The sequence below is a fragment of the Ranitomeya imitator genome, chromosome 3 (genome assembly GCF_032444005.1).
Source record: "Ranitomeya imitator isolate aRanImi1 chromosome 3, aRanImi1.pri, whole genome shotgun sequence".
Taxonomy (NCBI): Eukaryota; Metazoa; Chordata; class Amphibia; order Anura; family Dendrobatidae; genus Ranitomeya; species Ranitomeya imitator.
Genome location: NC_091284.1, coordinates 214,538,122 through 214,792,774, shown reverse-complemented (window position 1 = coordinate 214,792,774; position 254,653 = coordinate 214,538,122). Strand labels below are relative to the sequence as shown.

The following is a 254,653-nucleotide window of genomic DNA, read 5'->3' as shown; positions in this document are numbered from 1 at the left end:
CAGAGAGATGATGTAGAACAGATATGTTGGAAAGCGCAAACGGTGTGAGATGCTGCTGTCAGCACCACTAAGCATACACGGATGTTAATTTCATCGCACTCCTGATGCGACAGCATTGAGCCCATTTCTAGTGATAATATAAGACCGAGAAAACTAGAGGTCAAAAAGGCCCCTAAAGGAAGGCAGAGAGGTCAGGGGTCAAGAAGGTGTTTGTGTCCAAGGTTCCCCCTATTTCGAATTATTAGGTTAAAAAAGAAAGTAAGGAATCTTGATTCCCCTTAATAATTTAAAGGGAGTTAGTCACCTAATTTTTTTTAGACTGTCAAAAAAGGGACTTTGCACTTAAAAAAAAAAAATCATACCAGTATTGTAGGTTAGTTTTACGTTAAACTATAGAATATAAATGAAGGGTCTTTAGTGAACTGTTTTGCCTGCTCAAAAAGCCTTCCACCACCAATCCCTTTATGGTGATTGATAGGGCTCTCTTTGAGCGATGCCTGATCTGAAGCCACAGCCCTGCACATTCAGACAGAGCAGGTGCCAAGAGCACGCACAGTGTCGGCGTGCACAGTACCGTTATCATTCTGGTGTGTTGAGGCCGCTCGCTGCACACAAGTTCAGACAGCAGTAGGCGTCCACTACACAGGAGAGTGATGAGAGCGCTCACACCTTGATAATGTGTTCTTCTCTCCTTCTCAACTGCATCGGGCAGCAGGTGCTTTGTGACTGTGTATAAAGAATGGTGCCCTTGCAGTCTCAGTATGTGTACAGTTAGAGATTGGTGTCGGACCACTCCAAAAGTGCGCGCTGTCAATTACCTAAAGGGGAGGAGTGGATGATGGTGATGGCCAAGGGCTCCATCCCTCAATTAAGTGCTTGGTCACACCAAAAGTGCACCAAAGCCTCTCATGTACATATGTAATAAAACTCAAGTCTACTGTACCAGTATGATTTTTATAGGGGTAGGTCCCCTATATGCATGTCTTTAACCCCTTCATGACCTTGGGATTTTTCGTTTTTCCGTGTTCGTTTTTCACTCCCCTCCTTCCCAGAGCCATAACTTTTTTATTTTTCCGTCAATTTGGCCATGTGAGGGCTTATTTTTTGCGGGACGAGTTGTACTTTTGAACGACATCATTGGTTTTAGCATGTCGTGTACTAGAAAACTGGAAAAAAATTCCAAGTGCGGTGAAATTGCAAAAAAAGTGCAATCCCACACTTGTTTTTTGTTTGGCTTTTTTGCTAGGTTCACTAAATGCTAAAACTGACCTGCCATTATGATTCTCCAGGTCAGTACGAGTTCATAGACACCTAACATGACTAGGTTATTTTTTATCTAAGTGGTGAAAAAAAATTCCAAACTTTGCTAAAAAAAAAAAATTGCGCCATTTTCCGATACCCGTAGCGTCTCCATTTTTCGTGATCTGGGGTCGGTTGAGGGCTTATTTTTTGCGTGCTGAGATTACGTTTTTAATGATAGCATTTCGGTGCAGATACGTTCTTTTGATCGCCCGTTATTGCATTTTAATGCAATGTCGCGGCAACCAAAAAAAACGTAATTCTGGCGTTTTGAATTTTTTTCCCGCTACGCTGTTTAACGATCAGGTTAATGCTTTTTTTTAGTTGATAGATCGGGCGATTCTGAGCGCGGCGATACCAAATATGCGTAGATTTTATATTTTTTTATTGATTTATTTTGATTGGGGCGAAAGAGGGGTGATTTAAACTTTTATATTTTTTTTTTATTTTTTTAACATTTTTTTTCAATTTTTTTTTTTTTTTTACTTTTGCCATGCTTCAATAGCCTCCATGGGTGGCTGGAAGCAGGCACAACTCGATCGCCTCTGCTACATAGCAGCGATCTGCTGATCGCTGCTATGTAGCAGAAATGGAGGTGTGCTGTGAGCGCCGACCACAGGGTGGCGCTCACAGCCACCGGCGATCAGTAACCATAAAGGTCTCAAGGACCTCTATGGTTACAATGGAGACGCATCGCCGACCCCCGATCATGTGACGGGGGTCGGCTATGACGTCATTTCCGGGCCGCCCGGCCGCAAGCGGTAGTTAAATGCCGCTGTCTGCGTTTGACAGCGGCATTTAACTAGTTAATAGGTGCGGGCAGATCGCGATTCTGCCCGCGCCTATTACGGACACATGTCAGCTGTTCAAAACAGCTGACATGTCCCGGCTTTGATGCGGGCTCACCGCGGAGCCCTGCATCAAAGCAGGGGATCTGACCTCGGACGTACTATCCCGTCCGAGGTCAGATAGGGGTTAAATGGGTCCATTTCAGTTTTGGGGGTAAGCCTTTGCATCAACTTACAAAAAAAAAAATTGCTTAAAATAATGGCTCGAATCAGGCATTTATGCAAAGGTTATTCCAAGTTCTTTGGTATTCTGAAACATGCACCTATTACAGGGAGCATGACTACCGTATTTTTCGGACTATAAGACGCACCGGACCATAAGACGCACCCCAAATTTGGGGTGAAAATTGCAGAAAAAAAGATTTTTTATAACATGGGGGTCCGTCTTATTGTCCGAATTTACAGTATCTTATGGCGGTGGCAGAGCAGGGTCACAGGAGGCAAGGTGGGGTGATGCTGGGATGAGGAGGTGCTGGGATGAGAAGGTGCTGGGATGAGAAGGTGCTGGGATGAGAAGGTGCTGGGATGAGGAGGTGCTGGGATGAGGAGGTGCTGGAATGAGGAGGTGCTGGGATCAGGAGGTGCTGGGATCAGGAGGTGCTGGGATCAGGAGGTGCAGTGAGAGGGGTCCCTGGCTTACCATGCAGGCTTACCTAGGTGGCAGAGGTGCGGTGGCAGAGGTCCGGTGGCAGAGGTGCGGTGGCGGGGGTGTGGCAGCAGAGGAGGCGCAGGAAGCGGGGTCCCTTTCCCCGGTATGGTGATGCAGCAGAGCCGGGTGAATCCTCTTGTTATCGGTGGGCGCGGCCATCTTCCTGAGGCCGCGCGTGTGCAGATGAAGCGCTCTGCTCCCGGGGCTTCAGGAAAATGGCCGCGGGAGGCCGCGCGTGCGCAGATGGAGATCGCGGCGGCCATTTTCCTGAAGCCCCGGGAAGCAGAGCGCTCCATCTGCGCACGCGCGGCCTCCGGAAAATGGCCGCCACCACCGATAACAAGAGGATTCACCCGGCTCTGCTGCATACCGGGCCTGCTGCATCACCATACCGGGGAAAGGGACCCCGCTTACTGCGCCTCCTCTGCCGCCACACCCCCGCAACCGCACCTCTGCCACCGCACCTCTGCCACCGCACCTCTGCCACCTAGGTAAGCCTGCATTGCGACTATTAGACGCACCCTCCATTTCCCCCCCCTTTTTTTGGGGGGAAAAAGTGCGTCTTTTAGTCCGAAAAATACGGTACTTTACTGTTGTTCCTAATTTTTTTTAGTTTAAGGAAGTGTTCTTTCATCTGCTTGGGTGGACCTCAGTGGGTAGTCTCTGTGCACCATTGTAAATCGTTCTCTATCTGGGCTTGTAGAAGAGAACAATAGTGTTTGGCTTTGTTTTTTGCACCCCTTCATTTTTTTTCATAGACTGTACAATATCTTCAGAAATAAATGTAAATATACCAAAGTGATCCAAAGTAGTGGTCCAAAGTAATACAACAATAAAACATTGTTTTTCAACTTACATGTTGCAATTTCAAAGAAGAAACAATAAATAGCATGTGCAGCAATAAAGGCGCCCCTAATTAACCCCTTACTGACATTAAACGTATTAGTATGCCGATGTCAGTATCCCCCCTCTTTCCGGGGACATGTCACCTGTTTTGAACAATGTGCCCGCAATAGCTGCGGGTGGAATTGTGATCCGCCCGCGGCTATTAACTAGTTATATGCCGCTGTCAAACTCTGACAGCGGCATTTAAATCTCGCATCGGATCGGAAATATGCACACCTGTGACCCCGTCACATGATCGGGGTCATCGGTGCGTCGGCATGACAACCAGATGTCTCCTTGAGACCTCTATCGTTGTCAGTGCTGGATTGCTATGAGCGCCACCCAGTGGTCGGCACTCAGCAATTCAGCTACGTAGAGGCAATCTGATCATCGCCTATATGTAGCTGAGCCGATCGAGTTGTGCCATCTTCTAGTCTCCTATGGAGAACATAGAATCATGGCAAAAGTAAAAAAAAAAAGTTTTTAAAAATATATAAAAGTTTAACCCCTTTCTGCCATTAGACGTACTATTCCGTCCATGTGGGGTGGGCCCTACTTCCCAAGGACGGAATAGTACGTCATAGGCGATCGGCCGCGCTCACGGGGGGAGCGCGGCCGGGTGTCAGCTGCTTATCGCAGCTGACATCTGGCACTGTGTGCCAGGAGCGGTCACGGACCGCCCCCGGCACATTAACCCCCGGCACACCGCGATCAAACATGATCGCGATGTTCCGGCGGTGCAGGGAAGCATCGCGCAGGGAGGGGGCTCCCTGCGGGCTTCCCTGAGACCCCCGCAGCAACGCGATGTGATCGCGTTGCTGCGAGGGTCTCGTACCTTCCTCCCTGCAGCAAGGCCCGGATCCAATATGGCCGCGGCATCCGGGTCCTGCAGGGAGGGAGGTGGCTTACAAAGTGCCTGCTCAGAGCAGGCACTTGGTAACGCTGCAGCGCTCTGAGACAGATCGGTGATCTGTCAGAGTGCTGTGCAAACTGTCAGATCACCGATCTGTATTGCCCCCCCCCCCTCCTGAGGCAAAGTAAAAAAGTTAAAAAAAATTGTTTACAAGTGTGTAAAAAAAAATATATATATATTATTCCCATAAATACATTTCTTTATCTAAATTTTAAAAAAAAACAATAAAAGTACACATATTTAGTATCGCCGCGTCCGTAACGACCCGACCTATAAAACTGTCCCACTAGTTAACCCCTTCAGTAAACACCGTAAGAAAAAAAAGAGGCAAAAAACAACGCTTTATTATCATACCGCCGAACAAAAAGTGGAATAACACGCGATCAATAAGACGGATATAAATAACCATGGTACCGCTGAAAGCGTCATTTTGTCCCGCAAAAAACGAGCCACCATACAGCAACATCAGCAAAAAAATAAAAAAGTTATAGTCCTCAGAATAAAGCGATGCAAAAATAATTATTTATTTATTTATAAAATAGTTTTTATCGTATAAAAGCGCCAAAACATAAAAAAAATGATATAAATGAGGTGTCGCTGTAATCATACTGACCCGAAGAATAAAACTGCTTTATCAATTTTACCAAATGCGGAACGGTATAAACGCCTCCCCCAAAAGAAATTCATGAACAGCTGGTTTTTGGTCATTCTGCCTCACAAAAATCGGAATAAAAAGCGATCAAAAAATGTCACGTGCCCGAAAATGTTACCAATAAAAACGTCAAATCGTCCCACAAAAAACAAGACCTCACATGACTCTGTGGACCAAAATATGGAAAAATTATAGCTCTCAAAATGTGGTAACGCAAAAAATATTTTTTGCAATAAAAAGCGTCTTTCAGTGTGTGACGGCTGCCAATCATAAAAATCTGCTAAAAAACCCGCTATAAAAGTAAATCAAACCCCCCCCCTTCAGCACCCCCTTAGGGAAAAATAAAAAAATTTAAAAAATGTATTTATTTCCATTTTCTCATTAGGGTTAGGGTTGGGGCTAGGGCTAGGGTTTGGATTACATTTGCGGTTGGGATTAGGGTTAGGGGTGTGTCTGGGTTAGAAGTGTGGTTAGGGTTACCTTTGGAATTAGGGTTAGGGGTGTGTTTGGATTAGGGTTTCAGTTATAATTGGGGGGTTTCCACTGTTTAGACACATCAGGGGCTCTCCAAACGCGACATAGTGTCCGATCTCAATTCCAGCCAATTCTGCGTTGAAAAAGTAAAACCGTGCTCCTTCCCCTCCGAGCTCTCCCGTGTGCCCAAACAGGAGTTTACCCCAACATATGGGGTATCAGCGTTCCCAGGACAAATTGGACAACAACTTTTGGGGTCCAATTTCTCCTGTTACCCTTGGGAAAATACAAAACTGGGGGCTAAAAAATAATTTTTGTGGGAAAAAAAAAGATTTTTTATTTTCACGGCTCTGCGTTATAAACTGTAGTGAAACACTTGGGGGCTCAAAGTTCTCACAACACATCTAGATAAGTTCGTGGGGGGGTCTAGTTTCCAATATGGGGTCACTTGTAAGGGGTTTCTACTGTTTAGGTACATTAGGGGCTCTGCAAACGCAATGTGATGCCTGCAGACCATTCCATCTAAGTCTACACTCCAAATGGCGCTCTTTCCCTTCCGAGCCCTCCCATGCGCCCAAACGGTGGTTCCCCCCCACATATGGGGCATCAGCGCACTCAGGACAAATTGGACAACAACTTTTGGGGTCCAATTTTTCCTGTTACCCTCGGGAAAATACAAGACTGGGGGCTAAAAAATAATTTTTGTGGGAAAAAATTTTTGTTTTATTTTTACGGCTCTGCATTATAAACTTCTGTGAAGCTCTTGGTGGGTCAAAGTGCTCACCACACATCTAGATAAGTTCCTTAGGGGGTCTACTTTCCAAAATGGTGTCACTTGTGGGGGGTTTCAATGTTTAGGCACATCAGTGGCTCTCCAAACGCAACATGGCGTCCCATCTCAATTCCTGTCAATTTTGTATTGAAAGGTCAAACGGCGTTCCTTCCCTTCCGAGCTCTCCCATGCGCTCAAACAGTGGTTTACCCCCACATATGGGGTATCAGAGTACTCAGGACAAATTGTGCAACAACTTTTTGGTTCCAATTTCTTCTCTTACCATTGGGAAAATAAAAAATTGGGGGCGAAAAGATAATTTTTGTGAAAAAAATGATTTTTTATTTTTACGGTTCTGCATTATAAACTTCTGTGAAGCACTTGGTGGGTCAAAATGCTCACCACACCTCTAGATAAGTTCCTTAGGGGGTCTACTTTCCAAAATGGTGTCACTTGTGGGGGGTTTCAATGTTTAGGCACATCAGTGGCTCTCCAAAAAAAGTTAAATGTTAATTTTTATTTAAACATTCCAAAAATTCCTGTGAAACATCTGAAGGGTTAATAAACTTCTTGAATGTGGTTTTGAGAACCTTGAGGGGTGCAGTTTTTAGAATGGTGTCACACTTGGGTATTTTCTATCATATAGACCCCTCAAAATGACTTCAAATGAGATGTGGTCCCTAAAATAAAATGGTGGTGTAAAAATGAGAAATTGCTGGTCAACTTTTAACCCTTATAACTCCCTAACAAAAAAAAAATTTTGGTTCCAAAATTGTGCTGATGTAAAGTAGACATGTGGGAAATGTTACTTATTAAGTATTTTGTGTGACATATCTCTGTGATTTAATTGCATAAAAATTCAAAGTTGGAAAATTGCGAAATTTTCTAAATTTTCGCCAAATTTCCATTTTTCACAAATAAACGCAGGTAATATCAAAGAAATTTTACCACTATCATGAAGTAGAATATGTCACGAGAAAACAATGTCAGAATCACCGGGATCTGTTGAAGCGTTCCAGAGTTATAACCTCATAAAGGGACAGTGGTCAGAATTGTAAAAATTGGCCCGGTCCATAACGTGCAAACCACCCTTGGGGGTAAAGGGGTTAAATCACCCCTCTTTTGCCCCACTCAAAATAAAACAACAAAAAAAAACCTACATATATCAATAAAAAAAAATGGATTAACCTGATTGCTAAACGGCGTAGCTATTTTACAAAAGTAAAAACACTAGAATTACGTCTTATTTGGAGCTGCGACATTGCATTAACCCCTTAGCGACCGCCGATACGCCTTTTAACGGCGGCCGCTAACGGTACTTAAACCACAGCGCCGTTAATTAACGGCGCTGTGGAAAAAGTAAATAGCGCCCCCCAGAGTCGGATTTTCTCCGGGGTCTCGGCTGCCGGGGGTATCCGAGACCCCAGAGAACATGATTCGGGGTTTTTTTTTTACCGACCCCGCATTTGCGATCGCCGGTAATTAACCGTTTACCGGCGATCGCAAAAAAAAAACAAAACGCAATCTCTTTTTAATTTCTCTGTCCTCCGATGTGATCGCACATCGGAGGACAGAGAAAAGGGGTCCCAGATAGGTGAGTATCGGGGGGCTATCTCCCCCGGTGCTCCTCGTGGCTCCCGGTGGGCGCCGCCATCTTCAAAATGGCAGGCGCATGCGCAGTGCGCCGGCCGGCACCGGGGGAATCTTTGGGGTCTTGGCTGCCGGGGGTAGCCGAGACCCCCAAAGAACATGATCGGGGTCGGTTTTACCGACCCCTGTTTTGCGATAGCCGGTAATTAACTGTTTACTGGCGACCGCAAAAAAAAAATCAAAGTGTAATTCTCTGATCGCACATCAGAGGACAGAGAAATAGGGGGATTCGGGGACCCTATTATACTTACCGGTGTCCCTGGATCCTCCTGCTGCTCCTCCTTGCTGCCGGGGAAAAGAAAATGGCGGGCGCATGCGCAGTGCGCCCGCCATCTATCGCCATCTGCCGGCCGACAGGAGAAGAGCAGTTGGGGCTAAAATTAGGGTTAGGGCTGGGGTTAGGGTTGGGGCTAAATTTAGGGTTAGGGTTGGGGCTAAATTCAGGGTTAGGGTTCTATCACACTTACGTCGGTACGGGGCCATCGCAATGCGTCGGCCCGACACCGACGCACGTTGTGAAAATTGTGCACAACGTGGGCAGCGGATGTAGTTTTTCAACGCATCCGCTGCCCAATCTATGTCCTGGGGAGGAGGGGGCGGAGTTACGGCCACGCATACACTGTCAGAAATGGCGGACGCGACGTACAAAAAAACGTTACATTGAACGTTTTTTGTGCCAACGGTCCGCCAAAACACAACTGATCCAGTGCACGACGGACGCGACGTGTGGCCATCCGTCACGATCCGTCGGCAATACAAGTCTATGGGCAAAAAAACATCCTGGGGGTACATTTGGAGGATCCATTTTTTGTCCAAAACGACGGATTGCGACGGATGCCAAACGACGCAAGTGTGAAAGTAGCCTTAGGGTTAGGGTTGGGGCTAAAGTTAGGGCTAGGGTTGGGGCTAAAGTTAGGGTTAGAGTTGGTATTAGGGTTAAGGTTAGGGTTGTGATTAGGGGTGTATTGGGATTAGGGTTAGGTTTGAGGTTAGGGTTGAGATTAGGATTAGGGGTGTGTTGGATTTAGGGTTTTGATTAGGGTTATGGTTAGGGTTGACATTAGGGTTGTTTTGGGGTAAGAGTTGTGATTATCATTAGGGTTGGTGATTAGGATTATGGATCGGGTTGGGATTAGGGTCAGGGGTGTGTTGGGGTTAGGGTTGGAGCTAGAATTGGGGGGGTTTCCACTGTTTAGGTACATCAGGGGGTCTCCAAACACGACAGCCAATTTTGCGCTCAAAAAGTCAAATGGTGCTCCCTCCCTTCTGAGCTCTGCCATGCGCCCAAACAGTGGTTTACCCCCACATATGGGGCATCAGCATACTCGGGATAAATTGGACAACAACTTTTGGGGTCCAATTTCTCCTGTTACCCTTGTGAAAATAAAAACTTGGGGGCTACAAAATCTTTTTTGTGGAAAAAAAAAATATTTTTTTATTTTCACGACTCTGCATTCTAAACTTCTGTGAAGCACTTGGACATTCAAAGTTCTCACCACACATCTAAATAAGTTCCTTGGGGGGTCTAGTTTCCAAAATGGGGTCACTTGTGGGGGGTTACTACTGTTTAGGTACATCAGGGGCTCTGCAATCGCAAAAACACGCCCACAGACCATTCTATCAAAGTCTGCATTCCAAAACAGCACTCCTTCCCTTCCGAGCTCTGCCGTGCGCCCAAACAGTGGTTTACCCCCACATATGGCACATCAGTGTACTTGGGATAAATTGGACAACAACTATTGCGGTCCAATTTCTCCTGTGAAGCACTTGGGCATTCAAAGTTCTCACCACACATCTAGATAAGTTCCATGGGGGGTCTAGATTCCTAAATGGGGTCACTTGTGGGGGGTTTCCACTGTTTAGGCACATCAGGGGCTCTCCAAACGTGACATGGCGTCCGATCTCAATTCCAGACAATTCTACATTGAAAAAGTAAGATGGCACTCTTTCTCTTCCAAGCTCTGCGGTGCGCCCAAACAGTGGTTTACCCCCACATATTGGGTATCGACGTACTCAGGAGAAATTGCACTACAACTTTTGTGGTCTAATTTCTCCTGTTATCCTTGTGAAAATAAGAATTTGTGGGCGAAAAGATCATTTTTGTGTAAACAAATGCGATTTTTTTATTTTCACGGCTCTACGTTATAAACTTCTGTGAAGCTCTTGGGGGTTCAAAGTGCTCACCACACATCTAGATAAGTTCCTTAAGGGGTCTAGTTTACAAAATGGTATCACTTGTGGGGGGTTTCCACTGTTTAGGCACATCAGGGTCTCTCTAAACGTGACATGGCGTCCGATCTCAATTCCAGCCAATTCTGCATTGAAAAAGTCAAACGGCGCTCCTTCACTTCCAAGTTCTGCGGTGCGCCCAAACAGTGGTTTACCCCCACATATGGGGTATTGGCGTATTCGGGAGAAATTGCATAAGAAAATTTATGGTTACATTTCTGTTTTTACACTTGTGAAAATAAAAAAAATGGTTTTGAATTAAAATGTTTGCAAAAAAAAGTTAAATGTTCATTTTTTCCTTCTACATTGTTTCAGTTCCTGTGAAGCACGTAAAGGGTTAATAAACTTCTTGAATGTGGTTTTGAGAACCTTGAGGGGTGTAGTTTTTAGAATGGTGTCACACTTCGTTATTTTCTATCATATAGACCCCTCAAAATGACTTCAAATGTGATGTGGTCCCTAAAAAAAAAAGGTGCTGTAAAAATAAGAAATTGCTGGTCAACTTTTAACCCTTATAACTCCCTAACAAAAAAAAATGTTGTTTCCAAAATTGTGCTGATGTAAAGTAGACATGTGGGAAATGTTATTTATTAACTATTTTTTGTGACATATCTCTCTGATGTAAGGGCATAAAAATACAAAGTTTGAAAATTGCAAAATTTTAAAAATTTTCGCCATATTTCTGTTTTTTTTCATAAATAATCGCAAGTAATATCGAAGAAATGTTACCACTAACAGGAAGTACAATATGTCACGAAAAAACATTCTCAGAATCAGCGGGATCCGTTGAAGCGTTCCAGAGTTATAACCTCATAAAGTGACAGTGGTCAGAATTGCAAAAATTGGCTCGGTCATTAAGTACCAAATTGGCTCTGTCACTAAGGGGTTAAAATGCAATAACGGGCGATCAAAAGAACGTATCTGCACCAAAATGGTATTATTAAAAACATCAGCTCGGAACACAAAAAATAAGCCCTCACCCAACCCCAGATCCGGGAAAAATGGAGACACTACGGGTATCGGAAAATTGCGCAATTTTTTTTTTAGCAAAGCTTGGAATTTTTTTTCACCACTTAGATAAAAGAGAATCTAGACATGTTTGGTATCTATGAACTTGTAATGACCTGGAGAATTTAGCATTTAGTGAACGTAGCAAAAAAACAAACAAAAAACGATTGCACTTTTTTTTGCGATTTTCACCGCACTTGGAATTTTTTTCCCATTTTCTAGTACACGACATGGTAAAAACAATGATGTCGTTCAAAGTACAACTCGTCCCGCAAAAAATAAGCCCTCACAAGGCCATATTGACAGAAAAATAAAAAAAAGTTACGGCTCTGGGAAGGAGGGGAATGAAAAAACGAAAGCGCAAAACCGAAAAAAGCTTTGGTCTTGAAGGGGTTAATACTTGGTTGCACACCCTTTGGCATTGATGACAGCCTCCAAACATTTCTTGCAGCCATAAATAAGCTGCTTGTACTTCTCAGCTGGTATTTTCTCCCACTTTTCCTTTGCAGTTTGTTCAAGCTCTTGAATGTTTGCAGGGTTCTATTTCCCAATGGCAGATTTCAGCTCAACCCAAAGATTTTCAATGGGATTGAGGTCAGGATTCGTTGCTGGCAATTTTAACAGTCCATTTTTTCTTTTATGTACTTTGGATCATTGTCTTGCTGGAGGACCCATGATCTTCGACTTAAACCAAGTTTTCTTACACTGGGTGGTACATTTCGCCCTAAACTGTCTTGGTAATTCTCTGATTTCATGATTCCTGTGATACGATCAAGGCCTTCCAGTACCAGATGCAGCAAAGCAACACCACTGCATTATGGATCCTCCACAATGCTTAACTGATTGCAGGGTCTTTTTTTCCGTATAGGCTTCTTTTCCAGTAAACGAACTGTTGCTTTGCACTGCCAAAAAGCTCTATTTTTGTTTCCTCTGTCCACAGAATATTTCCCAGAAGGATTGTGGTTTGTCCAGATACTCTTTGGTACTGATCAGTCGTTCCTTTTTTATGTTTTGTGTTCAGCAATGGATTCTTCCTTGGCCTTTGCCCATAAAGCTTTGCTTGGTTTAGTGTACAGCATATAGTACTTGTTGAAACCATGACCCCAGACTGTTAGGCTATGTGAACACATTCCGGATTTTGCTGCGGATCTGCAGCTGCTTTCCAAGCATTGTACAGTACCATGTAAACGTATGGAAAACAAAATCCGCAGTGCACATGCTGTGGAAAAAAACGCGCGGAAATGCAGCGGTGTATTTTCCGCAGCATTCTTGGTGCAGATTTCACAGCGGTTTACACCTGCTCCTCAATAGGAATCTGCAGGTGTAAAACCGCAGGTGGAATCCGCACAAAAACCGCTGCAAATCCGTGGGTAATCTGCAGTGCGGTTTACCTGCGGAAAAATCCGCACACCAATAGGCAACGTTTGCACATAGCCTTACAGGTTGGCCTTCAGGTCTTTGGATGTTTGATGTGTTTTTTTCCACCATTTGTACCAACCTTCGAAGAATGTCTTGTGAATTTTCCTCTTTCCCCTCACGTCCTGGGAGGTTCTTGACTGTTCCATGCTAGGCAAACTTCTTAATAACCTTGTGTGCTGTTGAAAATGGGAAACCAAGGTCTTTGGAGATGGCCTTATACCCTTTGGAAGTGCCTACCATGTGGATCTTTAAAACACTGAAGTCGTCATTCATTGCCTAATTCACGTCACATGGGCACCGACAATCACAGGTGATTGTCATTTGTGATTTACCACAGGCGAGTCAGAATGTGTTTCCATACTAATTTAATGTAAAGGGGTGCCAATACCAGTGTCACAGCAAGCGTTTGGTTTTTCTATCTTTCCCTCCCATTGTTTTTTGTTTTTAAGTTTTTTTTTTATCATTTCCTCTTTTGTGTTTAACACGAGTGCCTTATACAAAATAACTTTCATTTGATCCATTTTTTTTCAGGAGATATTCCACATTATGTGCATAAACTTCATGGGTTCCAGTAACGATGAGCAGGACTGTATGTAGACGGCTTACACAGACCTCTGGCTTAAGATTGGGAAACACAATGTAGTTAGTTTGATAGCGCCTTTGTGCGACTGTTCTCTAAAGAAAAATACTATAAACACAAATTACATCTGGATCTTTGCACACTCAGATGACAAAATGGACAAATCAACATGACAATGTTTTTTCATGAAAATGAGTAGTCTTTTACCTTGGCTGAGCTGTGAGTTCTAGTGCATCAACAAAGCAGTGATTCAGGAATAATGATTTTGTCAAGGAGTGGTATATCTAGCACCATGTTGGTGACTTGTGAATTGCGTTAGTAAAACAATCGGAGACCTATCAATGCTCATAATACGTTTTTATTCAATGGTGTGAAGTTCTGTGAGGCACTTGTGGTGTCAATATCATCACTGCACCCTTAGATGAATTCATTGGGGAGTGTAGTTTGTAAAATGAGTTCACATATAGGGCGTTTCTGTTATTCTGGCACCTCAGGGGCTCTGCCAATGTGACATGGCACCCTCAAGACATTACAGCAAAATCTGAACTCTACTATGGCTCTTCTGAGCTTTGCACTGTGGCTCAAAAGTAGAATTCCCCCACTTATGGAGTATCGGCGTACTCAGGAGAAATTGCACAACAAACTGTATGGTGCAATTTCTCCTGTTACCCCTATGAAAATACAAAACTTAGGGCCAAAATAAATTTTTTGTGGGAAAATGTAATTTTTTTTATTTTATTTTCATGGCTCAACGTTATAAACTTCTGTGAAGCTTTGGTGGGGAGTCCAAGGTGCTCACCACACGTCTAAATACATTCCTTGGGGGTGTCCAGTTTACAAAATGGGGTCATTTGTGGGGGTTTCCACTGTTTAGGCACATCAGGGGTTCTCCAAATGGAACATGACATCCGCTAATGATTCCAGGAAATTTTGTATTCAAAAAGTCAAATTACATTCCTTCCCTTCCGAGCTCATGCATGCACCCAAACAGTAGTTTTCTCCCTCACATGGGGTATAGGCATGCTCAGGAGAAATTGCGCAACAAATATTGGGGTCCATTTTTTTCGTGTTACCCTTGTCAAAATAAAAGAACTTGGATCTGAAGTAAATTTTTTGTGAAAAAAGTTAGATGTTGATTTTTTTTTCACATTTAAAAAATTCGTGTGATGAACCTGAAGGGTTAATAAACTTCTTGAATGTGGTTTTGAGTAGAGATGAGCGGTGTTCGAGTCGAACTGTTCACCAATTTCAAATTCGAGCTGTTTTGGGTGGTGTTCGAGTCGTTCGACGAACTCGAACAATGTGCTTAAAATTTGGCTGTTCGAGTTTCTGTTCGATAACTTCGTTCACCAAAAGCCTAACTTGATTTGCACATTAAAACTGTTTATTATTGTTAATAGACTGTTTCAGTGTATAGTGGGCGGGGGATAGATCTGTGCTGAAATAACGCCGATCTCCATTTTTTTTTTTCTTTCCCGCATTTACAGTGGGGCGGTGCAGACTCTCAGCCTATCAGCAGTGTGCACACACACAGCAATGTGCATGTGATGCACACAAGCAAGGGCATGTATCATTCGCTGTGTATGTCACATGTCCTTGCCCTATAAGAACCAGCCATTTGCCCCGTCGCCACCATTTCCTCACTGCTGCAGCTTAGTGTTAGATGGCACCGCTGCTGCTGTGGGCGCTATACAGTCTAAGAGTTTTTTTGGAGCGAATTTTCAGAGAGATAGGTTTAGGGAGGAGTCGGGACTAGTTGTAATATCAGCCCTTTTCAGGATAGGTTACAGTAGTTCATAGCACTGTTTGCCAGGCAGGTCTGTGCCAGTGCTATGCAAGTGTTTGTCACGGCATTTGGTGTAATCTAGCTCAGCCAATCCTTTTGGGCTAGTAGCATTGTCTGATAGTCATCTGAGTAGCCCGCCTTTGAAGCTAGCTACACCGCCTGTGTATCTCAATTTTTACTGCATCTAATCCAGTTAATAGTTTGGGGCCTAGGAGCAGTGTCTGCACGTCAGCAGAGTAGCCTGCCTGTGAAACTATACCGCCTGTGTATCTCAATTTTTACTGCATCTAATCCAGTTAATAGTTTTGGGCCTAGGAGCAGTGTCTGCACGTCAGCAGAGTAGCCCGCCTGTGAAACTAACTATACCACCTGTGTATCTCAATTTTTACTGCATCTAATCCAGTTAATAGTTTTGGGCCTAGGAGCTGTGTCTGCACGTCAGCAGAGTAGCCCGCCTGTGAAACGAACTACACCGCCTGTGTATCTATTTTTACTGCATCTAATCCAGTTAATAGTTTTGGACCTAGGAGCAGTGTCTGCACGTCAGCAGAGTAGCCCGCCTCTGAAACAAGCTGTACCGCCTGTGTATCTCAATTTTTACTGCATCTAATCCAGTTAATAGTTTTGGGCCTAGGAGCTGTGTCTGCACGTCAGCAGAGTAGCCCGCCTGTGAAACTAACTATACCGCCTGTGTATCTCAATTTTTACTGCATCTAACCCAGTTAATAGTTTTGGGCCTAGTACCACAGTTTGACCACTCAGTTTTCATCCATTGGTTGTTGTGCCAACAACTACAGATACAGAGTTGCCAATTAGTTAAGCACTAAAATGAGTGGCAAAAGGCCTGCTGCTGGTGGAAAGGGGAATAGGCATGTTGGAAAGGGAAAAAAAGGTTGTGTCCCTGGAGTAGGTGCTAAAGCAACAGTAACATCTGCAGAAGAAAGACCATCTTCCAGCCAAAGTAAGATGTCTTTCTTTTCGTGGACAATCTGATATGATCCCTTTCTTACGACCATCGCTACAAGCATCACCAAAAATTCCAGATGAGGCACAAAAACAGCCGGTGCTTGAACGGATATCAAGTGCTCGTTCAAGTGGGCTCTCCTCCATGTCAACTTCAACATCACAACTACTCCAGTCCTCAGAGTTGTCACCCCAATCGCACTTGCTTCCTCACAGCTTCCAAGTCTCCAGCTGCCCGTCTGAGCATGGGGTAGCACACATGGTTGAGTCTGTAGAGCTGTTTACGCATACTATAGCCTGGGAATCAGAGGTCTGCTCCAGAGCTGTGAATCCAGACAAGGAAATGATCTGCACTGATGCCCAGAATCTTTGTGAGTCGGATCCAGGCCCAGATGAAGAAGGTTCTGACATTATGTAGACCCTCGTTCCCAAACTGTAACTCCTGTTGGTGGAGACAATGAGGAAGATGATGATGAGACTGAGATACCTGATTGGAATGAAAACTTGAGTTTTCGGTCAGGGCAGGAAGAGGTTGGCTCTGAGGACGACGGGTGTGAGAACACACAGGATGATGATGACGAGGTTGTAGACCCCACTTACTGTCAACCCCCAGTCCGCCAGTCCATGAGGTCAGCAGAGGAGATGGAGGAGGATGCTAGTGACAAGTCTGACAACGAGGTAACGTTGCGCCTTCCTGGACAGAGACGGAGTACTGGAAGCACGTCAACAACTGCATCCTCAACCCCAACTGTACCTCAGACCAGAAGTCGTGGTGGCTCTTCAGGTCGCACGGGCTGTAAGCCTTGCATAGCCTTGGCATTTTTTTACATTTCAAAGGATGACCCAACTCATGTTGTCTGTAAGATTTGTCATGTCAATAAAATCTCAGTAGAGGATAAAAAATGACTAGCTTGCGTACTTCATGCATGAACCGTCACATGGATATGAGGCATAAGTTGCAGTGGGAAGCTCACTGTGCTACAATGCGGCCTAGTGGGCCGGGTCAACCACTGTCTGCCCCATCAAGTGCATCCGTGTCCTCTTCATCCTCTGTGACTGTGGGGACAGCAGTCGCACATGGTTTTGGACGCAGACCTTACACGTTTTTACCTGCAACAACCAGTGTGATTGGCAGGTCGTCAGGACATTTGCAAGTGGAAACACCTGCTGTTGTTGAGCGCTCTCCGACATTGACACCACATTTTGATCAAGGCAACATTACATCTCCGCCTGCACCTTCCTCACAGACCTGCAATTTGCCGGGGACACCCTACTCAACTCCGTCTAAGCACGGCAGCCAGCCCTCACTCCCTCAGATGTGAACAAGTAAAAGACCATTTCCTCCTAGCCATGACAAAGCTAAAAGGTTGAATTTCTCCATCTGCAAGCTGTTGGCTTCAGAAATGCTGCCTTTCCGCCTGGTGGACACAGAGTATTTTCGAGACCTTATGTCCGTCGCAGTGCCCCAGTACCAGATGCCCAGTCGCCACTACTTCTCAAAGAAAGCTGTGCCTGCGCTACACCAGCATGTCGCACACAACATCACCGCTTCCTTGAGAAACTGTGTGTGACAGGGTGCATTTTACCACAGACACTTGGACGAGTAGACATGGACAGGGGCGTTACATGTCGGTGACTGGGCACTGGGTAACTACGGCGATATCAGGAGAAGGGGCTGCTGTCCAAGTCTTGCCGTCCCCACGAGTTGCTCGTCGATCCTCTGTATTTAGAAGTTCCTCCACTGCTTCTGCCTCCTCAACTTCCTCTCGGTCCTCCACCTGCACCCAAAGCCTGTCTGGTAAGGCCACCCGCGTTGTAACTGCACGGAAGGAATCCTGCACACCTCCTCACTATGCTGTCTCCAGGGCTCAATGGCATCAGGCAGTGTTTACGTTGAAATGTCTGGGAAATGTGAGTCACACAGCTGAGGAGTTGTGGTCAGCTCTGGAGACCGAGTTCCATCAATGGTTGTCTCCACTCAACCTGCAGCCAGGGAAGGCTGTGTGCGACAATGCTGCAAACCTGGGTGTGGCCCTTCGCCGGGGCAATGTCACACACGTGCTTTGTATGGCTCACGTTTTGAACCTGGTTGTCCAGCAAGTTTTATCCCACTATCCCGGACTAGATGGGCTTCTGCAGAGGGCACGGTCGCTGTGTGCTCACTTCCGCCGTTCGCATCCCGCAGCTCAGCGACTTACATCTCTACAGAAGTCGTTGGGCCTGCCAGTCCACCGGCTGAAATGCGATGTGCCCACACGGTGGAATTCAACTCTGCACATGTTGCAGCGACTGTGGCAGTACCGACGAGCCCTGGTGTAATACGTTCTGACGTATAGCCAGGGCCAACGAGATCAAGAGGTGGGGCAAATCACGCTGCAGGAGTGGTCTCACATCAGGGACCTATGCACCCTTCTGCACAGTTTTGAAATAGCAACGAAGATGTTTAGTGCTGACGATGCCATTATCAGCATGACCATTCCGGTGATTTACATGCTGGAGCACACCTTACACAGTGTTCGGAGTCAGGTGGTGGAACAAGAGGAGGAGGAGGAACAGGAGGAGTCGTATGAGGAAGGGATAATATCTCCTAGGTCAAGAAGGTTGGCAGCACCAAGGCGGCTGGCATTGGAGGCTTGGGGAGAGAGATTACCGAGGGCGCATGGTAGCAGCCAAACTGTTGAGGAAGGTGCAGGAGGCGATGAAGAAGTGGAGGACGAACTGGCGCTGGGCATGGAAGACTCATGAGATGAAGGAGACCTTGATCAAATTTCTGTTGTGCGAGGTTGGGGGGAGAGGGCAGATGAAGGAAGCATGATTCTCACCTCGCCACCACCAAGACAACAAGGACTTGGTCCTCCTGGATGCGCAAGACACATGAGTGCCTTCTTGCTGCACTACCTGCAACATGACCCTCGGATTGTCAGAATTCGAAGTAATGCCGACTACTGGGTTGCCACACTCTTAGATCCCCAGTACAAAAGCAAATTTGGCAAAATAATTCCTGCCATAGAAAGGGATTCACGCATGCAGGAGTATCAGCAGAGACTGTTACAGAATCTAACATCTGCTTTTCCACAAAACACCAGTGGTGCACGTAGTTAATCTCTGAGTGCTAACTTGCCAACCGTGGGACTATCGAGTCATCGCTCAAACTGTAACAGTAACATCGTATCTGGTGGTAACAGCAATTTTTTCCAATCGTTTCAAGATTTTTTTAGACCATCCTTTGCAAGGCCACAGGAGACAAGAAGTCTGATGCACAGCCAACGCCTAGAGAAGATGGTACAAGAGTATCTCCAAGTTAACATCGATGCCATGACTGTGGAACTGGACCCTTGCTCATTTTGGGCTTCCAATCTTGAACAATGGCCTGAGCTCGCCACTCACGCCTTGGAGATCTTGTCGTGCCCCGCAGCCAGCGTTCTCTCTGAACGTGTGTTCAGCGCTGCTGGTGGTGTGCTGACAGATAAGCGCATGCGGCTGTCCAGTGACAATGTAGACAGACTAACGTTCATCAAGATGAACAAATCATGGATCCGCAAGGACTTTTCTACCCCTGTGTTATCTTGGGGAGACTAAAAGCTTGATGATTTTTGAAAATCACCTCATCAACCGTTTTAAAAAACTCTGGTGAAATTGATGCCACTTAAGTGGTGTCTGTGGCCGAATTTTGGGAAAAAATGGAGACTCTTTATTTAGTCCCCTTGCTGAGTTTTACATGACGTTGCCATCGTCAAATCCAAGTGGGTGGGGTCATCTGCAGAGTTGTTTACTCATACTATGGCCTGGGATTCAGAGGTCTGCTCCAAAGCTTCAGTGTCTGCTAGTCAGCAGAGTAGCCCAGCCACCCACCGCCTGTTTACCTAAGTACTATTGTTAACGGCATCTGGCCCAGGAAATCCTTTTGGGCCTAGTAGAATTTAGTGCTACTCAGCAGCGTACCCCACCCATGAAGCAAGCTACATCGCCTGTTTACCTAACTACTATTTTGTAACGGCATCTAGCCCAGGAAATCCTTTTGGGCCTAGTAGAATTTGGTGCTACTCAGCAGCGTACCCCACCCATGAAGCAAGCTACACCGCCTGTTAACCTATCTACTATTTTGTAACGGCATCTAGCCCAGGAACTCCTTTTGGGCCTAGTAGAATTTAGTGCTACTCAGCAGCGTACCCCACCCATGAAGCAAGCTACACTGCCTGTTTACCTAAATACTATTTTGTAACGGCATCTAGCCCAGGAAATCCTTTTGGGCCTAGTAGAATTTAGTGCTACTCAGCAGCGTACCCCACCCATGAAGCAAGCTACACCGCCTGTTTACCTAAGTACTATTTTGTAACGGCATCTAGCCCCGTGAATCCTTTTGGGCCTAGTAGAATTTGGTGCTACTCAGCAGCGTACCCCACCCATGAAGCAAGCTACACTGCATGTTGATCTAATTACTAATTTTTAACTGCATCTAGCCCAGGAAAATCTTTTGTACCTAATAGCATTTTGTGCAACTCAGCAGAGTACCCCACCCATGAAGCAAGCTACACCGCCTGTTTACCTAAGTACTATTTTTTAACGGCATCTAGCCCAGGAAATCCTTTTGGGCCTAGTAGAATTTAGTGCTACTCAGCAGCGTACCCCACCCATGAAGCAAGCTACACCGCATGTTGATCTAATTACTAATTTTTAACTGCATCTAGCCCAGGAAAATCTTTTGTACCTAATAGCATTTTGTGCAACTCAGCAGAGTACCCCACCCATGAAGCAAGCTACACCACCTGTTTACCTAAGTACTATTTTTTAATGGCATCTGGCCCAGGAAATCCTTTTGGGCCTAGTAGCAATTTCTGCTACTCAGCAGAGTACCCCACCCATGAAGCAAGCTACACCGCCTTCTTTCTTTCTCAATCTAACCCCTCGGCTCTGGGGTGTCCACTCTCCCTCCAGCTCTCTCCTTCTCACAGGTGGACTACCGCGTGTTTTCACACTGTGGCAAATCTTTTGGGCCCAGGCATAAGAAGTCATCGAGGTAATGGATAATATGTGCCGCCTTACAAACGTCCATGACGACACATTCGAGGAAGCAACTAAACGCCTCAAATAGTGAGCAGGATATGGAGCACCCCATGGGCAAACAGTGATCTATGTAATATGCTCCTTCACAGAAGCAGCCCAATGGGAGGACACTATTCGGAGGCACAGGTAGTAACCGGAAAGCCCCCTCAATGTCTGTTTTGGCCATTAGGGTCCCTCTTATCAACTTCTTGACCCGCCTGATTGCCTCGTCAAAGGAGGTATAGCGCATAGTACTGTACTTGGTTCCGCGTCGATGTTGTCGTTTACTGACCTGCCCCTTGGATATGACAAATGGTGGATTAGTCTGAATGTATTGGGTTCATTTTTTGGCACAACTCCCAACGGGGGTACCACTATGTCTTCTAAGGAAAGTGTTCTGAATGGACCCGCCGCCATTCTACCTAAAGATTTTTTATTTATTTTTTTGTCAAGACGTCTGGGTGTTGGTAGAGTGATTTTAGATTTTTACGCCAGCCTTTCTTGATTTTAGAAGGGCATGACATGCCTATATCTGTGTCTCCTCCTCCTTTTACTCCTCCACCTCTTTTCTTTTCGCATGACTATATGTAGTTGTGACTTTTCCATGTGTTTGTTGTGTCTTCTGAGCAGTTTGTCAGCTTTTGGACACCTTTTAAGGTGTTTTCTATGTGTTTTCTATGTGTTTGTGTTTGCCTGCCATTGGCTTCAATGGGGTTTGACTTCGAACACGTCCCTGTTCGACGAACCGAACCGAACCCGAACACTAGTTCAACACTAGTTTTGAGCACCTTTAGGGGTACAGTTTTTAGAATGGTGTAACTTTTGGGTATCTTCTTTCATATAGACCCCTCAACGTCACCTCAAATGGGATGTCCCCCCCAAAAAATGGTTTTGTAAACTTTGTCGGAAAAATCGCTGGTCAACTTTTAACCCTTATAACTTCCCAACAAAACAAAATTTTGGTTACAGAAATGTCCTGATGTAAAGTAGACATGCGGGAAATGTTATTTATTAACTACTAGATGGTGGCCCGATTCTAACGTATCGGGTATTCTAGAATATGTAGGTAGTATATAGCACAGGCTACGTACTATATTGCACAGTGATGTAGTATATAACACAACTGACGTAGTATATAACACAGCATACGTAGTTTTTAGCAGAGCTACGTAGTATATAACAGCCACGTAGTGTATTGCACAGGTATGTAGTATATTGGTCAGCCACGTAGTATATAGCAGAGCCACGTAGTATATTGCACAGCCAGGTAGTATATTGGACAGTCACAGTGTATATTGCCCAGCTACATAGTATATAGCACAGAGATGTAGTATATAACAGAGCCCACGCAGTATGTAACACAGCCCACGTAGTATACAGCAATGTGGGCACTATATGCGTGGTTAAAAAAGACTTAAAATAAAAAATAAACATATACTCACCTTCCGAAGGCCCCTTGAAGTCCTGGCCCTGTGTGCGGTGCACGCGGCAGCTTCTGGTCCCGGGGTTGGTATGACTGCAGGACCTGTGATGACGTCGCGGTCACATGACCGTGACGTCATGGCAGGTCTTTCTCGCATAACATCCTTGGCACCGGAACCAAACAGGTCAAACAGGGTCCTTCTCGCATAGCATCCTTGGCACCGGAACCAAACAGGGTCAAACAGGGTTAATAGCTACGTTAATGGACCGCGGGCATTAACCCTGTGTGAGCGCTCAGCGCTGACTGCAGGGCAGTAAAGCAGCGGCCATTTCGCTGCCAGACTATGGCCGTCTCTGATTGGTCGTGGCAATGGTCGTGGGTGTTTTGCCACGACCAATCAGCGACTTGGATTTGGACAGAGGCCGCGACCAATGAATATCCGCGACAGACAGAAGGACAGACGGAAGTGACCTTTAGACAATTATATAGTAGATTTTTTGTGACATAACTGATTTAAGGGCATGAAAATTCAAAGTTTAAAAATTGCTAAACTTTCAAAATGTTTTTTACGTTTTTTGTCACAAATAAACGCATATCATATTGAAGAAATGTTACCACTATCATGAAGTACAATATGTCACAAAAAAAAATCTCAAAATCACCGGGATCTGTTGAAGCGTTCCAGAGTTATTACCTCATAAAGGGACAGTGGTCAGAACTGTAAAAATTGGCCTGGTCATTAATGTGCAAACCACCTTCAGGGGTAAAGGAGTTAAATATGTATATATTGCACATTTATAAAGTATTCAAAGAATATTTTATTAAAAAATTAATAATATTATTATTATACATCTTTGTAGCGCCATTTATTCCATGGCGCTTTACGTGTGAAAAGGGGGCAAATATAGACAAATACAATTAAACATGAGCAAAAAGCAAGGCGCTAACAGGTACATAAGGAGGGAGGACCCTGCCCGCGAGGGCTCACAGTCTGCAGGGCATGGGTGAGGATACATTAGGAGACGGTAGAGCTGGTTGTGCTGCGGTTCAGTAGGTTGAGGATCATTGCAGGCTGTAGGCTTGTCGGAAGAGGTGGGTCTTCAGGTTCTTTTTGAAGGTTTCTATGGTAGGCGAGAGTCTGACATAACCGTAAGAGAAGTATGCTGCCTCCCAGGTGAGAAGTAATATTATTACTATATACAATTTTGGGTTTATCAGGAAGAATCCCAGATAAAATTAGGGGCACTGAATAATGGGCCATTGTTTGACCAGAATATTCCTAATATTATTGTATTCTATATTTTAATCTCTTATGTATCTTTGCTATTTGCTGCTTTTTGGGGGATTTTATTTTCCTTCTCCCTTTTAAGACAATCTGATTGGCTAAGGTGCCTATCTGAATATTCTCAAGGCGTGTTTCAGGATATTCTTTGGATCCTCCTTATCTAGAAATCGTTGCTTTGGATATTTGATGTAAGATATCGCTATCGTGAAGCTCCTGATTAAACAATATTCTGTAGGTTATTCTGTATACTATTAGGCGTCGGGGACATGTAATATGAATGCAGGGTTAAGTGCAGCTGCCCTGAAGGAAACAGTGTACCCACTAAGGAGCAAGTTCATTTTAATTATATCAGTAATGTGAGTGTCAGCCATAAGAGTTGACACTTATAAAATTCTATGGAGAAGGGGAAGCTAAAAACAAAGATTTGTACCTTTTTGCCCCAATTCATCAAGACTGATGTAAACAATGCCGATCTTGATGAGGGGACATGCTGGAGTCAGTTGCGGGCTCCTCTGTGCTCATTGCCAAAAAACCTACTCCTTTCAGGGACTGGAGTAAAATTTATGGCTTAAGGAATGCCATAGCTCATCATGAATGCAACGCCGGCTTTGCTGCCATTCTACCCATTTGTGCAGAACTTGGCAAAACTCTGCATTGCGCAAAGATTTTCAAAGCGATTGATGCCAGAAATTTGGCGTAATCGCTTTGATGAATCAGTGCCTTTAAGGTAAAATACTATCATGTAAAAGTGACCCACATGTGTTATATTTGTTATAAATGGAGCATGCTATGTGCTTTGGGATGCTGATATAATTCAGCTGGGAAAATTCTTCCCCAAAACAATAACAATGTGGAAGTTTAATCAATTCTGTCTTAACTAAGAATTAAACTGCACATTCTAAAAACGCCCCTGATTTATCATAGTGATCCATGCAGTTTAATAAATGTGGCTCATTCTTTATACTGTAAAATCAAATAAGTGTTCTGGAGCAAAAGTGGGTATCCATGCAGTGTGTAAGAGCATATTCACACTGTGGCCATTTCACAGACAAAACCCAAGAAAAAAACAAAGTGAGTATATCATAAAAGCCATCCCACTGCAACAAGGTGTAGTCAATCGGGATTGTTCTATCCTTTCTCTAGTATTAAAGCCTTAAGTTGTGTCAGCTGACCTCAGTGTACAGTGGCTTGCGAAAGTATTTACCCGCTTTGGCTTTTTGTCTCTTTTGTTACATTACAACCTGCGTTTTAAATATTTTTGGAATCCAATTTGTGTGTGATGCATCAGCACTAAATAGTCTTAAGTTGGTGGAGAATAATATAGGAATAAATTAAATTTATGGGATCAAAAAACTAAAAATTGGCATGTGCATATGTATTCACCTCTTTTGCCATAAAGCCCGGTCAGACGCCTCTCAATCAGCCAAACCAGATCTCCACTTTGCACTGACGAGGGGCAGAACCCCGAAACACAGTGTCTGCAAATTGAGATTCTGGTTTGGCTATTATCCTAAGTCATGTGACAAGGCTCGTTAAAGGGTCGACATTGACTGTTAGGATTACTACTTCCAATAGGTGGCACTAGAGGTTCTAGTCCTCTTCCTCTCTGAAGAGACAACTTGCATATTTCCCAGAGGAGCATTGCGGCTTTAAGTCTCCTCACCTCGACATCCTTATCATGTCACTCTCCACAAGGAGAAATTATACTTCTTGGATCCCAGTCAGACGCCTCCCAATCAGCCAAACCTGATCTCCACTTTGCACTGACGAGGGGCAGTACCCCGAAACACAGTGTCTGCAAATTGAGATTCTGGTTTGGCTATTATCCTAAGTCATATGACAAGGCTCGTTAAAGGGTCGACATTGACTGTTAGGATTGCTACTTCCAATAGGTGGCACTAGAGTTCTAGTCCTCTTCCTCTCTGAAGAGACAATTTGCATATTTCCCAGAGGAGCATTGCAGCTTTAAGTCTCCTCACCTCAAGATGCTTATCATGTCACTCTCCACAAGGAGAAATGATAATTCTTGGATCCCGGTCAGACGCCTCTCTATCAGCCAAACCAGATCTCCACTTTGCACTGACGAGGGGCAGTACCCTGAAACACAGTGTCTGCAAATTGAGATTCTGGTTTGGCTATTATCCTAAGTCATGTGACAAAGCTCGTTAAAGGGTCGACATTGTTAGGATTGCTACTTCCAATAGGTGGCTCTAGGGTTCTACTCCTCTTCCTCTCTGAAGAGACAATTTGCATATTTCCCAGAGGAGCATTGCGGCTTTAAGTCTTCTCACCTCGACATGCTTATCATGTCACTCTCCACAAGAAGAAATTATACTTCTTGGATCCCAGCCATAAAGCCCGTAAACATTTCTAGTGCAAGCACTTGGCTTTCATAAGTTACATGCTTAGTGACAGGAAGTCCACCTGTGCAATCTATGTATCACTTGGTCTGCTAGAATATACACACCTTTTCTGAAAGGCCACAGAGGCTGCAACATTAAGCAAGAGGCATCACTAACCAAACACCACCATGAAGACCAAGGAGATCTCCAAACAGATCTGGGTTATAAAAAAAAATATATATATATATATCTCCTTTTCTCTGATGATCCACAGGAACATCTCAAATGGAAAAAACATGTTACCACAAAAACCTGCCAAGGGAAGGTCACCCACCAAAACTCTCAGCAAGGGCAAGGAGAGCATTAATCAGAGATGAAGCACAGAGACCAAAGGTAATACTGAAGGAGCTGCAGAGTTCCCAAGCAGAGACTGAAGTATCTGTCCTTGCAACCACAATAAGCCATCCTCTCCATAGAGGTGGTCTTTTTGGAAGATTGGGCAGAAAAAACTACTTACACAAATTGTAAGATTCATTTTGAGTTTGCCAAAAGACATGTGGAAGACTCCCCAAATATATTCAGGAATGTGCTGAGGTTAGGTGAGACCGAAATTGAACTTTTTGGTCACCAAGGTAAACACTGGCGCCAAAGCAACACACCTCATCACCCCCAGGAACACCATCCTCACATTGAAACATGGTGGTGTCATCATCATGCTGTGGGGATGTTTTTCAGCAGCAGAGGCAGGGAAAATTGTCTGAGTTGAGGGCAAGATTGATGGTGCGAAATACCAGGATATTCTTGAGCAAATCCGGTTTCAGCTTGTCAGTGATTTGAGACTAGGATGGAAGTTCACCAAGAACAAGAGAATGATCCAGAGCATACTGCTAAAGCAACACTTGAGTGGTTTAAGGGTAAACATGTAAATGTTTTGGAGTGGTCTAGTTAAAACTCAGACCTTAATCCAATTGAGAATCTGTGGTCAGACGTTGATATTGCTGTTCACCAAAGGAAACTAACTTGAAGGAGCTGGAGTAGTTTTATCCTGAGGAATGGGCAGAAATCCCAGTGGCAAGATGTGGAAACCTCAGAGGGAATGATCCAAAGTGACTTGCAGCTGTAATTGCTAAAAAAGGAGGCTCTACAAAGTACTGACTTTAGGGGGCTTAATAGTTATGCACATTGTAGTTTTCAATTATATTGTCCTATTTGTTATTTGCTTAAAAAAAAAGAAAACCAAATGTTCACAATTGTAGGCATGTTCATTCTATAAACTGATGCAAACCCTTAAACTTTGAAATTCCAGGTTGTGAGGTAGCAAAACACAAAAAAATGCCAAGGGGGTGAATACCTTTACAAGCCACTGTATCTAAGGGCAGAACATGACAGGGGCCTGACTATTCAAACACCTGCCCATGAGAAGCAATATAGCTGAAATGCCTAGCTCAAAAAGGTGAGCCACACCCCTGCTTGTATGAAGTGCAAGAAACTACAGTAAAACCAGATAAATGAGCCAGAGCATAAGTTGCTATATGTGCAATGTGGAAGAGTACGTTCACACTGTGACTATTTCACAGACAATTTCAAGCTTTCAAATACAAACTGAATACTTTCTTAAATAGATGTTTTAGATCTGATGAGAAAATCCATTTCAAAATGGCAGTAAAAGCCCCATGCTGTTCCCAATTTAACCCCTTTCTGTCAGCTGACGGAATAGTTTGTCAGCTGGCAGTATCCCATGTTTCGAGGTGGGCTTCGGCGGTGACTAGGGTTGAGCGACCTTGACCTTTTTAGAGTCGAGCCGTGTTTCGCGAAACCCGACTATCTTAGAAGTCGAGTCGAGTGGAATCGGCCGATTATCGTGAAAAGTCGGGTATCGCCCGAAACACGAAACCCAATGCAAGTTAATGGGGGAGCATAGTCGGCAGTGAGTGGAGGCCAGGAAAACACCTACACTGCCCATTTCAATGGCAAAAACATCCATTCTTGTTAAAGAAGCTTGTCAATCGTAATTTACCTTATAATAATTGGAAGGCATTTGAAATTGGGGGTCATTTGGCTAAAGTTGTGGGGGGTAGGGCTGGTTCAAGTAATTAGTGGGCCCAGTAAATCTGGACCACGTCACGGCAGTGGAGCAGGGAGAGGTAAGTATTTAAACTTTGCAAGTGCTGTGATCCTGAGCAAGTAGGGGGGGCCCACTCGTTGGCATTGGCACTGGCACAGGGCCCCTCAAAGTACAGCGGTGTGTTTGCACGGCGGGGGCGCCTCCCACCGGCAGCAACACTTTTGCGTACTATGAGAGGCCCTGTGCCAGTGACGTCGCCAACTAGTATTCCTCCCCCCACCTGATGAAGGAACCTGCACTTTCATCTGCACCTTCCTCTTTGTCCCCGTGTAAGGTGGTATGGTATGCGGGAAGAGGGACCAGACTTTCAGCAGGGTCACAATCTTGCTGTGTAGCGTGCACGGGGAATTTTGCGTTATGGGTCAATGTACCAGCAGACTCATCTATCACTGGCTGGGCAATGGGCAGGATGAGGAGGAAACACAGATAAAGGCCCAAAGAATAAAGTGGGCTAAATGCAGTTCAAAATTGGTAACACAGGACTAACCAGGGGGCATTGCAGTGGAGGACAACTGGAATGAGAGGCTGACACAGAGAGTAGGCCCAAATCAGTAAGTAGTCGACATGCAGTTCAAAATTGGCAACCGTAGTAAACAGGCGGCCCAGCTTTGTTCAGTTGAGGAGAACAGCAAGGAGTGGCAGACACCGATAGTAGGCCCCAACCCAACTAGTAGGCCAAATGCAGTCTAACATTAACAACTACTTAACAAGAGCCTGAAAATGGAATTTCAGGACAGGAAACCAGGAGAACAGCAAGGAGTGGCAGACACCGATAGTAGGCCCCAAACCAACTAGTTCGCCAAATGCAGTTGTTCCATTTAACTACAATTTAATGAGAGCCTGAAGATAGAAGTTCAGGAAAGGCAACCTGGAGAACACCTTGGAGTGGAACACACCATCTCTCTACACCCCATACCCAATTTGTAGGCCTAAGGCCGCCGTCACACATGCGAGTTTTACGGACGTAAGAGCGCAGAATCTACGTCCGTAAAACTCGCAAAAAATACGGCACAATTATTCTCTATGCCCCTGCTCCTATTTGCCGTATTTTACTGATCAGTATTATACGGCTTTCTACGGCCGTACAAAATCGCAGCATGCTGCGTTTGTCACCGTACTGCGCAAGAAATACGCCAATGAAAGTCTATGGAAGCGTGAAAAATACGGATTACACACGGACAAGCAGTGTGACTTGCGAGAAATACGCAGCGCTGTTAGAGAGAAAAGCCGGTAATTCAGTGCGGTGTACAGTAAAATCACACTGACAGCTTACAGTAGAATAGGTAGAATAAATGTGTACACATAGAATAGGTATATATATATATATATGTCAGTGAGACACATATATGTATATATATTAATATTTATTCCAGCGCTAGACAGCTTGAAAGCCGGTAATTCAATTACCGGCTTTTTCCTTCTCCTTCCTAAAACCCGACATGATTTGAGACATGGTTTACATACAGTAAACCATGTCTTCTCTCCATTTTTTTTGCAGATTCCACACTACTAATGTCAGTAGTGTGTATCTGCAAAATTTGGCCGTTCTAGCTCTTAAAATAAAGGGTTAAATGGCGGAAAAAATTGGCGTGGGCTCCCGCGCAATTTTCTCCGCCAGAGTAGTAAAGCCAGTGACTGAGGGCAGATATTAATAGCCTGGAGAGGGTCCACGGTTATTGGCCCCCCCCTGGCTAAAAATATCTGCCCCCAGCCACCCCAGAAAAGGCACATCTGGAAGATGCGCCTATTCTGGCACTTGGCCACTCTCTTCCCATTCCCGTGTAGCGGTGGGATATGGGGTAATGAAGGGTTAATGCCACCTTGCTATTGTAAGGTGACATTAAGCCTAATTAATAATGGAGAGGCGTCAATTATGACACCTATCCATTATTAATCCAATACTAGTAAAGGATTAAATAAAACACAAACACATTTTTTAAAATTATTTTAATGAAATAAAAACAATGGTTGTTGCAGTATTTTATTCAACGCCCAATCCAGTCACTGAAGACCCTCGTTCTGTGAGTAAAAAAACATAATAAACCAACAATATACTTACCCTCCGCAGATCTGTAACGTCCAACGATGTAAATCCTTCTGAAGGGGTTAAAACATTTTGCAGCAAGGAGCTGTGCTAATGCAGGCTGCTCCTCGCTGCAAAACCCCAGGGAATGAGGCTAAAAATAGATCAATGATCTATATTTAGCTTCATTTGCGGTGAGGCGCCCTCTGCTGGCTGTTCATAGATCGTGGGAAATTACCTAGAAAGCTCCCTGGCTTTTCCGCCATTTAACCCTTTATTTTAAGAGCTAGAACGGCCAAATTTTGCAGATACACACTACTGACATTAGTAGTGTGGAATCTGCAAAAAAAATGGAGAGAAGACATGGTTTACTGTATGTAAACCATGTCTCAAATCATGTCGGGTTTTAGGAAGGAGAAGGAAAAAGCCGGTAATTGAATTACCGGCTTTCAAGCTGTCTAGCGCTGGAATAAATATTAATATATATACATATATGTGTCTCACTGACATATATATATATATACCTATTCTATGTGTACACATTTATTCTACCTATTCTACTGTAAGCTGTCAGTGTGATTTTACTGTACACCGCACTGAATTACCGGCTTTTCTCTCTAATAAATGTGTCTACTGACATATATATATATATATATATATATATATATATATATAGACAGTATATATATATTTTCTTTTCTTTTTGGGACACATGGATCACTTCTATAGCGGTATGTTGGTTTTGCTAGCCTGCGAGAAAACCACGCAGTACGGATGCCATACGGATTACATACGGAGGATGCCATGCGCAAAAAACGCTGACACACCCTGCCTACGGAGGAGCTACGGACCACTTTTTTCGGGACTTTTCAGCGTATTACGGCCGTAATATACGGACCGTATTGTTTTACGCTGTGTGTGACGCCGGCCTTATGCAGTGTAGTTTTCAACAACTACTAAACGAGAGTCGGAAGATCGAAGCAATGTGGACGAAACCTGGGGAACACCTTGGAGTGGAACACACCATCTCTCTACACCCCATACCCAATTTGTAGGCCTAATGCAGCGTAGTTTCCAACAACTACTAAACGAGAGCATGAAGATCGAAGCTCAGGAAAGGCAACCTGGAGAACACCTTGGAGTGGAACACTCCATCTCTCTACACCCCATACCCAATTTGTAGGCCTAATGCAGCGTAGTTTCCAACAACTACTAAACGAGAGCATGAAGATCGAAGCAATGGAGAGGAAACCTGGGGAACACCTTGGAGTGGAACACACCATCTCTCTACACCCCATACCCAATTTGTAGGCCTAATGCAGCGTAGTTTCCAACAACTACTAAACGAGAGCATGAAGATCGAACCAATGGCGATGAAACCTGGGGAACACCTTGGAGTGGAACACACCATCTCTCTACACCCCATACCCAATTTGTAGGCCCAATGCAGCGTAGTTTCCAACAACTACTAAACGAGAGCATGAAGATTGAAGCTCAGGAAAGGCAACCTGGAGAACACCTTGGAGTGGAACACACCATCTCTCTACACCCCATACCCAATTTGTAGGCCTAATGCAGCGTAGTTTCCAATAACTACTAAACGAGAGCATGAAGATTGAAGCTCAGGAAAGGCAACCTGGAGAACACCTTGGAGTGGAACACACCATCTCTCTACACCCCATACCCAATTTGTAGGCCTAATGCAGCGTAGTTTCCAACAACTACTAAACGAGGGCATGAAGATTGAAGCTCAGGAAAGGCAACCTGGAGAACACCTTGGAGTGGAACACACCATCTCTCTACACCCCATACCCAATTTGTAGGCCTAATGCAGCGTAGTTTCCAACAACTACTAAACGAGAGCATGAAGATTGAAGCTCAGGAAAGGCAACCTGGAGAACACCTTGGAGTGGAACACACCATCTCTCTACACCCCATACCCAATTTGTAGGCCTAATGCAGCGTAGTTTCCAACAACTACTAAACGAGAGCATGAAGATCGAAGCTCAGGAAAGGCAACCTGGAGAACACCTTGGAGTGGAACACACCATCTCTCTACACCCCATACCCAATTTGTAGGCCTAATGCAGCGTAGTTTCCAACAACTACTAAACGAGAGCATGAAGATCGAAGCAATGGAGAGGAAACCTGGGGAACACCTTGGAGTAGAACACACCATCTCTCTACACCCCATACCCAATTTGTAGGCCTAATGCAGCGTAGTTTCCAACAACTACTAAACGAGAGCATGAAGATCGAACCAATGGCGATGAAACCTGGGGAACACCTTGGAGTGGAACACACCATCTCTCTACACCCCATACCCAATTTGTAGGCCTAATGCAGCGTAGTTTCCAACAACTACTAAACGAGAGCATGAAGATTGAAGCTCAGGAAAGGCAACCTGGAGAACACCTTGGAGTGGAACACACCATCTCTCTACACCCCATACCCAATTTGTAGGCCTAATGCAGCGTAGTTTCCAACAACTACTAAACGAGAGCATGAAGATTGAAGCTCAGGAAAGGCAACCTGGAGAACACCTTGTAGTGGAACACACCATCTCTCTACACCCCATACCCAATTTGTAGGCCTAATGCAGCGTAGTTTCCAACAACTACTAAACGAGAGCATGAAGATTGAAGCTCAGGAAAGGCAACCTGGAGAACACCTTGGAGTGGAACACACCATCTCTCTACACCCCATACCCAATTTGTAGGCCTAATGCAGCGTAGTTTCCAACAACTACTAAACGAGAGCATGAAGATTGAAGCTCAGGAAAGGCAACCTGGAGAACACCTTGGAGTGGAACACACCATCTCTCTACACCCCATACCCAATTTGTAGGCCTAATGCAGCGTAGTTTCCAACAACTACTAAACGCGAGCATGAAGATTGAAGCAATGGAGAGGAAACCTGGGGAACACCTTGGGGGAGGCAGACACCGTTAGTAGGCCCTACCAAAGTTGTACACCCAATGCAGTTTTAAAATTCCTAGAGGCTGAAAACAAGACTATTGACGCTCAGCTTTTTTCAAAGGAACACAGCTGAATTGAGTGGCGCAGACAGACACAGGTAGTAGGACTCAAACCAAAAATGTGGCTCACTGCAGCAGAAAAAAGTTACAGGGGTACACAAGCTGCAGTGCTCTGGGCAGTGGAGGACAATTTCAATAGTGAACCGCAGACAGACTTTGTACGCCTACTATTAAAAAAAGGATGCTCTATGCAATTATAAATAGGTTCTAGGGGTACACAGGCAGCAGTGGTGTGGTCAGTGGAGGCCTAGTGGAAGGAGTGACTGCAGACAGGCATCAAAGGCCTAAAATAAAAAAATTGGGCTGGCTGTAGGCAATTTTAAATTGGTTCCAGGGGTACACGGGCAGCAGTGGTGTGGTCAGTGGAGGCCTAGTGGAAGGAGTGACCGCAGACAGGCATCGAAGGCCTAAAATAAAAAAATTGGGCTGGCTGTAGGCAATTTTTAATTGGTTCCAGGGGTACACGGGCAGCAGTGGTGTGGTCAGTGTAGTAGTAGTAGAAAGAACGGACCGCAGACAGGCATCGAAGGCCTAAAATAAAAAAATTGGGCTGGCTGTAGGCAATTTTAAATTGGTTCCAGGGGTACACGGGCAGCAGTGGTGTGGTCAGTGGAGGCATATTGTAAGGAGTGACCGCAGACAGGCATCGAAGGCCTAAAATAATAACACATGGCTGTAGGCAATTTTAAATTGGTTCCAGGGGTACACGGGCAGCAGTGGCCTGGTCAGTGTAGTAGTAATAGAAAGAATGGACCGCAGACAGGCATCGAAGGCCTAAAATAAAAAAATTGGGCTGGCTGTAGGCAATTTTAAATTGGTTCCAGGGGTACACGGGCAGCAGTGGTGTGGTCAGTGGAGGCATATTGTAAGGAGTGACCGCAGACAGGCATCGAAGGCCTAAAATAATAACACATGGCTGTAGGCAATTTTAAATTGGTTCCAGGGGTACACGGGCAGCAGTGGTGTGGTCAGTGGAGGCATAGTGGAAGGAGTGACCGCAGACAGGCTTCGAAGGCCTAACATAACAAAAATGTCAATACAATGGTATTGTCAGTGGCAGGCATTGAAGGATGTCAGCGCATAGACTAAACATTGGTGGAGCTGTGAGATAATTTTGCAAGTGGTAGAGCAATGTTTGAGCTGGGGGGGGGGGGGGAACTGTCTTGTGGCCGGCGGTACAGGCCCAGGGCCCCTCATATTACAACGGTGTGTCTGACGTTGGGTGCGCACCACCACCGCCAGAGACACTTTATTGTACTAGGAGGGACCCAGTGGCAGTGCCGTCGACCAAAAGCGGGCACACCCACCTCTTCAGACAAACAGCACTCTCATGGGTGCTGTCGCCAAGTGTCGATACCACGGCCCCGTGTGGGGAGTTTGGCCATTTAGTGAGGTGTAAACATGTCGTATGCTGGACAATCAGGTGCAGAAAATTACGAGATTGGAAAAGGCATTCAGAATAGTCCACAGGCAAGACCTTTTCATAGGAAAGCTAGGTGTCAGCCGGGCAAGGTGGGGCAAAAGATTTCGAAATCCAGTTGTGGTTCATTTTAATGAAGGTTAGATCATCTACATTTTGGGTAGCCAGACGAGTCCTTTTTTCTGTTAGTATTGAACCTGCAGCACTGAATACTCTTTCTGATAGGACACTAGCTGCCGGGCAAGCAAGCTCCTGCAATGCATATTCTGCCAATTCTGGCCAGGTGTCTAATTTTGATGCCCAGTAATCAAATGGGAATGACGGTTGAGGGAGAACATCGATAAGGGATGAAAAATAGTTTGTAACCATACTGGACAAATGTCTCCTGTCACTTTGAATTGATGCTGCAGTACCTGTCCTGTCTGCGGTCATAGCAAAATCACTCCACAACCTGGTCAGAAAACCCCTCTGGCCAACGCCACTTCTGATTTCTGCCCCTCTAACTCCTCTGGTCTGCTGGCCCCTGCAGCTCGTGTGAGAACGATCACGGGCGCTGTGTGCAGGGAATGCCAGAAGCAAACGGTCAACAAGAGTTGATTGTTTGGTTGCTAATATTAGTTCCAAGTTCTCATGTGGCATTATATTTTGCAATTTGCCTTTATAGCGAGGATCAAGGAGGCAGGCCAACCAGTAATCGTCATCGTTCATCATTTTAGTTATGCGTGTGTCCCTTTTGAGGATACGTAAGGCATAATCCGCCATGTGGGCCAAAGTTCCAGTTCTCAAATCTGCGGTTGTGCTTGGTTGAGGGGCAGTTTCAGGCAAATCCACGTCACTTGTGTCCCTCCAAAAACCAGAACCCGGCCTTGCCGCGCCACCAATTTCCAGTGGCCCCGGAAAAGCTTCCTCATTAAAAATATAATCATCCCCATCATCCTCCTCGTCCTCCTCCTCCTCTTCGCCCGCTAACTCGTCCTGTACACTGCCCTGGCCAGACAATGGCTGACTGTCATCAAGGCTTTCCTCTTTCTCAGCTGCAGACGCCTGATCCTTTATGTGCGTCAAACTTTGCATCAGCAGACGCATTAGGGGGATGCTCATGCTTATTATGGCGTTGTCTGCACTAACCAGCCGTGTGCATTCCTCAAAACACTGAAGGACTTGACACATGTCTTGAATCTTTGACCACTGCACACCTGACAACTCCATGTCTGCCATCCTACTGCCTGCCCGTGTATGTGTATCCTCCCACAAAAACATAACAGCCCGCCTCTGTTCGCACAGTCTCTGAAGCATGTGCAGTGTTGAGTTCCACCTTGGTGCAACGTCTATGATTATACGATGCTGGGGAAGGTTCAAAGAACGCTGATAGGTCTGCATACGGCTGGAGTGTACGGGCGAACGGCGGATATGTGAGCAAAGTCCACGCACTTTGAGGAGCAGGTCGGATAACCCCGGATAACTTTTCAGGAAGCACTGCACCACCAGGTTTAAGGTGTGAGCCAGGCAAGGAATGTGTTTCAGTTGGGAAAGGGAGATGGCAGCCATGAAATTCCTTCCGTTATCACTCACTACCTTGCCTGCCTCAAGATCTACAGTGCCCAGCCACGACTGCGTTTCTTTCTGCAAGCACGCGGACAGAACTTCCGCGGTGTGTCTGTTGTCGCCCAAACACTTCATAGCCAATACAGCCTGCTGACGTTTGCCAGTAGCTGCCCCATAATGGGAGACCTGGTGTGCAACAGTGGCAGCTGCGGATGGAGTGGTTGTGCGACTGCGGTCTGTGGACGAGCTCTCGCTTCTGCAGGAGGACGAAGAGGAGGAGGAGGGGGTGCGAACGGCTACAGCCAACTGTTTCCTAGACCGTGGGCTAGGCAGAACTGTCCCAAACTTGCTGTCCCCTGTGGACCCTGCATCCACAACATTCACCCAGTGTGCCGTGATGGACACGTAACGTCCCTGGCCATGCCTACTGGTCCATGCATCTGTTGTCAGGTGCACCTTTGTGCTCACAGATTGCCTGAGTGCATGGACGATGCGCTCTTTAACATGCTGGTGGAGGGCTGGGAAGGCTTTTCTGGAAAAAAAGTGTCGACTGGGTAGCTCGTAGCGTGGTACAGCGTAGTCCATCAGGGCTTTGAAAGCTTCGCTTTCAACTAACCGGTAGGGCATCATCTCTAACGAGATTAGTCTAGCTATGTGGGCGTTCAAACCCTGTGTACGCGGATGCGAGGCTAAGTACTTCCTTTTTCTAACCATAGTCTCATGTAGGGTGAGCTGGACTGGAGAGCTGGAGATCGTGGAACTAGCGGGGGTGCCGGTGGACATGGCAGACTGAGAGACGGTGGGAGATGGTATTGTTGCCGCCGGTGCCCTAGATGCAGTGTTTCCTACTACGAAACTGGTGATTCCCTGACCCTGACTGCTTTGGCCTGGCAAAGAAACCTGCACAGATACTGCAGGTGGTGCGGAAAATGGTGGCCCTACACTGCCGGAAGGGATGTTGCGTTGCTGACTAGCTTCATTGGCCGAGGGTGCTACAACCTTAAGGGACGTTTGGTAGTTAGTCCAGGCTTGCAAATGCATGGTGGTTAAATGTCTATGCATGCAACTTGTATTGAGACTTTTCAGATTCTGTCCTCTGCTTAAGGTAGTTGAACATTTTTGACAGATGACTTTGCGCTGATCAATTGGATGTTGTTTAAAAAATGCCAGACTGCACTCTTTCTAGCATCGGATACCTTTTCAGGCATTGCAGACTGAGCTTTAACCGGATGGCCACGCTGTCCTCCAACAGGTTTTGGCTTTGCCACGCGTTTTGGGCAAGATACGGGCCCGGCAGATGGAACCTGTTGCGATGTTGATGCCTGATGCGGCCCCTCCTCCTCCGCTTCAGAACTGCTGCCGCCTGCACCCTGTTCCCCCAATGGCTGCCAATCGGGGTCAAGAACTGGGTCATCTATTACATCTTCTTGTAGCTCGTGTGCAACTTCGTCTGTGTCACCGTGTCGGTCGGTGGTATAGCGTTCGTGATGGGGCAACATAGTCTCATCAGGGTCTGATTCTTGATCATTACCCTGCGAGGGCAATGTTGTGGTCTGAGTCAAAGGACCAGCATAGTAGTCTGGCTGTGGCTGTGCATCAGTGCACTCCATGTCAGATTCAACTTGTAATGGGCATGGACTGTTAACTGCTTCACTTTCTAAGCCAGGGACGGTATGTGTAAAGAGCTCCATGGAGTAACCCGTTGTGTCGGCTGCTGCATTCTTCTCTGTTGTTGTTTTTGCTGAAGAGGACAAGGAAGCGACTTGTCCCTGACCGTGAACATCCACTAACGACGCGCTGCTTTGACATTTACCAGTTTCACGAGAGGAGGCAAAAGAGCTAGAGGCTGAGTCAGCAAGATAAGCCAAAACTTGCTCTTGCTGCTCCGGCTTTAAAAGCGGTTTTCCTACTCCCAGAAAAGGGAGCGTTCGAGGCCTTGTGTAGCCAGACGACGAACCTGGCTCCACAGCTCCAGACTTAGGTGCAATATTTTTTTTCCCACGACCAGCTGATGCTCCACCACTACCACTACCCTCATTACCAGCTGACAATGAACGCCCCCAGCCACGACCTCTTCCACCAGACTTCCTCATTGTTTTAAAAACGTAACCAAACTAACGGTATTTGTTGCTGTCACACAACTTACACGGTGAGCTATAACTTCAGTATGATTTAGCTACCCCTTTACAGGTGAGTGAGACCACAACGAAAATCAGGCACAATGTTACACACTCTGTTGTTGGTGGCAACAAATGAGAGAGATGCCCCACACGCAGGACTGTCACTGAAGCACAAATGTAAATATTAATCTCCCACTGATTTGATTTTTTTTTTTTTTTCAGGGAGACTTTAGGAAAAAAAAATAATAGAATAAAATGATTTTTTCAGGAAGAATTTAGAAACCAAATAAAACAAAAAAAGGCTTTCTATGGCCCACTGAGTGAGAGATGACGCACACAGGAGTCAGGAGTGGCACACAAGCCCAGAGGCCAATATTTATCTCCCACTGATTGATGTAGTGATTTTTTCAGGTAGATTTTGGAACCCAAATCAAGCTAAAAAAATAATAGGCTTTCTATGGCCCACAATTGGAGAGAGAGAGAGAGATGGCACACCCAGGAGTCAAGACTGGCACACAAGCAGAAAGGGCAATATTAATCTCCCACTGATTTGATTTTTTTTTTTTTTCAGGGAGACTTTAGGAAAAAAAAATAATAGAATAAAATGATTTTTTCAGGAAGAATTTAGAAACCAAATAAAATAAAATGATTTTTTCTGGGAGAATTTAGAAAACAAATAAAACAAAAAAAGGCTTTCTATGGCCCACTGAGTGAGAGATGACGCACACAGGAGTCAGGAGTGGCACACAAGCCCAGAGGCCAATATTTATCTCCCACTGATTGATGTAGTGATTTTTTCAGGTAGATTTTGGAATCCAAATCAAGCTAAAAAAATAATAGGCTTTCTATGGCCTACAATTGGAGAGAGAGAGAGAGATGGCACACCCAGGAGTCAAGACTGGCACACAAGCAGAAAGGGCAATATTAATCTCCCACTGATTTGATTTTTTTTTTTTTTCAGGGAGACTTTAGGAAAAAAAAATAATAGAATAAAATGATTTTTTCAGGAAGAATTTAGAAACCAAATAAAATAAAATGATTTTTTCAGGGAGAATTTAGAAAACAAAAAAAAGAAAAAATAGGCTTTCTATGGCCCACTGAGTGAGAGATGACGCACACAGGAGTCAGGAGTGGCACACAAGCCCAGAGGCCAATATTTATCTCCCACTGATTGATGTAGTGATTTTTTCAGGTAGATTTTGGAACCCAAATCAAGCTAAAAAAATAATAGGCTTTCTATGGCCCACAATTGGAGAGAGAGAGAGAGAGATGGCACACCCAGGAGTCAAGACTGGCACACAAGCAGAAAGGGCAATATTAATCTCCCACTGATTTGATTTTTTTTTTTTTCAGGGAGACTTTAGGAAAAAAAAAATAATAGAATAAAATGATTTTTTCAGGAAGAATTTAGAAACCAAATAAAATAAAATGATTTTTTCAGGGAGAATTTAGAAAACAAATAAAAGAAAAAATAGGCTTTCTATGGCCCACGGAGTGAGAGATGACGCACACAGAAGTCAGGAGTGGCACACAAGCCCAGAGGCCAATATTGTTCTCCCAATGATTGATGTAGTGATTTTTTCAGGTAGATTTTGGAACCCAAATCAAGCTAAAAAAATAATAGGCTTTCTATGGCCCACAATTGGAGAGAGAGAGAGAGAGATGGCACACCCAGGAGTCAAGACTGGCACACAAGCAGAAAGGGCAATATTCATCTCCCACTGATTTGATTTTTTTTTTTTTTCCAGGGAGACTTTAGAAAAAAAAAATAATAAAAAAAAAAATGATTTTTTCAGGAAGAATTTAGAAACCAAATAAAATAAAAATTATTTTTTCAGGGAGAATTTATAAAACAAATAAAACAAAAAATAGGCTTTCTATGGCCCACTGAGTGAGAGATGACGCACACAGGAGTCAGGAGTGGCACACAAGCCCAGAGGCCAATATTTATCTCCCACTGATTGATTTATTGATTTTTTCAGGTAGAATTTAGAACCCAAATCAACCAAAAACATAAATAAGCTTTCTATGGCCCACTATTTGTGAGAGAGAAGGCACGCTCAGGACTGGCACACAAGCCCAGAGGCCAATATTAATCTCCCACTTTTTATTTTTTTTCAGGGAAAATTTATAAACCCAATAAAAAAAATAATAAATAGGCTTTCTATGGCCCACTATCTGAGAGAGAGAGATGGCACGCTTAGGACTGGCACACAAGCCCAAAGGCCAATATTAATCTCCCACTGATTGATTTATTGATTTTTTCAGGTAGAATTTAGAACCCAAATAAAGCAAAAAAAAAAAAAAATAGGCTTTCTATGGCCCACTGAGTGAGTGATGATGCACACAGGAGTCAGGAGTGGCACACAAGCCCTGAGGCCAATATTTTTCTCCCACTGATTGATGTAGTGATTTTTTCAGGTAGATTTTATAACCCAAATCAAGCAAAAAAATAAATAGGCTTTCTATGGCCCACTGAGTGAGAGATGGCACACACAGGGATGGCACTCTAGCAGAAATGTCAATCTTAATCTCCCACAAAAAAAAAAAAAACAGGGAGTGTCCAACAATTACTATCTCCCTGCAGTAATCTCAGCCAGGTATGGCAGGCAGCAATAAGGAGTGGACTGATGCACAAATTAAATAAAAAGTGTGGACAAACAAAAAAGATAGCTGTGCAGAAAGGAAGGAACTAGAGGATTTGTGCTTTGAAAAAAGCAGTTGGTTTGCACAGCGGCGTACACACAGCAATGCAGCTATCAGGGAGCCTTCTAGGGCAGCCCAATGAGCTACAGCGCTGAGGGGAAAAAAAAAAAATGTAGCTTCCACTGTCCCTGCACACCGAAGGTGGTGTTGGGCAGTGGAAATCGCTACAGCACAAGCGGTTTGGTGGTTAATGGACCCTGCCTAACGCTATCCCTGCTTCTGACGAAGCGGCAGCAACCTCTCCCTAAGCTCAGATCAGCAGCAGTAACATGGCGGTCGGCGGGAACGCCCCTTTATAGCCCCTGTGACGCCGCAGACAGCAAGCCAATCACTGCAATGCCCTTCTCTAAGATGGTGGGGACCAGGACCTATGTCATCACGCTGCCCACACTCTGCGTTTACCTTCATTGGCTGAGAAATGGCGCTTTTCGCGTCATTGAAACGCGACTTTGGCGCGAAAGTCGCGTACCGCATGGCCGACCCCGCACAGGGGTCGGATCGGGTTTCATGAAACCCGACTTTGCCAAAAGTCGGCGACTTTTGAAAATGAACGACCCGTTTCGCTCAACCCTAGCGGTGACATGTCACGGCCCACCTCAAAGCTGTGACATGTCAGCTGTCAGCAAAGAGATGATGTAGCAGCACCACCGCCACCCGCAGTGTCACAAAACATCTCTACACCATCCCATTGAAGCTTTCAGCTGTACATCCCCTAAACACTGGATCCCATATTCTACATGTAGTTCAACAAGTGATTTCTAAACAGCTATCAATACATTGGGATCATGGAAACCACAATAAGTGGTTCCCAGCCACCACTACTTTTCCAGGCGGATTCCCGTTACAAGCACAATGTGTCATCCTTACTTCTATCACTAGAGCGTGATTGGAAAATACGAACATACAAGCACATGCTGGTAGACACACTACTGACGGCGTCCTGACTTGACAGCGGGAGCTTAGTGGAAACACAAGGCAGAGGAGGATGAAGTCACCAACGCAGCTGGGGCACCAGCACCGCCTCAGAAGGGAGGGTTAGCATGGCAGAAATGTGGAAAACCTTACTCCGCAAGTCATAACATCCAGCACCACCATCTGATATGGTCCATATGTAGGGAGGAGTACCAGGCTAACGGTTCCCTTTTGCTTGTCTGGGCCAGAACTCTCGAGGCTGTCAGTGTTGTTTCAGGGGGAAGAGAATTCTGACCAGAGCAATCCAGGACACCTGACTGATGGGGGCGGGTCCGACATAAATAGCAGAAAGATGGGACTCTTGGCGGGGAACGAGCCTGTGAACAGTAAGACGGTTGACTCCCTTTTGACACACCCACGCCAGCTAGCTGTGACTGTGCACCCAGCTAGTAAGACTGCTGATACAGACTACCCTGAGCCTAGCGAGACATCTTCACCGGGTAGTGACCAAGAAAGAGTGCATACCTTGGCTCTGCTCACCACCGTGGAGGCACCACTTAGTCCCATCCTCGCGGTGCCTGATAAGGACCGGCCCTTGCCTGTGGCTGTGTCCGCTGGACTGTGTGCTTCTACTGCGGCCTTGCCTCCTGAACTTTCTGCTTCTTCTGTGCCGCCGACCATCACCTCTACACCACTGTATGCACGGATCAGGAGATCACATGCCGAAGAACCCGGAGGATTCATCATCGCAAGGAGAAACTGCATCACTCATCTGCGGGACTGGATTGGACACATCTCGCGCCGCCTGCGGCGCTGCTGAGGGATCTTCCAGCCAACTTCCTCTAGGGCACAGAGACTGATAAGTTAACTTGTTCTTTTGCATTTGACTATTCCCATCCTCCAGTCTACATCCTTTACCCCCTGCTTTTATCATTACTGTTTCTATATATAAAGAACCTGTTAACCCTTGCTCTGCCTCCTGTGTGTCACTACATCCTATGCACCTGCTAGCATCCTACATTTGGCATAGTCGGCAGGATGCTGTCCAATAACATGCAGGCGGCAGACCAAGCAGTTCGGGGTGGCCCCAGGCCTAGCCTTTCCTTGGGGGCCATGCTGAGCAATTTGCCCAAATTCATGGGGAGCAACACTATGCTGTGGAGCTGGACTGAGCACCTTGGAGGCATGATAAGAATGCAGTCCTTGACCCCTGTGCTGGAGACTGAGGTGGCCATTATGGCACTGGACGGAGAAGTCAGGGATTCAGTAATGTTACGGACCCCACGATACCGGGATACCTTTAATAAGGTGCTGCAGATCTTGAAGGAGACTCAAGGGGACCCCACAGACGTAGGGGAATTGAGAACATGTCTTTTTAGTAGGATGAAGGAGGGGGAGACCGTTACCCAATATATGAATGCTTTGCAAGAGCTACACACTGCGATTATTAGGAAAGATGGCAGGGGAGTAGGACCCACAGATATAATGTTACGAGACCTCCTAGTGACAGGTTTGCGAGACATGCTGACAAAACAAGCCCTTCGAGAACGTGTACGGTTGAACCCCCATATGACTTTCCCTGAAGTAGGGCATGAGGCATGCATGTGTGAACAGGAGCAGGGGGTGACAGTCCAGGTGGGGAAGGTACAGAGCATGGGGGTGTCTGCAAACGCCATTGCTGAACACCAATGGGTGGAAGAACTGAGGAGAGCACTTTTGAGTGTGAAAGTAGAACTGGCTGACATCAAGAGGAAAATGGAGGCTACCAGTAATCCTCCAGAGGATAGGGAAGGTCTGAAGCCCCACCGTGACTCCAGAATGTTTCAACGGCCAAGGCTCTTCACTAGGGTTGAGCGAAACGGGTCATTCATTTTCAAAAGTCGCCGACTTTTGGCAAAGTCGGGTTTCATGAAACCCGATCCGACCCCTGTGCGGGGTTGGCCATGCGGTACGCGACTTTCGCGCCAAAGTCGCGTTTCAATGACGCGAAAAGCGCCATTTCTCAGCCAATGAAGGTAAACGCAGAGTGTGGGCAGCGTGATGACATAGGTCCTGGTCCCCACCATCTTAGAGAAGGGCATTGCAGTGATTGGCTTGCTGTCTGCGGCGTCACAGGGGCTATAAAGGGGCGTTCCCGCCGACCGCCATGTTACTGCTGCTGATCTGAGCTTAGGGAGAGGTTGCTGCCGCTTCGTCAGAAGCAGGGATAGCGTTAGGCAGGGTCCATTAACCACCAAACCGCTTGTGCTGTAGCGATTTCCACTGCCCAACACCACCTTCGGTGTGCAGGGACAGTGGAAGCTACATTTTTTTTTTTCCCCTCAGCGCTGTAGCTCATTGGGCTGCCCTAGAAGGCTCCCTGATAGCTGCATTGCTGTGTGTACGCCGCTGTGCAAACCAACTGCTTTTTTCAAAGCACAAATCCTCTTGTTCCTTCCTTTCTGCACAGCTATCTTTTTTGTTTGTCCACACTTTTTATTTAATTTGTGCATCAGTCCACTCCTTATTGCTGCCTGCCATACCTGGCTGAGATTACTGCAGGGAGATAGTAATTGTTGGACACTCCCTGTTTTTTTTTTTTGTGGGAGATTAAGATTGACATTTCTGCTAGAGTGCCATCCCTGTGTGTGCCATCTCTCACTCAGTGGGCCATAGAAAGCCTATATAATTTTTTTGCTTGATTTGGGTTATAAAATCTACCTGAAAAAATCACTACATCAATCAGTGGGAGAAAAATATTGGCCTCAGGGCTTGTGTGCCACTCTTGACTCCTGTGTGTGCCATCTCTCAGTCAGTGGGCCATAGAAAGCCTATTTATTTTTTTGCTTGATTTGGGTTCTAAAATCTACCTGAAAAAATCACTACATCAATCAGTGGGAGAAAAATATTGGCCTCAGGGCTTGTGTGCCACTCCTGACTCCTGTGTGCATCATCACTCACTCAGCGGGCCATAGAAAGCCTATTTTTTTTTTTTTGCTTTATTTGGGTTCTAAATTCTACCTGAAAAAATCAATCAGTGGGAGATTAATATTGGCCTTTGGGCTTGTGTGCCAGTCCTAAGCGTGCCATCTCTCTCTCTCAGATAGTGGGCCATAGAAAGCCTATTTATTATTTTTTTTATTGGGTTTATAAATTTTCCCTGAAAAAAAATAAAAAGTGGGAGATTAATATTGGCCTCTGGGCTTGTGTGCCAGTCCTGAGCGTGCCATCTCTCTCACAAATAGTGGGCCATAGAAAGCCTATTTATTTTTATTTTTTTGGTTTTATAAATTCTCCCTGAAAAAAAAAAGGGAGATTAATATTGGCCTTTGGGCTTGTGTGCCAGTCCTAAGCGTGCCATCTCTCTCTCTCAGATAGTGGGCCATAGAAAGCCTATTTATTATTTTTTTTATTGGGTTTATAAATTTTCCCTGAAAAAAAATAAAAAGTGGGAGATTAATATTGGCCTCTGGGCTTGTGTGCCAGTCCTGAGCGTGCCATCTCTCTCACAAATAGTGGGCCATAGAAAGCCTATTTATGTTTTTGGTTGATTTGGGTTCTAAATTCTACCTGAAAAAATCAATAAATCAATCAGTGGGAGATAAATATTGGCCTCTGGGCTTGTGTGCCACTCCTGACTCCTGTGTGCGTCATCTCTCACTCAGTGGGCCATAGAAAGCCTATTTTTTGTTTTATTTGTTTTATAAATTCTCCCTGAAAAAATCATTTTTATTTTATTTGGTTTCTAAATTCTTCCTGAAAAAATCATTTTTTTTTATTATTTTTTTTTTCTAAAGTCTCCCTGGAAAAAAAAAAAAAAAATCAAATCAGTGGGAGATTAATATTGCCCTTTCTGCTTGTGTGCCAGTCTTGAATCCTGGGTGTGCCATCTCTCTCTCTCTCTCTCTCCAATTGTGGGCCATAGAAAGCCCATTATTTTTTTAGCTTGATTTGGGTTCCAAAATCTACCTGAAAAAATCACTACATCAATCATTGGGAGAACAATATTGGCCTCTGGGCTTGTGTGCCACTCCTGACTCCTGTGTGCGTCATCTCTCACTCCGTGGGCCATAGAAAGCCTATTTTTTCTTTTATTTGTTTTCTAAATTCTCCCTGAAAAAATCATTTTATTCTATTATTTTTTTTTCCTAAAGTCTCCCTGAAAAAAAAAAAAAAAATCAAATCAATGGGAGATTAATATTGCCCTTTCTGCTTGTGTGCCAGTCTTGACTTCTGGGTGTGCCATCTCTCTCTCTCTCTCTCCAATTGTGGGCCATAGAAAGCCTATTATTTTTTTTAGCTTGATTTGGGTTCCAAAATCTACCTGAAAAAATCACTACATCAATCAGTGGGAGATAAATATTGGCCTCTGGGCTTGTGTGCCACTCCTGACTCCTGTGTGCGTCATCTCTCACTCAGTGGGCCATAGAAAGCCTTTTTTTGTTTTATTTGTTTTCTAAATTCTCCCTGAAAAAATCATTTTATTTTATTTGGTTTCTAAATTCTTCCTGAAAAAATCATTTTATTCTATTATTTTTTTTTCCTAAAGTCTCCCTGAAAAAAAAAAAAAAATCAAATCAGTGGGAGATTAATATTTACATTTGTGCTTCAGTGACAGTCCTGCGTGTGGGGCATCTCTCTCATTTGTTGCCACCAACAACAGAGTGTGTAACATTGTGCCTGATTTTCGTTGTGGTCTCACTCACCTGTAAAGGGGTAGCTAAATCATACTGAAGTTATAGCTCACCGTGTAAGTTGTGTGACAGCAACAAATACCGTTAGTTTGGTTACGTTTTTAAAACAATGAGGAAGTCTGGTGGAAGAGGTCGTGGCTGGGGGCGTTCATTGTCAGCTGGTAATGAGGGTAGTGGTAGTGGTGGAGCATCAGCTGGTCGTGGGAAAAAAAATATTGCACCTAAGTCTGGAGCTGTGGAGCCAGGTTCGTCGTCTGGCTACACAAGGCCTCGAACGCTCCCTTTTCTGGGAGTAGGAAAACCGCTTTTAAAGCCGGAGCAGCAAGAGCAAGTTTTGGCTTATCTTGCTGACTCAGCCTCTAGCTCTTTTGCCTCCTCTCGTGAAACTGGTAAATGTCAAAGCAGCGCGTCGTTAGTGGATGTTCACGGTCAGGGACAAGTCGCTTCCTTGTCCTCTTCAGCAAAAACAACAACAGAGAAGAATGCAGCAGCCGACACAACGGGTTACTCCATGGAGCTCTTTACACATACCGTCCCTGGCTTAGAAAGTGAAGCAGTTAACAGTCCATGCCCATTACAAGTTGAATCTGACATGGAGTGCACTGATGCACAGCCACAGCCAGACTACTATGCTGGTCCTTTGACTCAGACCACAACATTGCCCTCGCAGGGTAATGATCAAGAATCAGACCCTGATGAGACTATGTTGCCCCATCACGAACGCTATACCACCGACCGACACGGTGACACAGACGAAGTTGCACACGAGCTACAAGAAGAGGTAATAGATGACCCAGTTCTTGACCCCGATTGGCAGCCATTGGGGGAACAGGGTGCAGGCGGCAGCAGTTCTGAAGCGGAGGAGGAGGGGCCGCATCAGGCATCAACATCGCAACAGGTTCCATCTGCCGGGCCCGTATCTTGCCCAAAACGCGTGGCAAAGCCAAAACCTGTTGGAGGACAGCGTGACCATCCGGTTAAAGCTCAGTCTGCAATGCCTGAAAAGGTATCCGATGCTAGAAAGAGTGCAGTCTGGCATTTTTTAAACAACATCCAATTGATCAGCGCAAAGTCATCTGTCAAAAATGTTCAACTACCTTAAGCAGAGGACAGAATCTGAAAAGTCTCAATACAAGTTGCATGCATAGACATTTAACCACCATGCATTTGCAAGCCTGGACTAACTACCAAACGTCCCTTAAGGTTGTAGCACCCTCGGCCAATGAAGCTAGTCAGCAACGCAACATCCCTTCCGGCAGTGTAGGGCCACCATTTTCCGCACCACCTGCAGTATCTGTGCAGGTTTCTTTGCCAGGCCAAAGCAGTCAGGGTCAGGGAATCACCAGTTTCGTAGTAGGAAACACTGCATCTAGGGCACCGGCGGCAACAATACCATCTCCCACCGTCTCTCAGTCTGCCATGTCCACCGGCACCCCCGCTAGTTCCACGATCTCTAGCTCTCCAGTCCAGCTCACCCTACATGAGACTATGGTTAGAAAAAGGAAGTACTTAGCCTCGCATCCGCGTACACAGGGTTTGAACGCCCACATAGCTAGACTAATCTCGTTAGAGATGATGCCCTACCGGTTAGTTGAAAGCGAAGCTTTCAAAGCCCTGATGGACTACGCTGTACCACGCTACGAGCTACCCAGTCGACACTTTTTTTCCAGAAAAGCCATCCCAGCCCTCCACCAGCATGTTAAAGAGCGCATCGTCCATGCACTCAGGCAATCTGTGAGCACAAAGGTGCACCTGACAACAGATGCATGGACCAGTAGGCATGGCCAGGGACGTTACGTGTCCATCACGGCACACTGGGTGAATGTTGTGGATGCAGGGTCCACAGGGGACAGCAAGTTTGGGACAGTTCTGCCTAGCCCACGGTCTAGGAAACAGTTGGCTGTAGCCGTTCGCACCCCCTCCTCCTCCTCTTCGTCCTCCTGCAGAAGCGAGAGCTCGTCCACAGACCGCAGTCGCACAACCACTCCATCCGCAGCTGCCACTGTTGCACACCAGGTCTCCCATTATGGGGCAGCTACTGGCAAACGTCAGCAGGCTGTATTGGCTATTAAGTGTTTGGGCGACAACAGACACACCGCGGAAGTTCTGTCCGAGTTCTTGCAGAAAGAAACGCAGTCGTGGCTGGGCACTGTAGATCTTGAGGCAGGCAAGGTTGTGAGTGATAACGGAAGGAATTTCATGGCTGCCATCTCCCTTTCCCAACTGAAACACATTCCTTGCCTGGCTCACACCTTAAACCTGGTGGTGCAGTGCTTCCTGAAAAGTTATCCGGGGTTATCCGACCTGCTCCTCAAAGTGCGTGGACTTTGCTCACATATCCGCCGTTCGCCCGTACACTCCAGCCATATGCAGACCTATCAGCGTTCTTTGAACCTTCCCCAGCATCGCCTAATCATAGACGTTGCAACAAGGTGGAACTCAACACTGCACATGCTTCAGAGACTGTGCGAACAGAGGCGGGCTGTTATGTTTTTGTGGGAGGATACACATACACGGGCAGGCAGTAGGATGGCAGACATGGAGTTGTCAGGTGTGCAGTGGTCGAAGATTCAAGACATGTCTCAAGTCCTTCAGTGTTTTGAGGAATGCACACGGCTGGTTAGTGCAGACAACGCCATAATAAGCATGAGCATCCCCCTAATGCGTCTGCTGATGCAAAGTTTGACGCACATAAAGGATCAGGCGTCTGCAGCTGAGAAAGAGGAAAGCCTTGATGACAGTCAGCCATTGTCTGGCCAGGGCAGTGTACAGGACGAGTTAGCGGGCGAAGAGGAGGAGGAGGACGAGGAGGATGATGGGGATGATTATATTTTTAATGAGGAAGCTTTTCCGGGGCCACTGGAAATTGGTGGCGCGGCAAGGCCGGGTTCTGGTTTTTGGAGGGACACAAGTGACGTGGATTTGCCTGAAACTGCCCCTCAACCAAGCACAACCGCAGATTTGAGAACTGGAACTTTGGCCCACATGGCGGATTATGCCTTACGTATCCTCAAAAGGGACACACGCATAACTAAAATGATGAACGATGACGATTACTGGTTGGCCTGCCTCCTTGATCCTCGCTATAAAGGCAAATTGCAAAATATAATGCCACATGAGAACTTGGAACTAATATTAGCAACCAAACAATCAACTCTTGTTGACCGTTTGCTTCTGGCATTCCCTGCACACAGCGCCCGTGATCGTTCTCACACGAGCTGCAGGGGCCAGCAGACCAGAGGAGTTAGAGGGGCAGAAATCAGAAGTGGCGTTGGCCAGAGGGGTTTTCTGACCAGGTTGTGGAGTGATTTTGCTATGACCGCAGACAGGACAGGTACTGCAGCATCAATTCAAAGTGACAGGAGACAACATTTGTCCAGTATGGTTACAAACTATTTTTCATCCCTTATCGATGTTCTCCCTCAACCGTCATTCCCATTTGATTACTGGGCATCAAAATTAGACACCTGGCCAGAATTGGCAGAATATGCATTGCAGGAGCTTGCTTGCCCGGCAGCTAGTGTCCTATCAGAAAGAGTATTCAGTGCTGCAGGTTCAATACTAACAGGAAAAAAGGACTCGTCTGGCTACCCAAAATGTAGATGATCTAACCTTCATTAAAATGAACCACAACTGGATTTCGAAATCTTTTGCCCCACCTTGCCCGGCTGACACCTAGCTTTCCTATGAAAAGGTCTTGCCTGTGGACTATTCTGAATGCCTTTTCCAATCTCGTAATTTTCTGCACCTGATTGTCCAGCATACGACATGTTTACACCTCACTAAATGGCCAAACTCCCCACACGGGGCCGTGGTATCGACACTTGGCGACAGCACCCGTGAGAGTGCTGTTTGTCTGAAGAGGTGGGTGTGCCCGCTTTTGGTCGACGGCACTGCCACTGGGTCCCTCCTAGTACAATAAAGTGTCTCTGGCGGTGGTGGTGCGCACCCAACGTCAGACACACCGTTGTAATATGAGGGGCCCTGGGCCTGTACCGCCGGCCACAAGACAGTTCCCCCCCCCAGCTCAAACAGTGCTCTACCACTTGCAAAATTATCTCACAGCTCCACCAATGTTTAGTCTATGCGCTGACATCCTTCAATGCCTGCACTGACAATACCATTGTATTGACATTTTTGTTATGTTAGGCCTTCGAAGCCTGTCTGAGGTCACTCCTTCCACTATGCCTCCACTGACCACACCACTGCTGCCCGTGTACCCCTGGAACCAATTTAAAATTGCCTACAGCCATGTGTTATTATTTTAGGCCTTCGATGCCTGTCTGCGGTCACTCCTTACAATATGCCTCCACTGACCACACCACTGCTGCCCGTGTACCCCTGGAACCAATTTAAAATTGCCTACAGCCAGCCCAATTTTTTTATTTTAGGCCTTCGATGCCTGTCTGCGGTCCGTTCTTTCTACTACTACTACACTGACCAGGCCACTGCTGCCCGTGTACCCCTGGAACCAATTTAAAATTGCCTACAGCCATGTGTTATTATTTTAGGCCTTCGATGCCTGTCTGCGGTCACTCCTTACAATATGCCTCCACTGACCACACCACTGCTGCCCGTGTACCCCTGGAACCAATTTAAAATTGCCTACAGCCAGCCCAATTTTTTTATTTTAGGCCTTCGATGCCTGTCTGCGGTCACTCCTTCCACTAGGCCTCCACTGACCACACCACTGCTGCCCGTGTACCCCTGAAACCAATTTCAAATTGCCTACAGCCAGCCCAATTTTTTTATTTTAGGCCTTCGATGCCTGTCTGCGGTCACTCCTTCCACTAGGCCTCCACTGACCACACCACTGCTGCCCGTGTACCCCTAGAACCTATTTATAATTGCATAGAGCATCCTTTTTTTAATAGTAGGCGTACAAAGTCTGTCTGCGGTTCACTATTGAAATTGTCCTCCACTGCCCAGAGCACTGCAGCTTGTGTACCCCTGTAACTTTTTTCTGCTGCAGTGAGCCACATTTTTGGTTTGAGTCCTACTACCTGTGTCTGTCTGCGCCACTCAATTCAGCTGTGTTCCTTTGAAAAAAGCTGAGCGTCAATAGTCTTGTTTTCAGCCTCTAGGAATTTTAAAACTGCATTGGGTGTACAACTTTGGTAGGGCCTACTAACGGTGTCTGGCTCCCCAAGGTGTTCCCCAGGTTTCCTCTCCATTGCTTCAATCTTCATGCTCTCGTTTAGTAGTTGTTGGAAACTACGCTGCATTAGGCCTACAAATTGGGTATGGGGTGTAGAGAGATGGTGTGTTCCACTCCAAGGTGTTCTCCAGGTTGCCTTTCCTGAGCTTCAATCTTCATGCTTTCGTTTAGTAGTTGTTGGAAACTACGCTGCATTAGGCCTACAAATTGGGTATGGGGTGTAGAGAGATGGTGTGTTCCACTCCAAGGTGTTCTCCAGGTTGCCTTTCCTGAGCTTCAATCTTCATGCTCTCGTTTAGTAGTTGTTGGAAACTACGCTGCATTAGGCCTACAAATTGGGTATGGGGTGTAGAGAGATGGTGTGTTCCACTCCAAGGTGTTCTCCAGGTTGCCTTTCCTGAGCTTCAATCTTCATGCTCTCGTTTAGTAGTTGTTGGAAACTACGCTGCATTAGGCCTACAAATTGGGTATGGGGTGTAGAGAGATGGTGTGTTCCACTCCAAGGTGTTCCCCAGGTTTCATCGCCATTGGTTCGATCTTCATGCTCTCGTTTAGTAGTTGTTGGAAACTACACTGCATTAGGCCTACAAATTGGGTATGGGGTGTGGAGAGATGGTGTGTTCCACTCCAAGGTGTTCCCCAGGTTTCCTCTCCATTGCTTCGATCTTCATGCTCTCGGTTAGTAGTTGTTGGAAACTACGCTGCATTAGGCCTACAAATTGGGTATGGGGTGTAGAGAGATGGTGTGTTCCACTCCAAGGTGTTCTCCAGGTTGCCTTTCCTGAGCTTCGATCTTCATGCTCTCGTTTAGTAGTTGTTGGAAACTACGCTGCATTAGGCCTACAAATTGGGTATGGGGTGTAGAGAGATGGTGTGTTCCACTCCAAGGTGTTCTCCAGGTTGCCTTTCCTGAGCTTCAATCTTCATGCTCTCGTTTAGTAGTTGTTGGAAACTACGCTGCATTAGGCCTACAAATTGGGTATGGGGTGTAGAGAGATGGTGTGTTCCACTCCAAGGTGTTCTCCAGGTTGCCTTTCCTGAGCTTCAATCTTCATGCTCTCGTTTAGTAGTTGTTGGAAACTACGCTGCATTAGGCCTACAAATTGGGTATGGGGTGTAGAGAGATGGTGTGTTCCACTCCAAGGTGTTCTCCAGGTTGCCTTTCCTGAGCTTCAATCTTCATGCTCTCGTTTAGTAGTTGTTGGAAACTACGCTGCATTAGGCCTACAAATTGGGTATGGGGTGTAGAGAGATGGTGTGTTCCACTCCAAGGTGTTCTCCAGGTTGCCTTTCCTGAGCTTCAATCTTCATGCTCTCGTTTAGTAGTTGTTGGAAACTACGCTGCATTAGGCCTACAAATTGGGTATGGGGTGTAGAGAGATGGTGTGTTCCACTCCAAGGTGTTCTCCAGGTTGCCTTTCCTGAGCTTCAATCTTCATGCTCTCGTTTAGTAGTTGTTGGAAACTACGCTGCATTAGGCCTACAAATTGGGTATGGGGTGTAGAGAGATGGTGTGTTCCACTCCAAGGTGTTCCCCAGGTTTCCTCTCCATTTCTTCGATCTTCATGCTCTCGTTTAGTAGTTGTAGAAAACTACACTGCATTAGGCCTACAAATTGGGTATGGGGTGTAGAGAGATGGTGAGTTCCACTCCAAGGTGTTCCCCAGGTTTCGTCCACATTGCTTCGGTCTTCCGACTCTCGTTTAGTAGTTGTAGAAAACTACACTGCATTAGGCCTACAAATTGGGTATGGGGTGTAGAGAGACGGTATGTTACACTCCAAGGTGTTCCCCAGGTTTCGTCCACATTGCTTCGATCTTCCGACTCTAGTTGTTGAAAACTACACTGCATTAGGCCTACAAATTGGGTATGGGGTGTAGAGAGATGGTGTGTTCCACTCCAAGGTGTTCTCCAGGTTGCCTTTCCTGAACTTCTATCTTCAGGCTCTCATTAAATTGTAGTTAAATGGAACAACTGCATTTGGCGTACTAGTTGGTTTGGGGCCTACTATCGGTGTCTGCCACTCCTTGCTGTTCTCCTGGTTTCCTGTCCTGAAATTCCATTTTCAGGCTCTTGTTAAGTAGTTGTTAATGTTAGACTGCATTTGGCCTACTAGTTGGGTTGGGGCCTACTATCGGTGTCTGCCACTCCTTGCTGTTCTCCTCAACTGAACAAAGCTGGGCCGCCTGTTTACTACGGTTGCCAATTTTGAACTGCATGTCGACTACTTACTGATTTGGGCCTACTCTCTGTGTCAGCCTCTCATTCCAGTTGTCCTCCACTGCAATGCCCCCTGGTTAGTCCTGTGTTACCAATTTTGAACTGCATTTAGCCCACTTTATTTTTTGGGCCTATATCTGTGTTTCCTCCTCATCCTGCCCATTGCCCAGCCAGTGATAGATGAGTCTGCTGGTACATTGACCCATAACGCAAAATTCCCCATGCACGCTACACAGCAAGATTGTGACCCTGCTGAAAGTCAGGTTCCTCTTCCCGCATACCATACCACCTTACACGGGGACAAAGAGGAAGGTGCAGATGAAAGTGCAGGTTCCTTCATCAGGTGGGGGGAGGAATACTAGTTGGCGACGTCACTGGCACAGGGCCTCTCATAGTACGCAAAAGTGTTGCTGCCGGTGGGAGGCGCCCCCGCCGTGCAAACACACCGCTGTACTTTGAGGGGCCCTGTGCCAGTGCCAATGCCAACGAGTGGGCCCCCCCTGCTTGCTCAGGATCACAGCACTTGCAAAGTTTAAATACTTACCTCTCCCTGCTCCACTGCCGTGACGTGGTCCAGATTTACTGGGCCCACTAATTACTTGAACCAGCCCTACCCCCCACAACTTTAGCCAAATGACCCCCAATTTCAAATGCCTTCCAATTATTAAAAGGTAAATTACGATTGACAAGCTTCTTTAACAAGAATGGATGTTTTTGCCATTAAAATGGGCAGTGTAGGTGTTTTCCTGGCCTCCACTCACTGCCGACTATGCTCCCCCATTGACTTGCATTGGGTTTCGTGTTTCGGGCGATACCCGACTTTTCGCGATAATCGGCCGATTCCACTCGACTCGACTTCTAAGAGAGTCGGGTTTCGCGAAACACGGCTCGACTCTAAAAAGGTCAAGGTCGCTCAACCCTAGTTAAAAGGGCTCACCACACATCTAGATAAGTTCCTTAGGGGGTCTTCTTTCCAAAATGGGGTCACTTGCGGGGGGTTTCCACTGTTAAGGCACGTCAGGGGCTCTCCAAATGCGACATGGGTTCCGATCTCAATTCCAGCCAATTTTGCACTGAAAAGTCAAATGGCGCTCCTTCCCTTCCGAGCTCTGCCATGCGCTCAAACAGTGGTTTATCCCCATATATGAAGTATCTGCGTACTCAGGACAAATTGCACAACAACTTTTGGGGTCCAATTTATCCTGTTACCCTTGAGGAAATAAAATTGGGGGCAAAAAGATCATTTTTTGTGAAAATTAATATGAATTTTTTTTTACGGCTCTACATTATAAACTTCTGTGAAGCACGTGGAGGTTCAAAGTGCTCACCACACATCTAGATTAGTTCCTTAGAGGGTCTACTTTCCAAAATGGTGTCACTTGTGGGGGTTTCCACTGTTTAGGCACGTCAGGGGCTCTCCAATCGTGACATGGGCTCCGATCTTAATTCCAGCAAATCTTGCATTGGAAAGTCAAATGGCGCTCCTTCCCTTCCGAGCTCTGCCATGTGCCCAAACAGTGGTTTACCCCCACATATGGGGTATCGGCGTACTCAGGACAAATTGTACAACAACTTTTGTGGTCCAATTTCTCCTGTTACCCTTGGTAAAATTAAACAAATTGGACCTGAAGTAAAAATTTTGTGAAAAAAAAGTTAAATGTTAATTTTTTTTTAAACATTCAAAAAATTCCTGTGAAGCACCTGAAGGGTTAATAAACTTTTTGAATGTGGTTTTGAGTACCTTGAGGGGTGCAGTTTTTAGAATGGTGTCACTTTTGGGCATTTTCTGTCATATAGACCCCTCAAAGTCACTTCAAGTGTGAGGTGGTCAGTAAAAAAAATGGTTTTGCAAATTTTGTCGCAAAAATGAGAAATCGCTGGTCAACTTTTAACCCTTATAACTCCCTAGCAAAAAAAAATTATGTTTCCAAATTTGTGCTGATGTACAGCAGACATGTGGGAAATGTTGTTTATTAACTATATTGTGTGATATAACTCTCTAATTTAAGGGAATAAAAACCAAAAGTTTGAAAATTGCTAATATTTCATAATTTCTGACAATTTTTTGTTTTTTTCACAAATAAATGCAAGTCTTATCGAAGAAGTTTTACCACTTTCATGAAGTACAATATGTCACGAGAAAACAATGTCAGAATCACCAAGATCCGTTGAAGCGTTTCAGAGTTATGACCTCATAAAGTGACAGTGGTCAGAATTGTAAAAATTGGCCCTGTCACTTAGGTGAAAGCGGGCTTTGGGGTGAAGGGGTTAATGTTTTTGCAGGAACATATGAATGCAACATATTTATGTGCACTTTCTTACTGTTGAAGCCCTGCGTTGTATACATATGTGTATACAATCCACGGAATTACATTGCAGCATTCTACATAATTCCCAAGGCCGTGGTAGGAGTGAGTTTCATTGCATCTGCTTCTCTGGCAACTACTTTATCCCCCATGCTGGAAATAGCTTCCTATCCTTTTAAAGTGCATAGATCACATTACTGCAAAATGAGACTTCACAGAGCAGGACTTTGTCACTCCTAGTACCAGCTAGCTGTCTGGCCCATTATCCTCCTGCTGAGCTCTGAAGACCCGGCACCAAAATGTCACAAACGGCTAGTAAGTTTTTGTGTGTATGCTTAAGCAATCTCCAGGGCATATAAAGAACGAGCCAAACACTTGTAGAAACTGCCGTTCCTTGGGAATATTAGGGAGAACCACATATGCTGGTAATTTATCAATTGACATAGTGCAACTGTGTCCAACAAATTTGGACTTGGTTGGATTGTATGAATTATGCAATGATGGATGCACCATGTGATGATGTCTTGGCGTAGGCAGCGCCACAGTCCCATCTATGAATAATATGGGCTATATAGTCAGAAAATGGAAAACCTAACATCTTTATATTTGTTTTTGTTCTCGCATATGTTACAGTCAATAAAAAGAACACATATGCCAAATTTTGAAATCCCCAAAATGATAATTACTGTGAATATATGTGATAATGAGGTGCTGATGGGTAATATAATCAGCCTGATAACAGTAGTACAACACTGTGTACTGAAAACACTCCTAGTAAGAATGACAGACTGATCAACTTGCAAATGGAGTTCTTCCTGAATTGCTCAAAGTAGAAACCAAAAGGGTGAAAAATAAGTTATAAAAAAGAGGCTATTTATGAAGAAAAGCAATTTAGTAATATAGTCATGAGTGAGAGATTGCATCGCCCTCCCTGTTTTTTTATTTGGAAGGATGACTGTCTTTCTGATCTCTTGGTACGGATGTGTTAACACTGGATTACTGCTCTCTGGATGCAACCATATGTTCTTTTTTCTACTGCCAGTTATCAATTGTTTTTATTGATTGATATTACACCTCCCACATTCTACTCTCTGATGCTGTCCATACTTGTGTTTTGCTAGAAACCAGAAATTGAGAACAGGTCATTTGGAGGCCCTTCATATTAATTATTAAGGGGCAAGACAAGTGGTAGAAAATATTTTATTGTTTAACAAACGTAAAATCATCGCACTTTTCTTATATATTTTTTCCTCAAATCTGCTCAGATCCTCTCCTATTTCCAAACATCTTTCTCGCTCCCAGCAACTCGACTTCTGCATTGGTTTCAACACAGATTCATATGCTTGAAGTGTACTGAATCTAATGGATCGCTCACATGATACTTTATCGGATAGCACTCAGACCAATGTTAGATCATGGGGATTGTAAGTCTGTGTCTTTTTCCAAAGGCAGTTTTTAATGCACTCCACTGCACTCCAATGTCATCCGCGTGCAGTCTGACATCCGTGGACTCAGACAATGGAGATGGAGGAATTGAGTTCTCCGTCTTCTCCGCACCTGCCACACGAATATCTCATCCGAGAGAATCAGATCACTCTATGCTGACACGCGGATCAGAGTTTGATAGGAGTGTCATTAGGATAATCAACCCAATTTTCTAGCTTGGGATAATCTACGCTCGTGTGACCCCAGACCAAGGGTTATTTCATTAGCTAAGTCAGTCCCCTTCTCTGTCCCTGAATTATCTGTGATGGGGAATGGAGCTGGCTTAGCTATTGAACTGGTAGCATTGCTCGAGCTACCAGGACCAGGACATGGCTGCTACAGTAGGAGGACTCAAGCAGATGTGAACTGAACCTTAGTAAGTTCGGTCATTTTATATAAACACATTTTTATTGCTGGAAAACCACATTAAATGGATTTTATATTCTTCCAAATATTAAAGGGGTTGTCCAGGAGATCATTTTTTTCATCTTGATACTTAGGAGCACTTTACAGTATATTGTTAATGTCAAAATGTCTTTCTCTTTATCTTTGTAATCATAGAACATGAAAACAGAGCCCCCTTTAATATTAAGTAATCACAAAGTTTCCATTCTCGTTAATAAATTAGAAATTTACTTAGATTACTTACATTTCTGTACAGTATAGAGAAAGAGGGGGGGCTGTATGGGGCGCAGCTAAAAGGATTCCCCCACATGACTGCGTTGCCATGGGGAGGAGTGTAGTATTTTTTTTTAAATAAATAGGTTGTCCCGGGATTGGTTGGTTAGGAATGGGGCGGGGGGTTTTGTGGCAGTGGGAGGCGGGAGCTTGGGAAAAGTGCGGGAATGGGATCAGTTTGGCAGTGACAAGCGAAGAGAGTGGACCTGCTGCCACAGAGTTACTCACCATGGCCACAGTGGACAGCTTGGTCGCACAGCTTCGGAGGGAGGCACGGTCCAGGAGGGCCGGATGGCTCGAAGAGCAGCTCACCAGGCTGCTAGGGGACAGCGGGACCTGGGGCAGCAGGACCAGGAGGACGAGGCCGCCCGAGAGACTGTCCCCCGATGTGACACCGCGCGGCAGACGCAGGCCGTGGAGCCCCTGCGGGGACCCTGCGGGGGCTGTGGGACGAGGCGCAGCCACCTCGCCCGCCCCTCCCTCCGGCAGGAATCCACCTGGCGGCTCTGCCGGCGCGAGGCGACGAGGCGCTGGGAGGATGGTGCAGGCGCCGTCAGACGCCAGCGCTGCACAGGAAGTCAGGGCCGCATCGGAAGTGCAGCCTAGCATCGGGCGCGAGGGCGCCACAGCGCCGGGGACTACAGCCAGGACCCGCTGGGGAACAGCTGCCGCGGCGGTGGCATCAGCGACGGGGCGAGGGAGGAGCCCAGCGACGGCGGCAGCATCCAGGAACCTGGAGGCGGACGGGACAGCGGTGGGCGCATCGGGACCACAGCCGCACAGTGCACCCGGCTCGGGGACAGGCCAGCAGAGCAGGATATCGGGTAGGCCGGCGGCAGCGCTTCGCCAAGGATCGGGATGCAGTCGCGCCGCAGGAGCGGCGGCCAGAGGGGCCAGTCCGGCTGCAGCACACAGAGGACCTACGGAGGCTGCCAGGTCCATATCCAGCAGGTCTAGGGACCGGTCGCCTTCGCCAATCTCGGTCCCCCCTGGTGACGTGGAGGCCAGGGGCGCGGGCCTGGGGCAGATGAGTGACAGCGACGACTCTGGGAGCGAACATCGTGACGAGTTTGAGCGGCAGGATTCAGGAGGCACGGCTGGTGGGGACACAGCACCTGCGCAGCCCCGTGAGTATATGTCCAGTCTTTTTTCGGTGCCGGGTGTGGCGGGGTTAGCGGAGCAGGGTGGGGGTAGTAGTGCAGGGGTTCCGGGCGTTAGAGAGCTTTTGGCGGGTATGTCGCAGATTCTGAGAAGATTGGATGGTGGGGTTGGGGATAGTGTGGGAGCGTCGCCCGCAGGCGCTTGGTTGCCGGTCGCTGGTTGCGGAGCGGGGGGTGCTAGCGAGATTGCGAGCTCTGGAAGCGGGCCGCCGGCTTCAGTGGCTGGGGTGTCGGTGTCGGTGCAAACGGAAACAGGGAAGAGTGATACGGTGAAGTTAGACGATAGGGCGAAGGGCAAGGTCTATGTGTGTTTTGAGGGCCCGCTGGGGGCCCATTTGAAGAAAGAGGTGAAAGAAAAAATTTGGAAGGATGAATACGTGGTGATTTTCTCTCTCCTTCCTTTAGAAAAATTTAATTTGGATAAAGGAAAGAAAGACGATAGCAAAAAAGAGGAGGAGGAAAAGAGACGTTGGCGCCTTATTCCTCAGACGTTCGTAAACTGGCAGCAGGCCTTTGCCATTCTGGTGAGTGTTATAGGGGAGAAATCCCCAGAGAATTGCTCGGGCCTGTTTTGTTATTTTGATGCCACTGGAGAAGCACATCGTACCTACGGGGGCCAGGCCTGGCTGCGATACGATGAACAGTTCAGGCAGTGGAAGGCGGTTAGGCCCGAGATAAAATGGAATCAAAAGGACATTGAATTGTGGTTGAAGGTGATGGCTCCGGTGTGATATGGGCAGTCCTTTCAAGGGGGCGGGGGGGGTGGCAGTCAGCAGTCAGGACAAGGTGGGGTAGGACAGGGGTCACAAGGGGCAAAGGAAAGAACGGGTACATGCTGGCAGTTTAATGACGGCCAGTGTAAGTATGGTGCCACCTGCAAGTTTAAACACATGTGCTCCCATTGTATCGGGGCCTCGCATGGGGCTTCTACAGTAAGTGTTTCAAAAAATCACGGGGCAAGCCACCAGTGGGTGGCGGTCAAGGGGGTGACGCCAGTGAGGCTTCAAAAGATGGCCCCCTATCTAAACAGATACCCGAACTATCAAAAGGCGGAGGTTATTAGGGATGGTTTTCTTGAAGGGTTTAAGATTCCACACCCGACGCATGTGGTCCCCTTTGCTACGAAGAATTTGAGATCGGCAAGTTTGCATAAGGAGGTTGTTACGGCTAAGTTGGCAAAAGAGGTCGAATTGGGTAGAATTGCGGGGCCGTTTAGTTCGTTGCCCATGGCTGGTGTAAATGTTTCCCCGCTCGGGGTGGTACCCAAGAAGGAGCCGAACAAGTTTCGGCTAATTCAGCACCTGTCATATCCCAAGGGATCCTCTGTTAATGATGGGATTGTGGAGGAGTTGTGCTCCGTTGTGTACACGTCATTTGATGCGGCTGTCCAGTGGGTGCGAAGGTATGGTGCCGGGGCCTTGTTGGTGAAGACAGACATTGTTGATTCAGCATTTAGGCTGTTGCCGGTACACCCGCAGAGCATTCCTTTGTTAGGTTGTTGGTGGGAAGGAGGTTTTTACTTGGATAGGTGTTTGCCCATGGGATGTTCGATTTCTTGTTCATTGTTCGAGACTTTCAGTACGTTTTTGGAATGGGTAGTTAGAGACGTTTCGGATGTTCCTTCGGTCATTCATTATTTGGATGATTTTTTGTTGGTCCACCGGATTCTTCGGTGTGTGGGCAGCTACTTGCTACCATGGAATGCGTGGCCGGACAGTTTGGTGTTCCTTTGGCACAGGATAAAACGGAGGGCCCTTGCACGGTTTTGAGTTTTCTGGGGATTTTGATTGATTCCGAAAAAATGGAGTGCAGGTTGCCGGACGACAAGTTGCTGTTGCTTAAGCAGGAGGTGTTCAGGATCGGAAAATTGTGGAAGACAACTCTGAAGGAGTTACAGTCGTTGCTTGGCCGCCTGAATTTTGCCTGCCGTATTATGCCGATGGGCAGGATTTTTTGCCGCAGATTATCCAGGGCTACGGCGGGTGCCCGGTCGGCCCATCATTTTATCCATCTGGGTAGAGAGCATAAGGACGACCTTCTTGTTTGGCAGCGTTTCTTGGAAAATTATAACGGCAGGTCGCTTATTCACCGGGAGGATCTGAATGCCTTTGACTGCGAGATCTACACGGACGCAGCAGGCGGAGTTGGTTATGGTGCCTACTGTGGAGGAAAATGGAGTGTGGGGGTGTGGCCTGAAGATTGGCAAAAAAATGGGCTTACCAAGAATTTAGCGTTGTTGGAGCTGTTCCCAATTGTGGTGTCGGTGTTTATTTGGGGTGACATTTTTAGGGACCGCCTCGTACGTTTTCATTGTGATAACTCGAGCATGGTGTCCGTGATCAACAGCCTATCTTCTTCCTCCCCCCCAGTAATCAGGCTGGTCAGGGAATCGGTGTTGAAGTGCTTGGATTTGAATGCATGGATTTCGGCGGTGCATGTGCCAGGCGTTCAAAACACTATAGCTGATGCTTTGTCTCCTTTGCAGTGGGAACGATTCCGGGAATTGGCTCCAGATTTGGAGGTGACAGGAGCAGCATGTCCTTCGCATTTGTGGCAGATTGTTGCAGAAGGGGAGGCCGATTGATCCAAGCTTCCATGTCAAGCAGGACATGGTCAGATTATACGGCGGCTTGGGGTATGTGGGAAGGTTGGTTGGCCCAATGCGGCTCGGCTGAGTCCGACAGCGATAGGATAATGGCATTATTGGCCCTGATAGGTAAGGTGGTGGAGTGGGGTTGGTCTGTGTCAAGGTTAAACAAGTTTATTGCAGGTTTGGCTTTCGGTTTTCAGCTGCAAGGGTTAAGGGATGTTACAAAGGATTTTGTTATACGTCAGGCGTTGAAGGGTTTTCGAAAAGGCAATGTGACTTTTGATAGGCGTAGGCCCATTTCTTTTGGGATGTTGCAGCGGTTAGGTGAGGCTTTAGGGTACATTTGTTGTTCTCAGTTCGAGGCAGTACTGTTTCGTTTGGCCTTTTCTTTAGCATTTTTTGGCGCTTTGCGCTTGGGAGAGCTGGTTTCCCAGAGCAAGGATAAGGCGGGTAGTCTTTTAGCGGAGGATGTGGATTTTTGGGATGGTGGTATCGCCTTCTGGATCAGGCGTTCAAAGACTAATCAGCTGGGTAGGGGAAAGAAGGTAGTGTTGGGAAGGGTGGCTGGCAGCGGCATGTGCCCGCAACACTGTTTGGGAGCATATTGGAGTTTGTGCCTGGTTAGGTCAGGCCCTTTGTTACAACACCAAGAAGGGGATTTTCTGTTGCGCTTCCAATTTGTAGCCATATTGAAGAAAGGCTTGGGTTTCTTGGGTGTTAACCCGGATAATTTCAGGTCGCACTCTTTTAGAATTGGGGCTGTGTCCGAAGCCGATGGTTTGGGCTTGGGACCGGATGTGATTAAGAAATTAGGCAGATGGAGTTCAAGTCGTTATATGTCTTATGTTCGACATTTAGTCAACAATGCTGGGGCATGCTTTTGCGTAGTGTTAATTGTGGTTATGTTTTCCAGGTCGGACCCCCTTCTTGGCTTGGATTGTTGGACACTCTTTCGTTTACTGAGGTGTCCTCCGGGCTGATGCTAGGCCGAATGGTAGGCAATTGGGTTTTGGTAGGGATGCAGTGGTCATTCGTTGGATGGGTTTTCGGGGTATGTTGTGGCGTAGTTTGTTGCCGGAATTCTCCTGCGCCGCCCATTTGGATCACCCCCCGGACATCGTGGTTGTTCATCTTGGAGGTAACGATTTGGGGGCAAAACCAGTGAGGGAACTGATTCGGGATATCCGGTTTGATTTGATGAGACTGTGGGTATCTTTTCCTGGTGTAATGACGGTTTGGTCGGACATTGTGGCATGGCGGACGTGGCGGGAGGCCCGTTCTCATAAAGGGATTAACAGGGCCAGGGTGAAGCTGAATAGGGCAGTGGCGAGCTTTGTGTCTCGGAACGGGGGTATTGCCGTGAGACATTTTGAACTAAAGTCCGGGATCGGTAATTTTTGGAGGGAGGACGGAGTCCACCTCAATGACATTGGTTTGGATTTGTGGGCCCTCGGTCTACAGGAAGGAGTCGAAAGGGCTTTGGCGGTGGTGGGGCACTCACGAGCCTGAGGTGGTCAGGGCTGTTCGTGTGTGGCGGGGGGTGGGGTTCTTGGAGTTGGTGATGATGCTGATAGGGTTGATCTGGCTTTTGTTACGGGCTCTGGACGGGGAGTTTACCTCGGGAGCTTTGGGGTTGGTTTGCCCGAAACGGGTTATATGGTGCCCTCGAGCTGGTGGTTACGGCTGAGGGTAAATAGGTGTTCTTTGGTCAAAATTTTTGTGGTAGGCTTTCTGCCTATTATGAGCCAGATTTTTTAGCTCCAAGAACCCTCCCCTCGAGGTTTTTACATTTACAATGTTTACATGTTGTTATTCATGTATTTGTTTGTTAATAAAATGGCCGCTGTGGCCAAATTATCCAAAAAGAAATTAATGTGTTCGTGTGAATTTCTAGGGTGGGTAAACGGAATTGTTTAAGGGGATCAGGGTAGTTGGGGTGGAAGATTACCTACGGAAAGGATCCTGTATTGGCGATACGCGGTCATGATACTGTGTACTAATAATCCAAAATAATATATGGCAGAAATAATGATATGTGATGCGTAGGGCAGAAATAGGTTAAAGCCAATAACCCTGGTGGTCTAAGGCAGAAAAGGGGGTAATACTAATGACACAATCTCTGGTGGACTAAGGTAGTGAAATTAGTGGTGCATAGGGCAGAAAAGGGGTTAATACCTGTATCCCTGGTGGTATAGTGCAGAGAAAAGGTTAATGTAAAAATCCTTGATGGTACTTGGGGTCCACTGCTCACTCTGCAGGTTGCAGCTTTGTCCAGTTTTTGTCCAAGACACTGGGCAGAGATCATTCAGCTTCTTGTTCTCTACCTACAAATGGTAGAAATCAGTGTGGGCAGAGATAGAAGGATTTACTAGGCAACATGCACTATTTCAATTTTTTTAGACTAGACTATACCTTTAAGCTTTAAAAGCAAGAAAGAGGGACACAAAGCTTAGCATGTTAAGGCAATTTTTATTTTAGGCTAAGTTTGTGCTCACACATACACATTAACTTTAGTGTTTCCGCATAGTATGGTATTCCTGTCATGATCCCTACAGGTGTGATTTTTCATATTGCCCACACCTGTTACTTGCCACAGGTGAGTTTAAAAGAGCATCACATGCTTGGAACAATTTCAAGGATGCTAACACTTTTGGCCATCACGGTATATAGATTTGTGGAAGAAAATTTGGTATAACTAATTTATTCATAACAATTCCAGCTCTTCCAGTAGGCAGTCTTAATTAGTGATTAACAGTTTTTCCTGTATAAGTGTTAATACAGGCATTGGATATAAAAAGTCTACATATCCCTGTTTTCTGTCATGTGAAACAAATCATACCAAGAAAAATGATTTCAGAACTTTTTCCACCTCTAATGTCACCAATAATTTGTAAAATCAATTAAAAAAAATATTTTTCAGGTAAAAAAAAACCCCATAAAGAACTAAAATAGTGTAGTTGTATAAATATTTACACCCTTAAATTAATACTATGCTGACTTACCCTTTGAATTTATGACAGCTTTCAGCCTTTTTGGGTAGGAATTGGAAACTATCAGCATGGCACAAGTAGAATTGGCACTGTCTACCCACTCTTCATTGCAGTAGCATTCCAAATCTGTCAGATTGTGAGGCATCTTTTGTGTACAGCCCTCTACACGTCACCCACCGATTATCAATTGGATTCAGGTCATGGCTCTGGCGGGGCCAGGGCCGGACTGACCATTTGGCAATTCTGGCAAATACCAGAAGGGCCTGTCTGGTCATGGGCTGCCTTGTCTGCAACGTTGTTAACAGAATCAGTGTTCTGAAGACACCCATACTGCTAAGAGTTGTGACGGAGCACAAAGTCGCTGACTCCATCACTTACCCCAGCAGGCCACAGGTATCATTAGTATATTGTAATTGTAGTAAATCTTACTTTCCTCCATCCAGGGAAATATTAGTAATATATTCCATCTGGTGCTTGGGGACGGGGACAACATAGGCCTGTGTGATTTCAAATGCCAGGGCTGAATTTCAGCCCCAGTCCGTACCTGGGCGGGGCCATTTAAGCCACTTATTGATGACAATTTTCACAGTGCTCCATGGCATGTCTAATACTTTGGAACTGTTTTTGTGCACTTTTCCTGAAAATTAGATCCCTTTGCTGTGTTGTAAGCTGTTTATAAACCATATCTATTCTTGTAAAATGGAACTAAGAAAGGAAAATCCAACTAAAATGGCTAAACCTCATATATAGTTAATCATAATGACTTTAAATGATGGCAGCTGTGCACTGACTTTTATTTAACATAAGTTTAAATGTGATTGGCTAATTTTGAACAGAACAAGATCACCAATTTTGAGAGGGTGGGTGCACTAATGCAACTACATTATTTTAGTTTTGTTATTTTTATTTTCTCTCTCAAAATGATTTAATTTTATTTGTTAATGGATTTATGCAGATTATGAGTGACATTAAATGTGCAACAAATTCTGGAATTTTTCTTTTTGGGATTATTTTTTTACGCGACAAAGACTTTTTTTATATCCAAATGCAGATATCTGTCAAACAGTAGGTAAGACCGCTGGAAATCTAAAGCCAGAACATTCCAGAATTTATAGTGAACCTGACACTAGATTTTGGAGCAGCTTCTTTAACAGCTTTCAGAGATATGGATTATATCGGCCATGTGTCACAAAGGAAAAACAGGATACCAAGTTTATAGCAGTAACGATTTTCAGATTTCAACTTTTCCATCCTTTATAGTTATAAGCCTTCCTTTTCATAAAATTAACTTACCGCACTACAGATAGTTGATTTATTATTAATCTCGCATTTTGACAGGCAATTATGGTGTTACATAGCATCAATTCCGAAGTGGAACATAGAGTAGTATATCATTTAATGTTAGTATGACACCCAATAAGACTTAAGATTGTCACTACGAGGACCAATAATGCAGAGAAATCTTTTTTGCTTAGCTATGTTGTCATGTTTTATTATTATTATTATTATTATTATTATTATTATTATTATTATTATCAGCCTTCAGCTTGGTCTCAAGCCATGGCTACTTGATGGATAAACACTCTGTAGGAAGATCAATCTTGTGCAAGCCTAGATAGTTCCACAGAGTCTTCTCCGCCATTATCTTGATTGTATCTAGAAAACAAGTTGCTGGTCTTCCTCTCTATCTTGTTCCTTTTAGGCCATGTTCACACAGTGCGGTTTTTACTGCGGAACCGCCGCGATTTTGCCGCTGCGGGTCCGCAGCTGTTTTCCATGCAGGGTACAGTACAATGTACCCTATGGAAAACAGGAACCGCTGTGCACATGATGCGGAAATTGACTAAAAAAAGCCGCGCTGAATAGCTGCGGTAAAAAAGAAGGACCATGTCCCTTCTTTGTGCGGAACTGCAGCGGTTCTGCACCCATAGACCTCCATTGTGAGGTCAAACCCGCAGTAAAACCCGCAGACGAAAAAAATATCTGCGGGTTTTCTGCGGTTTGTGGTGCAGAACCGCTGCAGCAGGAAGTGCGTGGGCGGAGTGTGGCTGTCCCCCAGTGCCCCAATCCCACCCCCCCATGCTCCGATGCCACCCCCGTGCTCCGACGCCCCCCCCCGTGCCCTCATCTCCCCCCCTTATACTTACCGGGCCTCCCGGTGTCCGTCCGTCCGTCTTCTCCCTGGGCACCGCCATCTTCCAAAATGGCGGGCGCATGCGCAGTGCGCCCGCCGAATCTGCCGCTGGCAGATTCGTTACAGGCACATTTTGATCACTGTGACAACCTCACAGTGATCAAAATAAAAAAAAAAGTAAATGACCCCCCCCTTTATCACCCCCATAGGAGTAACAATAATAAAATAAAGAATTTTTTTTTTCCCCACTACAGTTAGAACTAGGGTTAGGGTTAGGGTTAGGGGTAGGGTTAGGGTTAGGGGTAGGGTTAGGGGTAGGGTTAGGGGTAGGGTTAGGGGTAGGGTTAGGGTTAGGGGTAGGGTTAGGGGTAGGGGTAGGGTTATGGTATTTTCAGCCATTTTAACCCTAAAAAAACTTCCTAGAAAACACACAGACTCTGCAGAGAAAACTGCATAAAAAAACGCACCAAAAACGCATCAAAAAACGCACCTGCGTTTTCTGCCAAGAGCTGCGGTTTTTAGTGCAGAAAAAACAGCAGGGAAATCAGGAACGTGTGAACATGGCCTTATTCTCCCAACCACAATGTCCTTCTCCAGTGATTGCTCTCTTTGTATGATGTGTTCAAAGTGGATGAGTTGTAGCTTGAGAAAGTAGTTGTTTTAGATGGTTTGGTCGGATTTTATCCATACCAGTTACAGGTCCTTCTCAAAAAATTAGCATATAGTGTTAAATTTCATTATTTACCATAATGTAATGATTACAATTAAACTTTCATATATTATAGATTCATTATCCACCAACTGAAATTTGTCAGGTCTTTTATTGTTTTAATACTGATGATTTTGGCATACAACTCCTGATAACCCAAAAAACCTGTCTCAATAAATTAGCATATCAAGAAAAGGTTCTCTAAACGACCTATTACCCTAATCTTCTGAATCCACTAATTAACTCTAAACACATGCAAAAGATACCTGAGGCTTTTATAAACTCCCTGCCTGGTTCATTACTCAAAACCCCCATCATGGGTAAGACTAGTGACCTGACAGATGTCAAGAAGGCCATCATTGACACCCTCAAGCAAGAGGGTAAGACCCAGAAAGAAATTTCTCAACAAATAGGCTGTTCCCAGAGTGCTGTATCAAGGCACCTCAATGGTAAGTCTGTTGGAAGGAAACAATGTGGCAGAAAACGCTGTACAACGAGAAGAGGAGACCGGACCCTGAGGAAGATTGTGGAGAAGGACCGATTCCAGACCTTGGGGAACCTGAGGAAGCAGTGGACTGAGTCTGGTGTGGAAACATCCAGAGCCACCGTGCACAGGCGTGTGCAGGAAATGGGCTACAGGTGCCGCATTCCCCAGGTAAAGCCACTTTTGAGCTACAGAGAAGCAGCACTGGACTGTTGCTAAGTGGTCCCAAGTACTTTTTTCTGATGAAAGCAAATTTTGCATGTCATCCGGAAATCAAGGTGCCAGAGTCTGGAGGAAGACTGGGGAGAAGGAAATGCCAAAATGCCTGAAGTCCAGTGTCAAGTACCCACAGTCAGTGATGGTGTGGGGTGCCATGTCAGCTGCTGGTGTTGGTCCACTGTGTTTCATCAAGGGCAGGGTCAATGCAGCTAGCTATCAGGAGATTTTGGAGCACTTCATGCTTCCATCGGCTGAAATGCTTTATGGAGATGAAGATTTCATTTTTCAGCACGACCTGGCACCTGCTCACAGTGCCAAAACCACTGGTAAATGGTTTACTGACCATGGTATTACTGTGCTCAATTGGCCTGCCAACTCTCCTGACCTGAACCCCATAGAGAATCTGTGGGATATTGTGAAGAGAAAGTTGAGAGACGCAAGACCCAACACTCTGGATGAGCTTAAGGCTGCTATTGAAGCATCCTGGGCCTCCATAACATCTCAGCAGTGTCACAGGCTGATTGCCTCCATGCCACGCCGCATTGAAGCAGTCATTTCTGCCAAAGGATTCCCGACCAAGTATTGAGTGCATAACTGAACATTATTATTTGTTGGTTTTTTGTTTGTTATTAAAAAACACTTTTATTTGATTGGATGGGTGAAATATGCTAATTTATTGAGACAGGTTTTTTGGGTTATCAGGAGTTGTATGCCAAAATTATCAGTATTAAAACAATAAAAGACCTGACAAATTTCAGTTGGTGGATAATGAATCTATAATATATGAAAGTTTAATTGTAATCATTACATTATGGTAAATAATGAAATTTAACACTATATGCTAATTTTTTGAGAAGGACCTGTATGTCTTTGCTGACTCAGCTGCTTCTGTGACATTACAGCTACAGCACATGAGCACTACAGGCAGTCACTGGACTTGGTGGTCTTGTCTCGTGTCGATCTAGTCAACCTGAATTATTACTAAAATAAAAACTTTTAATCTGGAAAACCTTTTTAAGCCATATTTTTATTAATGCTGTTAGTCCACTAAGCAAGGGTAATTGTTCAATTCCACAGAAAATACCTTTAATACCTGAATCCCGTTTTTTCATTTTCCTCACATTCTTCCAAGAGCCATAACTTTTTTATTTTTCCATCTACATAGCTGAATGACAGCTTGTACTTTTGAATGACACCATTAATTTCATCATGTATTGTACTGGAAAGAGGAAAAAAATATTCCATGCGTGTTAAAATTGCAAAAGAAAAAAAAATACAATTCCTGAATTGTTTTCTGTTTTTTGTTTTTTTACTAATCGTGTTCAACTGTTCATTATACGGTTAAACTGTCCTGACAATACGATTCTCCAGGTCAGTACGATTACGCAGATACGAAATATCTATATATTTTTTTTTATTTAAGTGGTGAAATAAAATTCTGAAATTTGTTAAAAAAAAATAAAAAATTGCTCTTGTCCCCATTTTCTGAGACCCGTAACGTTTTAAATTTTTGGCATATGGGGCTGTGTGAGTGTTTATTTTTTGTACCTTAGGTGATGTTTTTACTAATGACATGTTGGGGTAGATACAATGTTTTGATCACCTCTTACTGCTTTATATTGCAATATTGATGCTGCAAAAAAAAAAAGATTTTCATGTTTCTATTTTTTTTTGTCGTTGCGCCATTTATCAATCAGATTTATTTTATATTTTGATAAATTAGACTTTTTTGAAAGTGGTGATACCAAATCTGCATATTTTCTATTTTATTTTTAACTTTTAATGGGGCAATAGGGAGGTGACTTGAACGTTTGTATATTTTTCCATATTTTTAAAAAACATTTTCTCACTTTTTGCTGTATTTGTGAGTCCCCTTAGGGGACTTGAAACTGCGGTCATCTGCTACATCAGTGGTGGGCCCGTGATGATCTTTTCTCTGGCCCTGGGTAGATTCCCGGGCACCACAATGCTTGGGCGGTCTGCTGTATTTTGATGGCTGCCAACCCATTCATTTCTTCTTGCTTTGTGAGCATGCGCTAACAATGGGCCCCAGAGTCACCAACAACAGGTCTGCCCTAACTAAACTTTCTCCAAGGATCCGCATCTTCACCTCCATCGCCAAAACCCCCCCACGCTCCAACTCCAGACTCTTGCCGCTGCCCTCTACTGGCTAGATTATATATTACATCACACATCTCCAACAATACAGTAAACTGTGATTAATCCTTGCATTCCACCCCACTAACATTTTTACGTCTCGGAAAAAAGCAGCACCACCTGAGATCAAGCCTCACTCAAAGTCAATTTGGAGGTACCTTTTGTGGAGGGACGCCCGATATGTAACACTCCGACCTACACATGCCAGCATGGTCTAAAAACGTTATATAGTCCTCAGTTTCTATCTCGGTCTGTAGTTTGAGCTTTGTTTTGGGTGCCAGAGCCATACTGTCTGTTAAGCTCGGCATGACCAATACAGTCCAACATTTGTCATCATCTTCCACTAGGTGTCTTGTTCCTGCTGGACTTAGGCCGAGGTTGATGGAACAGCACAGGTGAGTCATGTTCCGATGTAGACAGTGTACAGCACCAGATCCGTCTTCTCACTTCACATTGTATACTGGTCAATTCGGAATGACCTGATTTACCTCCTTGTAGGGTTCTGACTCCCAGCGAGCATCCAACTTTCCTATGGTAGTCTTTACACGGACCAGCACTCTGTCCCCAGGTGTGAATGGTTCAGAACCATAGACTGGGTGTAACTGATTTTGTTGCTTGTCTTCTACCAACTGGTAAATAATTTTTAGTCTGATTAAATGCTCCTGCACCCTTGAGTCTGGAGTGCGATGAGTTTCTTCTGTTGGAGTACTCAAGATAAGTTCGGACACTTCTCCTCCCGACTGTCCGAATAGTAACATTTAGGGAGTAGTGGTATGCACTCGATTATTGTAGGCCCAGAGTAGTTCAAGCAAATAATCCGGCTACTGCAATTTCTTGTCTCCCAGGGTCTGAAGCATCTACAGTAGTGTTTGATTAAATCGCTCACAGGCACTATTTCTCTTTGGCTGATATTGTGATGTTCGGACCTTCGAATCCCATAGATCTCATAGATCATCCGGATTACAGGGTCATTATCTTGGGTGTAGGACCATTTGGCCGGTGTCCCGCTGAGCAACACCATCTGGTCTGCTGTTACTTAATTAGTCTTGGCTACAGAAGTCAAGGGATTCATTCAACTAGTCCGTTATCTCCATCTCTTCTTCATCCACCTCTCCGGAGGAAACGGAAAGGGTGACTCGAGACAAAGCATCAGCATTAGCATTCTCTTTGCCAGAACGGTACTTGATGGAGTAATTAAACTTCACTATTTGGGCAACTACTTCTCTGTTCCAAGGCCCCCAGCTCTGCAGTTTTCAGATGAGCCAATGTATTATTTTCAGACCGGACAAGGACCTGTGCTCCAGTGAGGTATTTGGCAAACTTCTCAGTCATGGCCCAGATAAATGCCAACAGCTCCAGCTTGAAGGAACTGTAGTTATCTCGGTTTTGTTCGCAGTGTTTCAAAGACCGGCTGCCATATGCTATTACTCGTTCCTGACCTCCCTGCTGCTGGGCCAGCACTGTTCCCAATCCGTGAAGACTTCCTCCTGTATATAGAATGATTAGACAATCATAATGAGCGTATGAAAACACTGGTGCATTGGTCAAGGCTTCTTACAACTGATCCAGGGTTTGCTATTGTGAGGGTCCCCAGACAATGGGTCGATTCTTTAGGCCTTTTGCGGTCCCCTTCAGTGACTTGTGAAGAGGCTCGGCTATCTTAGCGCGAAGTTCGAGCTGAAACATCAATAATATCCTATTAGTCCCAGGAAGGCTCACAGCTCTCGAAGAGTCCATGGTGGAAGCCAGTTCCTTACAGCTCCCACTTTGCTCCCAGCCAGGCTGACTCCACCCAAAGACACTTTTGGGGCTTCAACTTCAGACCGTGGGCCTGTAGATGGGTCAGCACTTGTCGTAGTCTTCGTATATGTTGCTCAAAAGTGGGTGCATGAACGATGACGTCATCTAGATAGATCAAGATGGATTCAAAATTTAGCTTACCTAAACAGTGCTCCATTAACTGCTGAAATGTACCAGGTGCATTGGTGAGTCGAAAAAGCATTCTACTGAACTCATACAGACCAATTGGTAAAAGGAAAGCTGTCTTGGGCTTGTCTCTTTCAGCCACCAGAACCTGCCAGTAGCCACTTGCCAGATCAAAGATGGAGAAATAATTAGCCTGTCGAAACGACAGGGACTCTTCCACTCTAGGCAAAGGGTAAGCATCTCATACAGTGACACTATTCAACTTGCGATAGTCGAAGCAGAATCTCACGCTTCCGTCCTTCCTTCAGACATGTGCTATCAGTCTAGTCCAGGCTGTTGATGTGGGATGCTGCGTCACTATTTGCCAGGCTTCTCCCTCTAGCAAGTGCAGCGTGACGTCAGAGTGCAGCTCCTTAGCTAGGTTGTACAGTCTGTATCTACTTCACATATGTGAAAATACACGGCACTCCGTGAGAATATGAGTATAGGTGCTCAAGTAGGGTCTCCAGCCCGTATAGTAAAATATGTAGAAAAACTTGGCACTCAATGATTTCTTGAAGAAGGATAAGGTTGTTTATTTCACATCCAGACAAACAGATCAGTTGCTAAACGTTTTCGGTCCTATATGGACCCTCCTCAGAGCAAATAAATTTATCTGGAGCGCTGGGTCTGAATATGCAATTTGACTGATAATACTTCAGTTAAAGCGTGTAGTAGCCAATTAAATACGATATGTGGAAACTGCAATTACAAGCATACTCTGCTGCTTGGGAGTGTGGTGAGCCCACACAACACACGCCGTGTGTCCTGAGCGCTGATGGCGTGCTGTGGCGCTGGGGAGAGCGTCTACTTCACATATGATCGGCCACTTTTTCAATTGGCATGTTACTTCCGTCAAATTTTACAAGTTGCCTTAGTATGGAGCCTGCTGGCAAGCTCATTTAGAGTTGGCGAGAGAGCGACTGGGACAGCTGCTCCTGCGGACCCTGTGGCCTGTACCGCACTACCATCCCTGGCTGCGTTCTGCATTGTGATGCTGTACCCTGCTCACAGCGCCAAATGAAATGTCGACGAGGGATGTCAGCAGGACGTGGGGTACAGCAATAATCGGCTGACACACACAATGATTAGATAATATAATATGAATATTTACTAACCAGTTTATAAAACAAAGAATGGTAGATAAGCAGTGTATAAGTAACAAATACAATGACAGCAGAGTATACGTAGGTACACTTAAACAGAATTATCAGTTATATGCGAGCAAAGTACAATGCAATTAACCCTTTCTTTACGTAAACCAATAAAACAACAGTATTGTGCCAGTACTGTAGTAATTGCCTACTCGGAGCAGTTTTCAAAGTGTCTCTTACAGAAGAGGCCTTTTCTCTCAACCTCTAGACTTCACTTCCATCCAGATTCTCCTTTGACTCCTCCCAACCGCCAAAACCCCTTGCGTTCCAACTCTGGCCTTTCACCACTGCCCTCTACTGGCCAGATCATATATTACATCACAAATCTCCAACAATACAGTAAACTGTGATTAAGTCTTAAAGGGGCATAGAATGATGGGCCTGTATTAAATGCTGCTGTCAGAGATTGAGGGTGCTTGGCTCCACCAGCGGCTGTTAGAGGCAGATAATGGCTGAATAAATCAGCCATTATCTGCAGAAAAAATGCAAGCTTAGTTTGCAAATCCGTATTAAAGTCAGGGAGCTGACAAATGATGTATCAGTATGTCATATGTTGGTAAGAGGTTAACTGATTTCGGCATTATCAAATATCAGTAGAAACAGGTAACAAATGTTTTGTCTTATTGTTTCTCAAACTTAAATTAATCAGCATAGTCTGAATTGTACAACCTTTGGCGTGCTGCAGGCTTGGTGTAGACATTGTGAAGATGTTTTCCATAGCAGTGTTAATTCTAGAATCCTGTGAAATACCTGTATAACACCTACTATATTATCAGTAGATGTTACATTGGATTGTAGGGAACATCTACTACATTACCTCCGGGAAGGTTTTGCTCACGCAAACAGGGAACCTGTTAAAAATTAGAATCCCACCCCTGAGCAGCACTGATTTCCAGGAAATCGTTAAAGCCCTTTAGTACTCTTCATAGACTTATTTTCTAGAAAATCTGGCAGAACTTTCTAAGCAAATGTCCATTAAAATCAATCACAAGATGCTTAGAATATCTGAACGGTGCCAAGATGGTTTGAGTTCTCCACAGAGCACTTTATATTTGGAAATGAGTGGTTGTCTTGGATCTCAGTTTTCATCATTATGACCTTCTCACATGTATTTATGGTTCAGCATTTAAAAAAAACAAAAAAACATTCTGAAATAAAAAGTAAATATAAAAAAAAAAAGGTGGCTTGATGGTTGATAGATGATTCTATAGTGTTCAAATCCACCAGATATTCACACTAACCCCAAATACACAATGAGAGCAATCAATATAGTGCTATGAAGATGATTGTTTTCTTATGTTTGTGGGCATCTTCTTATCCAAATGTAGGTCTACTTATCAGCTGTATCATGTCCCTCTTTGGTTTTGTTATCCTAAACTGGTTTATTACAGCATTGCGCATTATCCACTGCCCTCTACATGGCGATCATTTTACTTGCTCTGTAGATTTACTAATTATCATCATCTTATTTATTATTAATTGTCGTCATCATATAAAATTGTTGTGTTTATTCTCTCTGGTAATAGCATTGGTTTCTTCGGAAAGCGCAGATGAGATCCGGAATCTGGCTGAGAAAGTATTTGCAACAGAAGTTCTGGATGTGGATACCAAGGAAGATATCTCTCCTTTTGATGTGGTAGATAATTGCCCCATTGCACATCATGAGTTGGCAGATCACATGGCCAAGCTGGATACAAAGGAGGCACAAGATAAAAGGTAATTTCACAGAACATTGTGCAATTTCCAATACAGCCACCAACCATTTGGATATGCCCATAGGGTAAATGATTGCATAAAGACTGGTTTCCTGGCTTAGTGGGCCACAAGAACTCTACACTTCTGTACATGCCCCTGGAAAACACCAAACTAGCAATGCAAAAAATATATTAATTGGAGATTTGCTTTATCTTTGGTTGATTGCCATTTCATCTTTTCATCTCCACTTTCCTCATCTCCTTTTTGCCTATGTGTCTCCACTGCAGGAGAAATAAAACATGATAAATCCTAATTCTACCCCAAATACCATTAAAATATACCATCATGAATGCTTTTGTCAATGACGTACTGTAAATTCAATACAAATTTCACCTTATTAATAGGAAGAAGCGTTTAGAGCGGCTTAAAGCAATTGTTGCCAATGTTCCCGATTCTGGACCAAAGCCTATTGCTGCGACAGTAACAGAAGAGTCAACCCCACTGTATAAAATTGTGCCGGATTTTCAGAGAGTCAAAATCACAGGAGACTTTGCATCTGGGGTAAGACAATCAATTGTATAGAATATGAATATAAAGATTATAGAGGACCATGTCATTTATGTCACAGTGTCATCATAACTCTCTTCTATAAAAGCTCATCTTCTCGATTCACCTCTACCTGCAATTTACACTATTAGACTGCCGTCACACTAGCAGTATTTGGTCAGTATTTTATGTCAGTATTTGTAAGCCAAAACCAGGAGTGGGTGATAAATGCAGAAGTGGTGCATATGTTTCTATTATACTTTTCCTCGAATTGTTCCACTCCTGGTTTTGGCTTACAATTACTGATGTAAAATACTGACCAAATACCGCTAGTGTGACGGCAGCCTAAGGGTGCAGTTAGACGGCCGTATAACACAGACGATGAATGAATTGCAATGCACGGACTGGCCGGCGGCTCTCCTGACTCAAGCGTGACAGCTGCATACAAATACATAAAGCTATCACTCTCAGGTCAGGAGAACCGCCGGCCAGTCCAAGCATTGCGATTCGATCATCGTCTTGTCTCCACTTATGCAAGTACACAAGTGCTTCTCTATGAAATCTGAGTAAGCTGAGTGCCATATCTTGGGCAGTCTGAAAGCTTTGAGATTTACAAGGAACAGTCCATGACATTTAATGTGGCTATTAAATTTGGACTGTTCCTTGGAAATCTCAAGGTTTGCTGACTGCCCAAGATAAAATTGTCAGTTTTTAGAGGTGATCCTGAAAATGAGTCAACAAATCCCTACTTTGCTCTGAGAGCTGCTGGCTGAGTTCTGCTCCCTCCATAGAGTTCGGTGCTAGACTGACAGTCTATGTACTGTTCAAAGCACAGACTGTAAAATCTCTGAACTCTGTGCTTTGAACAGCACAAGAAGTAAGAAGCTGGAGGTGACCTGGTCACATGTGACATCTCAGGAACAGAGCAGAATATTACCAGCAAGTCAATTATGGCGTTTCTTCATTTCTCATAGACTTTGAGGGTTATTCTCATCTTCATATTGCCATAAAAAATGTAAAAACATATATTTTTGTTAATTTCTTTTTGTTAAAATTATCTGCCATTTTTGAAATAGTAATATTTTTCTTTTATTTACAGCCGACAGAAATCGACCACCGCTGCTGTCTAGCTTGTAAGTCCTGTGCTGAAACTGGCCAGGATTAGGTACCAGCACCCTCCAGGGATCCGGACTAGTTTAAAAACAGTGCTTACAAGCTTGACAGAAAAAAACTTGTAAGTGATGTGCATGTTCTGCTGTCTGGTAGCGGTAGTTGACCTCCAAGTCTGTAAACCAAATTTTTTTTAACTAGATTTAAATTGCAAAATTGATTGAATTTAAGAGTTCTACTCAACAATACCCATTTATGAAGATGGGACTAACCCATTACACATGTTTTAATGATTTATGTTCCTGGGAAATCCCTTTAAACATTAGATCACACACATATTACTATTGGATATACTATACTAGTTTATCTTCTGCTTCTTCTAGTTAATATTTGTGTGTAAAAGCAAGTTAGTTATCAGTCAGGTAAATCTATGTTTGATTAGACTAGTGGAAAATCATTATTTGGAAGGTGAAAAGTTACACTCTAGTTATCGTAGAGGAATACATATAGAGTGGGTTATGGAACTTAATAGATAAATATCGTAATTCAAAAAAGCTTTGTTACGCTGGTTTCACACGTCTGAAATTTAAAGTCCAAATATGAACCATGATATCTAGATTAGCCACTTGATTCAAACTGAAAAGTCTTCGGGTCCTTTCATACTCCCTTCTGGCACCTATTCGCTCGTCCCGTCAGGGCCAACGTTTGAACTCCTCACAAAGCAGGATTCGGAGATGTGCGGTGACGGGGCCATAGACTATAATGGTGCATACAGTGTGAACGTGCACTCTGATGTGCATCATTTTGGGGCATGTACCCCTACTGGAGATGGACATACAGACGCTGTCCACGACATCTAAATGTTGGCCTCCAGAAGGCGTATACCAATGAAAATTATGCATGACAGATCTCATGTTCACTCTTTCAGCACCGTTATAGTCTATCGCCCTGTTGACACATACGCCTGAATCATGTTTTGCTGGATGTTCCGATGTAAGCCCCAATGAGACCAAAGAACTGGTGCCAGAACAGAGTGCGAAAACATCGTTATAGGTATATATAAGGCTATTGAGTTTCAGTCAGGAGAACCATGGCTAATCCAATTATCATGGTCCATACTTGGACTGTGAATACGTATATACAGCTCTGGCAAAAATTAAGAGACCACCACATCAAGACCCTGTCATGGGCAGCCCAATCTCCAGACCTGAACCCCATTGAAAACCTCTGGAATGTAATCAAGAGGATGATGGATAGTCACAAGCCATCAAACAAAGAACTGCTTAAATTTTTGCTCCAGAAGCAGTGTGAAAGACTGTTGGAAAGCATGCCAAGACACATGAAAGCTGTGATTAAAAATCATGGTTGTTCCACAAAATATTGATTTCTGAACTCTTCCTGAGTTAGAACATTACTATTGTTGTTTCTACGTGATTGTGAACTTGTTTTCTTTGCATTATTTGAGGTCTGAAAGCACTGGAGTTTTTTTGAATTTTGACTATTTCTCCTTTTCAGAAGAAAAACACAAAATGTATTGCTTGGAAATTCGGAGACATATTGTCAGACGTTTAACCCCTTAGTGACCGCCGATACGCCTTTTAACGGCGGCCGCTAAGGGTACTTAAACCACAGCGCCGTTAATTAACGGCGCTGTGGAAAAAGTCAATAGCGCCCCCCAGAGTCGGATTTTCTCCGGGGTCTCGGCTGCCGGGGGTAGCCGAGACCCCAGAGAACATGATTCGGGGGGTTTTTAACCCACCCCGCATTTGCGATCGCCGGTAATTAACCGTTTACCGGCGATCGCAAAAAAAAAACAAAAACGCGATCTCTTTTTAATTTCTGTGCGATCACATCGGAGGACAGAGAAAAGGGGTCCCAGGTGGCCCCCCCATACTCACCTAGCTCCCCCGGTGCTCCTCGTGTCTCCCGGTGGGCGCCGCCATCTTCAAAATGGCGGGCGCATGCGCAGTGCGCCCGCCGGCCGGCCCCGCGAGAATCTTTGGGGTCTCGGCTGCCGGGGGTAGCCGAGACCGCAAAGAGCATGATCGGGGTCGGTTTTACCGACCCCTGTTTTGCGATCGCCGGTAATTAACTGTTTACCGGCGACCGCAAAAAAAAAAAAAAAAGTAAAGTGTAATTCTCTGTCCTCTGATGTGATCGCACATCAGAGGACAGAGAAATAGGGGGATTCGGGGACCCTAGCATACTCACCTGTGTCCCTGGATCCTCTTGCTGCTCCTCCTGGCCGCCGGCAGAAGAGAATGGCGGGCGCATGCGCAGTGCGCCCGCCATCTGTCTCCATCTGCCGGCCGGCAGGAGAACAGCAGTTGGGGCTAAAATTAGGGTTAGGGGTAGGGTTAGGGGTAGGGTTAGGGGTAGGGTTAGGGTTAGGGGTAGGGGTAGGGGTAGGGATAGGGTTAGGGCTAGGGTTAGGGCTAGGGTTAGGGCTAGGGTTAGGGCTAGGGTTAGGGTTAGGGGTAGGGTTAGGGGTAGGGGTAGGGTTAGGGTTAGGGGTAGGGTTAGGGGTAGGGTTAGGGGTAGGGCTAGGGTTAGGGATAGGGCTAGGGTTAGGGCTAGGGTTAGGGCTAGGGTTGGGGCTAAATTTAGGGTTAGGGTTGGGGCTAAATTTAGGGTTAGGCTTTTTTCACACTTACGTCGGTACGGGGCCGTCGCAATGCGTCGGCTCGACATACCGACGCACGTTGTGAAAATTGTGCACAACGTGGGCAGCAGCTGTAGTTTTTCAACGCATCCGCTGCCCAATCTATGTCCTGGAGAGGAGGGGGCGGAGTTACGGCCACGCATGCGCGGTCAGAAATGGCGGATGCAACGTACAAAAAAAGTTTCATTGAACTTTTTTTGTGCCGACGGTCCGCCAAAACACAACTGATCCAGTGCACGACGGACGCGACGTGTGGCCATCCGTCACGATCCGTCGGCAATGCAAGTCTATGGGCAAAAAACGCATCCTGCGGGCACATTTGCAGGATCCGTTTCTTGTCCAAAACGACGGATTGCGATGGAATGCCAAACGACGCAAGTGTGAAAGTAGCCTTAGAGCTAGGGTTAGGGTTGGGGCTAAAGTTAGGGCTAGGGTTGGGGCTAAAGTTAGGGTTAGAGTTGGGATTAGGGTTAGGGTTTGGATTAGGGTTGGTATTAGGGTTAGGGTTGGCATTAGGGTTATGCTTGGGATTAGGGTTAGGTTTGGGATTAGGGTTAAGGTTAGGGTTGTGATTAGGGGTGTATTGGGATTAGGGTTAGGTTTGAGGTTAGGGTTGAGATTAGGATTAGGGGTGTGTTGGATTTAGGGTTTTGATTAGGGTTATGGTTAGGGTTGACATTAGGGTTGTTTTGGGGTAAGGGTTGTGATTATGGTTAGGGTTAGTGATTAGGATTATGGATCAGGTTGGGATTAGGGTTAAGGGTGTGTTGGGGTTAGGGTTGGAGCTAGAATTGGGGGGTTTCCACTGTTTAGGTACATCAGGGGGTCTCCAAACACGACAGCCAATTTTGCGCTCAAAAAGTCAAATGGTGCTCCCTCCCTTCTGAGCTCTGCCGTGCGCCCAAACAGTGGGTTACCCCCACATATAGGGCATCAGCGTACTCGGGATAAATTGGACAACAACTTCTGTGGTCCAATTTCTCTTGTTACCCTTGTGAAATTAAAAACTTGGGGGCTACAAAATCTGTTTTGTGGAAAAATATATATATGGTATATATTTTTTATGACTCTGCATTCTAAACTTCTGTGAAGCACTTGGGCATTCAAAGTTCTCACCACACATCTAGATAAGTTCCTTGGGGGGTCTAGTTTCCAAAATGGTGTCACTTGTGGGGGGTTACTACAGTTTAGGTACATCAGGGGCTCTGCAATCGCAACATAATGCCCACAGACCATTCTATCAAAGTCTGCATTCCAAAAAGGCGCTCCTTCCCTTCCGAGCTCTGCCGTGCGCCCAAACAGTAGTTTACCCCCACATATGGCGCATCAGCGTACTCGGGATAAATTGGACAACTACTATTGCAGTCCAATTTCTCCTGTTACCCTTGTGAAAATAAAAACTTGGGGGCTACAATATCTTTTTTGTGGAAAAATTTTTTTTTTTTATTTTCACGACTCTGCATTCTAAACTTCTGTGAAGCACTTGGGCATTCAAAGTTCTCACCACACATCTACATAAGTTCCTTGGGGGGTCTAGTTTCCAAAATGGGGTCACTTGTGGAGGGTTTCTACTGGTTAGGTACATCAGGGGCTCTGCAAACGCAACATAATACCCGCAGACCATTCTATCAAAGTCTGCATTCCAAAACGGCGCTCCTTCCTTCCGAGCTCTGCCGTGCGCCCAAACAGTGGTTTACCCCCACATATGGGGTACCAGCATAGTCAGGACAAATTGGACAACAACTTTTGGGGTCCAATTTCTCTTGTTACCCTTGTGAAAATAAAAACTTGTGGGCTAAAAAATCTTTTTTGTGGAAAAAAAAATATTTTTTATTTTCACGACTCTGCATTATAAACTTCTGTGAAGCACTTGGGCATTTAAGGTTCTAACCACACATCTAGATAAGTTCCATGGGGGGTCTAGTTTCCAAAATGGGGTCACTTGTGGGGGATTTCTACTGTTTAGGCACATCAGGGGCTCTCCAAACGCGACATGGCGTCCGATCTCAATTCCAGCCAATTCTACATTGAAAAAGTAAAACGGCACTCTTTCTCTTCCAAGCTCTGCGGTGCGTCGAAACAGTGGTTTACCCCCACATATTGGGTATCGACGTACTCAGGAGAAATTGCACAACAACTTTAGTGGTCTAATTTCTCCTGTTACCCTTGTGAAAATAAGAATTTGTGGGCGAAAAGATCATTTTTGTGTAAACAAAAACGATTTTTTATTTTCATGGCTCTACGTTATAAACTTCTGTGAAGCACATGGGGGTTCAAAGTGCTCGCCACACATCTAGATAAGTTCCTTAAGGGGTCTAGTTTCCAAAATGGTGTCACTTGTGGGGGGTTTCCACTGTTTAGGCACATCAGGGGCTCTCCAAACACGACATGGCATCCAATCTCAATTCCAGCCAATTCTACATTGAAAAAAGTAAAACGGCACTCCTTCTCTTCCAAGCTCTGCGGTGCGCCCTAACAGTGGTTTACCCCCACATATTGGGTATCAGCGTACTCAGGAGAAATTGCACAACAACTTTTGTGGTCTAATTTCTCCTGTTACCCTTGTGAAAATAAAAATTTGTGGGCAAAAAGATCATTTTTGTAGAAAAAATGCGATTTTTTTTTTTTTTTCACGGCTCTACATTATAAACTTCTGTGAAGCACATGGGGGTTCAAAGTGCTCACCACACATCTAGATAAGTTCCTTAAGGGGTCTAGTTTCCAAAATGGTGTCACTTGTGGGGAGTTTCCACTGTTTAGGCACATCAGGGGCTCTCTAAACGTGACATGGCGTCCGATCTCAATTCCAGCCAATTCTGCATTGAAAAAGTCAAACGGCGCTCCTTCACCTCCAAGCTCTGCGGTGCGCCCAAAAAGTGGTTTACCCCCACATATCGGGTATTGGCGTATTCAGGAGAAATTGCATAACAAAATTTATGGTTACATTTCTGTTTTTACACTTGTGAAAAAAAAAAATGGTTCTGAATTAAGATGTTTGCAAAAAAAAGTTAAATGTTCATTTTTTCCTTCCACATTGTTTCAGTTCCTGTGAAGCATGTAAAGGGTTAATAAACTTCTTGAATGTGGTTTTGAGAACCTTGAGGGGTGTAGTTTTTAGAATGGTGTCACACTTCATTATTTTCTATCATATAGACCCCTCAAAATGACTTCAAATGTGATGTGGTCCCTAAAAAAAAATGGTGTTGTAAAAATGAGAAATTGCTGGTCAACTTTTAACCCTTATAACTCCCTAACAAAAAAAAATTTTGTTTCCAAAATTGTGCTGATGTAAAGTAGACATGTGGGAAATGTTATTTATTAACTATTTTTCATGACATATCTCTCTGATTTAAGGGCATAAAAATACAAAGTTTGAAAATTGCAAAATTTTAAAAAATTTTCGCCATATTTCCGCTTTTTTCATAAATAATCGCAAGTAATATCGAAGAAACGTTACCACTAACATGAAGTACAATATGTCACGAAAAAACATTCTCAGAATCAGCGGGATCCGTTGAAGCGTTCCAGAGTTATAACCTCATAAAGTGACAGTGGTCAGAATTGCAAAAATTGGCCTGGTCATTAAGTACCAAATTGGCTCTGTCACTAAGGGGTTAAAGAATAAATGAACATTTTACTCAAAAATATATCTATAAATAGAAAAATCAGACAAACTGAACATTTTGCAGTGGTCTCTTAATTTTTGCCAGAGCTGTATAAGGCTGTTGAGTTTCAGTTAAGAGACTGATGGACAATCCAATTAATTACAGTATCATTGTCCATACTTGGACTGTGAATACCGGATGTGTGAAAGGAGCCTATTTGTGAGTTTTATTTCTCAAGTCGTTTATACCATTTCACCTAATGCATGAGTATATTACATGCTGGTTCCAATTATCAGTATGGGAGGGGTCTATCAGTTTCAACTTTAGAAAAGGAAAGAGATTTGTGCTGCTTATGGTTAGGCCACTAAGAAATATCTCTATTGATACTGTTTGGCTCACCTGGTGAGATGGATCATCTACGCCTCAGGTCCAGGTGGGCAAATTAAACCCAGGTGTTGATGCAGCAGGCAGGAAGGCATGTGGGTACCGAGGACTTGGCACACACATGAATCTCAGGAGCACATGAAATGTACCCAGCAGGGATGAAATGCAAACACTACCATAAAAAGCACAGACAGGGGGGCACACCAGACATAAGACTAGAGTCTACAACCCTGACATAGTGCAAAACAGAGGGCAGCAGACACAGGGGAAGGATACCCTGAAGGATACATTGTTTAAGACCAGCTCCAAACAAAATGCAAAATGCATGTACCAAGCAGTAACTGGTAACAGTCCTTTCAACCAACAGGCCAACCGAACCAAAGCTACAAGTTACAGTGTGGACATGTATTCCGAGTAACACGGTTGTAATCTTCCAGGATGACATACATTACATAACTGGTGACTTGAAGACTTGTATTACCATGACCAGACTGCTTGATGACAAGTCTGGGCAGCTCATTTTGATGATTTGGGATGATCTATTTCAGTTTGTGCCTCCTTCCTTCATAAATATGGCTGCTACATGGGTATTAGTTTACTGATGGATGACAGCTGTTGACCTGTATATTTATGATATTGCTATTTATTAAGCCTACTTGAAATAGACTATGTGGCTTCTAGAGTATTCAGCAATACCACCTGGATTGCACTCTGAGTATTATTAAATGGGGTTTCAGTGTCCATAAAACCATTAAAATAGGTAACGATGGATTAAAATACAATGTTGCTAAGATTTGGGGCCGTCATGAAAATCAGTAAATTAGCTGACAATTATCCATCCTCTTCACTAAAGGGAACTATTCAGAAAGTTCTATGCCCCAAACCATTTATATAACTGTGTAGCCATGTAAAAGGATAAACAAGTTGATCTCTTTATGACCCCAAATTGATGCTTCACAAGCAAGAAATTGTGTTTTGAAATTCTGTATATACAGTATGTGCCTTGGGGCATGATGATGACCTTACAGCTCCTTGGCCTCAAATTTGCACATCATTTCTCATAAACCATTTAAAAGTTGCATTACTTTTAAATGCTCATGGAGTTGCTGGTACTTTATAATCAGTCAAATCTTAATGGAAATAATCTCTACAAGAAAATCCTGGTAAGCATGTACTAATCCAAGCACATAATCTAAGCACATAACAGCTAAATGGAGCTGCAGTGTAAAGCATAAGGGACATTGTAGAGTCCTGTGATGTGACAGCAGAGAAATAGTGTACATGCATTAGCAGCAAGCAATATTCTGAACATCCTGTGAAAAAGAATCCTACAGACATAAATCACTTGTCCATGAAAGGGATCTAAGGAGGATGTCAAAATGGCCATGATGAGGGGTAGGGACAATTGACACCATGAAACCTAAGACACAAGGGGAGTAAGTTAACAAAAATAACTCTTATACATCTTATTGGCTGACTATACTTGTCATGGGGTTATCGCGACGGAGCGGACCAGAGGGGACCGCAGCGTCTGCTTGCTCCTACTATGGCGCTGAGAAGCAGCACTTCCCCGGCTTATTAAAAGTGTTTATTTCTTCTAGCAGAACAGGGGTTACACGGCCATGTTGGAAATCCCTATGCCCAGCTGTGCTCGGTTAGCCACTCCATTTCCCTATATAATCTGGGCTCTATTACTAATCCTTGTCAGAGTTAGCTTTGCTGCATGGCTAAAGGAGGGAGAGAAGTTGATATGAGAAGGAGAACCAGAGGAGTTATAAGCGACTGTTTGGTCTGTACGCTTGGTAATTACTTATCCTTCCCTATTTTGGTTTCTTCCCCTTCCTGCACACCCCGGTGGATTCCTCTCCTACATGTGAGTGTATATTTGGTGTGTGTGGAGTTTTCAGTTACCTCTTGTCTTTGTCGCCATTCTTGTCGGGTTGGTGTGCTGCGGTGCACAGTAGCACCCCTCTTCCCCGGATGGAAGAAGAGAACAGACGGAAGGCTAACTCAGGTGATAAAGCAAGGGTGGAGGCCCCAGCATCTTTGCCATCTGAAGTATCCCGGAGAACAGGATGAGCTACGGCACCCCCTAGTGTTAGGGCCAGAAAAGGAGCCCCTGATCCCTTGTCACCCACAGCTGTGTCGTGTCAATACTTGCGTAAAGAGCAGCAGTTTCTTCACCCTTTAGGGAAAGCCCCAAACACATTGTCCCTAAATGTAGATAGCATGAGCCTCTAAGCTTGGAGATTGGCTGCAGTGTGTTATGCACATTGTTGTGAAACCACTGTGCCATGGTCTGGGGAGAGACTGGAGGGGCATAACTAAGTGATCACCTGGTTCTTCACTGGAGCCCCTGATGGTGTGGTTAGACTTGAACCCAAGTGAACTCCAGGAGCTACTCCAGGACAGACCCCGGAGTCACTGAGTCCCAAAGGGACAGGAAAGCAGGACCTTCCAGGAACTGGTAATCAGAATACATGCGACTGGTAGACAGTTGTGGGATCAGGCACAAGCAGGACTAGTACAGGAACATGGGGAGGTCACAGGTACGGGATCACAGGTGCAGGCACACAGGAGCGGGTTCAATCGGATCAGGAACAGGACAAGGCACAGGCAGGATGGCACAGGTAAAGGTACAGTAGCATGGGCAAGTTCAGCTGTAGACAGAGCAGTCAGGATCAGGTTAGCAGGACAGCCAAGATCAGATACTAAGAGCAAAGGTACTGGGACTTTACAACTAGGTAACATGATATAGACTGATAACTAAAGTTGCTAAAGCACCTCCCAATAGGGAGGGTGCCTTAAATATCAGACGTCTCCCAACTATTGGCTGGTGACATTCTTAGTAGTGAGTGCGCTTGCCCTTTAAAAGCATACTCCGAGGAGACCTGTGTGCTGTCACAAGGTCCTGGGAGGAAAAAGGCGCCAAGGGAGCGTGGATAGGTAAGTTAACATGCTGGCGTCCCCGCGGGGGTTGGGAGGAAGGGGACACATGCAGTAGCAAAGGCATGGTGATATCACAGCGGTTGTGTGCACTGTTGTCATGATGTCACAACTGCAGAATGTAAACAAACACAGGTGCAGCGGCGGAGAGGCAGTGCTGGGCATGGGGAGGGTGAGTATCCTTGAGTGTTTTAAACATGTGCCAGCCTTTAGATTAAAAAAGTGTATTCCCAGACAAGTGGATAGCATTGGTTCCCTTTTGAAAACTTTTCAAGGACTATGAACTTTTAAGAGGCCCTATCACTTGCCGTAATTTTATAATTTTTTACCTGATGTAGATGTTGCTGTTATGTTATGAGCAAAGTAGTAATCATATTTTTATATACTAATGCAGTTATGATTTAAAACTAAAAGGCGTCTTCCCGGATTGTAATACTGATGGCTATCCAGAGGACAGGACATTTGTAAAAGACTATAAGGCCATGTTCACACGTTCATTATTTGGCCAGTATTTTACATCAGTATTAGTGATGAGTGAATATACTTGTTACTCGAGATTTCCCGAGCACGCTTGGGTGACCTCCGAGTATTTTTTTAGTGCTCGGAGATTTATTTTTCCTCACCTCAGCTGAATGATTTACATCTCTTAGCCAGCTTGATTACATGTGGGGATTCCCTAGCAACCAGGCAACCCCCACATGTACTTATGCTGGCTAACAGATGTAAATCATTCAGCTGCGGCGATGAAAACTAAATCTCCGAGCACTAAAAAATACTCGGAGATCACCCGAGCGTGCTCGGGAAATCTTGAGTAACGAGTATATTCGCTCATCACTAATCAGTAATTGTAGACCAAAACCAGCAGTGGGTGATAAATACAGAAGTGGTGACATGTTTCTATAATACTTTTCCTCTGACTGTTCCACTCCTAGTTTTGGCTTACAAGTACTGACCAAATACTGAACGTGTGAAAGTGGCCTTAGGGGGACTGTGAAGATCTGAGTTTGTGGGTTATAAAAATCACCTAGGCAGGTTAGTGATGCAACTATTTTTATCCCATACATCCATGGTTGTAGAACAAATCCATGTAGATGGCCAACATACAATGTCTACGAGTTCCCAATCTGAGATCGGTAGTTCCACTGGCCCCGTACCAGGCAATACACACTGTCTCCCACTTTTTGGTTGGCCCACAGCTTTTGGTATCTCCATCCAGTATAGTATGCAGTCACAGCCTATGTTCCTCCAGACGATGGATATCACGACAGTAGCTCACACCCCTCCAGCTACCAATCAATCTCCAAAACTCCATACATCATCCATCCATCCCAACTTCAATCCTCTTCCATCGAAGTCCCTCCAACAACTGCCTCATTCAACCCATGTGTATTTTTTCCCTCCTCCCTTAAAGGTTTTTCTTTAGCTCACAGAACAAAGCATATTCCATCACCTGGGGCTGATGCGAGACCCCCTGTGACGACGGTTCCCCTGGGTCTACTATCTCCATCCACACAATGGGCCTAGGCTGGTAGAACAGTGGACTGATAGGATGATTGCTTTACATGTACTCTTAGCAGTCTCCTGTCTGGCCTTAGGTATACATAAGATCTAGCCTGCTCCTCTTCCTCTGCTTACAGTCACTGAATGTAACATTAATTCCTGAGGATGAACTGATGAGCAAGCAAATCACTAATAAAACACAGCAAGAAAATATCTAGTAAAAAACAACAAAACCGGTGCTCTATGCTGAAAAAAGTCTCTATCTCTTAGAGCTGTGGACTCCGCTCTACGTCCATTTGTCCTATAGACAATGTGGCCATGTCCTCACAGGGTCTAATTTCCTGCCCCCTCATCAAGTACTGATTGAAGGAGCAGTGAATAGTGAATGGGAAAAAAATTGATAAAGGAAATAATATAACGTTTATTATTAGTGATTAGCGAGTATACTCATTGCTCGGGTGATCTTCGAGTATTTGTTAGTGTTCGCAGATTAAGTTTTCATCGCCGCAGCTGAATGATTTACAGCTATTAGCCAGGCTGAGTAAATGTGGGGGTTGCCTGGTTGCTAAGGAATCCCCACATGTACTCAGCCTGGCTAGTAGCTGTAAATCATTCAGCTGCGGCGATGAAAACTTAATCTCCGAACACTAACAAATACTCGGAGATCACCCGAGCATGCTCGGGAAAACCCAAGCAACGAGTATACTCGCTCATCACTATTTATTATAAGATATAGGTCTACAATTAAATAAAATTAATCAAATTATGACTTTAATGGATTAGCCAATATGCCAATATTTTTCAGTATAAAAAAGATAAGTAGAAATGTATTTTCTAGAAATATATTGAGAATTTCTAAAACCTGAAAAATGCCTTAGAATTAAGTGCATGGTTTTCTTTCAGAGGACAGAAATAATACAATTAAGATATTGATGTATCCACCATATATTTATTCCAGGTGTCTGTAGATGACTTTGAGCTAGCTGGAAAGGGTCTGTATCGTGCTCTGACCATACGAGAAAAGTACATGAAAGCATCCTACCAGCAATACCCAAGAACAGTATCCCAATATCTCCGAGACATTGAGGGTGCAACTTGGAAAGAGCAAGATGAAGTACACCCAGGTATGACAAGAAAGGTTTTGAGATGTTAAAGGGAACATGTCAGGTCTAATAATTTTGTTAACCAGCATGTATAAGGTTAATCTGCAGGTTTATAGCACTGAAAGTGCAGCACCCCAGAGAAAATGAACTTTATTTCTTCCGGGAGCTGCCGGCTTTCAGTCATGCAGGCTTCCCCGATGTGGCTACAGACACTGACAGTCAGTTCGGCAAGGATGTAAATAAGTGATGGGGCATTTTTATAGCCGCCGCTCTCACTGCTGTGAGCTGTGACTGTAATTGATCTGGGCACGCCTGCATGACTGAAAGCCGGCGGCTCCCAAGAAAAAAAAGGTAATTTTTTCTCAGGTGCTGCACTGCATCAGTGCCGCGGCCGCACTGAGTAATCCTATAGCGGCAAGTTAATAGCGACAGGTCACCTTTAAGATATTTCTTGGGAGCATAAACTCACATGAAAGAATTTGTAATCATCATCACAGATGGAGATTCTTTACTGTACAAGCAGTGAAATTATGGAACGTTCTGGCACATGATCTTGTAATTGTTGATTCACTAGGAAACATTTTTATTTCTTGAAAAATGGATCAACATGTTAGGCTATAGCTTGTAGGGTTCAGTGACTTTTCCGATAGAGTCAGGTTTTGCGAAACCCGACTTTGTCAAAAGTCGGGTCAGATGAAATCGGCCGATTATTGCGAAAAGTCGGGGATCGACCGAAACACGAAACCCAATGTAAGTCAATGGGGAATCAAAGTCGGCAGTGAGTGGAGGACAGGAAAACACCTACAGTGCCCATTTTAATGTAAAAAACATCAATTCTTGTTACTTAAGCTTGTCAATCTTAATTTACCTTATAATAATAGATAGTCATTGAAAATTGGGGGTCATTTGGCTAAAGTTGTGGGGGGGCAGGGCTGGTTCAAGTTTTTCATGGGCCCAGGAAACGCGGACTACGTCACGGCGGTGGAGCAGGGAGAGGTAAGTATTTCACCTTTGCAAGTGCTGTGATCCTGAGCAAGCAAAAGGGGCCCACTTGTTCGCATTGGCACTGGCACAGGGCCCCTCAAAGTATGGCGGTGTGTTTGATGACGGGGGTGCCTCCCACCGGCAGAGACACTTTTGTGTACTATGAGGGACCCTGTGCCAGTGATGTCGCCAACGAGTATGCCCCCCACCTGATGTAGGAACCTGCACTTTTATCTGCACCTTCCTCTTTGTCCCCGGGTAAGGTGGTATAGTATGCGGGAAGGGGAACCTGACTTTCAGCAGGGTCAGATTCTGGCTGTGTATAGTGCAAGGGGAATGTAGTGGTCTGGGTCAATGTACCAGCAGACTCATCTAGCAGTGGCTGGGCAATGGGCAGGATGAGGAGGAATCACCGATATAGGCCCAAATAATAAAGTAGGTTAAATGCAGTTCAAAATTGGTAACAGGAGTAAACAGGCGGCACTGCTTTGTTCAGTGGAGGAGAACAAGAAGCAGCAGCAGACACCATTAGTATGCCCAGCCAAACAAGTAGGCCAAATGCAGTTTAACATCCGAAACAGGATGAAAATTGAGGCTCAGCTTTGTTCAGTGGAGGAGAAATGCAAGGAGTGGCAGACAACATTAGTAGGCGTAACCAAACCAGTAGGTCAAATGCAGTGTAATATCCTAACCAGGATGAAAATTGAAGCTCAGCTTTGTTCAGTGGAGGAGAAAGGCAAGGAGCGGCAGACACCGTTAGTAGGTGTAACCAAACCAGTAGGCCAAATGCAGTGTAATATCAGACACCGGATGAAAATTGAGGCTCAGCTTTATTCAGTGGAGAACACCAAGCAGCAGCACACACCATTTGTAGCCCCACCAAAGAAGTAGGCCAAATGCAGTTTAATATCTGACACTGGATAAAAATTGAGGCTCAGCTTTGTTCAGTGGAGGACAACTGTAATGGGAGGCAGACACAGTTAGTAGGCCTAAATAATTAAGTAGGCAAAATGCAGTTCAAAATTGGTAAGTGGAGTACACAGGTGGCATAGCTTTGTTCAGCGGAGGACAACTGTAATAAGTGGCTCAGACAGACAGAGTAGGCCTAAAATAAAAAAAAAAGTGGCTAATTGCAGTTCAAAATTTGTAAGAGGAGTACACAGGCGGCACAGCTGGGTTCAGCGGTGGAGGAAAACTGTTGTGAGAGTCTGACAGTTACTAGGCCCAAATAAGTAAGTAGGCTAAATGCTGTTCTAAATTGGTAAGAGGAGTACACAGGCGGCATAGCTTGGTTCAGCGGAGGAGGACAACTGTAATAAGTGGCTCAGACAGACTGAGTAGTCCTAAAATAAAACAGTTGGCTGAATGCAGTTCCAAATTGATAACAGGAGTACACAGGTGGCATAGCTTGGTTCAGCAGAGGACAACTATAATAAGTGGCTCAGACAGACAGAGTAGGCCTAAAATATAAAAAGTAGGCTAATGTCAGTTCAAAATTTGTTTGAGTAGTACACAGGCGGCATAGCTTTGTTCAGCGGAGGACAGTTGTAATGTGTGGCGCAGACAGACAGACAGAGGCCTAAAATAAAAAAAGGTGGCTAAATGCAGTTTGAAACTGCTAGCAGGACTAACCAGGTGGCCTAGCTTGTTTCAGCGGGGGACAGTTGTAATGTGTGGCGCAGACAGACAGACAGAGGCCTAAAATAAAAAAAGGTGGATAAATGCAGTTCAAAACTGCTAGCAGGACTAACCAGGCGGCCTAGCTTGTTTCAGCGGGGGACAGTTGTAATGTGTGGCGCAGACAGACAGACAGACAGAGGCCTAAAATAAAAAAAAGGTGGCTAAATGCAGTTTGAAACTACTAGCAGGAATAACCAGGCGGCCTAGCTTGTTTCAGAGGGGGACAGTTGTAATGTGTTTTAGGCCTGATACGGGCCTGCCAGATGACAGCTTTTGCAATGTAGATGGCACGGTATGTGTAAAGAGCTCCATGGAGTAAAGTGCAGTGTTGCCTGCCGCATCCTTCAATTTTGTTTTGGGTGAAGGACACAAGGAAGCTACTTTTTCCGGACCAGGAGCAGCCACTGACGACTCGCTGCTTTTAGATTTCGAACCTTCTGAAGAGGAGGCGAAAGAGCTAAAGGCTGAGTCAGCGAGGAAAGCCAAAACTTGTTCCTGCTGCTCCGGCTTTAAAAGCTGTTTTCCAACTCCAAGATAAGGGAGCCTTCGAGGCCTTGAGTAGCCAGACGATGACGCTGGCTCAACACCTCGAGCCTTTGGTGCTATCTTGCTTTTCCCAGTACCACCAGATGCTCCACTACCACCACCACCATCAGTACCAGCTGGCAACGACCGCCCACGGCCTCTTCCACCAGACTTCCTCATTTTTTGGGGAAATGTTACCAAAATAAAAACCGTTATATGGTACTGTTAAACAAGGTAGAAGGTGTATATTAACTTTTGGAGAATTTATATCTCCCTTTTTTTGACGGGAAGACTGCAGCAAAAAACAGGCCCAGTGTATTACACTACACAATGTAAGTGGCAGAACGTGGCTGCCAGATATACGACAAACAGAACTGACGTATATAAACTTGTGGGCAATTTAAATCTCCCTTTTTTTTTGGGGGGGGGGGGGGGGGAGAATGCAGCAAAAAACAGGTCCAGTGTATTACACTACACAATGTCAGTGGCAGAACGTGGCTGCCAGATATACGACAAACAGAACTGACGTATAGAAATTTGTGGGCAATTTAAATCTCCCCTTTTTTTGGGGGGGGGGGAGAATGCAGCAAAAAAACAGGCCCTGTGTATTACACTACACAATGTAAGTGGCACAACATGGCTGGCAGATATATCAAAAAATACAAGGGCTGGTAGTACAATTTCAATCTCCCTACAATGATCAAAGGACAAGTATGGCAGCAATAAAAAGGACTGCTGCACACAAAAGAGTGGACAAAGAAACAAGATAACTGTGCAGAAAGAAGCAACAGAATTTTTGCTTTAAAAAAAGCAGTTGGTTTGCACAGCGGCATGCAAACAGCAATGCAGCTATCAGGGAGCCTTATAAGTCAGCCTAATAAGCTACAGAGCTGATGCACCAAAGAAAAAAACTCCGCTGTCCCTGCAAAGAAAAGGTGGTGTTGGACAGTGGAAATCGCTACAGCACAAGCAGTTTCGGGGTTAATCTTCCCTCCCTAACTATATCCCTTCTTCTGATGAAGCTGCAGCAACCTCTCCCTATGCTAAGATCGGTAGAAGTAAGATGGCGGTCGGCGTGCACGCCCCTTTACAGCCCCTGTGACGCCGCAGAAAGCAAGCCAATCACTGCCATGCCCTTCTCTAAGATGGTGGGGACCGAGACCTATGTCATCACGCTGCCCACACTCTGCGTGCTCCTTCATTGGCTGAGAAATGGCGCTTAAAACATCATAGGAAACCCGACTTTGGCACGCAGATCGCCGACCTCATGGCCGATCCCACAGTGGGATCGGGTCGGGTTTCACGAAACCCGACTTTGCCAAAAGTCAGCGATTTTTTAAATTGTCCGATCCGTTTCGCTCAACCCTAATAGCTTGTAGTTGATGGACTTATGTCTACCTACAATCTTAAAATCTATGAAACAAGTATATAAACATATAGGTTACATTGATCAAGTGTCATTTTCTCACCGTTACTTTGCGCTTAGGTTATTATAGAGGATTATGCTGCTCTATTATATGCACTTGGGTAATAAATCATGTCATTCGACTGCAGATTCAACTTTTTGACCTGAGCTGTATTTATTCATACTGCTTAAACAGCATTTCCTATAATTCCGTCTATTATTAGAATTGCCTCCTTAGCAAACATGACTGTCTTAAGTAAGCTGCAAGAAGTTCATATTTCCAGAAGCTTCTCTTTTAGCCTCAACGTAGTAAACTTGTAGTGGCCAAAAGTATGAAAAATGACACATATTGTGGTGTAGGGGGGCTGCGTGAGGACCCCATTCACTGACCATATGTCTTAATAAAGCATCTGTACTTCATTGACACTTAGGCCTGCCATCTACCTTCCAGAATGGAGAGTTGCTCTGTAAAAATTGTCAGATCCATCTGGACTTATGTATTATAGGCTATCCATTAAAAAGTATCAACCACTGAGGACTCTCAAATCTTAATATTTTTATATTTACTGTCTAAGGCCGTCTTCGCATATACATTTTTTCTGTTTGTATGCAGCCTCTTTTTTAAGGGTCGCAAATACGGGCACATGCACCCCTTTGTATTCAATGGTGGTGCGCCCATGTCAGGTTCTTATATGGACTGTCAGACATGTCAGTTTTTTTTGGCACATGCAAAATGTGTGCTGCACATGTTCATACTGATGACACACGGGTGACACGTACTGGCACCTGGGAACAAGCTGTACAGTTTGCACTGTTCCAAGACGCTGGCAGCTTGTTTTATGCTCGCTCTGAGATCAATGCCACCAGGCGACAATGATGGGAGTTGTATTCAGCAGCAGCTGTGTAACTCCTGTGCAAAATAAAAATGAAATAAAAAAACAGCACGGGAGTTTTCATAACCAGCAGAGGGAAAGCCCACGGCTGAAGGGAATCTGGGAAAGGGGCAAAACTCCATAAGATTCCCAGGCTATTAATAACAGCACACAGCTGTTTGCTTAGCCTTTACTGGTAAATTTACGGGGGGAACCCCAAAATAAAAATGCAAGTGCCGACTATTTGACTCACTACATTAATCTTTTCACGTTATATCTCCGTGGTTCGCACAAGGAGGGTGTAACAAATTGCTTATTTGATAATATCTAATATTTAAATATCTTCATATGTCTTTATCATTTTATGATATACTGCTTTGTTTTGGGGCGTTCCCTGTGGGTATCCCATCGTTTTCTCCTGTACCTGTGGTATCTGCCTTGTTTTTAATGATTACATGTTTTTGAATAAAGATATATATATATTTTACATGGCCTTGTGTGAAGTTTTGCTCTTTGGTTTCTAATCTTCACTTTGGACAGGTGAGGGATATGGTTGTTTATCATTTTTGTTTTTTACAGCTGACAAGAGATTCAATGGATTAGGGCGTAAGGTGAGTAAAACTGTGTTGTGTTTTTTTTAATTTTAAATGAATGTATAAAACAGGGTGTTTTGCTTTATTTAAAATAAAGGATTTTATTCTTGGGGTGTGTTTATTTCAATACTTACTATGGGGTTAGTAATTGGGGTAACTTATAGACGCCTCTACATTACTAACCCCTGGGCTTGATGTCACCTGACAATGCAAAGGTGATATCAACCCCAGCCCTATAACCCCACTTGCCACTGCCACTGGGCAAGTGGAAAGAGTGAGGCTATGTTAGGGCTAGCGGAACGCACCGAGTATTGGTAGGAAGCAACAAGGTGTGTTCGCAGCCCGGGGTCCACCATGCAGAGATATCTGCTGCAAAGTAATGGCGGATAAACTCTGAGCTCACACATGGTTTAAGCTTCACCCCATGTGAACTGAAAGCGATCTCTGTTGCCGCACAGAGTCACGCTGTACACAAAAACTATTGCCCTAACTAGGGTTGTGCTTGCAAGCAAGCCAATGGCTAATTGCCCCACTGACATTAACTGCCTGCCTGAGTGTACAGTCCCAGCGCTACAGTCTCACACCACATATATAAAGAGTGGTAAAGTATCCACTGGCATAAGCCAGGCCGTACGGCCATGCAAACTTTTTATAGTTGCAGCTCTTTCAGGACCTTTTTGGAGGAACAATAGGAGCTGCTACAGGGCCTGAGCGTGTGACCCCCGACCACCAATGAGAGGTCCTCCCATGGGCATGCTCAGTGTGTGCAAAGCAAGACTTAGTACCAGAAAAGCCTGCTCGCTGTTGACCAGAGCTGGCTACAAAGGGAGAGCCTGGAAAGGCAGCAGTAACCCTTCGCACAGTATCAGGCTGAGCCAGACGCTGGGACCGACGTCTCTGCTGAGCAGGTTCCACTGCGGCCGATGTAGAATGGGAGACCGCAGCAGACATGGTTCGAGATTCCCCCTGTGCAGTGGCGGGAACTTGACACCTAACAGGCTATGCGCCAGATTTGTGGCATCTTCTGGAAGCACCATTTCTGGGGTGGCTTAAATGGGTTTTCCACTACTTTCAATTAACCCCCCAATGTACCCCCCGGGGCCCTTAATGAATTGTGCCATTACCTTCTGTTGACGTTTTTGCCTGTGAGTGGCGCTATTTCGGCTGCTGAGTCCGGGTCACATGACCCCCAGATTGCAGCCGCCGCTCATTTCCGCCGACGTCACGTCAATTTCCAGACTCTAGAAATTGACGTGACGTCAGCAGCAGGCGTGACCAACCCCCACAGTAGGCAGTCACTCATCAAGAGTGACTGGGCTGTGGGCGGTGCTGGGGGGCTGGCTGCAGGGCTGTGCTGGGGGCGGGCGGGGCTGTGTGTGCTTACTGCTGCTGGGATCATGATGTGCGGGCGGGGCTGTGCTTCGGTCGCCGGGGGTCTGCCCGCCGGCGCCGGTGCTTTTGTGGACCGGCGCCGGTGTCTGCCCGCCGGCCGGCATGTGCGTGTGGTTGTGTGCCGGCGCTGTGCGTGTGTGTGTGTGCCGGCGCTGTGCGTGCGTGTGTGTGCCGGCGCTGTGTGTGTGTGTGCCGGCGCTGTGTGTGTGTGCAGGCATCGTCCGATGGGACTACAAGTCCCATCGGGCTCTGCCTGCTACACTGACAGTGAGTGACACATTAGCCAATGATGGGACAGTAGTAGTCGCATCATCCGGCTAATGTGTTGAATGTAAAAAAAAAAACATACACAGTACATACATACATACAGGGCCGGCGTCAGCACCCGGCGCACCCGGGCAAGTGCCGGGGCCCTGACAAGACAGGGGGCCCACTCACGCAGTCATACATCCATCTGGCCGCTTTAACCCTTTCTACCCTTTCAATTTGCCCTGCCTGGCACAAGCATCTTCTCAGTCAGTGCAGGGCCAGGCACATAGGGGTTAAGGACACAGCCAGCGTGACATTGTGGGCGGAGAGTTCTCCTGCTCTGCTCTCCTGGCTGTGTGCAGTGCTGAACTAATCAGGCACAGGCAGATTCCGGACTGGAGGAGCTGCTACCGGCACCTGAGTGAGTGCCATGCTATATTGCTGTATATTCTGACAGTCTGGGTGACCTGGGGGGGCGGCCATGGGCTGGGCGGCTGCAGCTGATATATATATATATATATATATATATATATATATATATATATATATATATATATATATATATATATATATACACACACTACAGCAGCCGCCCACCCCAGGCCCCCAGCACAGCCTGTATAGATACAGTGTATATAATATATATACAGGACAGGTGCTGGGGGCCTGGGCTGGGCGGCTGTTGTAGTATATACACCGCACAGTACCTCTCCCCTGTATATATACACTGCACAGTACCTCTCCCCTGTATATATACACTGCACAGTACCTCTCCCCTGTATATATACACCGCACAGTACCTCTCCCCTGTATATATACACTGCACAGTACCACTCCTCCTGTCCTGTATATATATATATATATATACACTGCACAGTACCACTCCTCCTGTATATATACACTGCACAGTACCACTCCTCCTGTCCTGTATATATATATATATATATACACTGTACAGTACCACTCCTCCTGTATATATACATTGCACAGTACCACTCCTCCTGTCCTATATATATACACTGCACAGTACCACTCCTCCTGTATATATACACTGCACAGTACCACTCCTCCTGTATATATACACTGCACAGTACCACTCCTCCTGTCCTATATATATATACACTGCAGAATTTACAATAGCTATCACTCATGTAAGAAGTGAATTATGGCATTGGACTATACCTATATTTCTCTGCTGTATCTGGGCATCATGAATTGTGGTATGTGTTAAAGGGGGGGGGCCCACTGAGACTCTTTCGCCCGGGGCCCTCAAAAACCTGGAGCCGGCCCTGCATACATACAACACACACCATGCGACGACATGCACCATGCGACATGCTGCATGCACCATGTGATGACATGCACCATGCGACGACATGCACCATGCGACGACATGCACCATGCTGCATGCACCATGCAACGACATGCACCATGCGACGACATGCACCATGCGACGACATGCACCATGTGACGACATGCACCATGCACCATGCGACGACATGCTACATGCACCATGCGACGACATGCGACATGCATCATGCACCATGCGACATGCTGCATGCACCATGCGATGACATGTGACATGCACCATGCTACATGCACCATGCAACAACATGCACCATGCGCCGACATGCGACATGAACCATGCGACAACATGCACCATGCGACGACATGCTACATGCACCATGCGACATGCACCATGCGACGACATGCGACATTCACCATGCAACAACAAGCACCATGCGATGACATGCTACATGCACCATGCGACGACATGCGACATGCACCATGCTACATGCACCATGCAACAACATGCACCATGCGCCGACATGCGACATGAACCATGCGACAACATGCACCATGCGACGACATGCTACATGCACCATGCGACGACATGCGACATTCACCATGCAACAACAAGCACCATGCGATGACATGCTACATGCACCATGCGACGACATGCGACATTCACCATGCGACATGCACCATGCGACGACATGCACCATGCTACATGCACCATGCAACGACATGCGCCATGCGCCGACATGCGACATGAACATGCGACAACATGCACCATGCGACGACATGCGACATGCACCATGCTACATGCACCATGCGACGACATGCTACATGCACCATGCGACATGCACCATGCGACGACATGCGACATTCACCATGCGACGACATGCTACATGCACCATGCGACGACATGCGACATTCACCATGCGACATGCACCATGCGACGACATGCGACATGAACCATGTGACAGCATGCACCATGCGATGACATGCACCATGCGACGACATGTGACATGCTACATGCACCATGTGGCGACATGCACCATGCGACAACACGCACCATGCGACAACACGCACCATGCGACATGCACCATGCGACGACGCACCATGCGACGACATGCAACGACATGCACCATGCACCGTGCGACGACATGCACCATGCAACGTCATGCACCATGCAACGACATGCACCATGCAACGACATGCACCATGCAACGACATGTGACATACAGTACATACATACATACTACATACATACAGTACATATAACATAGAGTATATACTCACCATCACTTGTCACTTTGTTCCCCGAAGCCAGTGTCACCTGTAAAAAATATTAAAATAATAAACAAACAATATACTCCCTGTCCGCAGAAATCCCATTAAAACGAGTGTCCCACGACGATCGCCCGTGGAGAGCAGGAGCATCAGCTGATGCGACCACTCTCCAGGGGCTCCAGGAACACAATGATGGAAGGTATCCTTCCATCATGTATTCCTCACAAGGTATTCCTACGCCCCTGTGAGAAAATAGTCCCTAGTCTCACTATTGGCATTGCTGGGTGAGACATTTTCCCATGCAGCAATTGCCATAAAGTGAGACTTTGAACTAGAGTAACCTCAGTGATGCACTGCAGGAGCCATTGTCTCCTGTCAGTGTGTCACTGAGGGTCCTATAGAGCAGTGACATCACCCGATGTCACTGTTCTATAGGGGAGATCCTCATGGGACACTCGTTATTAATTGGACTACGGCGGACAGGTAGTATACGGTTTATTATTTTACTTTTTTTTGCAGGCGCTGAAGTATGGTAAGTATGGTTAAATGAAGAATATTAAAATACTTTTTTCCAAATGTGTGTGTGTTTTATTAACACTTTCTTACTATTGGATTAATAATGGATAGGCGTCTAGGCGTGTGGCCATCAGACGCACTCCGGCGCTAATACAACTCTATGAGAAAAAAAACGGATCTGGCGGAAAAAAAAAACGATCAGGTGGAAAAAAACGGATACGGCGGAAAAAAAAGATCCGGCAGAAAAAAAAAGATCCGACGAAAAAAAACGGATCCTGCAAATGTGCTCGCAGGATGCGTTTTGTAGCCATAGACTTGTATTAGCAACGGATCAGTCGTGTTTTGGCGGACGCAACACACAAAAAAGTTCAATGTAACCTTTTTTGTGCGACGTGTCTGCCATTTCCGACCGCGCATGCGTGGCAGGAACTCCGCCCCCTCCTCCACGCTCCTCATAATGGGCAGCGGATGCGTTGTAAAACTGCATCCGCTGCCGACGTTGTGCTAAATTTAGCATAACGTCCGTCGGTACGTCTGGCCGAAGGTTTGTAAAGTAGCCTTACATCTGAATTTGCTGAGTATAATGCAGCCACCCCAGAGTATAATGTAACCCCCCAAATAATATAATGCAGCCCCCCATAGAGTATGATGCAATCACCCCTCATAGAATATAAATATAATACAGCCCCCCATAGAATATAATGTAGCCCCGAATAGAATAGAATGCAGCCCACCTCCCCATAGAATATAATGCAGCCCCATCAAAGAATATCATGCAATCATCCCTCATAAAATCTAATACAGCCCCCCATAGAATATAATGCAGCCCACCTCCCCATAATATATAATGTAGCCCCATTGAATATAATGTAGCCCCCATAGAATATAATGCAGCCCCCCATAGTATATAAGACAGCCTCCCCCATAGAATAGAATATACCCCCGCAATAGTATATAACACAGCCACATAGTATATAACACGGCCTCCCCCATAGAATATAATATACCTCCCATAGTATATATCAAAGCCCGCATATAATATAGCACAACTTGCATAGTATATAGCACAGCCTGCATAATATAGCACAGCCCACGTAGTAGTATACAGCACAGCCCGCGTAGTAGTATACAGCACAGCCCGTGTAGTAGTATACAGCACAGCCTGGGTCGTAGTATATACAGCACAGCCCGCGTAGTAGTATATACAGCACAGCCCGCATAGTAGTATATACAGCACAGCCCGCGTAGTAGTATACACAGCACAGCCCACACAGTGGTATATACACAGCACAGCCCACACAGTGGTATATACACAGCACAGCCCACACAGTGGTATATACACAGCACAGCCCACACAGTGGTATATACAGCACAACCCACATCTCAGAGGCAGAGCGGGGAATGATGGGAGAGAGAGCGTCAGCGGATGCTCTCTCCTCCATCATTGCATTGAACTACGACGCCGGTATAGTTGAATGCGGCGGCGGCACTGGTGGGAGTAGGGGGGAAAGAGTGCAGCAGCCCACTACTGGCACCGGCCCTTCTGGCATTTGCCAGAAGTGCCCGATGGCCAGTCCGGCCCTGGTCACCGCCCACACACTTCCCTCCTCCTGAACTGCAGCGTTTCTCGGACCCACATCCGCAGCAAAACTGCAGACATTTTTTACATCACAATGAAAGTCTAAGGCCGGAGTCACACTACAGCGAGATACGGCCGAGTCTCGCAGGTTAAATACAAGCTCTGGCACCGGCACTCCGGAGCGGAGCGTGCGGCTCCATGTATTGCTATGCGGCCGCACGCTCCGCTCCAGAGTGCCGGTGCCAGAGCTTGGTTTTAACCTGCGAGACACGGCCGTATCTCACTGTAGTGTGATCCCAGCCTAAGGGTGCAGAAACGCTGCAGTTCGGCACAAAAGAAGTGACATGCTGCAGAGAAAAAAAAAAGCTGTGTTTCGGTGCGGCCTTTTCCGCAGCATGTGCACAACAAGTCTGCGGCTCCCATAGACTTACATTGATTGTGCACTACACTGCGGATTTGATGCAATTCCGTACGGCAAAAAACGCTGCAGATCTGCAATCAAATCCGCAACGTGTGTACACAGTCTTAGCATTTAGGGAACCTAGCAAAAAGGCAAGCAAAAAAAAAGTGTGGGATTGCACTTTTTTTGCAATTTCATCGCACTTTGAATTTTTTTCACATTTTCTGTTACACGACATGGTAAAACCAATGGTGTCGTTCAAAAGTAGAACTTGTCCCGCAAAAGATAAGCCCTCACATGGCCATATTGACGGAAACATTATGGCTCTGGAAAGAAGGGGAGCGATAAACGAAAAAAGCTCCAGGGGTGAAGGGGTTTAGAAACATGGATATGGACATATCTATGGAAATAGATATATAGATATATCTGTATGTATTTATCCCATATCTATCTAATTCTATCTATCTGTCTGTGTCTATCTATCTATCTATCCCACATCTATCTATCTATCTATCTCATATCTATCTATCTATCTATCTAGTATCTATCTATCTATCACATATCTATCTATCTATCTATCTCATATCTATCTATCTATCTATCACATATCTATCTATCACATATCTATCTATCTATCTATCTCATATCTATCTATCTATCTATCTAGTATCTATCTATCTATCTAGTATCTATCTATCTATCACATATCTATCTATCTATCTATCTCATATCTATCTATCTATCTATCTATCTATCTAGTATCTATCTATCTATTCCATATCTATCTATCTATCTATCTATCTATCTATCTATCTATCTCATATCTATCTATCTATCTATCTATTTATCTATCTAGTATCTATCTATCTATCTATTCCATATCAATCTATCTATCTATCTATCTATCTATGTGTAATGGAGTGTGGGTTGGACAAATGTAAAAGAGGAGTTGGACAGAAATGACATCACAAATCTTTTTGAAGAGAGAGGAGGGAGAGGAGGGAGGGGTTTGGGTGTTTTTGGAGTGGGTTGGGTGTGTTTTTGGAGTGGGTGTGCTAGGTTCGGGCTTAGTGGCAGTGCAAAGCATCATGGAACTTGTAGTATTAGAGCACAATGACTCAGGAGAAAGGAAGTTGTCGATTAACCCCATGAGAGCTGAATCCAGCACTGAAGATGTGCTGCTACAGCATGATAACAGGTAATATTGCTAAAATAAACACAGTAGATGTTTTCAGTGGCACATAATAGCAAGATTTATGAAAAAAACAACAACTTTATAGTAGTGGACAACTTCTTTAAGGCTGATGCTGGTAGCCTGAGTGGGGAATGTTGCAATGTGACATGACCCAACGGGGGTCTGGCAGCGGAAAATTGCAACACACACACAATGGTTCTGAGTTCCCCAGTAAATTCACCATTAGAGACTAAGCAAACAGCTGTGAGCTGTTATTAATAGCCTAGGAACCTTTTGTGATATTGACCCTTTTCCTAGATTATTAAGAACAGCCCCCAATGGGATTTCCCTATGCTGGTTATGAAAATTACCCTTGAGCCCACTCCGATTTTTTAATTTAATTCTTTTTTTACACAGGAGGGACAAAGCTGCTGCTGAATACGACTCCCATCACTGTCGCATGGTCACGTTGATCTTAGAGAGACCAAGTGACAATGATGAGAGCTGCCTTCAGCAGCCGGCGCCTGGGATCAGTGTGAACTGTGCTGCTTTTCCCAGGTGCCGGTACATGTCACACGGACATACAGACTGCACACCGATGCCACACTGATGTGAAACACAGAAAGCAAACGGACACACAGATGTCACATACGTACTTACGGATGGCACACGGACACGGGCCATGGATCTCACCAGTACTGCTTTTTCTTGTACAGGAATCACTAGGATGTGTGAAGGAGGCCTTACACGGAACACAAATATATATTTTACATGGATGGATATTCATATGTTTAATAATGTAGCAATTACAGATAAGCAGCTGCACTATAATATAGCATATAGGTTCTTTTATGGTGTTGAAAAGTATATCAGTCCATGTTATTCTATATAATAAAAAGTAGTATCCAAGCATTAAAGCGGTTATCTCAAACATAAATTGCTAAAATTGCAAAGTGCTTGGAAAAACAAAAAACTTTACAATTTACTTGTTATTAAAAATCCTCTCTGTTTTCTAGTGTGGAGGGATTTAAAATTCTATTGTTTACTGCTTGCTGCCCAAGTTACTGGCCACCTCTGCACTCTCTCAGCAGTGGCCGGTCTCCTAGGAAAAAGAGTGCAGCACTTAGAAACTCTTTACAGTAGTCTTTGTAAGAGGATTCAATTGCATTTGTTTTTTTTTACTTGAACAAGACGCTAGTCCAGCGTTGAAACACATTGTGGAAATACTATTTTAGGGCAGTCTCACACGTCCAGATAATTCCGGTACCGGAAAAAATCGGTACCGGAATTATCTGTGTTCGTGTGCCCCTACGTTTCTGTGGCACATCAGTGTGGCACACGCACCGTGCTGGGTACCACACGTACCAGCATCTGGTGCTGAAGCCGCAATTCATATCTTCCCTGCAGCAGCGTTTGCTGTAGAGAAGATATGAATAATTGTGTTTAAAATAAAGAGCTATGTGCCCCCCGCCCTCCCACCCCTGTGCGCCTCCCCCGCTGTTCTGAAAATATACAAAACAGGTTGCACTCTATCGTGCAAAAGCATGTCTAATATGAAATATATGAAATATGAATAGCAAAATGGCTTTTGAACATTAGGAAAATATTTAAGAGACGCTTTGCACAGAATTTGATATAATCAAATAGTGTGAGCCCATCAACCAATCGTCAAGGTGGTCTCATAAAACTGATGGGTCCCTGATCTCCCTGTCCAAATGTGAACACTTACCGAAGGCCAATGTCTGTATGCCTGGGTGAATGTGGTCACCTCTGTTCAGCAAAGCCTACATATGAGTTGACCGGGACCAAGTGTGATGAGATGCAATTAAAAACCACATGGTGATGGGAGGAGTGCGCAGTCAGTCAGCTACCATAGAAATGACAGAAAAAAAGACTCGCACATCCAAACTAGTGTGAATAGGTGCATACCAGGAGCAGCTACCTCCATACATAAATATACAAAACAGGTTGCACTCTATCGTGCAAAAGCATGTCTAATATGAAATATATGAAATATGAATAGCAAAATGGCTTTTGAACATTAGGAAAATATTTAAGAGACGCTTTGCACAGAATTTGATATAATCAAATAGTGTGAGCCCATCAACCAATCGTCAAGGTGGTCTCATAAAACTGATGGGTCCCTGATCTCCCTGTCCAAATGTGAACACTTACCGAAGGCCAATGTCTGTATGCCTGGGTGAATGTGGACACCTCTGTTCAGCAAAGCCTACATATGAGTTGACCGGGACCAAGTGTGATGAGATGCAATTAAAAACCACATGGTGATGGGAGGAGTGCGCAGTCAGTCAGCTAACATAGAAATGACAGAAAAAAAGACTCGCACATCCAAACTAGTGTGAATAGGTGCATACCAGGAGCAGCTACCTCCATACATAAATATACAAAACAGGTTGCACTCTATCGTGCAAAAGCATGTCTAATATGAAATATATGAAATATGAATAGCAAAATGGCTTTTGAACATTAGGAAAATATTTAAGAGACGCTTTGCACAGAATTTGATATAATCAAATAGTGTGAGCCCATCAACCAATCGTCAAGGTGGTCTCATAAAACTGATGGGTCCCTGATCTCCCTGTCCAAATGTGAACACTTACCGAAGGCCAATGTCTGTATGCCTGGGTGAATGTGGACACCTCTGTTCAGCAAAGCCTTCCCCCCAATGCTGTTCTGAAAATACTCACCCAGCTCGCTCCCTCGCCGGCGCTGCTTCCTGTTCTGGCCGCATCTTCTCCTGTATGTGGTCACGTGGGGCCGCTCATTTACAGTAATGAATATGCAGCTCCACCCCTATGGGAGGTGAAGCCGCATATTCATGACTGTAATCGGCGGCACCACGTGACCGCTGATACCGTAGAAGATGCGGCCAGAACAGGAAGCAGCGCCAGCGAGGGAGCCGGATGAGTATTTTCAGAACAGCATTGGGGGGAAGGGGGCGCATAGATCTTTATTTTAAACACTATTATTCATATCTTCTCTACAGCAAACGCTGCTGCAGGGAAGATATGAATCGCGGCTTCAGCACCAGTGGGGGGGACAGCGCTTGCAGTAGCGCTGTCTCCTGCACGGCACACGGACTGCACACAGACAACGTCCGTGTGCGGTACGTGTTTTACACGGACCCATTGACTTTAATGGGTCCGTGTAATACGTGCGCTCCCACGAACACTGACATGTCTCCGTGTTTGGCACACGGAGACACGGTCCGCAAAAAATCAATGACATCTGAACAGATGCATTGATTTTAATGTGTCTACGTGTGTCAGTGGCTCCGGTACGTGAGGAAACTGTCACCTCACGTTTCTGAGCCACTGACGTGTGAAACCGGCCTAACTAATCTTGGACTCAAGGAATCTTTTTGATAGCAGCGCACCCTGGTATTGTGTTATTGCTCAACTTGGTCAAGGACATGGTTTCAGCATATATTTATCATAAAATGCAAGGGGCAAGACAGGTACATCATTTTGAAACAGATTTAATTTGATCTTCTACAGTGTAAAATCTTGTACTACTAGTATGGATTGAGTGGTCACTCTCAAATGGGATCCCCCCCCCCAAAAAAAAAAAAAAAAGCATATGCAGTACACATTAATACATCTTTTTGTAGATTGTAAGAAACTCGTTACGAATGTTCACACTTTTGGTTCCCCAAATTTTGGTGACTAGTATAACAAGTATGAACCCTTTTCTTTCCATACAGCCTTTACACCTCCAATTTCCAAAGGAGAAGATCCTTTCAGGATGGATAACCTGCCTGCAGATCTAGGATACAAACTTCAGGTCAAAAATGGTGTGGTTTTTGTCTACCCAGATGATGATGCTCTGGCAAAAAACAAACCAAAGGATCTCAACTACCCAGATATCCATGTCTTTGTAGATGATATGAACTTCTTATTAACACTTATTGCCCAGGGACCTGTGTAAGTACAACTAGGCCAAGTCTCATTATTTCGTTATAAGAAATGTCAAATGTTTTTTGTCTGACTCTCTGGTTTTATTGTTTTCAGACCCTTGTCCCATATAAGAGGGAATGGAGTTGGGTTTTTGCTTTTAACTATAAATTACCTGAGCTCATAACTATAGAGCAATCCTGTTTACCTTCATTATAACATTCATTTTCCCTTTAGCTACCACTAGAGGGCACTCCCTGCATAAACATGTATACAGAGCATTGTTTTGTCCACTATTAGACAATCACAGCTTAATCAATTCAGGACCTCAATTAACATAAAAGCCCATGCGATGATGCGTCTATAGTCAACTCTCAAAACTATGCTGTTCCAGTGGTGTCAGTGTTCTGATTCTTGGCTGTAATATGACATTGTTGTGTCACGAGCCAGCCTCAGCTAATGCGTGGCTCCTATTTGGCTGCAGATCATGATAGTCCGTCAGTGCTGATGTCCATTCTAATGAAATTATAAAGGCTGCAGCTGATGAGCAGCCGCTCACTTGCTGCTGCCGACACATGAAACACAAAGTCATGTCACTGCTGGGAACAGCAGTGCTAGCATTGCCGGAATGACAATGCTGCAGGAGGTGAGTATAAACTCCATATGCAAGACAGGGCAGAAGCTTAGATATCCATAGTTACAACCACTAACAACAAACTGTCACTATATGAATGGTCATAACCAGGGATACCTCAGCTACTGCAAAGCCCTGCACATGGGGTAAGCGACATAGCTTATCAGAAGAACTATATTATATTTCTAATTGGAGGTATTTATTACTACTATTATTTTTACTCCCACTACATATTGGGATAGAATCTTGAAGATTGGAATACCCATTTAAATTCAGGTCCTGAATTTATTAGGCTTGGGTTGTCGAATCCCTTTAACCCCAAGGGTGGTTTGCACGTTAATGACCAGGCCAATGTTTACAATTCTGACCACTGTCCCTTTATGAGGTTATAACTCTGGAACGCTTCAATGGATCCCGGTGATTCTGACATTGTTTTCTCGTGACATATTGTACTTCATGATAGTGGTAAAATTTCTTTGATATTACCTGCGTTTATTTGTAAAAAAAAAAACGGAAATTTGGCAAAAATTTTGAAAAGTTTGCAATTTTTCAACTTTGAATTTTTATGCAATTAAATCACAGAGATATGTCACACAAAATACTTAATAAGTAACATTTCCCACATGTCTACTTTACATCAGCACAATTTTGGAACCAACACTTTTTTTGTTAGGGAGTTATAAGGGTTAAAAGTTGACCAGTAATTTCTCATTTTTACAACACCATTTTTTTTTTTTTTAGGGACCACATCTCATTTGAAGTCATTTTGAGGGGTCTATATGATAGAAAATAACCAAGTGTGTCACCATTCTAAAAACTGCACCCCTCAAGGTGCTCAAAACCACATTCAAGAAGTTTATTAACCTTTCAGATGTTTCACAGGAATTTTTGGAATGTTTAAATAAAAATGAACATTTAACTTTTTCCACAAAAAATTTACTTTAGCTCCAATTTGTTTTATTTTACCAAGGGTAACAGGAGAAAATGGACCACAAAAGTTGTTGTACAATTTGTCCTGAGTACGCTGATACCCCATATGTGGGGGTAAACCACTGTTTCGGCGCAAGGCAGAGCTCGGAAGCGAAGGAGCGCCATTTGACTTTTCAATGCAAATTGACAGGAATTGAGATGGGACGCCATGTTGCGTTTGGAGAGCCAATGATGTGCCTAAACATTGAAACCCCCCACAAGTGACACCATTTTGGAAAGTAGACCCCCTAAGGAACTTATCTAGATGTGTGGTGAGTGAGCACTTTGACCCATTAAGTGATTCACAGAAGTTTATAATGCAGAGCCGTAAAAATAAAAAATCATATTTTTTCACAAAAATGATCTTTTCGCCCCCAATTTTTTATTTTACCAAGGATAAGAGAAGAAATTGGACCCCAAAAGTTGTTGTACATTTTGTCCTGAGAACGCTGATACCCCATATGTGGGGGTAAACCACTTTTTGGGTGCATGGCAGAGCTCAGAAGGGAAGGAGCGCCATTTGACTTTTCAATGCAAAATTGACTGGAATTGAGATGGGACGCCATGTTGCGTTTAGAGAGCCACTGATGTTCCTAAACATTGAAACTCCCCACAAGTGACACCATTTTGGAAAGTAGACCCCCTAAGGATCTCATTTAGATGTGTTGTGAGAGGTTTGAACTCCCAAGTGTTTCACTACAGTTTATAACGCAGAGCCGTGAAAATAAAAATTCTTTTTTTTCCCACAAAAATTATTTTTTAGCCCCCATTTTTGTATTTTCCCAAAAGTAACAGGAGAAATTGGACCCAAAAATTGTTGTCCAATTTGTCCTGAGTACGCTGATACCCGATATGTTGGGGGGGGGGGGAAACACCGTTTGGGCGCATGGGAGAACTTGGACGGGAAGGAGCGCCATTTGGAATGCAGACTTAGATGGATTGGTCTGCAAGTGTGACATTGCGTTTGCAGAGCTCCTAATGTACCTAAACAGTAGAAACCCCCCATAAGTGACCCCATATTGGAACATAGACCCCCCAAGGAACTTATCTAGATTTGTTGTGAGAACTTTGAACCCCGAAGTGTTTCACTAGTTTATAACGCAGAGCCGTGAAAATAAAAATTCTTTTTTTTCCCACAAAAATTATTTTTTAGCCCCCAGTTTTGTATTTTTCCAAGGGTAACAGTGGAAATTGGACCCCAAAAGTTGTTGTCCAATTTGTCCTGAGTACGCTGATACCCCATATGTGGGGGGGAACCACCGTTTGAGCGCATGGCAGAGCTCGTAAGGGAAGGAGCGCCATTTGGAATGCAGACTTAGATGGATTGGTCTGCAGGCGTCACATTGCATTTGCAGAGCCCCTAATGTACCTAGACAGTAGAAACCCCCCACAAGTGACCCCATATTGGAAACTAGACCCCCAAGGAACTTATCTAGATGTTTGAAAGATTACCAGTCAATCATATGCCTATGTATTTGAAAACTCATAAATCAATGAATATATAAAGGAGGACATAGAGTCAAACAATTACCAAAAAACTAAACACAGTTTATTAAATTAATAGTTTACATAATAAAATGTTGATTACATGGGTCAAGTACATTTAAATAAGTGAACAAATCCTCAGGTGTGAAAAAAAGACCGAGGGACTCCTAAAAGGACTGGAAAAGTAGGCACCTATAGTAAATCATTTAGTAACAGCCAAGTCACGGCTTATATAAAAGATTATGAAAAAGAGATAAATGACCGAAAAAATTCCACTAAGATGGACCATGGATCAAACTATAAAGGTGCATCACACAAAATGATCACATTGTATATCAATCCAAATGTCCCGTAGTCCAATTAACATGTGCAGATGTTTTCTCACACATCATTAACACCCCAAATTTTTAAATGTCCTTTGTTGAATGAAGTGTCATCTTCATTTCTATCCAACATATTCCTTTGGTCCACCGTAAAATTAAGATGTAATGCCATTCTATTGTGGCCCGATCCAGTCACCATCTCAATTTCAACATAATATTCCAAACTACATAACAAAAACACAACAAATAAAATTAAAACCATATAGACTAAGAAACTAGATTAAAATCTGGATGGTGTGTGGCAGGAAAAAGAAGGGAGGAGGGCAATAGAAAGGATTAGTAATGTTCAAAAAAGGGGAAGCATATACCCCTATCAGGAATGTGGCTACGGCTTGCAGTAAGCCCCAACATATCTAATTGTAGATGTATTGAAAAGGGGAACTTTGGCTGCCATATAGCCGGATAGGTATTGGGCTTCGGATTCCTACCCTCTTTTTTGATTGTAATTTGCATTGGGGGATCGGAACCTATGTAACCAGCCTAGCCCGTTTTGTTTATAATGCTAGGATTATACGCTTAATGTGAATAGTAACCCTTATGGTCCCTCCTAACTGAGATAGTTTGTTTTTTTGGTTACTTGTATGTGTTTTTATATATTATGGGTTAAATAACAGATATAATTTTTATATTATGAGTTTTTTGTGCTTTTCGGTCTCACTGCTGTTTTAAGCTATTGGTGGCACTGATGGAATTGTTTAGTATTGTTAGCACATATTGATTATGGATCATTAATTTGATTATATATACAATATAATTCTTGCATAAACTCATGCAAGTCACTCTCAGATTCCTGCCAAATTATGAAGAGGTCATCAATGTAACATAACCAGCACTGCACATGGTCCGTGGCCCGGGCGCCCCCCTGTTGTGAATTCCGCTCTTGGGCTCCCTCCGGTGGTTGTAAGTGGCACTTTTGTGAGTTCTGCTCTTGGGCTCCCTCTTGTGGTTTCTAGTGGTATGGCTGCTTTTTGGAGTTAGCTGTCATCAGCTGCCTCCACTTATCGTCCGCTATTTAAGTCTGGCTCTTTCTTCAGCCTGTGCCACTTGTCAATGTTTCCTGGCTGGATTCACATCTCTGCTTGGATTCTCCTGGTTTCCTGACCAGTTCTGCAAAGATAAGTTCTGGCTTTGCTCATTTCAGTCCACATGTTGTGGACTTATTGTTCTGTGCACTCTATATTTGTCCAGCTTGTCAGTATGGATTTTTTCTGTTAGCTGGAAGCTCTGGGAAGGAGATTTACCCTCCACACCTTTAGTCAGGTGTGGAGATTTTGTAAACTCTGTGTGGATTGTTTTGTAGTTTTTATACTGACCGCACAGTATCCTTTCCTGTCCTATCTATCAAGCTAGACTGGCCTCCTATGCTAAAATCTGATTTAATTTCTGCGTATGTTATTTTCCCCTCCTCTCACCGTCAATATTTGTGGGGGGCTATCTTTCCTTTGGGGATTTTCTCTGAGGCAAGATAGGTTTCCTGTTTCCATCTTTAGGGGAAGTTAGATCTTAGGCTGTGCCGAGGGGTCTAGGGAGCGTCAGGTACCCCCCACGGCTATTTTTAGTTGCGCTGCTAGGTTCAGGGTTTGCGGTCAGTACAGATACCACCTCCTTCAGAGCTTGTCTCATGTTGTTCCTAAACCACCAGATCATAACAGTACAAGTGGCCAAAAATGAATTAAATGTATCTCAAAAGAAGGAAAAGAAAGTTCTGAACCATTTTTTTTTCTGTGCTTTGGTTTGTCTTTTTTTTTTCCCTCTTGATATCTAGGTGGTTCAGGATATATGTTTTGGCATGGATGTTCAGGGTTTGTTTTCTCGTGTGGATCAACTTGCTGCAAGAGTATAGAGTATCCAGGACTATGTTGTCCAGACTCTGGCTTTAGAGCCCAGAATTCCTACTTCTGATTTGTTTTTTGGGGACAGATCCAAGTTTTTGAACTTTAAAAATAACTGCAAATTGTTTTTTGCTTTGAAACCCCGTTCTTCTGGTGATCCCATTCAGCAGGTGAAAATCATCATATCCTTGCTGCGTGGTGACCCTCAAGACTGGGCTTTTTCTCTTGAAACAGGGGATCCGGCATTATTGAATGTAGATGCATTTTTTCAAGCGCTCGGATTATTGTATGACAAACCTAATTCTGTGGATCATGCAGAAAAAACCCTGTTGGCCTTGTGTCAAGGTTAGGAAGCGGCAGAGTTATACTGCCAGAAATTTAGAAAATGGTCTGTGCTCACTAAATGGAATGAAGAGGCTCTGGCTGCTATTTTCAGAAAAGGTCTTTCTGAAACCCTTAAAGATGTTATGGTGGGCTTTCCTACGCCTGCCGGTTTGAGTGAATCTATGTCTCTAGCCATTCAGATTGATCGGCGTCTGCGCGAGCGCAAAGCTGTGCACCATATGGCAGTATCCTCTGAGCATAGTCCTGAACCTATGCAATGTGATAGGATTTTGAGTAGAATAATAAAACGGCAGGATTTCAGACGTCAGAATAGGCTGTGTTTTTACTCTGGTGATTCGGCTCATGTTATCTCTGATTGCCCTAAGCGTACTAAGAGAGTCGCTAGGTCTGTTACCATTAGTACTATACAGCCGAAATTTCTCTTATCTGTGACCCTGATTTGCTCATTGTCGTCCTTTTCTGTCATGGCATTTGTGGATTCAGGCGCTGCCCTGAACTTAATGGACTTAGAATTCACCAGGCGCTGTGGTTTTTCCTTGCAGCCTTTGCAGAGCCCTATTCCTTTGAGGGGCATTGATGCTACACCCTTGGCCAAGGATAAACCTCAGTACTGGACACAGATGACTATGTACATGGCTCCTGCACATCAGGAAGATTGCCGTTTTCTGGTGTTGCATAACCTGCATGATGTTGTTGTGCTGGGATTTCCATGGTTACATGAACATAATCCGGTGCTGGATTGAAAAACTATGTCGGTGACTAGTTGGGGTTGTCTAGGAGTACATAGTGACGTTCCTTTGATGTCAATTTCCTCTTCCCCCTCTTCTGAGGTCCCTGAGTTTTTGTCGGATTTCCAGGATGTATTTGATGAGCCCAAGTCCAGTTCCCTTCCTCCACATAGGGACTGTGATTGTGCTATTAACTTGATTCCTGGTTGTAAGTTCCCTAAGGGCCGACTTTTCAATCTGTCTGTGCCAGAGCATGCCGCGATGCGGAGCTATGTTAAGGAATCTTTGGAGAAAGGGCATATTCGGCCCTCTTCGTCACCAATGGGAGCGGGTTTCTTTTTTGTTGCTAAGAAGGATGGCTCCTTGAGACCCTGTATTGATTATCGTCTTCTTAATAAGATCACGGTCAAATTCGCTGTCCAGTGGGGAAGCTGTTGTGAATTCTGTGGTCGAGCTCCCTCCTGTGGTCATGAGTGGTACTTCGGCTGGTTCTGTCTATGAGCTTCCTCTGGTGGATGTGAGTGGGGCTGCGGCTTCTGAGTTTCCTTCCTCAGGTGACGAGGTTAAGTCGTTAGGTGCTGCTCTATTTAACTCCACCTAGTTCTTTGTTCCTTGCCTCCAGTCAATGTTCCAGTATTGGTCTTGCTCTCTCCTGGATCGTCTTGTGGCCTGTCTGCCCTGCATAAGCTAAGTTCTGCTTGTGTTACTTTTGTTTGCTATTTTTTCTGTCCAGCTTGCTATATTGGTTTTTCTTGCTTGCTGGAAGCTCTGGGACGCAGAGGGAGCACCTCCGTGCCGTTAGTCGGTACGGAGGGTCTTTTTGCGCCCTCTGCGTGGTTGTTTGTAGGTTTTTGTGCTGACCGCAAAGCTATCTTTACTATCCTCGGTCTATTCAGTAAGTCGGGCCTCACTTTGCTAAAACCTATTTCATCTCTGTGTTTGTATTTTCATCTTTACTCACAGTCATTATATGTGGGGGGCTGCCTTTTCCTTTGGGGAATTTCTCTGAGGCAAGGTAGGCTTATTTTTCTATCTTCAGGGCTAGCTAGTTTCTCAGGCTGTGCCCGAGGCGCCTAGGTCTGGTCAGGAGCGCTCCACGGCTACCTCTAGTGTGGTGTGATAGGATTAGGGATTGCGGGCAGCAGAGTTCCCACGTCTCAGAGCTCGTCCTATGTTATTAGTAACTATCAGGTCACTTTGTGTGCTCTTAACCACCAGGTCCATTGTGTTTCTGAATCACCAGCTCATAACAGTACTGGAGGCCCAAAGTACTAATGCTTCTCAATAGAGGGAAAAGAGAAGTTCTGAGACCATTTTTTTTTCTCTTCACTGTGTTTTGTCTTCCTTTTCCCCTAGACATTTGGGTGGTTCAGGACACAGGTGTAGTGATGGACATTAAAGGTCTGTTTTCTTGTGTGGATCATCTCACTGCAAGAGTACAAAATGTTCAAGACATTGTGGTTCAGAAATCTATGTTAGAACCTAGAATTCCTATTCCTGACTTATTTTCTGGAGATAGAGCTAAGTTTCTGAATTTCAAAAATAATTGTAAACTGTTTCTGGCTTTGAAACCCCGCTCCTCTGGTGACCCAGTTCAACAAGTTAAGATCATTATTTCTTTATTACGTGGCGACCCTCAAGACTGGGCATTTTCCCTTGCGCCAGGAGATCCTGCATTATGCGATATTGATGCGTTTTTTCTGGCGCTCGGATTGCTGTATGATGAACCTAATTCAGTGGATCAGGCAGAGAAAAATTTGCTGGCTCTGTGTCAGGGTCAGGATGAGGTAGAGATATATTGTCAGAAGTTTAGGAAGAGGTCTGTGCTCACTCAATGGAATGAATGTGCGCTGGCAGCAATTTTCAGAAAGGGTCTCTCTGAAGCCCTTAAGGATGTCATGGTGGGATTTCCTATGCCTGCTGGTCTGAATGAGTCTATGTCTTTGGCCATTCAGATCGATCGACGCTTACGTGAGCGTAAAAATGTGCACCATTTGGCGGTATTATCTGAGCATAAACCTGAGCCTATGCAATGTAATAGAACTTTGACCAGAGCTGAACGGCAAGAACACAGACGTCGGAATGGGCTGTGTTTTTATTGTGGTGATTCCACTCATGCTATCTCCGATTGTCCTAAGCGCACTAAGCGGTTCGCTAGGTCTGCCACCATTGGTACGGTACAGTCGAAATTTCTTTTGTCCGTTACTTTGATCTGCTCTTTGTCATCCTATTCTGTCATGGCATTTGTGGATTCAGGCGCTGCCCTGAATTTGATGGACTTGGACTATGCTAGGCGCTGTGGGTTTTTCTTGGAGCCCTTGCAGTATCCTATTCCATTGAGAGGAATTGATGCTACGCCTTTGGCCAAGAATAAGCCTCAGTACTGGACCCAACTGACCATGTGCATGGCTCCTGCGCATCAGGAGGATATTCGCTTTTTGGTGTTGCATAATCTGCATGATGTGGTCGTGTTGGGGTTGCCATGGCTACAAGTCCATAACCCAGTATTGGATTGGAAATCTATGTCTGTGTCCAGCTGGGGTTGTCAGGGGGTACATGGTGATGTTCCAGTTCTGTCTATCTCATCATCCACCCCTTCTGAGGTCCCAGAGTTCTTGTCGGATTACCGGGATGTATTTGATGAGCCCAAGTCCAGTGCCCTACCTCCGCATAGGGATTGCGATTGTGCTATCGATTTGATTCCTGGTACTAAGTTTCCTAAGGGTCGACTGTTTAATTTGTCTGTGCCTGAGCACTCCGCTATGCGGAGTTACGTAAAGGAATCCTTGGAGAAGGGTCATATTGGCCCGTCGTCGTCGCCATTGGGAGCAGGGTTCTTTTTTGTGGCCAAGAAGGATGGTTCGTTGAGACCTTGTATTGATTACCGCCTTCTAAATAAAATCACAGTCAAATTTCAGTACCCCTTGCCGCTGCTGTCTGATTTGTTTGCTCGGATTAAGGGGGCTAGTTGGTTCACCAAGATAGATCTTCGTGGTGCGTATAATCTTGTGCGTATTAAACAGGGCGATGAATGGAAAACAGCATTTAATACGCCCGAGGGCCATTTTGAGTACCTGGTTATGCCATTCGGGCTTTCCAATGCTCCATCAGTATTTCAGTCCTTTATGCATGACATCTTCCGAGAGTACCTGGATAAATTCCTGATTGTATACTTGGATGATATTTTGGTCTTCTCGGATGATTGGGAGTCTCACGTGAAGCAGGTTAGAATGGTGTTCCAGGTCCTGCGTGCAAATTCTTTGTTTGTGAAGGGGTCAAAGTGTCTCTTTGGTGTTCAGAAGGTTTCATTTTTGGGTTTCGTTTTTTCCCCTTCTACTATCGAGATGGACCCTGTTAAAGTTCAGGCCATTTATGATTGGACTCAGCCGACATCTCTGAAGAGTCTGCAAAAGTTTCTGGGCTTTGCTAATTTTTATCGTCGCTTCATCAATAATTTTTCTAGTATTGCTAAACCGTTGACTGATTTAACCAAGAAGGGTGCTGATGTGGTCAATTGGTCTTCTGCTGCTGTAGAAGCTTTTCAGGAGTTGAAGCGTCGTTTTTCTTCTGCCCCTGTGTTGTGCCAGCCAGATGTTTCGCTCCCGTTCCAGGTCGAGGTTGATGCTTCTGAGATTGGAGCAGGGGCTGTTTTGTCGCAAAGAAGTTCTGATGGCTCGGTGATGAAACCATGTGCCTTCTTTTCCAGGAAGTTTTCGCCTGCTGAGCGCAATTATGATGTTGGCAATCGAGAGTTGTTGGCCATGAAGTGGGCATTCGAGGAGTGGCGTCATTGGCTTGAAGGAGCTAAGCATCGCGTGGTGGTCTTGACTGATCACAAGAACTTGACTTATCTCGAGTCTGCCAAACGGTTGAATCCTAGACAGGCTCGTTGGTCGCTGTTTTTCTCCCGTTTTGACTTTGTGGTTTCGTACCTTCCGGGCTCTAAGAATGTGAAGGCGGATGCCCTGTCTAGGAGTTTTGTGCCCGACTCTCCGGGTTTGCCTGAGCCGGCGGGTATTCTCAAAGAGGGGGTAATTTTGTCTGCCATCTCCCCTGATTTGCGGCGGTTGCTGCAAAAATTTCAGGCTAATAGACCTGACCGTTGCCCAGCGGAGAAACTGTTTGTCCCTGATAAATGGACGAGTAGAGTTATCTCTGAGGTTCATTGTTCGGTGTTGGCTGGTCATCCTGGAATCTTTGGTACCAGAGATTTGGTGGCTAGATCCTTTTGGTGGCCGTCTCTGTCGCGGGATGTGCGTTCGTTTGTGCAGTCCTGTGGGATTTGTGCTCGGGCTAAGCCCTGCTGTTCTCGTGCCAGTGGGTTGCTTTTGCCCTTGCCAGTCCCGAAGAGGCCCTGGACACATATCTCTATGGATTTTATTTCGGATCTCCCCGTCTCTCAAAAGATCTCGGTCATTTGGGTGGTTTGTGATCGCTTCTCTAAGATGGTCCATTTGGTACCCTTGTCTAAATTGCCTTCCTCCTCTGATTTGGTGCCATTGTTTTTCCAGCATGTAGTTCGTTTACATGGCATTCCGGAGAACATCGTTTCTGACAGAGGTTCCCAGTTTGTTTCGAGGTTTTGGCGAGCCTTTTGTGCTAGGATGGGCATTGATTTGTCTTTTTACTCGGCTTTCCATCCTCAGACAAATGGCTAAACTGAACGAACCAATCAGACCTTGGAAACATATCTGAGATGTTTTGTTTCTGCTGATCAGGATGATTGGGTGTCCTTTTTGCCTTTGGCTGAGTTCGCCCTTAATAATCGGGCCAGCTCGGCTACTTTGGTTTCGCCGTTTTTCTGCAATTCTGGTTTCCATCCTCGTTTCTCTTCAGGGCAGGTTGAGTCTTCGGACTGTCCTGGTGTGGATACTGTGGTGGATAGGTTGCAGCAAATTTGGACTCATGTTGTGGACAATTTGACATTGTCCCAGGAGAAGGCTCAACGTTTCGCTAACCGCAAGCGCTGTGTTGGGGATTTGGTTTGGTTGTCGTCTCGTTATATTCCTATGAAAGTTTCCTCTCCTAAGTTTAAGCCTCGTTTCATTGGTCCGTATAGGATTTCTGAGGTTCTTAATCCTGTGTCTTTTCGTTTGACCCTTCCAGCTTCTTTTTCCATCCATAATGTATTCCATAGGTCATTGTTGCGGAGATACGTGGCACCTGTGGTTCCATCCGTTGATCCTCCTGCCCCGGTTTTGGTTGAGGGGGAGTTGGAGTATATAGTGGAGAAGATTTTGGATTCTCGTATTTCGAGACGGAAACTCCAGTACCTGGTTAAGTGGAAGGGTTATGGTCAGGAAGATAATTCCTGGGTCTTTGCCTCTGATGTTCATGCTGCCGATCTGGTTCGTGCCTTTCATTTGGCTCATCCTGGTCGGCCTGGGGGCTCTGGTGAGGGTTCGGTGACCCCTCCTCAAGGGGGGGTACTGTTGTGAATTCTGTGGTCGAGCTCCCTCCTGTGGTCATGAGTGGTACTTCGGCTGGTTCTGTCTATGAGCTTTCTCTGGTGCATGTGAGTGGGGCTGCGGCTTCTGAGTTTCCTTCCTCAGGTGACGAGGTTAAGTCGTTAGGTGCTGCTCTATTTAACTCCACCTAGTTCTTTGTTCCTTGCTTCCAGTCAATGTTCCAGTATTGATCTTGCTCTCTCCTGGATCGTCTTGTGGCCTGTCTGCCCTGCATAAGCTAAGTTCTGCTTGTGTTACTTTTGTTTGCTATTTTTTCTGTCCAGCTTGCTATATTGGTTTTTCTTGCTTGCTGGAAGCTCTGGGACGCAGAGGGAGCACCTCCGTGCCGTTAGTCGGTGCGGAGGGTCTTTTTGCGCCCTCTGCGTGGTTGTTTGTAGGTTTTTGTGCTGACCGCAAAGCTATCTTTACTATCCTCGGTCTATTCAGTAAGTCGGGCCTCACTTTGCTAAAACCTATTTCATCTCTGTGTTTGTATTTTCATCTTTACTCACAGTCATTATATGTGGGGGGCTGCCTTTTCCTTTCTCTGAGGCAAGGTAGGCTTATTTTTCTATCTTCAGGGCTAGCTAGTTTCTCAGCTGGGCCCGAGGCGCCTAGGTCTGGTCAGGAGCGCTCCACGGCTACCTCTAGTGTGGTGTGATAGGATTAGTGATTGCGGTCAGCAGAGTTCCCACGTCTCAGAGCTCGTCCTATGTTATTAGTAACTATCAGGTCACTTTGTGTGCTCTTAACCACTAGGTCCATTGTGTTTCTGAATCACCAGCTCATAACAGGAAGCTGTTTGTTCCTGATAGATGGACAAGTAAGGTAATTTCTGAGGTTCATTGTTCAGTGTTGGCTGGTCATCCTGGGATTTTTGGTACCAGAGATTTGGTTGCTAGGTCCTTTTGGTGGCCTTCCTTGTCTCACGATGTGCGTGCTTTTGTGCAGTCCTGTGGGACTTGCGCCCGGGCCAAGCCTTGCTGTTCCCGCGCTAGTGGGTTGCTTTTGCCTTTGCTGGTCCCTGAGAGGCCCTGGACGCATATTTCCATGGATTTTATTTTGGATCTTCCTGTTTCCCAGAAGATGTCTGTTATCTGGGTTGTTTGTGACTGGTTCTCTAAAATGGTCCATCTGGTACCTTTGCCTAAGTTGCCTTCCTCCTCAGATCTGGTTCCATTGTTTTTTCAGCATGTGGTTCGTTTGCATGGCATTCCGGAGAATATTGTGTCTGACAGAGGTTCTCAGTTTGTCTCTAGATTTTGGCGGGCCTTTTGTGCTAGGATGGGCATTGATTTATCTTTTTCTTCGGCGTTTCATTCTCAGACTAATGGCCAAACTGAGCGAACTAATCAGACCTTGGAGACCTATTTGAGATGCTTTGTGTCTGCTGATCAGGATGATTGGGTATCTTTCTTGCCGTTGGCCGAGTTTGCCCTTAATAATCGGGCTAGTTCGGCTACTTTGGTTTCACCTTTCTTTTGCAATTTTGGTTTTCATCCTCGTTTTTCTTCTGGGCAGGTTGAGCCTTCTGATTGTCCTGGTGTTAATTCTGTGGTGGACAGGCTGCAGCAGATTTGGACTCATGTGGTGGACAATTTGACACTGTCTCTGGAAAGGGCTCAACGTTTTGCTAACCGCCGTCGGCGTGTTGGTCCCCGGCTTCGTGTGGGGGATTTGGTTTGGTTGTCTTCTCGTCAGGTTCCTATGAAGGTTTCTTCTCCTAAGTTTAAGCCTCGGTTTATTGGTCCTTATAAAATTTCTGAAATTATTAATCCGGTGTCTTTTCGTTTGGCTCTTCCTGCCTCTTTTGCCATTCATGATGTTTTCCATAGATCTTTGTTGCGGAGATATGTAGTGCCCGTTGTTCCCTCGGTTGAACCTCCTGCCCCGGTGTTGGTTGAGGGACAGTTGGAATATGAGGTTGAGAAGATTTTGGATTCTCGTTTTTCGAGGCGGAGGCTTCAGTATCTTGTCAAGTGGAAGGGTTATGGTCAGGAGGATAATTCTTGGGTTGTTGCCTCCGATGTCCATGTTACCGATTTGGTTCGTGCTTTTCACTTGGCTCATCCTGATGGGCCAGGGGGCTCTGGTGAGGGTTCGGTGACCCCTCCTCAAGGAAGGGGTACTGTTGTGAATTCCGCTCTTGGGCTCCCTCCGGTGGTTGTAAGTGGCACTTTTGTGAGTTCTGCTCTTGGGCTCCCTCTTGTGGTTTCTAGTGGTATGGCTGCTCCTTGGAGTTAGCTGTCATCAGCTGCCTCCACTTATCGTCCGCTATTTAAGTCTGGCTCTTTCTTCAGCCTGTGCCACTTGTCAATGTTTCCTGGCTGGATTCACATCTCTGCTTGGATTCTCCTGGTTTCCTGACCAGTTCTGCAAAGATAAGTTCTGGCTTTGCTCATTTCAGTCCACATGTTGTGGACTTATTGTTCTGTGCACTCTATATTTGTCCAGCTTGTCAGTATGGATTTTTTCTGTTAGCTGGAAGCTCTGGGAAGCAGATTTACCCTCCACACCTTTAGTCAGGTGTGGAGATTTTGTAAACTCTGTGTGGATTGTTTTGTAGTTTTTATACTGACCGCACAGTATCCTTTCCTGTCCTATCTATCAAGCTAGACTGGCCTCCTATGCTAAAATCTGATTTCATTTCTGCGTATGTTATTTTCCCCTCCTCTCACCGTCAATATTTGTGGGGGGCTATCTTTCCTTTGGGGATTTTCTCTGAGGCAAGATAGGTTTCCTGTTTCCATCTTTAGGGGAAGTTAGATCTTAGGCTGTGCCGAGGGGTCTAGGGAGCGTCAGGTACCCCCCAACGGCTATTTTTAGTTGCGCTGCTAGGTTCAGGGTTTGCGGTCAGTACAGATACCACCTCCTTCAGAGCTTGTCTCATGTTGTTCCTAAACCACCAGATCATAACACCCCCCTCCACCAAAAATCTCCCTCTCCTAATATCCCAGGAAGAGGTTGGCGAAAGAGGTCGCACAGTCCACGCCCATGGCAGTGCCGCGCTGCTGCAAGTAGAAGACATCCCTAAATACAAAAACATTTCTAGTCAAAATGAAGGTAAGTAACTCCACAATTAGATCACATACAGGGCCATCCAGGTTGCCGGACCCCAGGAAGAAGCGGACCGCCTTCAATCCATCATCATGTCGAATGCATGTATATAATGACTCAATGTCTGTGGTAACAAGGATCATATCTTCCTCCAATTGAATCCCATTGATCCTGCTCAACACGTCCAATGTGTCCCAGGCATAGGACGGAAGCGCCTGAACCAAGGGTCTAAGGTAGAAATCCACAAATTTACAAATGGGGTCACTTAAACCACCTATGCCCGAAACAATCGGCCGGGGGGATCAATGGGATTTTTGTGTACCTTAGGGATACCTTAGGGATTGAATACCATGCATACATGCACATACAAGCATATATATATATACACAGATACTATGCATACATACAGGCATACATATACAGGCACATGTGACAATCCGTACAAAAACAAAAGTGGACCCTCTGGACTGTGACGACGATCCCCTCACGGACGAGCTAGCCAGATAGACCGCCCCCTATACAGGGAGAGTTAGGGGCAGGCCCGCGAGGGACTATCGCCTCGGAAGCTGGGGGACCAAGAAGGAAAAAGGACGAGAAAATGGACTGGCGGGAGCGGTGGGGACTCAGGATAGGTGGATACAGCAACAACAGTGGGACTGACGGGAGCACTACAGAGACCGAGGGACTAACCAGGTACGCAAAGACACAGGGAATGACGGGAACACGCCAGAAACACATTAACAGACGAGGTACCGTAGAGACACACAGACAGACGGGGATACAGCTGAGACACAGGAATTGGTGCGGTACCACAGAGACAGACGGGAACACCACAGGGATACTGGAACTGGCGGGATACTGTGGAGAAAGAAGAGACCTAAAGTCAGAGAGCATAGGATGCACGGGGACCATGGGCGGCCAACAGCACATGAAAGCACATATGATCATCAGGCAGAGAGGTGCAGCAGGAAGTGGTATACATACCGGCGTGAAGAACACTTCTGGGTAACAGTCCTCCAGGAAGATAGAGAGGATGAGAAGGAGCGTCCAGCAGGAGGCTCTGAAGTGCGCATGCGCAGTGCTGAATCTGGCATGCGCGTGCGCCCGACGAACATCAGAGGCCGGGAGCGAGGGCAGAGAGGAAGACGCCGCAGGAGAGGAGACGTGCCGGAACGCCGAAGACAGGTGAGTATGAGTGGGCGGAGCTGGCGGCAGTGGCATAACAGCACACACATACCATGCATACATACAGGCATACTGTACATATACAGGCACACACATACAAGCATATATAAACACATATACCATGCATACATACACATAAAAGAATGTACACGCATACCATGCATACATACACATACAGGCATACACATGCAAGCATATATACACATACAAGCACATATACACATACCATGCATACATACAAATACAAGCATATACATACACACATATACCATGTACACATACAGGCATATACATACAATCCATATATAACCATACACACACATTCGGGGTGTTAGTACCCTACCTTCTTGGCTTGTCTCCAGCCCAGCACAGGCATTATTGAAGCACTCCTACTGCACTCCTATACTGGATGCAGCAGTGCAGGGCGTGCGGAATGATGTCACTTTAAAGGGACACTGTCACCTGAATTTGGAGGGAACAATCTTCAGCCATGGAGGCGGGGTTTTGGGGTTTTTGATTCACCCTTTCCTTACCTGCTGGCTGCATGCTGGCTGCAATATTGGATTGAAGTTCATTCTCAGTCCGCCATAGTACACGCCTGCACAAGGCAAGATTACCTTGTGCAGGCGTGTACTACGGAGGACAGAGAATGAACCTCCAAATTCAGGTGACAGTGTCCCTTTAAGCAGACGAGGCTGTGGCCGAGTCTGCTAGCTGTGAGGCTGCTGATTGTGCGACATCCTGCTGCTCTCCTGCTTCCAGGCCCAGCTCTCCACTGGCTGTGCATCGCGGCCATTCAGCCACGCCCACATTTAAAGGGCCCGCAACCTTTTTTTCCCTCCCCTCTCCTGCTCTTCTCCTGGGGCCCACCACGGAATTCTCCGGCACCCCGCCAGGCCAGTCCGACCCAGTACCCAATAGGAGAGTTCAGTTCACCCCAAAGAATTGGATTGAGGTCAGGATTCATTGCTGGCCATTTTAAAACAGACCATTTTTTCTTTTTCAACTATTCCTGTGTACATTTGGATGTGTGCTTTGGGACATAGTCTTGCTGGAGGACCCATGATCTTCGACTCAAACCAAGTTTTCTTACACTGGGTGGAACATTTTGCTCTAAAATCTCTTGATAATTCTCTGATTTCATGATTTCTGTGATACAGTCAAGGTCAACAGTACCAGACGCAGCAAAGAAACCCCACAACATTATGGACTCCACTGTGCCTAACTGTTGGTAGGGTGTTATTTTCCTTATAAGCTTCATTGCACCGTCTGTTAACAAACTGTTGCTTTGCATTGCCAAAAAGCTCTATTTTTGTTTCATCTGTCCACAGAAAATTTCCCCAGAAGGATTGTGGTTTGTCAAGTTACTCTTTGGCAAAGACCAGTGGATACTTTATATGTCTTTTCTTCAGAAATGGCTTCTTCCTTGGCCTTCGGCCATAAAACTTTGCTTAGTTTAGCTCTGGTTTAGTGTGCGTTGTATGGTACTTGTTGAAACGATGACCCCAGACTATTCCAGGTTGGACTTCAGGTATTTACATGTTTGACATGGTGTTTTTTCCACCATTCGCACCAACCATTCGCACCAACCTTCGAAGACATGTCTTGTCAATTATTCTGTTTCCTCCATGTCCAGGGAGGTTATTCACAGTTCTGTGCTTGACAAACTTATTAATAAAATTGTGCACTGTTGGAACTGGGATATCAAGGTCTTTGGAGATGGCCTTATAAAATTTGGAAGTCTTGTGTTCGCTAATAATAGCAGTTCTGATGTCCTCAGACAGCTCTTTTGTCTTCACCATTGTGACAAAGGAACATGGCCTACCATGCGGCTTTTTAAAACACTGAAGTCATCATTCATTGAGTAATACATGTCAATTGGGCACTGACATTTAATCACAGTTGATTCTCATTTGTGATTTACCACAGGCGAGTCAAATGTGTTTCCATGCTAATTTAATGTCAAGGGTGCCAATGCCAGTGTCACAGCAAGCTTTAGGTTTTTCTATTTTTCCCTCCCATTGTTTTTTGTTTTAAATTAATATTTATCATTTACTCTTTTGTTTTTGACATAAGTGTGAGTCGCCCGCCAGGGCCATGGGGTACCCGGTACCGGGTCCAGTGTTCACAGGGGAATGTCACGGTGGCGACCCGGTCCATGGCCCTGGGTGCCCATGTAAAAGGGGAAATTGAATAAAGTTTATGTTCGTGACGCCATCTGTGGTATTCGGTCATTGGGGACCGACGCTGCATCAAGGGGTCCCCTTGGGTGATGTTATGGCAGCTAGATGGTATAACTTCCCACAGGTGAAGTATGTCCCCAGGGCTCCCAGTGCGTGGATGGAAGATGGTGGTGAACAGTGCAGTAAGAAATGAGGACACAGGTTTGCAGTCTCTTTACCTGGTTTACTGAAGACTTCAGGCAGCCACAGTCCAAGGTACCAGATCACAGGGCAGGCAGGGTCCGGCCCGCTTGGTAGCGAATCCAGAGTCCCCTTTACCAGGTGGAGTTAAAAGCCTTTCCTCTAGCACAGTGGTGTTGTAGTCCCTTACTGCCTATGGCTTCAGATAAGGTCCTCACAGTTCTTCTTTGTCCCCCATATAGGATAGGACAATACCTGCATGACAGGTAACTCAAGCCTTTTAACAGGGACTCTAGCATGCCCCGGGCTCTATATGTTACTGTGTTTCAGGTGTGTGTGGCGGACAGGTAATTTGCAGTTCAGCTGTCCTGCCGGTCTCTGCTGTAAGTCTTAGAGTCCCTTACAACCTCGGTGTGCCGGCTACCGGTTGTCTGCGCTTTGCCAGGGAAACAGTCTGCTCACTGCTATCCTCCCACTGGTGTCCTCGCCTGGGCCTTGCTCTCCTTCACTCTCACTGAAAGATGTCCTTTCCTTATGTATGTCCCTTTCTCCAGGGGCTGTAGTACTTCAGGCTACATGGCCCCTTCAGACCTTCTGACACTCTATGTCGGTCTGCTCTCTCCTGTCTCTCTGACAATCTGACTCTCTTTCCCTCCAAACCACAATATATAGGGGATTCACCTAGGAATAGGATCAAAAGCTCCCCCTTGTGGCCTGGAGTGTGAACATGTTGTGTGTATGGTGATTACCTGATAAAAGATATCCTTCTTCGCTTTCAAACGTAACATCACTCTCCCCGAGAGGAAAGCAATGCTACTGTGACGACCAGGACCCTGGGGCGCCACAAGTGCTCTATATAAAAAAACTGTTTCATTTGATCTCTTTTTTCAGGAGATATTCCACATTATATACTTAAACTTCATGGGTGCCAATAACAATGAACATGACTGTAGGTTTTCTAACACTGTATATCAATTGCGCAATTTTTTCGGTCTAACTACGAAAAAGATTTAGTATATCATTTGGCACTTTCATTCTGTGACCCTTTATTTATTTCCACATAAACTCATCTGTTACCAAATGTTTGTAGTTTACCAGAACACTCTGCAATTTACCAAAACATGGTAAAACACTATAGTTCCCTTTCTTGAGAGTTTACCATCTCGGTGGTTTCTATGTTTACAGTAAGACATATGCTCATCGGCGCCTGAAGTTTCTCTCATCAAAATACAAGGTCCATGAAATGCTAAATGAGCTGGAAGAACTGAAAGAGCTGAAAAACAACCCACATAGAGATTTTTACAACTGCAGAAAGGTAACACAGTCTATAAGTTTACGTAGCTTGCAGTCTTGTGCTGTGCAATATCACACCAATTCTCCCCTACGAGCATTGGCTCAATATATCCAGAAGAGAATAACAAAAATATTGTATACCATTGAGTAAAATTCTAGCAGTACACATGCTCTATAGCAGGGGTCCCCAACTCCAGTCCTCAAGGCCCACCAACAGGTCATGTTTTCAGGATATCCTTTGCATTGCACAGGTGATGCAATTATTACCTGGGCAAGACTAAGGAAATCCTGAAAACATGACCTGTTGGTGGGCCTTGAGGACTGGAGTTGGGGACCCCTGCTCTATAGTGTTTGGTTCCCCTGTCTTTAACGGGGTTTCATAATTGTTTAGCTACACGAAAAGCATGAAATAATTGTTTCACTCTTTCCATTACATTAGATTGTTCTAATGGAGCATTCCAATGAACAGGGACCTTTGCTGTTGTCATGTTAAGATGGCTGACGGTAATTCAGAAGTGGTATTTAGAGAAAATAAGTTTTCCTTGTTCTTATTGGAATGTGCACATTGTAGATTGAGAATGTAGGCAGCAAAACCTCAAAGGAACACATATGGAAACAAGGAATAAGGAAGGAAACACATGAGAAACAAACCAGAATATGTGTTTAACCTTAAGGCCGGCGTCACACTAGCGAGTTTTACGGACGTATGAGCGCAGAAAATACGTCCGTAAAACTCGCAAAGCAAACGTCCCAATTATTCTCTATGCCCCTGCTCCTATCTGCCGTATTTTACTGATCAGTATTATACGGCTTTCTACGGCCGTAGAAAATCGCAGCATGCTGCGTTTGTCACCGTATTGCGCAAATAAAACGCCAATGAAAGTCTATGGAAGCCCCAAAAATACGGATTACACACGGACCAGCAGTGTGACTTGCGAGAAATACGCAGCGCTGTTAGAGAGAAAAGCCGGTAATTCAGTGCGGTGTACAGTAAAATCACACTGACAGCTTACAGAAGAATCGGTAGAATAAATGTGTACACATAGAATAGGTATATATATATATATATATATATATATATGTCAGTGAGACATATATATGTATATATATTATTACTTCATACAGCGCTAGATAGCTTTAAAGCCGGTAATTCAATTACCGGCTTTTGTTATCTCCTTCCTAAAACCCGACATGATATGAGACATGGTTTACATACAGTAAACCATCTCATATCACCTTTTTTTTTGCATATTCCACACTACTAATGTTAGTAGTGTGTATATGCAAAATTTGGCCGTTCTAGCTATTAAATTAAAGGGTTAAATGGCGGAAAAAATTGGCGTGGGCTCCCGCACAATTGTCTCCGCCAGAGTAGTAAAGCCAGTGACTGAGGGCAGATATTAATAGCCTGGAGAGGGTCCATGGTTATTGGCCCCCCCCTGGCTAAAAACATCTGCCCCCAGCCACCCCAGAAAAGGCACATCTGAAAGATGCGCCTATTCTGGCACTTGGCCACTCTCTTCCCATTCCCGTGTAGCGGTGGGATATGGGGTAATGAAGGGTTAATGCCACCTTGCTATTGTAAGGTGACATTAAGCCAAATTAATAATGGAGAGGTGTCAATTATGACACCTATCCATTATTAATCCAATACTAGTAAAGGGTTAAAAAAAAAAAAACACATTATTAAAAATTATTTTAATGAAATAAAAACAAAGGTTGTTGTAATATTTTATTCTACGCTCAATCCAATCACTGAAGACCCTCGATCTGTAAAAAAAAAAAATAAATAAACCAACAATATCCATTCCTTCCGCAGATCTGTAACGTCCAACGATGTAAATCCATCTGAAGGGGTTAAAATATTTTGCAGCAAGGAGCTCTGCTAATGCAGCGTTGCTCCTTGCTGCAAAACCCCGGGAAATGAAGTAGGTCAATGACCTATATTTACCTTCATTTGCGGTGAGGCGCCCTCTGCTGGTTGTTCCTAGATCGTGGGAAATTTCCTAGAATGCTCCCAGGCTCGAGTTCATAAGAGGTGCCCTCTGCTGGTTGTCCTCATATGAACTCGAGCCTGGGAGCTTTCTAGGAAAGTTCCCACGATCTAGGAACAACCAGCAGAGGGCGCCTCACCGCAAATGAAGGTAAATATAGGTCATTGACCTACTTTACTTTCATTCCCCGGGGTTTTGCAGCCACGAACAACGTTGCATTAGCAAAGCTCGTGGCTGCAAAATATTTTAACCCCTTCAGATGGATTTACATCGTTGGACACTACAGATCTTCGGAAGGTAAGGATATTGTTGGTTTATTATTATTTTTTTGTTACAGAACGAGGGTCTTCAGTGACTGGATTGGGCGTTGAATAAAATATTACAACAACCTTCATTACCCCATATCCCACCGCTACACGGGAATGGGAAGAGAGTGGCCACGTGCCAGAATAGGCGCATCTTCTAGATGTGCCTTTTCTGGGGTGGTTTTGGGCAGGTGTTTTTAGCCGGGGGGGGGGGGGGCAATAGCCGTGGACCCTCTCCAGGCTATTAATATCTGCCCTCAGTCACTGGCTTTACTACTCTGGCAGAGAAAATTGCGCGGGAGCCCACGCCAATTTTTTCTGCCATTTAACCCTTTAATTTAGTAGATAGAACGGCCAAATTTTGCATATACACACTACTAACATTAGTAGTGTGGAATATGCAAAAAAAAGGTGATATGACATGGTTTACTGTATGTAAACCATGTCACAAATCATGTCGGGTTTAGGAAGGAGATAGCAAAAGCCGGTAATTGAATTACCGGCTTTAAAGCTATCTAGCGCTGTATGAAGTAATAATATATATACATATATGTGTCTAATGACACATATATATATATATAGACAGTATATATATATAATTTGTTTTTTAACACATTGATCCCTTGTATAGCCATGTGTTGGTTTTGCAAGCCTGCGAGAACAACACGCAGTACGGATGCCATACGGATTACATACGGAGGATACCATTCGCAAAATATGCTGACACACCCTGCCTACGGAGGAGCTACGGACCACTTTTTTGGGGACTTTTCAGCGTATTACGGCCGTAATATACGGACCGTATTGTCTTACGCTGAGTGTGACTCCAGCCTAAGACATCTCAAAGTAGCTCCTTTTCCCCGCTAATGACGGCTTTACACATGCTTAGAATTATCTCAAGCAGTTTCCGCAGTTGGTCACCTGGAATGCCTTTCCAACAGTACTGAAGGAATTCCCAGAGGTCCCGTTCATTTGTCTGTTTTGTCTTTACTCTTTGGTTCAACTTATCCCAAATTTTCTCAATAGGGTTAAGGTCAGTTGATTTTAGAAGTAATAAAATGGATATTTTGAGTCATTGTCCTGTTGTAACACAAATGATGGTCCCACAAAGCTCAAAACAGATGGGATGTTATGTCATTGTGGAATGCTGTGGTGTCCATGCTGGGTAAGTGTGTATTGAATTTGGAATAAATCACCAACAGTGTCACCAGCAAAGCACCCCCATACCATCACACTTTCCTCTCCATGCTTGTGTTGGTACCACACATGTAGAAACCATCCACTAATTTTTTAGCAGTTGGTGCTCAAAATGTCAAAATTTAACCCATCAGATAATAGAATAGATTTATATTGATCTAATGTCTAGGTTTTGTGTTGCTTGACTCAAGTTTTTTTTTTTTTGCGTTCCTCAGTAGTAGCTTCTTTGCAGCAATTTGACTATGAAGGCCTGCTTGTTGCTGTATCCTGTGGACAGTTAATATTGAAATGTGTCGGCTACTTGATGTCTGTGCATCATTTATGGGGGCTCTTACCTGAGATGCTATCAATTTCCGTTTTCTGACGCTACTATCGCTGATTAACTTAGGCTACTTTCACACATCTGGTTTTTGCCTTCAGGCATAATCTGGATATTTTAGAAATAAACGGATCCGGGGAAAATTGTTAAAAACTGATGGGCCGGATCCGTTTTTTTTGCTGGATCCAATTTTGTTTATCGGGCCTACAGTTTGAACTTCCTGTTCTGGGGAAAGGAGAGAGAGAGAGAGAGAGGGAGAGAGACTCCGGAATGGAAAACGAAGCTACGGGGCATGCTCAGTGTACAAATACCGGAATCGGTGGCAGGATACAGTCAAATCACCTCACATTTCATCCGTTTATCGCAGGAACCATCGCTGAGTGTTTTTTTCACCCGACCAAAAAAATGTTCCTCTGTACGTTTTTCTGTCCGCCGGAAAACTAATTTTTCCTGGATCCGGCAAAAAACGGATGAAAAGTGTGGCCATCAGGCGCAATCTGGCGCTAATACAACTCTATGAGAAAAAAACGGATCCGGCGGAAAAAAAAAATGGATCCATTTTTTCTAAACTCGCCGGATTGTGCCTGACGGCAAAAACCTGAAGTGTCAAAGTAGCCTTATCCTCCACAGCATAATCATGCTTGGTCTTCCTTTCCTGGAGACGTCCTTATGAGAGCCAATTTCATCACAGCAATTGATGGTTTTCATGACTGCATTCAAAGATATCTTTAAGGTTTTAGCAATTTTCAAGATTGACTCGCATCTTCATGTCTAAAAATAATTACGGTGAGTACTGTTGTTTAATTAAGAACAGTTGAGGAATAGGGTTCAGCACTGTATAGAACAGTATACCAACACTGCAATGCACGCGTGATTATAAACACTTTCTGAAGGTCGGTGATTTCAGAAATGAACTTTTGAAAAGGTTACCTGTTCACTGGAAGCCATTTTCAGTTGACTACCTAATGAAGATGTTTGAAAGAATTCCAAGGGGATGTAAAGCTGTCATCAGAGTAAAAGTGGTCTGATTTGAGGAATCTAAGGTTTAACACAAATTCTGGTTTATTTAAAGTGTTCTTCTTTACTTCTGGTTTCCATGTTCATTGTTTTGCTGCCTTTAGTCTAAATAAAAAATGTGCACATTCCTATAAGGACAAAGAAGCGATTGCATGAATTTGTGAGTCCAAACTTTTGATCAGTATTGTATTATCAGACATTTTTCACTACTGGCTTACCACTTTATATGTGATACATGTTTTTAAGGTTGACACTCATATACATGCCGCAGCCTGCATGAATCAAAAGCACCTTCTCCGCTTCATCAAGAAATCTTACAGAGTGGATAAAGAACGTGTGGTATATAATGCCAAGGGCAAACAGATGACCTTAAAACAAGTGTTCGAAAAATTGAAACTCCATCCTTATGACCTGACAGTAGATTCTCTAGATGTCCATGCAGTAAGTGTCTTCGTTCTTATCTTTAACTTTAGTGTGCTTCTACAGATACATTTTGAGGTCATATCAACGTTTTACACAGGGGCTACTTTCACTAAATCGTATTTTTGATGTAAGTGCTGTATATGAAATGCGCACTGACCAATTTTATTCAGTTTAGTTGTCCAGTGACAGAAGATGGAGAAAAAAAATGATCAAACAGTTGAATTTAAAGAGGCACTCCCATCAAAGTTTTTATCCTTTTAATATATTGCGATCATCATATTATATAGCACAGTGTACTTACAATTGCTCATTTTGCCTTTCTACCCAGTGCATTCTTCTGTTTTCCATTAGGTCTATGAAATCAGGTGATTAAAAACTGATTAACTGAATCCTTCTAAGCTCTATATAGAAACAAGAGGTCAATTTTCCCTGCATAACTCATGAGTCACTGTTAAGTCTCTGGCAGGGGAATGGAAGAAGTAACTGGGTTAAGTTGTTATATTTATATTTGTTATTATACCCTTTTCTTTCTCCCTCTGAATTCCCTTATTCTTCCTGTTTTGTTCCCCTAATAAAAATTATCAAAGCTAACTATCCTACCCACCTTTCCCTATTTTACTTAATTTCCTTTCCCATCCTATTTTTGTATGTTAAAAATTTCAATAAAGTTTGTTTGAAAAAGGAGTGGAAGAGGGGAGTTATTTTTGCAGGGAAAGATACTTCCTGTTTCTACATAGAGCAGGAAAAGAGAAGAATTAGCTGGGAAGAAAGGGAGCAATTGTAAGTACACAGTGCTAGAATATGATGATTGCAATATATTAAGAGGATAAAAGCTTTGATAGGAGTGCTTCTTTAAGCAATACCTTGGCAAAATGCATCCAGCAGGCCACATTCGGCCTTCTGGCTATTCCAATCCAGTCCATGGACTGAGACCTCCGAAGGACTGAAACAGTGGCACACAGGCAGCACCATGCCCTCCCCTGCACGTTATCCTTCCGCCGCTGCCGCTCACTGTCACTGCGTTTCCGCATACTCTGGATACAGACAGTGGTGAACACATTGGTGGAGGATAGTGCTGCTGGTTCCATCTTCCACCAATCGGCGTGTGAGCCAGCAGTCGCGATGATGTAATTTTATTGTGTCAGCTGTGGAGTGTTAGGGCATCAGAAAGAACAGAGGCAGAGCGCCGGGAAAAGGGAGCAAGGAGAGTATGTGTTTTTTTTTACTTCATATGTATGTATGTATGTATTTGTATGTATATAGGGGGCTCTGTGGGGCTCATACTGTATATAGAGGGGGCTCATGCTGTATATAACAGGTTATGTAGGGCTCATACTGTATATAGGGGCTATGTGGGTCACATACTGTATATAAGAGGCTATGTGGGGCACATGCTGTATATAAGAGGCTATGTGGGACACATGCTGAATATCAGAGAGTACGAAGAGCACATGCTGTATGTCAGAGGCTACGTGGGGCACATGCAGTATATCGGAGGATACTTGGGACCCATGCTGTACATGGAAAGCTATGTGGGGGCTCATACTGCATATAGGAGGCTATGTGGGGCTCATTGTTGTGAATTCTGTGGCTGAATTCACTCCTGTGGTCACAAGTGGTACTGCAGCTTCTGAGCTTCCTCCCTCAGGTGTTCTGGTGAGCTCGTTAACTGCTTCATTACTTAACTCCGCCTGATGCTGCTATCCTTGCTCCTTGTCAATGTTTCAGTGTTGGATCTGAGCTTCTCCTGATTGTTCCTGTGACCTGCTGCTCTGTATAGCTAAGTGCCTTTTGCTTTTTTGTTGCTTTTTTTCTTTCCAGCTTGTCTTTTATTTTGCTGGAAGCTCTGAGACGCAAAGGGTGTACCGCCGTGCCGTTAGTTCGGCACGGTGGGTTATTTTTTGCCCCCTTTGTGTGGTTTTGCTTTAGGGTTTTTTGTAGACTGCAAAGTTCGCTTTACTGTCCTCGCTCTGTCCTAGAATATCGGGCCACACTTTGCTGAATCTATTTCATCCCTACGTTTTGTCTTTTCATCTTACTCACAGTCATTATATGTGGGGGGCTGCCTTTTCCTTTGGGGAATTTCTCTGGGGCAAGTCAGGCCTATTTTTCTATCTTCAGGCTAGCTAGTTTCTTAGGCTGTGCCGAGTTGCCTAGGTAGTTGTTAGGCGCAATCCACAGCCGCTTTTAGTTGTGTTTAGGATAGGATCAGGTGTGCAGTCTACAGAGTTTCCACGTCTCAGAGCTCGTTCTTGTATTTTTGGGTATTTGTCAGATCACTGTGTGCGCTCTGATCGCTAAGCACACTGTGTTTCTGGATTGCCTTCATAACACCTGTCATTAGCAAACATAACAGTACAAGGAGACCAAACTAATGATTCTCAATAGAGGGAAAGAAAAAGTTCTGACATCATTTTTTTATTTTTTTTTCTGCTCTGTGTTCATTTTTTTTTTTCCCCTAGACATTTGGGTGATTCTGGACACAGGTGTGGACATGGATATTCAGGGTCTGTGCTCTTCAATGGATAATCTCGTTATAAATGTACAAAAAATTCAAGATACTATTGATCAGAAATCTATGTTAGAACCAAGAATTCCTATTCCTGATTTGTTTTTTGGAGATAGAACTAAGTTTCTAAGTTTCAAAAATAATTGTAAGCTATTTCTGGCCTTGAAACCTCATTCTTCTGGTAATCCTATTCAACAGGTTTTGATTATTATTTCTTTTTTGCGCGGCGACCCTCAAGACTGGGCATTTTCTCTTGCGCCAGGAGACCCTGCATTGAGTAGTGTCGATGCGTTTTTCCTGGCGCTCGGATTGCTGTACGATGAGCCTAATTCAGTGGATCAGGCTGAGAAAAATTTGCTGGCTTTGTGCCAGGGTCAGGATGATATAGAAGTATATTGTCAGAAATTTAGGAAATGGTCAGTACTCACTCAGTGGAATGAATCTGCGCTGGCAGCTTTGTTCAGAAAGGGTCTCTCTGAGGCTCTTAAGGATGTCATGGTGGGATTTCCTATGCCTGCTGGTTTGAATGAGTCTTTGTCTTTGGCCATTCAGATCGGTCGACACTTGCGTGAGCGTAAATCTGTGCACCATTTGGCGGTACTGCCTGAGGTTAAACCTGAGCCTATGCAGTGCGATAGGACTATGACTAGAGTTGAACGGCAGGAATACAGACGTCTGAATGGTCTGTGTTTCTACTGTGGTGATTCCACTCATGCTATTTCTGATTGTCCTAAGCGCACTAAGCGGTCCGCTAGGTCTGCCGTCATTGGTACTGTACAGTCCAAATTCCTTTTGTCCATTACCTTGATATGCTCTTTGTCGTCGTTTTCTGTCATGGCGTTTGTGGATTCGGGCGCTGCCCTGAATCTGATGGATTTGGATTATGCTAAACGTTGTGGGTTTTTCTTGGAGCCTTTGCGGTGTCCTATTCCATTGAGAGGAATTGATGCTACACCTTTGGCCAAGAATAAACCTCAATACTGGGCCCAGCTGACCATGTGCATGGCTCCTGCACATCAGGAAGTTATTCGCTTTCTGGTGTTGCATAATCTGCATGATGTGGTCGTGTTGGGGTTGCCATGGCTACAAACCCATAATCCAGTATTGGATTGGAATTCCATGTCGGTATCCAGCTGGGGTTGTCAGGGGGTACATGGTGATGTTCCATTTTTGTCGATTTCGTCATCCACCCCTTCTGAGGTCCCAGAGTGCTTGTCTGATTATCAGGATGTATTTGAAGAGCCCAAGTCCGATGCTCTACCTCCGCATAGGGATTGTGATTGTGCTATCAATTTGATTCCTGGTAGTAAATTCCCTAAAGGTCGATTATTTAATTTATCCGTGCCCGAACACGCCGCTATGCGCAGTTATGTGAAGGAATCCCTGGAGAAGGGACATATTCGCCCATCATCATCACCACTGGGAGCAGGGTTCTTCTTTGTAGCCAAGAAGGATGGTTCGCTGAGACCGTGTATTGATTACCGCCTTCTTAATAAGATCACTGTTAAATTTCAGTATCCCTTGCCATTGTTATCTGACTTGTTTGCTCGGATTAAGGGGGCTAGTTGGTTCACTAAGATAGATCTTCGTGGTGCGTATAATCTGGTGAGAATCAGGCAAGGAGATGAATGGAAAACTGCATTCAATACGCCCGAGGGTCATTTTGAGTATCTAGTGATGCCGTTCGGACTTGCCAATGCTCCATCTGTGTTTCAGTCTTTTATGCATGACATCTTCCGTGAGTATCTGGATAAATTCCTGATTGTTTACTTGGATGACATTTTGATCTTCTCAGATGATTGGGAGTCTCATGTGAAGCAGGTCAGAATGGTTTTTCAGGTCCTGCGTGCTAACTCTTTGTTTGTGAAGGGATCAAAGTGTCTCTTCGGTGTGCAGAAAGTTTCATTTTTAGGGTTCATCTTTACCCCTTCTACTATCGAGATGGATCCAGTTAAGGTCCAAGCCATCCAGGATTGGATTCAGCCGACATCTCTGAAAAGTCTGCAAAAGTTCCTGGGCTTTGCTAATTTTTATCGTCGCTTCATCTGTAATTTTTCTAGTGTGACGCCCAGGAGACCGGGATACCCAGCACCGGACCAATGGAGTCTGTCTCTTGAGGGGGATGTCACGGGTGGCTTGACCCGGTGCTGTGGCCTCAGGCAATGCACAGTGTAAGGGGTATCATGAGGGGACAGGCACTTACTTGATCAGCAGCAGGTTCTCCCAGCGGCGATGATCCCGATCCTGGATAGATGGCTATTGTCCAAATGAAAGACTGAGGCACTGAAACGTTTAACCAGTTTACTTTAACATAAAAGGATTTACAACCAGTCCTGTCACCGGAGTCTGTATGGGAACTCTGAGTTACTTTGACCCTGCCGGGGTCTTCGCCTCTTATTGTGCGCAATTTCTGTGTGGCCCTGCTGCTGTATGTGAACTGGCTGCCGGCCCAATCAGTCCCCTCCGGGTCCTGGTTCGACGGGCAACCCGAGTCCTTTTATCGGCTTACCCCCTCCGGGAGTACCGCTGAACTCTGTGTCTGTTGCTGCATCCGACCCTAGTGAAGCTGATATCACCTCACGTTTTTCCGGTTGCTGTATTATATATAATGAATACAGCCACGGATCCGGTATCCGTCTTTGCGCCTGTTCTGGGTAGTGATTAATGCTACCCGGTTCTCACAATGTCCTTTTTCTCTATCCCTCTTCTCCTCAGGCCGGTGATTTAGGCCTGGTAACAGTCACAGGGCTGTTAGAGATTCAACTGTATGACCTCTCACTATCAGCTCCTTAGCCCAACTGCCAGTTCTTCTCTCAGACCAGAATGGATCAAGGGGAGTCTCTGGAGCTCCCCCTTCTGGCCGGAGGTGGTAGTGCAGTCTTGCTATTTTAGTATTTGTACTTACTGTCAGTAACTATTTTTGTGGCAAATACCCCTAGGGGTGCCACATTCCCCCTTAGTTAAGAACAGTACTCCGGGACTGTGGGACAATAACATTTTGAAATAACAATTAATATGTACAGAGTCTTAAAAATGAAAAGTTACAAAAACCACTCAAGGAAACAAAAATAGAGTTCTGTAAAAAAGTCACTTCAAATAGCGTCCATTAATACAGTTCTATCCTTGAAGGTATTAGGAAAGGCACTGTACTTAGTGTCCAGGAATTTAGTTCCATTTTTCCAACGGAGTTATCAATATAAAGTCTAAAGAAAGTTCAAAAAGAGCAAAAAGCAAAGTTCAAAAGGCAGTCTTTCCGGAGCTTTGATTTAGTGCCTCCGGGCTGATAAAAAGTTCAAGCATATGCAATAAGTTCATACAGACAAGTCTCTGTAGGCACTGGGCTTAAACGTTGCAGACTGATAACAATGACTATACTACATTTTCTGTTTAACTATATACGGCATAACATATATACAATTCACATTATGAGCTTTATAGTTGGTAATCTGCATACCTGGCCGGTAATTGACCCTGGGTACTACGCTGTGATCTACGTAATAGCGGTGTCTCTTCATGTGGTGTACTACTGTCTACTGCGGATGTAGTATCTGCCCGCTCTGCTAAAGATAATTCCACGACTATGGAGTTGGCAAGTCCACCGTGAATGGGATTACTCTGACCAGGAATCTGTTCTTCCTGGCCTGGAACCTCCTGTAGTACGGGGTCAGCCTCTTCCTGTCTTGGGACTTCTGGTATTGGGCTCGGTGTTGGGTAAAAGGCCACCATGGGAACCACTACTGCACCATGGTATGTTAGTAGGGTTTTGGGAAAGTCTACTATACAGGTGTGATACACTTCCTCTTCTTTTTCCTTTACTGGTTGAACCTGTATGGGTTGAATAACTTCTGGTTCTGGCTGGACAACGTCTGGCTCTTTCAATGCTTCCGGACACAATTTAAGATTGTCTCTTGACACTAGTACAGATGTTAAGCCTCCGTTTTTGCTAATGAGACACATTTTAGGATTATCCACTCTTGTTGGTAAAACTGTGTAGGGTACGGCTTCCCACTGATTGTCCAGTTTATTGGTTCGACGATTTCTCTTGAGCACTTGGTCACCCGGTCTTAATGGGGTCGCTAGAGCATTCTGGTTGAAAGTTCGCTCTTGTCTTTCTCTAGTTTGCTGAAGGCTTCTTTCCACACTCTCTTGCACTTGGCGATACTGCTTTTGCCGTATGATATCCCAATTGGAGTCTTGAACTTCTGCGTCTGGTTTCAGAATTCCCATTTCTAGATCGATTGGTAATTGGCCGGGTCTTGCACGCATAAGGTAAGCTGGGGTGCAGTTGGTGGAGCTCACCGGGACATGATTATACAGATCCACCAAGTCAGGCAATTTCTCTGGCCATTGATTCCTTTCTGTCTCAGGTAAAGTCTTTAGTAGGTCTATTACAATATGGTTCATCTTCTCGCATAAGCCGTTTGTTTGTGGATGATAGGCCGTTGTCCGGATCTTTTTGCAACCATACATATTACAGAATTCTCTGAAGATCTCTGATTCAAAGGCTGTACCTTGGTCGGTGAGAACCTGTTCCGGATATCCATGGGGTCTACAAAAGTACGTTTGGAACGCTTTGGCTGCTGTTTTTGCTGTCAGATCTTTTACGGGTACTACTACCAAGAAACGTGAATAATGGTCCACGATGGTCAAGGCATAGACATAGCCGGACCGTCTTGGTGTCAACTTCACGTGGTCCATGGCTACAAGTTCAAGTGGTTGTTTGGTGATTATGGGCTGCAGTGGTGCTCTTTGGTTCTTTTGATCGTTTCTTCTGAGGTTGCACGGGCCACAATTTCTGCACCACTGTTCGATTGATTTTCTCATCCCGACCCAATAAAATCTTTCTCTTAGAAGTACTTCTAACTTTTTCCAACCGAAGTGACCAGCACCATTATGGTAAGCTTCGAGGACCATCTTCACATCTTGTTTAGGCACAATAATCTGCCAAACCAATTCATGTGTTTTCGGATTGGTGTATCTTCTACAGAGCTTCCCTTGATACAGGAACATTTTGCCTCTCTCTTTCCAGAGTTGATGCGTCTCTTCTGGGGCATCCTCATCGGGATATGCACTTTGCTCAGTCAACAGTTCCTTCACCAACTTCACAGCCGGATTGCTGTCTTGGGTGTCAGCCCATCTATGGTGTGCTAACGGATTAAAATTCACCTCTTGTTGTTTCTGATAGGTACTTGACTGATGATGTTTTGCCTTGGGACGATGGAAGGCTGGTAGTTCAATTTCTTCAAGCTCCCCCGTTTCCTCTTCTACATCTCTCAAGTGTGGCATCCGGGATAGGGCATCGGCATTTCCATTCTTGCGACCTGCTCGATACTTGATTATGAAGTTGTAATTAGATAACCGGGCTATCCATCGCTGTTCTAACGCACCTAATTTGGCTGTGTCCAGGTGGGTCAACGGATTGTTGTCAGTATAGACAATAAATTCTGCAGCGGCCAGATAGTGTTTGAAACGCTCCGTCACAGCCCAAACTACTGCCAGTAGTTCCAATTTGAAGGAGCTGTAATTTTCTGAATTTCTTTCAGTAGGCCGGAGCTTTCTACTTGCAAAGGCGATGACTTTCTCCCGACCTTCTTGCTTTTGTGACAGCACCGCTCCTAGTCCCACATTACTGGCATCGGTGTAGAGGATGAAAGGTTGATGGTAATCTGGGTATGCCAGAACCTCTTCTCCAGTTAGTGCCTTCTTTAGTTGTTCAAAGGAGTCTTCCCTTTCGTCGTTCCACTGAAAAGGAGGGTTTCGGTTTGAAGGTTTCTTCGTCTGCCCTACCAAGGTGTCTTGCAAGGGTGCTGCCAACTTGGTAAATCCTTTTATAAATCTGCGATAGTAACCCACCAATCCCAGGAATTGTCTCACTTCTTTTGCGCTGGTAGGTCTTGGCCAATCCCTTATGGCGCTTATTTTCTCGGGATCTGGTGCTACTCCCTCCGAGCTCACGATGTGTCCCAGGTACTGTACCTTTGGCTTGAGAAGGTGACATTTGGATGGCTTGACTTTCATGCCATACCTGGATAAGGCTTCGAACACTTCTGCCAGGTCTATTAAGTGTTGTTCGTAAGTCTTTGAGTAGACGATCACATCATCTAGGTACAGGAGGACGGTCTCGAAGTTCTTGTGTCCGAGGCAGCATTCCATCAGCCGCTGGAAGGTACCGGATGCGTTGCAGAGTCCGAACGGCATGCGATTAAATTCACATAGACCCATTGGTGTGGTGAATGCCGTCTTTTCCTTATCTCTCTCAGCCACAGGGACTTGCCAATACCCGCTTGTTAAGTCTAAGGTGGAAAAATAATTAGCAGATTTCAAAGCAGTTAAGGACTCTTCTATCCTAGGCAAGGGGTAGGCGTCTTTATGGGTGATGTTATTAATCTTCCGGTAGTCTACGCACATTCTCATGGTTCCGTCCTTTTTTTTGACAATCACTAGAGGGGCCGCCCAGGGGCTACAGCTGTCTCTTATTACCCCGGCCTGTTTCATTTCCCTCAGCATATCTTTTGCACATTGATAGTGAGCGGGCGGTATGGGTCTATATCTTTCTTTTATTGGGGGATGGTCACCTGTGGGGATTGTGTGTTCTACCCCTTCTATCCGTCCGAAGTCCAATGGGTGTTTACTGAAGACTTGTTCATATTCCGTCACTAGCCTATACACCCCTTGTTTTTGATGGGTAGGTGTTGAATTTATGCCCACGTGTAGCTGTTGGCACCAATCCTCCATTTCTCCATCTGAGCCATTGCCTTCCACCTGACAGGTTGGTTCTAAGGGCTCAATGGTTGTGATGGCATTGTTGTCAACAGTATATAGCTTTGCCATTGTAGCATATCTTGGCAAAGTGACCTCTTCCTCTCCACAGTTCAAAAGTCGTACCGGCACTCGTCCCCGGTGTACCTCGACTATCCCTCGTGCTGTGAGTATAGTGGGCCTGCTGTCGGTGTACACTGGTTCTATTAAGGCTTGATAATCTCGTCCCTTAGTACCAATGGCTGCTCTACACCATACCAGCATTTCTGTTTTTGGTGGGATTACAATAGACGTTGGATCACTTACCCTCACACTGCCGATTTCTCCACCTGCAACTTCTACCTGTTGCCTTAACATCAATACTTTTATTTCCCTCCGGAGAACTCTCTGCTGGCAGGATTGGGCAGTTTCAGCAATTTGCTGTAAGACAGAAATGACTTCGGAAAAGCAGTTCTCTAACACATTCATTCCTATCAATACAGTTGGTTCACAGTTCCGCCGGTCAACATCAACAACAATTATACCCTGTTTCTTCAGTTCTACTTTACCAATCTTTATGGTCATCTCCCTGAATCCTAGTTTCGGTACCAACTTACCATTACTGGCCCATATATCTAGTTCAACATCAGAGGGCCCTTTATCAATATCTGCATCAGCCCAGTACCTCTTATAAAGGATATACGGTATAGATGAAATCTGGGAACCTGTGTCCAGCAAAGCGTTGAGGGGAATTCCGTCCAGCACGATAGGGATAATGGGTCGTCCTCCGATGTACCTGTCGTGCCAGGGTGTTGGGCCTTGAAAGTTCATTCCTGCGAAGCGGCCCGCATTCCCAGGGGATTCCCGTTTAAATCACAATCTCATGCAAAGTGGCCCGGCTGCTGGCATCGGCGGCAAATGGGCTGTCCATCCGGTTGGTAGCGGTCGCGGGGTCGTCCTCTCCATGTCGGGTATCTCCGGGGTCTCATCCATGGAACATCCTCTCTACAGTTTGCCAACTCCATCTTGTGTCCTCTCATCTCCTGCATGGTTTTAGCCATTGAAGCAACAACATCAGCTAAAGAGTCAAGCCTTTGTTGAAGAGCCTCATTAGTACTGGGCCCCAGGGGCTTAGCAATGGCCCCAGACATAGCTGATGTCACTGGCACTCCCTGTTGTTGAGGTGCCTCTGCCATGGGTTGCGCAGGATCCTGATCCCGAGGTGCCTCTGCCAGCTGGAGACGTATAGCGCTCTCCTTTAATTGGGCAAATGTCAATTCAGGGTTCTTAAAAACAAGCATGCTCACATGCCCCCGGTGAGAAGGGGTGTAGAGTCCCTCAATAAATTGATCTCTTAGCAGTTTATCCGCTCCGGTGTTAAAAATGGGTTCAGCCAGTGTAAGTGATTTAAGGGCTTCCTGCAGGTTTAAGGCAAAGTCTCTCACGCCCTCATTAGCTTTTTGTTTGCAATTAAAGAATCGTATTTTAGCTTTGCTGCTGGCCGTGGTTTCAAATGTAGCTTTTAATCCAGCAAATATGCGTTCAACAGTGCCTTTTAGATCAGCTGCCCAAGCTGTGACTTCTCGCTTAGCATGGCCACTTAACTGCATCATCAGGAGACTAACACGCTGAACTTCACCCACAGGGAACATGTCAAAATGGGCCAGCATCTTTTCTCTGAAATCGTCAAGGGTATTAGGCTCACCTTCATACATTGGAAGCCATGGGCCACCCGGGGTATATGGCATCAGCACCGGCATGATGGGCGCCACTCCTTGCACCGCTGCGCTGCCGGACTCTCTATTGACACTCTGTCTTTTAGCTGCATTAGCGTTGCCGGGTGCTGCGGCGTCTCCGTGCTGCGACATACTGTGCCCCCTTAGTTAATCCGGACCCTTCCGGTCCTCCGCTTCCGTCGGGATAGTGTAGATTCGTTCCGCTGTGCAGCAGGATCGATTTTCCCCTTGCTCTGATGTCAGAGCGCTCAGCTTGGTGCCGCCCACAATGACACGCCCCCTGCTGCTCCCACCCACCGCGCTCTGTAATGGCGGATTCTGAAGTTTTTCAGTTAGACTGGGGCTCAGGTGATGGCGTAGCTCAATTAACAGTCTCGTGCCTAACGGTTATGAAGTGATTACCTCAGGGGATGGCGGCCATCTTTACTCCATTATAACCAATGGGGAAAAGTCACTTTCAATAGTTTTCAATGGGGAATGGATTTTTCTTTAATAAAGTCAATTTTCAAGATTTTTCATCCCAGTTTTCACAGTTTTGGGCTCCAATCACGGCACACAATACCCGGTATACGGGCTGGCTAGATCCTGTTCGTGACGCCAATTGTGACGCCCAGGAGACCGGGATACCCAGCACCGGACCAATGGAGTCTGTCTCTTGAGGGGGATGTCACGGGTGGCTTGACCCGGTGCTGTGGCCTCAGGCAATGCACAGTGTAAGGGGTATCATGAGGGGACAGGCACTTACTTGATCAGCAGCAGGTTCTCCCAGCGGCGATGATCCCGATCCTGGATAGATGGCTATTGTCCAAATGAAAGACTGAGGCACTGAAACGTTTAACCAGTTTACTTTAACATAAAAGGATTTACAACCAGTCCTGTCACCGGAGTCTGTATGGGAACTCTGAGTTACTTTGACCCTGCCGGGGTCTTCGCCTCTTATTGTGCGCAATTTCTGTGTGGCCCTGCTGCTGTATGTGAACTGGCCGGTATCCGTCTTTGCGCCTGTTCTGGGTAGTGATTAATGCTACCCGGTTCTCACAATGTCCTTTTTCTCTATCCCTCTTCTCCTCAGGCCGGTGATTTAGGCCTGGTAACAGTCACAGGGCTGTTAGAGATTCAACTGTATGACTTCTCACTATCAGCTCCTTAGCCCAACTGCCAGTTCTTCTCTCAGACCAGAATGGATCAAGGGGAGTCTCTGGAGCTCCCCCTTCTGGCCGGAGGTGGTAGTGCAGTCTTGCTATTTTAGTATTTGTACTTACTGTCAGTAACTATTTTTGTGGCAAATACCCCTAGGGGTGCCACACTAGCATTGCCAAACCATTGACCGATTTGACCAAGAAGGGTGCTGATTTGGTTAATTGGTCTTCTGCTGCTGTGGAAGCTTTTCAGGAGTTGAAGCGTCGTTTTTGTTCTGCCCCTGTGTTGTGTCAGCCAGATGTTTCTCTTCCGTTCCAGGTCGAGGTTGATGCTTCTGAGATTGGAGCAGGGGCGGTTTTGTCACAGAGAGGTTCTGATTGCTCAGTGATGAAACCATGTGCTTTCTTTTCCAGGAAGTTTTCGCCCGCTGAGCGTAATTATGATGTGGGCAATCGAGAGTTGCTGGCCATGAAGTGGGCATTCGAGGAGTGGCGTCATTGGCTTGAAGGAGCTAAGCATCGCGTGGTGGTATTGACTGATCATAAGAACTTGACTTATCTCGAGTCTGCCAAGCGCTTGAATCCTAGACAGGTCCGTTGGTCGTTATTTTTTGCCCGCTTCGACTTTGTGATTTCGTACCTTCCGGGCTCTAAAAATGTGAAGGCGGATGCTCTGTCTAGGAGTTTTGTGCCCGACTCTCCGGGTTTATCTGAGCCAGCGGGTATCCTCAAGGAAGGAGTCATTGTGTCTGCCATCTCCCCTGATTTGCGGCGGGTGCTGCAAAAATTTCAGGCGAATAAACCTGATCGTTGTCCAGCAGAGAAACTGTTCGTCCCTGATAGGTGGACTAATAAACTTATCTCTGAACTTCATTGTTCGGTGTTGGCTGGTCATCCTGGAATCTTTGGTACCAGAGAGTTAGTGGCTAGATCCTTCTGGTGGCCATCTCTGTCACGGGATGTACGTACTTTTGTGCAGTCCTGTGGGATTTGTGCTAGGGCTAAGCCCTGCTGTTCTCGTGCCAGTGGGTTGCTTTTGCCCTTGCCGGTCCCAAAGAGGCCTTGGACACATATTTCGATGGATTTCATTTCTGACCTTCCCGTTTCTCAAAAGATGTCAGTCATTTGGGTGGTCTGTGATCGCTTTTCTAAAATGGTCCATCTGGTGCCCTTGGCTAAATTGCCTTCCTCCTCTGATTTGGTACCTTTGTTCTTTCAGCATGTGGTTCGGTTGCATGGCATTCCTGAGAATATTGTTTCTGACAGAGGTTCCCAGTTTGTTTCAAGGTTTTGGCGAGCCTTTTGTGGTAGGATGGGCATTGACCTATCCTTTTCCTCGGCTTTCCATCCTCAGACTAATGGCCAGACCGAACGAACCAATCAGACCTTGGAAACATATCTGAGATGTTTTGTTTCTGCAGACCAGGATGATTGGGTGTCCTTTTTGCCGTTGGCTGAGTTCGCCCTTAATAATCGGGCCAGCTCGGCTACCTTGGTTTCTCCATTTTTTTGCAATTTTGGGTTCCATCCTCGTTTCTCTTCAGGACAGGTTGAGTCTTCGGACTGTCCTGGTGTGGATTCTGTGGTGGATAGGTTGCAGCAGATCTGGACTCAGGTAGTGGACAATTTGATCTTGTCCCAGGAGAAAGCTCAACTTTTCGCTAATCGCAGACGCCGTGTGGGTCCCCGACTTCGTGTTGGGGATCTGGTTTGGTTATCTTCTCGTCATATTCCTATGAAGGTTTCCTCTCCTAAATTTAAACCTCGTTTTATTGGTCCGTATAGGATTTCTGAGGTTCTCAATCCTGTGTCTTTTCGTTTGACCCTCCCAGACTCCTTTTCCATACATAATGTATTCCATAGGTCGTTGTTGCGGAGATACGTGGCACCTATGGTTCCATCTGTTGAGCCTCCTGCCCCGGTTTTGGTGGAGGGGGAATTGGAGTATATTGTGGAGAAGATTTTGGATTCTCGTGTTTCTAGACGGAAACTCCAGTATCTGGTTAAATGGAAGGGTTATGCTCAGGAAGATAATTCCTGGGTTTTTGCCTCTGATGTTCATGCTTCCGATCTTGTTCGTGCCTTTCATGCGGCTCATCCTGGTCGGCCTGGGGGCTCTGGTGAGGGTTCGGTGACCCCTCCTCAAGGGGGGGGTACTGTTGTGAATTCTGTGGCTGAATTCACTCCTGTGGTCACAAGTGGTACTGCAGCTTCTGAGCTTCCTCCCTCAGGTGTTCTGGTGAGCTCGTTAACTGCTTCATTACTTAACTCCGCCTGATGCTGCTATCCTTGCTCCTTGTCAATGTTTCAGTGTTGGATCTGAGCTTCTCCTGATTGTTCCTGTGACCTGCTGCTCTGTATAGCTAAGTGCCTTTTGCTTTTTTGTTGCTTTTTTTCTTTCCAGCTTGTCTTTTATTTTGCTGGAAGCTCTGAGACGCAAAGGGTGTACCGCCGTGCCGTTAGTTCGGCACGGTGGGGTTTTTTTTGCCCCCTTTGCGTGGTTTTGCTTTAGGGTTTTTTGTAGACTGCAAAGTTCGCTTTACTGTCCTCGCTCTGTCCTAGAATATCGGGCCCCACTTTGCTGAATCTATTTCATCCCTACGTTTTGTCTTTTCATCTTACTCACAGTTATTATATGTGGGGGGCTGCCTTTTCCTTTGGGGAATTTCTCTGGGGCAAGTCAGGCCTATTTTTCTATCTTCAGGCTAGCTAGTTTCTTAGGCTGTACCGAGTTGCCTAGGTAGTTGTTAGGCGCAATCCACAGCCGCTTTTAGTTGTGTTTAGGATAGGATCAGGTGTGCAGTCTACAGAGTTTCCACGTCTCAGAGCTCGTTCTTGTATTTTTGGGTATTTGTCAGATCACTGTGTGCGCTCTGATCGCTAAGCACACTGTGTTTCTGGATTGCCTTCATAACACCTGTCATTAGCAAACATAACAGCTCATACTGTATACGTTATGCTATGTGAGTGCTCTCACGGTATATAGGCAGCGGTGTGTGGGTTCTAATGGTATGTAGGGGGCTGTGTGCGGCTCATGCTGAATTGCCCTCCCCTGCTTTAAGGGTTATTCCATAGAAGACAAGGACACAAACTATTCCAGGCATGCAGTATGTATGGTGTGAAAGTGGAACAGATGATTTGAGTAGTTTCTTCCTTCTGCACTATGTAGTGTTATATTTTTATCATATCAATTAATACCACTACTTAACATCTTTTTCAGGGAAGGCAAACTTTCCAACGCTTTGACAAGTTTAATGCTAAATACAACCCAGTTGGTGCAAGTGAACTGAGAGACTTGTATCTGAAAAGTGAAAATGCTCTTGATGGTGAATATTTTGCCACTATAATAAAGGTAAGAAATAAGAATCCAATTAATATAATTGTATGTTCATCTTATGTCCTAAAACTCTGTTCACACATCACAGATCATGTTCATTAGCATAGCATGAGCAATATTATTGTAATTAAATATTATATTATAATATTATCTATAATGGCAACAGTTACTTAGATAGTATGGTTAAAAACGTTAGCCCCATTTCTGGACATATATATATATACTGTGTGTATGTATATATATATATATATCTATGTCAGAAAACAAAAGAAGAAAGGAGCAGCACAACCCCCCACGTCAACGTAGAGAAAATCCAAATTAACACATTCAGGTCCGCTATAGCAGTCCGAGAGAGAGAAGGAGGTGCTATTTGCATGAAGAAAAGTCCATATGAATCCAGACAGCAAAGAAGAATCGCAAATGCACTCACCAACTGCAGTTGAAGGTGTTTATTCGAACACAAAACAGGACATCTTCACGGCACGGGGGAGAGGGAAATGACCAAAGGGAGTGCGGCAAACGAGACGACGGCCGTTTCGCGCTACACAAGAGCGCTTCTACGGGTCCCGTAGAAGCGCTCTTGTGTAGCGCGAAACGGCCGTCGTCTCGTTTGCCGCACTCCCTTTGGTCATTTCCCTCTCCCCCGTGCCGTGAAGATGTCCTGTTTTGTGTTCGAATAAACACTTTCAACTGCAGTTGGTGAGTGCATTTGCGATTCTTCTTTGCTGTCTGGATATATATATCTATATATATAATTGTCTAAGGGTTTTTCCGTCTGTCTGTCCTTCTGTCTGTCTGTCTGTCCTGGAAATCCCGCGTCTCTGATTGGTCGAGGCCGCCAGGCCTCGACCAATCAGCGATGGGCACAGCGACGATGATGTGATAAAGGATGTAGACATCCCGCGTCTGATTGGTCGAGGCCGCCAGGCCTCGACCAATCAGCAACGGGCACAGTATCGACGTAGATGTCATAATGGTTGCCATGGCGACGAAGATGTCATAAAGGTTGCCTTGACCAATCAGCAACGGGCATAGTCTACCGCGAATTCTGGAATCATCAGTGTTCATATACTACGGGGACATGCATATTCTAGAATACCCGATGCGTTAGAATCGGGCCACAATCTAGTATATATATATATATATATATATATACTAGCTATTGAACCCGTTCTACGCCTGGGTGGCGAGCATTTACATTGGTATATGGTCTCCATCCTGGTATGTGCTGCTTCCATCCTGTGTTCTAACTTTACATGCAGCTACCATCTTTTACCTCCATCCTGTCATATGCTGCTCTTATCCTGCGTTCATTTTCTGTCATGTACAGCCCCTATACTGTGATCTTATCCTGTTTAGTGCGTCTGCATGTTGTCATTCTGTTATGTGATGCTCACATTATGTCATGTGCTGCTTCTATCCTGTGCCTGCATCCTGTCATGTGCTGCTCCCATCCTGCTCCCTCGTTTTGTGATGTGGTGCTGTCATCCTACGTCCCCATCCTGGTATGTGCTGCTGCCATGTTGTGATGTGGTGCTCATATAAAATAGAACCTGAGTAAACATGTGCATATCTCACAATATGTGGTGCCATTTTTTTTAAGACACTGTGTAATGTTCACACACAAAATGTCATCATAGTGCAGTATGCACGCGTTTTTTACACAGGCACCACACTGCACAGGTGTCACCCATTTAGACATAGAACAGAAAGACACATATTAACTATTATATATAACATTTAAATTTTTATTAAAGTATTAGATAAAAAAAAAATTATTGTGCAAAAACTTCTTTATAAACAACATTTTTGGTGTAAACTCTGTGGTCTTTCTTTAAGTTGCCTTGTTCATCAGTAGCGAAAACTTTGACTTTGACTTGCTGGAAGGATTTTGTTCTTGAAAAGGCAACATAAAGTTGGCCATGGCTGAAGGCTGGAGCTGGCAAATATATGCCAACAGAATCGAGTGTTTGCCCTTGACTTTTGTTGATGGTCATAGCATAACCAAGTCTTAAGGGAAACTGTTTTCGTTTTAATGTAAAAGGAAGATCAGGATCGCTTGGTGCCAGAATAACTCTGGGAATGAATACCCTTGTACCTTTAAATGATCCAGTGAGAATTTCACAGTCAATGACTTTTGACATCATTTGTTTTACAACCATTCTGGTGCCATTGCAAAGACCTTTTATTGAGTTAAGGTTTCTTAAAAGTATGACTACTGCTCCAACTTTCAGATGTAATCTATGAGGAGGCATACCACCAGGCATTAAGCTGTTTAAGAACTCCATTGGATAGTTAGCTGCCTCCTCCGCATTTGCAGTATCTTGCTGAATGGAATCAATACTGGTGTAGCATTTCAATTCAGACTGAATTATTCTAAGAACACTTTCATTCAGTTCATGTGAATGTTCGTTTTTTGGAGTGAGGATTGCACGGTTTGTAATGCTTTCATCTTCTGCTTGTATGACTTGAGGAAAGACAGCATCAACAATACATCCATTTTCTATGCAGACAGAAGGAATTTCAAAAATACCTTCCTCTAGTCCTGGTTCTTGAAGTTTTCCATCTCCAAGGTTTAAAAGCCATTGTGAAAAGCCTTGATGTTCTTCGGGTACATTGTTTTCATTGGCACGCATGTTTTGTTCCAATTTAAGGACTTCAATATTCCTCCAACAATAGCTGTTTTTTATGCATGCTGAAATTATTTCAGTTCTGCTGCCATGTGGTACAACAGGAAGAATTTGTCGAAAATCTCCACCAAAAAGAAACACTGCACCTCCGAAGGGTTTTTTGGATGGAACTTTTGGATCTTCAGCCATAAGTTCTTTGTAGAATGTGTCAACTGCATTTACAGCATGAGCTGGGGCCATAGAAGCTTCGTCCCAGATAATGAGTGTGGCACTTTTCAACTCCTTAGCAGTATTGCTGCCATGACGAATATTGCACATGGACGTTTCATTAATTGGTATAGGCAGTTTGAAAAGATTATGTGAAGTTCTGCCTCCCTCCAGCAAAGTGGCAGCAATGCCTGTAAATGTACATGGCAAGACTAATTCATTTTTGCTTCGAACGTAATGCATGATTGTATTATATAGGAATGTTTTACCACTTCCACCCGGTCCATCAATAAAAAATAGGCGTTTTTCTAAATTGGGATTATGATAAGCTTCTTTGATTTTTTCGAAAGCCTTTAGTTGTCCTGGATTTAACATGTGGAATTTCTTCTGAAACAAATCCTTTTTCGCAACAGGGTCGTAATATTTGCCAGAATTGATTGGATCATCGTACTTGCCAACAGGAAGTTGTAGGCCAAAATCTTGTAATGACTTTCCATGTGTCCGTAACACAGACTCTATTTCATGTAATGTCATATAGAGGGCCTTTTCTACATGAGGGAAACATGTGGTATAGTCTTCCATGAGATTTTTCTTGTGCCTTTCAAACAATGCTGCGGCATTAGATGGCTCACACATGATGCAAATAAATGCAAACAATTGTCTAAGTTGTATTGGCATTTGATAAGTGGCAGCTTCTGTTAGGCAAGTATCCCATTCAGAGTCATCGTCAGTTAATCCTCTTGCAATACATGCTTCTTGGAACATAGGAAAACAGATGCCGTCAGTTGTTCTGAGATCCTCAAAAGATGTAGCGCCTTTAACATTGAGAAGGAGAATTCGGAGAAAGTATTTTTCTCTCTCTAATGGGCTAACGTTAAACATTCTGCCAATTGTGGTTTTATGACCTTTGCTACGTGGTTTCCATATACAATTTTTATCATCCCATGTGTAATGTTCAGGGATTTCAATGTATAAATATTGTTGGGCATTAGGATCTTCTCGATTCAGTTTAAACCAAGCAAGAAGTTTAGACTTGTTGTTTTTCTGCTGCACAGCTTCAGCTTCTTTACCTGGTGTGAAGCATATTGTCTGCTTGTGTTCAAGGTGGACATTTAATCTTTCCACATGATCAGTTTGATGGTGCATTTTATATTCCCTGAGTCTCCAGCATGCTTCAGGCGCACTTACATATCGAGTTTCTAAGTAATTTTTTACTTCATCCCATTCAATCGTAGCTTCTTGTTCTGTGCCTGAAGTAACAAACTGGATATTTGCACAATCATTCCCTTTGTAAACGTATTTGAACAAATATTTAACACTTTGTATAGAACTGCAAATCTCAACGTTTATGTGGGCATTGTATTTTAAGGAAAGATAAGGATTGTAAGGCACAACCCATCTATTATCAGTCTTGTTTCCACCAAGTGTAACAAAGTTGTTATCATCCCGACGTTGGTATTTAGGGTATCCATTTACATTGCTATTAGTTTCAGAACAGAAATCTTTGGGAAAGCCTTTAGTACAGTTTCCATTGTCCATGCATGGTGCATTAGGATTAAGTGGACCACATGGACCGTGTATCATGCAAGATGTTACAGATTCATAAAGCTTTGGATGAGTGTCTTTGTGTGGGAGCTCTGCACAAACAATTTTGTCAATTCTTTCTTTATCCCATGCTTTGTATTCCGGGGCCATAAATACCAATATGTGTCCATGAGGGAGACCTCTTTTTTGGAACTCGATTACATACACCATACCATTAACACGTCCAAATCTGTGGTATGTGGTTAAGTCTCCAAGTAGCAATTTTAGCTTCATGTTAAAGACTCGTGCTACTAAATCCGGCCTTTCGCATGGTCGCTGATTGGGCAGCAAATTATCTTTAATTTCCTTCCATTTTGGATTGCACGTTACAGTTACAAATAGGTCTGGTTTGCCATATTTCCTGACCATTGCCATGGCATCTTGGTAGTTTTGTGCCATATTCCTGGGACTTCCTTGGAAAGTTGATGGCAATATGATTTTTTTTCCAGGCAGAATATCTATGTCCATGAAATTGCGGTTGGTAATGAATTGTTGAAGGACATCATATTCTTCAGCTCTTATCGTATTTTGATTTTTGCGCACCCAATTCAAACGGTTAGCTTCAGTTTTGCAATAGGCATCAACCATAAATTGGTGTGTCAGCTTTCCAGCATTAAGGAACTGGTTAAAAGTACCATCACGAATGGCAAAGTGGTATGCATACCATTGAAGTTGAGTCACATTTCCTCGACCATCTTTTTTTTTTAGTTCTGTAGTCCACCCAGAGTCCCCATAAGGGAAAAGCAAAGGATAGCACATTGGGTCACAGAGCCTACTTAGAATAGGCATATTTTGCAAAATGCCACTTTTTGGATGAATGGTAATGTCACGGTTTTCTGGGGGTGCACCATCTGCGCTGTGGAAAATGGCAGCAATTTCCCCACTGGCAGTTGGAGCATTGATTCTGCCGGGGTGCATAGTATTTACTTTGTTTCTAATGAAAGTCATGCTATATTCAATAGGCATTCTGTTTTCCAGATTTGCTTTTAGTATTTCTTCTTGTTCAAAAAGCAACATATTTTTGTATTGTCTGGAGAAAGGATTGATATCTTCGAGAATTGTTTGTAGCTTTTCCATAACATTATGAATGCATCCACTGTTGTTTGGATTTTTCATTCTTTCATTCAAGGCTTGAGCTGAATCTAGAATATATAACTGGGCGTATGTTGGTGAATCACCTTGGTTAGGGTGCAACGCAGATGTTGCATGGTAAATTTGCCCATGGATTCTGTAACAGAAAGGACCTGATCGCTTGTGAATTGATTGGTCAATTTGTGCGCCCATTGATGCAAAAGCGTTAGCACTATTGTATGATCTTATGTTTTCCATAAAATTCTTGGAGTTTGGTTCCAGTCTCATCATGCAATTAGTAATATATGAATGCATTCGTACTTCTTCCAGTATGATAGTTCCATTATGACAACAGTTAGTTGTAATTTCATTCTGGAAATGTTTGGCATAACAAAATGAGCATATGTTGTTCATTGGGCCAAGATAGCATGGTTCAATGTCATTTTCATTGAAGTTTTGATCAAGCAAAGCAGTGTTGCGAAATCTGACATTCTTACCCCAGCGGGCAGGTTGTTTAGCACGGGCTACTCTTTTTGTGTGAGCATTGGTTTTGCGATGCTGGTGAAGATCATGTTCTGTCATGCAGTGTTGAGCAGACTTATGCCTTTCAGCGTCAGCTTTGCGGATTTGTTGTTGTTGTATTTTGGTGAGATTATGACGGGCAGCCTTTTTTCTAACACTGTTTTTTTCACGCTGCAACGTAAGGTGCTGTTTTTTAACTCTACTTCTACGAACCTTTTGAGCATCTGCCCTTTTTTTTTTTTTGACCTGAGTTTCCTCATGAGAAAGAACTTGTTTGCGTTTGGGGGGCATTATTATGAAAATATGAGGAGAATAACTTGCAAAACTTTTGTAAAAATAATGTGATGAAATATAGTCAATACAAAGTCACTAAATAAGCGATGGCAGAAGATACTGTCAGGGGGAAATTTTGTTGAAGACACACTGCAGAATTGAAGTAAATAATGTAAATATGTTCAGTAAATAACCGATGGCAGAACACTTTCAAGGGGACAACTTTTTTGAAGAGGCACAGCAGTAGTGAAGCAAATAATGGAACAATGCTCACTAAATGAGTGATGGCAGAAGACACTGTCAGGGAGACATTTTCTTGAAGATAGACTGCAGCATTAAAGAAAATGTAGCAGACTGGTGCTTCAGGAATCGGCGCCTGCGCAGTCTGCACTTGCCGCCGCCATTGTCTTGAAGACACACTGAGGTGTACCACAAAATGGCGGCGAAAAGCGCGAACTGCGCATGCGCCGATTGCGGGAGATTGCGGGAGAAGAGGGGGCCATTCATTGCCCGGAGTCAGGGGGCCTAAAAGTAAGAAATGACGGCGGGATCAGGTGAAGACGCTACCTGAATCTGTTGCGCCGCCATTCTCTTTCTCCTCCTGGTGCCGGAATCGGCGCCTGCGCAGTAAGCGCTTTCCGGCGCCATTTTATTGAAGACACTGCACTGTGTCTTCAATAAAATGGCGCCGGAAAGCGCTTACTGCGCAGGCGCCGATTCCGGCACCCGGAGGAGAAAGAGAATGGCGGCGAAAATGCCGTAAGTAACAAATGGCTGTGGCATGAGGTGCCACAGCCTCATGGCACAGCAATGTGTTACTTACGCCAGTTCCAGCGCCATTGTCTTGCTTCTCCTGGTGCCGGAATTGGCGCCTGCGCAGTATGCGCTTTCCGGCGCCATTTTATTGAAGACACTGCAGTGTGTCTTCAATAAAATGGCGCCGGAAAGCGCGTACTGCGCAGGCGCCGATTCCGGCACCAGGAGGAGAAAGACAATGGCGCCGGAACTGGCGTAAGTAAAAACTTTCTGTGCCGGGCGCACATACGGCGCCCCCGTGCTCCAGACCGCCTGCTCTCGGCGGCATCTCCGCGTACTCCCGACCCCCTGCTCTCGGCGGCATCTCCCCGCACTCCCGACCCCTGCTCTCGGCGGCATCTATAATGTAACGCTGGGAGCGTCGCGCATGCGCAGTCTATTAAGGCTTCGGACAGAGTGACGCTCCCAGCGTTATATTATAGATATATATGTATATATATATATATACTGTATATATATTAGTTATTGAATTCCGCTCTATGCCTAGGTGGCAAGCATTTTTATTGGTAAATTTCTGGAATCATTTTTTTAAGACACTGTCTCTGCGAATTCGCAGACACAGTGTCTTCAATAAAATAGCGCCGCCGGAGATCGCGGTATGCGCATGCTGTCTCTGGTGCCATTTTATTGAAGTAATATACTAAAACGTCAACATAGCAGTAAGCATGTGCTGTCCATAGGGATAATGGTGATGGGTGATATGTGCACACTGCTCTGTTGACGTTGTAGTACAGTACTTCAATAAAATGATGCCAGAGTCAGAGTGTGCACCTACCGCGATCTTCGGTGCCATTTTATTGAAGGCATGGTATATGCGAATTCGCAGACACACAGTGTGTTAAAAAAAATGGGTCCGGATAGCGCTGACTCCGATGCCATTTTATTGAAGTATTGAACTATAAAATTAAAGGGAAGCTGTCACCAGAAATAATGCTGTCAACCTGCAGATATGGGGTTAATCTACAGGTTAACAGCGTTATTATGCAGCCCGGTGCCTTCCCGTAGCCAAATGCAGAGGGGAGAAAATTAATTGACACTCACTCTACATTGAGGCCAGCAGTCAGCCAGCGCCAGGGGCACGATAACAGCCGTGGTTCTGTATTCTCACAGCAATGCCTGAACTTGTGGCGCTCCCGACCCCATGATTGAAGCTGAATGCAGACGGGAAAAATAAAAGTTCATTTTCTCCTCACTGCATTCGGCTGTGTGCAGGCGCCGGGCAGAAGAATAACGCTGTTAACCTGCAGATTAACCATATAACTGCAGGTTAACAGCGTTATTTCTGGTGACAGGTTCCCTTTAACATAGCAGAAAAATGTGCCAATAAAAATACTCGTCACCGGGGTGTGAAACGGGTTCAATAGCGGGTTCAATTTCCCTCGAGGCTGGGAAAATATTCTGAAAAGTTCCCACGCTTGAGTTCATATGAGGACAACCAGCAGAGGGCGCATCACCGCGAATGAAGGTAACTACAGGTCATTGACCTACATTCCATTCATTCGCTGGGGTTTTACAGGCAGGAGCATAGCTGCATTATAGCAGAGCTCCTGCCTGTAAAATAATTTAACCCCTTCAGATGGATTAACATCGTGGGACGTGACAGATCATCGGAAGGTATGAGATATTGTTGTTTTTTTATTTTTCCTTTGTTACAGAGCGAGGGTCTTCAGGTGGATTACCAGGATAATAAAATATTCCAACAACCTGTGTTTTTATTTCATTAAAAGACTTTGTAATAATGTGTGTGTGTTTTTTTAACCATTTCATACAATTGGATTAATAATGGATAGGTGTCATAATTGACGCCTCTCCATTATTAATCTGGTTTAATGTCACCTTACAATAGCAAGGTGACATTAACCCTTCATTACCCCATATCCCACCACTACACGGGAATGGGAAGAGAGTGGCCAAGTGCCAGAATAGGCGCATCTTCCAGATGTGCCTTTTCTGGGGTGGTTGGGGGCAGATGTTTTTAGTCAGGGGGGGGGGGGCAATAACCATGGACCCTCTCCAGGCTATTAATATCTGCCCTCAGTCACTGGCTTTACTACTCTGGCGGAGAAAATTGCGCGGGAGCCCACACCAATTTTTTCCGCCATTTAACCCTTTAATTTAATAGCTAGAGTGCCCAAATTTTGCACATACACACTACCAACATTAGTAGTGTGGAATATGCAAAAAAAATTGGGGATATGAGATGGCTTACTGTATGTAAAGCATGTCTCATATCATGTCGGGTTTAGGAAGGAGATAGCAAAAGCCGGCAATTGAATTACCGGCTTTAAAGCTATCTCGCGCTGGATGAAATATTAATATATATACATATATGTGTCTACTGACATATATATATATATATATATATATATATATATATAGACAGTATATATGTTGAAACGATTTTTTGAGCACATGGATCCATTGTATGTCCATATGTCGGTTTTGCAAGCCTGCGAGAAAATCTCGCAGTACGGATGCCATACGGATTACATACGGAGGATGCCATGCGCAAAATACGCTGACACACCCTGCCTACAGAGGAGATACAGACCACTATTTTGGGGACTTTTCTGCGTATTACGGCCATAATTTACGGACCGTATTTTTATACGCTGAGTGTGAGGCTGGCCTTAAAGTAAACATTAGAAAGTATTAACGTACAACATTTGTAAAAGTGCAAAATAGGTAGCATATAGTACAGCCACATAGTATATAGCACAGCCACGTAGTATATAACAGCCATGCAGTATATAGCACAGCCACTTAGTATATAGCACAGCCGTGTACTAGTATATAGCACAGCCACGTAGTATATAACACAGCCCACGTAGTATATAACACAGCCATGTAGTATATAACACAGCCCACATAGTATATAACACAGCCACGTTGTATATAGCACAGCCACGTAGTATATCTCAGCCACGTAGTATATAGCACAGCCACTTAGTATATAACACAGCCCATGTACTAGTATATAGCACAGCCACATAGCATATAACACAGCCCACGTAGTATATAGCACAATCACGTAGTATATAGCACAACCACATAGTATATAGCACAACCACGTAGTATATAGCACAGCCGCATAGTATATAACACTGCCACTTAGTATATAACACAGCCCACGTACTAGTATATAGCACAGCCACGTAGTATATAACACAGCCCACATAGTATATAGCACAGCCACATAGTATATAACACAGCCACGTAGTATATAACACAGCCACGTAGTATATAACACAGCCACATAGCATATAACACAGCCCACGTAGCATATAGCACAGCCACATAGTATATAACACAGTAATGTAGTATATAACAAAGCCACGTAGTATATAACACAGCCATGTAGTATATAACACAGCCAGCACGGTGGCACAGTGGATAGCACAGAAGCCTTGCAGTGCTGGAGTCCTGGGTTCAAACCCCACAAAGGACAACATCTGCAAAGAGTTTGTATGTTCTCTCTGTGTTTGCGTGGGTTTCCTTCGGGAACTCCGGTTTCCTCCCACATTCCAAAGACATACTGATAGGAAATTTAGATTGTGAGCCCCAACAGGGACAGCGATGATAATGTGTGCAAAACTGTAAAGCGCTGCGGAATATGTTAGCGCTATATAAAAATAAAGATTATTATTATTAGCCATGTAGTATATACAGTCCCAGCATCACTCAGATGCCATACTGTAGGTCTGTATCGCTAAGATACATCATTGTAGGACAAGGACTAGTCTACAAGTCTCAGACAGTACTGTCTTGCACAGAGGCCTTCCACTCCCGCTGCCACCTGTCTCCGTGGCCCGTACCTTGTCCTCCCAGGCTGCATCCCCCCACAATGCTTTGCTCCAGGAAGGAAGACTGCTTCAATTTCACCGTCACTCATGCCCCTGTTGTGGACACAGGGTGCATGGCTGCTCGTCTTTCTGCTTGGCGTCACGCGGCTCATTCTCCGGGCACTGGACAGTCGGATCCCGCGTGGTGCTGGATGATCTCTGAGCTCTTAGGATGATGAGCTCATCCTCACTCTCACCCGGAAGTGACGACACAGACCGCCGGAAGTGTCACTTCGTATCCATGGTGAGTATTCTAATCAATGGCGTCATGTGGCTCTGTCTCCAGCAGCTGTGAAACTCCCAGAGCTCTGTGCCGTCTGCTGCTGAAGATGTGCTCCGCCTCCAAGTCCTGGGAGTTGTAGTGTAATACACAGGGGATGTAGTCTGGCTGCGGGGCCCCCCAGGAGCATCAGTGTCTGTAAATGGGCCCCCCATCTCACCATGGCCCCGGCACTTGCCCGGGTGCGCCGGGTGCTGACGCCGGCCCTGCTCATGGCATTCGAGATAAGTGATGACTCCAGTGCCAGATATTGAAAAATTAAGTAATTCTTCTGTATGTCACTTAACACTGCTGATATTAAGGGGGAAAAAATGGCCTAGGCCACTTTAACCCCGGGAATAGTTTGGACTCAGGGTATACTATGGACTGTATCACTGGTAAACAAAGCAGCTTCAGAAAGCCAAACTGTGCAAATTCTTGATTGAAATGATATTAAATGTAAAAAAATGTTATTAGCGCCATTACATTAATTTAAGTATATAATCAGGGAAGAAGGAAAAAATAGGGAATCATAGATACAGCTGTGCAAAAAACTGACCCTTCCTGATTTCCTATTATTCTGCATGTTTGTCACACTTAAATGTTTCAGATCACCAAACAAATTTGAATATTAAACAAAGGTAACACTAGAAAGCACAAATTGAAGTTTTTAAATTAAGCTCTTTGCTAATAAAAGAAAAAGAAATCCAAACCTACAGGGCCCTGTGTGAAAAAGTGATTGCCCCCCCTCCCCCTCTCATTAAAACAAACATTAACTGTGGTTCATCACATCTTTGGAAAGCTGAGTTCAAATTCCCTAGCTATACCAAGGACTGATTACTGCCACACCTGTTCTCAATCAAGAAATCACTTAAATAGGACCAGCCTGACAAAGTGAAGTAGACCAAAAGATCCTTAAAAGCTTGACATGATACCATGATCCAAAGAAATTCTGAAACAAAGTAATTGAGATCTATCAGTATCGAAAAGGCTATATAGCCATTTCTAAAGCTTTGTGACTCCAGTGAACCACAGTGAGAGCCATTATCCATAAATGGAAAATGCATAGAACAGTGGTGAACCTTCCCAGGAGTGGCTGGCTGACCAAAATTACCCCAAAAGGGCAGCGCTGACTCATCCAAGAGGTGACAAAAAAACCCACAGAAACATCTGAAGAACAGCAGGCATCACTTGTCTCAGTTAAGTTCAGTGTTCATGACTCCACCATAAGAAAGAGACCAGGCAAAAATTATCTGCATGGCAGAATTCCTAGACAAAACCACTGCTGAGCAATAAGAACATAAAGGCTCATCTCTTTTTTGCCAGAAAACATTCTGATGATCTCCAAGACTTTTGAGAGAATACTCTGTGGACTAACAAGACATAAGTTGAACTTTTTTGGAAAGTGTATGTTCCATTACATCTGAGGTAGAAGTAACACAACATTTCAGAAAAGGAACAGCGTGCCAAGAGTACAATATGGTGGTGATAGTATAATGGTCTGGGGATGTTTTGCTGCTTCAGGACCTGGAAGAATTGCTGTGGTAAATGGAATCATGTATTCTGCTGTCTACCAAAAAATCCTGAAGGAGATTGTCCGGCCATTTGTTCATTACCTCAAGCTGATATGCAATTGGGTTATGCAGCAGGACAATGATCCAAAACACACAAGCAAGTCCACAACTGAATAGCTTAAGAAAAACAAAATTAAGACTTTGGAGTGGCCTAGTCAAAGTCCTGACCTTAATCTGATTGAGATGCTGTGGCATGATCTTAAAAAGGCGGTTCATGCTTGGAAACTCTCCAATGTGCCTGAATTACAACAATTCTGCAAGGAAGAGTGGGCCAAAAAGTCCTCCAGAGCGTTGTAAAAGACTCATTGCCAGTTATCGCAAATGCTTGATTGTAGTTGTTGCTGCTAAGGGTGGCTTAACCAGTTACTAGGTTTAAGGGTCAATCACTTTTTCACAGAGGGCACCGTATGTTTGGATTTTTTTCCCCTTAATAATAAAGACCTTAATTTAAAAACTGAATTTTTGTTTACTTGTGTTATTTGTGTCTAATATTTAAATTTGTTTGGTGATCTGAAACGCATAAGTGTGACAAATACTCCTGGATAAGTTTCTCCATGATACTTTGCATGGATTTTCTAGCTTCAATAGTCGCTTTACATAAGTCTTTGAAAAAAGAAATGGAGTTGAATGAAGCAGTGAGATTTTTTGAGTATGACTTGCTGCGTTGTTAAAGGGACTCTGTCGCCTGGATTTGGAGGGAACAATCTTCAGCCATGGAGGCGGGGTTTTTGGGTTTTTGATTCACCCTTTCCTTACCCGCTGGCTGCATGCTGGCTGCAATATTGGATTGAAGTTCATTCTCTGTCCTCCATAGTACACGCCTGCGCTGTGCAATCTTGCCTTGTGCAGGCATGTACTACGGAGGACAGAGAATGAACTTCAATCCAATATTTCAGCCAGCATGCAGCCAGCGGGTAAGGAAAGGGTGAATCAAACACCCAAAAACCCCGCCTCCATGGCTGAAGATTGTTCCCTCCAAATCCAGGTGACAGTGTCCCTTTAACATTAATTCAATTACTGACTTTTGAGAAATAGTTCTGAAATGGGTTTACCAGGAGTAGAAAAAAATCAGCGACTTTTAGCGTTTTCACGCTCTTTTGGATGAGCTCTGCTGAAATGGGCTGAGCTGTGGCAGAGCTAGGCTTGGATGAGGCATGGTCATGCTTGGCCATCCGATTCATGAAAATTAGCAGCAATTTTTTTTTCTCCTGACGGGAATAGCATTTCTGGTGTTTTGCATGGATGTGCCCACCACTCCGAAAGAGTGCCAAATTCATTAAGTGTCATTGCGTGCATCTTGATGAATTGGCCTCAATGGGCGTAAAAACAGGCTCATATTAGATCATTGGGTTTGTCACAATGCAAAATCTATAATAATCCATATATGTCATGAATCCTGGAAAAAAAATGAAGCCATTGTGACTGTATGAATAGTCATCAAGTTATCTGCTGTTCCATAGATAGAAGCCAATTTGCTCATGAATGAACTGAAGTCTATAACTATAGGACCAGGCTGAATGCAGAACAGGCCTTACAGGTGTTATCCAATATTACATTTCATGGCCAATTCTTACTTGCCTGCATCAAGATTTTCTTAGTGACAAAGTAAGAGTTTGCTAAGCAAAATCAAGCTACAGAATAAGTACGAGAAAGGAAAGTATGAACCATTCAAGCGAATGGCCCATCCAGACCCTAATGAGACTATTTTTGATGAAAGAACTTAATTTTTAATGAGTGCTGCCACCTGGATAAAAGCATATAGTGGCTAAAGCATATTAACCCTGAAAACCAAAAAAGCTATTATACACATATCTTTTTTTATCACAGGAAGTGGGCTCAGACTTGGAAGACGCTAAGTATCAGTACGCTGAGCCGCGCTTGTCAATCTATGGACGATCTCCTGAGGAATGGACTAAACTGGCCTATTGGTTCAACAAGCATCGGGTTTACAGTCCCAACATGAAATTCATGATTCAAATCCCAAGAATATAGTAAGTTTGGCACTGGCACTGGATAATGAACTGCCCTAAATAGTTTCTTCCCATAGCAGAAGAAAAACAAATCAGCAAAGCGAGAAATTATACTAAAGACTTTCTACAGTGTTTCAGAAATATATATATATATACATATGGTATATATCAATTAAGATAATTTAATTATATTATGATATAGCAAATCCCCATAAATGTCAAAGACAAAGGAGGGTGAGGAGTAAACTACATAAAAAAAATTGATAATAAATTAAAAGAAATCTGGCAGCAGGTTTTTGCTATTTAATCTGAGAGCAGCACACAGTGTTTTATCAGCAGGAGATTATCACTAGGTCACACATGCAAACCAAGCCAGCTGATCTATGTAACCCCGCCCCCACCACTGATTGGCAGCTTGTTAACAATCCAAAGTGTATACAGGAAGCTGCCAATCAGAGGAAGGGTTATACACAGATCTGACCACAGTCCATATGTACAGTAGAGAAAACGGGGATTCTATCAAGACTACATCAAGCAGTCCATTAAGTGATACTACACCAAGCTTCTCTCAGATTACATAGCAAAAACCTGCTGACAGATTGCTTTTAAAACTATCTACATAATATAGAAAACGATCCCCAGCAAAGTGGTAAAGGGGAAACCACATGGGAAATATATCTGAGCAAAGATATACATTACATTCAATGATAATGAAAATAATGCACAATTGGATTGCAAATATTTCATAGAAAGTGCAAGTGCAATAATGAGTGTCACAAGTCCAATGCAATCAACAACAATCATTACCCATGTAGTGGCCGAGTGGCATGCTGACCACCAACCACAACGTACGCTTCACATATGCAGCATACTTAGGGGGCATCCATGTGGAATGCCCGCCAGGGCCGTGGGGTACTCGGTACCGGGTCCGGTACTTAAGGGGATGGGTCACGGTGGCGGCAACCTTGTCCGTGGCCCTGGTCACCCATGTAAAAGGGATAGTCTTTAAAGGGGTTTGAAATAAAGCTTATGTTCGTGATGCCACCTGTGGTATTTGGTCAGAGGTGACCAATGCTGCTTAAAGGGTCCGCTGGGGTGATGGTATGGCAGCTAAGATGGTATAACTTCCCACAGGTGAAGTTGGGGCCCCAGGGCTCCCGGTGTGTAGATGAAGATGGTGGGTGGTGTGGTAAGAAACAGAGGACACAGGGTTTGCAGTCTCTTTACATTGTTTACTGAAGACTTCAGGCAGCCACAGTCCAGGGTCCTGGATTACAGGTACAGGAAGGGTCCGGCCGGCTTGGAAGCGAGTTCAGAGTCCCCTTTACCAAGTGGAGTTAAAAGCCTTCCTACTAGCGCAGTGGTGCAGTCTCTTGCTGCCTGTGGCTTCTATCAAGGTCCTCACTGTTCTCTCTGTCCTCCTTAAAGTTGGGACACAAACCCGTATGACAGGTGGCTCGAGCCTTTTTACAGGGTCTCTATCATGACCCAGGCTCTATGTGCCACTGGGTCTCCTGGGTGTTAGGGCAGTCAGGTGACGTGTAGTCCAGCTGTCCTGCTGGTTTCTGCTGTACCACTTGGAGTCGACACAACCTCGGTCTTCCGGCTACTGGTGTCTGCGCTCAGTCACAGCTATTCTCCTCAGTTCTTTCTCTATTGTGCTCCACTCTCCTGCATGCTCACGACAATGTGTCCTTCTCTCTGTATTCTCTCTCTCCAGGAGCTGCAGCACATTCTCGTGGCTGCACGGCCCCTCAGCTTCCTTCTCCTCTGTCTCTCTGACAGGAACTGACTCTCAGACTGACTGTGCTCAGTCCCTCTGACAGACTAACTAACTTTCCCTTCAGAGCAGAATATATATATAGGGGAGCCACCCATAAGCTGGATCAGAGCTCCCCCTTCTGGCCTGGAGTGTGAACATGTTGTATGTTTGCGTATACTTGATAGAGAAGATCTCTCGCTTTCAAACTCTCCCCGTGAGGAAAGCAATGCCACTGTAACAACCAGGACCCTGGGGTGTTACACATGCATCACATAACAAGTGCAATGATGTGACTTTCCTCATTGCCTCATACACCCTTCAGATGGCTGTCAGCTGAATGATGGTTCTTGCTGGCACCAATCTCACTAGGTTCTCCAATACACAATAGCACTTGCTCTACTGAGAACTCCTCTGTTCTCTATTAGAGGGTCGTCACCGGACAACTCTACTGATGGCTTATTTTAAGGAGAATAAAAGGATTGGCAGCCCGAAATCAGACATGCCTAATCTTTAACTTCCCCAACAGTCATCTCTGTTCTTGGCCTCCATGCACATTAGAGTGTCATCCAAATCAGTTCGATGGGCATTAGACTAATGTGGATGGGGGTCTTAGCTATAGTGCGTGCAGGGCTTGCAGTCACACAAGTGTTCTTGAATTTAGGAATTACGAAAAGATGCCTTTGACCAATATTTTTCAAGTCCTGTCAAATAGTTAGAGATCCTGTTGGAGATTTTTTCATTGGAATCCACAGGTTTTAAGTTTTGTCACTGGCTGTGTATCTGCCTATCCTGGCCATTGTTAGCCATTAGTAGGCGTTGCAGGAAGAGGTGGTGGAGTACAAATTTAGTAGACTCTTAACAATGAGTCAATTATATTTTCTCTTAGGCTAGGTTCACATTGCGTTAAAATATGCCGTTCAACACATGCTTTAAATGGGCTGCGTTAACGCAAGTGCCGACATGTCATATCGCTATCGCAGATAGAGCTAACAGATGCTCTATCTGCGCTAGTGGTGATGGACCCGGAAATGCTGCAGCCCGCGTCCCAGGGTCTGTCACTCAATGACGGCACATCACTAGCGCACGCCCATTTTGGGCATGCGCTAGCGATGCGCCCGAAATAGAGCTTAATGGCAGCGTTAACGGACTGCGTTACACCGTCTTATGCCGTGGTGTAACACAGTCCGTCTAACGGACTTTTAAAATGTAATGTAAACCCAGCCTTAGTGACTAGTAACCAAATAGCATAATATTTGGGGATCGAATAGCCTAGTGAACTCATTATCATTTTTAGTGCCTCTAAATAGGACATCAAATTTTGATGACAAATCCACTTCACATATCTATGCCTCAGGAGCCATAAAGGATTCATTAAAAATATCTGAGCTAATAATGGTTCTATATTCAAAGGCATAGCTAGGCTTTCCTTCACTTTAAAGCTGCAGTTTTCTGTCCCGGTGAATGCAGTGTGGCTTGTTGGCACCTCCTTGGCACCAATCACCTGGGGCAATGACCTGTCAGTCCCCCTAGATACACCCCGGTATCATCTGTGAGTTTTCCGTTTGACTTACCAGAATGAAAAATTTAACGAAATGGTCCATTGTTCTAGTAAGACTAAGGACTAGAAAGTCTGAATCATTATGTGAGTCAGTGAAGTCAGTGAGCCTCCCAGGCAGATGTGCAGATGGAATGGCTTTCAATGGATTAACATAGGCGAAGAAAATTGTATGCATTGTTATATCTATTTTGTTTCACTTCCACTCTATGTAATGTAATTAGGGCAGTTGGTTGACTGCCATTAAAAAATCAGGGTGGGTACAGGGAAAGGCTATTATTCTAGCAGAGAAAGCAGGAGGTGCCATGAAAATACCTGACAAAGGTGTGTGAAATGCCCCTTTCCCTCAATTAAAGGTTGCCAAACCACATCCATCACTACTAAGCAAGAAAAATAAGCAACATCAAACCAGTTTCCCAATACATACTATTAAACTGATAAATATATACGTACAGTATATCTATGTGATATATTTATATCAATCGGTTTGAACCTGTATTTAACAATCAAAGTCTAATCCCTTCTCAGAATCAGTGCGGGCTATATCCTACATTTCTGGGCAGTATATTTACTGATGGACAGTGGAGTAACCTGAAGCTTGTGGGCCCCAATGCAAAATCTTCAAGAGGGCCCCGATCTATCACCAGTCTTTAATAAAAGAGGTCTATTCATGTAGGCCAAAGAGACCTTTCGGGCCTGGATGTGATTGCAGCTCCTGCATGCATTAATCCCCTCTTGATGGATCATATATTACAGCTTCCATGGTGAATGAAAACATACTAATCCATGCGCAGGTCTGCAAATCCTTTGGAGGACTTGTTTTAGTTTCATTCCAGGATCGTTAAAATATTAGAATTTTTTTCACAGCATTATTTTAGGATATTTTGCTTCTTAAAATGTCCAAGTAGAATTCCAGTCATAACATTGTTATGGGGTACCCAACCTATAAAGCACATAATGACCTTCTGTGCATCCTGACACAACTCATTGGTCTGGGTGCCAGACCTGATGAAAGTTGCCGCTCTCGCAATTCAACCATATATTAATAATACATAAAGTAGAGATCATGACATTTATCACCTCTATGGTTAGGACTCAAAGGGGGCACAATGGATGACAATTATGGGGTCTGTGGCATGGAAGTCTCCATGGCTTGCACTTACAACAGTGCCTTGTGGCTGTCACTCTTTAGTGGCATAGTAGATGGCTTTATGAACATGTCATTATTGTGGAGGCAATGGGGTTGACACTATTGTGGACATTCTGACAGTTAGAAGTACACTTTGACTATCATTTATATTAGGACAGTATGGCTGTCGTGTTATGGGGTAACTATTTTTTTCCTTACTAATTGACAGGAATTTCCCAAACCCCATGCCCATTCCAGACAACCTATGCTTAGAGATGTTTGACTTCTCTGCAGAGTAGAACAAAAAGGTTATGCAAATGTATGACAGGGTACTTTTATGATGTGACAGTAAAGCTGGAGACCTAGGGTGTAATATTTCTTACTGTGAAGACCACCAACTGGTATAGAGAGACTTATAAGACAAGCAATGCTCCTTGGGATAAAGGTATTCAAAGTAGCTCTCTTTAAAAGGAATCTGTCAGTAGGATCAACCCTCCTAAGCCGTTTATATGGGCATGTAGGTCATAGGAAGCCGAATAAAATTATAGCAATTGGATGTCTTATGCCTGAGAAATATACATCTTTCTTAATATGTAAAGGAGCTGTTCAGGACTATGGATTGGGCATAGACCTTCCTGAGAATCTGCTTCCAGAGCTTATTTTAATTGAAAGGGGTGCTACCAGTGTGAGACATGTAATGACTGATGAGTTGCCGGGCAATGGGGTACTCGGTACTGGGTTCAGTCGCAAGGGGGGATGTCAAGGTGGCTGAGACCAGGTCGGTGGCCCTGGGCCTCAACGCTAAAGGGTAAAATGTTCAAAGTTTGTCATGACGCCACCTGTGGAGATTGGTCAGTTGTAGGACCGACGCTGCATTGAAGGGGTCCCCTGGGGGATGTTGCGGCAGCACAGATGTTACACTTCCCACAGGTGAAGCGGGGTCCGCAGGGGTCCTATGGTGTAGGGTGTGGATGGTATAGCCGGTAAATAAATGGAGGAGACAAGCTGTAAGTCTTTACCTGGTTTACTATGGGTGACAGGCCACAGTCCAGGGCACCGGCAACAGGTGAATTAGGAGTCCAGGCAGTCCAGAGACAAGCGGAAAACCATTGGCAGGTCAGGTAGAAGCCTTCCACTCTGCACTTGCTGTAACTGAGGTCCCTGCTGCCACTAAGTGTTCTCAGCAAAGTCCTAATTCGTTCCCCTGTCCTGGGACAGGTACCTGTATGGTAGGCAGCTTGAGCCCGTGCTTACTGGGGTCTTTTCACGGAGACTCCAGGCTCCAAGGTGCTGCTGTACCACAGGTGAATATGGGCAAAGTCCATGTAATCCTCGGCCCTTTGGTTCTGCTCTGTGTCTTATAGTTTTACAAAAGCCTCGGGCTCCCGATACCCGGTTTCTGCACACTGACTCCCTGGAGGCCTTCTCGTAGCCTACTGGAGTCCTGTATCTCCACCTGACTCCAGCTCCAAACCAGGATCTTTATCCAGGGAAGCTGCCCTAAAACAGGGTTTTGAGCTCCCCCTCCTGGCCCGGATTTGGAAGGTGTTGTGTGTGTGATAACCTGCCAAAGGGAATCTCACTTGTCTCCAGACATAGCACTACCCTTCCCGAGAGGAAGGCAGCACTACTGTGGTACCCGAACTCCTGGGGTGCCACACTGACAGCCTGGTTTCCTCTACAAGTCTCACACTGGTAATGCCCCTTTCATTTAAAATAAGCTGTAGAGGCAGATTCTCAGGCAGATTTATGTCTGGCCCATAGATCTTAGCAGACATTGGATCGAAGATATGATGGGATAAGTTTATTCAGTTCTTATGACCTACATGCCCATGTAGATGGCTCAGGAAGGTTGATCCTACTGACAGATGCCCATTAAGAAACCTGGTTCTTTAGTACACCCTACTGGAGGTAGCAAGTTAAAAGGGTCTCTTTAACAAACCTTGCAATGTGTTTTAGGATTTTTATCCAAGCTATAGGTATGTCTTTTACTTATCAAGAAGAATCGCATTAGCTAAAATTCCTAAATTGTATCGCAAGGATTGTTAAAGGGGCGGGCATTGGCTTATAGGGTAGCAACCTCCAATATGTAGGAGACAGTTAATATAAGAGAGCTAATGTACCTACTGGAGATAAAAAAAATACAACTTAAAAAATAAGTTATACAAAAGTTTTTATGCTATTGGAAGAATGGTAATTATTGTTAAAATAATGAATCGGAAAAAGCAAATAATCTGACATCACCGTGAAGATAAACATGAGATATTAAACATCCTTGTACTACACAGAAAGCCCTTAAAATATTCAGTAAAGTAGGTTTGGATGATACTATATACAGCATAAATTTGTTTCTGCGGAGCGTCACACATTATTTCACCTTTATCATGAATTTTTATAGTGATATATTTAGAGCTCAGAAGTTTGTGCCTCACTTTGGAAAAATGCTGGAAAATATCTTCATGCCAGTGTTTGAAGCCACAATCAATCCAAACGCCAATAAGGAGCTCAGCGTCTTCCTCAGACATGTAAGTCTGCTCCTTCAGCACATGTTTATCTCTGGGGGGTTTGATGACTGTATGTTCGTGACACAGTTATTATGACCGTTACATACAAACCACACATGCATATCAGATACCTACAGCAGTGATTAGTCAATTTCTTAAAAGGGTTGTCTGGTCTAAAACAAGAAGTCTGCAATCACTCTATATGACTGCAGACTTGTGAATGCTCACATTGCGCGCACTGTGAGGATTCTCCGGTGTCAGCACCGGGAACAGCTGTCATGAGCCCGTAAGTATGCATACTCCTGGACAGAATCTGACTAGACTGTTTCCGGGATTGCTCAATAAACTTGCCAATCTCGTCGGATTCTGGCCAGGAGTATACTTTCCGTCACATGACTACCGTTCCCAGCGCTGACACTTGAGAATCTTCATAGCGTGCAGTGTGCGCGATGTTCGGATTCATAAGTCCGCAGTCACATACCTGCAGACTTGTCGTTTTGGACCAAGGAACCCTCTAAGGTCAGGTTCATAGATTACAAATTTGTTGCATGATTTAGGCTGTGAAATTTCACAAGAATGTAAGAAATTTGGATCTTAATAAACTTTATTCACTTACAGCATAGAAAATAACCCACAGTGCATTGTTGACGGCACCAAAATCTGTAACGAAACTCAAATATAATCCATGAGAAGGTTCCTGGGCTGATTGAACATCGGAAGATTTCAGCAATGTGCGATTCTGGCCCTAAAACTTTTTTGATATTTTTTTGCAGCATATTAATTACATAACTCTTGTGTTCTCATTTAACAGATAACTGCATTTGACAGTGTGGATGATGAGTCTAAACACAGCGGCCACATGTTTTCATCAAAGAGTCCATTTCCCCAGGATTGGTCCATTGAGAAGAACCCATCATATACATATTATATATACTACATGTATGCCAACATCAGAGTGCTCAACAACCTGAGGAGGTATGACACAAGTCTTCCTTATTAAGAATTGTGTTTGGCATATGGGATAAAATACAAAGATCATCCAATTTTCCCATACATAGAATTTTTCAAATATGATATACAGGTCCTTCTCAAAAAATTAGCATATAGTGTTAAATTTCATTATTTACCATATTGTAATGATTACAATTAAACTTTCATATATTATAGATTCATTATCCACCAACTGAAATTTGTCACGTCTTTTATTGTTTTAATACTGATGATTTTGGCATACAACTCCTGATAACCCAAAAAACCTGTCTCAATAAATTAGCATATCAAGAAAAGGTTCTCTAAATGACCTATTACCCTAATCTTCTGAATCAACTAATTAACTCTAAACACATGCAAAAGATACCTGAGGCTTTTATAAACTCCCTGCCTGGTTCATTACTCAAAACCCCCATCATGGGTAAGACTAGCGACCTGACAGATGTCAAGAAGGCCATCATTGACACCCTCAAGCAAGAGGGTAAGACCCAGAAAGAAATTTCTCAACAAATAGGCTGTTCCCAGAGTGCTGTATCAAGGCACCTCAATGGTAAGTCTGTTGGAAGGAAACAATGTGGCAGAAAACGCTGTACAACGAGAAGAGGAGACCGGACCCTGAGGAAGATTGTGGAGAAGGACCGATTCCAGACCTTGGGGAACCTGAGGAAGCAGTGGACTGAGTCTGGTGTGGAAACATGCAGAGCCACCGTGCACAGGCGTGTGCAGGAAATGGGCTACAGGTGCTGCATTCCCCAGGTAAAGCCACTTTTGAACCATAAACAGCGGCAGAAGCGCCTGACCTGGGCTACAGAGAAGCAGCACTGGACTGTTGCTAAGTGGTCCCAAGTACTTTTTTCTGATGAAAGCAAATTTTGCATGTCATTCGGAAATCAAGGTGCCAGAGTCTGGAGGAAGACTGGGGAGAAGGAAATGCCAAAATGCCTGAAGTCCAGTGTCAAGTACCCACAGTCAGTGATGGTGTGGGGTGCCATGTCAGCTGCTGGTGTTGGTCCACTGTGTTTTATCAAGGGCAGGGTCAATGCTTTATGGTGATGAAGATTTCATTTTTTCAGCACGACCTGGCACCTGCTCACAGTGCCAAAACCACTGGTAAATGGTTTACTGACCATGGTATTACTGTGCTCAATTGGCCTGCCAACTCTCCTGACCTGAACCCCATAGAGAATCTGTGGGATATTTTGAAGAGAAAGTTGAGAGACGCAAGACCCAACACTCTGGATGAGCTTAAGGCCGCTATTGAAGCATCCTGGGCCTCCATAACATCTCAGCAGTGTCACAGGCTGATTGCCTCCATGCCACGCCGCATTGAAGCAGTCATTTCTGCCAAAGGATTCCCGACCAAGTATTGAGTGCATAACTGAACATTATTATTTGATGGTTTTTTTGTTTGTTATTAAAAAACACTTTTATTTGATTGGATGGGTGAAATATGCTAATTTATTGAGACAGGATTTTTGGGTTATCAGGAGTTGTATGCCAAAATCATCAGTATTAAAACAATAAAAGACGTGACAAATTTCAGTTGGTGGATAATGAATCTATAATATATGAAAGTTTAATTGTAATCATTACATTATGGCAAATAATGAAATTTAACACTATATGCTAATTTTTTGAGAAGGACCTGTATTTGTATGATTGTTCTTAAAGTGCATAACAACAATCAAAAGAAAAACATTACAGAATAAGAGATTCAGGTAAAAAAGAATAAAAAAAAGCAAGTGTAAAACATCTTATAGTACAAGGTGGAATAAAGCAGAGCAGCATACCTCACACCTCATAACCGTCCGCATTCATTATATTATAGTGAGGGTATAACAGAAAAAAACAATCTCCCTGAGAAAACCTTGTAGAAAAACAAGTGTGGCGGAAAGCATGTCAACTAGGATGGCAATGCCTAAGAAAAGCCTTCGATTGTAAACAATGGAATGCTTAAGAAAGACTATATATATTTAGTTTTCATTTAGAGGATTTTAAAACACTTTGAGGATGTGAGGACACATGGAACATTTGGCAATATATTTGTATTATGATATGACTATGTCCTGGTCATTAATGGCATATCTTAAGGATATACAGTGGCTCGTAAAAGTATTCACCCCTTTGTCTTTTTACCTATTTTTTGTTAAATCATGACCTGTGTTTAAATATGTGTTTAATACAATTTGTGTGTGATGCATCAGCCATAAATCGTCTAAGTTGGTGAGTGAAGTGAAGTGAGAAAAATATAGGCAAAAATTAAATTTATGGGATAAAATAAATAGAAATTGGCATGTGCATATGTATTCACCCCTTTTGCCATGGAGGCCCCTTAAAATTTCTGGTGCAAACAATTACCTTCATAAGTCACATGCTTAGTGAAAGGAAGACCACCTGTGTGCACTCTAAGGCTATATTCACACTTAGCGGTTTTTACCGCGGAACCGCCGCGATTTTGATGCTGCGGGTCCGCAGCAGTTTCCATAGCGTTTACAGTAACATGTAAACCCTATGGAAACCGCAAACCGCTGTGCACATGCTGCGGGAAAAACCGCGCGGGAACGCAGCGGTTTACAACCCGCAGCATGTCACTTCTTTGTGCAGAATCGCTGCGATTCTGCACCCATAGGAATACATTGAACCGCTTACTTCCCGCATGGGGCTGTGCCCACGTTGCGGGAAGTAAGCGGATAATGTGCGGGTGGTACCCGGGGTGGAGGAGAGGAGACTCTCCTCCAGGCCCTGGGAACCATATTTGGGGTTAAAAAATAAAAAATCTGATTATACTCACCCTCTGATGTCCGGAGCTCCTGGGCGCTGCACGCGGCCGTCCGGTCAGAGTTGCTGTGCGACCAGGACCTGCGGTGACGTCGCGGTCACATGACCGTGACGTCACGAAGGGTCCTTCTCCCACAGCATCTTTGGAACCGGACCGCCGGGTGCAGCGCCCAGGAGATCCGGACATCAGAGGGTGAGTATAACCAATTTTTATTATTTTTAACATTACTATTGATGCTGCATATTGCTGCATATGCAGCATCAATAGTATAGGCGGAAACCCGCAGCGGAAAACGCGGAACAAACCGCGATAAATCTGCAGGGAGAACCGCAGTTGTTTTGCCCTGCAGATTTATCAAATCCGCTGCGGGAGAACCCGCAGGGACCCGACGCAAGGTGTGAACATAGCCTAAGTGTCACATACTCTGTCAGTATATACTGTACACACCTTTTCTGAGAGGCTCCAGAGGCGGCAACAAAATTAAGCAAGAAGCACCACTAACCAAACTACACTATCAAGACCAAGGAGATCTCCAAACAAGTCAGGGACAAAGTTGTTGAGAAGTCCATGTAAGGGCTGTGTTATAAAAAATATACCAATCTCTGTTAATCCCCGGAGCACCATCAAATCCATTATCATCAAATGGAAAGAACAACGTACCACAACAAACCTGCCAAGAGAGGGTCACCCACCAAAACTCTCAGCCCGGGCAAGTAGGGCATTAATTGAAGAGGCAGCACAGAGACCAAAGGTAACCTTGAAGGAGCTTCAGAGATCCCAGGCAGAGACTGTAGTGTCTGTAGTATCCATATGACCACAATAAGCTGTACACTCCCTAGAGGTGGCCTTTATGGAAGAGTGGGCAGAAAAAAGCTTTTACTTACACACAAAAATTGTAAGGCTCATTTTGAGTTTGCCAAAAGACATTTGGGAGAATCTCAAAATGTATGCAGGGAAAATGGTCCATTTCGAGGGGAAGATGGATGGTGCGACATACAGGGATATTCTTGAGCAAAACCGGTTTCAGTCTTTCACTGATTTGAGACTGGGACGGAGGTTCTCCTTCCAACAAGACAATGACCCAAAGCATACTGGTAAAGCAACACTCGAGTGGTTTAACCCCTTAATCCCATATGACGTACTATCCCGTCCAGGTGACCTGGGACTTAATTCCCATGGACGGGATAGTACGTCATATGCGATCGGCCGCGCTCACGGGGGGAGCGCGGCCGATCGCGGCCGGGTGTCAGCTGCCTATCGCAGCTGACATCCGGCACTATGTGCCAGGAGCGGTCACGGACCGCTCCCGGCACATTAACCCCCGGCACACCGCGATCAAAGATGATCGCGGTGTGCCGGCGGTGCAGGGAAGCATCGCGCAGGGAGGGGGCTCCCTGCGGGCTTCCCTGAGACGATCGGTACACGGTGATGTGCTCACCGTGTACCGAGCGTCTTCTCCCTGCAGTCCCCGGATCCAAAATGGCCGCCGGGCTGCATCCGGGTCCTGCAGGGAGCACTTCCGGGTCAGGATCAGGCTGCAGCTGCAGCTCTAATCCTGCCCGGCTGTATGTCAGATCACCGATCTAACAGAGTGCTGTGCACACTGTCAGATCGGTGATCTGTGATGTCCCCCCCTGGGACAAAGTGAAAAAGTAAAAAAAAAAATTTCCACACTTGTAAAAAAAAAAATAAAAAAAAAATTCCTAAATAAAGCAGAAAAAAAAAAATATTATTCCCATAAATACATTTCTTTACATAAAAAAAAAACAAAAAACCAATAAAAGTACACATATTTAGTATCGCCGCGTCCGTAACGACCCGACCTATAAAACTGGCCCACTAGTTAACCCCTTCAGTGAACACCGTAAGAAAAAAAAAAAAAAAAACGAGCCAAAAAACAACGCTTTATTATCATAACGCTGAACAAAGAGTGGAATAACACGCGATCAAAAAGACGGATATAAATAACCATGTTACCTCTGAAAACGTCATCTTGTCCCGCAAAAAACGAGCCGCCATATAGCATCATAACCAAAAAAATAAAAAAGTTATAGTCCTCTGAATAAAGCGATGCCAAAATAATTATTTTTTCTATAAAATAGCTTTTATCGTATAAAAGCGCCAAAACATAAAAAAAATGATATAAATGAGGTGTCGCTGTAATCGTACTGACCCGAAGAATAAAACTGCTTCATCAATTTTACCAAACGCGGAACGGTATAAACGCCTCCCCCAAAAGAAATTCATGAATAGCTGGTTTTTGGTCATTCTGCCTCACAAAAAAATCAGAATAAAAAGCGATCAAAAACTGTCACGTGTCCGAAAATGTAACCGATAAAAACGTCAACTCGTCCCGCAAAAAACAAGACCTCACATGACTCTGTGGACCAAAATATGGAAAAATTATAGGTCTCAAAATGTGGAGACGCAAAAACTTTTTTGCTATAAAAAGCGTCTTTTAGTGTGTGACGGCTGCCAATCATAAAAATCCGCTAAAAAACTCGCTATAAAAGTAAATCAAACCCCCCTTCATCACCCCCTTAGTTAGGCTAGGTTCACATTGCGTTAATGGGTTAACGCTAACGGACAGCGTTGCACGGCGAAAATGTCACAATTAACGCCGTGCAACGGGTCCGTTAGCACAACCATTGACAGCAATGTGATTTTCAGGTGTAGCGCATCGCTAGAGCGTGCCATTTTCGGCTCGCGCTAGCAAGGTGCCATTCTTTTGTGGCGCGCCTCAGACGCTGCTTGCAGCGTCCGCGGCGCGCCCGAGGTCCGATCCCCGATCTTCCAGAGCGGGGACGTTAACGCGACCACTAAACACGACACCTAAAAAGACATTGTGTTAGCGCAATCCGCTAGTGCTAAACGGATTTCCCTAACGCAATGTGAACCTAGCCTTAGGGAAAAATAATAAAATTAAAAAAAATGTATTTATTTCCATTTTCTGGTTAGGGTTAGGGTTAGGGTTAGGGCTAGGGTTGGGGCTAGGGTTAGGGTTTGGATTACATTTACGGTTGGGATTAGGGTTGGGATTAGAATTAGGGGTGTGTCTGGGTTAGGTGTGTGGTTAGGGTTACAGTTGGGATTAGGGTTAGTGGTGCGTTTGGATTAGGGTTTCATTTATAATTGGGGGGTTTCCACTGTTTAGACACATCAGGGGCTCTCCAAACGCGACATGGCGTCCGATCTCAATTCCAGCCAATTCTGCATTGAAAAAGTAAAACAGTGCTCCTTCACTTCCGAGCTCTCCCGTGCGCCCAAACAGGGGTTTACCCCAACATATGGGGTATCAGCGTACTCGAGACAAATTGGACAACAACTTTTTGGGTCCAAGTTCTCTTGTTATCCTTGGGAAAATAAAAATTTGGGGGGCTAAAAATCATTTTTGTGGGAAAAAAAAGGATTTTTATTTTCACGGCTCTGCGTTGTAAACTGTAGTGAAACACTTGGGGGTTCAAAGTTTTCACAACACATCTAGATAAGTTCCATGGGAGGTCTAGTTTCCAATATGGGGTCACTTGTGGGTGGCTTCTACTGTTTGGGTACATCAGGGGCTCTGCAAATGCAACGTGACGCCTGCAGACCAATCCATCTAAGTCTGCATTCCAAATGGCGCTCCTTCCCTTCCGAGCTCTGCCATGAGCCCAAACAGTGGTTCCCCCCCACATATGGGGTATCAGCGTACTCAGGACAAATTGAACAACAACTTTTGGGGTCCAATTTATTCTGTTACCCTTGTAAAAATACAAAGCTGGGGGCTAAAAAATCATTTTTGTGAAAAAAAAAAGAATTTTTATTTTCACGGGTCTGCGTTATAAACTGTAGTGAAACACTTAGGGGTTCAAAGTTCTCACAACACATCTAGATAAGTTCCATGGGAGGTCTAGTTTCTAATATGGGGTCACTTGTGGGGGGTTTGTACTGTTTGGGTACATCAGGGGCTCTGCAAATGCAACGTGACTCCTGCAGACCAATCCATCTAAGTCTGCATTCCAAATGGCGCTCCTTCCCTTCCGAGCTCTGCCATGCGCCCAAACAGTGGTTCCCCCCCACATATGGGGTATCAGCGTACTCAGGACAAATTGGACAACAACTTTTGGGGTCCAATTTATTATGTTACCCTTGTGAAAATACAAAACTGGGGGCTAAAAAATTTTTGCGAAAAAAAAATAAATTTATTTTAACGGCTCTGCGTTATAAACTGTAGTGAAACACTTGGGGGTTCAAAGCTCTCAAAACACATCTAGATAAGTTCCTTAGAGGGTCTAGTTTCCAAAATGGTGTCACTTGTGGGGGTTTTTAATGTTTAGGCACATCAGGGGCTCTCCAAACCAACATGGCGTCCCATCTTAATTCCAGTCAATTTTGCATTGAAAAGTCAAATGGCGCTCCTTCCCTTCCGAGCTCTGCTATGCACCCAAAAAGTGGTTTACCCCCACATATGGGGTATCGTCGCACTCAGGACAAATTGCACAACAACTTTTGTGGTCTAATTTCTTCTCTTACCCTTGGGAAAATAAAAAATTGGGGGCGAAAAGATCATTTTTGTGAAAAAATAAGATTTTTTATTTTTACGGCTCTGCATTATAAACTTCTGTGAAGCACTTGTTGGGTCAAAGTGCTCACCACACATCTAGATAAGTTCCTTAAGGGGTCTACTTTTCAAAATGGTGTCACTTGTGGGGATTTCAATGTTTAGGCACATCAGGGGCTCTCCAAACGCAACATGGCATCCCATCTCAATTCCAGTCAATTTTGCATTGAAAAGTAAAATGGCGCTCCTTCCCTTCCGAGCTCTGCCATACGCCCAAACAATGGTTTACACCCATATACGGGGTATCAGCGTACTCAGGACAAATTGGCCAACAATTTTTGAGGTTTAATTTCTTCTCTTACTCTTGGGAAAATAAAAAATTGGGGGCGAAAAGATCATTTTTGTGAAAAAATATGATTTTTTATTTTTACGGCTCTGCATTATAAACTTCTGTGAAGCAATTGGTGGGTCAAAGTGGTCACCACACATCTAGATAAGTTCCTTAGGGTGTCTACTTTCCAAAATGGTGTCACTTGTGGGGGGTTTCAATGTTTAGGCACATCAGTGGCTCTCCAAACGCAACATGGTGTCCCATCTCAATTCCTGTCAATTTTGCATTTAAAAGTCAAATGGCGCTCCTTCCCTTCCGAGCTCTGCCATGCGCCCAAACAGTGGTTTACCCCCACATATGGGGTATCAGCGTACTCAGTACAGATTGTACAACAATGTTTGGCATCCATTTTATCCTGTTACCCTTGGTAAAATAAAACAAATTGGAGCTGAAATAAATTTTGTGTGAAAAAAAGTTAAATATTCATTTTTATTTAAACATTCCAAAAATTCCTGTGAAACCCCTGAAGGGTTAATAAACTTCTTGAATGTGGTTTTGAGCACCTTGAGGGGTGCAGTTTTTAGAATGGTGTCACACTTGGGTATTTTCTATCATATAGACCCCTCAAAATGACATCAAATGAGATGTGGTCCCTAAAAAAAAATGGTGTTGTAAAAATGAGAAATTGCTGGTCAACTTTGAACCCTTATAACTCCCTAACAAAAAAAAATTTTGGTTCCAAAATTGTGCTGATGTAAAGGAGACATGTGGGAAATGTTACTTATTAAGTATTTTGCGTGACATATCTCTGTGATTTAAGGGCATAAAAATTTAAAGTTGGAAAATTGCGAAATTTTCAAAATTTTCGCCAAATTTCCGTTTTTTTCACAAATAAACGCAAGTTATATCGAATAAATGTTACTACTAAAATGAAGTACAATATGTCACGAGAAAACAATGTCAGAATCGCCAAGATCCGTTGAAGCGTTCCAGAGTTATAACCTCATAAAGGGACAGTGGTCAGAATTGTAAAAATTGGCCCGGTCATTAACGTGCAAACCACCCTCGGGGCTTAAGGGGTTAAGGGAAAATGTGTACATGTTTTGGAGTGGCCTAGTCAAAAGCCCAGACCTTAATCCAATTGAGACTCTGTGGTCAGACTTGAAGATTGGTGTTCACCAGAGGAAACCATCTAACTTGAAAGAGCTGGAGCAGTTTTGCATTGAGGAATGGGCAAAAATCAGACACAATTTGCCATTAAGGGTGAAAAAATGCGTCTTTCCACTGCTGACAATCAGACAGATCGCTGGATCAAGATTTCACATCAAAACTAGTAATTCTGTACGTTGTCTTTTACAAGGTAGATGTTAGGCTTTTGTAAAATTTCTCCACAATTTCAGCCATTACCAAGTACTGTAATGCTTTTTAACTGTATGATAAAATTATATTTCCTTTACCCTATGGCCTTCAAAAAAAGAATAACGGTGTTTTAACTTTACATATCTAGATAACTCAGTTCTCCTTAGAACTTTTTACTTTTTAATAATTAAGCATCTGGAACCAGGGTCACTGGTTGGTTCATTTATGCAGAAAAGATGAGAAAGGGTTAATAACAGTGCCATCTTAAACATGTAATTGCATTGCCTCTGGCACCAAATGCTAGCAATCCCACGATTTCCCAGCTGGTGTCGCTTTTTATTAACAGACCTTGTTTGTGTGCAGAATTTTTAAAGAATAACAACTGAAAGGAAAAAGAATCCTCGGCATTCAAAGGTTTTCCTGGATAAGTGCAAACAACTATCCACCTAAAGGCCAATGGTTTTAATCACCATATTGATCTATATTGATATATATAGTATATATTAATATGATAGTTATATATACAGGTGCTTCTCACAAAATTAGAATATCATCAAAAAGTTAATTTATTTCAGTTTTTCAATACAAAAAGTAAAATCCATATATTATATACAGTCATTACAAACAGAGTGATCTATTTCAAGTGTTTATTCCTGTTAATGTTGATGATTATGGCTTACAGCCAATGAATACCCAAAAGTCATAATCTCAGTAAATTAGAATACTTTATAACACCAGCTTCAAAAATTATTTTAAAATCCAAAATGTTAGCCTACTGAAATGTATGTTCAGTAAATGCACTCAATACTTGGTCGGTGTCTTTTTGCATCAATTATTTGTTGGTCTGGTGTCTCTCATCTTCCTCTAGTCAATATCCCATAGATTCTCTATGGCAGAGGTGTCAAACTGCATTCCTCGAGGGCTGCAAACAGGTCATGTTTTCAGGATTTCCTTGTGTTGCACAGGTGATAATTTAATCACCTGCACAGAATGATTCCATCACCTGTGCAATACTAAGGAAATCCTGAAAACATGACCTGTTTGCAGCCCTCGAGATATGCAGTTTGACACCTCTGCTCTATGGGGTTAAAGTCAGGCGAGTTTACGTCACAAAGGTCCTGCAATGCATCCCTGGAAACGGAAGCCGCCGCATGCAACGCTGAGAACTAGGAGAACTCCGGGGCCGTCGGTAAATATATCCATATTTTTTTTTTTATTCTTTTTTTACACGAATATGGATCCTGGGGCCTGAAGGAGAGTCTCCTCTCCTCCAGACCCTGGGAACCATCCAGGACCGCTCCTTGCACACGCCGTATAAGACAACACCCGGTGTATAAGATGACCCCCAAAAAGTTGTCTTATAGGTTGAAAAATATGGAACATAAATAACTAAAAAAAACACATACTCACCTCGGTCTCATTCCATGGCACTCTGCTTCTGCTCCTGTCTCAGTGTCTCCGATGCGCTGACTCTCCGCAGTACACAGCTGACGCGTTGAAATGATGTCATCGCATCAGCTGTTTCACACACTGATTGGTGGAGGAAGTGGCCTAAGGCCCGTCCTCCACCAATGCAGTCAGTGTGGATATACTGTATTTTTGGACTAGAAGATGCACCAGACCATAAGATGCACCTAGGTTTTAGAGCAGGAAATTAGAAAAAAAAATTGAAGCAATAAATGTGGTCAATTCTGTACTTAATATCCCCTATCCTGGTATATATGGTCTCCTCATCCCCATCCTGATACACATGGCCCACTCAACCCTACCCTAGTATGCATGGATCCCTCATTCCTATCCTGGTATGCATGGCCCCCTCATCCCTATCCTGGTGTGCATGGCTCCCTCATCCCTATCCTGGTAGGAATGGTCCCTCTCATCCCTATCCTGGCAGGAATGATCACCCTCATCCTTATCCTAGCAAGCATGGCCCCATCCCTATTCTGGTATGCAGGGCCCCCATCTCGTCTTAGTATGCATGGATCCATCCTTATTCTGGTATGATTGGCCCCTATCCTGGTCCTGGTATGCATGGCCCCATCCCTATAATTGGCCCCCACCCCCATCCTGGTATGCATGGACCCATCAGAAAAGTAGCAAATTGCTGTGATGCCAGCAGCTGTTTTAAGCTTGTTAGCACAGTCTCAGCATGCAGAGCAGTGAGTATTCCGGCAGCTGTGCTCTGCATGACAGCAGCGCATGACATCCCTGCCATGCGCTTCTTACAAGCACAAAGCAGCTGCTGGCATGGGAACAAGATGCTGCAAGGGAGCGCCAGGAAGGTAAATGTAATGTTTTTTTTTTCTTTTTAATGTTTTCTAATGGGACATGCATACCAGGACCAGGGTTGGGGGGCCAATCATACCAAGACGCTATTAAAGAGAAATGAATATTCATTGCCCTCCACGCCCATGGACATGGAATGCAGTGAATATTCATTTCTCTTCAGCAGCGGGCACAGGAGTTAGCCGCAACCTCCTGTGACCCGCTGCTCCATAGATGCCACTCCCCATCCTACCCACGACAGCCAAAGCTGCTACATCCGGACTATGAGATGCACCCCCCATTTTCTTCCCCACTTTTGGAGGAAAAAAGTGCCTCTTATAGTCCGAAAAATACAGGAGACAGCGAGCAGGCATGGTGCGGACTGTGGGCCACTGTTTTCAGCCCCTTGTCTTGGTCTACGGGCCGGACTGAGACAACCAGAGGGACGAATGTGGCCCGCGGGCCGCACTTTGCCCAGGTCTGATCTAAGACGTTCTCAAGCATGGTCACAAGGAGAGTCTACAATAACAGGGACTTTGCAAACTGTAGAAATGCAGGGTTAGTGTACCTATGTACGTGCACCTGTCCTATGAACTACGTAGAAAAGACAAAACGACGACTGCAAATTAGGATAGGTGTTGGGGATATTAACCATACAAGCGATACCCCATTAGCTCGTCACATTGTCCAAACACATCATGGAGACATGAAGTCATTTTCATTCCAGGTGATCAGTTATACAACAGTCAACCAGGCTTGGCGACTTCACCAGCTTTATCTAGATTGTTTCATTAAGTCTTGCTTGCCATATTTAACCTGATAAGAAACTATGGTCTGGATTATAGGCCTCCGTGGCCACACTCTTATTGTATTCTTACTCTATTCTTTAGTTTAACCCCTTCATGACATGCACCATACATGTACGGCGCATGTCAGGTCTCCTCCTTTGATGTGGGCTCTGGCGCTGAGCCCACATCTTTCTAGCACATGTCAGCTGATTTCAACAGCTGACATGTGCCCATAACAGCCGCGGGTGGAATTGCGATCGATTCATATTATGTATAGTGCCGAGGTGGCCCCCTCTCCATTGTCATGTTGTTAATTAATTTTGAATAACACGTATTCTTTATCTACATATATATTTCCTACTTTTGCACATTAAAGTGTTTATAGTCTTAGACTGTAATATGATCAGATATAATATGATTGAACATAATGAACATTTATTGATCATTTACTATGTGGGTTATTACAGGCTGTATACTTTAGCCTATTATGTATATGAATGTTATAGGTGTGGTGAGATGCTTGGGTATACTGTAATTTGAGTTCTTCGCTATTTTCCCCAATTATTAAGTGAGTGTGGTTGCTATACACGGTGTATCACATCGCTATGACATCATTCCCAATGACTTTTTGTTGGTGTCCACACACTGGAACACCCAATGATGACGCCACTTTTGGTGACGCGTGGCTGTGTCCGGCATCAGTGGAGCACATTTGCGTTCCAAACATCGTACCGCCCCCTAACAAACTCACTATCAGTGACAAAAGGATGGTTGGGTTATCACAGTGGAATGCTTGTTGCTTTCCATCTACAATTTCATGACCATTTCCGCCTGATCCTGGCTGGAATATTGAAAAAATGGCTTCCTCACTGGTAAAGGTACCGTCACACATAACGATATCGTTAACGATATCGTTGCTTTTTGTGACGTAGCAACGATATCGTTAACAAAATCGTTATGTGTGACAGCGACCAACGATCAGGCCCCTGCTGGGAGATCGTTGGTCGCTGGGGAAAGTCCAGCACTTTATTTTGTCGCTGGATCTCCCGCTGACATCGCTGAATCGGCGTGTGTGACGCCGATTCAGCGATGTCTTCACTGGTAACCAGGGTAAATATCGGGTTACTAAGCGCAGGGCCGCGCTTAGTAACCCGATGTTTACCCTGGTTACCGTTGTAAATGTAAAAAAAACAAACACTACATACTTACATTCCGGTGTCTGGTCAGGTCCCCCGCCGTCAGCTTCCCGCACTGACTGGTGAGCGCTGGCCAGCCGTAAAGCAGAGCACAGCGGTGACGTCACCGCTGTACTTTACGGCCAGCGCTCAGTCAGTGCTGGAAGCTGAAGGCGAGGGACCTGACCAGACACCGGGAATGTAAGTATGTAGTGTTTGTTTTTTTACATTTACAACGGTAACCAGGGTAAACATCGGGTTACTAAGCGCGGCCCTGCGCTTAGTAACCCGATGTTTACCCTGGTTACCCAGGGACTTCGGGATTGTTGGTCGCTGGAGAGCTGTCTGTGTGACAGGTCTCCAGCGACCAAACAGCGACGCTGCAGCGATCGACATCATTGTCGGTATCGCTGCAGCGTCGCTTAGTGTGACGGTACCTTAAGAGATACACATTATCCTATTATCCTAGAGATTTGTTCCTCACTGTAGAGACATCTAATCTGCAAGCACACTAAGTCCTCTGATGAACCCTGGCTTCCATTTCCTGGGGGAAACTCATTGCGGTGGGCTTGTTTTATACCTTATAAGATAAGTACACTTATTTATGTTTTGCCTGCTGTATCTATAGTTAGCTATTGGTCCTCATGGATCAATTTTGCTCTGCTTATATCTATATTGTGTAAGGAGACAATTTTTATGTGAACTCTCATTCTACATTTTGCTTTAGTATATTCTATTGCTATACATCTTTTGGTAAATAGATTTAGCCAGTTACTATAATTCTTTATGACTGTTGTATTCACGGTTTAACGTTACGGCATTATAACCACCTATTCTGCCGTATCCATTTATCCATTGAGGGTTCACAAGACTAGATATGAGAGAGAGAAGAATATTTCCTTTGAAAACTATGTGCAAATGACAGACAATTACTATATGTAAAAGCTCATGTTAAAATGGCATTGCAATCGGATCGCATTTGCATGTAAATCGGATGTTATTCGGATGCTAGGTGCTAAAAATCGCATTGTACTAGAAAATCGTATGAAACTTTTCTGCACTGGTATGAGCCCTAAGACTGATATTTGTAGTGACCCTATTGAGTGTTTTGTGAATATATGGTAATTTATACCGTATAATTAAAAGCTATATTTATTTTTTCTTTTTTGGTTATTATCTCTAATATACTGTTTGTTTATACTCTGTGGCTAGTACTTGTAAGTCTGAAAGGATTTGTGTGATTTTCTGGTTTATTGTGTATTTGGAGTATATTCTGTAGCATACAAATGTACATACTTACAGCGTGCACTGAAATCAATTTCCACCCCAATGCTAAATTTACACTGCATGATCTGCATCCGTGTATAAATAAGTTTAGGGTGGAACTTCTCTTCAAGTCTTAGTTCCTTGCCTGCTTACAATGAATCCTGGCAGCAGAACAGGGACAAGTACAAACTTCTATGAATCCTCCTTGATGGATTACCCATGATGGATTATGGCACATTAATGATACCTTATTTATAAGATCTATTAACCAACAAAAAGCGGACTTATATCTCATTAGCCGCAAGAAGAGAACCATATATAAAAACACATTTCTTTATTTTGAAAATTAAAATCCACAAGACAAAAAAAACATCACAAAAACAGAGTGTGCAGAAGGACACGATACATCGCATTCCATATAAACATATAGCAGCATCGAAGAATATACATTCACTTTGGGTGGAATGGTATAATGTACCGTTTTAATTAAAAATAAAGGTTAAATAACTATATCAGTACAACCACCACATATAATCTAGTATTGAATATTAAATATTTTTAGGTCCCATTATAGGTCATCCATTTATGCAACATGCATATCATTAAAGGTTACATTATTCTTCGATGCTGCTATATGTTTATATGGAATGCGATGTATCGTGTCCTTCTGCACACTCTGTTTTTGTGATGTTTTTTCTGTCTTGTGGATTTTAATTTTCAAAATAAAGAAATGTGTTATTATATATGGTTCTCTTCTTGCGGCTAATGAGATATAAGTCCGCTTTTTGTTGGTTAATAGAGGCTTGAAGTGCCATAGAACTGAATTAAGACGGGACATAGAGGTTTCTGCCCTTATTTATAAGATGCCAGCACATTCTTTGGAGATGTAAAAAAATATTATCCATATTGATAACTTATGGTATGTGTGGTGCGGTGACCCACGTTACAGCCAGGGGGCACTGTGTGTGCGCTTCAAGATGCGCTTGGAGGCATAAATGTGATGAGACAAAGTCCGGCAGGAGTGTAAATGGCTGGTGTGTGTGTTGCAGAGGAAGACACTCTGCGCTGTCAGTCTGAAGTTAAGTTGGTGTGCTGGGACCTGTAGTCCCACAAATAATTGTGTAAAGCTAATGGGAGACTTGCAGGGCTAGTTATAAGAGATGGGAGGGTCAAACTAGCCACACACACCCACACTCCCAGGGGAGTGGTTACACCTAGATAATGTGACCAGGGTGTGGGTCACATGGTCAGTGTGTATGGATCTGTTTGGTCCATGTGCAAGGTCCTGGACGGTCGGTGTTGGAAGCTCCTGTGAGTGGAGTCTTCCTGGAGGCACCTGAGACCGTGGACCTAGTGGACGGTCAGTGTTGGGGTCTCCTGGCATTGGAGAAGTCCTGCAAGCACCTGATAAGAGTGCGAGTCCTGAAATGGTCAGTGTGTTGGATTGTCCTGGGATGGACTGGAGTCTGCAAGCACCTGGTAAGATTATGGACTGATGGCCTGTGTGTTGGAGGTGCCTGTGATTGGACTTCCTGGAAGCGCATGGAATGGCTACATCTACAGAGCCTGAGACAGTTTCTGTAATAGGAAACATTTCTACTCTTTATGTTGTTTAAACTCAATTCTTTGTAATACTAAGACCCCTTTTCCACTGCGTAAGCAGTGCCCTTTGACGCATACACTGGGAAAGCTCCTGGCTTATACATCATCATGTTCATATGACTTGTCTCCTGTCTTCTGGAGCGCTCTACCTCCTGGCATCCTGCTTGCTATTGGGTGGTGAGCTCCTGAAAATTCACAGGACCAGCAGGATAGTTGGGCCACTGGCCCAACTTTGTGCTCTCCCATGCTATAAGCGGAGGTCGCATCGAAGGTGCAGGTGGACTTAAGCTGATGGGATCCAGTGATCAGGCCAGCTTCAAAGCATCACTTGCAGGCTTTATAGCAAAGAGCTTGTAAGACCTGAGCTCCTTGTATAAAAACTGACCACCTCTGATATACTATAGTGTTGGCGAATAGCCTAGGCAATGAGCTGTAAATTACCGTATGAAAGTAAAAATACTTCTGCTCTTGAGAATGGAGATTTTTAATAAGAGGCAAATTGAAAGGTTGCTTGGTTTTTAAAACCCTTTGTAATTTTACTGATTTAACAAGATGGGACAACCTCTTTAAGTGCAGTGTGACTAGGACCTAATGTATAACATTAAGGATAGAAAGAAAAAAGAAATCTTGGAAAGACATCATTCATTCTACTTCTGTATTTGTCTGCATAATATGCTCTAAAACAACAATTATATTTTTGGCTATATCTAAATTGATTTTAGAAGGAAGCCAACTCTCTACACTAATTGTATAATATACATAAGGCTAACAAAGGTAATTAGCAGCCGTTTTATCCAGACTCTCCCATCTTCTGACCCACATTAGATGCCATTTTAGTTTTTGTTCTACCCTTTTCAACTCCAGTCCAAAATCCCTTTAAAGTAGGCACGTGATTCATTGATTGCCAAATGCTTCAACACATTCCTTATCCACCCTATGGGAAAATGACTATTTAGCAATAATAGCAGACTTAGCTGGATTTGGCTTGACATCCCTATTACCTCTACCATTGTCTTCAAGTAGTTGTCAATATTACAAGTCTCACTGTGTGCAATAGAGTTATAAAGGAGATGATTAGGAGGATTCATTCTCCTGTAAACTACTAATAATTCCTAGGTTGTGTATAAAATACAGACTAGATATGTGTAAGTAATAGGACATTATTTCTACAACAATTGACTTGTAATCTCAGGGATTATCATAAAACCATACTAACAGGGGAACGAAAGTTGTACAAGCTCCTGATGATCAAAAAGTTACTTTAGGTAGAGAATATCATTTATATGCCAGATGCCTTTTGACTAGACCCTGGATAGAAGATAAATAATCTGTGAAAATCATGGTTTTAGCTAACAGATAAAAAGGATTACCCTAACATATACACTGCATGCGGAATTATTAAAAGGGTTGTCCGCTCCAAAATGGTAAGTCTGCAATCACTCTGCATACCTACAAATCCCCCCAGAGCACGCACTGTGCGCTGCGAGGATTCACCAGTTTCTGAGCCGGGACCGGCAGGTATGTGTTATGCATAGTCCTGGCCAGAAGCCAACTAGTGGGCATGGCTTTGCTCCATACACTTGTATTGAGCGATTGAGCGACTGTCAAGTGCACAAGTGTATGGAGCGAGACAGCCCCCACTAGTTGGACTCTAGCCAGGAGTATGCATAATGCAAACATAGTCACTGGTCCCAGCTCAGAAATTGGCGAATCCTCACAGTGCCCAATGCATGCACTGGGGTGATTCATAAGTCTGCAGTCAGAGCAAGACATGGGCCCATCTATCTGGCCCATCAAGAGTCACTCTCATCGGAACAGACCATAAAACATGTGAAAAACTTGTGTGCAGATACTTCTTGGCCCAGTCTTGAGGTTTCAGCTCATTTGTCTTGTCCAGTGGTGGTCGGGTTTCAGCCCTCCTTACCTTGGCCGTAGCTCTGAAAACCAAACAGCTTGTACTTCTGGATTTGGAAAATCTGCATAAAAATGGTAATATGGTCAAAATACTAACTTACCAAATAATTGTGCACACAGTGTAGTTGCATTAAAAATCCACTTAGTGCATAAAAAGTGTTTCACAAGGAAGCTTCTCTTCTTTCTGAATGCTTTTTGGTATGAATAGAAGTGTTATAAATATTAGAAACATAGGTTCATATTTTGATGGACTTATAGTAATAAGTGTATAATATTTTTGTTCTATTCCAGGGAGAGGGGGTTGAACACTTTCCTGTTCCGCCCTCACTGTGGCGAGGCTGGCGCTATCACTCATTTACTGGCAGCATTCATGACAGCTGACAATATTTCTCATGGCTTGAACTTGAAAAAGGTACATTTTACTTATCACATAGGTGTTTCTAGAAGAGAATGTGCCGTATGTACACGAAGATGAATTTTTGGTCCTGCTACCACAAGTGAGGGGGGAAGGTGTCTAGTTACTGTAATACATAAAAGGGTATTCCATTAATAACAATCACCTGTCTATGGAATAGGTGATATAACTGCTAGAATGATAGTGGTCCAACCACTGAGACCCCCATCTAATCCTCAGAACAGGGCTCCTATGTGACCTCCTTAAATTGACTTGTGGTCAGACATTCGCTCAAGTGCTCTATTCAATGTTTGTTGGACTGATGAAGATTGCCCACCACTGCACCTTGCTGTCTCCATCTGTCCCACATGGAGTTATGCTAGCAATTACTCTTTGGTTGCTTTTTTTTGTAGGATTTATTAAACCTTTGTTTTACAGAGTCCTGTGCTGCAATACATGTATTTTTTGGCAAAAATCCCTATTGCTATGTCACCACTGAGTAACAACAGCCTGTTTCTGGAATATGCCAAGAACCCATTGCTGGATTTCCATGAAAAAGGTCTGGTAATATCCTTGTCTACAGATGACCCCATGCAGTTCCATTACACCAAGGTAACAACATGCTAAATATTATCATTTTTTTAATACTATTGACTTTAAGAAAACTGAAAGGAAATAAATAATTGGCTTAAAAAGAAAATCAATAGTACACGTGACGATAATAAATTTTATATAATACATCTTATTAGTGAAATCTGATTTGTTCTCCACCTGGATTGATCAGTCTCAAAATTCTCAATTCACTGACAAAAATCTGTCTTCAGTGGAGACAGTATCACTGAGAGAGAAAAAACAACCATACTTACAATATTATGTCCTGACACAAATGCACAAGCAGGATACAGCGTTACGTAATGGTGTGAATGACACCCTATGCAGACGTGTGCTACTGAAATACTAGGCAGCTGCCCCACGGATGTTTGGTGGCTTAGTAAGTGGCTTGTTTTCAGTATTTTGCACTTGTGTTGCCCCTGCTTTTATCTTGGGAAACCACTGCATCCTGTTTCTGCATTTGTGTCAGGACATGATATTGCAAGAATGTGGCTGTTTTTTCTCTCTCAGTGATATTGTTAACTTTCTTTTCTTCTTTCAGTGAATTTTTTTTCAGTGAAGACAGGTTTTCCCATTACTGAGATCGGAGATGACAATTGAGATCATAAAGCTCTATGGAGAAATTGCAGCAGAATGTCTGTTGGCCTCTTGCCCCTCCCCCTCCTTGGAATTTTAAAAGCACCAACTGTCAACTCTCCTATTTCAGTAATAGGAAAATCTGTCTTCTCTGAATACAGATTTTACCCATGAATTTAGAGGGAATGATCAATGCACAAGGAGGAAGAAGCAAATTTGTCGTTAAGCACTGTGCTTCTCTAAGTGTGCGCTGTGCTTCTCTAAGTGTGCGCTGTGCTTCTCTAAGTGTGCTCTGTGTTTCTCTAAGTGTGCTCTGTGCTTCTCTAAGTGTGCTCTGTGCTTCTCTAAGTGTGCTCTGTGCTTCTCTGAGTGTGCGCTGTGCTTCTCTTAGTGTGCACTATGCTTCTCTAAGTGTGCGCTGTGCTTCTCTAAGTGTGCTCTGTGCTTCTCTAAGTGTGCTCTGTGCTTCTCTAAGTGTGCTCTGTGCTTCTGAGTGTGCGCTGTGCTTCTCTTAGTGTGCACTATGCTTCTCTAAGTGTGCGCTGTGCTTCTCTAAGTGTGCTCTGTGCTTCTCTAAGTGTGCTCTGTGCTTCTCTAAGTGTGTCCTGTGCTTCTCTAAGTGTGCACTGTGCTTCTCTAAGTGTGCAGTGTGCTTCTCTAAGTGTGCAGTGTGTTTCTCTAAGTGTGTCCTGTGCTTCTCTAAGTGTGCGCTGTGCTTCTCTGTATGCGCTGTGCTTCGCTAAGTGAGTGTTGTGCTTCTCTAAGTGTGCCCTGTGCTTCTCTGAGTGTGCGCTGTGCTTCTCTTAGTGTGCACTATGCTTCTCTAAGTGTGCGCTGTGCTTCTCTAAGTGTGCGCTGTGCTTCTCTAAGTGTGCACTGTGTTTCTCTAAGTGTGCGCTGTGCTTTTCTAAGTGTGTCCTGTGCTTCTCTAAGTGTGCGCTGTGCTTCTCTGTGTGCGCTGTGCTTCGCTAAGTGAGTGCTGTGCTTTTCTAAGTGTGCCCTGTGCTTCTCTGAGTGTGCGCTGTGCTTCTCTTAGTGTGCACTATGCTTCTCTAAGTGTGCACTGTGCTTCTCTAAGTGTGCACTGTGCTTCTCTAAGTGTGCTCTGTGCTTCTCTACGTGTGCACTGTGCTTCTCTAAGTGTGCCCTGTGCTTCTCTAAGTGTGCGCTGTGTTTCTCTGAGTGCGGTGTGCGCTGTGCTTCTCTAAGTGTGTGCTGTGCTTCTCTAAGTGTTCAATATGCTTCTCTAAGTGTGCTCTGTGCTTCTCTAAGTGCACTGTGCTTCTCTAAGTGTGCTCTGTGTTTCTCTAAGGGTGCCCTGTTTCTCTAAGTGTGCGCTGTGCTTCTCTAAGTGTGCTCTGTGCTTCTCTAAGTGTGCGCTGTGCTTTTCTAAGTGTGCGCTGTGTTTCTCTAAGTGTGCTCTGTGCTTCTCTAAGTGTGCTCTGTGCTTCTCTAAGTGTGCCCTGTGCTTCTCTTAGTGTGCTCTGTGCTTCTCTAAGTGTGCTCTGTGCTTCTCTAAGTGTGCGCTGTGCTTCTCTAAGTGTGCTCTGTGCTTCTCTAAGTGTGCACTGTGCTTCTCTAAGTGTGCCCTGTGCTTCTCTAAGTTTGTCCTGTGCTTCTCTAAGTGTGTCCTGTGCTTCTCTAAGTGTGCGATGTGCTTCGCTAAGTGAGTGCTGTGCTTTTCTAAGTGTGCCCTGTGCTTCTCTTAGTGTGCACTATGCTTCTCTAAGTGTGCACTGTGCTTCTCTAAGTGTGCGCTGTGCTTCTCTAAGTGTGCGCTGTGCTTCTCTAAGTGTGCGCTGTGCTTCTCTAAGTGTGCGCTGTGCTTCTCTAAGTGTGCACTGTGCTTCTCTAAGTGTGCTCTGTGCTTCTCTAAGTGTGCACTGTGCTTCTCTAAGTGTGCCCTGTGCTTCTCTAAGTGTGCGCTGTGCTTCTCTGAGTGTGGTGTGCGCTGTGCTTCTCTAAGTGTGTGCTGTGCTTCTCTAAGTGTGCCCTGTGCTTCTCTGAGTGTGCGCTGTGCTCCTCTAAGTGTGCAATATGCTTCTCTAAGTGTGCTCTGTGTTTCTCTAAGTGTGCACTGTGCTTCTCTAAGTGCACTGTGCTTCTCTAAGTGTGCCCTGTGTTTCTCTAAGTGTGCCCTGTTTCTCTAAGTGTGCGCTGTGCTTCTCTAAGTGTGCTCTGTGCTTCTCTAAGTGTGCGCTGTGCTTTTCTAAGTGTGCGCTGTGTTTCTCTAAGTGTGCGCTTTGCTTCTCTAAGTGTGCCCTGTGCTTCTCTGAGTGTGCACTGTGCTTCTCTAAGCGTGCACTGTGCTTCTCTAAGTGTGCGCTGTGCTTCTCTGAGTGTGCACTGTGCTTCTCTAAATGTGCGCTGTGCTTCTCTAAGTGTGCGCTGTGCTTCTCTAAGTGTGCACTGTGCTTCTCTTAGTGGGTCCTGTACTTCTCTAAGGCAAGATTCACATTAGTGTTCGGGGGCTTTGCGGAGGGCTGCATATGTCCTCCGTTAAGCCCCGCCTACTTATGTATGCGTCGTGCATACCTATCTTTAACATTGGGTACGCAGGACATGCAGATGTATGCAGACGTATGCGGATGCGTTGCTTTGACGCGCCCGCCTACCGCACGGGAACGCAACAAGTTGCATTTTATGCAGACATCAGGTGAGTCAAAATGACGCATCTGCATACATCCGCATGTCCTGCGTACCCAATGTTAAAGATAAGTACGCAAGACATATGCAGAAGTATGCAGAAGTAGGCGGGGCTTAACATAGGACGTAGGCAGCCCTCTGCAAAGACCCTGAGCGCAAATGTGAACTCGGCCTAAGTGTGCACTGTGGTTTTCTTTGTGTGCACTGTGCTCTCTAAGTGTGCACTGTGCTTCTCTAAGTGTGTGCTGTGCTCTCTAAGTGTGCATTGTGCTTCTCTAAGTGTGCACTGTGCATTTCTCAGTCTGCACTGTGCTCTCTAAGTGTGCACTGTGCTTCTCTAAGTGTGTACTGTGCTCTCTAAGTGTGCACTGTGCTTCTCTAAGTGTGCACTGTGCTTCTCTAAGTATGCATTGCGCGTCTCTGAGTGTGCATTGTGCTTCTATAAGTGTGCATCTAAGTGTGCTCTGTGCTTCTCTAAGTGTGCACTGTGCTCTCTAAGTGTGCACTGTGCTCTCTAAGTGTGCACTGTGCTCTCTAAGTGTGCTCTGTTCTCTCTAAGTGTATACTATGGTCTCTAAGTGTGCACATTTATTCCAGTGTCTCCCCTATGTACTGATCTTGTCGATTTCAGGAGCCTCTCATGGAAGAATATGCCATTGCGGCACAGGTTTTCAAGCTCAGCACCTGTGACATGTGCGAGATTTCAAGGAGCAGCGTTTTGCAGTGTGGATTGTCTCATGAGGTATGTAACTTTCCTTCAACAGGGAATATTTACTTATTATACTACTTGTGTGCTGTCCGCCATATTCCCTAACAACCCAATAAATATGCCATTATCCACTGTCACTTCCAAACAGAATAGCAATGGGAAAATATATTAAAGCAGTTGTAGAATGTGGATAGACTGAGAGATAAGTGTTGAGTTCCAGGGTCCGACCTCTGCGACCTCGCGTGGATGAAGGGACCACAGTGCTGCTTCAGCACTGCATCCCCTGCACAGTTTTTGCCTCTACTGCGGTGTTTCATTGCACTGCAGTCAACTCCATTCACTTGCTGCAGTGAGTGGCCAGGAACACCCTTGTGTAGGAGAAAAATTATGGTGGGGAGTCGGGACTCAAAAGGATCCGTATGTCTCAGGAGCTGTTATTAATTGATAGCCTATTCCTTCCACTTGCCATTGCTAATACTCCTTTAGACGCAAGCAATAGAGCAGACTCGGAAACACCTAATATAATCTTGTTAATTGTTGGCATATGGAATTTTGGGATGGTCCAGTCTTCTTGAAGTGACTAGAGATGACTTGTAACACCACACAAAAAGTGTTGACAAGTGGGACACTATTTTTTGTAACAAAACAACCACGTTTTTCTAATTCTATAATACCACTTAAAATCAAAACACTGTTACTGACAATTATTATCAACACACTAGAAATGTCTTCACCTGTGAGAATAGAAGGTAAGAATAATTTCTATAGGCAGTCATAAAGGATATGATCCATAGTAAACATTTATTGTCAGATGTCATAGAAGAAGGTCTCTTACGAGAATGTATGAGCATATATATGCTTTACAAGAATACAATCAATATCACCCGAACTGATACAATATCACAAGGAAATAGTATAAAGGACTTGAGCCACTATGGGGCCTAACTCAGTGAGAGAGGACCGTTCCTAAAACTATATATAAGTCCTATAAAAAATATGGAGTCAAAAGTCCACCATGAAATAGACAGCAACATTAATTGAAGATACATCAAACGCTGCTTTAAACAAATATGGAGAAAGTTAACATTGGCCATAAAGACTCAGGTGATAAATGGGCGAGCTGAATGCACAAGGAAGTATAACAGAATAAGAGAGGGTAGTAACAGTAAAAATTGCCAGTAGCACATGCACTGGTTACATTAGATTTGTAAAGCTTACATCAAGCTTGGTATAGAAAGTGCACTGTGAAAATAAATGTAAGCACAAATAGTCACTATATGACAAAGGTATATATACACATTGAAAACATACCCATTGCTCCCTGTGTGACACCTCAAACCAAGAGTCCGACACACGTTTCGCCTGGGCTTCCTCAGTTGGTATTTGGGGGGGCTTATATGTGTCTCTGCCTGACAGAAAAGCTTGAAGGCATGGCAATCCCCAACTTAAGCCTCACTTAGAAGTCCACGAAACACAATACAAGCACGGGCCGTGACGTATGGAATGGCAACGGGTCTCCCATCCTGAACTTGACAGCCCCATAGGATATGTGACTCTGCTGAGTTTGGGTCGGGTAACTCACGGGCCGCCACCAGTTCATACATCACGTACTCATATTTTGTTTCATGGACGTCTGAATGAGGCTTTAGTCAGAGAGGTACATTGATTGGAATCCTTCCTCTGGTTCTAGCCATCTTCTCACATATCTGTATGAAAAGTATAGAGAAAAATCTACAAACGAGTGTGAATAGTGCGTATTCCCATAATAATACCCCCGGGAAGAATGCTGGAATAATTAGAACAATAATGACTAGAACATTACTGGTAATAATAAAATTACTGCCGACTTGTCTCTCTTTTATGGATTAAGCAGCACAAAAGAAAACTGTAAATAGGGTTGGATTTTTTTGACACAATTATATGGACTTATGTGGTAATACAATAGTAATGAGTTGGTCATTAAAGGCCATATCGAGGTAATTATTAAGAGTTATTAAAACTACATGACTGCTATATTTTCATTTGTTAACGTAAGCAGGAGACAGAAATGCACATGATACTTTTGTGATATTAACAATCCAAATTGTTTGTTTGTGTAGGAGAAGGCACATTTTCTTGGGGAAGACTACCATAAGGAAGGGCCTCAAGGCAATGATATCCGCAAGACTAATGTAGCTCAGATAAGAATGGCTTACAGATATGAGACCTGGTGCTATGAGCTCAATCTGATCCTTCAAGCTTTGAAAACGGCAGAATAAGGACCATTACGGGTGGTCTACAGACATTTGATAATCTCAGTGGTCATGGCTAAGGAAACTTCAAGCAAACTTGAAAATTCCTGTATGGGCCATTTTCAAGGCCAATACAGAATTTATATGTTCAGCGTCACAACCTAAGGCCAGGTTCACAATAGTATTTTTTACGATCCATTATGCCCCCTCTGACCACGGGCACGTATGAAGCTGTAAGTTAATATGAAGAGACCGAGTCTTCAAGCCAGGCAATGCAGTCAATATACAGACCGTAAAATATGCTAGTGTGACCCTGGCCTAACGTTGAAATCCTGATAAATCCTTGATCTTAAAATTAGAGTAAGGAAACTCTGATCTGTTTTGCTTGTTAAAGTGTTATTTTTATCTTAACTGGTTGATCTCTTGAAGCCCCGCTGCAAGGACCCCCAGCAATCCCAAGAGTGATTTTTTAAAATTGTAGTAGAGTGGTGGGCACTCATGCACACCAGAGTTATAATTACAATCTATGAAACTAATGGTGATAGCTGAGCACATCTCCATTTTTGATATGATACATAGAGTTTTAATAATAAATTTACAATATTTCAGAAACCGTGTCTCTGCTTCCTAACTTTAAATGAACTGACACCTGCAGTGGCTTGCAAAGTTATTTACCCCAATGGCTTTTTACCTATTTTGTTACATTATAACCTGTGTTTAAATATTTTTGTAATTTGATTTATGGGTGATGCATCAGCACTAAATAGTCCAAGTTGGTGAAGTGAAGTGAGAAAAAATACAGGCATAAATTAAATTTATGGGATCACATAACTAAAAATTTGAATGTGCATATGTATTCACCCCTTATGCTATGATGCCCCTAAAAATTTCTGGTGCAAGCAATTGAAGGATGGGGTAGCCAGGGCAGTAGTCATGGCCAATAACAAACCCTCTATCACTCTCTGGCTTTCCTCCTCCATACAAACATGTGTACCTCTCTGAGTATTTCACTGCTGTTCCTCTGCACCATCAGGGTCTTCCTGGCACGGGACAGTTACCTCTGCAGACAATTCCAAGAATAAAGAGTCACAGTCCGGTTTTGCTTCAACTTCAACATGTTTACTCAGCAACTTGTCATCCAGGGCACACACTATTACAGCATTAGGCACCGATATCTCTGACGCTTGCCTGTTAGTAAGCCTGTGTTCGGGATGGTCCATACTATACGGTCCCACAGTGTCCTCAATGTCCAGTATTTCTGCCATTTGTGGGGGCATTCCCTGCCATTTTGCCCTGGTCCTGAGAATGGCAGCCCATGCAAAAATCTGCCACATCTTGGTGCACTTTCTCCCACTTTGCTCAGCCTTCTTCTGTCCAGCAGCTGTAGTCCCACTATTACTGCACTGCTGTTCCTATAGTTGCTGTACTTCTGTTCTTAATTCTGGCCCCCTGGATACTACTGCTGGGCCCACTCTTCCTAGAAGAACATTACGGGACACAATGTGCCCTGGGCTTGCCAACCCCCTGTGAGCTTTATGGGCACCCAGGCCCCAACTGACTAAACCAGGAAGCTTTTACTAACTTATTCCTCTGCCCCTCCTATTCTAACTAGCTATAATATACCTAATATCTATGATGCCCCGATCTAGTGACCAACTTGGGGTACTGCTCCCCTAACACTATACAGGCCCAGGGCACTTACTTTCCCTAACCCACATTGTGCATTAAAGGGAACAATGGTATGGCAACATATAATACATTTAAACTCTTAAAGGTAATACACCTAAGGTGTAGCAATACCTGTGCACAACTATGGTAATACACTTTAAATGTGTAGCTGTGCCATACAGAAATAACAGTGATAATACATTGAATAATGTAGGAGTATCACATGACATTTGAACAGGGGGTTGGGGAACAAGGCACACAACTATGACATCCCCTACACAATTACCTATCTAGAGGTGCATCTCACAAAATTAGAATATCATCAAAAAGTTCATTTATTTCAGTTCTTCAATACAAAAAGTGAAACTCATATATTAGATTGAGTCATTACAAATAGAGTGATGTATTTCAAGTTTTTATTTCTGTTAATATTGATGATTATGGCTTACAGCCAATGAAAACCCAAAAGTTATTATCTCATTAAACTAGAATACTATGAATATAATGTATGGGGTTCTATGAGAATCTATGGGGTTAAGGTCAGACGAGCTTACTGGCCAATCAAGTACAGTGATACTGTGGTTTTTAAACAAGGTATTGGTACTTTTGGCAGTGTGGACAGGTGCCAAGTCCTGCTGGAGAATTAAATTTCCATCTCCAAAAAGCTTGTCGGCAGAGGGAAACATGAAGTGCTCTCAAATTTTTTGGTAGACGGTTGTGCTGACTTTGGTGTTCGGACCTACATCAGCAGATGACATGGCTCCCCAAACCATAATTGATTGTGGATACTTCACACTAGACCTTGGAAATCAAGGTCCCAGAGTGTGGAGGAAGAGCGGAGAGACAGACAATCCAAGCTGCCTGAGGTCTAGTGTTTGGGTTTGGGGAGCCATGTCATCTGCTGGTATAGGTACACTGTGTTTTATCAAGACCAAAGTCAGTGCAGCCGTCTACCAGGAAATTTTTAGAGCTCTTCATGCTTCCCTCTGTCGACAAGCTTTTTGGAGATGGAAATGTAATTCTCCAGCAGGACTTGGCACATGTCCACACTGCCAAAAGTACCAGTACCTGGTTTAAAAACAACTGTATCACTGTGCTTGATTGGCCAGCAAACTCATCTGACCTTATCCCCATAGAGAATCTATGGGGTATTGTCAAGAGGAAGATGAGAGACACCAGAACCAACAATGCAGACAAGTTGAAGGCTGGTATCAAAGCAACCTGGGCTTCCATAACACCTCAGCAGTGCCACAGACTGATCGCCACCATACAACGCCGCATTGATGCAGTAATTGAGGCAAAAGGAGCCTCGACCAAGTATTGAATGCATTTACTGAACATATATTTCAGCAGGCCAACACTTCGGATGTTAAAATAATTTTCAAGCTGGTGTTATAAAGTATTCTAATTTACTGGGATAATGACTTTTCGGTTTTCATTGGCTGTAAGCCATAATCATCAACATTAACAGAAATAAACACTTGAAATACATCACTCTATTTGTAATGACTCTATGTAATATACTGTATGAGTTTCACTTTTTATCTTGAAGAACTGAAATAAATGAACTTTTTGATGATATTCTAATTTTCAAAGGACCAAAGGACCTGTATAACCAACAGTCAGCTGATGCACCAGGTGACCTTTTAAAGGAAGGTGGGAGTGGTCACCACCTACATGAGCAGAACAAGCTGCAATGCAATTACACCAGCGGTCACCGCGGAAAAACTGCATTAACCCCCAATGACCTGAAAGGAAAAAAGGTTTTAATCTGAAGGAAACCAGGTCTGCCACAGATCCAAACATGGATCGTGACACTGTCAGTGCTAAAAGATATGTGGGAGACTTCCCAAATGCATGGAGGTAGGTGCTGTGGTCAAATGAGACCAAAATTGAACATTTTGGCCACCAAGGTAAATGATACTATGTCTGGCACCAAACCAACACAGCTCATCACCACAAGAACACCATCCCCACAGTGAAACATGGTGGTGGCAGCATCATGCTGTGGGCATGCTTTTCAGAAGCAGGGACAGGGCAAATGATCCAAGTCTAATGGAAGATGGATGATGCTAAATACTGGGATATTCTTGAGCACAACCTATTTCAGCCTGTCAGTGATTTCAGACTGGGACAGAGGTTCACCTTCAAACAAGACAATGACCGACAGAATACTGCTAAAGCAACATTCGAGTGGTTTAAGGTGAAACATGTAAATGTTTTGGAGTGGCCTAGTCAAAGCCCAGACCTTAATCCAATTGAAAATCTGTTTTCAGACTTGAAGATTGCTGTTCACCAGAAGAAACCATCTAACTTGAAGGAACTGGAGCAGTTTTGCCTTAAAGACAGGGCAAAAATTCCTGTGGCAATATGTAAAAAGGTCAAAGAGACTTATCCAAACTGACTTGAAGCTATAACTGCCGCAACAGGAAGTTCTACAAAATACTGACTTTAGGAGGGGATAGTTATGCACACTGACGTTATGATTTATTTTGTCCTATTTGTTGTTTGCTTCCCAATAAAAAGAGAACCAAATGTGCCCAGTTGTAGGCATGTTCTTGATATGGACTGATGCAAACCCTAAACACAAACAGTGAAATTCCAGATTGTGAGGTAGCAAAACACAAAAAATGGCAAGGTGGGGTGGGGAAGAGGGGGAGTGAATACAGAACTTCATAATCCACTGTAATTGTATATTATTTCTTAAATTGATGCTTTTTAGATTTTAGTTTCAATATGTTTATTTGACATTTTCAACATAACATAAACAATCCTCCATAGATAAAGTGAAGGTAAATTATTGATAGATACAATTACTGAATGAAAGATTCGACTTAACAAGGGGTGAACCAGACAAATAAGAATACAAATACATCACAAACAAGGGGGAAAACATCAGGGGAGCAGGTTCCATTACTGACAGCTTAACAATCAATGGTTACAGTTCAGAGAGCAATATTATACGTTGGGATCATCAGTCAGGCGATCCGGATATATAAGTGCACGTATTGGTACAAAATTATGAGGGGCGTAAGTCTGGGTCTAGAAGCCTTCAGGTAGACTGGGTAGTGTTTGTAGATCATAGAGAGGATCATTTCATTGAGGATGCAGCCGTTATTTGACATCAGACCACCCATGAATGCCCCATTAAGGAGAAAGTGTAAGAGCTTGAGTCAGAAGGGCACTGAGGTCAAGTTCAAGCCAAGGGTTCCAAATTTGAAAAAAAGAATTCCACTCGTCATTCCTTGTTGTTTGATAACGTTCATATAAGAGGATCACATTAATACTATCTTTAACTAACGAAATGGAGAGTGATGGGGTTCTCCATTTAGCTGCGATATGGATTTTGGTTGCCATACAAATGATAGTCACCAATTTGTGCAGACTTTTTAGAGAACCCAGGATGTCTTGCCCCCAGCAAAAAAACTGTGGGATCCATGGGGACCGTTTTACCAAAGATTTGTGCCACGATCGACCCGACCTCGCGCCACAAAATCTCAGCCACTGGGCATTTCCACCATATGTGTAGCATCTCGCCTGGGACACCACAGCCTCTAAAGCATTTTTCAGATATATGAGGATATATGGCATGAAGTCTCGTTGGGACATGGTACGCTCTATGTAGAACTTTAAGGGACGTTTCTGCTAAGGAAGCCTGATGACTGCCTTTTGATAATGTATCAGAACATATATGCCATGTCTCCATAGGTATGGGGAGTCCCAGATCTTCTTCCCACTGTAACATATATTTTATTTTCCCTTCTGTGTGAGGTAAGTTAAGGGTAGAATAGATCAAGGAAATCATTCCTTTCCCCATAGGGTCATTTATACATTTCTGCTTGAAACTGGTTGGACAAAATGGGGTCTTATGAGATAAGATTTGCCTAGCAACATGGAAGACTTGATTCATACGTAGGGCTTCTCTATGCAGTGGTTCATATTTCTGAATGAATTCTTGCCTAGTGAGTAAAATATTGAATGGGGAACAAAGATGTCTCAACACTCATCTCAGCTGAAGACTTTGCCTCATTTTTCAAGCAGATGATTGATAACATCAGAGACAGTTTTGGTCAACAACCCCCAGAGCCCTTCCTCCCGACTTCCCAGCCCTCCACCTCCAAAACCAACTTCTCCACCATTACAGAAGATTGACTCTCCACTCTACTCTCAAGATCACATCTCACCACCTGTGCACTTGACCCGATCCCATCCCACTTCATCCTAAACCTCACCACAGTCTTCATCCCAACCCTAACCCATCTCTTCAACCTATCACTAACAACTGGTGTTTTCCCCTCAAGCTTTAAACATGCCTCCATCACACCTATCGTCAAAAAGCCCTCTCTTGACCCATCCTCTGTATCTAGCTATCGCCCTATATCACTTCTCCCCTATGCCTCCAAGCTACTGGAACACCACATCTACCTTGAACTTTCCTCCCATCTCTCTTCTTGCTCCCTCTTCGACCGCTTACAATCTGGCTTCTGGTCACACCACTCCACTGAAACTGCCCTAACTAAGGTCACCAAACACCTCTTGACCGCCATGAGCAAGCAACTACTCTGTCATCCTCCTCCTGGACCTGTCAGCTGCCTTTGACACAGTGGACCATTCCCTATTATTACAGACCCTCTCATCCCTTGGCATCACAGACTTGGCCCTATCCTGGATCTCATCATACCTAACAGACCGGACATTCAGCATCTCCCGCTCACACACCACCTCCTCTCCTCGCCCCCTATCTGTTGGAGTCCCACAAGGTTCAGTCCTAGGGCCCCTGCTCTTCTTCATTTACACCTTTGGCCTGGGACAGCTCATAGAATCTCACGGTTTTCAGTATCATGTCTATGCTGATGACACACAGATCTACATCTCTGGACCAGATATCACCTCCCTACTTACCAGAATCCCCCAATGTCTGTCCACTATTTCATCCTTCTTCTCCGCTAGATTTCTGAAACTTAACATGGACAAAACAGAATTCATCATCTTTCCCCCATCTCATGTGACCCCCCAAACGAATCTATCCATTACAGTAAATGGCTGCCCACTCTCCCCAGTCCCACAAGCTCACTGCCTCGGGGTAATCCTTGAGGCTGATCTCTCCTTCAAACCACATATCCAAGTCCTTTCCACTTCCTGCCGACTTCAACTCAAAAATATTTCACGAATCCGTTCATTCCTCAACCAAGAATCTGCAAAAACCCTAGTCCATGCCCTCATCATTAGAGTTGAGCGACCTTGACCTTTTTAGAGTCGAGCCGGGTTTTGCGAAACCCGACTATGTCCAAAGTCGGGTCGAGTGAAATCGGCCGATTATGACGTAAAGTCGGGATCGACCGAAACACGAAACCCAATGCAAGTCAATGGGGCAGCATAGTCGGCAGTGAGTGGGGGCCAGGAAAACACCTAGAGTGGCCATTTTAATGTCAAAACCATCCATTCTTCTTAATGAAGCTTGTCAAGCGTAATTTACCTTATAATAATTGGAAGGCATTTGAAATTGGGGGTCATTTGGCTAAAGTTGTGGGGGGTAGGGCTGGTTCAAGTAATTAGTGGGCCCAGGAAATCTGGACCACGTCACGGCAGTGGAGCAGGGAGAGGTAAGTATTTCAACTTTGCAAGTGCTGTGAACCTGAGAAAGCAGGGGGGGCCCACTCGTTGGCATTGGCACTGGCACAGGGCCCCTCAAAGTACAGCGGTGTGTTTGCACGGCGGGGGCGCCTCCCACCGGCAGCAACACTTTTGCGTACTATGAGAGGCCCTGTGCCAGTGACGTCGCCAACTAGTATTCCTCCCCCCACCTGATGAAGGAACCTGCACTTTCATCTGCACCTTCCTCTTTGTCCCCGTGTAAGGTGGTATGGTATGCGGGAAGAGCAACCTGACTTTCAGCAGGGTCACAATGTTGTTGTGTAGCGTGCACGGGGAATGTTGCGTTATGGGTCAATGTACCAGCAGACTCATCTATCACTGGCTGGGCAATGGGCACGATGAAGTGGAAACACAGATATAGGCCCAAAGAAGAAAGTGGGCTAAATGCAGTTCAAAATTGGTAACACAGGAATAACCAGGGGGCATTGCAGTGGAGGACAACTGGAATGAGAGGCTGACACAGAGAGTAGGGCCAAATCAGTAAGTAGTCGAAATGCAGTTCAAAATTGGCAACCGTAGTAAACAGGCGGCACAGCTTTGTTCAGTGGAGGAGAACAGCAAGGAGTGGCAGACACCGATAGTAGGCCCCAAACCAACTAGTACGCCAAATGCAGTTGTTCCATTTAACCACAATTTAATGAGAGCCTGAAGATAGAAGCTCAGGAAAGGCAACCTGGGGAACACCTTGGAGTGGAACACACCATCTCTCTACACCCCATACCCAATTTGTAGGTCTAATGCAGCGTAGTTTCCAACAACTACTAAACGAGAGCATGATGATCGAAGCATTGGCAAGGAAACCTGGGGAACACCTTGGAGTGGAACACACCATCTCTCTACACCCCATACCCAATTTGTAGGCCTAATGCAGCGTAGTTTCCAACAACTACTAAACGAGAGCATGAAGATCGAAGCTCAGGAAAGGCAACCTGGGGAACACCTTGGAGTGTAACACACCCTCTCTCTACACCCCATACCCAATTTGTAGGCCTAATGCAGCGTAGTTTCCGACAACTACTAAACGAGAGCCGGAATATCGAAGCTCAGGAAAGGCAACCTGGGGAACACCTTGGAGTGTAACACACCCTCTCGCTACACCCCATACCCAATTTGAAGGCCTAATGCAGCGTAGTTTCCAACAACTACTAAACGAGAGCCGGAAGATCGAAGCTCAGGAAAGGCAACCTGGGGAACACCTTGGAGTGGAACACACCATCTCTCTACACCCCATACCCAATTTGAAGGCCTAATGCAGAGTAGTTTCCAAGAACTACTAAACGAGAGCCGGAAGATCGAAGCTCAGGAAAGGCAACCTGGGGAACACCTTGGAGTGTAACACAACGTCTCTCTACACGACGGAAGGGCTGATTCTTAGGAAGGAAGGCTGTTGGAAATAAGCATTGCGCGTCCGAGGGTGATTATATTCTTATTAGGTATATACTCACCCTCGGACGCGCCCTGCTTCTTTATTTGGAATGAATGTTTATTTGCAATGTGGTGTTGACTTTCTCTATTATTTTGGTAATTAATGATTTTATTATTTTCATTATTTTGCATCTTCTCGGCAATAATATAAAGAAGACGCGACAGGACAACACTCGGTGGATGCCATATGTGTGTTTTCAATTTAAAAAAACTTTCAGTTAACTACTTGCAGGAGAAAGTAATTGTAGCTGGTGGCCATTTTTAGTACTGTACCAGATTTTAGTTGTGTGTTTGTTTTTAATGTTAAAATGTCTGCATTTGATATCTCACCAGTATTTTCTTTTTTATAAGCAAAATACTTATTTTTATATTTTCTGATGTTGGTTCCAGGGGTACACGGCCAGCAGTGCCCTGGTCAGTGTAGTAGTAGTTGAAAGAATGGACCGCAGACAGGCATCGAAGGCCTAAAATAATAACACATGGCTGTAGGCAATTTTAAATTGGTTCCAGGGGTACACGGACAGCAGTGGTGTGGTCAGTGGAGGCCTAGTGGAAGGAGTGACCGCAGACAGGCATCGAAGGCCTAAAATAATAACACATGGCTGTAGGCAATTTTAAATTGGTTCCAGGGGTACACGGGCAGCAGTGACCTGGTCAGTGTAGTAGTAGTTGAAAGAATGGACCGCAGACAGGCATCGAATGCCTAAAATAATAACACATGGCTGTAGGCAATTTTAAATTGGTTCCAGGGGTACACGGGCAGCAGTGACCTGGTCAGTGTAGTAGTAGTTGAAAGAATGGACCGCAGACAGGCATCGAAGGCCTAAAATAATAACACATGGCTGTAGGCAATTTTAAATTGGTTCCAGGGGTACACGGACAGCAGTGACCTGGTCAGTGTAGTAGTAGTTGAAAGAATGGACCGCAGACAGGCATCGAAGGCCTAAAATAAAAAAATTGGGCTGGCTGTAGGCAATTTTAAATTGGTTCCAGGGGTACACGGGCAGCAGTGACCTGGTCAGTGTAGTAGTAGTTGAAAGAATGGACCGCAGACAGGCTTAGAAGGCCTAACATAACAAACTTGGGCTGGCTGTAGGCACTTTTAAATTGGTTCCAGGGGTACACGGGCAGCAGTGGTCTGGTCAGTGGAAGTCTAGTGGAAGGAGTGACCGCAGACAGGCTTCCACGGCCTAACATAACAAACTTGGGCTGGCTGTAGGCACTTTTAAATTGGTTCCAGGGGTACACGGGCAGCAGTGGTCTGGTCAGTGGAAGTCTAGTGGAAGGAGTGACCGCAGACAGGCTTCGAAGGCCTAACATAACAAAATTGGGCTGGCTGTAGGCACTTTAAATTGGTTCCAGGGGTACATGGGCAGCAGTGTATGGTCAGTGGAAGTCTAGTGGAAGGAGTGACGGCAGACAGTCTTCGAAGGCCTAACATAACAAAATTGGGCTGACTGTAGGCACTTTTAAATTGGTTCCAGGGTAACACGGCCAGCAGTGGCCTGGTCAGTGTAGTAGTTGTAGAAAGAAGGGACCGCAGACAGGCTTCGAAGGCCTAACATAACAAAAATGTCAAAACAATGGTATTGTCAGTGCCAGGCATTGAAGGATGTCAGCGGCTAGACTACACATTGGTGAAGCTGTGAGAGATAATTTTGCTAGTGGTAGAGCACTGTTTGAGCTGGGGGGGGGAACTGTCTTGTGGCCGGCGGTACAGGCACAGGGCCCCTCATATTACAACGGTGTGTCTGACGTTGGGTGCGCACCACCACCGCCAGAGACACTTTATTGTACTATGAGGGACCCAGTGGCAGTGCCGTCGACCAAAAGCGGCCACACCCACCTCTTCAGACAAACAGCACTCTCAAGGGTCCAAGCGCAAAGTGGCGATAGCACGGCCCCGTGTGGGGAGTTTGGCCATTTCGTGAGGTGGAAACATGTCGTATGCTGGACAATCAGGTGAAGAAAATTACGAGATTGGAAAAGTCATTCAGAATAGTCCACAGGCAAGACCTTTTCATAGGAAAGCTAGGTGTCAGCCGGGCAGGGTGGGGCAAAAGATTTTGAAATCCAGTTGTGGTTCATTTTAATGAAGGTTAGATCATCTACATTTTGGGTAGCCAGACGAGTCCTTTTTTCTGTTAGTATTGAACCTGCAGCACTGAATACTCTTTCTGATAGGACACTAGCTGCCGGGCAAGCAAGCTCCTGCAATGCATATTCTGCCAATTCTGGCCAGGTGTCTAATTTGGATGCCCAGTAATCAAATGGGAATGACGGTTGAGGGAGAACGTCGATAAGGGATGAAAAATAGTTTGTAACCATACTGGACAAATGTTGTCTCCTGTCACTTTGAATTGATGCTGCAGTACCTGTCCTGTCTGCAGTCATAGAAAAATCACTCCACAACCTGGTCAGAAAACCCCTCTGTCCAACGCCACTTCTGATTTCTGCCCCTCTAACACCTCTGGTCTGCTGGCCCCTGGAGCTCGTGTGAGAACGATCACGGGCGCTGTGTGCAGGGAATGCCAGAAGCAAACGGTCAACAAGAGTTGATTGTTTTGTTGCTAATATTAGTTCCAAGTTCTCATGTGGCATAATATTTTGCAATTTGCCTTTATAGCGAGGATCAAGGAGGCAGGCCAACCAGTAATCGTCATCGTTCATCATTTTTGTAATGCGTGTGTCCCTTTTGAGGATACGCAAGGCATAATCCGCCATGTGGGCCAAAGTTCCCGTTGTCAAATCTGCGGTTGTGCTTGGTTGAGGGGCAGTTGCAGGCAAATCTACGTCACTTGTGTCCCTCAAAAAACCAGAACCCGGCCTTGCCACGCCACCAATTTCCCGTGCCCCCGGGAAAGCTTCCTCATTAAAAATATACTCATCCCCATCATCCTCCTCATCCTCCACCTCCTCTTCGCCCGGTACCTCGTCATGTACACTGCCCTGACCAGACAATCGCTGACTGTCATCAAGGCTTTCCTCTTCCTCTGGTGCAGACGCCTGATCCTTTATGTGCGTCAAACTTTGCATCAGCAGACGCATTAGGGGGATGCTCATGCTTATTATGGCGTTGTCTGCACTAACCAGCCGTGTGCATTCCTCAAAACACTGAAGGACTTGACACATGTCTTGAATCTTCGACCACTGCACACCTGACAACTCCATGTCTGCCATCCTACTGCCTGCCCGTGTATGTGTATCCTCCCACAAAAACATAACAGCCCGCCTCTGTTCGCACAGTCTCTGAAGCATGTGCAGTGTTGAGTTCCACCTTGTTGCAACGTCTATGATTAGGCGATGCTGGGGAAGGTTCAAAGAACGCTGATAGGTCTGCATACGGCTGGAGTGTACAGGCGAACGGCGGATATGTGCGCAAAGTCCACGCACTTTGAGGAGCAGGTCGGATAACCCCGGATAACTTTTCAGGAAGCACTGCACCACCAGGTTTAAGGTGTGAGCCAGGCAAGGAATGTGTTTCAGTTGGGAAAGGGAGATGGCAGCCATGAAATTCCTTCCGTTATCACTCACTACCTTGCCTGCCTCAAGATCTACAGTGCCCAGCCACGACTGCGTTTCTTGCTGCAAGAACTCGGACAGAACTTCCGCGGTGTGTCTATTGTCGCCCAAACACTTCATAGCCAATACAGCCTGCTGACGTATGCCAGTAGCTGCCCCATAATGGGAGACCTGGTGTGCAACAGTGGCAGGTGCGGATGGAGTGTTTGTGCGACTGCGGTCTGTGGACGAGCTCTTGCTTCTGCAGGAGGACGAGGAGGAGGAGGAGGAGGGGGTGCGAACGGCTACAGACAACTGTTTACTAGACCGTGGGCTAGGCAGAACTGTCCCAAACTTGCTGTCCCCTGTGGACCCTGAATCCACCACATTTACCCAGTGTGCCGTGATGGACACGTAACGTCCCTGGCCATGCCTACTGGTCCATGCATCTGTTGTCAGGTGCACCTTTGTGCTCACAGATTGCCTGAGTGCATGGACGATGCGCTCTTTAACATGCTGGTGGAGGGCTGGGATGGCTTTTCTGGAAAAAAAGTGTCGACTGGGTAGCTCGTAGCGTGGTACAGCGTAGTCCATCAGGTCTTTGAAAGCTTCGCTTTCAACTAACCGGTAGGGCATCATCTCTAACGAGATTAGTCTAGCTATGTGGGCGTTCAAACCCTGTGTACGCGGATGCGAGGCTAAGTATTTCCTTTTTCTAACCATAGTCTCATGTAGGGTGAGCTGGACTGGAGAGCTGGAGATCGTGGAACTAGCGGGGGTGCCGGTGGACATGGCAGACTGAGAGACGGTGGCAGATGGTATTGTTGCCGCCGGTGCCCTAGATGCAGTGTTTCCTACTACGAAACTGGTGATTCCCTGACCCTGACTGCTTTGGCCTGGCAAAGATACCTGCACAGATACAGCAGGTGGTGCGCTAAATGGTGGTCCTACACTGCCGGAAGGGATGTTGCGTTGATGACTAGCTTCATTGGCCGAGGGTGCAACAACCTTAAGGGACGTTTGGTAGTTAGTCCAAGCTTTCAAATGCATGGTGGTTAAATGTCTATGCATGCAACTAGTATTGAGACTTTTCAGATTCTGACCTCTGCTTAAGGAAGTAGAACATTTTTGACAGATGACTTTGCGCTGATCAATTGGATGTTGTTTAAAAAAATGCCAGACTGCACTCTTTCTAGCATCGGATACCTTTTCAGGCATTGCAGACTGAGCTTTAACCGGATGGCCACGCTGTCCTCCACCAGGTTTTGGCTTTGCCACGCGTTTTGGGCAAGATACGGGCCCGGCAGATGGAACCTGTGGCGATGTTGATGCCTGCTGCGGCCCCTCCTCCTCCTCTGCTTCAGAACTGCTGCCGCCTGCACCCTGTTCCCCCAATGGCTGCCAATCGGGGTCAAGAACTGGGTCATCTAATAACTCTTCTTGTACCTCCTGCGCAACTTCGTCTGTGTCACCGTGTCGTTCGGTGGTATAGCGTTCGTGATGGGGCAACATAGTCTCATCAGGGTCTGATTCTTGATCAGCACCCTGCGAGGGCAATGTTGTGGTCTGAGTCAAAGGACCAGCATAGTAGTCTGGCTGTGGCTGTGCGTCAGTGCACTCCATGTCAGATTCAATTTGTAATGGGCATGGACTGTTAACTGCTTCACTTTCTAAGCCAGGGACGGTATGTGTAAAGAGCTCCATGGAGTAACCCGTTGTGTCGCCTGCTGCATTCTTCTCTGTTGTTGTTTTTGCTGAAGAGGACAAGGAAGTGACTTGTCCCTGACCGTGAACATCCACTAACGACGCGCTGCTTTTACTTTTACCAGTTTCACGAGATGAGGCAAAAGAGCTAGAGGCTGAGTCAGCAAGATAAGCCAAAACTTGCTCTTGCTGCTCCGGCTTTAAAAGCGGTTTTCCTAATCCCAGAAAAGGGAGCGTTCGAGGCCTTGTGTAGCCGGACGACGAACCTGGCTCCACAGCTCCAGACTTAGGTGCAATATTTTTTCCCCCACGACCACCTGATGCTCCACCACTACCACTACCCTCATTACCAGCTGACAATGAACGCCCCCGGCCACGACCTCTTCCACTAGACTTCCTCATTGTTTTAAAAACGTAACCAAACTAACGTTATTTGTTGCAGTCACACAACTTACACGGTGAGCTATAACTTCAGTATGATTTAGCTACCCCTTTACAGGTTGGTGAGACCACAGCGAAAATCAGGCCCAATGTTACACACTCTTTTTTTGGTGGCTGCAAATTAGAGAGATGCCCCACACGCAGGACTGTCACTGAAGCACAAATGTTAATATTAATGTCACACTATTATTTTTTTTTTATTTTTATTTTTTTCAGGAACACTTTAGAAACCCCCCAAAAAAAAAAAAATAGATTTTTGCAGGGAGAATTTAGAAAACAAATGTAACAAACTATATGCTTTCTATGGGCCACTGAGTGAGAGATGACGCACACAGGAATCAGGAGTGGCACACAAGCCCAGAGGCCAATATTTTTCTACCAATGATTGATGGAGTTATTTTCTCTGGTAGATTTTGGAACCCAAATCAAGGAAAAAAAATGTAGGCTTTCTATGGACCACAATTGGAGAGAGAGAGAGAGAGAGAGATGGCACACCCAGGAGTCAAGACTGGCACACAAGCAGAAAGGCCAATATTAATCTCCCACTGTTTTTTGTTTTTTTTTTTTTTTTTTTTTTTCAGGGAGACTTTAGAAAAAAAAATAATAAAAAAAATATGATTTTATCAGGAAGAATTTAGAAACCAAATAAAATAAAATGATTTTTTCAGGGAGAATTTAGAAAACAAATAAAACCAAAAATAGGCGTTCTATGGCCCACTGACTGAGAGATGACGCACACAGGAGTCAGGAGTGGCACACAAACCCAGAGGCCAATATTTTTCTACCAATGATTGATGTAGTTATTTTCTCTGGTAGATTTTAGAACCCAAATCAAGGAAAAAAAATATAGGCTTTCTATGGACCACAATTGGAGAGAGAGAGAGAGAGAGAGAGAGAGAGAGAGAGAGAGATGGCACACCCAGGAGTCAAGACTGGCACACAAGCAGAAAGGCCAATATTAATCTCCCACTGTTTTTTTGGTTGTTTTTTTTTTTTTTTTTTCAGGGAGACTTTAGAAATAAAAATAATAAAAAAAATATGATTTTATCAGGAAGAATTTAGAAACCAAATAAAATAAAATGATTTTTTCAGGGAGAATTTAGAAAACAAATAAAACCAAAAATAGGCGTTCTATGGCCCACTGACTGAGAGAGAGAGAGAGATGGAACGCTTAGTACTGGCACACAAGCCCAAAGGGCAATATTAATCTCCCTTTTTTTTTCCAGGGAGAATTTCTAAAACCCAAAAAAAAAATAAAATAGGCTTTCTGTGGCCCACTATTTGTGAGAGAGATGGGACGCTCAGGACTGGCACAGATGGCACGCTCAGGACTGGCACAGAAGCCCAGAGGCCAATATTAATCTCCCTTTTTTTCTGGGAGAATTTATAAAACCAAAAAAATATTTAAATAGGCTTTCTATGGCCCACTATTTGTGAGAGAGATGGCACGCTCAGGACTGGCACAGATGGCACGCTCACAACTGGCACACAAGCCCAGAGGCCAATATTAATCTCCCTTTTTTCAGGGAGAATTTCTAAAACCCAAAAAAAAAATAAAATAGGCTTTCTATGGCCCACTATTTGTGAGAGAGATGGGACGCTCAGGACTGGCACAGATGGCACGCTCAGGACTGGCACAGAAGCCCAGAGGCCAATATTAATCTCCCTTTTTTTCTGGGAGAATTTATAAAACCAAAAAAATATTTAAATAGGCTTTCTATGGCCCACTATTTGTGAGAGAGATGGCACGCTCAGGACTGGCACAGATGGCACGCTCACAACTGGCACACAAGCCCAGAGGCCAATATTAATCTCCCTTTTTTCAGGGAGAATTTCTAAAACCCAAAAAAAAAATAAAATAGGCTTTCTATGGCCCACTATTTGTGAGAGAGATGGGACGCTCAGGACTGGCACAGATGGCACGCTCAGGACTGGCACAGAAGCCCAGAGGCCAATATTAATCTCCCTTTTTTTCTGGGAGAATTTATAAAACCAAAAAAATATTTAAATAGGCTTTCTATGGCCCACTATTTGTGAGAGAGATGGCACGCTCAGGACTGGCACAGATGGCACGCTCACAACTGGCACACAAGCCCAGAGGCCAATATTAATCTCCCTTTTTTCAGGGAGAATTTCTAAAACCCAAAAAAAAAATAAAATAGGCTTTCTATGGCCCACTATTTGTGAGAGAGATGGGACGCTCAGGACTGGCACAGATGGCACGCTCAGGACTGGCACAGAAGCCCAGAGGCCAATATTAATCTCCCTTTTTTTCTGGGAGAATTTATAAAACCAAAAAAATATTTAAATAGGCTTTCTATGGCCCACTATTTGTGAGAGAGATGGCACGCTCAGGACTGGCACAGATGGCACGCTCACAACTGGCACACAAGCCCAGAGGCCAATATTAATCTCCCTTTTTTCAGGGAGAATTTCTAAAACCCAAAAAAAAAATAAAATAGGCTTTCTATGGCCCACTATTTGTGAGAGAGATGGGACGCTCAGGACTGGCACAGATGGCACGCTCAGGACTGGCACAGAAGCCCAGAGGCCAATATTAATCTCCCTTTTTTTCTGGGAGAATTTATAAAACCAAAAAAATATTTAAATAGGCTTTCTATGGCCCACTATTTGTGAGAGAGATGGCACGCTCAGGACTGGCACAGATGGCACGCTCACAACTGGCACACAAGCCCAGAGGCCAATATTAATCTCCCTTTTTTCAGGGAGAATTTCTAAAACCCAAAAAAAAAATAAAATAGGCTATCTATGGCCCACTATTTGTGAGAGAGATGGGACGCTCAGGACTGGCACAGATGGCACGCTCAGGACTGGCACAGAAGCCCAGAGGCCAATATTAATCTCCCTTTTTTTCTGGGAGAATTTATAAAACCAAAAAAATATTTAAATAGGCTTTCTATGGCCCACTATTTGTGAGAGAGATGGCACGCTCAGGACTGGCACAGATGGCACGCTCACAACTGGCACACAAGCCCAGAGGCCAATATTAATCTCCCTTTTTTCAGGGAGAATTTCTAAAACCCAAAAAAAAAATAAAATAGGCTTTCTATGGCCCACTATTTGTGAGAGAGATGGGACGCTCAGGACTGGCACAGATGGCACGCTCAGGACTGGCACAGAAGCCCAGAGGCCAATATTAATCTCCCTTTTTTTCTGGGAGAATTTATAAAACCAAAAAAATATTTAAATAGGCTTTCTATGGCCCACTATTTGTGAGAGAGATGGCACGCTCAGGACTGGCACAGATGGCACGCTCACAACTGGCACACAAGCCCAGAGGCCAATATTAATCTCCCTTTTTTCAGGGAAAATTGATAAAACAAAAAAAAAAATTAAATAGGCTTTCTATGGCCCACTATTTGTGAGAGAGATGGCACGCTCAGGGCTGGCACAGATGGCACGCTCAGGACTGGCACACAAGCCCAGAGGCCAATATTAATCTCCCTTTTTTTCTGGGAGAATTTATAAAACCAAAAAAATATTTAAATAGGCTTTCTATGGCCCACTATTTGTGAGAGAGATGGCACGCTCAGGACTGGCACAGATGGCACGCTCACAACTGGCACACAAGCCCAGAGGCCAATATTAATCTCCCTTTTTTCAGGGAAAATTTATAAAACAAAAAAAAAAATTAAATAGGCTTTCTATGGCCCACTATTTGTGAGAGAGATGGCACGCTCAGGGCTGGCACAGATGGCACGCTCAGGACTGGCACACAAGCCCAGAGGCCAATATTAATCTCCCTTTTTTTCAGGGAGAATTTATAAAACCCCAAAAAAAATAAAATAGGCTTTCTATGGCCCACTATTTGTGAGAGAGATGGCACACTCAGGACTGGCACACAAGCCCAAAGGCCAATATTAATCTCCCACTGTATTTTTATCAGGGAGAATTTATACACCCCACAAAAAAAAATACAGAAAAATGAAAAGGCTTTCTATGGCCCACTATGTGAGAGAGATGGCACACACAGGGATGGCACTCTAGCAGAAATGCCAAATTGCCAATCTTAATCTCCCACCAAAAAAAAAAAAAAAAAAAAAACAGGGAATGTCCTACAATTACTATCTCCCTGCCTGCAGTAATCTCAGCCAGGTATGGCAGGCAGCTACTATCTCCCTGCCTGCAGTAATCTCAGCCAGGTATGGCAGGCAGCAATAAGGAGTGGACTGATGCACAAATGAAATAAAAAGTGTGGACAAACAAAAAAGATAGCTGTGCAGAAAGGAAGGAGCAAGAGGATTTGTGCTTTGAAAAAAGCAGTTGGTTTGCACAGCGGCGTACACACAGCAATGCAGCTATCAGGGAGCCTTCTAGGGCAGCCCAATGAGCTACAGCGCTGAGGGGAAAAAAAAAAAAAAAAAAACTTCCACTGTCCCTGCACACCGAGGGTGGTGTTGGACAGTGCAAATCGCTGCAGCACAAGCGGTTTTGTGGTTAATGGACCCTGCCTAACGCTATCCCTGCTTCTGACAAAGCGGCAGCAACCTCTCCCTAAGCTCAGATCAGCAGCAGTAAGATGGCGGTCGGCGGGAACGCCTCTTTATAGCCCCTGTCATGTCGCAGACAGCAAGCCAATCACTGCAATGCCCTTCTCTAAGATGGTGGGGACCAGGACCTATGTCATCACGCTGCCCACACTCTGCGTTTACCTTCATTGGCTGAGAAATGGCGCTTTTCGCGTCATTGAAACGCGACTTTGGCGCGAAAGTCGCGTACCGCATGGCCGACCCCGCACAGGGGTCGGATCGGGTTTCATGAAACCCCGACTTAGCCAAAAGTCGGCGACTTTTGAAAATGTTCGACCCGTTTCGCTCAACCCTACTCATCATCTCTCACCCTGACTACTGCAACCTCCTGCTCTGTGGCCTCCCCTCGAACACTCTCGCACCCCTGCAATCTATTCTAAACTCTGCTGCCCGACTAATCCACCTGTCCCACCGCTATTCCCCGGCCTCTCCCCTCTGTCAATCCCTTCACTGGCTCCCCATTGCCCAGAGACTCCAGTACAAAACCCTAACCATGATGTACAAAGCCATTCACTACCTGTCCCCTCCATACATCTGTGACCTCGTCTCCCGGTACTTAACTACACGCAACCTCCGATCCTCACAAGACCTCCTTCTCTACTCCCCTCTTATCTCCTCTTCCCACAATCGTATACAAGATTTCTCTTGCGTATCACCCCTACTCTGAAACCCTCTACCACAACACATCAGACTCTCGCCTACCATCGAAACCTTCAAAAAGAGCCTGAAGACCTACCTCTTCCGACAAGCCTATAACCTGCAGTAACCACCGATCGACCAAACCGTTGCATGACCAGCTCTACCCTCGCCTACTGTATTCTCACCCATCCCTTGTTGATTGTGAGCCTTCGCGGGCAGGGTCCTCTCTCCTCCTGTACCAGTTATGACTTGTATTGTTTAAGATTATTGTACTTGTTTTTATTATGTATACCCCTCCTCACATGTAAAGCGCCATGGAATAAATGGTGCTATAATAATAAATAATAATAATAACATGGTAATACCACTCAAAATCCACCAAGAGAAGAGAGAAGACTCCACACCTGGTAGGAATATAGGGTTATGGAATAAAGAAGTGAGGGGGGAGGATTTAGATTGTAACCCATGTTTGAATCTCTCTTTTCTCCAGAGAATCAAGGAGAGGGCTGAAAAAGGAGCAATAACAGAGATGTTTTGCGGGAGTTTTTCAGTGGCCCACAAAAGGCCTAATAGTGAATATGGTTGTAAAAAATAAGATTCTAAGTGTACCCATCTAGGACTTCTGCTATTGGAGCTAACTTTGGCCATTTGAGCTATTTGGGCGGCTTTAAAATATAACGCAAAATTGGGTAGAGATAGTCCTCCTATTTTTCTATGTAAAAACATAGTGCTTTGCTTTATCCTAGGCCTCTTTCCTTTCCAAAAAAACTTTGAGATAAGTACTTGTATATCTCGAAAAGTTTTTGATGGTATTGCAATAGGGAGAGAGCGAAATAAATACAGGAATCATGGGAGGGATATCATTTTTATAGCGTGTAACCGACACAACAAAGATAGGGTCATAGAAGACCACTTGGCTATATCAACCTGAAAATTTCTAATTAAAGGAGAGTAATTCCATTTAAAGGGAACCTGTCACCCCGTTTTTTGAGATTGAGCTATAAATACTGTTAAATAGGGCCTGCGCTGTGTGTTCCTATAGTGTATGTAGTGTACCCCGATTCCCCACCTATGCTGAGAAATAACTTACCAAAGTCGCCGTTTTCGCCTGTCAATCAGGCTGGTCAGGTCGGGAGGGCGTGGTGACATCGCTGGTTCTTCCTCAGCTTTACGTTGGTGGCGTAGTGGCGTAGTGGTGAACAAGCAGCGCGCGATCTGCGCTGTCATCCCTTTCGTCGGTGGGGGCGGCCATCTTCCTGGGGCCGCGCGTGCGCAGATCGAGTGCTCTGCTGCACGGGGCTTCAGGAAAATGGCCGCGGGATGCCGCGCGTGCGCATTAGAGATCGCGGCGGCCATTTTCCCAAAGCCGAGATGCAAACTCGGCTTTGGGAAAATGGCCGCCGCGATCTCTAATGCGCACGCGCGGCATCCCGCGGCCTTTTTCCTGAAGCCCCGTGCAGCAGAGCACTCGATCTGCGCACGCGCGGCCCCAGGAAGATGGCCGCCCCCACCGACGAAAGGGATGACAGCGCAGATCGCGCGCTGCTTGTTCACCACTACGCCACTACGCCACCAACGTAAAGCTGAGGAAGAACCAGCGATGTCACCACGCCCTCCCGACCTGACCAGCCTGATTGACAGGCGAAAACGGCGACTTTGGTAAGTTATTTCTCAGCATAGGTGGGGAATCGGGGTACACTACATACACTATAGGAACACACAGCGCAGGCCCTATTTAACAGTATTTATAGCTCAATCTCAAAAAACGGGGTGACAGGTTCCCTTTAAAAAGAGATGATTTGCGGGTTGTAAGATTGATTCCTAGGTAGGTTAAAAAGTGTTCTCTCCTAGTGAATCCAAACTGAGATACCAAGTTATCTTGGACTTCCGTGGGGGTATTAATAAATAGTGCTTCTGATTTTTCGACGTTAATTTTGAGACCTGATATTGTTTCGAAAGTGCGGAGAAGAGATAATAGGTTAGGGAGGGTAGTATGAGGATTGGTAAGAGTTAGGAGGAGGTCGTCAGCGAAAAGGCTGACTTTGTATTGATTACCGAGATCTATGGGTCCTAATGTGTTAGGGTTATTTCTTATAGTTTAGCTGCTGTGCTATTGGTTCTGTTATTTTGGGGAGGGATAAGTCATGCATAAAGGATTGTAGAAGGCTCATGGGGAGCCTTTGAAGGGATGAGTATAGTTTCTGGTAATATTCATGGAATGCTTTATAGATGGTCTCAGGATGGGCCGATATGTTTCCTGTGGTATCTCTAATAGAGGGTATAGTGTTTATAAGGGCTCTTGATCGCAATTGACGGGCCAACATTCTAGAAGGTTTGTTAGCCTGTCGATAGAAGGTGGCTCGAGTCCAGGTCAGGGCCTTTTCTGTTCTATTAGTGAGGACAGCGTCCAATTGCATTTTAGTATCCCGTATTTGTTTCATTAATTAACGAGACGTAGATAACTGATTCGCCTGTTCTAATAAAATAATTATCGCATATAGTCCAGGTGACCCGAGTGCCCCTCCGACTCGACCAAAGGATCAGCCAGTGTTGCGATTGATGAAATGAACTGCATTGCGTAATTCTATGAGGAAACAGTAGGGGAGGTACAATACAGGGGAAGACAAACATATATAACACAAGAAAAATGAAAACTTGGGCTAACAACCCTAATTGTATGGTAAGCTGGACTGTCATAGTAAAAGAAAATCCATATATATATTTATCAATGAGACAGTGAGTCATACATTAAATTTACCATCCCAAAATTTTAGGTGTATGCTGATGTTGTATTAAAAATGTAAGCAGTCAAAGTATAATTCTTATTCAATAATAGGTATAAAAAATATTCTTATTTCCAAATATCAAAAGAACATTTCCTCCTATGGTCATATAGATAAAACATGGAGAATGCTGTTTTAGTTTTTAGGTTTGATAAAAAAAATATTTTTGTGTTCATTACCATATGCTGTTACTGGCCTCAGCAATAAAATGAATACTTCATATGTAAAGTTTCCTTTCTTCTTTCCATTTCCTTCCATATTACTGCTACCCACCACTATAATTGGAATCTTTGAACAAAAAATAGGATGCAGGGTCAAGGAACAGAGAGCAAAACAGACACTGAATTTACGTAGTGATGAGGGTTAGACTTATGACTTATGGATGAGGAAGAAAACAGAATAACATTCTCTTGACAGTTTAGTTTTTTTTTTAGAATTTAAGCCACTCCATGAGTGAGTGTCTAGACAGAAATCATATTGTGCAATTGCTAAATTAAAATCTGATGCAAGGGGTGGCTATTTTCTGTGGGGGATCAATCAAGTCAGCAGTTTTCACTTCCTCATCTCCTGGTTTACAGAAGTCAGTAAAACATACAGATACTTGCTCATCAGTATAGAATTACAGTTATCCTGAAGCCTATATGTGGGATACTTGTTAAATGGTCCAAGAGTCAGAATTTGATCCTGGCCAAAAGAGACATTGGCACCTCAATGATTTTTTAACTCTCTCTTTTTAAGACTATCCTTAAAGGGAATCTGTCATCAGGTTATTGATGTGTAATCTGAGAGCACCATGATGTAAGAGAAGAGTCCCTGATTACAGTGATGTGTCACTTACTGAGCTGTGTTTTGCTGTTTCAATACAATCAGCATTTTATTAGCAGGAGATTATCAGTACATGGCATCCTAGTTTAACCCCTCCCCAGCACTGATTAGCAGCTGTCTGTCACTATACAATGTAGACAGAAATCTGTGGTATGAATAGGGTTATACATCACTCTACAACTGGGCTCTTCTAGATCAGAAGCAGAGAAAACTGTGACTTTATTATAACTGCTGCACCTGGTAAACTAAGTGATACATCACTGGAATAAGGGCTTTTTTTACTGCAGACAGATTTTCTCTCTGTCAACCTACAGATTGCTACTATCCTTTTCTTAATTGAACAACTGGTAACCAACATCAAATATATCACCATCTGAAGGGCCAATTACCCTACTGGTACTTCACCACTTATCAGGCTCCTCTTTTCAGTATCGTCAACTGACATAAGTTTTAAAAGTTTTCCATACTAAGGACCGGGTGAATTTTTTTTTTTGGGGGCTTCCGCTTTTTGCTACCCTCTTTCAAAGAGGCATAGCTTGATATTTTCTGTCCCCATAGATATATAAGTGCTTGTTTTTTGTAGAACAAGTTGTGAGTTTGAATGACATTATTTGAATGACATTATTCATTTTATCATACAAAATACTGAAAAATGTTTGTGTTCGAAACGCATTCAGCGAGGGCTGATATGTGATCCTATGCCTAGCCACCTATTGGGATCGACTATTTTATCGATTTGTTTCAATAAAGTTTATTGGATTTTAATACATCAGAATTTTCCCTTTTTCCTGGAGCTGGATTACCGAACTCTTTGTGCTTCTACCACGTCCTGGGCTGGACGTTTTCCCTGCTCGGATGTCTGTATCGCTTGTGGATCCCTGTTGGGTGAGCTGAAATTTTTTTTTCTTTTGTTGTACAATTATAATAATACCAAATTTGTATTATTTTTTTCTTTTAACTGGTAAAAAAAGTCAGAAGTTTTCCAAGAACCATCACATTTTTATTTTTCCATTGATTGAGGGCTTGTTTTTTGTGTGATAAGCTAACAGTTTTATTTATACAATATTTGGGTGCATACCGTATATACTCGAGTATAAGCCTGGTATGCATGGCCCCCTCATCCCTATCCTGGTATGCATGGCCCCCTCATCCCTATCCTGGTATGAATGCCCCCTCATCCCCATAATGGTATGCATGGCCCCCTCATCCCTATCCTGTTATGCCTGGCCTAATCATCACTAACCTTGTATGCATGGTCCCCTTATCCCTATCCTGGTATGCATGGTTCCTCATCCATATACTGGTATCCATTACCCCCTCATTCCTATCCTGGTATGCATGGCCTCCTCATCCCCATCCTGGTATGCATGGCCCCCTCATCCATATCCTGGTATCCATGGCCTCATCATCACTAACCTTGTATGCATGGCCCCCTTATCCCTATCCTGGTATGCATGGCCTCCTCATCCCACTCCTAGCATGCATGGCCCCCTGATCCCTATTCTGGTATGCATGGTCTCCTCATCCCTATCCTGGCATGCATGGCTCCCTCATCCCTATCCTGGTATGCATGGCTCTTCATCCCTATCCTGGTATGCGTGGTACCCTCATCCCTATCCTGGTATGTATGTCCCCCTCATCCCTATCTTGGTATGCATGTCCCCCTCATCCCTATCCTAGTATGCATGGCCCCCTCATCCCTATCCTGGTATGCATGGCCCCCTCATCCCTATCCTGGTATGCATGGCCCCCGTCATCCCTATCCTGGTATGCATGGCCCCCTCATCCCCATAATGGTATGCATGATCCCCTCATCCCTATCCTGTTATGCCTGGCCTCATCATCACTAACCTTGTATGCATGGCCCCCTTATCCTTATCCTGGTATGCATGGTTCCTCATCCCTATACTGGTATCTATTTCCCCCTCATCCCTATCCTGGTAAGCATGGCCTCCTCATCCCCATCCTGGTATGCATGGCCCCCTCATCCATATCCTGGTATCCATGGCCTCATCATCACTAACCTTGTATGCATGGCCCCCTTATCCCTATCCTGGTATGCATGGTCTCCTCATCCCAATCCTAGCATGCATGGCCCCCTGATCCCTATTCTGGTATGCATGGTCTCCTCATCCCTATCCTGGCATGCATGGCTCCCTCATCCCTATCCTGGTATGCATGGCTCTTCATCCCTATCCTGGTATGCGTGGTACCCTCATCCCTATCCTGGTATGTATGTCCCTCTCATCCCTATCTTGGTATGCATGGCCCCCTCATCCCTATCCTGGTATGCATGGCCCCCTCATCCCTATCCTGGTATGCATGGCCCCCTCATCCCTATCCTGGTATGCATGGCCCCCGTCATCCCTATCCTGGTATGCATGGCCCCCTCATCCCCATAATGGTATGCATGATCCCCTCATCCCTATCCTGTTATGCCTGGCCTCATCATCACTAACCTTGTATGCATGGCTCCCTTATCCTTATCCTGGTATGCATGGTTCCTCATCCCTATACTGGTATCCATTACCCCCTCATCCCTATCCTGGTAAGCATGGCCTCCTCATCCCCATCCTGGTATGCATGGCCCCCTCATCCATATCCTGGTATCCATGGCCTCATCATCACTAACCTTGTATGCATGGCCCCCTTATCCCTATCCTGGTATGCATGGCCTCCTCATCCCAATCCTAGCATGCATGGCCCCCTGATCCCTATTCTGGTATGCATGGTCTCCTCATCCCTATCCTGGCATGCATGGCTCCCTCATCCCTATCCTGGTATGCATGGCTCTTCATCCCTATCCTGGTATGCGTGGTACCCTCATCCCTATCCTGGTATGTATGTCCGCCACATCCCTATCCTGGTATGCATGGCTCCTCATCCCTATCCTAGTATGAATGGCTCCTCATCCCTATCCTGGTATACATGGCTTTTCATCCCTATCCTGGTATGTCTGGCCTCCTCATCCCTATCCTGGTATGTATGGCCTCCTTATCACTACACTGGTATGCATGGCCCCCTGATCCCTATCCTGGTATGCATGGCTCCTCATCCCTATCCTAGTATGAATGGCTCCTCATCCCTATCCTGGTATACATGGCTTTTCATCCTTATCCTGGTATGTATGGCCTCCTCATCCCTATCCTGGTATGTATGGCCTCCTTATCACTACACTGGTATGCATGGTCAGAAAAACATTAAAAGGCAAGTCATGTGCACGACAGCTGCCGGAATACTCACTGCTCTCCATGCCAGGACTAAAGGAGTGAAGAGCAATGAATATTAATTGCTCTTTAATAGCAGGCACAGTAGCAGCAGCCACCGGTTTGCTGCAGCAGCCAGGCGATCACGTGTGCACGCTACTAAAGGGAATGAATATTTACTGGTCTCCATGCCTATGGGAGTGGAGAGCAGTGAATATTCATTTCTCCATCTCCTCTGCACCTGTGCTGCTATTCTTTCATGCGAGAGGATCGGAGCAAAGAACACGGACACTCGGCTCACGCTCGCAGCAGAGTTCGAGCCGAGTGTCATTAGCATTTTGCATACAGTGCGCTTGCATGGGATGCCATATGTTAATGTGAACTCTTAGTGAAAAAGTCTGAGTAATTCGTCTTTTAAATGTAAAATTTTCAATCCAAGAGGTTAAGTAAAGTTGAATAAGTTTACCCTGACAAGGATATATACAGTATATAATATTTAATATAATTTTACAGAATTTAATAAACTTGCACCCTTTAGTACCTTTCATGTGGCACTAAATTATGTTTTGCCTTAATTATTCTATTAAATAAATAAATGATTTTAAAAAATGACATGGGGTCCCCCTTATTTTTTGGTAATCAGCCCAGGTAAAGCAAACAGCTATGGACTTATACTGTATTATCAGGCTGGGAAGGCTTGTGGTTATTGGGCCCTTACAAGCTTAAATATACAAATTTGTAGCCACCCCAGAATTGGTGCATTGTTAGATGAGCCATTCTGGTGCTTTGCCTTCTCTCTTCTTCATTGCCCGGGTGCGGTGGCAAATAGGGTAATGGTTGTTAAGGTTGATGACAACTGTGATTTGTCAAAAATCACAGTTGCCATCAAGCCCCCAACATTAGTAATCAACCCAGTAATCAAATACTCACCGAAAAAAACTTTAATTGAATAAATACTCCCCCACACTATCACCAATTCACCAATTTATTACCAAAAATGTTCCTATGAAGCTCTGATGTAATCCATGTCCCCCAAATCTGGCTCCGGTGACTGTAAATAGCACTACAGTTCCTGTTATTCACAGGCACCGGGCACTGACGACAACACTCATCAGAGCCACCAGGTCTGGCTTAGTACAGCGTGAGCCAGCGATGCTGATGAGCGTTGTCATCATTACCTGGCACCTGTGAATAGCGGTCACTTTACTGCTATTCACAGTCTCCGGAGCAAGATTTGGGGAACGTGGGCTACATTGGAGATTGGTCAGAACATTTTTGGTAATACATTGGTACATGAAATACTGACTGTCACTTGTTTTTATGTATGTCTTTTTGTGTTTTTCAGGTATCTATTTCTGGACTACATGAGGTTCGATGGATTATGGCGAACCTGCATGGGATTTTTTTTTTAAACTGGTGAACAAGGGATTGTGTGGCAGAGTCTTTATTCAAAAAAGTTTTTTTGCTGTGTGCATTTTAATTTTTGATTAATGGGTTAGTAATGAGGGGTGTGATAGACACCTCCCCATTACTATCCCCTAGACTTGATGGCAACTGTGATTTTTGACAAATCGCAGTTGTCAACCCCAACTACCATTACCCCGATTGTCACTGCACTAGGGCAACTGTGAAGAGCTGGGCAAAATGTCATGCACCAATTCTGGAATGGCTGTGGGCTTCTATTTTAAGACTGGAAAAGGCCCAATAACCAGGAACCTTCCCAGCCTGATAATATCAGTCCATAGCTGTCTGCTTTACCTTTGCAGGCTATCAAAAACACATAATTTTTAAAATGTATTTATTTAATAAGATAGATATAGAGAAACACTCTTTAGTGCCACATGACAGGAACTAAGTTTATTATATGCAAGGGGCTTGTGACATTATATATCCACAGGATATCTATCTATCTATCTATCTATCATGACAAAGTCATTGGCAAAGTACTAGAAGAGAGATATGTTTTACTGAGGCTATTAGCTTCAGTGATTTGAAACCTAGAAGTTTGCTCCTGCACACTATGTGTTGAAAGGTGTTAATCAACCAATTTAAGGGTTGGGTTTTTGTGAACAAGCATAGAGCAGGTGGGAGGTTGTTCATCAAAACCAGGAGTGGAATCGTTAAAAGAATAGCATAATAGAGACATGTCACTACTTCTGCCTTTTTCACTCTTGGTTTTGGCTTACAATACTGATGTAAAATACTGATCAAATACTGAATGTGTGAAAATGGCCTTATCTGTGTGCCCTTAATGAGTTTTTGATGCTGCGTAGCTGCAACATGTCAAATTCTTTTTGTGGTTACATTGAGTTTTATGTGCAGAAATTTCCCATAGACTTCCATTCGATGTGGAATATCTGCAGGTAAAAAATGCACAAGCGTTTTTAGTGCGTTTCCACGGCGGAAACACATATAAAAAGCATGCAATCCTCCCATGACTGTATCAACAAAGTTTTGTCAAAATCAAATATCATGAAGTATAAGAAACAAAGCAACTTCATTTAAAACATGATGGTCCAACAAGAGACAAAAAATGTACTCAAAACGCAATGAATAAATCCAAGTGACATAATATATTTAACGGGAGCAGAAAATCTGTAAGGCCGGGGTCACAGAGAGTGTAATGTGAGAAACTCGCGCAAGTCTCTCGCTTCAATACCTGGCACTGCCGCCGGCACTCAGGATCGGAGAGGGCGGCTGCATGTATTTCTATGCAGCCACACGCTCTGGTCCCGAGTGCCGACGGCAGTGCTGGGTATTGAGACGAGAGACTCGCGCAAGTTTCTAACATTGCACTCACAAGTGTGACCCCGGCCTTACATTAAAAGTCAGCGAAAACTCATCGTGGGAATGAAGGATAATAAATAACAAGCAGGTTCCTTGAAATATTCCACCTTATCATTGAGTGTGAGGTAAATCATTATGCAGTAAGCTCCTAAGCTGCCTCCATTGAGCTGAGGTACGTTGTGGCTGCAACGTGATGGGGCTCTTGTGACTCATGATGTCACAAGAAAAACCATTGCGAAACAACAAGTAATATGTCATGCTGTAAACATTACAGCCATGAATTTACCAGTAAGTCTGTAGGAGACACACACATCATCATACGCGATTGTTGCAGTTTCATCAGTCCCCGTGTGTCTGTCCATCCATATTTAAGCTTTAAATTGAAAGATAGTATAAAATTAGAAAGAAAGGTCGGCTTCATCGCTATTGGAGAAAAATCTTTTTCTTACATCATACAACCCTTTTAGGCCACGTGCACACGTTGAGTATTTGGTCAGTATTTTGAAATGCCAAAACCAGGAGAGGAACAATCAGAGGAAAAAGTATAATAGAAACACATCACCACTTCTGTATTTATCACACACTCCTGGTTTTGGCTTGCAAATACTGAGGTAAAATACTGACCAAATACTCAACGTGTGCACTTGGCCTTAGGGTATACACACACAGGGTGCAATTTGCTCTATATTTGCAGTTATTCTTAGCTCTTACTTATAGGGGATACTTGATACTATGTATATGGCTCATTTTTTTCAAGCACAATAAACATGTCTCCTCTTGTACATAAATCATGAGTATAATTGGAGGATTTGTCATGAGATTTTAAGTTAGGTGTGGGTAAGTTTTCTCATGGCCACACCCCATTTATTATACATAGATCTAATTTCCCTTTGCCTCTTTGAGGTCACCAGTTGCTTATATTTAACTCACGATTGTAAGTTGTGCTCAGACATGTCCCTCATGATTACACTTTTCACATCCACACCCTGGTCTTCTCCATATGAGACTGGGTTATATACACTTTGCAAAGTGATTAACCTTTTCTACACATAAAAGCTATAGACCCTTTTGGCTTGAAAAAAAAATCATTTTTACATGTGCAGTTCAAGGACTCTTTGAGTTTTTCACGTACGTTCAAGGCCTCTGTTTTTCAGGAAAGTGTTTTATCCATTAAAGTCTATGGGGCTGTACACATATCCTTATTTCTGAAGACCAAGTGTCTACAAAATATTACGGAGGCATGTCTGTTTTTCATCAGCGTCATAAATAAAAATGACCCATACAAGTCTATGGGTCCATGAAAATCGCAGACACCAGATAAATGGCATCAGTATGCAGTCAGTGAGTTGTTCATGATTAACATTGTAAAGGATAGGAGAAGTTTTGTAATTTTGTATGAAACACTGATGAAAGTTGATAAAACCTGACATACTGACCAAACACTGATAAAAGTTGAATCTAAATACTGATGAACAATGGCCCATGTTTTTATGTCTGAATGATTATTCTGGGAGCAAATGTCTCATAAGGAACACAAGAACACTCAGCCAAGCCAAAAATTGTTGGCAGCGATCGCTGTCAGGTGGAAGGGATTTTTCTCTTCTTGGACAGCGTTGTCTCATATCCCCTTGTAAAATAATGACACTTAGGCCACATGCACAGGGAACGCCCACCAGGGCCGTGGGATACTCAGTACCAGGTCCGGTACTTAAAGGGAATGTCAAGGTGGCGGCAACCCGGTCCGTGGCCTTGGGCACCCAAGTAAAAGGGAATGTTCTTAAAAGGGTTTTGAATAAAGTTTGTGTTCGTGACGCCATCTGTGGTTCTCGGTCAGTGATGACCGACGCTGCTTAAAGGGATCCGCTGGGGTGATGTTATGGCAGCTAAGATGGTATGGCATCCCACAGGGGAAGCTGGTTCCCCAGGGCTCCCGGTGTATAGATGAAGATGGTGGGTGGTATAGCAAGAAACAAAGGACACAGGTTTGCAGTCTCTTTACCTGGTTTACTGAAGGGTTCAGGCAGCCACAGTCCAGGGTACCGTATCACAGGTGCAGGTATGGTCCGGCTGGCGTGGAAGCGAGTTGGGAGTCCCCCTTACAAGGTGGGGTTAGAAGCCTTCTTTCTAGCGCTGTGGTGTAGTCCCTTGCTGCCTTAAGCCTCTCACAATGTCCTCACGTGTTCTCTCTGTCCTCCAGGTTGGTAGGAAAGAAAAAGACGAGCACTCTCGCTAGTGGTGGTGCAGACTGAACACGGAGGGGTACTCCAGAGTATAGTCCTATATAGCAACAGTCGCACTCAAAAAAGGAATTTTCAGAGAATTGGTTGAGCTGAAAAACGTGGTTTTCTTTATTATAGACACCAGAACAAAAGTTATCACCGCAGTGTTTCGTAGGTAACGTTTCGACCCACAGGGTCTTTTTCAAACCTTACTTAAATCAGTAGAAATAGGGCTGGAGGGCACAGGTCCCTTGAGGGGTGAAGTAGTCCCGTTGGGGGCTGTAGATAGAGAAATGCTGGCATCTGCGGTGGAGGTGTGCCGCAGATGCCAGCATTTCTCTATCTACAGGCCCCAACGGGACTACTTCACCCCTCAAGGGACCTGTGCCCTCCAGCCCTATTTCTACTGATTTAAGTAAGGTTTGAAAAAGACCTTGTGGGTCGAAACGTAACCTACGAAACACTGCGGTGATAACTTTTGTTCTGGTGTCTATAATAAAGAAAACCACATTTTTCAGCTCAACCAATACTCTGAAAATTCCTTTTTTGAGTGCGACTGTTGCTATATAGGACTATACTCCAGGTTGGTAGGACACTGCCCATATTACAGGTAGCTCAAGCCTTTGTACAGGGTCTCTATCATGACCCAGGCTCTATGTGCTACTGTGTCCTCAGGTGTAGGGACAGACAGGTGACTTGTAATCCAGCTGTCCTGCCGGTTTCTGCTGTGATTGGAATTTATCCTCGTTGTATCGGGAAGTGAGGACTATAGAGTTGTGTTGCTAGGGGCAACAAGATTCCTAAGAGATTGATTTTTCCCAAAAATCGTTCTGGGTTGTGCAGGTATGTGTGTAGATAGTATGGGGTCCCCTTTCAGGATAAACCAGTATTTTTTAACAAGATTACGTATGATGACATGGATTGGTTAAAAGTAGTGATAAGACTCCAGTTCACTAAATCTGAAGATTTACTTGGCCTGTTCTCCCTAGATTTTATTTTTTCAATGCATTTCCTTTGTGTGAATGCTCTAGCCCTGGTGAAGGCATCACCAACCAACTTCTTAGGGTAGCCCTTACTCCTGAAATGATCTTTTAGAATCTCGGCCTCCTTAAAGAAATCGGTGTCCTCCATACAGTTCTTTCTGATCCTCCAATATTGCCCGTAAGGGATGTTTGAGATCCACTTAGGGAGATGGCCACTGGTGATGCCGAGGTAGCTATTTACATCCAAGTTTTTGAAGTGCGTGGAGGTTGAAAACCGACCAGATGGATCGACGTGCACCAATAAATCCAAAAATTGGATCATTGCATTGGATATATTAACTGCGAATTTGAGTCCCCAGGAATTAGAATGAAGGGATTGAGCAAAATCAAGTGCTTCCCGTTCAGACCCAGTCCAGATGATGAAGAGGTCGTCAATGAAGCGACGGTACATAGCAGTTTTACCTAACGCCAGTGGGACTGTGCGATGAAGATGGACTCGAATGCCCCAATAAACAAATTAGCATAACTGGGGCAAATCTCGTCCCCATCGCGCAGCCCCTCACCTGGCGTTAAAGAGCCCCTTCAAAAGAAAAGACATTATTCTAAAGAACAAACATTATGGCTTTTTTTTAAAGAAAAAAAACTCCATTTGTAAGGGAGGTAGTTGCTTATCAGTTGCAAAAAATTGAGACACCGCCTCGAGACCCCGATTATGGGGAATATTTGAGTAGAGGGCTTGAACGTCCACGGTTATCAGGAAGCAATTCACTATTCAATATTACTTGGGTAATGCTAAGAGATGATCAATCAAATGGGAGGAGTCCTTAATGTAGGAATCCAATTTTATAACGTATTCTTGTAAAAACAAATCAACATAGTGAGATAGATTGCTAGTGATGGAGTCAATGCCCAAAATGATGGGGCGGCAAGGGGGTTAACAGGGTCTTTATATAATTTGGGTAAAAAAATAAATAAATAAATTTAGAAAAGGGAGCTTAAATCTGGGGATATTAAGAAATTTAAATTATTTTTTGCTTAAAATACCAAGGGACCAGGCTTCTTTAATAAGCATAATGTACTTAGAAAAGATAAGGGTAGATGGATCTTGTTCCAGTTTGGCATAATAATCGGGATCATCCAATATTCTAAAACCTTCATTGACATACCATTCCCTATCCATGACGACCACCCCACCCCCTTATCAGCATTTTTTATGATTATATTGTTATTAGTTCTAAGTGATTTCACTGCTAATTTCTCAGCGGAACTCAAATTGGCAATTTTTTTAGAGACCGGAGAGAGAGAACGTAGATCTTTGAATATTAGCTGTTGAAAGGTTTCTAAATGAGCACCTTTATGATGAACAGCATAAAATTTACTGGAATTTGTTTTGAGATTAACATGTAGGTAGGAGTCAGTCTCAACTGTAGAGGATTCGTCAATGGGAGGGGGCTTATTTTTTGCTTCAATGAGGAAGTGGCGCTGAATGGTCAGTTTTCTAAAAAGCTCATTCAGATCGAGATATAAATTGAAGGCATTTAATGGTGCATCAGGGCAAAAAGATAAACCACGCTCAAGGAGAGATTTTTCTGTACCTGACAGTGTATAAGCAGAAAGATTAAAAATGCTGGATTTCTCAACTAAATTTCCTGTGCCGGTGTCGGTTTCATTATTTTTGAACTTGGGGGTAATCATGACGTTAATTCTGGCTTTTCCCTCTTCCTCGTCTCCTCTTTCTCTTTTTATTTTGGACGAGTGGCCCGGAGCCACCCGAAAAAAACTGTGTAATTATGGTATTTCTAAAAGTATCAGTGGGGGCGGTCTGGACAGGCCTGGGAGCGAAGAGGTTAAGTGGTGAAGAAAGCGTTTTTATATGGGGAGAATCCACCAAGTTATTTCTAAATATGTTAGTAGGTTCTATGGTTTTAATAATGGGTAATGAGGAGGCAACGTTGCTCAAAGTGGAAGGGAGGGCAAAAAAAGTTAAGGAGTGTGTAGAGGATTGAGAGGAGGAGTGGTCGTCATTAACAGTGAACTGGGATAGACGACCAAGGTCATCAGCTTCACTCAGTGTCAAGGGACCAGGAATATCAAATGATTCCTCAGGAAGTTCCTCTGTTGGGACTGGATTAATGGGTAAACTTTCAAGCAATTGGCTCACTTAGTGTGATTAGTGTAGATACACTCAGTGAATTAGTGGGGTGGACACAGTCAGATTTATCCCCAGTCATTTTACTGCAGTCATGTCCCAATTGATTAATACAACCCTTGAGGGTGTTCTTGTGTTGCTGGTAATAGTTTTTCTGCTGTTTATTTTTAAAAATACAGGGAGAATCCCCTGATTTGTGGTTAACCAGTCTTTTTGTCGGGACAGGGATGGATATGGGGGGTACTAGGGATGACACGTCAGTGCCCATAGTTGTAACTATGTCCTCGTCCTGGACGTGACCTCTATATCTGAGAAATTTTGCGGCTTTCTTTTTGATAAGCTCCTCTTCAAATGTATTTAATCTATTAACCTCACTTATGAAAAAACCTCAGATTATTAGTTTGCAAGGAGATTAATGTAAATGTGAATAATGTCCACATGCACACGAAATTTAAAAAGATAAAAATTTCAAATAGAAAAAAAAAAAATTCAGAGAGGAGAAAAAAAAATCAATTATTATTGCACCGCACAACAATGTTCATACTAAAATCAATTGAAGGATTGGTATAGTCTCTTTCTGTAAGGAAGTTAATGCATTACCAGTCAGTGGGGTTAAACACAGTCCTTTCTGTAACAATGAAGGCACAGTCCCATGAAGGCAGCATTCAAAGATCCATCCAGTAAGTTGGGTTAACAGGGCTAATGGTGTCCTCAGCGGAGTTCACATCAGACAGGGAGAGAAAACAGAGAGTACCTGCCACAGTAAGGATGCCATCTTAATACCAGCTGAACTGTGTCGCTTGCGCTCCATATGACCGGTCCATTTTTACTTCATCCAGCCTTATCCTCTTCTGAGGCATGTGGCCGGAGCTACAGTGTGCTGTCTGCACTGAAAAACTCCCATCACCAGCTTGGCGCTCCTGTGAAGCCGCCTATTCTGACTCTGTTCACAATTTCTCCAAAGGTGGATAGAATGAAGCCAGCGCTCATTGGCCATAGGGATTGCATGGCAAAATATCATGTGATGCCCGATAGATGCGGCACTGGAGGTGAGTATACAGTAAGGGTTCGCACACATCAGCATTTAAACACTGAGAGTGGACTGTGAGAAAACCTCGAATTGCACATGGCTGCGTAAGGCCGGGTTCACATTGCGTTAACAGCAGCCCGTTCAATACATACGTTAACGGGCTGCTGTTAACGCAAGTGCCGATGTGTCATCATCACGCTAACGCAGATAGAGCTAGTAGATGCTCTATCTGCGCTAGCAGTGATGGACCCGGAAACGCTGCAGCCCGCATCCCAGGGTTTGTCACTCAATGACGGCACATCGCTAGCGCACGCCCATTGTGAGCGTGCACTAGCGATGCGTCCGATATAGGACATAATGGCGGTGTTAACGGACTGCGCTACACTGTGTTATGCCGCGGTGTAACGTAGTCCATCTAACGGACGCCACAGACGCAGTGTGAACCCAGCCTAAAAGAGCTGAGACTCACTAATGAAAGTCAATCGGTGCGAGAAAAAAAATCACACAGCACACGGACCTTGCGTGTGCCATGCAATTTTTTTGCACCCATCTCATAGGAAACCCAACATTTTATCAGCTGAGTACAGCAAATAAACAGCTTGAACCATCAGAAGAGAATTGATATATAGCTAAAATAAAAAAATGGTGTAGGGTCCCACATATTTTACTTAAGAAGCTGAGGGAAAGTTGACAGTTGGGGGATGATGCTTATAGTCTGGGAAGGGGGTAATAAACAAGGAGCTTTCCAGGCCCAGGCTATTAATATCAGCTCACAGATGTCTACTTAGCATTTACTGACTATTAACAAGGGTGGCTACAAAAAAATGACTTGGGGTCCCCTCTATTAAAAACCAGCAAAGGTTAAGCAGACAGCTGCGGGCTGTTATTAATAGCATAGGAAGGGGTCATGGATATTGTCTCCCTCCCAGACTAAGAACATCAGCCCTCAGCCTATAATGGAGAGCTGTCAATAAAACACCTATCCATTACTAATCCTATAGTTGGTAAAGGGTTAAATAAAGATACAGCCAGAATAAAGTCTTTTAATGAAATAAAACACTAAACACAGTTTGCCATCTTTATTATTCAGCTAATCCATGCGACGCTCTCGATCTCCTGCAATAAAGAAAAAATAGCAAACCAACAATATACCCATACCTGTCCAGCGTTCAGTCCCAAGCTGTAATCCATATCTAGGGGATATACAGTTTACAACCGGGAGTGGTGCTAATGCGACCGCCCCGGCTGTAAACCACTGATGAATGAATGAGAAGCTGCCAGCGCAGCTTCAGTGATTAGCGGACATCACTGATGCTACGCTGACTCACAGCCTGACCTGCGGTGAACTCTTGAGCATGGTAAAATTAACTGGCATTTTCCCACGCTCCAGAGTTCACCGCGGGTTAGGTTGGGATGCAGTGCAGCATCAGTGACGTCAGCGCTAGTCACTAATGCTGCCACTGGCAGCTTCTCATTCATTCATCAGTGGTTTATAGCCGGGGCGGTCGCATTAGCTCCGCTCCCGGTTGTAAACTGTATATCCCCTAAATATGGATTACGGCGTGGGACTGAACACTGTACAGGTATGGTATATTGTTGGTTTGTTATTTTTTCTTTATTACAGGAGATCAAAGGCGCCGCATGGATTAGCTAAATTTTAAAGATGGAAAACTGTGTTTAGTGCTTTATTTAATTAAAAGACTTTATTCTGGCTGTGTCTTTATTTAACCCTTTACCAAATATAAGGTTAGTAATGGATAGGGGGATAGGTGTCTTATTGACACCTCTCCATTACTAAGCCATGGGCTTGATGTCACCTTACAATACAAAGGTGACATCAACCCCACAACTATTACCCCACTTGCCACCACTACAGGGCAAGTGGGAAGAGCGAGACTAAGTGCCGGAATTGGCGCATCTTACAGATGCGCCTTTTCTGGGGTGGCTGAGTGCTGCTGTTTTTAGCCAGGGGGGCCAGTATTCATAGTCCCTTCTTAAGCTATTAATATCAGCCTGCAGCTATCTGCATAGCCTTTACTGTTATTAATTATGGGGGAACCCCACATCATTTTTTGGGGGGTTCCCCATTTTAAAAGCCAGTAAAGGCTAAGTATACAGCTGTGAGCTGATATTAATAGCCTTGGAAGCTCCATGGGTATTACCCCCTTCCCAGGCTATAAACATCTGCACCCAGTCTCTGGCTTTCCCTCTGCTGGTTTTGAAAATTGTGCGGGATCTGCATGAAATGGACTGTTCTTCGCAAGCTTGCGACAGTTTTGGTCTCGAGATCAACATTAGAAAAACCGAAGTCATGTATCAACCATTTCCAGGAAAACTGTACAAGGAGCCACGTATCACGGTGAAGGAGTAAAACCTCAAAGGAGTCGATAACTTCACCTACTTAGGCAGCACACTTTCCCGTGAAGTAACCATAGACGCTGAGGTTAATAACAGAATCGCCAAAGCCAGTGCCGCCTTCGGGAGACTGCGTAAGAACGTCTGGGAACGAAGGGGACTCAGCCTTACCACCAAGCTGAAGGTTTACTGCGCGGTGGTCCTCATCACACTTCTCTATGCTAGCGAGACCTGGACAGTGTACAGCCGGCATGCTAAACAGCTTAATCATTTCCACATGAGTTGCCTCCGCAGACTCCTCCGCATCAGGTGGCAAGACAATGTCCCGGACACAGAAATTCTGGAACAAACTGGGCTCTGCAGCGTTTACACTCTCCTGCTGAAAGTCCAAGCCAGGTGGGCTGGACATGTGGTCAGAATGCCTGACAGCCGACTACCGAAACAACTGCTGTACGGAGAACTGTGCCAAGGAAAGCGAGCAGTTGGGGGGGGGGAAGGGGGGGGCAGAAGAAGCCTGCCTTAAGGTGTCTCTCAAAAACCTGGAAGTCAACACCAATGAATGGGAAGAGCTGGCCCTGGATCGTCCAGGTTGGCGTGGCAGGATCACCTCAGGAGCACGTGCAGCTGAAGATAGGAAAATCTTTGATGCAAAAAGAAAACGCGCTGTACGCAAGGCACAAGTAGAATCTGGTGTACTGACCACATCTGCTTCCTTATGTCAAGTATGTGGGCGAACCTTCAGGGCCCGGATTGGACTCGTCAGCCACCTCCGGACCCATAACTGCTAATTCTCTTCTAACCCTGAAGACATGGTCATCTTCGAAAACGAAGGAGAAACATCATCATGTGTGTGTTACTGACATGTATATAATACGTATTCTATGTGTATATTTCTATTCTATCTATTCTAACTTGTCAGTGTGATTTTTACAGTAGCCGCATGAATTGACGGCTTTTACCGGTGTGTAAAAAATGGACAGCACTCGCATGGTGCAAGTGCTGTGCGTTTTTTTCTCGCATCCATTGACTTGCATTGGCGAGTCTCGTCCGAGATACGCAGAAAATTGCAGCATGCTGCAAATTTTTTTCTCAGTCCGATTTCAGCTGAGAAAAAAAATCGCAGATGAGATGTCACCCATTGAATAACTTTGGTCCGAGTGCAATTCGATTTTTTATTGGATTGCACTCGTCTGTATTTCTTGCAAGTGAGTATGAGCCCTTAGACAGCAGCTATGTAAAGTGTAAAACCATTGTTTATTCAGCTTCTTCTACACTATATCTCATCTATAATTACAGTTTTTACTGCATTGTAACCAGAATTTTGCCACTTATAAAAACACATCAGTGCACAATGAAGAAAAAAAAAACAGCATACTTAGAGCTTGCTACATTTTGGAAAAAAAAAATGCAAGTAATAAGAAAACAAATTCAGCAAAAAGGACAGGAAAAATAGTGCCACATAAAACTGTATTTTTCCTGAAAAGCGACGTATGAAATTCTCCTCACACTATGTGCACATACTGTAGAGTCTTTTTGCAGAGTTTTAGGAACAGAAACTGGGCAGAACTTCCAAGTTTTTGAGCTTTGAGTAGGATTGGGATAGTTTCTTCTCAGTTTTCACTCAATTTCTGCTCCAAAACCTCCACAGGAAACTTCTTGTGGAGATGGCCATATGGAGAAGACTCTAGCTGCCTCAAAATTTCACACAAATTGATATTGATAGGAAATTATTGTTGAGCTAATAACTTGACAGATCACAAATTAATGATCTGTATATTTGGAACACTTCCACCTCCAAATCAGGTCGCAGCTTCTGTCACAGACACACAGAAGGGTGCATTATGATGAACTCTTGGACTGCAAAGCAGTGGCAAACATAGACAGAAGAGGGCCCCTGTACAAGAACAATATATCAACCCCCTTACTTTTTAGGCCCCTTTGTGGCTGCATGGGTTGCTCCAATACTGAAAAGGGCCCATGTACTGTTCATGCACAAGGACCTTCATCTCTTTGCGTCTGTCCCTGGTTTACATCTGTTGCAGGAAGTAATAACAGCTGATCGCTTTGGGTTGCAGGTGTCAAACCCCCACCAATATAATATTGATAACCTATCCCGAGAATAGACAATCATTATTAGATGCTGGGAGAAACCTCTCTAACCCCATAATGACCCATGACGTGGTATGTCCATCATGGGTTGCCTACCACTCTTTGGTGCGGACTTCGGCGATAGGCCTGCACCTTTTCCGGCACATGACAGCTGATCTGATCAGCTGTCATGTGTCCCTAACAGCCATGGATGGAATCATGATCCATCTGCGGCTGTTAACTAGTTAAATACCACTGTCAATCTCTGACAGCAGCATTTAACTTGAGCAAACAGGATGCGAGTCTTAGCTCCACCCGGGTCACATTGTCATTGCCGATACAAAAGATCTAACCCCGACACACTCCAAAAACCTGAAGACAGAACTGTTGCTTTCAAAGTTTTTATTATATTTTGTGCAAAAGAGAATGGTTTCCAACGTTTCTGCTCAGGCACAAGCCTTCATCAGGAAGACAATCTTATGGTAGTTATATTGAATGTAGGGCCTGGGCTCGAAGTCTGTCAAAAGTGGTCTTGATTGGTCAGCACAATGGAATTAAATGAAACTGTTTACACCCATAGTGGACTGTCCTTTTTATCAATTGCTAGGAAAACAGATGTATTGAGGTAGACTAAGGGTACCGTCACACTGAAACGATGCTGCAGCGATACGACAACGATGTCGATCGCTGCAGCGTCGCTGTGTGGTCGCTGGAGAGCTGTCACACAGACAGCTCTCCAGTGACCAACGATCCCGAAGTCCCCTGGTAAGCAGGGTAAACATCGGGTTACTAAGCGCAGGGCCGCGCTTAGTAACCCGATGTTTACCCTGGTTACCAGCGTAAACGTAAAAAAAAAAAACATTACATACTTACATTCCGTGTCTGTCCTCCGGCGCTGTGCTTTCCTCTGCACTGTCAGCGCCGGTCAGCCGGAAAGCAGAGCGGTGACGTCACCGCTGTGCTTTCCGGCTGGCCAGCGCTGATACAGGATGCAGGAGGAGTGCAGAGAAGCAGAGCGCCGGGGACAGACAGCTGAAGGTAAGTATGTAGTGTTTGTTTTTTTACGTTTACGCTGGTAACCAGGGTAAACATCGGGTTACTAAGCGTGGCCCTGCGCTTAGTAACCCGATGTTTACCCTGGTTACCAGTGAAGACATCGCTGAATCGGCATCACACACGCCGATTCAGCGATGTCAGCGGGAGATCCAGCGACGAAATAAAGTTTCAGACGATCTGCTACGACGTACGATTCTCAGCTGGGTCCCTGATCGCAGTAGCGTGTCAGACACAGCGAGATCGTAACGATATCGCTGGAATGTCACGGATCGTGCCGTCCTAGCGATCAAAGTGCCACTGTGTGACGGTACCCTTAGCCTTTGTATCTTTCAAAAGTAATTGTATGCGCATAAAGTATTGTAATAGGTAGTTAGACCACAATGAGACTTATTCACTGTTTATAGGGAAGGCTGCAGCTGGCAAGTGGCTCCCACCCTGTGTCCTTGTTAGTGACCACTTCAGTGTGCAGGCAAGGAGCCTTTGTCATTGTCATTGCCGAACTGCTATGAGCGCCATCCATCCTTAGATTGTGACCCCTCATGGGCAGGGTCCTCTCTCCTCCTGTACCAGTCCTGACTTGTATTGATTAAGATTACTGTACTTGTTTTTATTATGTATACCCCTCCTCACAAGTAAAGCGCCATGGAATAAATGGCACAATAATAATAATAATAATAATAATAAATAATAATAACAAAGTTATGGCTCTGGGAAGAAGGAGAGCAAAAAAGTGAAATACAAAAACAGAAATACCCCTGGTTCTTAAGGAGTTAAAGAAAGCCAGCTCCTTCTCTCCCCAAAAGAAACTGAAACATACAAATGAAACATATAAATGGTGCTGTGACCTTCTTCTGTGTTCCTGGAGAAGAGGAGGCCTTCAAAAAGGGCAAAGTAGCACCAATGAGTAAGGCTAGGCTTACATTGCGTTAGGGCAGTCCGTTTAGCACATAGCGCTACGGACTGCGCTAACGCAATGTCCCAAAAGGGATCGCGTTTGCCGATCCCGCTAGCGCAGATGCCCGATCTGCACTAACGAGGAACGGACCGCGAACGCTGCAAGCAGCGTTCGAGGTCCGTCACTCAAATGACAGCACATCTCTAGCGCACGCCCAATGTGGGCGTGCGCTAGCGATGCGTTCACCATTACAAGCAATGGCGGCGTTAACGGACTACGTTACACCGTGTTATGCCGCGGTGTAACGTAGTCCGTTTAACGGGTTCACATAACGCAATGTGAACCTAGCCTAAGGAAGAACTGAGCAGAAGCCTCCTTCACCAAATGCGCGGAAGCAACTGCTTAGGCTATACAGTATCTGTGGCTTGTACACTTTTGCATAGGTAGGGTTTGTGCAAAAGACACCACATTTAAAAAACATCATGTGCACAATACTCTCAGGTAAGTGCCACTAAGTATATGTGCTGGAAATCTGCTTGCAGAAAAATGTAGCAACATGTTCCATAGCTAACTTGAAATAATTAATCACACGCAAAATAGGACATTTTAGTAAAACATTAAAGTACAGATGAGTAGACATGACTGTAACAAAGGAGTACACGCATCACCCTTCCTCTTCCATTATGAATGATGTTGTTTATTTCACAATCTTAGAAAATGATGGAATACGTTGCAGTGCAATGTAAAGGTTTGGGCACCCCTGGTCAAAATTTCTGTTATTGTGAACAGTTAGGTAATTTGAAGATGAAATAATCTCTAACCCCTTAGTGAAAGATAATGACCAGGCCAATTTTTACAACTCTGACCACTGTAACTTTATGAGGTTATAGCTCTGGAATGCTTCATCAAATCCCACTGATCATGAGAATGTGTTTTCGTGACATATTGTATTTCATGTTAGTGGTAAAATTTCTTTGATATGACGTGTGCTTATTTATGAAAAAAAAGGGAAATTTGACAATAATTTTGAAAATTTTACAATTTTCAAACTTTTAATTTTTGAGCCCTTAATTCAGAGTCAGACTCATATCAAACAACATAGTTAATAAATAACATTTCCCACATGTCTACTTTACATCAGCACAATTTTGGATACATCATTTTTTTGTTAGGATGTTATAAGGGTTAAAAGGTCCAACAAAATTTACAAAACCATTTTTTAGGGACCATCTCACATTTGAAGTGAGTTTGGAGGGTCAATATGACAGAAAATACCCAAAAGTGACACCATTCTAAAAACTGTACCCCTCATCGTCCCTAAAACCACATTCAAGAAGTTTATTAACCCTTCAGGTGCTTCACGAGAACCAAAGCAATGTGGAAGGAAAAAATTAACATTTTACTTTTTTCACAAAAAATTTACTTTAGACCCAAACTTTTTTATTTTCACAAGGGTAACAAGAGAAAATGGACCACAAAATTTGTTGTTCAATTTCTCCTGAGTACACTGATACACCATATGTGGGGTACAGCTGTTTCAGCGCATGGCAGGGATCAAAAGGGTGGGAGCACCGTTTGACTTTTTGAACCCAAAATTGGCTGAAATCAATGTTGAGCATGAGCACCATGTCACACTTGGAGACCTCCTGATGTGCCTAAACAGTGGATACCCTCCAATTCTAACTCCTACCCTAACACAGCCCTACCACTGGCCCTAATCCTAACCCTAATGCTAATTCCAACCCTAACTACAACCCTAACCCCAACACCACTCTAACCCCAACATCCGAACCATAACCCCTAGACAACCATATCCCCAACACAACCCTAACCCCAATACAACCCTATCCCCAACATAACTCTAACCCAACACCACAACCATAACTCCATCACAACCCTAACCCTAGCTCAACCCTAACCTTAGCCCCAACCTTAACCCTAGCTCTAACCCCAACCCTAGCCCTAGCCCCAACCCTAATGCTGAGGAATAAGTATCCTTAACTGCCGCTGTTAAAAGGCGTATCGGCGGTCGTTAAGGGGTTAAAAGGGCTAACGTTAATGATGACACATTTCCTTTGCATTTTAGGGGAAAAATATTTTCATCTTTTACATTTTAAAAATTACAAAGAAGAAAATGGGCTGAGGCAAAAGTTTGGACACCCTAGGAGATTTGTGTGCTCAGATAACTTGGAGCAAGGTTTCAGACCTTAATTAGCCTGTTAGGATTAAGGTTTGCTCACTATCATTGTAAGGAAAGGCCACGTGATGCAAATTTTTTCGCTTTATAAAAACCCAGCCTCCTCTAACTTTGTGCCCAAAACCAGCAACCAAGGGTTCTTCTAAGCAGCTGTCTAGTACTCTGAAAATGAAAATGGTGGAAACCCGCAAAACAGGATAAAGCTATAAGAAAGCGTTTTCAAGTTGCCTTTTCCTCAGTTGGAAATGTAATTAAAGGGAACCTGTCAGCAGGATTTAGCCCTATAAACTATAGCCATAACCATAATGGCGCTGTGATGCTGATTAGTATGATACCTAATGTAAAGGGATCCACTCAGTCGCTGATGAATACTCACCTTGTGAAGTTTTCATAAAACAGCGTCTTGTGTGGTTCGGGGTGGGACATGGAGGCAGGGTTTCCGGTTCTCCACTCCCCACCAGCCTGCTCTGTTTTTTGTACCGGTCACTAATTATTCAGTGAATTTCCTCCAATGTAAAATTATAATTGGTGGAAAAGGTTAAACTTGATGGACCTAGGTCTTTTTTCAACTTATATAATTATGTAACTGTTTTATCAACAGAAGATTTGTAGACGACTAGTAAACCTGATCCATGTAGTCCTCCATATTCCTGATCTTTGTATTAACCCATGCCCACTACTGATTGGCGGTTGTCTGCTTATGCAAAGTGTACACATAAATCTGCCAATCAGTGGTGGGGGCGGGGTTATACAGAGGTCAGCATTCAGAGGAGTGGTAGATTTGCAGCAGACAAAAAAGGGATTTTATCAAAATTGCAGCATGCAGCCCCATAACTGCTACATTGCTGGAATCAGGGTCTGTGCCACTACACCATGCTGCTCTCAGATGGGGTAGCAAAGACCTGGTGATTGATTCCCATTAAATTTGTGAGGCTTGCATTGGATTAAGGCCTGTATTTGTAAGAACCTGATATACAAACCATATACAGTTCTAGGATCTTAATACTAGAAGGGTGGAAGTATGAGTAATCAATGTTTATAATTCTGAATTTTTAATAAAAGATGAATATGTAACTTGTCAATTTGCCATACATACAGTAGCTGATACTATGCAGAAGTAAATGAGACCTGCATCACTCAATGTGTCACCGCTGTGCCAAGAAAGGTTAAGTATGACCTTAAGAACATCCTAACACAAATATCCCACACCTTCAGCCACGCCAACGCCAAACCCGCAATTAAAGTTTCGGAATATAAAACGTGCGGTTTACATCCTGCACTTACTTAGCTTTTATATTTGTTATATGGGAATAGGATGCAGAATGTGAAATAGTTATGTTGTAATCAGGTAGATGCTATTGATAATTTATATGCAACAAATACTCGTGAATTTCCTAGTAAAGGCCAAGCAGCAGAAGATAGAATAAAACAAGGAGTTAGGCTTGTGATCATTATTGTGGAGATCAACTTTAGCAAAATGCATACTTAGGCCACGGTCACACGTTCTGTATTTGTAAGCCAAAATCAGGAGTGGGTGATAAATGCAGAAGTGGTGCATATATTTCTATTATATTTTTCCTCTAATTGTTCCACTCCTGGTTTTGGCTTACAAATACTGATGTAAGATACTGACCACATACTGAACGTGTGACTGTGGCCTAAAGAGTGGCTCTACAGGAGGAGAAAAAATGGCTGATGAGTTCAACGAACAGCACCACACCTGTCCTTTGGTGACTTTTTAATATTGAAGCTCATCTTCATTGAAGTGAATTGAGATATCATAAACAATGTCTGGACAGAAGTATCACCGGTTTAAGACGACAGCAGCCATGCTTTTAATTATGTGTAATTTATTTAAATTCCAACAGCCAATACAGTTGTGGCTGACATTTTTGGTGCCCTCGAATACGAAGCATGAAAAATATCCCCTGTAATAAAGCCTCTGATTCATCATTTGCATTTGATTTTTAAAGTCATTTTTCTTTTTTAATTTTGTGGTATTCTCTGACAATTAAAGTGCCGAATTCATCTTTAACCATTTGTGCAACTTTTAGAGCAAAATGTCTTAAAAATTGATCAAAAATTCCTAACGCACATAAAAAATACTCAGGAGGGCACTTGAGTACATTTTTTAATTTTTGCAACTCTTTGAAAAGTTGCAAATGATAAATCAGGCAAAAACGTCTGGAAATTCTAAACCATGCCCACAGTGGAAAATAATAATAAGAAGAAAAAACACAGGTGGACACATACAGTATAAAACAAACTTCAAAAAAAGGCTCATTTGGAAAGAAAAATATGGTGTAAACAAAAGAAAAGGTGCAAAGCACTAAAAACTCAACCAAAAATAGGCCCAAGTGCAATAATGAATTGGGTGCAAACTAATGAAATTTGTTGGATATATATGTAAAACACAAAATTATTAAAATAATAAAGTGTTAGGAAAATGGGACACAAAATTAACGCCAGGACATGTACATGGTGGAAAGGGGAAGATGTATGAGAAAATCATATTGTGAGGGGCGCAGAGGCCGAGCCATCATACACATCCATGAAATGAGTTCCTCATTGTGTGTGTGATAGTGACCTCCTTAGACATCTCACCCTCTAGCCTTATGTTAGATGACACATGAACCTGGAACTCAGAATGCACAATTTTGATAAGGAAGAAGCCAATTCAGTAGATTAAAGGGACCCTTTCCTGTAAAAAAAAGGTATTAACTTGGGGTTGTGTTCTGAACTTGCCTGGCGTCAGCACTTTCACTCACGCTGCCAGGATGAAATTAACTTTATTCCTCGCGGTAACATATGGGTTTCAATCATGGGGCGGTGCGGATGCCGTTTCAGTCATCACGTCCTGGGTATAGAGAATGGCAGTTGTAACTGTAATAACTGACATCCGGCCTTAGGGTATGTTCACACTGGGCATTTTTGCTGCTTTTTTTTCTGCAGCAAAACCTCATGTGTTTTGGGGCTAACTTAGGTCTCTTTGTGCATGCTAATAAAGTTGAGTGCCCCAGAGAAAAAAAAACCCTACTTCCTGTAGAACCGTATCTCCTTTGAAAAGCCAGCAATTCGAGTGCCATTACAGTAAAATCACACTAACAGGTTATTTTAGAATGGATAGAATAGATATATACACATGGAATACACATAAATATATATATATATATATAGATGTCAGTGACACTCATATATATGCATTTATATTGCATAGAGAGATAGAAGAAAATCCGGTAATTCAGCACCCGTGGTAGTGTAAAATCACAGCAGGAGCCAACTGGATAGAAGAGAAGGATTACATACAGTAAATACATATAGAATATGTAGGTATATAGAGGTCAGTGACAAATACAATTAGTACATTGTGTGAGCAAATTATTGAACATGTATTTAATTAATTAAAGATTATTTTTCGGGAAAAAATGGAGTGGGCTCCGCACAAATTTCAAAACCAGCAGAGGGAAAGCCAGTGACTGGGGGCAGATGTTTATAGCCTGGGAAGGCGGTAATACCCATGGAGCTTCCCAGGCTATTAATATCAGCTCACAGCTGTATACTTAGCCTTTACTGGCTATTAAAATGGGGGACACTCCAAAAATGATGTGGGTTCCCCTTATAATTAATAACCTGAAAGGTGACATCAAGCCCACAAATATTACCCCACTTGCCACTGCTGCAGGGCAAGTGGGACGAGCCTGGCAAAGTTCTAGAATAGGCACATCTAATAGATGTGCCTTTTCTGGGCAGCTGCGGGCTGCTATTTTTAGGCTGGGGGCCAATATCCATGGCCCTTTACCAACCTGAGAATACCAACCCCCAGCTGTGAGCTTTAGCAAGGCTGGTTGTAAAAACTGGGGGGGGACCCCACGCTATTTTTTTTAAATTATTTATTTACATAATTTAAAAAAAGCATGAGGATGTTTCCCCCGCTAATTGGAAGCGGTGTTTGCTGCCTGTCATACATATGACAGCGTGTCAAACACTATAGTGTCGGGCTCCCCATTAAAGTGAATGGGGTTTGGGTCCGCTCTGCTGGATGACAGGCTGTATGGATGCATCATGCAGCCTGCCATCTAGATGTCTAGATGTAGCGGAGCAGAGTGTGAGGTTACAACCGGCTGTCCTTGACTTTTCTGCAGCAAATACACTTCAAGAAAAGTCAATGGGTGAAAAACGCTGCAAAAAGAAGTGACATGCTCTATGTCCAAAAATCACTGTAAAGCACAAAAACCAATGTGTGAGTATGAGATTTCTGAAATCTCATAGACTTTGCTGGTACTGTAAAAAGTAGCAGAAAATTTGCATAAAAAAAGCAGCAAAAAAACACAGCATAAACGCCTAGTGTAAACATACCCTTAACGCTGAGGTGATATCAGTCAGTCCTGGGAGTGCGGTTACAGACACAGGATGCAGTGAGTGAAACCAAACCTGTGCCACCCCGTAACTGAAACCCGAGTGTGGTGATAATGTACGTAAAGTGCCGTGGAATATGAAAATAATAATCTTTATGCTCATTAAGATTTTGTTATTTTATTCCATATAGTCTTCATTTTCTGAAAATAAATTTGCTCTTTTACAAAACATTGTGACGTTTTGCCAGTGTAGGCGAGCATGTGATACTTTGTAATGAGAAGTTTCCCTGATACCTGGCAAGAATCTGCAAATACTCAACCTCCTCGGATAAACATGAGAGGAATTATGTGTCTACACATGTACACGTGCAGCCATGGTACGCCTTAGGCCCTCGAGGCTCGGATAATAATAATAGTGGTGCCACTCAAGAGTTCCAGGCATTCAAGAATATGTAATAGGTTGTCTGCTCTGTCATTAACATGAAGCAACACTACACTCAAGGTCATGTTTCGAAATAAGGCACTGAGGGTCCACTAGTAACATAGTTCAGTTACATGCAATATTACATTACTCTCATTCACAAATTTACCAATGCTTCTATATCATAAACTGTACCTACTACTGCTCGTGATGTTGACCCACTACTGGAGAGGGGCCCACCAAGGGATTCACCTGTTCCCCCATGGACCAGTCTGAGCCTGCTCAAAAGTATCAGAAAAACTAGCACAATGCATGCCAACCTACTGTACATGTAGTTATTGGCTAACTCAAGAACACTACATTTACACACAGTTATTTAAATGCACTTTTCCTTTTTTACTTAGCTACATCAGGGTTCTTGCTTACTTTTTTTCTCTTATAGGTTTTAATGTTTTGTGGCCAATGTGAACATGCGATTAACCTCTGCATTTGTACCAACTCAAGTTAAGCTCAATTTTTGTGTCTTTTTTCTTTGCATTGTTGTATTCTGTGCAAGCCGGGGTGTGCCCTCCCCGTTTCTGAGCTAGAGATTGTATATAAGGCTTCCCCAGGCTGGTGTTTCACTAGTTGGGCCCAGTCCTTTTGTCTGCCCTTATTCACACTGAGGTCAACATTGACACAAGGTTTTAATATTAGACAGTGTAGGACTGTCCCAATCAGAGTTATCTTGACGTGGTGGGATGGCTTTTGTGCTATTTTTTGATTAAAAAAAACAGTATTACTAAAAACGCTGTGTTATTTAAATGCACTTTTGCTTTTTTACTTACCGTATATACTCGAGTATAAGCTGAGAATTTCAGCCCATTTTTTTAGGCTGAAATTGCCCCTCTCGGCTTATAGTCGAGTCATACCCAGGGGTCGGCAGGGGAGGTGGAGTGGCAGTGGTCTAAGCATACTCACCTGCTCCTGGCGCAGTCCCTGGTTCCCCGACGCCGGCAGCTTCTTCCTGTAGTGAGCGGTCACATGGAACCGTTCATTACAGTAATGAATATGGACTCCCATAGGGGTGGAGCTGCATATTGATTACTGTAATGAGCGGCACCATGTGACTGCTCACTATAGGAAGAAGCTGCTGGCACTGGGAAGCAGGGACACCGCGCCAGGAGCAGGTGAGTATAAGCAGTGCGCTATATTTACCTGCTCCCCGTTCCACCATCTCCAGCCGCCGCTGGGTCTTCTGCATCCTCTGCACTGATGCTCAGGTCAGAGGGCGCGGTGACGCAATTAGCGTGCGCCGCCCTCTGCCTGAGCAGTCAGTGCTTTGGACGGGGAACGTAGCGGCGGCTGGCGGCGGTGGAATGCAGAGCAGGTGAATATAGAAAGTGCCGGGGACCTGAGTGACGAGAGGTGAGTATGTGATTTTTTTTTGTATCGCAACAACAGCATATGGGGCAAATGACTGTATAGAGCATCTTATGGGGCCATAATCAGCATTTATGGAGCATTACATGGGGCAAATGACTGTATGGAGGATCTTATGGGGCCATAATCAGCATTTGTGGAGCATTACATGGGGCAAATGACTGTATGGAGCATCTTATGGGGCCATAATCAGCATTTATAGAGCATTACATGGGGCAAATGACTGTATGGAGCATCTTATGGTGCCATAATCAGCATTTATGGAGCATTACATGTGGCAAATAACTGTATGGAGCATCTTATGGTGCCATAATCAGCATTTATGGAGCATTACATGTGGCAAATGACTGTATGGAGCATCTTATGGTGCCATAATCAGCATTTATGGAGCATTACATGTGGCAAATAACTGTATGGAGCATCTTATGGTGCCATAATCAGCATTTATGGAGCATTACATGTGGCAAATGACTGTATGGAGCATCTTATGGGGCCATAATCAGCATTTATGGAGCATCACATGGGGCAAATGACTGTATGGAGCATCTTATGGGGCCATAATCAGCATTTATGGAGCATTATATGGAGCAAATGACTGTATGGATCATCTTATTGGGCCATAATCAGCATTTGTGGAGCATTATATGGGGAAAATGTCTGTATGGAGCATCTTATGGGCCATAATCAGCATTTGTGCAGCATTATATGCGGCATATTTTGTATGTAGCATCATGAACTGTATGGAGCATTATATAGGGCTCCTGATTCAATATGAATATTCAAAAACACGTAACCTACTGATGTCTAAATTAATTTTACTTTTATTGGTATCTATTTTTATTTTTGACATTTACCGCTGCTGCATTTTCCACACTAGGCTTATACTCGAGTCATTAAGTTTTCCCAGTTTTTCAGTGACAAAATTAGGGGGGTCGGCTTATACTCGAGTATATACAGTAGTTACATCAGGATTTTTGCTTACTTTTTTTCTGTTATAGGTTTTAATGTTTTGTGGCCAACGTTAACATGCGTTTAACCCCTGCTCAAGTTACCAGAAAAATCGATGAATCCAGCAGGAATGTAGAAAAATCACTAAATTTATTTCTTCATTTTTTAAAAAAAAAGGAAAGGGTTGTATCCTATGGTACACCACTTGTAAATAAGTATAATTTTTTACAGCATTATGCACACATGGCAGCTTTCTTCCGACGCGTTTCGACTAACATCTTAATCAACGTCTGCTCAAGTTAAGCTCAATTTTTGTGTGTATGTTCTGCTTACATGTTGCAAAAATTGGTCAAAAAATTGCAGGCATACATAAAAATCACTCAATTAAAGGGCATCTGTCAGAAGGTTTTTGATATGTAATCTGAAGACAGCAGGAGATAATACAACAAGGAACCCTATGTACGGAAATCAATACGTGTATGGATAAAATATATGATAGCCAAATAAAGTGCACAACCAGATATACAGAGCCTGTATTGTAGGCAGCTCATAAGCATATCAGTGCACTGTACCTGGAGGATCGGACGGCTTTTAGGAGGAGGTAATTAGTTGCTCTTGTATGTAACTCTGCATTTAGTCCTTTTGGTCTTCGGCTTATGCTGCATCATCCACATTTGCCATTGACTCCGTGTATATGCACACCGCACTTTGTGCCTATGAGCTAGCCTCACATCTATGTTTTCCTGTACTCAGGCGCTGTATATTTTGTTGTGCACTGTATTTGCCAATTTTTGCACATATATTTATATATTTTTATTATATGCACAGCTCACTTTATGCTTATGAGCTGCCTACAATACAGGCTCTGTATATCTGGTCGTGCACTTTATTTGCTTAATTTTTGCACTTATATATATTTAGCACATATATTCAGTTGCCTACTTTAGCACTTTTAGTTATATTTACACAGCATACGTCCACTTTCATTTTTTACACTTATATATTTATATATTTTTTCTCACTTTTTGCAGTGTATATATTTTTTTACATATATATATTTTTTATATATACATTTTTATACCTCTTTTCTGTATCCCGTATCACTAATGCAGAGTGCTTCTACCTCTAGCCATTATATGGTAATTGTCCTCTAATTCTTTTTATACTTACCCTGCCTCCTTTTGCGTCCGTTTAATTATCGCTATTTTGCTTTAATTTTTGCTTTGTATATTTTTTCCTCCAGTTACAGGCACACTTCTGTTGTTGCCATTTATTGCCCATTATATATATACTAGATTGTGGCCCGATTCTAACGCATCGGGTATTCTAGAATATGCATGTCCCCGTAGAATATGGACAATGATGATTCCAGAATTCGCGGCAGACTGTGCCCGTCGCTGATTGGTCGAGGCAACCTTTATGACATCATCGTCGCCATGGCAACCATTATGACATCTACGTCGATACTGTGCCGGTCGCTGAATCAGAAACGTGGGATTTCTACATCCTTTATGACATCATCGTCGCTGTGCCCGTTGCTGATTGGTCGAGGCCTAGCGGCCTCGACCAATCAGAGACGCGGGATTTCCAGGACAGACAGACGGAAAAACCCTTAGGCAATTATATATATAGATTGTCTAAGGGTTTTTCCGTCTGTCTGTCTTTCTGTCTGTCTGTCTGTCTTTCTGTCTGTCTGTCTGTCCTGGAAATCCCGGCTCTCTGATTGGTCGAGGCCGCCAGGCCTCGACCAATCAGCAACGGGCACAGCGACGATGATGTCATAAAGGACGTAGACATCCCGTGTCTCTGATTGGTCGACCAATCAGCAACGGGCACAGTGACGATGATGTCATAAAGGACGTAGACATCTCACGTTTCTGATTCAGCGACGGGCACAGTATCGACGTAGATGTCATAATGGTTGCCATGGCGACGATGATGTCATAAAGGTTGCCTCGACCAATCAGCGACGGGCACAGTCTGCCGCGAATTCTGGAATCATCATTGTCCATACACTACGGGGACATGCATATTCTAGAATACCCGATGCGTTAGAATCGGGCCACAATCTAGTAATTATATATATAGATATTTTTAATAAAGGCATTTTATTACATTGTACCTTTTTGTCTTCACATTATTTTGGTTTTTAATTTGGCTATCATATATTTTATCCATACACGTATTGATTTCCGTACATAGGGTTCCTTGTTGTATTAAATTACCGAATGGTCTGCCATTCATCTACTAAGTAGTGGTCTCTTTTTCACATATATTTTATTTCTCACTTGGGCACAAACACACAATTTCTGTTTTTATTATTTTTTAATTTTTGTCCATTTGATTTATTTTTTGTCCGCTACTTTCTTTCGACAGCAGGAGATAGAGGATGAAACATAGAATTCAGGGACATGTCATGCGTCAAAGTGCTGCTGCTGTTTATTAACTAAGAGACTAACAATGCCGGATTACATTAGTCCATCTCCACCCCCTCCTGTGATAAGCACCTCACTGTCTATGGACTTTGTACTCAGAGATCCTGGTGTGGGCGGGGTTAGCTTTCTCAGCTCTGATTCATGCTAAACCTCAGATTGTGTCAGAATTGCTACACACAGAAAACTAATTAATACAGTCTTGAATTCATGGTCTCTTTGCCCACATCATGCTGCTTTCAGATGAGGTAGCAAAAACCTGCCGATAGATTCCCTTTAAGGAATGGAGTACCTTTGAGCCAAAAGGTTTAGAAAGTTAAAATTGCTGAATTAGCTGAGAAAATCTGGAAACACCATGTCGAACCCACAGTGGTGAACATAAAAAACTGGCGAACACATACAAAACAGAGTTTAAAAATGTGCAAATGTAAAACAAGAATAAGGTGCATATGAAAAACAGACGAAAAGCAGCAAAGACGGGACAAACAAAAGGTTCAAATGCAATAATAAGTAGGCCCCATGTCTCTAGGTCAAATTGCAATGGGGGGTGGTTTGCCAGGGGAAGGGAGCAGACGTGTTCCTTTGGAGCTCCTGCTTATTCCCCTTAAAAGCTTACAAAAAGCCTGCTAAAAGTGGAAATATGGATGGCAGAGGCATTTATCACATGCCCAAGATCATACTGAAACAGAGGGGACTTGATCCCCTGGAGCAAAACAAAGCCAGAGAGAGACAAAGAAGAGCTGTGGCCTTATATCACCCGGAGAGACCCAGACCAGCTCCGCGGCTACAAAGCCTGGCCCTCCCCGCACTAAGCCTGCTACGGTGCAGCGGAGATCACCGCGACTCCAAGCAGCCCCGAGCAGTAAGAAGCCACTGCCGGCTCTAAAGCAGCCCCGCGACGCTGGGGAAGGAGGACGGAGTGCAGCGACGGCTCAGCGCGCCAGTAACTCCAACATGGCGCCCACGCCGTCGCAACTCAAGCGCAGCTCTCCGGAGCTTGTGCCGAGGCTGCGGGAGGCTGAAGAAACACAGCATCGAAATACTGCGGAGCCGGTAAGGGACAACACGCCTCTGCAGCAGGACCAGTCTGAGAAGCTGCAGTCGGGTACCAACCTGACCGCCGGGTCTAACACCGCCACCACGGCTCCGGGTAAGCCACACAGCAGCGGGGACAAAGAGTGCGTGAAGGCGGCCGCTGCGCTAGCCGGGACTGGAAACAAGATGGCGCCGGCTCCACAACAGCTGAGGATCAGCGCCCCGGAGTTCGTTTCGGGGATACGGGCTTCAGAGGACTCTCAGCAGCAGGACACAGCGGCACAGGTGGGAGTCGCAGCGCAGCAGCAGCGGGGTACACCGGACAGCCGCCGAGACACCGGTAGGAAAGCGGGAGCCAATTGTGGAACTTCCCCAGCGTGCACGGGGAAGGGAAGGATAGAGGAGGCTGCCGGCTGTGAGACCCAGCAGGGAGATGGGGAAGGACATGTCCGCCGCAGGTCTTTAGACACCAGTAATACGCGGTTCCCACAGACATTTGGCCACAAAGGAGTGCATGTAAAACCCTTTAGTTTGCTTATGAGACCGGAGGCTGACATGAAAAACTGTACTACCCAGCCTATAAATGCTGTGGGTAGAGTTACACTGCACCAACAACGCGACGGTATACTGCAGCCCCATAAACTTCAAAAGATGTGTGCCACCCCTAAATCTCCTTACAGGAGCCTGAAACTCACAGGGAACTCACAGGGGGACAAGATTTACAGGGTCATACCAGACAAAAGACAGTTTACAGCAAATCCCGGAGATGCCAATTACATCTATAACCATAAAGAAATGCAGCTAATGGCAGATGCAGGGTCTCCTACTGAGCCCTATGTAAAACCTCATACTGACTCTACAACAGGGGAGGACGTCACCTTTTCCCCTCCTGACTATTCCTACGGCCCTGACGAGTTTAATCTTGACGAATGGAAGGCATCATTCGCAAAACTGTATAGGGACATGAAATTGAATTCAGCTCAGGTCTTTGGAGAGGAGTCGGTCCCTACTATGGGAGATGGAAACGATATGGAGGAACATTTAGAGTTAGTGACTTCATGCCAGGTCTCACACCCTGATCTCGACGTCCTTTCTGACTCTGTGGTGGAGATGGGGAGTATCCACTCGGAGGACTTATCAGATGCGGCAGAGTCCTCTTCTCTGGAGGGTAGCGAGTTTTCGTATAGGGAGGAGTCTTCCTATTCCTCTTCTTTACACTCTTACTCAGAGGGTCCTAATGATCCCCAAAATCCCGACTTCCAGGGTGCTCTCTCACAACACTCTACTACAGAGAACCCTAATTTGAGGCATACTTCGAAGGAGTCTGAGATAAACTCCCATAATTTACTCATAATGGACAGCATTCCCGCTTCAAAAAATTCTCCATCTGTCGGATTTATGGTTAAAATGTGTGAGGCCTTTTTATCATCAGTGAATACCACTGGAGGAGACTTCGGCATCAAATACAATTTGACATCTGACCTTGAAGCAACGGCCTCAGAGGCTTTTATCAAAAAACTACTAACAGACACACTGTCAGCCATTGTGAAAGCCCCCAAACCTATTCCTACCAAGGCACATAACCTGTTTTCATTCACTTCAAAAACAGCCGACAAGACACTCCAAAACTGTATAACCCCACCTCCAAAAGATGCTAACAACTCGTCCCTATCCTCGGACTCCCTGGAAAAGATCCCGGAGTCGATCCAACCCTTCCAATTAAAAAACTACATCTCCACCATGATATCCAAACTGTTACCCACATCCAAAGTGACGAATCTGGTTGAGAGGTCATACAGAATCCCAAGGCCACCATCTCTCCCTCCAGACGTTGCAAGAGACGTTATAGTATCCTTTTACCCTGGGTGGGTAAGAAATGACCTATTAGACCTGACAAAGAATTCAAAAACCCTCGCATGTCCATATGACAAAATAACTCTGTTCAAAGATTTGTCTAAAGCCACGATCCAAAAAAGGAAATCATTCAATTGCGTTACTAGAGAACTACTACGCACAGGAATTCCCTATTATTGGTCTCAAATTTCCTCCATACGAGTCAAACATGCGTCAAAACTAACTCTCATCGCAACTCCGGAAGAAGGAATTGTCTTTTTGAAAAAAATCAGCATACTTCACTCATCGGGCTCTCACAACTGCTTGTTCTCATCCTCAACAGATTCTTCTTGTCCCATGTAGTCTCTCCTTTTGGTCACAAATAGTCCAGCCAACTAACAGTCCTCATGTTACTTGCTAATTCTCCACTTGCTATTTCTATCGATTTGAACCGGACATTGCCCCACCAACGGTCCAAAGGTCATCTGAGGTGACCTGGAGCCGACAGGCCCTCGCATGATATTCACTTTTACTGGACAGCTTTAGAGTCACCCATACTAACGTGTATAATATGTCATTACTAGACAGCTTTAGAGCTAATGCATTATCTATGTCTCTGCATTTCTTAACCAACCCTTTTGTTTTTTAGGTTGTGTTTTTGGAGCTACTGCACATCGTTAGAGTCTATCTAACCTAGTTTATGTGTGGCTTCCATATATTCGTTACATTTAGATCATATAATGGTTACCCTACTACTCTACAGCTTTTATTACGATGTTTTACCCATCCTAATTCATAGCATTACACATAGCCTAAAATCCATACCCTTCCGCAACGTCAAAGATACTCATTTATAATATGAGAGCTACACATATCTTTTCCCTTGCTAATATATAGATTACTTAATTCTATTCTAGTATTATCTTTACGCCACTTCAACCTTGTAAATTTTTACTGTATTGTGTGATGATCTGTCTCCCCTATTTTCATAGGGGTTCTTTCCCTATACTCGTATGCCTCCCTTTCCCTCCCTTCCCTCCCTTGATCTACCCTCCCCAGTTAAAATTCATTAAAGTTCAATAAAAAATTATTTGAAAACAAATTGCAATGGGGGCCTTAATGGTGAGGTGTCATCCAATCAGGGACAAAAGTGATTATTGGATGCACAGACCTTTCTGCGGCTCCATCATTTTCTGGTTTATCAATATAATTGACTCTTTATTTATGTTAATGTAAACCTGGGTTTCAGAGAGAAATAAAATGTTAGTGAAGTTACATGTTAAATACAGGCTTGGACTTCCGAGGGGTCAGGCTTTTGCTTATGTTTTTTGCTTTTAAAGGGTATTGTAAGCGGCATGACCATCAACTTTTGTGCGCGTTGATGTTATTTATGAGTAAGCGACTTAGAAATACTGGTCTAGGGTATGTTCACACATTGCATCTTTGCTATGTTTTTCCCACTACGAAAGGCAGCGTTTTACTGTGCCAGCAAAGTGAATTTGATTTCTGAAATCTCATGCACATGCAGTTTATTATTTATTGCAGATTTGAAGCATTTTCAATCTGCAGCATGTCAATTATTTTTTTTACCAATGTTGATTCAATTCTTTCAGGGTTGTGAAAATTGCAAAATTTCTTTCTTTTTTTTAATAGAAATTATGATACGAAAGCAAAAACATTACCAAAAATAAAAAGTACATTTAACACAGAACCCCAAATTAAACAACAGGTCTTTTTCTGATGATAGCTTTCCTTTTCGGGCACATGGGCAAACTCCCTCCACATGCTGCTGATGGTGGCTATATTACATGGCCTATCATCTGTAGTCGGAGCTGAGTTATGGCCGCGACAAATAACCTGTCAGAGACTGCATTTAAATGACAGTCAATGTGAGTACGTGCTGACTCCCATCGGTACCCAGCAGGTGCTGATGGGTTACGATGATATCCTGTGGCCAGCTAAAGGCCCCCTCACCACCATCTTGGTCTTCCTTCAAAGGAGACCAAGAAGATATTGTATTGTAGTATGTAGTAAAAGTGAATGGACAATTGCAGTTCAATTTCCTTCAAGAGACTAAGAAATAAAGTAAAAGCTAAAGAAAAAAAGGTTTTACAAATATAAAAAAATAAAAAGATAAAAC

The 254,653-nt window shown here is 44.3% G+C and overlaps 1 protein-coding gene across 2 annotated transcripts; it reads left to right on the top strand.

Moving 5' to 3' along the window:
* Window positions 1-56,703: 56,703 nt before the first annotated feature.
* Window positions 56,704-196,523, top strand: AMPD1 (adenosine monophosphate deaminase 1). 2 transcript variants are annotated; one of them, XM_069756122.1, is made up of 15 exons: window positions 56,704-56,780; window positions 75,717-75,906; window positions 76,290-76,446; window positions 89,597-89,762; window positions 107,412-107,631; window positions 127,215-127,344; window positions 132,401-132,595; window positions 147,920-148,051; window positions 162,642-162,805; window positions 169,629-169,755; window positions 170,546-170,709; window positions 189,035-189,155; window positions 189,576-189,749; window positions 193,603-193,713; window positions 195,780-196,523. In XM_069756122.1, the coding sequence occupies exons 1-15, from the start codon at window positions 56,765-56,767 to the stop codon at window positions 195,936-195,938; spliced, it is 2,226 nt and encodes a 741-aa protein (XP_069612223.1). In that variant the 5' UTR covers window positions 56,704-56,764; the 3' UTR covers window positions 195,939-196,523. The 2 variants fall into 2 exon arrangements, with proteins under 2 accessions (XP_069612223.1, XP_069612224.1); XM_069756123.1 differs by lacking the exons at window positions 56,704-56,780; window positions 75,717-75,906; window positions 76,290-76,446; window positions 89,597-89,762 and adding an exon at window positions 103,608-103,711.
* The last annotated feature ends 58,130 nt before the right edge of the window (window positions 196,524-254,653 follow it).

Bases quoted from the DNA above. Each gene is read 5' to 3' on its own strand.
- AMPD1 (XM_069756122.1), top strand. The intron at 169,756-170,545 runs GTAAGTCTGCTC...CTCATTTAACAG, and splicing joins TCAGCGTCTTCCTCAGACAT to ATAACTGCATTTGACAGTGT. The intron at 189,156-189,575 runs GTACATTTTACT...TTTGTTTTACAG, and splicing joins ATGGCTTGAACTTGAAAAAG to AGTCCTGTGCTGCAATACAT.